Source organism: Carcharhinus amblyrhynchos, chromosome 22 (assembly GCF_965287045.1).
Source record: "Carcharhinus amblyrhynchos chromosome 22, sCarAmb.v2.hapA, whole genome shotgun sequence".
Classification (NCBI taxonomy): domain Eukaryota; kingdom Metazoa; phylum Chordata; class Chondrichthyes; order Carcharhiniformes; family Carcharhinidae; genus Carcharhinus; species Carcharhinus amblyrhynchos.
This window is the reverse complement of record NC_137345.1, coordinates 39346982-39617916: the sequence shown is the minus strand read 5'-3', so window position 1 is coordinate 39617916 and position 270935 is coordinate 39346982. Positions and strand designations below refer to the sequence as shown.

Here is a 270935-nt window from a genome sequence, read left to right as displayed (position 1 = left end):
TTAAGTACCTGAAGTCTGCAGATTTCTGCCACTTCCTCAGTTGCTTGTTTTTATCTCGGCCCTTAACCCTTTTCAGTCAATTTCTGGGTTGCCAGCATTATGCAGTGTAACACTAATGCTGTCTGCTTCTCTGTTTACATTACTGAATGGACACACCCACCAAGGACTCTTCCTTCTCCTGTCATATGTGTGTGTTCTTTATGCTGCTAAGGTGGTGGCTCATTGATAAAAACTTGAGGCTTGTCCATTTAAAAATAAACACCGTCATTGGTAGGTTCTATTTACAGTTCCAAGGCTTTTTTTAAAAATATCCAATTCAATCCAATCAAAGTCTCAGCACGTGAGATGTTCCAGATCCAAGCTCACAAGACAGGCTCACCACTTCCTTCCTTGGGCTTGATCTACATGATCCAAGCTAATTGGAGCAGACATTGCACCTCCTCCAAGGCTTGCTTTTATTTGCATCATTTAGAGTTTCAAGGTATTATCATGCACAGAGGGGTTCCGCCCTACAGGCTAACTGCTTACAGAGTGTTGCTTCTGAATTGTCCTTGGAGTCTCTTACCATGTGACTGCATACATCATGCCATGGGCAGTGCTGCTCTCCAGTCTTACATTAACCCTTGCTCTGCATACATTGTAGTGCATACAGACATAGTACATGCAGACACATTATAATGCATACAGATGCATTTCTTCAGTTTCCTATCTTAACTCATAAGAACCCCCCTTTAGATTCAATTGATTTATTAAGCTCCTTTCCTGATCCTCCCATTTGTTAAGTGGAGATCCCGTCAGCTCATAGCTCCAACAAGACTCACTCCTCACTTTCTCTAAGCAATTCCTGCTTAATAAATTTGGGGATCACCAATTGAATGACATATAGTAGTGGTTAGTACTATTGCCAGGGACCCAAGTTCAATTCCCAGCCTGGGTCACTGTCTGTATGGAGTCTGCACATTCTTCCAGTGTCTGCGTAGGTTTCCTCCCACACTCCAAAGATGTGGTTAGATGGCTTCGTCATGATAAATTGCCTCTTAGTGTCATATGTGAGGTTACGGGGATAGGGCCTGAATGGGATTGTTGTTGGTGCAGACTTAATGGGCCAAATGGCATCCTCCTGCACTGTAAGATTCTATAAACAGCCAAATTCAGCCACATGTGGAGTTCAGCAATGCAGAATCAGGTCCTTACTGAAACATTACACTTTATAATCCAGTGTGAATGCTCAACTCCCCTCACAATTCCAGTTTGAGTACAATGTGCAGAGCCACATTTACAACACTTAGAGTAACTTTACATTTCAGCTTTACATTCCATACAATATTGCTGAATCAAAGATCCATAAAAGTAACCTTAGATCAACTTGGAAGAAACAAAATGTGCTTCACTCCTCAATCTTCTTCAACCATTTCATGGTTACAGTGACCTCAGGTTGCACATTATTCTCACTAACTCTTTCTTTCATTCTAATTATTTTATTACTATAAATACAAGTGGCCAGATGAACATCTTCCAAACCATCAAGGACATGGATGAATGACACAAAAGATGAATAAGAACTGTTCCATAATAAAGGAAAATTGAAAACTCACTGGGTTGATCTCGTGCCACTGTTGAGGGTGAAAAGCCACTTACGAGGATGATACCAGGATTCAGGGTAGACCATTTAGGACAAAGGTGAGGAGACATTTCTTCATCCAAAAAGTGGTGAGCCTGTGGAATTCATTACCACAGGAAGTAGTTGATGCCAAAACATTGAATGCATTCAAGAGGTGGCTGGATAAAGCACTTGGGGCAAATGGGATCAAAGATTATGGGGGAAAAAAAAGGCAGGATAAGCAGGAGTTGGATGATCAGCCATGATTGTAATGAATAGTGGAGCAGGCTCAAAGGGCCAAATGGCCTCTTCCTACACCTGTCTTCTATGTTTCTATACTTCCCCAGAAAGGGTGAATGGGCTGGCTTGCTTTTCTCTTGAAGAATGAGGATACAAACTAGAGGCAATCAATATAACATAATCTGAACAAAATTAAACAGAATTCTGATTCTGTACACAGAGTGGTGAGAATGTGGAATTCACAACCACAATGACTAGTTGAGCCAATTGTATAGGTGCAATGAAAGGGTGGCTACGTAAACACAAGTCAGAAGGGAATATGTTGATGAGGAAGAATGAAAATATATACTACACATACACAATATATGTATCTATATAAGTTTTACCCACCTTCTTAGGTTCCCCAGCTTCAGGGTATTGGCCATATGGATAGGAGTTGGCCAACATTCCTAAGTCCTTTCAGCCCTTTGGGGTGCTCTGCCATTCAATAAGATCATGGCTGATCTGATGTGGTCTCAATTTCATTTTCCTATCTGCCTTCCCATAACCCTGTCTATCAAAAAATCTGATGTAGAAACACCAGCGTTGAACTGGGGTAAACACAGTAAGAACAGTGTTATGAGACTTCTTACTATATCAAAACTCTGCCTGGAATAAATTCAATGGCTCAGTCCCCATTTTCTGAGAAGGGAATTCTACACACTAACCACCATTGAGAAAGAAAATTTCTCCTCATCTTTGTCTTAAATGGGAGACCCCTTATTCTTAAACTATGTTCCCTGGTTCTAGTCTCTCCCACAAACGGAAACATCTTCCTGGTATCTACCCTACCAAATGCCCTTGGGCTTTTGAATGTTTCAATAAGATCACCTCCCATTCTTTTAAACATGTGGGTATCGGCCTAACTGTCCAATCTTTTCTCATGGGATAAAATGAGGAGGGTCTTGCAAAAGGAAAACATCAAATTGTCTATTTTAAATGGGGCTGGATGGAACAGATCAAATACATTATAACTAAAGATTTCATTTGGTAGAAATGCAATAACTTATTGGTGATAATAAAGATTCAGGAAGCATAGTGAAGACATGAAAATATCAGCAATACAATAGAGTGTTTTCTGTGGGTATACCTTTTTAAAAACTATTGCAAAAATGAAAGCTGCTTAAAGCCAGCCACAGTTTGGTTGTGTTAATGGAGCTAGTGCTTTTGATGTGTTAATGAGCTTAGCAACACTGCAAAGACTTGTTTACCTCACGCAAGGTGGCAACAATGATGAATAGAATATAACAGGTTTGAATGTCAGAAGTTCAAAGATAAGCGGTGAACTTTGAATTTACAATCTAAAATGTACACTCACAAAATGAAGGTAATTAAGTTTGACTTCTAAAGAGGTTTGTGCTGATAAGAAAAGATCAAAAGGGAAAATGCATATATCAGAAGCTTCAATCATACAAGTTTTGAGACCTCAACCAACAGCAAGAACTCCCATTAAGCAGCGTCTACAAGAGAAGCCTGCCATTAAAAAAGTTGTTTTCTTCATCCTCAGAAGTAATCCCAAAAAAAAACCGCCTGGTGTGGAAACAGTTACTGGGCTTTGTTTATAGTTTTTAAAAACCTGTAAGCTGCTGTGGAAGTTTGGGATGAATTAGCTCTGAAGGTAGGGAAATAAAGGTGTTTGGAACTGATTAAAGACAGTGATACTATATATAGCTATTGTTTTAGTTAAGAATACTTCTAGTTGACTATTGTTATTTATTTTGCTGATTAACAAACATTGTTATTTAAAAGCATCACAAAATGTCTGGGACCTAATTTTTCTGGATTTCAAACTTTTCTTCACATTATATGAAAGTGCAGAATACAGTTGAGGGCAGTTGTAATATATTTCCTTTCTGGGAGTTGGAATTACCTGACATTCACCATCAGCCATAACGGAGTTTTACTAGGTGCATTAGCCCAACGGCAAAAGAATTGTTGGGGAAGAAACAAGCTTATAATTTGTTAAAGCAGTTAGTGTGTAAATAACAAAGCTGTACAAATGATGGTACAGAGGGTACTGTCACTATGTACCTGGTGTTGCCACACTGCAATGTCATAGAGCCAGCCATCATGGGCATGCTGCCATTTGCAGCTCACTGGCATCACCTCTCTATTACAGGATGGTCCTTATTTATGATTGGATATTCTGCTTATTCCTTGAAGTTAATGAAGCTCTTAAAACATTGAGATGAAGTGTTTACAGTTTTATTAAACATAGTGTACATAAAATATGCAGCAAACAGCATTTGGTGTAACTGATACATGCAATGATATCATAGAATCGCCAAAGTGCAGAATGAGGCCATTTAGCCCATTGAGTCTGCACCAACCACAGTCCCACCCAGGCCCTATTCCCATAACCCTTCATATTTATCCTGCTAATTTCCTAGGGACAATTTAGCATGGCCAATTAATCTGACCCGCACATCTTTGGACTGTGGGAGGAAACCAGAGTACCTGGAGGAAACCCACACAGACCAGGGAGAACATGCAAAACTCTATACAGTGACCCAAGGCCAGAATTGAACCCAGGTCCCTGGCGCTGAGAGGCAGCAGTGTTAACCACTGTGCCACCCCTATATGTTCTGGCTGGGCCTCCTTCCTATCTGTCACATAATCCCATCTCCAATGCTTATTTAATTTCTACTTAAATATATTTCTCGCTGTGGTTGCGAGTTCCAAATTGCACTCAATGTTGAATCTATTGGTGACAGTTACATAATGATCTCTTTTGGTCTTGCCCACAGTTAGTAACATTTTTCTTTGTTTCCTCCTATGAATCTCTTTTATAATTTTAAAGCCCTCTATTACAGCAATCCTCAATTTTTTTTCATGTAGTCCATTTTTAAATGGATTCATAATCACATACCCCACCATCTAAATCATAATGCTATATAATGCTGATAATAATGTTTTGCGTAATGAATGGTTTAACAATGTCTTCAAGAAAGCAAGTATTTGTTTACAGTCTGAGAGATGGCTTGCTGCTTCTCATTACAGATTTTGTTTATCCTTGTATGTTCCTTTTCCTGGTGACACTTTATTGTACATGTGGTGGTCACATTCTGCTCCCACTTTGCACTATTCTGTGACACCCTGGGAACCCTGGGATCTGCAGACGTCAGTTTGAGACCCACTTCTGTTAGTTCATCTTTTAGCATTCTCTTTTCTGGCCTGTTCAATCTTTCCTGGTGAATCCTCCTTGTGCATCTTGTTTGCACTTTCACCAGTGCCCCTGTATCCCATTTAAAATCTGGAGGCCTGAACTGTGCTCAGTTCTCCAAATGTGAGGTGTAAAACATTCACCAAAAAGATAATACTTACAACCTCACCTACCGGTCTGGCACTCAAACACGTTATCCTTCTGAGTTCAATATCACAAGTTTGCACTGAAAGTTAAAAGACAAATCCACAAAGCACTACAGAGGAGATTCACCAGGATGTTTTGCCTGGGATGGAGTACTGGATTAAGGAGAGGCTGGATAGGTTTAGATTGTTTCCTGTAGAGCAGAGAAGACTGAAGGGGGACATGATTGAGGTGTAAAAATAAACTAAAAGAGAAAATGCTGAAATCGCAGCAGGTCTGGCAGCATCTGTAAGGAGAGAAAAGAGCTGACGTTTTGAGTCCAGATGACCCTTTGTCAAAGCTAAAAGGCACAGAAAGTGGGAGATATTTATGCTGCAGGGTAAGGGAATGAAAGATGAGTCATAGCCACAGAAAAGGCCGCTAATGGCAGCCCATAGAGAGAATAAAGAGTGTGAATGGCCAAATGGTCAAAAAACTGAATTCAGGGAGTAAGCTATGACAGACTGTGGGGAGAAATGATTGGGAGAGAGGTAAAACTGAGAAAAAAAGGGGGAAAAGGAAGGAAGGGGGAGAAAAGGTAAGCAAAGCGGGATAAAATAGGGGGGGAAGAGTGAGAGGGAAAGAAATAAAGACAAAGAAATTAAAAGTAGAGAACAGTTAAAAACTAAATAAAATGAAAACGAATGGGTCAAAGTAAGTAGAGCTAATCATCTGAAGACCGTGCAAAGGTCCACTGACGTCAGGCAGGATTTTCTGGTTTTGGGGTGAGCATGGCTAGAATACCCCACCCACTTTGACATTTGTTGTCATGTGGGATATCTGGAGGTGTTTTATCAGTTTGGGTCATAGTGTGTTTTTTGCTGCACACAACATTTTTAAATGGTTGTACGGTTGCTTTAAGAGCTGATCACATGTTTTGATGGTAATGTCATTAGGATGTTGCAGAGGCTGCTGTTTTACTTATAGTTTATCCTCTGTACAGGTAAGAGCTCTTTCAATGAATCTGCATTGTTAGTTTGAATCTACGTGAGCAAACCACAGCTTTTTTTTTGTCTAAAACCCACAACCTGAACATGGTGAAGACATTACACTGCCCTCCACTGAAAATGCTGAGATGTTTCTGTTGCCATCTGGCTTGATCAATGATATGATCTTATATATATGTGAAGATTTGAAGGGAGCAAAAGGATGGACTTAATATGTACCTGTACATTGCCCTCCAAGCCACTCGTCATTGTGACTTGGAACTATATCACTATTCCGTTACTGTTACTGGGCTCAAAATCCCTTCCTAACAGCCCTGTGGGTATACCTACGTGAGGGGAGGCGGTGGGGTAGTGGTATTGTCACTAGTAATCCAGAGACCCAGAGCAAAATCTGGGGACTTGGGTTCAAATTCCATCACGGCAGATATATATTTAAAAAATCTCGAATTTAAGAAGTCCTAACGGTGACCAATGTAAAAACCTATCTGATTCACTTTAGAGAAAGAAACCTGCTTACCTTGATTAACCTAAATGTAACTCCAGACCCACGGGGCAATAAGGGAAGGGCAAAACCCACATCCCATGAATAAAAACATGACCTGTGGTGATTCAGGGAGATGTTTCACCACCAAGGTCCCCGGTAATAAACGTCAGCATTGCCAACAATGACCATATGACAGAAATTTTATAAAATGCATTTCCTCCATAACATTCAGCAATCTGGAAAAGATTATATCAGAAGAAAGTTGGGAAGGAAATCCCATGCTTAAGGATTCAGGTCAGCTGCTCGATGGAGGTTCTATCTTTCTTGTGTTGATGTGTTTTATTACAGATTGTTTACAAGTCCTGCCACAGGGAAGCTTGTCTCCCATTGTAAATCTAACACAGTTTATTTCTCACTTCCTCACTCACGTACACAGCCCCTCTCTCCTTTTCACAGCTGTTAACATTTGTAAAGATGTTTTATTGTGGCTCAATACCAACTCGCTGAAGGAGCTTTCTTTTCTCAAAACCCACTTTCTGAGATCCTCTGGCATCAGGCTATTTGGTCACCAATATTTTATTCACATCACAAGAACAGTCTCATTGCACACTCACTGTATCTGACTGCATAGTAAAATCAGCAACCCAAACATCCACCCTGAAATTAACATGAAATTGCCTTAGTCTGGGCAGGTGAGACTCAGATAACTCAGGTCCTCACCCCTTTATCTGTCAGAATTGGGGATGATGTGCTTTGTTGTGATCTGGAATGTATGGGGGAAATTTCTAGCCATTCATGCCAGCAGGATTTTCTAATGCTGCTGTAGTGAACAGGGATTTGGCTGAGCACCAGATTCTCCATCCTTGCTGGCAGCAGCAGCAGTGGGGCGTGAATGGATGGTAAGATCTCATCCATACTGTCTGAAAGGGTGGAAACAGATTTAGTCGTAACTTTCAAAAGGGAATCAGATGAACACTTGAAAAGGTAAAATGTTCAGGGCTATGGGTAAGAAGCTGGGGAATGGAAGCAATGGGACAGCACTTTCAAAAAGTCAGCACATGCTTAATGATGGGCTGAAAGACCTCCTGTGTTTTGTGATTCTATAACTTCTAAAAACCTCTAATTACTGAAATTTGCTTCCTGCAGTATCCTTCCTTCACCACATACAGTTTTAAACTAAAGCCTGACATTATCAAGTTAAAGATCTCATAGATAACAGTATAGGGAATTTCTATTTCAAAATTCAGAACTCAAAAATGGGGGGAAAAAAAGCAACACTTTTGGAACCAAAATGTATTTTTTTAAATGAACGAGTCAACGCTTCTGTCTCCATCTCATCTTACAAAAGCAAACTTGTGGTTGTTGCTATTATCTTTTATTTTGTACACATGTGTAAGATCTGATGCACTTAAATATTGCCCCAACCGTCATATGAAATACAATCGTTAAAAATGTATCCTTTCTTTGATAGGAGCATCCCTGACAAAGCAAATATTTATTGCCCTTGAAATGAGCTGCCTTGTTGAAGTTCTGCAGTGGATGTGGTATAGGTACATTCACAGCATTGCAGATTAATCTTCTTGTATTGCAATGTTAATGTTTTGGCATTAAAAAAATATTGAATGTGATTGAGTTACTCAAAAGGGAGACAAAGGATCCAGATACAAAGCCTGAATTTTCAGATAGAACCATAGGAATTTACAGCTCAGAAACAGGCCTTTTGGCCCCTCTTGTCTGTGCCAAAACATTTTTTCCCCTAGTCCCACTGACCTGCACTTGGACCATACCCCTCCACACCCCTGAACCTGTCCAAGTTTTTCTTAAATGTTAAAAGTGACCCCACATTTACCACTTTATCCGGCAGCTCACTCCACACTCCCACCACTCTCTGCATGAAGAAGCACCCCCCCCAATATTCCCTTTAAACTTTTCTCCTTTCACCCTTAACCCATGCCCTCTGGTTTTTTTCTCCCCTAGCCTCAGTGGAAAAAGCCTGCTTGCATTCACTCTATCTATACCCATCAAAATCTTACACATCTCTATCTAATCTCCCCTCATTCTTCTACGCTCCAGGGAATAAAGTCCTAACCCTATTCAATCTCTCTCTGTAACTCAGCTTCTCAAGTCCTGGCAATGTCCTTGTGAACCTTCTCTGCACTCTTTCAACCTTATTCACATCCTTCCTGTAATTAGGTGACCAAAACTGTAGACAATACTCTAAATTCGGCCTCACCAATGCCTTATACAACCTTACCAAAACACTCCAACTTTTATACTCGATACTCCAATTTATAAAGGCCAATGTATCAAAAGCACTCTTTACGACACTATCCACTTGTGACGTCACTTTTAGGGAATTCTATACCTGTATTCCCAGATCCCTCTGTTCAACTGCACTCTTCAAGAGTCCTACCATTTACCTTGTACATTCTACTTTGGTTTGTTCTTCCAAAGTGCAATACCTCACACTTGTCTGCGTTAAATTCCAATCGTAAATAACATTAAATAGTGTCAGGAATTGAGAACTGTACATTAGACATTGAAACGGAATAGTCAAGAGAGCACTTATTTTAAAAAAAAGAGAATGACGGGGAGGGCAGATCAGAGCATTGAACATTTCAGCCAAGTTCACATTTAGATGGGTTTTCTCGTGAGAGAAAGAACCACGATCCCCTCGACATTATCGCTGGCAACACTTAATGGTCAAGTCTCCGGACATTCTCATTTGCTACTTTCTTGCAAACATTAATCCTGCTCTCCTCCTCCCCCCGACTCTCCACCCATCCTTTTTCACATTTATCTTGTCTCTCCAAGAGCAGTCAGTATCATGTAAACATGTCAAGCACCCCTCCGTGGAAATAAATCAAGAGTTTTTAGACTAGTGTGATCATGTAGAGAGTTACACCTCACCACCAGGTTGGACAGAACACTGAAAACAGGTTTTGTACGAGCTAAAGCTGGGGCAATGGTGAATGCAATTGAACTGAGCTGAAAGTCTAAGGCCGCTCGCTAATTGTTAAAATAGTCCCTCTTCCCCTGAATCTGACAGTTTTTGCAGTGAATCTTCTGTACAGAGCACTGCAAACAAAATGTCAGTCTGCAAATTGAGAAATATCAAACTGCAGGATTAATATAACTAGTCCACACTGATTCCAGTAACATGCCCCCACACGTCAATGTTTATTGAAACACTACAGTCCTGCAAACAGAGAATATTAGTGTGGACTGAACCCAAAAATTAAACATTATCACAGCCACAAAGGCAGGGTTAATTAGTAATCTCAGAGTGAAAGATCCACTGGGAAATAGTGATCATAATACAATTGAATTCCAAATTAAACTCAGTGACATAACCCAATCACAAACTTAAAAAACAGATATGAAGAGAGATCGTTACTGTTAAATAGACTGAAGGGTATGTCGATAAACAAGCAATGGGTAACAGTTAAAGAAATTATTCAAAATGTTGAACAAATGTATGTTCCATTAAAAAGCAGAAACTCAGCAGGATTCATATGTGGTTATTAAGGAGGGTGGTATTAGATCAAAAAATAGCTGCGGCAAAAATGGCAGTAACTCCAAAGACTGGGTAAAAGCAAATTCCTGTGTTCTGGAATCTGAAACCAAAAGAGAAAATGCTGGAAAATCTCTGCAGATCTGGCAGCATCTGTAAGGAGAGAAAATAGGTGATGTTTTGAGTCCAGATGACCCTTTGCCAAAGATGTTTTCAAAATCAGCAAAGGGCCATCAACAAGTTGATAAAAAGGGAAAAGCAGAACGTGAGTGTAAATCAGCCAGGAATATTAAAAATACAGTAAGAGTTTCTACTGGTATATGCAAAGGAGGATAATTGTTGCTCACTCAGAAGTAGAGCCAAGAGAAATTATCATGCGGAATGAGGGAATGGCAGAGAACACAGTATTTGTGACAGTCTTCACAGTTACATACCAGAAACAGATGGCAACCAAGGGGTTGATAAGCGTGATGCAATTAAGAAAATAATTATCAGCAGTGATAAAATATTGGAGAAACTCAAGGGACTAAAATCTAGCTAATTCCCAGGACCTGATGGCCTACACTCTCAGGATCTAAAAGAGATTGTCACAGGCAGTGAATTTGTGGAAATGATTTTCTATGGTTCTGGAAAGGTCTCAGCCAATTGGAAGCTCGCAAATGTAACATCAATTTTCAAGAAGAGTGGAGAGAGAAAACAGGAGCACAAGGAACCGGGGAGACGGTGGCATGGTGGCAATCCAGAGGTCCAGACAAATGCCCTGGAGATGCAGGTTTGAGTCCCGCCACGGCAGATGGTGAGATTTGAATTCAATGGATTCTGGAATTAAAAGTGTAATGATGACCATGAAACTGTTGATTGTTGTAAAACCCACCTAATCCATTAATGTCATTTAGGGAAGGAAATCTGTCATCCTTACCCAATCTGGCCTACATGTGAGTCCAGACCCACAGCAATATTGTTGAGTCTTGACAAGCCGCTCAGTTCAGGGGCAATTGGGATAGTCAATACACCAATATCCCATGAATGAATAAAAAAGTATGACATTAGTTACCTGGAAAATGTTGGAATCAATTAACAAAGTCTTCTGTGTTATCTGTAAACATTACACTTAAAATCACAGAATGATCAAGGTCAACATGGTTTTATGGAAGCGAAATCGTGCTTGATCAAACTAGTAATGCAGATAAAGGGGAACTAGTTGATGTAGCATTCTTGGATTTTCAAAAAGCATTCAATAAGGTGCTATGCAAGATAAGGGTGCATGAAGTTGAAGTAGTATATTTGGTTAGGATGGAGGATTGATTAACTGACAGGAGAAAAAGAGTAGTCATAAATAGGATATTTTCAAGTTGACAGCTTGTGACTCGTGGAGTGCCACAAAAATCAATATTTACAATGTATATTTATTACTTAGATACATTATTCTCCAAGTTTGCTGGTGATACAAGGCTAGGTGGGAATATAAGCTGAGAGGAGGATGCAAAGTGGCTGCAAAGACATAAAGACACATTAACTGAAAGGGTAATATGGTGGTAGCAGTGGATGGTATATAATACAGGGAAGTGTGAGGCTATTTACTCTGGTCATACAAATAGAAAAGCAGGATATCTTTTAAAATGTGTGAAATTTATAAATGTTGATATTCAGAGAGACCGGGGTGTAATCTTACAGTAATAAAAAATTGGCATGCAGATACACCATGCAATTAGAAAGGTGAATTACAACACGATCAATAATGCAGTGGGATTGGAGTATAAGATAAAGGCGACCTGCTATAATTGTACAGGGCTTTGGAGAGGCCGCATCTAGAATGCCATTGCAATGTTGCTTAAGGCAGTACAGGGAAGGTTCACTAGGTCCGTCCCTGCGATGGAAGAATTATCCTGTGATAAGAGCCTGAATAAATTGGGTCAATTTTCTCTGGAGCTTAAAATGGAAATGGTCTCACTGAAACATACAAGATTTCATGCGGCTGTTTCCTCCGAATGGGGAATCTGGAACATGGGGGCAGTCTCAAGATAAGGGGCTAATCATTTAAGACAATCATTTAGGAGAAATTTCTTCATAGTGTTCTGAATCTTTTAAATTCTTTATCAAAGAAGGTTGCTCGTGCTCCACTCAATAAATTTAGGGTTGAGATAGATTTTTGGTCTCTCAGAAAATCAAGTTATACAGGGAGCAAGCAGGGGGGTGCAGTTGAAGCCAAAAATCAGCCATGTTCAAATTGAATGTCAGGGCAGGATGGATGGGTCAAATGGTCTATACTTGCTTATATTTTCACAATGCAAATGACAGACTATCATTGGTTTGTCCAATGCAGAAACTAGTAAAATGCAATTGAATATTATCAATGCTTCTTCCAATTTTTGCCCAAGTTACTCACTCAATGTCATTGGACACGGAAAAGACTTGATGTAACTAAGTGTCTGTGGATTCCACTGCTCCTGTTAGAGCGTTTCCAAAGCGTGTTTATCTTTGAGCGTCCTCCAGATGGAATTCAAGGTGGCCCAAAATTCAAACACAGACCTGCAATGTTACAGCCAAGGCCCAACAAGAAAACAGGCCTCATGCCCATCACCAGCGTAACATCACACGTTGCCATGAGTGTGAGTGAGGAACAGCCATGGAGTTTTCTAAGCAAGAGGTTTCTCTCAATTTTCTTTGACAAATATAGATGTAATATTAGGTTCTCAGATTATGACAATGTTTTAACGTTTCAAATGAACAGTGTTCCCTGCAGTACTCAGTTGTATGAAAATGTCATGAATTAGTTACTTAACAAAAAAATGCACAAACAATTATTAGTGAAAGAACTGCAAAATGTATTGTTTCCTTAGTTTCCATTAATTGACATGACAGGGGTGGGGGAGGGGACAGAAGGCTGGATGGGGAAGACACCAGTAGGTGGGTGGGCAGGGGAGGGGGACCGATAGGTGGGTGGGAGGGGGAGGACCAGTGTGTGCGTGAGTGGACCAGTAGGTGGGAGGAGAAACTGGCAGGTGGGTAGATGAGTGTGGTGGCATGGGGCGAGGGGGGGGCGGTGGGGAGGAGGAGGAAGAAGTGGACTGGTGGGTGGATAGGTGAGTGGACTGATGCATGGAGACCAGTGGCTGGAGGAGGGGACTGGTAAGTGGGTGGGTTGGGGAGGAGACCGGTGGGTGGAGCAAGCGGGAGGTGGGGGGAAGTGCACAGGTGAGTGGGTGAGCGGTGCACTGGAGGGGACCACTGAGTGGGTGGGTGGGAAAGGGGACCGGTGGGCAGTCTGTCTGCCTCTCCTCTGATGGCAGTAACAGTAAGTGTTGAGGTATTCATGTGAGGGGCTCCCCAGACCTTGGCACCTGTGTGCATACACACTTACATAGACGGTTGGAGGAGGGGGCTGAGTGTAGGGTAACAAAATTTGCTGATGACACGAAGATGAGTGGAAAAGCAAATTGTGTGGAAGGCGCGGAAAGTCTGCAGAGAGATCTGGATAGGCTGAGTGGGCGAGGACCTGACAGATGGAGTATAACGTAAGCAAATGTGGGGTTATCCACTTTGGTAGAAATAATAGGAGGAGGGATTATTATTTAAAGGGCGAAAAGCTGCAGCATGCTACAGTGTAGAGGGACCTGGGGGTCCTTGTGCACGAATTGCAAAAACTCAGTCTGCAGGTGCAGCAGGTGATCGAGAAGGCGAATGGAATGTTGGCCTTTATAGCGAGGGGGATAGAATATAAAAGCAGGGAGGTCTTGCTGCAACTGTACAAGGCACTGGTGAGGCCACAACTGGAGTACCATGTGCAGTTTTAGTCCCCGCATTTGAGAAAGGATATATTGGCCTTGGAGAGAGTACAGAGAAGGTTCACCAGGCTGATACCTGAGATGAGGGGGTTAGCTTATGAAGAGAGATTAAATAGACTGGGTCTATACTCGTTAGAGTTTAGAAGGCTAAGGGGGGATCTTCTAGAGACTTACAAGATAATGAAGGGGCTAGATAGGGTACAGGTAGAGAGATTCTTCCCGCTTAGAAAGGTTGGCAGAACTAGAGGGCACAGCCTCAAAATAAGGCGGGGGGGTAGTTTAGATTGGAGTTGAGGAGGAACTTCTTCACTCAAGGGGTGGTGAATCTCTGGAATTCTCTGCCTGTTGAAGTGGTGGAGGTTACCTCGCTGAAAATATTTAAGTCACGAGTAGATAGATTTCTGACAGACAGGGGAATTAAGGGTTATGGGGAGAAAGCAGGAAAGTAAAACGGATCCACTTCAGATCAGCCATGATCTTACTAAATGGCAGGGCAGGCTCGAAGGGCTAGATAGCCTACTCCTGCTCCTATTTCTTATGCACAGGATTTCCCCAGCAAGTTTAAACTATTGGTAAGTAGAATTACGCTGGCCAGGGCACTCCACGAGTATCAGCCACACAGTACTTCATGCCAAACAATTCTTCCACTGTTAACCTGAGGGTGGGACAGGGATTAACGGTGGGATCAAGGTGGGACAGGGATTAACGATGGGATCAGGGTGGGACAGGGATTAACGATGGGGCAGAGCTTGTAATGAGCATCCAGGAGGGCTTACTGAAACAGAATGTAGATAAACCAACCAGGGAAGGGGCCATACTGGACCTGATATTGGGGAATGAGCCCGGGTTCAGGGTGGGATGGCGATTTACAGTGGGATCAGTGACAGTGATTAACAGTGGGATCAGGGTGGGACAGTGATTTAAGTGTGGAGCAGAGGTTGTAAGGAGCATCCAAGAAGGTTTCCTGAAACAGAATGTAGATAGTCCATACTGGACCTGGTATTGGGGAATGAGCCCGGCCGGGTGGTCGATGTTTCAGTAGGAGAGCAGTTCAGGAACAGTGAGCACAATTCAGTAAGCTTTAAGGTACTGATGGATAAAGATAAGTGTAGTCCTCACGTTAAGATGCTAAATTGGGGGAAGGCTAATTACAACAATATTAAGTAGGAACTGAAGAATGTAGATTGGGAACAGATATGTGAGGGCAAATCAACATCTGGTATGTGGGAGGCTTTCAAGTGCAAGCTGATAGGGATTCAGGACCAGCACATTCCTGTAAGGATGAAGGATAAGTACGGCAAGTTTTGGGAATCTTGAATAACGAGAGATATTGTGAGCCTTGTCAAAGAGAAAAAGGAAGCATTTATCAAAGCTGGGAGGCTGGGAACACACGAAGCAAGTGTGGAATACAAGGAAAATAGAAAGAAAGTTAAGCAAGGAGTAAGAAGATCTAAAAGGGGTCATGAAAAAGCATTGGCCAGCAGGATTAAGGAAAATCCCAAGGCTTTTTACACATATATAAACAGCAAGAGGGTAGCCAGGGAGAAGGTTGGCCCACTCAAGGACAAGGGAGAGAATCTGTGCGTGGAACCAGAGGAAATGGGCGAGGTATTAAATGAGTACTTTGCGTCAGTATTCACCAAAGAGGAGGATTTGGTGGACAATGAGCCTGTAGTTTGAGTCATATTGAGATCAAAAAGGAAGTATTGGGGTTCTTGAGAACCTGATGGGACATACCCCAGAGTACTGAGAGGGGCAAGAAAGGAAATTGCTGGGGCCTTGAGAGAAATCTTTATATCCTCATTGGCTACAGGGGAGGTCCCAGAGGATTGGAGCATAGCCAACGTTGTCCTTTGTTTAAGAAGGATAACAAGAATAATCCAGGTAATTACAGGCCGACGAGCCTTACATCAGTGGTAGGGAAATTATCGGAGAGGATTCTTCGAGACAGGATTTATTCCCACTTGGGAGCAAGTGGACATATTAGTGAGTCACAACATGGTTTTGTGAAGGGGAGGTCGTGGCTCACGAACTTGATCGAGTTTTTCAAGGAAGATGATTGATGAGGGTAGGACAGTGGATGTTGTCTACATGGACTTCAGTGAGGCCTTTGATAAGGTCCCTCATGGCGGATTGGTGCAGAAGGTGAAGTTGCATGGGATCAGAGGTGAGCTGGCAAGGTGGATACAGAACCAGCTCAAAGACAACAGAGGAAGCAGTGGACGGGTGCGTTTCTGAATGGAAGGTTGTGACAAGTGGCATTCCTCACGGATCAGTGCTGGGTCCTTTGCTGTTTGTAATATGTATAAATGATTTGGAGGAAAATGTAACTGGATTGATTAGTAAGTTTGTGGGTGACACAAAAGGTTGGTGGATTTGCAGACAGGGATGAGGGCCATCAGAGGATACAGCAGGATATAGATCGGTTGCAGACTTGGGCGGAAAAATGGCAGATGGAGTTTAATCTGGACAAATGTGAGGTAATGCATTTTGTAAGGCCTAATACAGATAGGGAATATACAGTATATGGCAGAACCTTCAGGAGTATTGCTAGGCAAAGGGATCTGGGTGTACAGGTACACAGGTCACTGAAAGTGGCAATGCAGGTGGAGAAGGTTGTCAAGAAGACATACGGCATGTTTGCCTTCATCAGCCAAGCTTTGAGTTTAAAAATTGGCAAGTTATGTTGAAGTTTTATAGAACCTTAGTGAGGCCGCACTTGGAAATTCTGGTTGCTACATTACCAGAAGGATATGGAGGCTTTGGAGAGGATACAGAAAAGATTTACCAGGATGTTGCCTGGTATGGAGGGCATAAACAATGAAGAGAGGTTGGAGAAACTTGGTTTGTTCTCACTGGAGCAACAGAGGTTGAGGGGAGACCTGATAGAAGTCTACAAAATTATGAGAGGCATGGACAGAGTGGATAGTCAGAAGTTTTTTCCCATGGTGGAAGAGTCAATTACTAGAGGGCATAGGTTTAAAGTGCGAGGGGTGAGTTTTAGAAGAGATGTACGAGGCAGGTTTTTTACACAGAGAATGGTAGGTGCCTGGAACTCGTTGCCGTGAGTAGTGGTGGAAGCGGGTACGACTTTTAAGGGGCGTCTTGGCAAGTACATGAATGAGATGGGGAGAGAGGGATATGGTCCCCAGAAGGCATGGGGGTTTTAGTTAAATCAGGCAGCATGGTTGGTGCAGGCTTGGAGGGCCAAAGTGCCTGTTCCTGTAATTTTCTTTGTTCAATGTGGGATCAGCGATTAAGGGTGGGATCAGGGTAGGATGGCGGGACCAAGGTGGGACGGCGATTAACAGTGGGATCAGGGTGGGACGGCGATTAACAGTGGGATCAGGGTGGGACGGCGATTAACAGTGGGATCAGGGTGGGACGGCGATTAACAGTGGGATCAGGGTGGGACGGCGATTAACAGTGGGATCAGGGTGGGACGGCGATTAACAGTGGGATCAGGGTGGGACGGCGATTAACAGTGGGATCAGGGTGGGACGGCGATTAACAGTGGGATCAGGGTGGGACGGTGGGGTCGGGGGAATTGGTGGGTAATGTCGTTGCTGGGCTAGTAATCCAGAGATCATGGGAATACTCTGTGCACCTGGGTTCAAATCCCACCCTCGCAAATAGTGAAATTTGAATTTCATAAAAATCTGGAATTAGAAATCTTATGAAGACCATGAAACCATGGTCGATTGTTGAAAAAACCCATCTAGTTCACTAATGTCTTTTAGGGAAGGAAATCTGCCATCCTTACTAGCTCTGGCCTACATGTGACTCCAGACCCGCAGCAATATGTGGTTGACTCTTATATGCCCTCAGGGATGGGCGTTAAATGCTGGCCCAGCCAGTGACACCCATATCCCATGGACAAATAAACAGTAGTGGTGGAGGGAGGAGAGGGGAGACAGGACACAATATGATGAATAAGCAGTTTTGAATTTGTTACACATATGGCACAAAACCTGGCCATTCAGCCCAACCAGTGCCTGCCAGATGGTCCCGCGATGGAAATTTCATGTTGTTCCAGCGAAGAGTCTCCAGAATCTCATCAGCCGCTGTCACACGCACAGTGAATATCAGAAACACAGTATGCGCTGGACAGAGGCTAATCTATATCATGGACAATCTCTCATTTCTGATATTGCCTAGCAATCTCAAACACTTGGTGGAAAACAAAAGTTTGAGTGGAATCCGAACCTTCAAACCCGTTCCGACCTGCAATCACAGAACACATTAATAATTTCAAGCTGTTGGTATAACTGTGCCCTCACTCATCTCCAAGATTGTTTACTCACCCATTCCTCCTGGGTGAATGGGCCAGGAAATGGCAAATGGAATTTAATGTTGGCAAGTGCGAGGTGGTCCACTTTGGTAGGAATAATGGTAGGAAGGATTATTACTTACGTGGAGAAAAACTGCAGCAGGCGACGGTGCAGAGGGACCTCGGGGTCCTTGTGCATGAGTCGCAAAAAATCCAGCTTGCAGGTGCAGCAGGTGGTCAGGAAGGCGAATGGGATGCTGGCCTTCATCGCGAGGGGGATTGATTATAAAAGTAGGGAGGTCTTGCTGCGGCTGTATAGGGCATTGGTGAGGCCGCAGCTGGAGTACTGTGTGCAGTTTTGGGTGCCGTACTTACGCAAGGATATTTTAGCCTTGGAGGGAGTGCAGAGAAGGTTTACTAGGCTGATGCCGGAGTTGAGGGGGTTGAGCTATGAGGAGAGGCTGAATAGATTAGGCTTGTACTCGTTAGAGTTTAGAAGAATGAGGGGAGATCTCATTGAGACGTATAAGATGATGAATGGGATGGATAGGATAGAGGTGGAGAGACTCTTCCCGCTCAGAAAGGATAGTAGGACTAGGGGGCATAGCCTCAAGATAAAGGGGGGGCGGTTTAGAACAGAGTTGAGGAGGAACTTCTTCACTCAAAGGGTGGTGAATCTCTGGAATTCTCTGCCCGTTGAAGTGGTGGAGGCTGCCTCGCTAAATATTTTTAAGACGCGGGTTGATGGGTTTTTGATGAGAGAGGGGATTAAGGGTTATGGGGAGAGGGTGGGAATGTGGAACTGAGCCACGACAGATCAGCCATGATCTTATTGAATGGCGGGGCAGGCTCGAAGGGCTAGTTGGCCTACTCCTGCTCCTATTTCTTATGTTCTTATGTTCTCCTCTTCTAAATGAGACTTAGCAGTATTGCTGTTGACTTTTGTCAAGTGGTCAATCTTTCAGTGAGAGCTTGGCTCGGCAGTTGACAATTTGAGGACAGTACGCTAGCACAGTGGTTAGCACTGCTGTCTCACAGCGCCAGGGACTGGGTTCAATTCCTGGCTTGGGTCACTGTCTGTACGGTGTCTGCGTGGGTTTTCCCTGGGCGCTCCAGTTTCCAAAGACATGCTGTTAGGTGCATCAGCATGCTAAATTCTCTTTCGGTGTACCCCAACATGCACTGGAGCGTGGCGACTCGGGGATTTTCAGTAACTTGAGTGCACTGTTAATGTAAGGCTACTTTTGACACTAATAAACTTCAAGCTTTTAAACTTTAAAGCACCATGATTTTATGTTTAAGGTTATTTATTAGTGTCACAAGTCAGCCTACATTAACACTGCAATGAAGTTATTGTGAAAATCCCCTAGTCGCCACACTCCAGTGCCTGTTTGGGTACAACTGAGGGAGAAATTAGCATGGCCATTACATCTAACCAGCACGTCTTTTGGATTGTGGGAGGAAACCAGAGCACCCGGAGGAAACCCACGCAGATATGGGGAGAATATGCAGACTTCACACAGACAGTATCTCAAGCCAGAAATCAAACCAGGATCTCTGGTGCTGTGAAAAGCAGTGCTAACCACTGTGCCACCATGCTGTCCTCAAATTGCATCATCTAATAGCTAAACCTCATCTAGCCATATTTGCAAATAAGAGTGGATCAGTCACTGGATTATGCTCAAGACTGCGAACTTTGACTGATGTTACCACTCTTAAATCACATTCAGAAACTGCACCCTCCACATCACAGTGTCATCCAAAAGGCTCTGCCTCCTGGGCCAGAAGGCACCCAGTGGTGTGCAGAATTGGCTCTGCCTGTCTGGGCTGCAATAGACTGCCTCCAATTGGTCCCAATGTCAGACAGTCAGCCAATTCCCATTCCCAGCTTCAATCTGGAAACCGGGACTTCAGGGTAAAAACAGAAATGGCTTCATGGTGAATAAATAGACAGAAGTTAGGAGTTAGCTCATGCATCACTGACCTTTGGCCTTAGTACTCTACTTTGACATTGTATTCCAGAAGTGGAAAAAGCTTCAGGATGTTTTTATAAACCCCAGCCTCCATCTGCGTGGTATCTGCAGGCAGACAGCATGCAGGGTGGGAACGGAGGCAGGAAGATCAGGTAACTCCTGTGAGCAACTGCAATCCTCGCTCAAACCAAGGTGCAGTGAAACTTGGGAATGAATCTGTTGAGTTCGTGAAGAAATCCCAATAGAACACATCAGATGGTGGCTTTGGTAACAATGAAGGGATAACCAAATCCAATTTCTTGTAAAACAGTCAATAGGATCTGTTTACAACCTCACACACAAGAAGCAGAGGGTATCATTTAGGGTGCTGTGCCCAGAGATAAGAAATCAAACGGAACTGAACCAGTACCCAACCCCGCGCCCGCCAGAACCGGTACCCAACCCCGGACCCGTCTGATGGGCCACACCATGTCCATCAGAACCTGTACCTAACACCATGCCCCTCTGGACTGTAACTGTGACTAACGAGGAAGTAGAAGAAAATCTGAATTGTATGCTGTAATCCTGGTTAAAGACTCTTGCACAGAATTTGCTGACTTGCCAGAGTAACGACTGATGACAGACATTTATCTTTGTGGATCAGGCAGTGGGATCCATGAAAGCGCTCAGTCAGTTTAGCAGGCCAGTGGCTGCCATAACTATTTGTGAGCCTTGTCATGCCACAACCCTGTGGCACAAAGTGAAACACAGAATGGGGATAAAGGTTCAAGGTACAAACAGGAAGCACACGTTCAATATACAACTTTTCCCACCTTTCAGGCCAACGGATTCTCCTGTATTTCCCAGATTCCAGGAACAGAGGCCGCAGGAAGCACCCAGGCACTGATAGTTTACCCAGTTTCAGGAACTGGGAATGTAGGAGGCATTTAAACCAGGCTACCCAATAGCCCAACTGGAGAAGTCAGTGAGTAGCTGAGCTGGCTGGTGCCAGGTTCAAGCTGCACTCTGTCCCGAGATATGAGCTCACTGAGGTCGCACCTTGGACACTAGAATTGGTTTTAGTATCGCAAAATGACGGGAGGAAGCCGGGCATAGCTCTGTGATGCTGATTTGAAAGTATTGGGGGGGGGGGGGGGGGTGTCGGGTGTCACTGGGCGAGGTCAGGACAGGCTGAGTTCTCCATTAGTCACTGCTCACCATCTGAGTGGCAAAGAGCTGGAGATGAGAGGAACCCAGAAATCTGCTCAGAGTTTGAGGAAAACAGAGAGAGACAGAGAAAAAGGCACTTCATTATATGAAGCAGGTTTCTTTGAAAGTAGTAGTCTTCAGGCCATACTGTGTGACACTCTTCCAGGACCAGTTACATTTCACAATGATTTCTCTGATCAGAGAGTCCAGTTAAGGTCTCCCCCATCTCCAGCGCGTTATTTATAACAATTCACAAAGGCATCGCTGAACTAACCCGAGTGAGACTCAGAGGAGCTGCGAAACCCGCCAATATTTCCTGAAGAAATCACAACTAGTCCATGACTTACCTGCACTCTTCCCGGGAAGATGTGCCACACTGAGCACAAACACACAATGCAGAAAAGCCTTTCCCATGAAAGCACTGGCGCTCTCCTCTCTCTGGCCAGAAGCAGAAAGTATCAACCCCAAACACCGGGAACTTGCTGCTCTCTCTGGTGCCGGCTTCACGAAAAATCGCTGGCTCTGGCTGCATGGACAAAGTTCCGCCGCTGCTGTGTTCACCGGGAGCTGTGCACGGAGCCATTGCCTGTGTGAGTGAGAGCACGTACAGAGAGAGCGGGATCTGGGCTGGCTCTGTACTGGGGAAAATGCACATTCCACTGACAGGAGCGACATCTGCAGGAGTGCACTACAGCCCTCAGCCCGTACAGCAGCCAGAGGCAGGGTAGCAATAAAACCAGCCCAGCCCGGAGAAACCCGCCGAGAAACCAGCCCAGCCCGGAGAAACCAGCCGAGAAACCAGCCCAGCCCGGAGAAACCCGCCGAGAAACCAGCCCAGCCCGGAGAAACCCGCCGAGAAACCCGCCCAGCCCGGAGAAACCCGCCGAGAAACCAGCATAGCCCGGAGAAACCAGCCCAGCCCCAGGAAATTAACACCCGTCAGTCTCACAACAACCACTTAAAGAAGTGAAAGTAAAATATTGCAGGTGCTGGAAATCTGAAATAAAAGCAGAAAATGCTGGATAAACTCAGCAGCCCTGGCAACATCTCTGGAGAGAAATGAATTTAACATCGAGTCCGTATGACTCTGAAGTATAGCTGTAATTAAATAGACTTGAAACGTTAACTCTGTTTTCCCTCTCTGCAGATGCTGCATCTTTCCAGCATTCTCTGCTTTTATTGCAGTTTAGTGGAAGCAGGGCTGTTTTCCTCACTTCACCATTACTTGACTATTCCTGAGTGCTTAGAAACCTCCCTCATTGTCAACATTGTCCCATTCTTACTCAGATAAAAGGAATGATTCCATATAATGGCCACCAAAATGATAGAACTGCAGAACAGCAGACTTGAAAAAATACTAATCATTAACACGTATATATAGTGTCTGGCATGTAATACTCCTGAAGAAAACACTTCTCCAAAGCAGCCACCTAGCTATCAGAAACATTTGATGTCCTGTTCATGTTGGGGTGGGGGGGAAGGTTGGTTAGCTCAGTTGGCTAGATGACTAACATGTGGATCAGATTAGTCAATAGCACAGGGTAAGAACCCTGTTTCAGCTGAGGCCTACTGAACACCAGCCAGTCTGTAGTAAAAATCTGGAGCTACACCGCTTCTCGGCCTTTTGGCTAAGATCAAGTGTAGTATTGACATGCTGCACTTGGTTGAAGTCATTAGGTTACATTTCAGCTTCATTTGAAGCAATTTTTTAAAGCGGCATCTCGGCCTTTGGGCTAAGATGCAAATTAGATCAAGCCTTGGAGGAGGAGCTACACCTACTCCAAACAACTTGGATCATATAGGTCAAGCCCAAGACAGGAGGTGAGAGCCCTGTCTTGTCAGCTTGGATCGGGAATGTCCCAACGTGTTGGGACTCTGAATTGGCTTTAATTTGACTTGATTGGATTGGAATAAAGTTTAAAAAAAATCTCGGCTCCTCGGCCTTTTGGCTAGGATCAGGTGTAGTGTTGACATGCTGTACTGGGTTGGGGTCATTGGGTTACATTTCAGCTTCATTTGAAGCAATTTTTTAAAGTGGCATCTCGGCCTTTTGGCTAAGGTGCAAATGAGATCAAGCCTTGGAGGAGGAGCTACACATACTCCTATCGGCTTGGATCATGTAGATCAAGCCCAAGACAGGTGATGAGAGCCCTGTCTGGTCAGCTTGGATCAGGAATGTCTCAACTTGTTGGGACTCTGAATTGGATTTAATTTGACTTGATTGGATTGGAATAAATTTTTTTTTAAAAATCTGGGCCTTTTGGCTAAGATCAAGTGTAGTATCAACATGCTGCGCTTGGTTGAAGTCATTAGGTTACATGTTAACTTCATTTGAAGCAATTTTTGAAAGCAGCATCTCAGCCTTTTGGTTAAGATGCAAATGAGATCAAACCTTGGAGGAGGAGCTATACCTACTCCAATCAGTTTGGATCATGTAGATCAAGCCCAAAACAGGAGGTGAGAGCCCTGTCTTGTCAGCTTGGATCGGGATGTCCCAACTTGTTGGGACTCTGAATTGAATTTGATTTGACTTGATTAGATTGGAATAAAGTTTTTTTTTAAAAAAAAATCATGTCTTTTAGCCATGGTTTTGATGAACAATTGATAAAGACCAGCCTGTGGGCAGAGTATTCAACAAGATGGGAAATGTGCAAAACTTGTGTGTGAAGAATCAAGCGACTTGAAGATGACAAATTACTTCATTGATGGCCCCAGTGAGAACATTGGGAAGAAGTTACATCAGTATCAGCATGAATAATGGCTGAGTGGGTAGAACTCTTTACCTTTGATTGATAGCATTATGTGCAGTAAGCTCACCATTATTTTAGCAGTAAATTGTGGAACATTATTATTTGTAAATGCACATGATAGACTTGAGGGGAAAAGAATTAACGTACGGAGGAAAACTACAATCAAAAATAGCTGCAGTGTCAAGAAGCTTAGCTCAACCTGATGTGTGATTTAACCCATGAGCAGCCTTGAGGTCAGTATTGCAGTGTCTGGAAAGTCCTGGTAAACCATCAGGGTTGCAGTCCCATCCAAGCACCTTAAGCACAAAAAAAATTCTAGGTACTCAGCACTTTCAGATGAGATATAAAACCAAGGTTCTCAGATTTTCATCTCACATTTAGGCAAAGTGCAGGAATACACTGACCAATAAGGGGAGGCAATGACACTGTGGCTAGTAACCCAGATACCCTGAGTAATGCCCCAGGTTCAAATCCCACCATGGCATACTTTGAATTCTGAAATTAAAAGTTTAATGGTTGCTGTAAATTGTTGTAACATCTATTCATGAATAAAAAAAGTTACCCCTAAAAATCAATCTCACTAAAAGCTTATTGTTTGTGGGAGTTTAGGGTGCATACATTTGGCTGCAGTGTTTCTGAAATGACAACAGTGGCTGCAGGGATATTTTGAGGTTGAGAAAGATGCTGTGCATAAATGAAGTCTTTCTTTCATATTGAACATCCCAAACAAAATCGTTGCCACAGCTGCCACATAATAAATAAAAGCAGAAACTGTTGAAAATACTCAAACATCTGGAAAGAGACAAAGTGAATATTTTAATATGTATTCTGTTTCTTTCCACAGATGCTGCCAGATCTGCTGAGCATTACCAATATTTTCAATATCTGCAGTATTTTCCTTTATTAGTTCATTCATGGGATGTGGGTAGCACTGGTTGAGACTAGCATTTATTGCCCATCCCTAATTGTCCTTAAACTGAAGCCATTCCAGAGGATATTTAAGAGTCAACCAGTTGCTCTGTGTCTGGAATCACATGTAGGCCAGACCACAAAGACAGCAGATTTCCTTCCCTAAAGGTCATTAATGAACCAATGAGTTTTTACAACAATGGTTTCATGGTCATCATTAGACTTTTAATTCCAGATATTTATTAAATTCAAATTTCACCATCTGTTGTAGTGGAATTTATACATGGAACATCATCTCTTTTAGATTAATGCCATTCGTTAGGAGGTATCTTGTTAGCAGAAGGCCAAACTAATCCATTAACACTCATCTCCTCTACAGACCCCCATTGCTTCATTACGTCTAAGAGAATGGTACAGAGCTGTTTTCCTGATGAGTTTCTACTTCTCATATTACACAACCAGATGACAGACTAAGCTGCCACACCATCTCTGCTGCAAATTGTTTTACATGTGGTATAGTAGTGTGTAAATGACCACACCTGGGGATTTAGAAACACCCTTCTGTGTAACTGCAGTGCAGTTGAAGGTATCATACATGAAATGAATAGCTGGTCATTTCCTGCTGGTTTACCAATATGGATCCCAAGGCTGCTCAAGAGCTAATTCAGTTTGAACTAATGCTATTGATGTGTAAAGCATTCAGCAACTTGAGGCAAGGAAGAAATAGCCCATGGAAATGCAAAAGGCCAGAAACTGCAGGATAATTTGTTCTGCTCCATTAGCTTCACAAAAGTGGCAGTGCAGCCAAAACCTCCTGATGAATTTCAAGAAATTATTGCATGTTAATTACTGATTACACTCCCTGCAGCTAGTTAGGACATTTGAGTGTAAGTGCCTTCTTAATGATGAAATTTATGCAAAGTCATTGTACCTCTCTGACTCAAAGGGAGCAATTAAAATTCTGGAGTTTTGGTTTTATAGATAGTAAATATTAGAAAATTTTAAATATTAAAATTCCAACTGTTTTACATTTTTTCCTCTTCTTCGAGAGTTTTGCTCTTAATCCAAAAGATGTGCTGGTTAGGGACATTGGCTATGTTAGATTATCTTTCAGTGTACTCGAACAGGCGCCAGAGTGTGGCGACTAGGGGATTTTTCACAGTAACTTCATTGCAGTGTTAACTGAAGGGTACTTGTGACACTAACAAATAAACTTTAAACTTTCTTTCCCTTTTTTTAAAATGGATTTTACTCTAATTCACATTTCCTTTTTATTGTTTCTATTTATATTGTTTAATCTTATCATTAAGAATGTACAGTTAGTCCTTTTGTTTACCAAGGTTCCAGATGCCCTGTTGTCTTTGACACACCAGAGCAACCTCCATCAATCCTTCATGGCTCTATTCCCTGAATTTAAAAGTCCCCTGAAAACTAATTTCTTTGATCAGCTAACAACCTTGCTTCATCTCCGCCCAAAAACTAGGGCCTGGATTATCACTGAATTGGCTGAGCCTGGTGACCTTTATAAATGATGGGTGGAAATTGATTCCTGAGATTCCCAGACCCATTGCCATTTCTGGCAGTGTTAGCTGGCACAGGACAAAGGTGCGGTTAAAGAGTCGGCACACAGCACTCCGTTCTTGCCAGGGTGGGCATCTCAACCCACTCCCCTAAAGTTCTGATGAAGCTCCGTCCTGTTAGGACACATCGTCATGGCCTCTCAATTGAGTCAGAACTCTTGTCCCAAGATGGGAATCAAAAAATAAAACAGCCATTCAACTTTTGAAATAAATTGGTCCTCTTACCTTATATAGCTGTCGATCCATCTCAGCCATTCATAATACCAATAGCAAAAAGCTTTTATCTACTTTTCACCTTTCAATCTTGGGTAAATAAACACAGGTATTGATAAAACTGTTCAAAGAAATATCTAGTTATTAAAAGGTAAATGTTATTTAAATATATTTATTACTCCCCTCTTGCAGTAATGTAAACATTGTTTGCAGAATTAAATGAATTAGCCATTCATTTATAAGCATTCACAGTGAGATCACCTGGAAAAACACTCCTAATTGTTCCTATGGATGCAATTGCCAGATGACTTCATTAAGAATGTTTGGCTGAGCTCCAAGAATGGACAATCCTTGCAGCTCAATGTTAAAATGTTAGAGGGGAGCAATAGCTTTGCTTGACTCACATTAATTACCTTGTAATAAGCTATTCTTTCTTGATGCATTTTTTTCAATATGTGTGTTACATTACACAAGGTTAAGAGGTATGAAATGCGTTAAAACTTGAGACTGATACAATGACTTGTTGTGGTTAATTAAGAGGTTGTAAACTTTTTCAGTTAGATGCTCAAAGCCTCCTTAGCAACCGTGTCAGTTTCATGAACATTTCAAAGACTTGCTAATAGGTTCAGCACACAGTGGATACTGGGAGAGTGGGTATGAAGAGACATGAGATGCATAGAAGGGAATGGGAGACGTAAGGGGTACAGGAGTTGTGAGGGGGCATGAGAGTGGGTGGTGAAATTGAGGGAGGTGAACGGTAAGGTTTTGAGAGCCTAACAGTCATTAATACAACGTCCCCGGAAAGGGAGGCAGGCTTTCTAACCTGAGGCCTCATTAATTGCCTGACTCCATCCTACTCCTAGCCTTGCTGGAATTAAGATTTGGCAGATGGGTCATCCTCAGTGGAGATGATGTAGTTGGGAATTTGCCAACTCATGCTTCTTACTTCTTTCATGAAATCCAGGCCATGGGTGTCTATTCCTTCTTCCTCTGCAAAGTTCCTTGGGACATTTTCCTATGTTAAAGGTACTAATTAAAAGCAAGTTTTTGTTGACACCCATCGTGAAAGCAATCATTTTGGTGGAAGACAAGAAAGATTGTGACCTTCTCTGAGGTTCACTCAGCATGAATCAATACCTTCAGCACATAAGAAAATAGCAAATAAGACAAATCTTAAAAAGCTATCTTAACTGATACTCGAGTTAAACATTGGTAACTAATCCTAAAGCTGTGCTGTTGTAGCTATTTGCTGAAAGGATAAAGGTGTGTAAAAGCAGACCAGGTTTAAATTGAGAACAGATGACTGAATGTGTCTGACTACATCTTTTCTCACTTCATTTCCCATTCCTGCCCTGAAAATTGGAACTTGTGTGAGTTGGTCCATCATTCTCACTCAAGTGTTGATTTTAAAGTTTAGCCAAAACAATGTCAGCAAGTTAATGGCCACTGAGAGTATCAACACTTGACTGCACTCTATCCTCATCAAAGATGCAAATTTTTTAGCAAATGCCACTGACCAGTGATCAGGTGAGGGAACCTGAGCTGATCTTTCCTAACACAGAGCCGCCATTGTTTGGTGTGTCTCCATTAGTGCCCAAATCAGAATCAACTAGCAACACAAAACTACACAGTAAAGCTCACCATCAAAATCAACAGCACAGTTCAAAATAACACGGAATTCCTGTGAGCACAGGGAAACCCACTAACATGTTCTTTCTCAGCAATGCAAATCCTCCAACTAGGAAGCTTGAGCTATGCACAATCTTGGGTGTTGGCCTTTAATCTGAATTTACTTTTCACATCTGCTAATATGACAGAAGTATAAAATGAACAATCCTTAACAATACTTGTTAGAAGTAAATGGTGTCTAAATTGGTAAAATTGCCTGGAATAAACCAGGTCAACGTATGCAAAAGAAGAAATCAAGTCTCAAGATGCATGTAAAAGCGTCACATTTGAAGATCAAAATTCCTTGTCATCTAGAAGGTTTCAATTATCTTTTCATTTGAAAAAATATAAACAATTAGCAGTTTCTCAGTTTTAACAACTTATATAGTGCCTTTTAATGTAATAAAAGTTCCCATAATTAAACAAAATAACAAACTATATGACATTAGGTTCAGATGGCTAAAAGTTTGGTCAGATAGGTTTAAACAAATGTCTTAGAGGAGAAAGAAATTAAAATTATGGATGTTCAGGAAGCCAGAATTAAAAGAGCATAGATATCAGATGATCATGGGGCTGGAGGTGATTACAGAGAAAGGCAGAGGAGAGACCATGGAGGGATGTGAAAACATAAATGTGAATCATGACATTGCATGACGAGAATGATCAGTGTAGATCGCGAGCACAAATAAGTGAATAGGGCAAGAGCAGCAGAGTTTTAAATGACTTCAAGTTTGAGGGTAGAATGTTGTAGACCAGCCAGGGATGCATTGGAATAGTCAAATCTGCAGGTAACAAAGCGATGAATAAGGGTTTCAGCACCAGATGTGCTGAGACAGGGGCAAAAAAAAAACAGGTAATGTTACAGAGGTGGGAATAAAAGGTCTTAGTGAATGAGATCAAGTGCATAACAAAGGTTGCCATCAGATCAAATTCATCTCAATTTTAATCTCAGATGATTGCCAGGGAGAGATATGGAGTCAGTAGCTAGGGAATGGAGTTGAAAATGATGACTTAGTCTTCCCAGAATTTAATTGGAGTAAAGATCTGCTCATCCTGATCCTACTGTAAGAGTGCCTCAAGCTAGCATCCTAAGCCCGATTTTAATCATTCTGTCATTTTGAGAGAACCCTTCATGTGCCTTGGTACTAAGCTATGGAATTTCTTCCCTAAATCTCTGTCCTACTATCTCTTTCCTCCATTAACACTAGTAGTAATGTACCTCTTTAATCAAAGTTTTGGCCATCTGCAGCTGTTCTATCCTTAACCTTCTTTCCACCATAAGGTCAGTGATGATTTCATGTAATTCAGCACCATCCGTGATTCTTCAGATATCAAAGCTGTCCATGTCAACATCCAACAAGATCTGGACAACATTCAGTCTTTGGCCGATAATAACAAGTAACATTTGCACCAGGTTCATCCTCCCGTTAATGACCGTCTCCAACAAGAGAGAATCTAATCAGATTTCCTTGGCACGCAACAGCCTCACCACTGCTAAATTCCCCACCATCAACATTCTTGGGTTACCATTGATTAGAAAATTAACTGGACTAGCCATAAAAACACTAAGTAACCTATCTCCTGACTCCCCAAAACCTGTCCACTATTGACAAGACATAAATCAGGAGTGTAACGAAAACTCGCCACCTGCCTGAATGAGTGCAGCTCCAACAACACTCAAAACGTTCGATACTATTAGGAAAAAGCAGACCATTTTATCATTCATTCCTTTTACCACTGACAGAAACCTGCAACCAGGGCAGCAGATACCTAGGAACACGAGTACCTGCAAGTTCTCCTCTAAGCCACACCATCACCCTGACTTGCAATTAAATCCCTGTTTCTTCACTGTCGCGGAATCAAAATCTGGAACTCCCTCCCTAATAGCACTGTGGGTCTACCTACGTCACATAGACTGCAATGGTCCAAAAAGATGGCGCATCACCACCTTTTCAAGGGCAATTAGGAATGGATACCAAGTGCTGGCCTTGTCAGAAATGTTAACATCCCATCAAATACATTTTAAAAATTCTATACTTAAATGTTGCATTAGCAGTCTTGACAGTTCTGTAACAGTAGAGTAGTGACGTAAAGGTTGTAAAGTAAAATTCATCTGCAATATTAATAAATACCTTATTCAGCTCTTGCTGTGGAGCTTCATCCTCCAGCCCCTTTTCATTGAAGCTAACCACAGATGAATTATCAAGTTTCTTCATCCCTAAGCTTAAATGTCAAAAATACTTTGTGTAATCATCCTAATACTCTCTTTTTGGCTTACATCTCCAGATAGATTTCCTCATCAGAACCTGCTAGGTGGAGTGAGAAATCTATGATATGGAAAAATTGGGACAAATATTCTTTGTGATCTGGCTTACGTCAGTCTAAAAATAACACTTTTTTGGTTAGATGATAAAAGTGTCCAATAGCACACAGACAACATGCTACACTTGACAGTATCATAGTAAATCTTAAGACGCAAATATAACAATATTAAACATTTTTAGTCATGTCTCGCACTCTATTTTCCATTGGGAATAGTGAAAACTGCAATTCCTCTGCTTCCCATTGGGAACACGTACCCTCCTGTGAAAATCAGTTATAAGACTTGTCACAGGCTTTTATAGAAATCATAGAACCCTACAGTGCAGAAAGAGGCCCTTTGGCCCATCGAGTCTGCACTGATCACAATCCCACCCAGGCCCTATCCCCATATCACTACATATTATACCCACTAATCCCTCTAACCTCTGCATCCCTGGAAACTAAGGGGCAATTTCTTAACATGGCCAATCAACCTAACCCGCACATCTTTGGACTGTGGGAGGAAACCGGAATACCTGGAGGAAACCCACGCAGACACGAGGAGAGTGTGCAAAGGCTACATAGACAGTGACCCGAGCCGGGAATCGAACCCAGGACCGTGGAGCTGTGAAACAGCAGTGCTAACCACTGTGCTACCGTGCACAGTTACACTTATATTTCAGTTACACTTTATATTTTAGTTACACTTATATTCCATTTGAGAATTTGCTTCATAGCAACTTAACTGGCGGCATGGGCCTGGCAACAATTCCCAGCTCTGCTGGGATTCCTTTCTCCCCACATCAGTATGCACTGAAGCAGTCAACTACTTGTACATCAGGTTCATCTGGTCTTTGGACTTTTTTTCATTCACGCATCCAACTATTTAAGGTACATCTGCAGCAACATGTCCCCTACAGCAAAGACAGATGTAAACAAAGGAGGCACATTCATTTGCAGTAATCTTTTTTGATGAAATACATTAGAACGTAGAATTCACAGTGGTTTGCATAAGGTTTATAGAAGAAATGTGCTTTTCACAATATTTTTCACTCGCTGTGAGACTCGAAACTAGACTCCTCTTAGCTCTGGAAAATTGCATTACAGTAGTCATCATTCAAAACAGGAAAGCTGGTCAGTGTCGAATCAGTGGATCTCAGCAAAGGCAGCAATAGATAATACTGCAGTGAGCCGCCGTTTGTTTGAACTTATAAGTGAAAGATCTGTTAGTATTCCTACTCCTTGTTGCTTTTCAGTGACCAGCATGCTGGGAGATTTGTATGTCTAGCAGATATTGGAACAGAATCAGCTGAGACATCCTTCCTCTTGCCAATTAGGCTGCCAACGGCCAGCGTAGACTCATTTATGAAGAAGAGGAAAGAAATACACAAAACACTGCAGATGATGAAAATCTGAAATAAAAACAATGCTGGGATTGCTCAGCAGGTTAGGCGGCATCTGTGGAGACAGAAACAAGAGTTAGCAGACCAGGGAAATGTTAGAAAATATAATCGGCTTTAAGCAAGTGAAATGGGGTAAGGTGGGGGAAAAAGGAAAGGTCTGTAATTGAATGGAAGAGAGAGGTTGAAGAGTACAGACATTTCCCAAACAGGCGCTGGGGTGTTGCGACTAGGGGATTCTCACAGCAACTTCATTGCACTGTTAATGTAAGCCTACTTGTGACACTAATAAATACTTCAAACTTTAAAAACATTAAACTTTAAAGGCATTTGGGTAAGGTGCCAGAGGGCTGCTCATATTTGTGAAGTTATACACTAGCTGGTAGCAAACTTACAGTAGTGGGAAAAACCGAGACGATATAAAAAATTGCTCTTAGTTGCACTATTAAAAGTGTTGGCCTCAATCTAAATGGAATTGTACAGAATTAGGACACCGCATTATCAGGAAAATATAAGAATTGTTTTTATCCTCATCAGGATCATTATTTAAAGTATAGTAGTACAAAGAACAAAGAAAATTACAGCACAGGAACAGACCCTCCAAACCTGCATCGACCATGCTGTCCGACTGAACTAAAACCCCCTACCCTTCCGGGAACCATATCCCTCTGTACCCATCCTATTCATGTATTTATCCAGATGCCTCTTCAAACTCACTATCATATCTGCTTCCACTAACTCCTCCGGCACAGTTCCAGGCACCCACCACCCTCTGTGTAAAAAAAAAACTTGCCTTGTACCTCTCCTTTAACACTTGCTCCTCGCACCTTAAACCTATGCCCCCTAGTAATTGACTCTTCCACTCTGTCCACGTCCCTCCTAGTTTTGTTGACTTCTATCAGGTCACCCCTCAACCTCTGTCGTTCCAGTGAGAACAAACCAAGTTTCTCTAACCTCTTCTCATAGCTAATGCCCTCCATACCGGGCAACATCCTGGTAGATCTGTTCTGTACCCTCTCCAAAGCCTCCACATCTTTCTGGTAGTGTGGCGACCAGAATTGAACACTATATTCCAAGTGTGGCCTAAGGCTCTATAATCTTAGAGTACTTTAAGCTCTGAACAGTTCAGTGTGTTTCCTTCGAGGTACTCATTTGTGTCAGTTGACCAATACATTTCCAAGTTGGAAGAGAAAATTAAGCATATTAAACATTTTTATGGTAATTGTTAACATTCATATTCATCAATTGAGTGCCAAATTGAGCTCAGCCAGTGATCTCTCTCATTTGTTATCCAGTTGATGGATTGGCATAAAGCTACAGCTTTAATTTACATAGTACCTTTAAACACAAAAAAAGTCACAAAATCCCTTTACAGGAGTGCTATAAATGCAAACTTTGACACTGAGCTACATCAAGCAAAAACAGGATTTGTTTGGCTACAGTGGACTTTCTCAAATAATAATCCAATAACCTGCAGATATTCATAGCCTAGGATCATTTATAAATTGTAGGCACTCATGGTGAGGCTGCACTGAGAAGCGCATGTGTACACATAACACAATTTTTTTTGAGTACCTTTTGGTACTTTTTTGCAAACCAAAGAATTCAATTCAAATTAAATCCAATTCATGGTCCCCACACAAGGGACAAACAAGATCCAAGCAGACAATTTGAGTCATTACCCTTGGTACAAAGGATACAGAGGGATACTCTATGCCACAACTGATAAAAACAAGTGTCCCAAATGCCTTCTTAACTATCCTATTCACTGACTTGGCCTGCTGAATTCAGGGATCTGTGATTAAGTACTCCAAGATCCATTGTTCATCAGAGCTTCCCAGTGTCCTGCCTTTCATTAAATACTCCCTCTTTTGTTTCTTCTTTCTCTCAGCGAAGGCGTCATCAGGGCCTTGAAACAGACAATTTATAATTGCAGCTTGATTCTCTCACCTTATATAGATATTGGGCAGTAAGTTAAATTGTGAACAAAGACTGGAATAGTCTCATTTTTTTACTGGTAATTTTACTGTAAAACAGAACTTGGGTCATACAGTGCACAAAAAACAGTACTGCACATACATCTTAAAATACATTCTTCTTTAAAAAACCTTTTTTTGCATTGCATTTTGGTGAATGTACTAGAAGATACTAAATTATTTTATATATGTCTTGCACTTACACAAAGAATAATGGACATCTGGGACTGATTACAACATGGCAATCGACTCAATGGCTTCAGATGGTGCTCGCAAACTGCAAGAGTAAATCTCAAGCAGCTTGTGAAAGTCAAGCAAACCTTAAGACTGGATAAGTGCCTTCCAATCACTCCATAGCTTTAAAACAAGATGGAATTATTCAGTCTTCGGTCTATTTTGGTTTCTGCAGTGTGCTCTGCGCAGTGACGCTCATTCTGGAAGATTATGGAATTGCTCTGTAATACATAAATACTCTTTTCCCATCAAGTTTCTTTCCCCATCTAACCACTCCTATTAGCATTTAGTTCTATGGGTGGTCATCCTCAGGTACCTCTCAAGCAGTCATTCATGCTAGGCCAGACTGAGCTTTGGCAGTCTATCAGACTTTGAGAGGTGGCTGAGCATGATCCCATCCTTAACAGATATTCATGCACTTGCACTTTTAGCAGATATTGCTGAAAAGCTTTCAGAGAAAGAAACAGTTTAAAGGTCAATTGCAAATATTATTGACTAGGCCGGGATTAACTCACTTCATGAAGGCTTGCTCAAACCTGGTTTCTTCCTGGTCTGTGTGTAAAGTTGCTCACATTTTACTCTGTTGAACTATCAGGAGGGCATAGTGCAAACCTATATAGTTAGTATGCATTACATTTAATCAACATATTCTCCTTTAGCCAACTATACCAGGGATCATCAGTGGCGAGGCACACAAAGAAACCAAGGGAACACAAACTGACCATAGGCAAGAAAGTCACGTTGTACCAAAAGCGGAGGCACTATACTGTACACTAAAAAACACTTTTAATATGTCACGGGTAGAAAAACGGAACAAAGGAATAACAAGGGAAATATCACACCTACACGAATTACAAATATAACACAGGTGAAAATAAAGCTGTATAAAACGTCATGTATTTAAATACATTTACAAATTAAAAAAAAATTCCTATACAAGTTCTGAAGGTTGTGCTGCGACTAAAGGTTTTCTAAAATGGGCCCTAATCTCAGGAAAAATGCTGTAACAGATTTTTAAAAAAATCTGTCTTGGAATTTTTACCTTTTATAGAAAAATGATGCGATATATTATTTCATAACAAGCAAAAGCTTTACATGGTGTATAATACAAAAACCACAGCTGCACAAAACTGTGCCAATCTTATTATACAGCATCAGTACCTTTGTGAAGTTATGTACACAGTTTCACGCTGCTTGATGCAGTGTTTTATGTATATGCTTCTACATACATATGGCAGGTAACATACAAAAACTAGATCCTTTGATTCTAGGTGGGCGCTTACTCTTCACGTTAGCCAGTGGTGCAATGAATGTAAGCTGACTGAAAAGAAAGGTGTCACCAAGACAAAATGAAGTTCATGCTATTAATGGGGACAAGGGTTAATGAGAGTACTTTTTTCCAAATGGAACATTTTCTCAGGCACCAATTGATTCCACATATTTAGATCTGTACTGATTGTCCCTACTGAAGCAAAACATTTCTGATAAATAGGAAGATTTAAATCTCACCCTAGTGTCCCAATTAACAAGTGTCAACTGTTGTGGTGAAATTGTTGCAAATCTCATTACCTCCACCAGAAAAGCTTTGTGAATGTCTATGGTGTCACACTTTCAAAGCATGCTGGCAACATCTAGTGGCACAAAATTGGTGATACAAGTGGTACAAAGCTGCCTTAGTGTGGATGCCTGAAGCTGTCGTTGGAAGGACACCACATATTTTTGCCCTGTGGCTAATTCGTCCCTAGCGCTCACCCAGATTTCACTCCTTGCAATTCTGTACCTCTTCCCTTCATTCTCCTGCAATGGTATGTAGGCATTTTCAATATTCACAAATATTTACATGACTCTGAAAAGGGGACATCAAATCTGATAGTTTACATATAATAAATAAATGGAAAATGCACCACTTCAAACAGGGGACAAAGTGGGAAAACTTCAAGTGTTGTGCAGCTTGCAGCTTTTAAAACCGTAAATGTTAACTGCAAAACTGTATCCAGACATCTGAATGCAGGAAACTCTTCCCAGGCAGAAAGCTGAGGACTCCAGCTCTAAACACGACCACTGGCTAGCAGCTAACCGGGCTCTTGCAGGATTTTAGGGCACGGAGACATCTACTCAATGAGCAGTTTTGACTGATGTTCCAATGAGGAATTAACTTGCAACATTTTGGAAAAATGCATAGGGAAATGAAACATGAGATTTTTCTTATAAATGTGGAAAAAAAATTCTATACCCACGGGCATTTTTTAAAATCAGAGATCTCTGTCATAGGAAGAATAGTGACTTGAGTTGAAGGCTCCCTAAGGCAGATGCCTAGACTAACTGCAAAGGTTTACAGGTGCCAGCAGACCATTCCCAGCAGTTTTTCTGTTTAATTTTTTGTTTCTACTGTGTGCAAGAGAGTGTGCGTGAGTAAGTATGTGCATGTGATTATGTGCATAGGTATGTGTGCATGAGCAAGTATTTGTGCATCAGCAAGTGCATATGCACGAGCAAGTGTGTGACAGGTTGAGTAAGCATGAGAGTTAGAGTATGCATGTGATAGAGTTATGTGTGTCAGAGTATGAGAGAACGTATGGGTGATCAGGCTAATGATCTCTTTTTAGACTGACCATTTCTTCCTGTGTCATAAAACCTTCTGTCTGATGGAAAAGTCTAGAACGAGATGAAAAACTAAGGTGTTGCAGAAAGTTTTGGTCTCTGGCAAAACAGGGACATTCCTGCAAAACCAATAATTTAAAAAGATCAGTCCTTTTAATTTCATGTTATAGTAAACAGGTACAAAATGTAGACAGTAAGGTTCCAGTTCTTCATCTGCACAATGATTGCATTTCCTCCTTTGACCCTTGTTTCCTGTTGCTGGATTTTTATTGTACTAAGTTTTTCCTCAGCGTTTGCTTTCTGTTGACTCTGATTGTTCTTGCGAGTTGAGTTCATAAAGGCATTTAGCAAGTGCAGTGGAAGCCTCCATACCACTGATGGCCAGTACAGATAAATGGTTCTCATGCCGCTTCAGCAACCTGAGATGGGAAAAGGAAACAGCTTCAGAGCTATTACTCATTTACAAATTGACAACATAAAAAATGCAGGACCCAAAAACTGAAGTGGCTTTTATTTAACATGTCAACGTTACACATGATATATCAAAATGTGTAGAACTGCTGTTTCAAAATCAGGCGAAATGGATTAAAAACAAATTCAGCTAATGTACAAAAAAGTTAGAAAAATGTCCCAAAGGAAAGCCATATCACTGGGTTGTATGTTTAAACACTCAAATGAGCTCTAGGTCTTACGTCAATGTTCATTCAGGAAGGGACTGAAATCGAGTTTTTCTCTTAAGTGAAGATAATTACCTATGCATGAAGATATTTACAATAACTTATATTTTATAACCAGGTGAAAAGGACTTACATTCGCCCAAGCTCCGAGTATCTAGCAACATTCTTCAAAATTAAGGCAGAAGTCAAACGAATATGCTTCACAATCGGCCCTTCCTTCTCATCCTGTCAAAGAAAATTACATTGGTGAAAATCTTGGGACACTACACACCTTCTAATATAGATAAATTATATTTTAAAGGGGAGAAGACCTCTGCCTTATAATGATGAGATTTTAGTTTCATCACAGGAGTACTAACTGAGACAAAAGAACATAAAAAATTTGGGGTGACTGAATGCTTACACTGCTTAACAGCAAATTATAGACAAAATGAGTGGAGGATCCCATGGCTAGCTTTTTACCCAATTTTCAACCCATCACACATGAAAGTATGAATACTTTGCTACCGTGCAGTTTGAGGCAGATTGTGGGGTGCAGCATGTGAAGTTCAATCTTACCACTACTGACATTTACATCATTGCAAGTAATACTAGGCAGAAATAATAACAATGACTTTATTTCCACCTGAGCCCAGTAGTGCTGATGCCAATTACAGTTATCTGACTAATTTAGCATCCCCAAGATCCTCAGAACAATATGGCTTATTAAAGGGTAGGTATATCACTGGGGGAAGCATTAACAGTCCTTATTGAAGTAATGACGTACATTACTCAAAATAAGGACATTTTCATATTTAGACATTAGTAGTACAGTATAAATGCTCAGAGCTTTTGCTTCCTGGCTACTTGTTGTCCACATTCCCTGGGTCATTTAGATAAAAGATAAAAACATTGTTTTGTTTAAATGCATACCTGTTTTCCCATGTCAGGTTAAAAAATTATAGTTTTAAATGCTCGTGCTGCTTGTTGAAGATGCGCAGTGTAGTTTATTCACTGAAATCCTGGGATCCAAAAATAGTACATTGCAACTGATGACAATGCCTTGTAGTATTTAATATTTATAACAAAGTCATCAGCAGCTACCCATTACAATGGTTTAGCTGTCTGAGCAATGGCATTTGTGTTTGTTTGAACCTTACTCCAAAGTTTAAAAGACGTAGATCTGATTTGCAATAGAAAGAATCTAAATCAATCCACTGTATCTGTTAAAAAGTAACTACATCTGCAAACTGTCATAGGCATGCTATCTTTCACACCAGGAGTGGGATTTTCAATGTACACCCACAGTGTGCTTCATGGTGGTAGAGATAGCCTGCCACCGTCATCGGGGTCTCCCACTGAACGAACACCTCCCAGCCAAGAATCCTGCATAAACGGCCTGAAAATTCCTGCCCAGTGCAAAACCCTTTAAGCTCTTTTTGGTGACAACTTTTAATACATTACACATGAAAAACATAAGAAAACAAATGAAAAAGAAGGAATTCTCTACAGGCTGATTATATAAAAGCTTGTGAGTTACAAAACTTCTGGAAGTCAATTAGGTTAGGAAGCTATGGTTGCTACTTAGATTATGCATGTCAATAATTATCAAGTTTATAATGTGAGTCTGATTCATAACGCAATTTAGGGCCCACAATTTGATTTGACATGCAAGCACTGCACACAGAAAAAGAAGCATGAGTTCAGTGGGGGGATGGTAGGCACAGTTTCTCACGTCTCCAGAGGCACCTCTTACAGCGGCTTTGGGTAAAACCTAACAACAGCTACCAAGGCACTTCACAAGGGCGGTATACAACAGATCCCAAAATGGCTCTCCCTGATGCCTGTGTCATTTAAGTTAGTGTTTAACTGAAGATGATGCAATGGAACACTATCCAGTCAAAATCAGATGTATGCAATGAATTAATCATTCAGTTCTCAAAGACTGCATTCATTAATTATGATCTTATAAATACCTTGCTATTTATTTGAGAAGAACGTGGGGGTTAAGTATCAGAAATCATTTCCTGCAGCTCTGGGTTTGTGTTATTGTCCTTAATGCTAATGATACTAAATTGCGGACTGTAATAGGCGGTGCCAATAACAGGACTCAAGTTAGCGATTCTATTTTACACTCGCCAGTTTTAGTCTATTTGTCACTAGATGGAATTGGTGCTCAACATTCTCTATTCATAAATCAAATATAAAATTTAGATGCCCATTTACCATTATGCAACCTGACATCATCCATTATCCAGACTCTAACATCACCTTCCACTAAGTTGCTTATCTATCACAATTTGCCCTTAACATGGCTTAGGATTCAAACTCTACTCCATCTATCACATAATCTAGATTTCTTCATCATTAAAGTGCTGGTGATAATGTTTCACTGTTGACGGGGCTGACTTTGGATAAGTTGTTAAAGCAACATCCCATCTATCTGTCCCATGGACACTATTCCAAAGGGGCAAGGGAATTCTCCCAGTGTCCTGAACAGTAACAAACTATCTCTAATCAACCTTAACAAACAGATTAACTTGTCTCCTTGTTAATTTATCTCAAATGGAAGATGAGAGCCGTGTATATATTTGCCTAAACATCAACTTGTTTCTGTATAGTCCCTCTAATCTAATAAAACGTCCCAAGGAGCTTCAACAAAAACACTAAAAATGTAATTCATTGGCTGTAAGCATTTTAAATGTGTGAAAGTGCTATATTCATGCAAGTTTTTTCTTAAGAGTATGTGACTGGTGAAAGCCTGGAACAAACAAACAAGGATCAGAAGCAGGCCATTCAATCCCCCCTCCCTCCCCATCCCACTACCTCTGATAACCAAGCTTATCAAGAATCCATCCATCACTGCCTTAAAAATATGCTTCCACCATCTTTTGAGGAAGAGAGTTCCAAAGACTCACGACCATCAGTGAAAACAAATTGCCTCATCTCTGTTTAAAAATAAGGGGACACCCATTTAAAACAGTGATTCCTATTCTAGATTCTTCCACTAAAGGAAACACCGCTCCACATTCCAGGTATTAGTCAGGTAAGCCTTCTCCAAACTGCTTACAACACATTTACATCCTTCTTTACACAGGGTAACCAACACTGTACGCAATACTCCAAATATGGTCTCATTAGTGCCCTGTACAACTGAACATGGCCTCCCTACTTTTATTGAGAGGGGAATTGAATACAAATGAGAACATTCTAACAGTTTTCCTAATCACTTGGTCAAACACCATGACACTCACCTTTAATACTGGAATGCAATTTCACTTTGTATGTGGAATTAGTTGCTATTGTGCTACAACACCCATTAGATTGTAGAAATAAGGCAACCAGCGTTTAGGAATTCACTACATAAAGTGAACAATTTCTTCTATTTCTCTGCATAGTCCTTCAGAAATATTACATGACTCCTTAATTAATATAGAGAAGAGCAAAAAACATAGGAACGCCAGTAAATTTGCAATAATAAAGCGTCTAATGAGTAACAAACACCAGTTATTAGTGACTCCAACTTGGCTCGGTATATAAAAGTGAAGAACAAATTGTGTTACTTGGATATAGCATCTCATCACATCCTGGAAAAGAACTTCACAGCTACTTTTGTAACTTTCAGTTACTTTTGAAATTCAGCAACTGTTGCTATATAGACAAAACCAGTAGCCAATCAGTGTACAGCAGGGTGCCACAAAGTGAATTTTGGTGGCGTTGATTAAGCAACAGTCATCAGGATACCTGGAGAACTCCCTACTCTTCTTTGAATATCAAGAGATAACGTTCAACTAATGCACCCACCTCAGCAGACTGAAATGTCAACCAACCTGACGTGCTCGGATCCTGAACTGCAGCCTGAACTGGAAATCTTCTAAAATAGAGTGAAGTTTGCTTCCATCTAATCTAAGATTACATTTAGAAATTAATGACTGCCTCTTATATGCATGATGTGTTCCCTGCTGAAGTTGTTAAACAAAAAATGTTTTTCCTTCCAGAGGAGTTTGTACAGATATTTACCAAGTAATTCCTAAAAATAAGGTTGCGGGAGCCTTTCCTTAGAGCCATTAGAGCAGCGCTGGGGTGGTTGACCAAGGCCTTGTGAGATTTGGGTGTTGGAGCTGTACCATCTGCTGGAGACTGCCTGAAGAACAAAATATTGAAAGACATCAAACTCAAAATACAGGTCAGCTTATCCAGTCTATTGTGAGATTTCAATGCAGAAATGTGCAATCCAAAGACAATTATGAATATACTTAGGAATAAGAAATTCAGCTAGAAAGTGATAACTGACATACAATGACCCAGACCATTTAAGGATCCTGTGATATAGAACACAAAAAGTTGGGAAGTCCCACCAAAAATGAACATGTAATTTTATTCTGGACATTAAACAGGGTCCTTTTAACATCCTATAATATTTGACATGGTCTAAAGTACTAGTATCTGTTCATGATCCAATGGAAGGGTTAGATGCAGCAAATCTAGCCTGTATAAATGTAACCTTGATGTGATCAAACATTATACTACAAATATATTCAAATTTATTCAAGTTATCTGAATATCTGATCTCTAGTATTGAACTGTGCATTGCAGATAGAGTAGAATGAAGACTCTAGCAATCTGTGCTGAATTTTGCCTGACAACAAACCTGGGTAGCTTGGTTGCCAAAAGGTTAAATCGTCTTACAGGGAAGGAAGTGCAAGATATTTATACCCATAAACAATGACCAATACACCTGTACTGTCACCCTAGCCCCAGGGACATATTGGGAATATCAGGTTTTGGAAATAGTTATATTGATTGTCTATTTAATTCCAAAATAGAGTTGGGGCTCCCAGAGGATAGGTAATTCAAATTTCTACCTGAATACAAGGCTCATATGATTCATACTGCAAAGGTAATAGGCTTTGAGAAGTCCAAAGGAAGTCACTATAGGATCATGTTGCAGATTGTCCTAAAATATCATTGAACTTCACAGACAAGGGTAACTTCACAGGCAAGAATCAGAATCAGAGAGAGATAAAGAGAGACAGCAAGTCTCCATTGCTCACCACTCAGTATGCAAGGGAGAGCTTGCACTTGGATTGAAAAGACCAAGCTCGTGAGAGTTCATAAAGAAACTGGAAAGATTTGCTTAGCTTTGGCTAAAGGAAGGGATCTCTAAGGTAACTAACCACAGAAGTTAGTTTGGGGATTAGAAGTTGTTCAGCTGGAAAAGTAAAAAGGGTCATTTTTTTCCTCAGAACTCTGAAGAGGTCATACGGACTCAAAAGATTAACTCCGTTTTACTCTCTCCACAGATGCTGAGTTTTTCCAGAATTTTCAGCATCCACTGTATTTTGCTTTTATTTATTTGACTGTGACAATCAAGCCAGCCATTACTGGAGAAAGTGCACGTGCTATATCATATGGCCAATGAAATGGAACAGTATGAAACATCCAAGTTATTTTAAAAACTGAAAAAGATCTGCAATTTTTACGTCACAACATATGAACTCGTGCATCCACTTCCATTTTCTAACCATTGAGCAACATGCTTCTGCTTACTGAGAGCCCATAGTCTAGAATTGTCTCCCTAAATCCTTCCATCTCTACTTTTATCCTTTCCTTTAAGAGGGTCCCTGAAACATACCCAATTGCCACCCCGAAGCCTGCTTTGGACCCATGTCCATTTTTTAAAATGGTGTCTCTATAGAGAACCCTGGGATGCTTATCTACACTATATTAATAGAAGCTGAGTTTGTTATTCAAGTCTTTTGTTTACTAGTAGATGATATAATTTTAGACTCCAGTGATCTAGGGGTTTAAGACACCGAACACTCAAAGTCAAGCTCAGAGAAAATTGCTTTGACTTTGACATAATGGTGATGCCAAACTGTCAAAATTAATTATCAATACCTCTCTAAAACTGATAGCAACTTCTGGAATTTACAAATGCACAATGAAATGTTCAAATCCAGAAGTTGCCACCAGTGACTCCATGCATCTCTGTGGGACGTGCTATTGAAACCCCCAGATTGTAATAAATTAGAAAATCACTGAACTGATGAAAACTTCTATTTTCATGCCCTACTGCAAAAAACCCTGGAAAGAGTTGTACTTCGTTGAATGAGATGGAACTGGATTTTTAATCAGTATCACTGAAAAAAATCTGACTCTGAAAAACAGATTGTTTTTATAAATATCAAATTTCTCCTTCATGATAAAATTCCACATATTTTCAAATTTGTTTAAAAAACTCTGCTTTATCTTCTACCTTTATCCCATGTGTATGCCCTAATCATTTATTTAGATAGAAGAGCAAATATGTAACAAATCACTGAGAAGTGCAAAAAGAGTAGGGCAGCAATAGTAGGGAATTTTAACTACTCCAACATTAACTGTGATATACTTTTAGTGTGAAAGGAATGGAGGCAAGGCAACAGAATTGTTAAGGTGCATTTGAGAGAACTTTCTTGGCCAGTATATATCATCCAACAAGAGAGGGCACAATTCTAGACTTATTTTTAAGAAATGAACCTGGACAGGTGGGAAGAATGATAGTGAAGAACATTTTGGTTGTAGTGATCATAATTCAGTTACTTTTAACACAATTTTTGGAAAAGGACAAAGATAAAACATGAGTTAACGTTTCAAATTGGGGCAAGGCCAATTTAACAAAGCCAAGGGATGGTTTAGTAAAAGTGGACTGGAAGTAATTACTTAAAAGTAATTCAGTGTCAAAGTTTTGGGAGGATCCCACTCAGAAAGGATAGTAGGACTAGGGGGCATAGCCTCAAGATAAAGGGGGGGCGGTTTAGAACAGAGTTGAGGAGGAACTTCTTCACTCAAAGGGTGGTGAATCTCTGGAATTCTCTGCCCGTTGAAGTGGTGGAGGCTGCCTCGCTAAATATTTTTAAGACGCGGGTTGATGGGTTTTTGATGAGAGAGGGGATTAAGGGTTATGGGGAGAGGGCGGGAATGTGGAACTGAGCCACGACAGATCAGCCATGATCTTATTGAATGGCGGGGCAGGCTTGAAGGGCTAGCTGGCCTACTCCTGCTCCTATTTCTTATGTTCTTATAGAGATTCAATGGGTTTAAGAGTAACGTATTCCCACAAAGAAAAAGGGTGAGATGGTCAAATCTAGAGCCCCTTGGATATCAAGGAGCATCCAAGATGAGACAGAAAATGAAACCTTTTGCCAGACACCAAGAACTCAACGCTACAGAAAGCTGAAAAGAGTATAGAAAGAGGGGTGAAACACAAAAAGTAAATACAAAGTCAAAGAGAGGGCATGGCAGAATATTGGAAAGTAAAATCAAGGAGGACCTAAAAATGTTTCATCAATACATTAAGAGTAAGAGAATAACTGAGGAACAAGTAGGGCCTATGAAAGACCAAAAAGGCAACCTATGTGGCTTTGGTTCTTAATAAGCCTTCACAAATAAATCTTCACAAAAGACGTGGATACTGTAGTTAAGGAGGACGTTGTGTGAAGTATTGGATGTGATAAACATAGGGAATGAGGAAACAGTAAAGGGATGAGCACCTTTGAAAGTGGATATTCACCAGGGTCAGATGACATGTTAAAAGAAGCCAAGGAAGAAATTGCAGAGGGTCTGACCATAATTTTCCAATTCTCACTTGCTGCAGGTGAGGTGCTAGAGGTTTAGAGGTCTGCTTTATTTAAAAAAAGGGCGAGGGATAAACTGTCAGTCAGACTGACCTGAGTAGTGGGCAAATTATTGGAATTATTTCTGAGGGACAACACAAAATGTCACTTAGAAGGGCATGGATTAATCAAAGATGGTCAGTGAGGTTTTGTTAAGGGAAGGTCATATCTGACTGAATCTTTTGAAGAAGTAACAAGGAGAATTGATGAGGGAGTGTAGTTGCTGGTCTACAAGAATTTTGACCAGGTCCTAGGTGGCAGACTGGTTAAAAAGAAAGCCCATGGGATCCAAGGGAATGTAGTAAGCTGGATGCAAAAAATTTGCTCACTGGCAGGAAACAAAAGGCAATTGTTGATGGATGGTTTTGTGACTGGAAGGCTGGTTCCAATGGGGTTCTGCAGGCTCAGAATCAGATCCCATGCTTTTTGTGGTATATATTGATGATTTTGATGTGAATGGAGGGGGAATGATCAAGAAGCTTGCAGCCGACACACAAATTGGTCATGCAGTTGATAGCGAGGAGGATTGCTGTAGACTACAGGAAGATATCAAAAGACTGGTCAGAAGAGTGGCAAATGGAATTCAACCCAGACAAGTGTAAGGTGATGCATTCAAGTAATTTAAACAAGGCAAAGATTTATATATTAAGTAGAATATGGAGAGGTAGAGAGGAAGCGAGGAACATTGAAATGAATTGTCCAAAGCTCCCTGAAGGTAACAGAACAGATTGATGAAGTGGTGGCACGAACAGTCCTTCCATTTAATAGCCAAAGCATAGACTATAAGAGCAGGGAGGTTATGCTGGAACTATTTCAACATTAGTTAGGTCACAACTTGAGTACTGTAAATAGTTCTGGTTCTATTTATCATATCAATAACTAGGGGCTATAGACTTAAAGCAATTGGGAGAAAGATTAGAGGGGAGATGAAGAAAAAGGTTTTCACCTAGAGGTGTGTGGGGGTCTGGAATTCGCTGCCTGAAAGGATAGTTAAAGAACAAACCCTTAACTTATTCACAAGGTGCCTAGATATGCACCTCAAATATCATGCCAGATATTGGGACTAGGTTGGGTGATTCGTTTTCCAGTAGACACAAACATGATGGGCCAAGTGACATATTCCTGTGACATAAACGTTCTATGATTAAATTCTGTAAAATGTGAAGAGAAGGATAATCAAAGCATTTTGTGTCCTGGTTTATTGTCTATGAGTAATTAACATGATTGGCTGCTTAATCGACTTGACGATACCACTATTGCTGACACTTGGTGATCCCTTGACTTGCCAGATTCAAGCCAATGACAGGAAGGCAAAATCCATGCCTCAGAAATTGTTAGATTTTTAAACACTGTTTTCTTCAATGTCAGTGGCAAGCACAGTTCTTCAATTGCTAATTATGAAATCAAGGCCCTTTAGTGTCAGCTCTCCAACCTACTTCAGATATCACTCAATTTCTGATACTCACTATCTTACAGAGATGGTTAATATAATGCCAGTTTTATTTTGTTGTGGAAAACGAGGAGTTAGATCGAGATTACTCAAATCTGAGCAAACAGTGTGTACAGCTAATTTTCATCCCATCAGTGGCAGCTGGATTTGAACTCGGGTCCCAGAAGTGTCACACTGCCTAACCCATTAAGAAAAGTCTTTGGAAAATAGCATACACTTTATGCATTTAGCTTGTACAACAGTGTCTGTATTTAACCCCATAAGTGAAATATTGGCTGAGTAAAGATATTGAGCTCCAGGTTATGTCATATTAATTTCATCAAAGTGAAGTTGGCAGATGCTAAATGATCACATAACACAGAACGATGAAGTGATGGACCACTCCTGATGATACCACTGGCTGCCTTTCATAGAACATAGAACTTCTTTTATTAAAACCACCAATCATAAATACTCATTGGGGATATGTAAAATTATGCACCAATTTTAATAAAGATTTCTGTTGCATCTTGCCCATGGATTACTTTGCTAAGAAATGGCATGCAACAAAGCAACGTGTGCTCGCGTTTTGAGGTATTTCCTACGTTCAAGATTAAAAAGAGATTCAAGGTCACATGTGTAATCATACATAATTTTATTTGTTGGAATTTAGTTACAGAAAATCAGTTACTTTGAATTACTGCCTATTACCAAGAAATCCAAAAACTATGCCACAGTATCACAGAACATAAGAACATTAGAAATAGGAGCAGGAGTAGGCCATCTGCCCTTCGAGCCTGCCCCGCCATTCAATAAGATCATGGCTGATCTGTCGTGGCTCAGTTCTACATTCCCGCCCTCTCCCCATAACCCTTAATCCCCTCTCTTATCAAAAACCCATCAACCCGCGTCTTAAAAATATTTAGCGAGGCAGCCTCCACCACTTCAACGGGCAGAGAATTCCAGAGATTCACCACCCTTTGAGTGAAGAAGTTCCTCCTCAACTCTATTCTAAACCGCCCCCCCTTTATCTTGAGGCTGTGCCCCCTAGTCCTACTATCCTTTCTGAGCGGGAAGAGTCTCTCCACCTCTATCCTATCCATCCCATTCATCATCTTATATGTCCAATAAGATCTCCCCTCATTCTTCTAAACTCTAACGAGTACAAGCCTAGTTTATTCAGCCTCTCCTCATAGCTCAACCCCCTCAACTCCAGCATCAGCCTAGTAAACCTCCTCTGCATTCCCTCCAAGGCCAAAATATCCTTGCGTAGGTACGGCACCCAAAACTGCACACAGTACTCCAGCTGCGGCCTCACCAATGCCCTATACAGCTGCAGCAAGACCTCCCTACTTTTATATTCAATCCCCCTCGCTATGAAGGCCAGCATCCCATTTGCCTTCCTGACCACCTGCTGCACCTGCAAGCTGGGTTTTTGCGACTCATGCACAAGGACCCCGAGGTCCCTCTGCACCGTCGCCTGCTGCAGTTTTTCGCCACATAAGTAATAATCCTTCCTACCATTATTCCTACCAAAGTGGACCACCTCGCACTTGCCAACATTAAATTCCATTTGCCATTTCCTGGCCCATTCGCCCAGCCTATCTAGATCCTTCTGTAGACTCTCCACACCCTCCGCACAATTTGCCGTTCCACCAATCTTGGTGTCATCAGCAAATTTCGACACCCTACACTCGGTTCCCTCCTCCAGATCATCTATATAAATGGTAAATAGCTGAGGCCCCAGCACCGACCCCTGGGGCACTCCACTAGCCACCATCCGCCAATCCGAATAGCACCCGTTGACCCCCACTCTCTTCCTCCTATTTGACAACCAATCCTCTATCCACGCTAACACCCTACCCCCAACTCCATGTCCCCTGACCTTCTGCAATAACCTCCTGTGAGGTACCTTGTCAAATGCCTTCTGAAAATCAAGACAGACCACATCCACCGGCTCTCCTCTATCCACCGCCCTAGACACATCCTCATAGAACTCCAGTAAATTTATCAGACACGACTTCCCTTTAACGAAACCGTGCTGCGTCTGCTCTATCAAGCAATTCCTCTCAAGATGCCTCGCTATTTCCTCCTTGATGACGGATTCTAACATTTTACCTACAACAGACGTTAAACTAACCGGCCTATAATTCCCTGCCTTTTGCCTGGCACCCTTCTTAAACAATGGCGTAACATTAGCCGTTTTCCAATCTTCCGGCACTTCCCTGGAATCCAGCGACGTCTGGAAAATAACCACCAAGGCATCCACTATCACCTCCGCCATGTCTTTCAGAACCCTCGAATGCATTCCATCCGGTCCTGGCGACTTGTCCACAATCAGCCCCTCCAGTCTGTCGAGCACCTCCTCTCTAGTAACAGTAATGTCATTAAGACCCTCCAGTCCTACCACCTTTCCATCTCTAACACCCGGCAAATTATTCATGTCCTCCTCCGTGAAGACAGAAACAAAAAAGTTATTCAGGACCTCAGCCATATCCCCATCCCCTACCACTAAGTCCCCCTTCTCATCCTCTAAGGGACCAACGTTCACCCTAGCCAGCCTCTTCCTTTTTATATATTTATAAAAACTCTTGCTATCCTTTTTTATATTAAGCGCTAGCCCAGCTTCATAGTTTCTCCTACCCTCCTTTATCAACTTCTTTGTCAATCTTTGTTGACATTTAAACCTCTCCCAATCCTCTTCTCGCCCACTACTCTTAGCTACTCTAAACGCCTCCGCTTTTAATTTAACACTTTCCTTCACCTCCTTCGTTATCCACGGCTTATTACCTCTCCTCCTACTGTCCTTTTTGACCATCGGAATAAATTTCCGCTGAGCACCAAGAAAGATCTCCTTAAAGATCCTCCACTGCTCCTCAGCAGACCTACCTTCTAACACGCTCCCCCAGGCCACATTCGCCAATTCTTCTCTCATCCTACCGTACTCCCCTCTGTTCAAACAAAGGACGCGCGTCCGAGAACCCACTTTCTCCTCCTCCATCTGCACCAGAAACTCCACCATACAATGATCACTCTCCCCAAGAAGATCCTTCACCGCAAGGTCCCTAATTCTACCCGCCTCATTACATAACACCAGATCCAAGATAACTCGCTCCCTCGTCGGCTCCAACACACACTGTTCCAGGAAACTATCCTGGCAGCATTCCAAGAACTCCTCCTCGAGCCCACCGCGTCCAACATGGGTCGACCAATCCATATGTAGATTGAAATCCCCCATAACTACGGCCGTCCCATTCCTGCACGCCGCACTTATTTGCGCGTTAACAGCCCGCCCCACCTCCAGATCATTATTCGGGGGCCTATAGACGACACCCACCAGCGTCTTCCTCCCTTTGCTGTTCCTAATCTCTACCCACAACGATTCCACTTTCTGCTCCTTGGCTCCAATATCATCCCTTGCTACCACCCTGATGCTATCCTTAATCAGCAGAGCTACGCCCCCCCCCTTTTCCCTCCTGCCTATCCTTCCTAAACACTTGATACCCCTGGACATTCAGCTCCCAGTCCCCGTCACCTTGCAGCCACGTCTCTGTAATGGCCACCAGATCATATCCATTTGTGCCGATCTGCGCCACCAGCTCATCCACTTTATTCCGAATGCTTCGTGCATTCAGATAAAGTGCCTTCATCCCAGCCTTCACCTAGACCCTATTTGCCGTAACGCCACCAACCATACTCACGCCCCCTACTCCCTCTATTATTGGGATATCCTCGGCCTCTTCCCTTACCTGTACCCTCTCCTCAACTTTAGACCCTGTAATGTCACCTACCCTCGCACCCTCCCCCCCCCACAAATTAGTTTAAAGCCCTGTCTACAGTCCTCTTTACTCTATTCGCCAGCACTCTGGTCCCAGCACGGTTCAGACCAACCCCATCCCGCCTGAACAGGTCCCACCTACCCCAATACTGATGCCAATGCCCCATAAATTCAAACCCATTTCTCCCACACCAATCCCTGAGCCACCCATTCACTTCCTTAATCCTATCAACCCTACGCCCATCTGCACTTGGTTCAGGCAGTAGCCCAGAGATAACTACCTTGTCGGTTCTACTCTTTAATTCCGTTCCCAGCTTCTCATACTCCCTCCCAAGATCCTCAGTTCGCATTTTGCCTACGTCGTCGGCACCCACATGTACCACAACGACCGGATTCGCACCCTCCCACTCCAGGTTCCTCTGCAGCCCAGATGTGACATCCCGGACCCGAGCACCAGGCAGACAACACACCCTTCTGTGCACTTTATCGTTGTGACAAAGGACAGTGTCAATACCCTTCACCCCACTATCCCCAATCACTACTATGTTCCTTTTCACCTTCTCCTTGCCTATGTCCTGCTGCACCACTGTACCGTGTGCAGTTTGCTCACCAACCTCACCTCCCTCATCCTCGTCCAGACTGGAAGCAAGAGCCTCAAACCTGTTATGCAGAACCACACAGCACAGAAAATTTGACCAGTGCCAGCTCTTTAATAGTAATCCAATGAGTCCCATTGTACTGTTCTTTCCCCATAGTACAGCAAATATTTCCTTTTCCAGTATTTATCCAATTCCCTTTTCAAAGTTATTCATTTTGCTTCTATCACTCTTTCAGGCAGTGCATTCCAGGTCATAATTCACTCCATAAATTTCTTTCCCTAAAGTCACTTCTGATTCTTTTGTCAATTACCTTAAATCTGTGCCCTCTCATTAAGGATGCTACTGTCACTGCAACTAGTTTCTCCTTATTTACTCTATCCAAATCCTTCAGGACTTTGAACATCTCTATCAAAAGTCTTCTTAATCTTTGTGGGTCTCCCAGGAGCACAATTCCAATTTTTCTAGTCTTGCCACATAACTGAAGTCTCCAGTCAGCAATTAACTAACAAAAAGTTAAGATTAAGAATGCAGTTCATGAGACACTACAGACATGAATCTGTATCTTAAAAGCACTGTCATTCACTAATAGTCGAATATTAGCGCACAGGCTATTTTCCAGAGTTGGGTTCTTACCTTACTGCAGTTTGAGAGGTGCTCGTTTGTGCTTTCTGCTCCAACCTCTTCAGTCCAATAAGCAGTGTCTCCCTTGAACAGTGCTTGTCCTATCAAAATATAATAAGCAGCAAAACACTGAAGTGTACTGACCTCAAAATTAACAAATATCTATGTTAACTTATACAATTTCTACAAGTTGCACACACATTCTGATCAATTCTATTGCATTACTGCACTATGAGAACATACTTAACACATCCAAATTCCCTCAATTCTGGATTGGAAAACCACAAATGTAAACCTCTATTCAAGAAAGGAGTTAGGCAGAAAACAGGAAATTATAGACCAGTCAGCCTAACATCTATCATTGGAAAAATGCTAGAATCCATTATTAAAGAGGTAGTAGCAGGCATTTAGAAAACCAGAGTACAATTAGTCTGAGTCAACATGGTTTTGTGAAAGAGAAATTAAGAAATTTATTAGAGGTCTTTGAGGATATAACATTCAGGATTGATAAGGGAATAATGTATTTGGATTTTCAAATGACATGCGATAAGGTGGCATGTAAAATTAGCTGTACAAAGTTACTGTAGAAGATAAGAGCTCATGGTGTTGGAGGTGATCTCTTAGCATGGATGTGAAATTGGTGACAGGAAGCAGTTGAGGATAATGCACCACTTTCAGGTTGGCAAACAATAACTAGTAGACAGCCTCTGAATAGTGCCGGGGCCGCAACTATTTACAATCTATATTGATTACTTGGATGAGAGAGACCATTTCTAGTAGCCGAATCTGCTGATGATGACCAAGTTGTAGGTAAGGTAGGAGAGCAAGTTGTGAGGATATATAAAGACTCAAAAGTGATGCAGGCAAGTTAAATCAAGAGGTAAATGAATGGCAGGAAGATTAGAAAAGGTTATCAAAAATAAAGAGAGATTGCAGAATGCTGTGGTACAGAGGGATCTGAGTGTCCTTGTACATGAATCATAGAGAGTTAAAATGCAAGTACAGCAGGTAATTAGGAATGCAAACAGAGTCTTGGTCTTTATTTCATGGTAGATGGAATATAAAAGTAGGGACATTTTGCTACAACTGCACAGAACATTGGTGAGACGGCTGGAATGCATTTTGGTGTCCTTACTTGAGGGGTTATTGGAAGCAGTTCTGAGATGGATTCCTGGGATGAAGGAGTTGTTTTATGAGGAAAGGTTGAGCAGGTTGGGTCTATACTCACTGGATTTTTGAAGAACAAGTGATCTTACTAGAACACACAAGATTCTGAGGGGCTTTGACAGGGTCGATGCTGAGAGGATGATTCTGCTGTAATTTTCCTACCTCCCAAATGCCCTTTGATCTGGTGTATCAAACCACTCAGTTCAAGGGCAATTATGGATGAGTAACAAATCTGACCTTGCCAATGGCACCCAGATCCATAAAAGATAAAAAACATCATGGAAGGCCCAGAACCCAAGCAAAAAGAATCTCCTTATTTTCAGCATATATCCAAACTCTGTCAATATAGAGCCGATCCAGTGTAGGCTTACTGAAAAAGCTGTATAATTTGAAGTACCATAAAAGTCTGGAAAAGGGTGTGTTTCGCACTGCAATCTTTCCTCTGTCATTTGTTTTGACAGCAGTGAGATTCACACTGGTTTTGGAGTTTGAGGGGTGGGGGGAAAGAGGGGGGCAGGGCCTAAGCTTGCCTGGGAAAATGAGCTTCAGAGCGCTCACATGCCATCTCTGTGAACTGGGAGGCCTCCCCTCCCCAGATCATTGGCGTTTTCCACTCCTACCATGCCGACACAGGTTGCAGGCATCGGGCATCAGGACCCTCCCAATGAATTCCCTGGTGAAGCCCCTACACTGCCCCCCTTCCCGCCTTGCACAGCTCCCCCACCCGCCCCTTCCTAGTCATAGTCACACCCCCACCGATGTTCTACCCCCACTTAGGCCATTATCATGGCACTGCTTAGGCAGCACTACCAGCGTATTAGGTGGCCACTGCCTGATGGGTACTGTCCAACCATCTCCCCACAACTACCCAGCAAGGTGACAAGTGACGGTGAGGCAAATCGTTGATAAGCAAATTGGCTTCGCGCCTTGGCAGAACAGGACAGGGAACATTGTGTGTGGCATCAAACTGGGCGCAAACCCGATTTCTGGCCTCACACGCAATCTTACCAGTGCAGTGTGCTGGTAAAATCAAGGCCCATGTAATTCTTGCTGGGCCCTTCTCTAAAAACAAAGTAAAAGAAAGGCCATATATTAGGATTTGGAGCATCTTGCTCTTTCACTGGCCCAAATATTAGTTTTAATGGCAATGAATACATTCCTGAAAAATGAGACAAAAACATAATAAAAAGGAAGTTCCCATGCACTGTTCAAATTTACTAAGTGACCAGCTTTGTTTCTAGTGTTTATGTGTTACTGGAGAACACAAAGCAGACTGAATTATCCTCCTTTCCCAAGTCACTAAGGTTGAATACAACCTGCAGTTGAAGTGACTACCTGTTCTCAAGTCCCCAATGCTACTAGGACAATGCAATAACTTGGATTCGGCTCAGTCTTTTCCTCTCCAGTGGGCCCTTCATACACTAATGCTGTGTTTTGTCAATGTTAGAGCTGCAGATGCAAATTGTTCTAGTGGGTGTTAGCATCTTTTCAGCATCTATTTTATACCTGCCAAAATCTGGAAGAATTTAGCACTTTTTGTTTCATCCGCTCACGTTCCAGTTCAACACATGAAAATGCATCCAAATGGACTGAAATCCGCCACACATAGAGTGAGGATAATTATATCACATGACCTCTTAGCCTATGACATATATTTCCAATTACCCACATTTGGCATATATCCCTTTATGCCCATCTTACCAATCTAACTGTCCAAATGCTTTTTAAAAGACAAAATTATATCAGCCTCTGGCAGCTCATTCCAGACACTCACCACCCTCAGTGTGAAACAACTGCCCTTCTCGACAATTTGTATCTCTTCCCTCTCACTTTAAACCTATGCCCTCTAGTTTCAGACTCCCCTTTAAAAAACGTTGACTATCTACCTTATCTCTGCCTCTCATTATTTTATAGACCACTATAAGATCACCCCTAAGCTTCATCTGCTCCAGAGAAAAAACTCCCTGTCTATCCAGCCTCTCCTTATTACTCAAACCATCAAGTCCCAGCAGCATCCTAGTAAATCTTTTCTGCATGCTTTCTAGTTTAATTAAATCCTTTCTATAATAGGGTGACCAGAACTGTACACAGTATTCCAAATGTTACCTTATCAATGTCTTATACAACTTCAGCAAGACATCCCAACTCCTGTGTTCAACGTTCTGACCGATGAATGCCTTCTTCATCCACCTTTTGCATGATATAGGCTAAGTGACCAGAGCTTCGTTATTACTTCACAGTTTGCAATATACTAGTCTGAATTCATTTTTCTTCACTTACAGCGAACATGACCACTTTTTGTGTTTAACAATGGAAGTACTCACTATAAAATATTTATTTCCTTTGTCTTTTGATGGTTAGTCTTCAAAATTTAATGACACAATTGGAATTTAAACAACTTGACGGGTCAGTTACTAAGCGGGGGTTTAAGGGACTTTGAAACAGAATTACATTTAAGCATAGATAGTCTGAAGTATTGGGTCAGATTTCCATCACCTTGGTGCGAGTGTCCTGCACAGGAGTGGATATGTAAATTGACTGCTTTTATTATTTTTTTTGGAGGCGTGACGAAAATGGAAGCAGGAGATCAAGATGTACATTACATTAGTTACAATAGTAACGTTTTTCTATTAAAAAACAACTGGCACCTTCTGCAGTAAAGGCATAACTGTCCAAAGTTAAAATTGGAGCAGGAAGTAAAACTGTTAAATGAAAGAGTCACATTACCTGCAGATGTGTGATGAATGATAGCCTTTGTCGAGGAAGTGGCTCACAGCCCTCCCACATACATTGGCCTTGGTACACATCCTTTCCACCATGCTCAGTAGCTGCATGGTAAAACACTTGGGAAGGTGTCTCAAACCACCTGTGAACAGTAAGTTTCAGTTAAGCAAAGAAAAACTGAAAATCCATATTACTGTCACTTTAAATACATGCCCATACATGAAGTACACCTTAAAAATTAATTAAAATCGTTTTCTTTCTTCCATCTACATATCATATTCATCAGAAGAAAGGTTAGCTGCTCTATCCCACTGTCACTGATGCTCTTCAGTGCATCTGTGCCCCCGAGGAGGGGCTAACATGGATCTTCTTCTGCCTTCTAGAGGACACCGAGTATCACGTGATGTTGAAATTTAGAACCTGGAAATGCCTATACATTAATATCTTGCATGGCATGTGGGCGTTGCTAGCAAAACACAAAGAAGTAGGATTTGCTGAAATTTTAAAGTTCACTTACTTCCAGGATGCTTTGAACCTATTTCATCTGCAAAAACATTTGCCATGATAGATCAGGAATAGGCAATTTGATGCCTCTCATTGCAAAGTTGCACTGACAGCTATCTGATAATTATGCAAAAGTTACTAATACAAAAGGTTTCCTACCAATCATGATTTCGTGAGAATTTGATACAACTGAAGAATGCCCAAAATTGATTACTGTTTCTCCTTTCTAGTCTGGAAATATGTAGGCCATTACTGCCATGACTGAGATCAATTAACTCATCAAGCAGCAATCACATCTGGAATTGGTCTACTACAAAAGCTCCATGTCAAACCATACCACACCGCATTTTCCAACTAAACAGTCAAACAACCCCAACCAAAAGAAATGAATGGACAATAACATGAATCTGTGAACAAGTTAAGATTTTAATAAGGTAGCCAAAGAGAAGCTATTCCCATCTAATACAAGGACTGTAAGACCATAAGACACAGGAACAGAATTAGGCCACTTGGCTCATCGAGTCTGCTCCACCATTCAATCATGGCTTATTTTTTTCTCATCCCCATAACTCCTGATCCCTTTATCAAGAAACTGTCTCTCTCTGTCTTAAAGACACTCAATGACCTGACCTCCACAGCCTTCTGCAGCAAAGAGTTGCACAGATTCACCATTCTCTGGCTGAAGAAATTCTTCCTCAGGATCGTCCCTGCAGCCTGGAGGTTGTGCTCTCTGGTTCTAGTTTTTCCTACTAGTGGAAACATCCTCTCCATGTCCACTCTATCCATGCCTTGCCGTATCCTGTAAGTTTCAATAAAAACCCTCCCTCATCCTTCTAAACTCCAAAGAATACAGACCCAGAGTCCACAACCATTCCGCACATGACAAGCTCTTCATTCCAAGGATCATTCTTGAGAACCTCCTCTGGACCCTTACCAAGGCCCTCTCGGCATGAATGCTAACGTTGCATTTGCCTTCCTAACTGCCAACTGAATCTGCGCGTTAACCTTAAGAGAATCTTGAACAAAGAATCCCAAGTCCCTTTGTGTTTCTGATTTCCTAAGCATTTCATAAGAACATAAGAAATAGGAGCAGGAGTAGGCCATCTAGCCCTTCAAGCCTGCCCCGCCATTCAATAAGATCATGGCTGATCTGTTGTGTCTCAGTTCCACATTCCCGCCCTCTCCCCATAACCCTTAATCCTCTCTCTTATCAAAAACCCATCAACCCGCGTCTTAAAAATATTTAGCGAGGTAGCCTCCACCACTTCAACGGGCAGAGAATTCCAGAGATTCACCACCCTTTCAGTGAAGAAGTTCCTCCTCAACTCCATTCTAAACCGCCCCCCCTTTATCTTGAGGCTATGCCCCCTAGTCTTACTATCCTTTCTGAGTGGGAAGAGTCTCTCCACCTCTATCCTATCCATCCCATTCATCATCTTATACGTCTCAATAAGATCTCCCCTCATTCTTCTAAACTCTAACGAGTACAAGCCTAGTTTATTCAGCCTCTCCTCATAGCTCAACCCCCTCAACTCCGGCATCAGCCTAGTAAACCTCCTCGGCACTCCCTCCAAGGCCAAAATATCCTTGCATAAGTAAGGCGCCCAAAACTGCACACAGTACTCCAGCTGCGGCCTCACCAATGCCCTATACAGCCGCAGCAAGACCTCCCTACTTTTATATTCAATCCCCCTCGCTATGAAGGCCAGCATCCCATTTGCCTTCCTGACCACCTGCTGCACCTGCAAGTTGGGTTTTTGCGACTCATGCACAAGGACCCCGAGGTCCCTCTGCACCATTGCATGCTGCAGTTTTTCGCCACGTAAGTAATAATCCTTCCTACCATTATTCCTACCAAAGTGGACCACCTCGCACTTGCCAACATTAAACTCCATTTGCCAGTTCCTGGCCCATTCGCCCAGCCTATCTAGATCCTTCTGTAGACTCGCTACACCCTCCGCACAATTTGCCGTTCCACCAATCTTGGTGTCATCAGCAAATTTCGACACCATACACTCGGTTCCCTCCTCCAGATCATCTATATAAATGGTAAATAGCTGAGGCCCCAGCACCGATCCCTGGGGCACTCCACTAGTCACCATCCGCCAATCTAGAAAATAGTCTATGCCTCCATTCCTCCTTCCTCACACTTTTCCACATTGTATTCCATCTGCCATTTCTTTGCCCATTTTCCTAATCTGTACAAGTCCTTCTGCAGTCCCCTCTGCTTCCTCAATACTACCTGTCCCCCTAAATATCTTTGAATCATATGCAAACTTAGCAGCAGTGTCTTCACTGCTCCTCAAAATCGTTAACGTATATTGTGCAAAGTTGTGGTCCCAGCACTGACCCCTGAGGCACACCACTAGTCACTGGCTGCCATTCTGAAAAAGACCACTTTATCCCCACTCTCTACCTTCTGCCAGTCAGCCAATCCTCTATCCATGCCACGATCTTTTCTTAACGCCATGGGCACTTCTGACTAAGGGTCACAGAATGAAGAATCTGGGCAAATGCTGGATACAATTTCAAAATACATCCAGAATAGCAGGTTTACTTCCAAGATATAGAATAACCATAGCACAATGCTCCAGGGATACACATCAACCAAAGCACGTCGTAGTCATTCAGCACAGAAACAAGCCGTTCCGCCCACCATGTGTATGTCTACCATCAAATGCCAACTATACTAATCCCATTTACTAGCACTTGGTCCGTAGCCTATTATGCCTTGGCGATTTTAGTGCTCATCCAGACGCTTCTTAAATGTTGTGGGACTATCTGCCTCCACCATCCTTCTAATGCAGCATGTTCTATATTTCCACGACCCTCTGGGTAACAATTATTTTCCTCAGATACCCTCTAAACCAGATGCTCCTCACCTTAAATCTTTTCCTCTCTGGTCTTTGACACCTCTGCCACGAGGAAAAGATTCTTATCATCTACCCCATCTATGCCTCTCATAATTTTGTATACCTCTATCAGATTCTCCCTCAGCCTGCTCTGCTCCAAGTGTTCCAGTTTCCTCCCACACTCCAAGCACTTCAGGTTAGGTGGATCAGCCATGCTAAATTGCCCCTCAGTGTTATCCAGCCTATCCAGTCTCTCATCATAGCTGGAGCTCTCCATCCCATGCAACATACCGGTAAACCTCCTCTGCACCCTCTCCAAAGCAATCACATCCTTCCAATAGTGTGGCAACCAAAGCAGCACACATTACTTCATGTGTGGACTAGCCAATGTTTTATAAAGTCATACAAACATCTCCCTACTCCTGTTTCTATGCTCCAGGTAATGAAGGCGAGCACTTTGAGTGCCTTCTTCACCACCCTATCTACTTGTGCTGCCATCTTCAGGGACCTGTGGACTTGTACATCAAGGTCCTTTTGCTCCTCAGTACTTCCTTGGAACTTACCGTTCATTGTGTACATCCTAGCCTTATTAGACCTACCACAATGCATCAAGTCATGTGCAAAGCTGATTTGAAGTCTTCACAAAACCGAAAACAGCCAGGGGATGTGGGGGAGTTAGTGCTGAAGTGAGAAGAGGAAGGTGGCAATAACCAATGAATACTGTTATTCCCTGCAACTGGCCTTCTATGCATTCCACACAAATTGGACATGAGCTAGTTTGCAAATGACAGATCCATGAGGAACTTCACACGTTGATTTAAAAAGCACTCTAACAAAAAATATATTTACCCTATTTCTGCCAGAAAGTTTACTTAACATACTAAAAAAAATTGTTAGTCCTAATCACAATTCAGTCTGGGTCAGTGATAGTAAGAACAAAAGCTCACATAAGAAATAGGAGCAGGAGTAGGCCATCTAGCCCTTCGAGCCTGCCCCGCCATTCAATAAGATCATGGCTGATCTGTCGTGGCTCAGTTTCACTTTCCCGCCCTCTCCCCATAACCCTTAATCCCCTTGCCTATCAAAAACCTATCTACCCGCGTCTTAAATATATTTAGCAAGGCAGCCTCCACCACTTCAACGGGCAGAGAATTTCAGAGATTCACCATCCTTTGAGTGAAGAAGTTCCTCCTCAACTCCGTTCTAAACTGCACCCCCCTCCCCCCCTTATCTTGAGGCTGTGCCCTCTAGTCCTACTGTCCTTTCTGAGCGGGAAGAGCCTCTCCACCTCTATCCTATCCATCCCATTCATCATCTTATATGTCTCAATGAGATCTTCCCTCATTTTTCTAAACTCTTAACGAGTACAAGCCTAGTTTATGCAGCCTCTCCTCATAGTTCAACCCCCTCAACTCCGGTATCAGCCTAGTAAACCTCCTCGGCACTCCCTCCAAGGCCAAAATATCCTTGTCTAAGTGCGGCGACCAAAACTACACACAGTACTCCAGCTGCGGCCTCACCAGTGCCCTGTACAGTTGCAGCAAGACCTCCCTACTTTTATATTCAATCCCCCTCGCTATGAAGGCCAGCATCCCATTTGCCTTCCTGACCACCTCCTGCACCTGCAGGCTGGGTTTTTGCGACTCATGCACAAGGACCCCGAGGTCCCTCTGCACCGTTGCATGCTGCAGCTTTTCGCCATGTAAGTAATAATCCTTCCTACCATTATTCCTACCAAAGTGGACAACGTCACACTTGCTAACATTAAATTCCATTTGCTGGTTCCTGGCCCATTCGCCCAGCCTATCTAGATCCTTCTGCAGACTTTCCACACCCTCCGCACAATTTGCCGTTCCACCAATCTTGGTGTCATCAGCAAATTTTGACACCATACACTCGGTTCCCTCCTCCAGATCATCTATATAAACGGTAAATAGCTGAGGCCCCAGCACCGATCCCTGGGGCACTCCACTAGTCACCAACCGCCAATCCGAATAGCACCCATTGACATGGGAGAGGAATAGTATGAGTAAGAGAAAGTGAGAAGGAGAGAAAGGACGTGCATTTCCATAGTTACTCACAACCTCAGGACATCCCAAAAAAGCTTTACAATCAATGAGGTATTTAAGTGTATTCACTGTTATAATATTGTAGGGAAACTTGGTAGCCAATTTGCACACAGCAAAGTCCCACAAACAGCAATGAGACACATGTCCAGCCTACAGTTTGTTTTTTAAAATTTGATGCTAGTTGTAGGACAAACATAGACCAGAACAACAGGAGAACTTGTCAGTTCTTCATTGAATGGCCTGATGTGATCTTAAAGGACCCAACGAGGTCTCAGTTTAACGTCTTGTCCAAAAAAACAAAAGATCCTTCCAGGAAGTGAATCAAGGTGCGAGTGAAGGAAATATCTGCTCCCAGCTAATACTCGCCAGCAAGGAGAGCACTTACAAGCAACTAGTCATAACTGACCCCCAGATTTTCACCCCATGCCTGTAGGGACAAGTCTGGTTTGATCTCTACAAACTTCCCACAAGAGTACAACCATGATCAAGAACTTTGCGTGCATGTATGAATAAAAGCCCTCAGGCAGATACAAACTCATAGTCCACCACTATGCCAAGTAATTTAGTGACACTCATCACTATGGCATCTCACAAGTTAGTTAATTTATTGCTGACATATTCTTCCCAAAGCTCTCAATTCTTTCAAGAAGTGCATTCTAAAAAAATCTATATCTACAATATACATACCTTGAGCTTGCTTGGAATTGGCAATGGTGCCAATGCCAAAAAAATCTATTTGAACAAATAAATTCATGCTGTCCAATTCACATTCAGAACCCAATCTAAACTTCATATAAAGACATTGTAAGAAAAAAGTAACAGCACACCATTCTGCCATTTAAGGCGGTATGAGTACTGGTGAATAAGTGCAGCACCCCTTTCTTTCACACCGAATAGGTGACTGACCTCTTACAATCTTTCCAAAGACACATGAAGCTCTGGTTGGGTTTCTTGGCAAACTCGGTTTCTGGAGCAGACACTGGCAGCTGGGAGCTGTGGGGCCCTGTATACTGCTCCAATGCTGGGGAAATCAGTGATTGTGAGTGTTGAGTTGCTGTTGGCTGACTGGACACTGGAGCAGGAGAACCCACTTTAGGAACCCCCTGCAAACAACAGAAAGAGTGTTATTGCCAACTGACTGTTAAATATTATGCTTTCCAATTTTAAAAAATCAAATATGATTGTAAACTTTCTATATGAATAAGTGCCTTTAATATTGTCTCAGGCATTTTTGATCAGAAACTCTGTTAAAAGCTGCAGATCTTTAGCACATAGTATATTTTTCAATCTATAGATAGTCATGTGTCAATTTGAAGCCCACCCAATATTTAAAAGCGAATGTAATTGATATTGGCTTCTGAACTGAGGATGGTCAGGTCCATCCAACACCTGACAGTGGAGCGATTCTCCGATTTCCTCTTATTCTGAAGTTCCTGGTACAGGGAGCCAGGACTCCCATTATCAATGCTCTATTGTTTGGTACCATGCAGCAATTTTTGAAAGCCTGTCATCCAAACAATAGTAGACACCAGTGCAGCTGATTTATTGAAGGGAGGCAAAATCAGTTAGACATTTTATAATACCTTGAAGCAGTATCCTCAAATAAGTTTAAAATGTACAACAAATCAGAACATAGCTTCAAATTGATAGTTGGCAAGTTACAGTAAAAAAAAATTGCTCCTGTGCAATGGTTGAGACCTTAGTCACATCAAAACAAAGTGATTTTTTTCATCAGTTCAGATGTTGCTATGATCATAATTTCAGTTCTTGCCAAATTACTACAAATGATTTTATATTTGCAACAGAGAGATGTTGCTCCTTTAAGCTAGCTAAGTAATTAAAGATTTCCAAGCGGAGAAAAATCTTGAATTAATATATCTTTCCTCCAGGAAGTTTCACATTGCTTCATTTCAGTGTCACATTATTGCAAAACACTCAATTTATGCTGCATCTACAGTATATTTGCAATATAAAATCGTCCCTAGATAACTTTCAGAGAAAATTGAGCTATAGTTAGAATTGTTACAGCATGGGAGGCCACTCAGCCCTAGTGTTTGTGCTGGCTTTCCAAATGAACATTGCACTGATGCCATTCCCCCCCTCCCCCTTGTAACCCTGCAATTTTTCCTTCTGCGATAACTGTTTAATTTTGAATGCCTCAATTGAACCTGCCTCCACCACAATCTCAGGCAGTGCTTATTCAGTGAAAATATTTTTCCTTGTGTTGCTATTGCTTCTTTTGCAAATTATTTAAATTTGTTCCCACTCGTTCTCAATCCTCTCACGAGCGGGAACATTTTCTCCCTATCTACCCTCATGATTTACCTTGATCAAATCTCTTTATCTTCTCTTCTCCAAGAAAATTAATTCCAACTTCTCCAATGTAATTTCCACATCTATGCAGCCATTATTGTTAATTACTGTATGCATCTTCTGGAATATTTGATCAAACTACCTCCTTTCAATGACTGATCAATTAAACAAATCCAATTAATTGGATAATGGGGATGAACACTACATAATATCTCCATATGTGGTTCAGTGTCATACTTTGTTTTTAATAATCTTGTGAAGAGCTTTGGGATATTTTGTTACATTTAAAGCATCATACAAATGTAAAGTGCTCCGAGTGTTCAGCTGTGACAGAGGTGTGCAGGTTAGATGGATTGGCCATGATAAATTGTTCCTTAGTGTCCCATGATATGTAGGTTAGCTGGATTAGCCATGTTAAATATGTGAAGTTACAGGGACATTGCAGCAGAGAGACCTGAGAGTTGGTGCAAACTCTTCTGCACTGTAGGGATTTTATTCTATATGCTGTTTTCACACAGAAATTTAGTAATCCACAGCATGCTTGACTTCAGCCACACAAAGTTTCTAATGAATCATATTGCACAACGCATTGAATCAAAATCGAAGGCGCTCAGAAGACACTGTAGAAAAGAGAAAGGCAAGACAAAGAGGGAACCATTCACCCTGGAAAAAAATCACCATAGTCCCAGATGGCCACAGGCTGCTCTTCCCTTTGAGGAGGCGAGCTGACTGGTGGTGATTTAACCTAAAGATCACCACATCTCATGTGAGAAGGAATAACCTCATGAATAACCTTAGCCACTATGGGAATTAGACATGCAATGCGGGCTTCACTGCATCACTAACCAGTTGTCCGCCAATTGAGCTAAGCCAACCCCTGACCCTGGAACATAATATGTGATTTACCTGGGTTTGAATCCCATCATGCCAGGTGGTGGAATTTGAATTCAATAAAAAAACCTAGAATTCAGAATCAATTGATCATGAAACCATTGTCGGTTGTCGGAAAAACCCAAGTGGTTCACTAACAGCTTTTAGAGAAGGAAATCAGCCGTCCTTAAATGGTTTGACCTACATGTGGTAAAAATTTAAAGGAAAACTCTAGATGCTGAATAAAAATGTACATTGACAATCAGGAACCAAACCCTGACTGCAATCTCAGACCTAAGGACATGGGCAACACTTGAATGCTGTACCATAGTGAAGTCATTACTTCACAAAATCAAAGAGAGGCAAGAGCCTATCGGAAGAAAAATAGGTACCAAGGATGATTCTTGAGGGATTTGTGATTAGATACACTATGATACCAAACATTGGGCAGGCATCACAATTACAGAAAATGGTTGAGGCTGAAACAATGATGACCTACACACACAGGGAGGGGGGAGAGGGGAGGCACGCACACACATACGATGCAACACTACGTGGCGGGGGCAGCCGGGCAGAACAGACTCAAGAACAGCCTTTTCCCTGTTGCCATCAGACTTTTGAATTGACCTATTATATATTAAACTAATCTTTCTCTTCACCCTACCTATTGCTGCAACACTACATCCTGCACCCCCTCTCCTTCTCCCATTTTGTTTTGTCTATATATCGCACAATCAACAATACTTTTCACTGTATCCTAATACATGACAATACTAAATTAAATCAAAGGCAGCAATTGGAGTGCTAAGAAATCAACGCAGAGCCTCAACTATTTACAATGTATATCAATGACTTGGATGAAAGGACAGAATATATGATTTCTAAATTTGCTGATAACACAAAGATAGGTAGGAAAGTAAGCTGCCAAGAGGGCAAGGAGTCTGAAAAGGACAGACAACCTGAGTAGGCAAAATGGTGTATAATGTGGGGAAGTGAACTTGCCCACTTTGGCAGGAAGAATAAAAAGGCAGTCATTTAAATGGGGAAGGATTGTGGAATTCTGCAGTAAAGAGATGATATGTAAATTTAAGAAAAAATGTGCAGGTACAGTAGTTACTTAAGGTAAACGGAATATTGTATTTTATTGTAAGGGAAGTTAAATATTCAAGTAAGGATGTTTGCTGCAGTTGTACAGCGCATTGGTGTAATCACATCTGGAATAGTGTGTACGATTTTGGTCTCCATATTTAAGCAAGAATATAAATAGCAGTTCCAAGGTTGAAAGGTGAGGTGGGGGTTGCTGCAAGGATATTTCCCCTTGTGGGAGAGACTAGGACTAGGGGACACAGTTTAAAAATAAGTTGCCTGCCATTTAAGATGGAGATGAAGTATTTTTTACCTCAAGAGGGTTATGAGCCTTTGGAACTCTCCTCCTCTCAGCAGTGAAGGCAGGGTCATTGAAATATCTTTAGAACAGAACTGGATAAGATTTTTGACCAAAAAGGGAGCTAATGGTCATCACAAGTTGAGGCCACAATCAGCCATGATCTTATGGCAGAGCAGGCTTGAGGGGCCAAATGGGCGACTCCTAATTTTTACCTTCATATGTTGCAGCTGACCTTAGTGCTCCCAAAATAACTAGCAGAAGAATCAGGCAAAATCTGTGCTTCTGCTACATAATGACCCTCTTGCTGGAAGTACATAGGGCAAGGATGAGGTTTGATTGTGGAATAAATCACAGTCTGTCAACACTATAGAAGGACACATGCATGAATAATGGCCATTTCAGAGAGTTGATGTTGGTTTGAAAATCAAGCATTTACAATGTAACATTTATAATGCAATTAGTGAATTAATATTAAATACAGGTAAAACTGCAAATTATGACACTTCAGGGACTGACACCTGCTGCCTTTTTGTTTCAGGTGTCCTTATTTTCAAAATGGTTTTTGTACATGCTGCCAGTTGCTGCAGTGATGATTCAAATCTTAATACCAACAGGAACTGCAGCAGTGGGGAGGAGGAGGCCAAAGCCAGCTGAATTCAAGATGTTAACAGGGTTTAGGACATGGAAAGCAATACATAGTTTGAAACTTGCAAATGTCTATCAATTCAGAATGCCTCTTGTGTCTTTTACAACATGGGTTGTTTTGAACTGCCAATAACTGTTCCCTTCAGGCAACTTATTTGAAGAGTGCCCTTTCTGTTTTATAGCAGTTCCACCATTTAGTACAGTGGCACTACCGTTCAGGTTTTGTTTTACTTTAAATCAGAACTGTGTTCAGATGAATCATCACAAACTTAAACTTAACACTGAGAAATGACTTGCATAGGTCTAGAATGTGAAAATCCACAAGAGTTCAACCCACACAAAGCCAAAAGTAGCATTGGTGGCAGCAAACACTTACCTTTGCCATTGTGGCAAGAAACAAAATTCATCTCCTTAGATGGTGATCTGTGCCTCCAGAGGAATGCATATTTATATTAGAGCACTGCCTTTTAGGACCGTATTGTAATATAAATAGGATATTAAAACCACCAAACATAGGAAGAGCAAGATACCAAAGTACATAGATTTTTCCATTCAAATAAAAAGGTACCGAAGATTGTCCAGCATCTCAGATGGATTTAATTTCCCTTTTGAGTAATAAATCACCGAGGCTTCACTGCTGTGCTAAGAATTGCTGCACTTCACTTTTCCATCAGCAATCTTATAATTTCCAGCAAAATCTTGCAGGGATTAAAAAAAAACATAGAACTACTGTTGTCAATTTGCACCCTTCTAAGCTTCAGAAAGGTGCGCTTTCAGGAAGCATGAAAACACTTGATGGTTGTGTATACAAAACAGATTTTATTCATGTACAGCCCACTTGATGCTTAACTGTATATATAGAGCAGCTTTTCAGTCTCTGTACCTATCTTTTAAGCGCTCCAAATAACCACTGAAATCCATGTTGCCTACTAAGATACATTTAACACTTGAAATCTCATGATACCACTTCTTATAAGTTCTTTGAGAACATTTTTTATATAAATAGTTGTATTTTCTCTGAAATAAGATTTCGAGTGGGAGAAATTAGTTTGTGTAGCACTTCATTTAGTGGGGTCACCTTGGGCACTGGTTTGCCCCTTGGGAACTTAGTTAAGTATGGGTTGTCTGCTAGAAGTGGCACCAAATTTCTCCCCACCCTTGACCTATCTGTCCTTGAATTAATAGTTTATCTTTCTAATATTATAGTTAATGATTCCCTCTGCCTACTCCACATATTCTTTCAGAAAGAAAGAACTTGCATTAATATAGTGACTTGCAAGTCTTCAAGTTATCTCAAAACATTTCACAAACAATGTGGTATTTTTTGAAATGCAGGTACTATTGTAATATTTGCAAATAAGGCAGCTGATTAAAGCATAGCAGTCAGAAATGTTCCTTCTTCTAAGAAACAATTTGAAGTTTTTTTAAAAGGATTCTGCTTCAATAACAGGTCCTGGGTTATCACGTTGCATTCTAACCACCCTGCTTAAAGAATTATTACCTCCTCTTCTTTTTGTCATTATCTTAAATTTGTTAGTCTTCCAAACCAGCGAAAACTAGTTATCCTTACGTCTTTGAAATAATCCTTCATAAGTTTGAAGATCAGCATTAGGTTGGCCATTAACCTTAGCTCCACTGAAAAGATTTAATTTTTCATATTTTTGTTCACAATTTTAGCACCATTTTTATTCTCTAAAACACTTAAGTGAGACCAAAGGGTATGCGATTTTTATACTCTCATTATCCTTTAAGTCAGTTATTTACTTTTAAAAAATCTAACATATTTATTGCAGAAGATCGATTTGATTAAAGACATTTAAATTCCCTCTTATTTCAGCCCATATTTTGCCAGGTTTTTCATTAATCCTCTCCCTTAGATGTTTTGCACTCAGCTGTAATTTCCAGAATTGTCTTTTTTTAATGAACAAAAAGTAGCATTATACGTTAGCTTCTAAAAGTCCTTGCAGGATGTGACTAATTTCGTTACCTATATCCTTAAACCCCTAATAAATGATAAATATTGTGTATGCTGTTAGCTGACTGACATGTTGAATTTCCTTAAATACAAAAATCCTTTATATCATTTAACATTTTAACTTAGCAGTGAATACTGAAGACATACTTACTGCTATTGTTGCTGCATTAATGGTGGCACCAGCAGGGACGGCCACCATCATTGTGTTGCTACCAGCTTTTGTAGGGTCGCTAACAGTCATTATTCTCACCCCTACTTTATTTGGGATACCTGCCATGGAAACGCCAGTTGTGTCTTCACCAGGCCTCTTGATAGCTTGTCGACCTTCAAAGGTGGAAAGCTTTGAAGCAGAAAGTGTATTGCTGCTCTGACAGGTGGTCACTTGAGAAGATTCTGAAGGGTTGGATTGTACAACCACATTGCCATTATGATGAGGCTGAGGCAAGGTTACATTAAAAGTGACTGCTGCAGTTCCACTTGTTAATACAGAGTTTCTGTGTGCTTGCTGAACTGTAGGATTTGGTACTATTACTGTAGTGTGTGCATGTGATTTCACATTGGAAACTGAAGAAGGTCCATTGCACATTTTGCCCGGTTGACTACTCTCACCGTCCAGATGACATTTTGCATCTTGGTGTTCTTGATTAAGAATTTCCCCATTTCCCAAATGGTTAGATGTGACTGACTTCTCATTAGGAACATCCTTCCCTATGTGTGAACGATCACCTTTAGCAAAATCAGAGTCCCCATTGATCAAAGGCCTTTTTAAAACATTTTTCATTTCCGCTGCACCAGGTTTCTCTAAAATTGGATCTCCATTTGTCAAGTTTGCCCCGCTGCTAGCTTTCGATTCCTGGAAAGCTGATGTGCTCTCCACAAAACCACAATGATTCATCCCTGAGCTGGGGTTCTCCTTCTTACTTTCCCCATTAAGTAGCATCCCAGTCTGATCCACTCTTCCATTTAGGTGTCCATTGCTTGCATTGTAAGCATTACCCATAAAAGAATTTTCTATCAGTCCAACAGTTTGTTCTTGAGATTGTGAACTAAGCAGTTTTGTAGCATCCTCGGCTTTCTGAGAAACGTTTCTCTCTCCCTCAAACTCATCAGCTTTTGTGTTGCTTTGGTTGAATGGAACATGTGACGACTGGATAACATGGGTACTGATGACTGGCTTTGCACTGTGATCTCCAGGAAGACTATTTGCAGGATTTGTATTTACTTGGGTCACGTGTGTGTTGGTTAAATTAGTATTCGGTACAACAGTGACAGTAACTTGTTGGTTGAGAGGTGGTCCCTGGAGAATAGTGCTAGGGCTGGTGGTAGAAATGAATTGGCCAGGAATAATTTGCACAGTTTGTAGGCCTCCATGTGGCTGCAAGATTTGCAAGTTTGACTGGCTTACAACCAGCTGCTGAGATTGAGATTGAACTCCAACACTAGGTACAGTGTTGGCCATCATTTGATAAACAACTTGTGGACTTTGAGCCCTGGTAACAGAAGATGACACTTGTGGGATAGGAAGTAGGAGTTTACCTGCTTGGGAATGAGGTGGTGGCTTAGGAAGTAGTAACTGTTTAATTACACTGGTTTCACCAGTACTGGATTGAGTACCTCCCATGGAAGGTTGCTGAACATGGACTTGAATTGGAGGCTGCTGAACAGAAAGCACTTGCCCACACGTACTAGTGTTCACCAGGGAGGGTGGTGGCAACTGAGCAGAAGAAATTCCACTTTGATTTGTTAGAACAATCTGATGAAAACTTGCAGGGTAAACTTGACCTTGATGTCCAACTATCACTTGGACACTTTGTTGGGCTTGCTGCTGTTGAAGTTGAGTAGAATTGCTGACAATAGTTAATGGCGTTGGACTAATATTTTGAAATGTCTGGGAAGAAACAGAGTTGTGGCTTCCTGCTATAGTAAAAGTCTGACTGCTTGGCAGGACAGCAGCAGCAGACACAACAGCAGTGGTGGCTGCTGTGTATTGAAGATGCACTTGCACAGGTTGGGCAGTGGAAGCTTGGATAAGCTGTCCTTGAGAGACTATGGCAGCATTTGTAATGGGGTGCATTCGTGAAGCAAACTGAGCATTCGGCAGTGTTTGATGGAGGACAGGAACTGTTGTTGTTGAACAGACAGACTGCTGACCAGCAAGGGATTGGGGAGTAACAGCAGCGTGAGGAAGATGAACACATGTGGTCACAGTGGGCAGATGCACCGCTGTAGTGACTTTGGTTGCTGCCATTTGCATTACAGTATTCCCAGGAACTACTGTGGTTACTGTAGAATGAAAATTTGGGTGAACAGCAGATGCCTGGATCGTATTAGGCTGTATCCCTCCAACAGGTGTGGGCACCTTGCTTGCAATAGTACAGTATTGATGTTGTTGGATAGAAGTACTTATACCAGGATGCAGCTGGGCAGCACTCTGGGTCTGGGTTGTGTAGAGTATTTGCGTCAGTGGTTGACTTGTAGATGTAAGGGTTCTATGCATTTGAACAGCTGGGCTAGGTACCGTCATACCTAGAAGCAAGAGAAAGATAATTGGTTAAGTACCACACATATACAGACACAGTAAAACCTCATGGCCATAGCATGCTGTTAAAACTAGAGGAAGAATATTTTTACTACTTAATTGTAGTTACAAGAAAACTTTTCGTATGAATGGTTCTTAAAATTATCTATCCTTTCATTCATTTTACCTTTATTGCATACACCTTTACAATGGGAAGACCTCTTATTTTTCTAAACTTCAGGTAGTATTCTACTTAATGGCTCTTCACAAGACTACCTTCCCATCCCAGTAATCAATTTTTATATTTGTTCATGGGCTTTGTGTGTTAATGGAAAGGACAACATTTATTACCCATGTCCAATTGTCCTTGATAAGCTGGTAGTGAGCCGCCTTTGAACGGCTGTAGTCTATGCAGTGTTGGTTACACTTATGATATTATTAAGGAATAGGTTTCAGGATTTTGATCGAGCAACCGTGAAGGAACAGCGATATAATTCCATTTTGGATGGTCTATGACTTTTCTTTGGGAGGAGTGGGGTGGCTTGCAGTGGTAATGTTCTCATGCACCTGCTGCCCTTGCCATTCTAGATGCTAAGTTTGTAGGTTTGGAAGGTGCTGTCAAAGGTGAGCCTTGGCGAGTGGCTGCGTTTATCTTGTAGATGGTATGTACACGTCTGTCACTATCCACTAGTGGTGAAGGATGTGAATATATATGTGCAAGATACAAATGTACTGCAGCAATGTCCTAGGAAGTCATTAGTTTCCAACAACTACAACCCATCTTCCATTGTACTAAGTATGATTCCAACTGGTGGACAACTTTATCCCTGATGTTCACTGACTTCAATTATACTAAGACTCCTTGGAGCTGAACTCAGTCACATGCTGTCATGGTGTCAAAGGTTATCACTCTCACATCTGGAATTCAGTTCTATAGTCCATATTTAAACCAAGTCTGTAATAAGCTCTGGTGGAACCCAAAGTGAGCAATTAATAATTAACTGTCACTTTACAGCACTGCCAACAAATCCTTGCAGTAACTTGCTGATGATCGAGTGTAATTAGCCAGATCTATTTGTCCTTTTTGTGGACATATTTGTCGAATAGAGCAGTATTGTATTTCACGTGGCTAGTTCTGAAACACAAATCTACAGTACTATAGCTGGGATGTTTTAGGGCACATAACCAATGCCGTATCCAACGCTATTGGCTATTTCTTGATATCATGTGGAGTGGATTGAATGGGCTGAAGATTGGCATACGTGATGCTGAGGACCTCATGAGGATGTGACAGATTATTGATTTGGTACTGCTGGCTGAATATGATTTCAAGTGCTCCAGCCTTGTCTTTTGCACTGATGCGGTGGCACAGTGGTTAGCATTGCTGCCTCACAGGGCCAGGGACCCAGGTTCAATTCCCCGCTTGGCTCGCTGTCTGTGCGGAGCATGCATGTTCTCCCCGTGTCTGCATGGGTTTCTTCCACGTGCTGCGGTTTCCTTCTACAGTCTGAAAGACAAGCTGGTTAGGTGCACTGGCCATGCTAAATTCTCCCTCAATGTACCTGAACAGGTGCCAGAGTGTGGCGACCAGGAGATTTGCACAGTAGCTTCATTGCAGTGTTAATGTAAGCCCACTTGTGACAATAATAAAACAAAATAATGCGCTGGGTTTCCCCCATCCTTGCGGATGGGGGCTTGGGGTGTCTTCGCCGGTTAGTTGTTTAAAAGTCCATCACCACAAGGGACAGGATTGAATTAGCACTCAGCTTTGTTGGTTATGAGATTATTTAATTCTTTCAGCTAATCCAGCAAAACTCAAGCATATCCTTCTTTGGAATAAGGAGACCAAACTGTACAAACTACTTCCAGGTATGGTCTCACAAAAATCCTGCACAATTGCAATAAGATATTCTTAATCTTATACTTCTAACTCCTTTCAACAAAGGCCAATCTACCATTGACCTTCCAGGTGCGTGCTGTACTTGCACTTCAATTCACTGCGATTTGGATACAAGGACCCCAAATCCCTCCAAATACTGACACAAGTCTCTTACTTTACAAAAATTTCTACTTTGCCATTCTTTCTACCAAAATGGATCATTTTACATTTTCCCATATTATACCCATTTTTGCCAATCACTTAACAGGTACGTACATTTTTGCAGCCACTTTAGGTCATTAGTTTCTTTTCTCACCTAATTTTGTATCATAAAACCTAAATATACTACATTCACTCCCCCATAAATCTAACTTATTAAAATAGATTGTAAATAGCTCAAGCAAGTATTCATCCTTGGAGTGGCACTCTATTTACACTCTGCCACTCCAAAAATGACCCATTTATTTCTACTGTTTTCTGTTTGTTAATTAGCCCCCATCCACATTAATATATTACCCCAAACCCAGGAGCCATAAATGCCTTATTGAGTGCCTTCTGAAAATCTGAATACATTTCATTCACCGATTCCCTTTTATTCCTAAATTCAACCTCAATAGTTAAGCCCTCAAAACACTATGATTTACTTAACATTAGCAGACAATTGATAAAAGTAAAGCTGTGAGAGGTATGAGTGAAGCAGCCAAACTGACAGCATCCTAATCTCCCCATACTTAGTAATGGAGGTATGGAAGGGAAGCTTTTGTGCAAGGCATTCCTTCCTTCTGGTATCAAGATTGAATACAAAATAGATTAAAGCTCAAGGTACTTCAAGTTTGGAGCATTGTCGCTGCTTTTATAAACAAGCAGAGACAGAAACTGCATTCAGCTTACATCTGATTAAAGGCTGAGTAGCAGTGCACTCCAGTTGCTTCCTCATGACTTGGCCAGCGATACAAAGAGCAATAGAAAGCCAGGTTATGAAGGCAAGATACTTTTCTAGTTCATAGAAAAAATGCATGGATTGCTTGCAAATTAAACACACAGTTCCCCTCATAAGCCAACTCAAAAGGCATGACAGTTAATCAACATGAAGACGTTAGATGTGAACTAAATGTGGTATGGGTAGTTACTATAGGTTGTGCACAAGAGTTAGAAATTTCTCAGTAGTGCCTATGGTTCACATCAGAAGAACATGTTTCAAATTAATTATTAAGAAGTAAAGATCTTCTGGGCCATTGTAGCCATTCCTTGGTGCTTGAGAGAGAAAACATGTGCGTGTTACAACCCAAAACTTTCAAAGGCAGAAGGAAGATTATTTCAGTATATTTTACTGAAAAGAAACTTACACAATGAATGTGAAATGCTAATGTCAATCTCTATGTTCTTACCAATAGCAATGGAATTCACCGTTGTACTGGAAGGTGCAGAGCCTGCTTTTATTGTAACAGAGGAATGATTTGGTGTTTGCTGTTCTTGGTGAAATGCTGCAACAGGAAGAGGTACAGCTCTACGTTTGATCCCAACCACGTGAAATTGTGACTGACCATTAGCACCTGCATCTTCAATCTTCTTTATTGTGTGATTAGGAAAGGTCAACCTACATCAGAAAGAGATCATAAAAGTGTTAACTGAATTTATCAAAAAAATGTATTTTTTGAGTTTTTGTCATTTCCTGAGATTGGCTTCCTTTTTCTCCACATCTTTTCCTTTCTAAGTTACACACCTGTTGATCACACAGTGGACAAGAGGTGGCAGGTAAAGACTTAGAATTCTCGAACGATACAATACAGATGGTAGGCCATTCAACCCATCATCCCTGTAGCGGCTTTTGGCACAGCTGTCCAACCGATCCCACTTCCCTGCTCTTTCCCAGTAGTCCCTTCAAGTATTAATTCCCTTTTGAATATTACTACTGATTCTACTTCCAAGCATTTATCCAATTCTCTTTTGAATGTTACCACTGAATCTCCTTTGCAGGGAATGCATTCTAGATCACCACCACGTGCTGTGAATAAGTTTCCTCATGTCAACTCTGGTTAATCCCCCTTAAATCTGTTTTATTCCGAAGAAATTTAATTTTGTTAACAAGTCCAATATGTGATACTTGGTATACAATTTCAACTGTACAACCCTCATCAACTGCCTCCATTAATTCAAAGAGTTTAATCAAGTTGGTTAAACATGATTTGTTGGTAACAAATGGTAGCAAAATTCATTTATTAGTCTGTACTTTTGCAAATGTGAACTCATTTTGTTTGGGATTGCCATCACAATTAGAAGGTATGCTGGGCACAGCTTACAAGAAGTCGCCTCACTCTGGCACCATCTTGAGAGGGGCTTGAAATTCAGTAGACTGGTCAGTATTTAAAAACTCTGTGACTAGCCTGAACGAGTACACCACTGTAGTAACTGAGGAAGTGTGTAGAAGACTTTGTGCCAAAGAAGCAAATCCGTGTGTTTCCCAACCAGAAACCATGAATGAACAGGGATATTCATGCTTGCTGAAGTCTAAGTCCCAGAGGTCAGAGTCATACAGGTTTACAGCATGGAAACAGGCCTTCGGTCCAACCTATCCATGCTGCCCTTTTTTGTTTTTAAAACCCCTAAGCTAATCCCAGTTGCCTGCATTTGGCCCATATCCCTCTATACCCATCGTAACCATGTAACTATCTAAATGCTTTTTAAAAGATAAAATTGGACCTGCCTCTACTACTACCTCTGGCAGCTTGTTCCATACACTCACCACCCTCTGTGTGAAAAAATTGTCCCTCTGGACACTTTTGTATCTCTCCCCTCTCACCTTAAACCTATGCCCTCTAGTTTTAGACTCCCCTACCTCTGGGGAAAGATATTGACTATCTATCTATGCTCCTCATTATTTTATAGACCTCTATAAGGTCACCCCTCAGCCTTCTATGCTCCAGAGAAAAAAGTCCCAGTCTGTTCAGCCTCTTCTTATAACTCAATCCATCAAGTCCAGGTAGCATCCTAGTAAATTTTTTCTACACTCTTTCTTGTTTAACAATATCCTTTCTATAATGGGGTGACCAGAATTGCACACGGTATTCCAAGCGTGGCCTTACCAATGTCGTGTACAGTTTCAACAAGATATCCCAACTCCTGTATTCAATGTTCTGCCCAATGAAACCAAGCATGCCAAATGCCTTCTTCACCACTCTGTCCACCTGTGACTCCACTTTCAAGAAGCTATGACCCTGTACCCCTAGATCTCTTTGTTCTGTAACTCTCCCTAACGCCCCATTCAAGTCAGATGACCCTGACCTACACAAGAAAGCCAGATGTGATCTAAGGAGACTCATCAAAGATGCCAAAAGACAATATTGGACTAAGCTAGAGTCCAAGGCTAACCACACGGACCACTGCTGACTATGGCAAGGTCTGCAAGACAGAACAGGCTACAAGATGAATGCATGTAAAATTGCTGGCACCAATGCACCCTTCCCTGATGAACTCAATGCATTCCAGATTAGGGAGGTAGACAAAAGGCGGGTAACTACAGGCTGGTTAGCTTAACATCCGTAGTTGGGAAAATACTGGAATCTATCATTAAAGAAGAAATAGCAGGAAACCTGGAAAAGAATGGTTCAATCAAGTTGACGTAGCATGGATTCATGAAGGGAAAGTCATGTTTGACAAATTTACTGGATTTTTATGAAGATGTAATGAGTGCGGTTGACAACCGGTAGATGTGGTATATTTAGATTTCCAGAAGGCATTAGATAAGGTGCCTTACAAAAGGTTGCTGCATAAGGTAAAGGTACACGGAGTTGGGGGTAAAGCGTTAGCGTGGATTGAGGATTGGCTATCTAACAGAAAGCAGAGAGTCAAAATAAAAGGATGCTTTTCCAGTTGGCAGTCGGTGACTAGTGGCATGCTGCAGGGATCAGTGCTGGGGCCTCAACTGTTTACCATATACATAGACGATCTGGAGGAGGAGACCGAGTGTAGGGTAACAAAGTTTGTGGACGACACAAAGATGAGTGGGAAAGCAAATTGCATGGAAGACACAAAGTCTGCAGAGAGATTTAGATAGGCTATTGAGTGGGCAAGGATCTGGCAGATGGAGTATAACGTTGGCAAGTGTGAGGTTATTTGCTTTGGAAGGAATAGTAAAATGAACTATTATTTAAATGCTGAAAAATTACAACATACTACTGTGCAGAGGGACCTGGGGGTCTTTGTGCATGAATCACAAAAACTCAGTTTGCAGGTGCAGCAGGTGATCAAGAAGTCAAATGGAATGTTGGCCTTTATCACGAGAGGGATGGAGTATAAAAGCCAGGAGGTCTTGCTGCACTTGTACAAGGTACTGGTGAGGCCGCACCTAGAGTACTGTGTACAACTTTGGTCCCCTTATTTAAGAAAGGATATATTAGCTTTGGAGGGGGTGCAGAGAAGGTTCACCAGGTTGATTCCGGAGATGAGGGGGTTAGCTTATCAGGAGAGATTGAGTAGACTGGGCCTGTGCTCATTGGAGTTTAGAAGGCTGAGGGGAGATCTTATAGAGACATATAAGATAATGAAGGGGCTAGACAGGGTAGAAGCAGTGAGATTGTTTCCAATTAGAATGGAAACAAGAACTAGAAGGCGCAGCCTCAAAATAAGGGGGAGTCAATTTAGAACAGAGTTGAGGAGGAACTTCTCCCAGAGGGTAGAGAATCTTTGGAATTCTCTGCCCATTGAAGCAGTGGAGGCTACCTTGTTAAATGTGTTTAAGTCACAGATAGATAGATTTTTGACCAATAAGGGAATTAGGGGTTATGGGGAGAGGGCAGGTAAGCAGAACTGAACCACTATCAGATCAGCCATGATCTTATTGAATGGCGGGGCAGGCTCAAGGGGCTAGATGGCCTAGTCCTGCTCCTATTTCTTATGTTCTTACATGCCAGTTTTGAGTAAGAGATCAGTGAGAGCATGCCTTCCACCCTGAAAGCCTCGATGTCTCTCAAAACTGTGTCCTCAGCCCCCTACTATACTCTTTATACACCTTATATATTCCTATTATACTCCTTATGCACCTATGACTATTTGGCCAAATTATCCTCCAACTCAATTTTCAAGTTTGCTGATGACACCACTCTAGTGGGTCAGATCTCAAACAATGACGAGATGGAGTACAGGAATGAGACAGGGAATCTGGTGAACTAGTGCAACAACAATAATTTCTCCCTTAATGTCAACAAAACAAAAAAAGAGATGGTTACTGACTTCAAGAAGCATAGTGGAGAACATGCCCCTGTCTGTATCAATGGAGATGAAGTTGAAATGGTAAAGAGCTTCAAGTTCTTAGGTGTTCAGATCACCAACGATCTGTTTTGGTTCCTCCACACCAATGCTTCTACTTTTTCAGAAGACTAAGAAAATTTGGCATGTCTGCTGCAACTCTCACCAACTTTTACAGATGCACCATAGAAAGCATTCTTTCTGGTTATATCAAAGCTTGATAATGGCCCCTGCGCTGACCAAGTCTTCAAGAAACTACAAAAGGTCATGAATGAAGCCCAGTCCATCATGCAAACCAGCTTCACATTCATTGTCTGTCTACACTTCCCGCTGCCTCAGAAAAGCAACCAGCATAATTAAGGACCCCACACACTCCGGACATACTCTCTTCTACCTTCTTCCGTTGCGGAAAAGATACAAAAGTCTGAGATCACATACCAACTGACTCAAGAACAGCTTCTTCCCTGCTGCCATCAAACTTCTAAATGAACCCACCTCACACTAAGTTGAATTTTCTCTACACCCTAGCTATGACTGTTACACTACATTCTACACTCTCCTTTCCTTCCCTATGAACAGTATGCTTTGTCTGTGCAGCGCGCAAGAAACACTTTCACTTTATACACGTGACAATAATAAATCAAATTTCTGACTGGTCCGGAGTTGCTGGTTTTATCTTTCACCCTTTTTTTAAAACAGGTGTATAACATTTGCCATTCTCCAGGCCTCTGTCATCATGCCCATATCTCAGGAGGTTTGGGAGATTGTGGCCAGAGCCTGCACAACTTTCATACTTCCCTCAGAAGCCCTCCTTGCATCGCATCTGTAGTAAGCGACTTTTCTATTTTGAGAACTGCCAGTCTGTATCCATTGTTATCCTATTCAATTATACTCCTGCCTCCTCCTTTACTGCTATATTGGGAACATCCTCTTCTCTACTGATCATAGATGCAAAGTACTCAGATGCTCCCTGTGATTATCCCAGTACCATTTATTTGTTTACAAAATACCTTTAGGTCCTTTTCATGTTGGCTGCTCATCTAGTCATGTACCTCTCTTTGCTCCTCCACTTATTTGCTTTTTTTGATCTCTGTATTTTCTATACTTAATTTATTCTACTGTATTTTGAATTACAACTGTCATGAGCCATTTTTTGTCTCATCTTAATCTCTTATCTTCAGCCATCAAGGGAGCTTGAACTTTGGATACCCTTTCTTGTGGGGATATGTGTGTGAGGATATAGATTGGCTGGTATACTGGGCAGATAAATGCCAGATGGAATTTAATCCTGATAAGTGTGAGGTGATGCATTTTAGCAGAAATAATGTAGGGGGGAGTTATATGATAAAGGGTAGACCTATAAAGAGTATAGAAACGCAGAAGGACCTGGGGGTGCGAGTGCACAAGTCTTTGAAGGTGGCAGTACAAGTGGAGAAGGTTGTGAAGAAAGCCTATGGTATGTTAGCCTTTACAGGAAGGGGTATAGAGTATAAGAGCTGGAGTCTAATGTTGCAGTTGTATAAAACGTTGGTTAGGCTGCATTTTGAGTACTGCGTCCCGTTCTGGTCGCCTTACTACCGGAAAGACGTGGTGACCCTGGAGAGAGTGCAGAGGAGGTTTACCAGGATGCTGTCTGGTAATGGAAGGGCTGGGTTACGAGGAAAGAAAACTGGGGCTGTTTTCCCTTGAAAGACGGTGACTGAGGGGAGATCTAATAGCACTAGCGCTAAATATAAAAAAGGACAGTAAGAGTTTTTATAAATATATAAAGAGGAGGAGGCTGGCTAGAGTGAATGTTGGACCCTCAGAGGATGAGAGGGGGGATTTAGTGGTGGGGGATGAGGAAATGGCTGAGGCCTTAAATAAGTTTTTTGCCTCAGTCTTCATGGAGGAGGACGCGAACAGTTTGCCGGGTATTAAAGATAGAAGGATGGTAGGAGTTGAGGGCCTGAATGCGATTACTGTCACTAGAGAGGTAGTGCTTGATCGACTAGCGGGACTGATGGTGGACAAGTCCCCAGGACCGGATGGAATGCATCCCAGGGTTCTGAAGGAAATGGCAGAGGTGATAGTAGATGCCTTCGTGATTATTTACCAAACTTCGCTGGATTCTGGGGAAGTGCCAGAAGATTGGAAAAAGGCTAATGTTACGCCGCTGTTTAAAAAAGGTAGCAGGCAAAAGGCAGGTAATTATAGGCCAGTTAGTTTAACGTCTGTTGTTGGAAAAATGCTTGAATCTGTCATCAAAGAAGAAATAGCGAGGCACCTTGAGAAGAATTGTTTGATAGAGCAGGCGCAGCACGGATTTGTTAAGGGGAAGTCATGTCTGACAAATTTATTGGAATTCTATGAGGACGTGACTAGTGCGGTAGACAGAGGGGAACCAGAGGATGTGGTATTTCTCGATTTTCAAAAGGCGTTTGATAAGGTGCCGCACAAAAGGTTGCTTCAGAAGGTTAGAGGGCATGGAGTTGGGGGTAGGGTGTTAGCGTGGATAGAGGATTGGTTGTCTAATAGGAGGCAGAGAATTGGTATCAATGGGTGCTATTCTGATTGGCGGTTGGTAACTAGTAGAGTGCCGCAGGGATCGGTGCTGGGGCCTCAACTATTTACCATTTATATAGATGATCTGGAGGAGGGGGCTGAGTGTAGGGTGTTGAAATTTGCTGATGACACGAAGATAAGTGGAAAAGCAAATTGTGCGGAGGGTGTGGAAAGTCTGCAGAGGGATCTAGATAGGCTGAGTGAGTGGGCAAGGACCTGGCAGATGGAGTACAATGTTAGCATGTGTGAGGTTATCCACTTTGGCAGGAATAATAGTAGGCGGGATTACTATTTAAAGGGCGAAAAGCTGCAGCATGCTACGGTGCAGAGGGACCTGGGGGTCCTTGCGCATGAGTCGCAAAAACCCAGTCTGCAGGTGCAGCAGGTGATCAAGAAGGCGAATGGTACGCTGGCCTTTATAGCAAGGGGGATAGAATATAAAAGCAGGAAGGTCTTGCTGCAACTGTACAAGGCACTGGTGAGGCCGCAGCTGGAGTACTGTGTGCAGTTTTGGTCGCCGCACTTGCGCAAGGATATTTTGGCCTTGGAGGGAGTGCAGAGGAGGTTCACTAGGCTGATACCGGAGTTGAGGGGGTTGGACTACGAAGAGAGGCTGAATAGACTGGGGTCTGTACTCGTTGGAGTTTAGAAGGATGAGGGGAGATCTTATAGAGACGTATAAGATAATGAATGGGGTGGATAGGGTAGAGGTAGAGAGATTCTTCCCGCTCAGAAAGGACAGCAGGACTAGAGGGCACAGCCTCAAGACAAGGGGGGTGGTGGGGGCAGTTTAGAACGGAGTTGAGGAGGAACTTCTACACTCAAAGGGTAGTGAATCTCTAGAATTCTCTGCCCGTTGAAGCGGTGGAGGCTACCTCGCTAAATATATTTAAGACACGGGTAGATAGGTTTTTGGTAGGCAAGGGAATTAAAGGGTATGGGGAGAAAGCGGAAAAGTGGAACTGAGCCACTTCAGATCAGCCATGATCTTATTGAATGGCGGGGCAGGCTTGAAGGGCTAGATGGCCTACTCCTGCTCCTATTTCTTATGTTCTTATGAGGTATATAAGATTATGAAGGGTATAGATAGAGTAAACAGTGGTAAGCTTTTTCCTAGGTTGGAAACGCACATTACGAGGGGCCACGGGCTTAGGGTGAGGGGGGCGAGGTATAATTCGGATGTTAGAGGGAGGTTTTTCACACAGAGGGTAGTGGGGGTATGGAATGCTCTGCCAAGCAAGGTGGTGGAGGCAGGCATGCTGGAGTTGTTTAAGAATTACTTAGATAGGCACATCAGCGGAATGGAGATGGAGGGATATAGGAGACTGTTTTAAATAAGGTTCAGGAGCCTTGGGACGTCCCTGGGCATCAACTGATTCCTATGGACCTTCCAACATATTTTCTGGCTCACTTGTTTCACTTGGGGATTCCCTTGAATGTGTGTATAAGGATGTGGATGGTACTGATGTTTTTCTCTTTTAATCCACAGGTGCTTTGGTCCACCTTATTGTCCAACAGGGGCATACACGCAATGGGTCGTAGGACGGCTGCTCTTGGTTGTTTCGAGAGTAGCCTAGCATTTCACGTCGTTAGTGTATGCTTAAACTGGACCAGATGCTGGGCAACACGACAGCTCAGTGACTATCACTGTTTGCTGTGCAGATACATGGATTTGGGCCTGTGTCTGCGGGAGTTTACGCATTCTCCCCATGCTTGTGTGGGTTTTCTCCGGTTTCCTCCCACACCCCAAAGATGTGCTATTAGGCTAATTGGTGTAACAAATTGTCCCTAAATTAGTCAATGTGGAATGCCATAAGCATAGACAAGGGTCATGGGTGGAGAGGGGACTCAATGTTAAAATGGCGGCGCGGGCTCGTAGGGCCGAAGGGCCTGTTTCCCGGGCTGTTTCGTTCTTTGTTCTATGTACCCAAACTATATCCTCTTTGAACGGCTCCCATTGTTATTCGATACACAGCCTACCAATTTTCAATTTCAACTCACTTGCTTCAGATTTATTTTAAACTTAGTGACGTTAGCTTTCCTCCAGTTACTTGACCTTTTTCTATAATAAGTCTAAACCTGAAATTATGATCAATGTTCCCAAATGCTCTCCCAATCATGCCCTACTTCATACGCAGAACTAGAACCAGCACTGCTTACTTCCTCAACAAGTTGCAAACAAAATTCCCTTCATGACAGGGACTGTGCTCAGTCCCTGCGTAATTGTGTACGTTATTCAAGATTAGGAACGCAACTGTGAAGAGCAGATGGAAGCTGCATCCTCCAGTAGTGTGTTGATACTCTTGCATACACATCAAGTATAAATATAAACTTAAGGGTATATGTGCTGAAATAATCATAGTAAGCCAAGTAATCATCGACTCAAAACATAGAACTTTAAATCTTTAGACCTATCCTTCATAAGCTGGAGATTTAACAACCACAGAAGATAACAAGAATAAAAAGTTTCCTTAACCTGATCCCTTGGATCAGTTCACCGCAATATATTCAAATTATATTTTTTAAGCATGCATTTTATGGTGAAATGCAATAACAACATTAAATATTTATACTGTTCTTTTTCCTTCCACTACAAAAAAACTCCATGAGTGAGTGTTGGCAAACTATTGCATTTTAATGGGCTGTAGAAATTGGGTTCAATCCTCACCTATCATCCACACACAAATACTTATCAGCTCTGACCACTTGTCTGTAATCAGGAGAGAAATTACAATTGTTTGCCCAAGTCACAGTGGCCAATTACAGGTTCTCTAACTGAGTTTAACTAATTCGACTCAAATCAGTGAATGTTCTGCTACAAGCCTTTTGGGTGGTACATTCATTCATTAGGGTATGGAGAAATCAAAAAGGAGTTTGAATTAATATCATTTCAAGAGATCCTTTGAGCCACACCGATGAAATATAAGTTCCTAGTTGATTATCAGGTAAGAGATTTTTTTTAAAAAGAGAACTTCACCGTGACAAAGATCAAACAAAAATGGAATGTGAGAGATAAAAATCCAAAAGATCGATCAATAATTGATTGCAGAAATGATATTGTACTGGCACTTTGATTATAAACAGGTTCAGGATTACACTAGGATTCTGGATGACAGAATGGTAATTCTAGCAGGAAGCATAATTCTTCCAATTTAATCCCATCAGCAAACATTGACGCATGTAACTAACAAGCCCCACATTAATAATTGGGCATGTTAACCACATGAATCAAAAAACAATGTCTTACCTGCAACTAATCTGAGTATTGTTAGTTAGAAAACACTCACCGGAGACACTTGGTGAACCCTGTGGATGTCAGGATGCCACTGCTCCCAAGTTTACTGCACAGTGAGAGGTATTCAGAATATAGGTCTACTCGATAGATCGAACTATCTGCACTTTCTTCAAAGTTGGCATTCAACCTAAAGCAAGAGAAAATGTATTCTGGTTACAGTGAAGTATCATCTTTTGAAAAAATTATTATTTTTCATGGGATATGGCTAGGCCAGTGTTTGTTGCCCATCCCCAAATGATCTCAAGAAGGTGGTGTTGAGCTGCACTTTCAGACCACTACAGTTCGTGTCCAGAAGGGAATTCCAAGATTCTGATCCGGCAGAACAGCTATATAGTTCCAAGTCCAGATAATATGCGGCTTGGCAGGGAACTCGTGTTGGTGTTCCCATGCATCTGCTGTTTTTGTCCTAGATGGCACAATTGTTAGGTAGGAAGGTACTGTTGAAAGAGCCTTTGCTGCCGTGCATCTTGTACATGGTACACACTGCTGCTACTGTACGTCAGTGGTGGAAGGAGTAAAATGTTGAAGGTGGTGAATGGGGTGCAAATCAAGCTGGCCGCATTTTCCTGTAGAGCTTCTTGAGTATTTTTGGAGCTGCACTCATCCAGGCAAACAGACTATTCCATCATACTCCTGACTTGTACCTTGACGATGGTAGACAGGGGAATTCGTTGCTGTAGAATTCCCTGCCTCAGGCCTGCTCTTGTAGCCACAGTATTTTTCTGGCTGGTCTTGTTCAGTATCTGGTCAATGGCAGCCCCCAGGGAGTTGATGATAGAGGATTCAGGGATGGTAATGCAATTTAAAGTCAAAGGGAGATGGCTGGATCCTCTCTTGTTGGAGATGGCCATTGCGAGGTACTTGTGCAGCAGAAATGTAACTTGCCACTTATCAGCTCAAGCCCAAATGTCACTCAGGTCTTGCTGAATATGGACACAGAATGCCTAATGATCCTACAATTTTCACATTTGTGTATTAAGTACTGGACTCCAAAATGGAGAACCAAAGCATTGGAATGTCAGCTGTACAATGATTTTAATATGTTGTTTATATATTGCTTTACCTCATCTTAAAGCACTTCTCATGCAATGAATTCCTTTCATGATTCCAGGTAAACTATTTAATATGTTTACAATGAACTTCACAGGAAAAATGATAGGAAGATGATGTGGAAAGGAACACATTTTTCACAGCTGAAAATGTCAGAAAGGATTTGTGATTCACCCAAAGATCACTTACCACTGGCATGTAAATGTCTCACTGTCTGCTTCCAACAGGCTGGCAGAGGGGACTCCAAGGGGCCTTAATGCTATGAAAATCAAATAAAAAGAAAATCTAATGACCGCGGAAAATTTAACTGGAATAATAAGGCATCAGTGATCAACAGTAAAGGGTTGGATTTGTTAACTTTGCATTAAAACAAATAAACTATTTCTTAATTCCTCACGTTAGGCACGAAATGAAAAGCTAACATTATTCTGCACTCATGCAAAATTAAGATATTCTTGCACATTATTACACTTGTGTAACAACCAAAACCTAATCAAGTAATTACCAATGAATAGGTGTAACTGCATAAGGAAGAAAAAAATTTGAGTCCAATATAATTGTTCCCTGAACACTCTGACAAAAAAAAATTGATTGCAAGAATGAATAGCTCTGAACTTGTTTGTTCCATATTGTTTGCTCACAGTAACTGGGAAAATGTTTTATTTTGTAACATGGCAGTAACGTACAAATTTATACTAACGAGGGAGCGTTTTACTCTGCTAGCTAATTCCTAAAATGCATAAAGGGACTAGTTTGAAGAAAATGCTCTGTTAGTAATGGTAGATATATGGTGGAAGTGGCTGTCCCTTTAAGGCTGCAAAGTCTGAAACAACTTAATGATCATCTCAAGATCAATTAGAGGCTGATGGAAGTCTATTGCCTTATTTTAAGTGCTACGTGCTCATTTTTTCATTCTCTACCTGTTCATTTGTAATTTGTTCAAACATATTCGCAAAACAGCAACCAATCAGCAGGTAAATTTGGAATGCCCACTGGACGTTCCTTATTTGGAGGTCGCTGGTGGCAATTTTCTATTGTTAAGTAAGCTATTACTAGCTGTCACATTAAATCTTCAGCTGCTCTTCCATCACTATTCTCCTTTATAACTAAGTGCAAAATTAACTCTCCCCACGTCACAGAATTCAAACTCTCCTGCATTCACATTCAGAAATGTAAGGCATATTTATGTATAATTATGTATAACATAATTAAAACACTGAGCCTATATCATCAGAATAGAACAGTAAAATGAGACAGCATGGCACCACATTGTCAGTAACATCACAATACTCAAAAGAAACAACATTTGCCATGAGAGGCAACACCATTACCAAACCTGATTTAGTTAACTGATTGATTGTTAGAATTTCAAATAAAACCAGTGCAGTATTATCTTACAATGCAGGGTAAATGCAAGTAGCAAAAACTTGAAACAAGATATTCCACCAGACTTGAAACATTTGGTAGTGAAATTTTGCAATTTAAAGGGGGAGAAAAATGAATGTCCAACCATGATAAAAGCCTGAATCAATCGCTAAATGGAAACAGTGATAATCATGTACTTAGAACATTACATCCTCTTCTGGTTGCTAATCTGAAAAAAATGACTTTAGAAACAAGAAAAATAAAAAATTATTTCAGATATCCAAAATTGATAAAAGAACAGTATTTGAATTCAGAAAAAAAGGACTTCTCTTGGAGTTGGAGAAAGGATTCAGTAGCTAAAAAAAATCAATAACTAATTAGTAAAGGGTGTTCAAGGAGTTCACTTGTATGGAAAAAAATCAAGGGAACATGACACAAGCTTCAAAATTTATGATTGAGAGAGACAGAAGTTGATGGACATATGGGATTATAGGATAAACAACTTCTGCAATAAAATAATACTTGAAGATCATCATTTGATAGTAACTGAATCAAGTCAATTTCTGGAGCGAACAATAGCTACCCAAAGATGGTATAGATTGAGATCAGCAAATCATAGAATGCCTACAGTACAGAAGGCAGCCATTTGGCCCATCAAGCCTGTACCAACTACAATCTCACCCAAGCCCTATTCCCATAACCCCACACATTCACCCTGCCAATCCCCTGACACTAGAATCAATCTTAGCACAGCAAATCAACCTAACTCACACATCTTTGGATTGTGGGAAGAAACCCACACAGACACAGAGAGAATGTGAAAACTCCATACAGACAGAGACCATGACTGAAACAGAGCCGGGGTTCCTGGCGCTGAGGTAGCAGTACTAATCACTGTGCCACCATACACCTTTCCCCAGAGCTTCTGATAAATTATGGCGGCTGATTAAGAGAATCCTGTGGAAATTCCAGGTGATGATGCTCAGGATAATTTTTGCAATTCACTTGAGTACTGTAATGTTACTGACAACGTGCTGCCATGCTGTCACATTGTAGTGTTCTATTCTGATGTTCTGCTCTGATGGATCACAACAGACAGCTCCAGGTGCTGAAAGATGCCTTCATAAGAAAAGGATATGGCGCTCAACTCATCGATCAACAATTACGACACGCCACAGTGAAAAACTGCATCGACCTCCTCAGAAGACAAACACGGGACACGGCAGACAGAGTACCCTTCGTCATCCAGTACTTCCCCGGAGCGGAGAAGCTACGGCATCTTTTCTGGAGCCTTCAACATGTCATTGATGAAGACGAACATCTCACCAAGGCCATCCCCACACCCTCACTTCTTGCCTTCAAACAACCACACAATCTCAAACAGACCATTGTCCGCAGCAAACTACCCAACTTTCAGAACAGTGACCACGACGCCACATAACCCTGCCACAGCAAACTCTGCAAGACATACCGGATCATTGACACAGATGCCATCATCTCGCCTCACAAAACCATCCACCAGGTACACAGTACACGCACTTGCAACTCGGCCAATGTTGTCTACCTGATACACTGCAGGAAAGGATGCCCCAAGGCACAGTATATTGGGCAGACCATGCAGGCACCATGACAACGGATGAATGAACACCGCTCGACAATCACCAGACAAGAGTGTTCGCTTCCTGTTGGGGAACACTTCAGTGGTCATGGGCATTCGGCCTCTGATCTTCGGGTAAGCATTCTCCAAGGTGGCCTTCACAACACACGACAATGCAGAGTCGTTGAGCAGAGACCGATTGCAAAGTTCTGCACATGAGGACGGCCTCAACCAGGATCTTGGGTTCATGTCACACTATCTGTATCCCCATGACTTGCCTGGGCTTGCAAAATCTCACTAACTGTCCTGGCTGGAGACAATACACATCTCTTTAACCTGTGCTTAAGCCTCTCGGCACTCACATTATCTGTACCTTTAAGATTTGATTCCTGTAAAAATTCACATTCCAACCATTATCTTGTAAATTGAGTTTGTGTCTTTATACGCCTTGTTTGTGAACAGAACTCCCACTCACCTGATGAAGGGGCAGCGCCCCAAAAGCTAATGGCCTGTGCTACCAAATAAACCTGTTGGACTTCAACTTGGTGTTGTGAAACTTCTTACTATTCTAATGGTACAGGCTCAGTGCTTTGATTATACTTAACATGCTTATGTACATAATTATTTTATGGGATGTAATATGCCTTACATTTCTGAATGTGAATGCAGGTGAGTTTGAATTCTGTGATGTGGGGAGAGTTAATTTTGTATTTAGTTATGCTGGAGAATAGAAATGGAAGAGCAGATGAATAAATGATAAATCACCTCTTACAATGTCTAAGTGGACTATATGGATTATTCCAATTATTTTGACCAGATTCAGACAAAGCATAGGATGATTAGAAATGTGTACCCAGATGCACCAGGCTAGAGGATTACATCATAACAATAAGCATGAGAGGCTGCACTCATTCTTCATCATAAATTTCACCCAAATTAATGTAATACTATTTTGACCAGAGATATAATGAGGTTGAATTGAATACCATACCTGTTACAGGTGTGCTCTGGTTTGTAACATTCTCTGTTGTGGCTGACCGATTGGTCTCAGATGTTGGCTGCTGAAGAGTATTCTGCTGTTCTACTAACTTGACAGCTGCTAGTGCATCGGGAGGAAAATTCTGCATGTCCACAGACACTAGGCAAACAAGCTGATCTGAAAATTAAAAAAAGACATGCTATATGTTAAATATTGGAACTCATCAAATATTATTGCTGCAATCATTAAGTGCTCTCAGTATAAGTGGACCATTGAGACTAACAAATAAAGCAAACAGATGGAGAAGAATTTGAACAATATTCTCCTGATCTCCCACCATAAATTCAGCAGAAATCTGAAAGAGACTATGTAAGCAGATTTAGCTCTTTACACCTACCCCTGGGGTTTCTGACAAATTATGGTGGCTGATTAGGAGAATCCTGTGGAAATTCCAGGTGATGATGCTTAAGGCAATTTTTGTAATTCACTAAAAAGCGGTGCTTTCTTCCTTGCACTTTACCCTGAGCCATTAAGTAGAACTAAATTTGGATTGCAATACAATCCATTTAAGATCCTTTAAACAGTTTTTTGGATATAAATTATACATGGCATTAAGAAACGATGATCCGCTGGGCTGGATTTTTAATCCAGCGAAAAAAATACTTCTCTTGATTACTCACACAGGGCAACTGGGCCAGTGTCTGTGGTGCATTAACAGAATTGGAACACCAATGTTTGTAGCTATTTGAACACAGTCTACCTGATGCTTTTGCTTGCTCACTGCATTTTTCTTCATTTCCATCACTGCTATTTTTCTGTATCAGTTGGTCTTAAAAATTCACTATGTTCTTCCCATACTTTACATTGAGCATTCCTCAACTGAAATTCCTAATTTTCTGCACACATTTTGTATCATAATACAACACAAGACCTAGATTTCAGAAAGGAATATTCCCAGACTGATACAAGGTTTTGTCGGGGGTAATGAAAGAGTCTGCAGCTCCTGAAACAATTACACTGCTGACACTAGAATAGAGATAAGGTCTGGGGTAGAGCATGGACTCCTCATTAATAGAATAATTATACAGAGTAAAAACACTACTATGATACTTTTATAAAAAGCACCCCAATTTATCAAAGTGGTATTCCCTATAAAGGAAAAGCAGGCATCAGCCAACATCCAAACGTCCTAACTCACCAATACTTCTTTCCACTTTGATGATCTTGGTGCAGGTCACCTCTCCCAGACTTGACAGCATATACAGAGCTTCCAGACTGGCCAACAAGAGCAAGATATCTTGGAGAGACAAATGGTTCACAATCTCTCGATAGGATTCCTGTTCCACACACTCACAGATAATATCTACATTCTCCTCAATTTTACAAAGATTAGCCAAGATTTCCATTCCTGGAGTTAAGAAAAAAAAATTAACCATTTTAATGCAGAACTTGGAAACAGCTTTACTTCATAAAAATTGAAGGACAAGATAAGAAAGCAGTTAATCCATGAATTATACATTTAAAACTAAACAATAGTGGTACTACTGCAACCTAAAGATACTGAGGAAAAGAAATAATAAAAATACTGCAGATGTTAAAAGTCTGAAATTTTAACAGAAAATGCTGGAAGTACTCAGCAGGTCAGGCAACATCTGTGCAGTGACATTTTAGATCTGTGCTCTGTCAGATCCAAATCTGAAACGTTAACTCTGTTCCTTTCTTCACTGATGCTCCATGCCAGAGTATTTTAAATTATTTATGTATAGGTTTGGTCCAACATATCAATCAATATTAGCTGGGCATTAGTATTACATCTGGTTATATTATTTCTCACAAAAGCAGTTTGCTCAGATTTCCTGCCTGATGGCTCATGTGTGCATGCATTGACACTATTTGTCAGCTAAAATTTGCCTTGGTTTAAGCAAGCACTTGATTATTCAATTTTGACAATTACCCCAGTTAATCCCAGAAATAGTAATTGTAAAATCAATTCTAATGCAAGCCTTAAAAAGAAGCAATTATATCAATAGGAAAAGGCCTTATTTTCTTATTTTTGACACAGTTTAAATTCTGATTCTATGATTTTTTTTTGTTCTATTCTTAAACTAATTCCGCTTCACTCAGTTTCTATATGACACATCTCTTGAGCTCGAATATGTGGGGATACCAGCAAACCTGAAACCCCCATCACTGACGGCAGTGTATTCACTTTTTTTTTTACAGGGCAAATAACATAGCTGACAGTTCTTTGCATGTTAAAGATCTTCATCCGTGGCTGCGGATATTAGTATTCAATATAGAGCTAGATTTAAATTTATTTGAATATTGTGTTATAAAAAACTTGAGAATCTTTCTTCAAAGTAAACGCTGTAGAACTAGGAAAAACATAGCAGCATAAAGGCACTAATGCTAGTAGATATTTCTCACATGACCCTCATGTGATTAAGGGAAATCGGCAAGCACGCAAGCAACATTGTCATTCTTGTGCTTCCAAACATCGAAGGCAGAACAAAAATACTGTATTTAATCATGACTCTTTGTCCAACTATCAGTCACATCAAGTGAAGAAGCACTATTTTTGTCGTCCTATACACATTAAATTACTTTAAAGTTCTTGAGTTGCTTTACCAAACTGGGAAAGTAAAAAGAGATCAACAACTTATTAGTGGCAAAACAAACCTTCCAACATGACAAATGCAAAAGCTACAAAAATCATTAGACAATCCATTATACACTTAAAAAGTACAAGTTCCAGGCAACAAGGGGACTAACAGGGTAAATATGTGGGGTTACAGGGATAGTGCCTGGATGGGATTGTTGTCAGTGCAGATTTGATGAGCTGAATTTCCTGCTTCTGCACTGAAGGGGTTCTATAATTCTAACCAATATAACCACATCAATTAACCAGACTGTTTCCATCAATCTGCAGCAAAGCAGACTTACCTCGAATTCGAAACCACTTGTCTGAAGAGTAAAGGCATTTTGTAATGGTGTGAAAAATCACCTGGGTACTTTGGAAGTCAATGGGATCCAACTGCAACTGAAAAGAAAAAGAAATTTGTAAGCAGGATTGTTCTGAATAAATCATCTTGAGGATGTTAAATGTGCATTATGTGGCTTCTTTGAATTCAACCTATGCAAATAGAGCAGGATGAGGTTCTTTGACTAATTGGTTAGGGGAATTAATTCCAGTAGTTGAAGTAAGTCCAACTGGACTGTATTCTACACACAAAGCTCCCTCAGCTGTGATGCAACTGGTAATTTTACACAAGATCTGAAATGAAGCAGGAAGAACACTGTGCAAGCCTCTTTTGAAGCTAGGACTTCATGTATACTTGACAGGCGGTAGCAGAAAGCAACATACTTAAGTTTCATAGTATTATGAGAACTTCCTCTCTCCCCGGTTTGGAACACTGCCTTCAAACTAGATAGCAATTCTCCTACCTTTCAGGCAGGGAATTACAAGAACAGTGTGCTGGAACAGTATTCTGCACTTCAAAAGTACAGCAAAAATTTAAATCACATTTATACTGTTACACAGCTAACTCCGCATTTGGAGTTACTTAATTTGAATTACTTGATAATTCTAGTTTGTTAGAACTAAAAGGAGCTTTGATCCATTGGGAGTGGATTGCAGGAAGCTTAAAGTCAATCATATACTAGGTACACTGGGATCATTCTACTTGATAGCTTAAATAGTAGGGCAGAAATTCTAGCAATTCACTCCCCAAGTTTCTGTTAGATAACACTAGGTTTTCAAAACAAATTATGACCTTGAATACCAAATGGTTGTGTTCACACTTGGATCTCTCTACAGAGTTTTGCCAGTCTTGTTATCTGTTAGCTAATGCTAAATGCAATATACAAGGTTTCAGCAGTATCATGCCATGTGTTTTGTTTGAGACATCATATGATAAATTAAGAATTTCAAATCAGAATCAATTAGCATGATAAATCAGAATCTGCTTTTGCAATAAAGATCTGGACAGTTTCTCTCCTCTCATATTTTGCTTCTCCACCTTTCTCATTTTCTTCTGAACAACAATCTCCTGATACACAAAGAGTAGCTTTAAACGCCAACAGTTTTGCCATTCCCCTCTTTTGGCGAGTGGTTTTCTCTTTTCTTCTCATTAAACATATATGTTTATTTATTGACCTTCCTCAAGATTCTTTTCCAAATAAAAAGGGAAGTTCTTGAGAAGTTTAATAAAAGGAACAAGTTCAGCAGCTGCACATTAATTTTCCAAATAACCAGAAGGGTGAATTATCGCTGGAACTTTCATCTCCTCAGCCGAAGCTCCCAATTGGAAAACTTTATCCTCCCAGTCACTTTTTCTTTGACCACAAAGCTACATGACATGTACTTAAGCTTTCCTGAGGATCTGGTTGATGACACTCAGTACCTTGCAAACTTTGCAGACAAAATACAACTTGTCAGAGGATGACAGTAATTTAATTACAATAATTTCTGCAACTGTGCCAATTTAAACCATTGTTACAAAAAGTAAAAAAAATGACTTACTGTATCAATACTTAAAACTTCCACAGGCAATCTGTCAATCTTTAAAAACAATGTGAACTTTTACTGTCCAATGTTTACACATGTGAATAGCATGATTTGGGGCGTAACAATGAAACAAACCTGAGAGAAAGAACTGGGATGCAATTTATATGTCCATAAATAAGTTTCTGCCTCTGAAAAAATAGGATTTAGGAACCATCCAGTGGAACAATGCCAAAAACATAAATAAACTTAAGTTTATTATATACAGAATCTAAATAAACAGATTAAAGTATCCTAAGAACTTCCTTCTGTTTCACAAGTTCCTACAAGAAGCTAAATCAGCTGATTAAACCTACTTACTAATTGGCAAATTACTGGAATTAGTTGCAGTTTAACTCAAGAGGAAGGCTCTTGTCTCGAGCATCTATTGTCCACACCAGACTGTTCCTTTCCTAGCATGCCAGGAAGCCAAAGAATTGATTCCCAGTGTTCTTGTGCTTCCAGAGTTTAGCCAGTTAAGCTACAATCACACTGGTTACAACCTCCCTAGGTGTGACTTACCAAACAACTACCTCCACTTGCTGAACGTAAATCAATGGAGCCAATCCAACCCATTATGTGTGAATATTTGCATGAACAAATGAAATTACCATCACCTCAATCTAACATGGAATAAAGAAAACACCATTTTACCAGAGGATCAGCTAGAACTAATTTCCTCACAAGCTTGCATTTTTGAAGGTGTAACTTCTTGCATGCTAAAACGGACCAACAGCCACATCCTGATGTAAATTCTGTGAAATTCCTCCTAGTTCAAATTATTTAGAAATCCAAAACTTGACAGGTGTGGCACACAGAATACTCAGAATGAAGTCTGTGTAACAATTAGAAACTGTTAAATCAAAGAAAAATAGCTGATGTGCACACCTCTGCACTCTAGTCTAGCCAAACATCCAGCCGATCATTACTCCTCTCGCACCCTGCCCCTCAACATTCATAGATGAAATCTGTGTGTTGACTATATTAAAAAGTGCAGAGCTGTTAACAATGCAAACAGGTAATTACAAAACATTTAAAAATATAGATTAGATACAATGGCAATGACAGGAAATAAATCTTGGTGCCCTAGAATGTTAGTATTGTATCAAATATAAGTTTATCTTGAATAATGTGTTACTTTGCTCTGTTGTACAAATAATCTTCCAAGGGCTTAGTGTGATGATAGTAATGCAACTGATATGAATATACGATATAAATATATACTTTTTTGTCTTCAAGGAGAATGCTTAAAGATTCAGCTTTATGCTACAGGCAGTAGGTACATCTGGAGGGGAATGCAACGCGGATGATGGGAGAGCAGAATAATTTCTCATTTGCAAGTAGTTATGGATGGTAATTGACAGGGTTCTGTGATAATATGGTTTATGTATAATCCTGGTTCTGAAACAGAGAAAAAGCTTTTGCAGAAAGCTATTTAGTTTGCAGCTGAAATCTGGTTGAAGTCAGAAGGATCTTGAAACACATTCTCTCTCTCTCTGAAAGCTTCAAGACTGTTGGCCAATCACAGCAAGTACATTTATGGTTGGTAACTGTATTTACAATAGTATTTAAATCTGTAATATGAATGTTTCTTATTTGGAACTGGAACAGTGATGTTAGAAATTAAAGTTGTTTCCTTTTCATTTTCAAATTTTGTTCAATTGTTAAAAGTTAAGCTGCTTCATTTGTTAGAGTTACATTTAAACTGTTCTATTAAATAAAACTGTGTTTTATTATAAAAATCCCAAATTTTTCAGTGGAATCCTTCCTCAAAGGAATTAACCTTTCTTCACATTTATACCAAAATAGAAAAGTGGTTGGGATCTAGTCTGGAATTTTAATGCATAATTTGAGGTTCTGGTCCAGGACCATAGCACTTACCAAAATCTTTGCATTTTATACAGTAAGGGATGTCTACATTTTTCAATTCCAAGATAGTCAGCACTGAATAGTTTGATTCACTAATGGAATGAGAAAAAACACTGAATTCATTTATCTTACCTCTGCCATTACATTCCCCAGTGTGTCCAGTCCCATTTGCTTAAGTGAGACGTGCTTATTGTGAGCACATAACAGCAAAAACCGCAGGCACGTTCGGTTAGCTAGCAGCTTGGCATTCCCTTCTTCCATGGACAGATTGTGGATAATAACAGCTATCTGCAGCACCCTTTGCCCTTCCAGGTCATTAATGCCCAATTTCTGTGGAGGGTGGAACAACAGAGAGTCCCATCGATCATCGCTAGCAGCTTCTAGGATTGAGGGGCAAAGATTGAAATGAAATTATAAACTTCAGTTACTGCAGCACATGAGTGGCTGGCTATTCATTTTACATGTTCTAATATTTAATTGGCATCTGTTAAATAGCTTAATGAACATAACTGATGAAAATAGCAATAATTCTGGAATAAATAGTTTCATGATAGATCATATAGCTCCATGGTATAGGGAGTGGGACAGCTTAATCTTGGGTTCAGACATAGCTTGGCACAACATCAAGGGCCGAAGAGCTTGTACTGTGCTGTACTGTTCTATGTTCATAACTAAATCATAAAATATTCAAGGCTATTGAAGTGGATTTTTAAACAATCATCTAAAGCTAAAAGCATTAAATGAACCAAGCCAGTAAACTACTTCAGATATGTTTTAGAGAATCAGTTCCAATTTCTTTCTTTGCTGTAAAGGTACATATCTCTATTTTGATCCAAAGCCCAAGAGCTTTGAAAACAGGGAAGGGTCGGGGGACGTGTTTTGGATTGTTGTAGAAAACAATTCGATGGGCATAAAGGACAGAACAGCCTTTAATTTTAAGTTTCTATCATTTGAATTCCACGCCAAATTACAATAAAGAATTCTTTAAACTGACATCTTGATTCCATTCTGACTAAACTTTCATTGTATATTTTTCAATTAATTGTGTTTTTCTTGAAATAATTATCTAATAATGCTACTGTAGAAGGGCTACGGATGTAATTTAATCTAGATTGAGTTAACTGGCATTTGCCACCATTACAGCTGTCATCCACTCTCCAGTCTCAAACAGCTAACACTGCCTGCATGGTCTCATATGTAAATATTTTACTGGAGACAACATCTGGAGAGTATGCATTTCTATTGCATACCAATCTCAATCACAGGGGTCATCAGGTAATGGCCAGGAGCTTTCCAACGAGACAGGAGAAAAGTCAGATAGAGTTGTTCAGATGTCTCCAAGTAGTAGATTTAACATGATTATGGTCCGGAACCTGCTTGTCGTTTCAGGGACAAAATTGTGTGGTATGACAAGTTATTTTTCAAAGAAAGATAAAAGATCTCAGAAGTAGGCTAATTCATCAACTCTGACCTACCACCACTGAGGAACTGAACATGTGCCAGATCCACATGGGGAGCTATTGTGATGGTGCCTTTTGAACTTTTAGGTACATGATTCTGCATAGTTTCTTCTACATTGCTACCAAAAATCCACTCTGCAGGATGAACCGGCACCAATACAATTAACATAGTAAGGAACTGCTTCCAGAAAATGATCTGACAAGACTTCAGTAAGCAATAACTGCCCAAGACTGAATAAAATCAGCCTACAAAAAATGCAATCAAATCCTATGAATTTACTTTTTAATATGCAACAACATTTTTAATAACAAGATCAGAAAGAGTTAAAAAAATTCTATTTCTGATGCTCAATAATATATTAAGTACTCATTTTACTTTCACTGAATAAACTCACTATAATATTGCATGCTAATTAGATGCAAGACTGTCCCTAAAAGTAGCCACATGAAGCTGCTGGCAAGGTATTTAAACATAAAAGCATAAAATGAGTTTTAAATGTCTCAAACCTCATCACTGCCCCTAACAGAAATGGCCACCTAATTTTGTTTATGGAAAGCCAGGATTTTTTTAAAACATGTCATTCTCTCCCAGCAAACTGAGATAGTATATTACACTAACCAATTTATTTATGTGCCATACTATTACAACAGCTGCTGCGATTGAAATCTTCTCATGGAGTCAAAATTCAGTTTTCACATCATTAAAAGTTCTCCATTCCCTTGTTTCCCTTTGACACTCCAGAATTTATTAACAATAGTATAACTGATTTCAAAAATTACTCCAAATCTCCAGAGAATTACTATCCTCTCCACCACCCCACTTCTACTGAAAGCCATTACTACTACAAACAGTTAGAATCATCGCTAGGTCATGAGAGTCTGCATTAGTGACCAGACTGATAAGCTCGTGTTGTTTGAGATCTCTCCTAGGTTTATTATTTTACTGTTGAGCAGCATTTCGCCTTGCAACAGAGCGAGTGACTCAAATTGACAAAATGGTAGGAAAATCTCAATGATGGCCAAGGTGGAAAACTTAAAAGCAACAGCCTTCTGAACAGGGGGACCAGTAGTTGCACAGTTACCTCTGTGCTGGCTCTTGCTGTTGTAGCTCAGAAATTGTGTCTTACCTTTAGATTTTTGACTTTTATCTCCGATAAGTTCCCGTACTTCATGGTCTTCAACTGTCTCTTTCCAAAACTATTAACAATATCAAATGGGTTTTAAACTTTAGAATGTGTACAAAATCAGATTAGACACACAATATTTGAATCATTCACTTTTACAATACAATCCTTATCATTTATTTCCATCATGTTTGATTTGTAATCTTTTCAAGAAAATGTTGAGAAATGCAGCACGTTTCAAATCTGAAATTCAGGCGAATTTCAATCATCCAAAATTCTTTATGAATGTTATATGTAAATAATCTCTTTAATAATAGAAGACCTATTAACATTTATAAGAATTCAGGTTTTCTTATGACTGTCGCAAGGACATTAAATTGTTAAGCATGTGGTCAAACAATACAACCTAAAGATTTGGGAACACTAAGAACAACAACACACTAGGTATGAAATATGCAAAATAAGAATTAATGGAATAGAATTAAACAGATTTGAAAAAGGGCTCAACAAGAAAATAAGAACTCTTACTTTCAATGCACAAACTTAAGTAATTTTAGAACGTCAATAGAATATGTTGTTAGTAGAGCAGCTTGTACGTCCAGAAAAATTATCCTTTGGCTTTACAATGCACTGATCAACAACACTTGGAAGTATTCAGATCTGATCAACGTGTCACAAGAAATATGTTTATGCATTAGGAAGGAACAGAGAATAACAGAAAGAATTATCCAGAGAAGAGAATGAACTACGAAGAGATGTCAGGGAAACTCAGGATCTACAGTTTAAAGAGGAGAAATATGGGAGATGATTAAAGAGGGCCTAAACCAGATACATAAAACAAATTATACTGATACAGTTAAGAATATTATTTCAATATTACTTCAAAAGTGAGCTAGGCCAATAGTGCCAAATGGCAGAAATCTAAATGAAGGAAAACTAAATTCAGAATAAATATGAGGGAGAACTTAAACTCAAGATTGCAATTGCAAAAGTTGCAAGATGATTTCTGAGAATGATCTTTCAGGTAGCAGAAACAAAGACATCAGAAGTGCTCTAAATGTAATTGTACGTTAGGCTGGAAGAGTTTGGAAAGAGGTAGTTGGAATGGATTTTGATATTGTCTTCACATTAAGATTAATGGAAATGGCTTCATACTATTTGCAAAGCATTTGAGAAAAGAGTTTATATTGAATAGCAAGTTAATGAACATTCACTTTTGCAACTTGTCAGTGCTTTGTCTGTATAGGGCTTGGGTGTGACTCCCTTGTCAGAAAGTTGGTGAGACTCGTTGGCTTCCTTCTGCACTGTAGAGATTCTATGATTATATCATTGTAAAATAACACAACATGATTAGCAGTGGGATAACAGGTGGCAGCAAGATTAGGACAGGTATAACTTGGTGAACAGCCTTAGGTCATTGTACATGGTATGAGACGATGTTCTGGCCAAACTACAACAAAGTTGCAGCATTGGAGTTTATTGAAAATGCAGCTTAGTCATTGCGGGGTAAAGCTTTGGAGAGACAGCACCAAGCTAGTGCTCAATTAAAGAGCTGGTAAACAGACAGATCCCTTCTGTCAGTTTGCATAGTCTGTCAGTCCACTGAGTGAATAGCACATCGAGAAGGCCAGCAGTGGTTTACCTTAGTCAGGAAAGGTGAGAGAGCAGATGTGGGCTGGACCAATAGCAAACAAGGTAGAGAATTCTCATCACAACTTAGCTTCAAACTGGCTACGGCAGCACTTATCCCAGGTATTACAGGAGAAGGAAGGAAGGAAGGAAGATCAGAACACCCACAAAATTCCTCCGTTTGAATGGTCTGCAACTGACCTACTATCTAAATTAAAATAGTTTAAAAAGGACAGAGCTATGATTTCTTAATTCAGGTGTGGCTGGCCCAGACAAGCAAACCATAAAACTTAACAATTGACAATGAAGGTCTACACAGGCTGAACACATCAGGATTAACAGAAGAAGATCTAAAGCATCCTCAAAAGATGTGAACTGCATTTGGAGAAGTTCAAAACCAGGTTAAACTTCTGGATTTATCAACTAGACTTCGTGTCATTTTGACAACAGCCTACAAAATCCATAGACCATTGTTGGGAAGGGAAGGGTTTGTACTGCAAATTTTCAAATGCAGAGCCAGCAGACTGAATTGGCAAGTTCATTCACATGGAAGCATTCCAGAAAGATCTGCTAGACAAGCCCAAAGTGTACAGCACTGAACAGCTACTCAGGGTAGACACAAGTATGAAGGAATCTTCATTTCGACAAAACTTACAGATGCCAAGTACAATCCTAATTGTTGATGCACTCATTAGAATACCCAGACTTAGGAAGACACATGGAAGGTCTAGACTTCTGCATGCATCAAGGAAATGACCAGCCTTTCATCAATTCTCAAAGCTATACAGCAGAAAGGACCATTGGCAGTGAACTGCACTGGGGCAAAGGCTAATACAAAGGCTCTACAAAGAGTTGTGCTATGATCTGAACAAACCACATACAATGGGTACCTTCAGGCAGTAAGAATGACCATCCGGTGTCCTGTCAGATACATACACATGAAGTGACTGACAATTCAGAAAATGGTGATGTTTTTGAGGTAATGACAGGCAGGTAAGTGGAACTGAACCATTTTCAGATCAGCCATGATCTTACTGAATGGCGGGGCAGGCTCGAGGGGCTAGATGGCCTACTTCTGCTCCTATTTCTTCTGTTATAAAATTGGCAGTTTAAAGGGAGCTGTAACATGATGTTTGCAGGAAGATGATCCACAATGCAAGTGCAGCATCCACAACAAAACAAACTGAAGGTCAACCTAGACAAAATGGAGAAAGACATTAGGAGAAGACAAGCATACACAGATTAGTGTAGCTCAATCATCTATCATAAAGGAGGATGGGTTATTGAGAATATACCTTGACCCATGATGTTTAAATGTAGTTTTGGAACACTGCCCTCACAAAATACTAACATTAGACAAGTTAAATCTGAGATGTGTAGATACAAAGTTCTTCTGGAAGCTTGATGCCAAGCATGGTTACTGGTCAGTACATATTGTGGAGAAGTCCCAAGAGTTTACTACTTTTCACAACCCACTCAGGCGATACAGTTTACAACAACTTCCTTTCTGGCTGTTACCGAGGATCTTTGTCAAACTCTTATAGACCGCATTGTATGCGCTGACAGCTGTACCACAGATAATATAGCTATTATGGGAAGGACAAAGTAAGAACTCGACCATAATCTGCACTTATTGATACAAGCAACATGTCATGAAGGATAAGTGTCAATTGTCTGAAATGTGACATCAGTGTGCAGCAGGTCAATTTCTTCGGTTCTATATGCTGGTGTACGTCCTAAGCCAAGTAAAATAGAGGATATTAAAGCCATGCCGACACTTCAAGCTAAGGACGATTTGCGATGTTAAGGATTTTTAAATTTCTGATCTCCATGCATTCTCAATTTCATTACTAAGGAAATTGTTGAAAACGGAAGTGCCTTATCTGTAACATACCTCTTTGAAGACTGAAACAGTCGTTATCAGAAGCATTAACATTGCAATTTTATGATCCTTGGGAGACAGCTACCTTGGAAATGGATGTCTCAGAAAGGACTGCGACCTCACATATTACATAAAGGCAAAACTGAATGGATTTGCTTCAAAATCTCTGTGCATAACTCAGTCCAATAACTCCAGCATTGTGTGGAATAGCTTTAGTGTTGGGATTCAGGAATTTCATACCTATTTCGCAAATGATCTGTGGTAGAGACTGACCACAAACCACTGGAGATAATGTTGCGAAAACATCGCTCAGTGCACTGCCAAGACCGCAAAATCTTTGAATAGAGATTCAAAGTTAAAACGGAGGGATTAGGTATAAGCCACGCAACCTGAAGATCACATCGAATACACCTAGAAAATTGTCTAATCCGGTGAAAATAGAAAGTGCACCTTAAATCTATAAGTTGACTCTGTTGATGTTGAACTTGAAGATGTTGTCCAACTCGATCTGGCATATTCTTATTCAACATAAGTGGCAGTAGCTCCAAGAAAAGCGGTGAAAGATTCTGCACTACAGAAACTGTGGAAAACCATAATCAAACGATGGCCTAATTCAATTGAGCATTCCCACAAGCATGAGACATAATTTTGGCCTTACTGGGATGAGTTAGGCATCTCCAGCGAGTCATTTTTAAATGTAGGTAGGTCATCGTACTAGAATCTTTGAAACCTGATATTCTTCAGTAACATCATCAGTCTTACATGGGCATAGGTCAAATGTGAAGACTCAAGAGACAGTCCATTGACGGGGTATGAACAATGATATCAATGTCATCAAGAAGTGTGAGGCATGTCAAAAGCATATGCCAAGTCAGCACAAAGCACCAATGATTCCACATGAAGTTCCTATCCACCCCGGTCCAAAATCGTATACAGACTCTTTCATGTCCATGGCACTAACTTCATGGTCATTGTTGACTACCTTTTCAAGTACTCCATTATTTGACAACTGCACAATATATCAAACAAAACTGCTGCTTACGCTCAAAGTGCTATTTTCAGTTCATTTGGTGTGCCTGGAGAGATTACAGATAATGGTCTGCAATTTTGATACATGAGAGACAGGGCATATGAGAAGTGGAATATTAATCACACTACCCTTTTTCAGCATTACCCTAGATCCATCAGCCTAGCTGAAGGAATGATTCACCCATTGCAATCCATAGTTATCAAATATAGACAAGCCAATCAAGATTTACACATTGCAAATGTTACTTACATCTGAGAGCAGCAAGTTTAAATGCAACTATTCCATTACTGCCAAAACTCATGTTTGGCAGACCAATACATACCAATTTATCTATTCTTACCCAATTTATTCTTTCAGGGACGACAGAGCAACTTTTAAACCTACAAGGAAAGATGGCCAACATTGACCGATAAAAATGCAGGTACAGAATTGCCAAGTTTACAGTTGGGACAACAAATTCATACAGAATTGCACAGAATGTAGCTAGCAACTAGCCAAGGTGATAGGGATTGCTCAGAACCAAGCTCATTTGAAGTCATTACGCACAAAGGCGCAATTGTGAGGCATAATCAAGGACAAATCAAATCCATCCCAGCTCCTCAACCACAATATTGTCCTTCTGCATCTAGGAAGAGATCCAAATGCAACTGAGAGCAACTTCCAAAGAATGACAATCCCAGAGATCAGGGTCAATAATTAAAGAAACCCACAGACAAAGTTACCATCAGACGATCTGAGGATAACAGCACATTACCTTTATGTTTCAAAGACTAGTAAGGAGGAAAAGTATCTTTGATAAGAAAGGAGTATGTTGTAAAATGCCTTTAAGGAATTTTAGCACATCACTAGAACAAAAATGTCAAAATGTTTGTTTCACATTTGCTTTGAGTAGAGCACTCACACAGCTCCAAAGTGTCTTATAATTATATATAACTGTTCTCGTGTGATCAGTCTTAATAAATGAAAGATTTTACTCAATGCCTTATGAGTGTTTGGTGGCTTGTCTCTTCTATAGCAAATAAGCCTGAGGTGTTATACCAGTGTAGTAACAGCATCTAGAAGGTGCACTGTAGCAACTCAACAAGTTTCCTTCAAAGCACCTTTCAAACCTGTGGAGCACCACAACCTGCAAGTTTCCCCCCAAATCACAAACCATCCTGTCTTGGAACTAGATTGTTGCGACAAAATCCTGGAACTTCAGCTACTGTGTGCATGCGGGCACCAACACCCAACTTGTTGCTTAATTTGCAGCCAGTTCCATACAAGTAGATATCTCAAAAGCCACTTTAAAATCTATACCTTATTTTGAACAGCCGTTTCCATTGCATTACTTCATTGCGAAGCCCATACACCAAACAGTCCCTCAAGGCATCCTGTATGAAAAACACTAAATTTGCAGTGCTCAGCCTGGCTCTTCAACGTTGCCACAAATTACATGATGGATTCACCTTCCTTTGCATTTGCTTAGAAAATCAGAAATGCTTTACTTTCATAAGTGGCTTTGGGGCATAATGATTCCTTAGTATTTTGTACAACTCTGCTAGGGGTTTCTCAGGTTGTATGAGGCTTCTTATACCTGTAAATGTTTTACTGCCTATAGTACTTAAGAAAACTGCACAACAGATTGGCACATGTGCAGTAACCCGCACAGCGCGCTCATTTCAGTCTCTCCAGCGGGGATAGGCCTACCCCCTGAAATTTAATGATATTCATGCTTGTGGCTTCTGCACTGGACAATGTGTAGGAGATTCTTCTCTGAACTTCCATGAAAAAAACCAGCGTGAATTACTCCAGTTTTCATGCGAATTTGACACTCAGAAATTTTTGGGAGAATTGTACCCGTGCTGACAGAAATTATCACAGATAAGTTGTACAAGTGACTTTGCTCCTGCTGGCCTGTATTGACCTTTTCTAGTGTTAGAGAAATAGTTGCTTTCTATTGAAAGGGTTTGTTCAGAGCCCGGCAAGGTTGAACAGTAGTGTTTACTGGTAACACGTGACTACATATACACAAGCATACATATTGTGATGATACTGTGCCTTTACTGTGTATTTGAGCCATGTTCTTGTGCAGGATCAGTTGTAGCAGTTTTATGCACCAAGCTGTTGTGTCTATCTGCATTCTGTATTGTTGCTGCAGCAATGTAATTGCTTCTAATGGCTAGAATGTTGGTTTTAATCTGAACTAAAGCTGTTCTGCTGTTTTCCCCTGAGATTTTGCAGAACGAAGCTTGATTGGGATGACTGGCACGGAAGCTGGGCTTACATTGAATATTCAAGCTTAGATGCTGCTTTTGGAGTTGAGAAAGCAGTATCTCTCTCTTGCCCTCTCTGACGTTGGAGACTGGAATCTGCTGGGTGATTATTTTATTTCTTGGGGATTCTGCTGTATGACAGTGGATCTTTCTCTGACAGTTTCTGTTTTGGAAACTGCTATCTGGATCTCTTTCCAGATGTGTTAAAAACCTGAAAATCTAGCATCATGTGAGCATACTTGTTTTTGAGCAGTCCAATTTTGAAGAAAGATGCATGTCTATAGGGTATTGCTTTAAATTGGAACAACAGATATAGCTAGCTGTTAAGGATTATTCTCTGCCATAGCCAAGTATTTTAATTGACAAAAGTTATGCTAATGCTTTTTGTTACATTCAGTGTTCTTAAAATTAAGCTTGGTTTGATAAACGTTTCCTAGTGGTTCACTTGAATCATACAAAGAACAAAGAAAATTACAGCAAAGGTACAGGCTCTTCAACCCTCCAAGTCTGCCTGACTTAACTAAAACACCTTGCCCTTCTGGAGACCATATCCCTCTATTCCCATCCTATTCACGTAGGTGGCAAGATGCCCCTTAAAAGTCACTACCTTATCTGCTTCCACTACCTCCCCCGGCAATGGGTCCAGGCACCCGCCACCTTGTGTAAAAAAACTGCCTTGTTCATCTCTTTTAAAACTTGCCTCTCGCATCTTAAACCTATGCCCCCTAGTAATTGACTCTTCCACCCTGGGAAAAAGCTTCTGACAATCCCTCATGCTCATCAATCTTGTAGACTTCTATCAGGGCACCCCTCAACCTCCATCATTCCAGTGAGAACAAACCAACCTCTCCTCATAGCTAATGCCCTCCATACCAGGCAACATCCTGATAAATCTTTTCTATACCCTCTCCAAAGCCTCCACATCCTCTGATAGTGTGGCTACCAGAATTGAACACTATATTCCAAATGCGGCCTAACTAAGGTTCTATAAAGCTGCAATATGACTTGGCAATTTTTAATCTCAATGCCCTGGCTGATGAAGGCAAGTATGCTGTGTGCCTTCTTGACTACCTTCTCCACCTGCATCGCCACTTACAATGACTTGTGTACCTGTACATCCAGATCCCTTTGCCTATCAATACTCTTAAAGGTTCTGCCATTTATTCTCTATTTCCTATCTGTATTAGAATGCATTACCTCACATTTGTCCGGATTAAATGCCATCTGTCATCTCTCTGCCCACGTCTCCACTGATCTATATCCTACTGTATTCTCTGATGGTCCTCATCGCTATTCGCAAATCCACCAACCTTTGTGTCGTTTGCAAACTTACTAATCAATCCAGTTATATTTTCCTCCAAATCATTTATATGTATCACAAACAGCAAAGGTTAAGAACATAAGAATTAGGAGTAGGAGCAGGTCATCTGGTCCCTCGACCCTACTCAGCTATTCAATAAGATTATGGCTGATCTTTTTGTGGACTCAGCACTACTTACCTGCCCACCCACCATAATTTTTAATTCCTTTACTTTTCAAAAACTCATTTATTCTTGCCTTAAAAACATTCAATGAGATAGCCTTAACAGCTTCACTGGGCAGGGAATTCCAGATTCACAACCCTTTGTGTGAAGAAGTTCCTCTTCAACTCAGTTCTAAATCTGTTGCCCCTTATTTTGAGGCTATGTACCTAGTTCTAGTTTCACCCATCAGTGAAAACAACTTCCCTTCATAATCTTATATACTCCTATAAGATCTCCTCTCATTCTTCTGAATTCCAATAAGTATAGCCCCAGTCTACTCAGTTTCGCCTCATAAACCAACTTTCTCAATTCTGGAATCAACCTAGTGAATCTCCTCCGCACCCCCTCCAGCGCTAGTATATCCTTTCTCAAGTACAGAGACCAAAACTGTACACAGTATTCCAGGTATGGCCTCACCATCATCTGATACAGCTGCCAACATAATCTTGCTGTTTTTAAAATCCATCCCTCTAGCAATGAAGGACAAAATTTTATTTGCCTTCTTAATTACCTGCTGCACCTGCAAACCAACTCCTTGAGATTCCTGCACAAAAACACCCAGGTTCCTTTGCACAAGTGAACACCACTTGTCACAGCCCTCTATTCAGAAATGGACCCTTCCACTGCTTCCCTCTGTCTTCTTTGACTGAGTCAGTTCTGTTTCCACCTTGCCAGCTCACTCTGATCCCATGCGACTTCACCTTCACCACGAGGAACCTTGTCAACCTTACTGAAGTCCATGTAGACAACATCCACTGTCCTCCCCTCATCAATCATTTTTGTCACTTCCTCAAAAAACTCGATCAAGTTCGTGAGACACAACCTCCCTTCACAAAACCATGTTGCCTCTCACTAACATGTCCACTTATTTCCAAGTGGGATTAAATCCTGTCTTGAAGAATCTTCTCCAATAATTTTGCTATCACTGATGTAAGGCTCACTGGCCTGTAATTAGCTCGATTATTCTTGCTACCCTTCTTAAACAAAGGAACAACATTGGCTATTCTCCAATTGTATGGGACCTCCCCTGTAGCCAGTGAGGATACAAAGATTTCTCTCAAGGCTCCAGCAATTTCCTCTCTTGCCTCTCTCAGTATTGTGGGGTATATCCCATCAGGCTCTGGAGACTTGTCTACCTTGATGTTTCTCAAGGACCCCATTATCTCCTTTTTGATTTCAACCTGACTCAAACTATCTACACATCCTTTCCCAGACTTATCATCCACTAAGTCCTTCTCTTTGGTGAATATTGACGCAAAGTACTCATTTGATACTTCAGTGATTTCCTCTGGCTCCACACATAGAATCCCTTCTTTGTCCTTGAGTGGGCCAACCCTCTCTCTGGCTACCCTCTTGCTCTTTATATATGTGAAAAAAGCCTTGGGATTTTCCTTAATCCTGCTGGCCAATGCTTTTTCATGACCCCTTTTAGCTCTTCTTACGCCTTGCTCAAGTTTCTTTCTACTTTGCTTGTATTCCATACTTGCTTCGGTGTTCCCAGACTCCTAGCTTTGACAAATGCTTCCTTTTTCTCTTTGACTAGGCTCACAATATTTCTCGTTATCCAAGATTCCCAAAACTTGCCATACTTATCCTTCATCCTTACAGGTACGTGCTGATCCTGAATTCCTATCAACTTACACTTGAAAGCACCCCGCATGCCAGATGTTGATTCAAACACCTGCCTCCAATCTACATTCTTCAGTTCCTGTCTAATATTGTTGTAATTAGCCTCCCCCCAATTTAGTATCTTAACTTGAGGACTACACTTATCTTTATCCATTAGTACCTTCAAGCTTACTGAATTGTGGTCACTGTTCCCGAACTGTTCCTGTACTGAAGCAACGACTACTCAGCCAGGCTCATGCCCCAATACCAGGTCCAATATAGCCCCTTCCCTAGTTGGACTACATACTGTTTCAGGAAGCCTTCCTGGATGCTCCTTACAAACTCTGCCCCATCCACACCCCTAGTGCTAAGCGAGTCCCAGTCAATATAGGGGAAATTAAAATCTCCCACCACAACAACCCTGTTACTTTTACCCTTGCCAAAATCTACCTACACATCTGTTCCTCAATCTCCCACTGGCAGTTGGGTAAACTCCCAACAATAACACTACACCTTTCCTATTCCTGAGCTCTACCCATATTGCCTCACTGTATGAGCCCTCCGAGGTGTCCTCCCGCAGTACAGCTAAGATATTCACCTTAACCAGTAGTGCAACTCCCCCACCCCTTTTACATTCCCCTCTGTCATGCCTGAAACATCTAATGAAATGTTAAGCTGCCAATCTTGTCCTTTCCTTAACCAAGTCTCTGTAACCGCAACTACATCATAGTTTCTAGTACTAATCCAAGCTCTAAGTTCATCGAAGAATCCTCTCCAATAATTTCTCTACCACTGATGTAAGGCCTGTAATTACCTGGATTATTCTTGCTACCCTTCTTAGATAAAGGAACAACATTGGCTATTCTCCAATCTTCTGGGACCTCCCCTGTAGCCAGTGAAGATACAAAGATTTCTCTGAAGGCCCCAGCAATGTCCTCGCTTGCCTCTCTTAGTATACAGGGGTATACCTCATCAGGCTCTAGGGACTTGTCTTAATGTTTCTCGAGAACCTCAGTACCTCTTACTTTTTGATCTCAACATGACTCAGGCTATCTATACACCCTTTTCCAGGCTCATCATCCACCAAGTCCTTCTCTTTGATGATTACTGACGCAAAGTACTCATTTAATACCTCGACCGATTCCTCTGGCTCCATGCATAGATTCCCTTCTTTGTCCTTGATGGGCCAACCCTCTCCCTGGCTACGCTCTTGCTCTTCATATACGTATAAAAAATATATACCTGGAGTGAAACATCTTAGGCTCACCCTAATGCCAAAATCAAATGCAAAAGTTGAGGTCTAGGCTAACTCCATAAGATACCTTGGCGTTTCTAGTCTACATACAAAGTCTAGCCCAAACTCGGAGCTTAGTCCATGTTGACTCCGACTCAAATTTCTCCATATAACGGTCTCCTCTCTCGCTCTATGTCATACCTTAGATAGTACTGCTCCTCAGTCTACATGAATGCTTGCTATACCAAATACCCTAATACTACAGCTTCTCAGAGTAAACATATTAGATATTTATTCTAACATCTGGCATGTTTACTTTGACACCATTCAGCACTGCATTCAAATACAGTATTTTCTTTCCTACAAAAAATGCTGCCAGTATTAATGACATTAATTTCACGACTTTGCAGAAGGTAGCTTTCCACTACTACATTTTCATTTCAAAGTCACAGCATGTGAAAAGTCGATGATACCTTTGTGATGAGGCCTTTTATTAATAATTATTAACACTCAGAACACTAACAAGTTTAAGGAAATGACAATCACTGAACCAACAACTTTAATTATCATTCTATAAAAGTGCAGAAACATTATTACAGTTAAAAAGTTAATTAAACAGATAATTACTGTAATATTCTTTCAGATACTAAGACAATCTTGCATACCCTGTAATCCCCATTTTTTTAATCCAATTTTTGCTTAAGGTGAGACATGATAGAAGCTATTTAATGGCCAGTTTGAATGTTGTCAGATAAACTTAATAACCACCCTTTTCTTCATCTGATTTTTCCATTCTTGGGACACCCAATTTTCATTCTGGAGGCAGCAGCAAGGTACAATAAACTGGATTTTCATTGGCTAAAATCTAGATTTTTTAAAAGGACAATTGTGCAACAACAGATTGTGCACTTGCCGTTTTAGGTATCACATTTCAACTTTAGCTGCAGCACAGCAAAATGCAGAATCAAATTTCCAGCCTCAAAAACAAGCACATCAGTATGGAATTTCTTCTTGTACTCCAAAATTTTCTATACCAGTCAACTGTGGTCTTTCTAAATAAGATTGCCAATTAGCATTGGAGTTTTGTATTGTGTACTTTCACAGAATCATTATTGCGCAGAAGGTGGTCATTCAACCCATCATGTCTGCACATGCTCTCCAAACAAACATCATGATTTAATGCCATTCTCTTGCCTTCTCCCTGTACCCTTGTTTCTATTCAAATAATGATTTAATAGTCTCTTGAATGCCTTGATTGAACCTTCCTCCATCACACTTCCAGACAGCGCGTTCCAGACCTGAATCACTCACTGTGTGACAGGTTTTTTTTCAACTAGTGACTGCTCAGGGATTGTCCAATACATTTCACGCAGAATTTATAAAGACAACAGAGTATTGCATCTTTTAGTTCTGGGATGGATTAAGTCCCAGACGTGAAAGGCAAGTGACTATTAGCCCTTCATACTAATTATTTTTCCAAAGCTGGCATTAAGGATTGTTTCTATATATTACAGGCACAGTTAATTCATAAAGTTAAAAAGTTTATTAGTCACAAGTAAGGCTTACATTACACTGCAACGAAGTTACTGTGAAATTCTGAAGTATAATTTATTCTAAAGAGGTATATTCTAAAAGTATATAGAATCCTTAGAAGCATTTACATGCTGAGGTATCTAGGTGTACCAGTCTGAAGTTTCCTGAAAATGGCAACACAAGCAGATAAGGTGGTCCAAGAAGGCATATGGCATGTTTGCCTTCATCAGTTGGGGCATAAAGGATAAAAATTGGCAAGTCAAGTTGCAACTGTATAGAATTTAGTTAGGTCATATTTGGAATATTGTGTACAGTTCTAGTCACCACATTACAAGAGGGATGTGGAGACTGGAGAGGGTGTAGAAAAAGGTTTACCAGAATGTTGTCCGGTTTGGGGGATATTAGCTATGAGGAGAGATTGGGTAAACACTCTGTTTTTACTTGAATGTCAGAGACTGAGGGGTGATCTGAAATAAGTGTCATAAAGTCATAGAGGTTTACAGCATGGAAACAGGCCATTTGGTCCAGCTTGCCCATGCTACCCCTTTTTTAAACTCCTAAGCTAGTCCCAATTGCCCATGTTTGGCCCATATCCCTCTATATCCATCTTACCCATGTAACTGACTCAGCTGATGAAGGAGCAGTGCTCCGAAAGCTTGTGATACCAAATAAACCTATTTGGCTTAAACCTGGTGTTGAGATACTTCTTAGAGGTGGCGGCAGAAGCAGATACAATAGAAATTTTACGAGGATCTTGGTTGACACAGGAAATAGAGGGATATGGACCACATAGAGGTGAAAGTTTAGAAAGGTGTTGTGTGTCGGCGCAGGCTTGATGGGCTGAAGGGTGTGTTCCTGTACTGTTCATGAAATAGCAAAGGCACTGGCAAGTTTTAACTCCTCTCTGGCAATAGGAGGGGTAGCAGAGGTCTGGAGGGTAGCCAATATCGTACCATTATTCAACAAGGAAGGATAGGATAAACCAGGAAGCTACATGTCAGACAGACTAACCTCAGTGGTGGGGAAACTATTTGAAGCAATTCTGAAAAAAAAGTCAGAGATTAAGCAAGAACAGTTAAAGGATGGTCATGTCTGGCCAACCTGATTGAATTTTTTGAAGTGGTGACCAAGTGTGTAGATGAGGGTAATGCATTTGGTGCATTCTTCTTGGGCTACAGCAAGGCTTTTGATAAGGTCCCACATGGGAGACTGATAATGAAGGTAAGAACCCATGGGATCCAAGGAAATTTGGCAAATTGGATCCAGAATTGGCTGACAGGCAGGAAGCAGAGGGTTGAGGGGTGCTTTCTGGATGGAAAGAATGTGTCCAGTGGGGTTCTGTAGGGATTAGTGTTGGGGTCCTTGCTGTTTCATTTAGATCTGAACGTAGGAACATTGATCAGTAAGTTTGCAGATGTTAGGAAAATTTATAGGGCGGTAAACAGTGAAGAGGCTAGCCTTAGATTACAGGAAGACTTGGACAGGCTAGTCAGAAAAGCTGATCAATGGCAAATGGAATTCAATTTGGATAAGTGAGTTGATGTGCTTTGGCAGGACAAACAAGACAAGGAATACGTGATGAAAGGCAGGACCCTCGGAAGCACCAGAGATTAGAGACACCTTAGTGAGCATGCACACCGATCCCTTGAAGTAGCAGGACAGGTGGATAAAATGGTTAAGAAGGCAAATGGTACATTATTTATTAACCAAAGCAGAGAGTTTAAGATCAGGGAGGTTATGCTGGAAATATAGAAAATGTTGGTTAGACCACAGCCCGAGTATAGTGTTTAGTTCTGGAATCCACATTATAGGACGGATGTGATAGCATTGATCGGATGTAAAGGAGATTTATCACGATGTTGCCTGGGCTGGACTGCTTTAGTTATGAAGAGAAATTGGACAGATTGGGATTGTTTTCCTTGGAGCAGAGGAGACAGTGGAGGGGGCGGCATGATTGAGGTATATAAAATTTGTGGAGGGATCTTAGGCTTAAGGTAAGGGGCAAGAGGTTTAAAGGAATATGAAGAAAAGCTTTTTTACCCAAAGGGTGTTGGAAGTCTGGCACTCGTTGTTTGCAAGGGTGGTGGGGACAGAGACCCTCAGAACATCGAAGTATTTCGATCTGCATTTGCAATGTCAAGGCATACAAGGCTATGGACCAAGTGATGGAAAATGACATCAGAATAGTTAGGTGGATTGTCTTTGATTGATACCGATTCAATGGACTGAATTTTTTATGCTGTATACCTCTATGACTCTAATGTCCAATGATCCATTTAAAGAAGTATATGCATCAACATGTCAACTATATCAGGTCTGGTTACTATTTTCCTTACAGTTTATTAACATGACATTAACTTGTCATGGCCCACACGAAGAATGATCATATGAATACAGTATTTATGGAATTATTCTTCCACAAAAATCAGCATCTTTCAGACAGGAGGAATATTTTTCCCCCAATGGTTTTACGTCCAAAGTCAAAATATAGAGGTTTACTATCACTTAAAGGGTAGGTTTGTTTGCACATATGGTCTAAATAATGCACAGTTAGCGACATTTACTACTCCAAGGTCTCCTTTAACAATGAATGATTGGTTAACTAAACAGTAGAAAAACCAATTTTAAAATAGATCTATTTTTGCACTACGGTATAATTGACATATAGGCCAGTACATACTCTGGATGACTGAACTTTAAGTAGCTAAAATACAGGTGTGCTCTGATCTGCTAGATTGCATAGTCACCTTTATGAAGTCCCTTCCAGATTTAACTTTCCATTCTGTTTCATATACATTCAAGTAGGTCCCTGGACCTAAAACAAAGAAAGAACACATTACTCAATCTGAACAGCATAAACATGAAACAAATTTCAAATTTCGCATACTCAGCAGTGTGAAAAATCAAACATGCTATAGAGTATCACTCATTTGACATATATCCCACGTAAACGTAGCCCTAAAATCTTACCTATAAAACCATAAAACAGTTTTGTTCCAAAAAGCACTACACAGGGGAAACAATGGTAAAAGATCACATGAACAAAAGGAAGTTGGGTCAAGAGCAAGCAGCGGCAGGGAGGGGGAACAGAGAGAGGACAGCAGAGGAGAGGGTTGTGGGGAGATAGGGGGAAAGAGGAGCGGACTCGGAGGAGAGTGGGGGAAGATGTGGAGGCGGGAGTGTGCAGTAAATGGGAGGAGACAGACAGAGAATTAGAGAGGCACAAGAAGAGGAGGTGTGGAGAGTCTAGACAGATCAGGCAAAAAGAAAAAGAGAGCAAGGGGGTTCCTGATTAAACTGCATTTATTTCAATGCAAGAGGCCTGACGGGCAAGGCAGATTAACTCAGGGCATGGGTGAGTTCGTGGGTCTGGGATATTATAGGAATAACTGAAACATGGCTAAGGGGCTGGCAGCTCAATGTTCTAGGGTACAGATGCTTTCGGAAAGCAGGTAAGAGAGGAGGGGGAGTTACAGCTTTGATTAGGGAAAACATCACAACTGTACTGAGGGGGGATATATCCGAAGCTTCAGCCACTGAGTCTACATGGGTAGAACTGAGAAATAAGAAGGGGAAATTATTTTGATAGGGTTGTACCATAGGCCCGTAAATAGTCGGCGGGAAATTAAGCAAATATGTAAGGAGATTACAGATAGCTCCAAGAAAAATAGAGTGGTAATAGTCGGAGATTTGAACTTTTGCAACATAGACTGGGGCAGCCATAGCATTAGAGGGTTGAACGGAGAGAAATTTGTTGAAAGTATTCAGGAGGTATTTCTCATTCAGAATGTAGATGGCCCGACTGGAGAGGGGGCAAAACTTGACCTCCTCTTAGGAAATAAGGAAGGGCAGGTGACAGAAGTGTTAGTGAGGGATTACTTTTGGGACCAGTGACCATAATTCTACTAATTTTAAGACAGCTATGGAGAGTGATAGGTCTGGCCCAAAAGTTAAAACTGTAGATTGGGACAAGGCCAATTTCAATGGTATCAGGCAGGAACTTTCAAAAGTTAACTGGGGGAGACTGTGGGAAGGCAAAGGCTCGTCTGGTAAGTGGCAGGCTTTCAAAAGTGTGTTAACCAGGGTTCAGGCTAAGCACATTCCTCTTAGAGTGAAGGGCAAGGCTGGCAGAAGTAGGGAATCCTGGATGACTTGGGATATTGAGGCCCTGGTTAAGAAGAAGAAAGAGGCACATGACATGCAGAGGCAGCTGGGTTCAAGTGAATCCCTTAAAAAGTATAGGGGAGTGTAGGAGTAAAGTTAAGAGAGAAATCAGGAGGGCAAAAAGGGGACACGAGATTGTTTTGGCAGATAAGGCAAAGAAGAATCCAAACAGCTTCTACAAATAATAAAGGGCAAAAGAGTAACAAGGGAGAGAGTAGGGCCTCTTAAGGATCAAAAGGTCATCTATGTGTGGATCCACAAGGAATGGGTGAGATCCTAAATGAATATTTTTCATCCGTATTCACTGTTGAGAAAAGCATGGATGTTAGGGAACTTAAATAGCGATGTCTTGAGGAATGTACATATCACAGAAAGGGGTGCTGGAAGTGCATCAAGATAGTTAAATCCCCGGGACCTGAAGAAGTATATCCTAGCACATTGTGGGAGGCTAGGGAGGAAATTGTAGGTTCCCTAACCAAGATATTTGAATCATCGATAATCATGGGTGAGGTGCCTGAAGGTTGGAGAGTGGCAGTTGTGCCTTTTTTTTAAAAAAAGGGCTGCAAGGAAAAGCCTGAGTACTACAGGCCAGTGAGCCTCACATCTGTGATGGGCAAGTTGTTGGAAGGCATTTTGAGAGACAGGACCTACAGGCATTTCGAGGCAAGGACTGATTAGGGACAGTCAGCATGGCTTTGAGAGTGGAAAATCACGTCTCACAAATTTGACTGAGTTTTTTTGAAGAGATAACCAAAGTAGATAGATGAGGGCAGTGCAGCTGATTTTAACAAGGCACTGCATGGCAGGTCATTGCATAAGATTAAATCTCACGGGATCCAGAGTGAGGTATCTAAATGGATACAAGATTGGCTTCTTGACAGAAGCCAGAGGGTGGTTGTAGAGGGTTGTTTTTCAAACTGGACGCCTGTGACCAGAGGTGTGCCTCAGCGATCAGTGCTGGGTCCACTGTTACTTGTCATTTATATTAATGATCTGGATAAGAATATAGGAGGCATGGTTAGTAAGTTTGCAGATGGTACCAAGATTGATGGCATAGTGGACAGTGAAGACAGTTACTTCCGATTGCAACAGGATTTTGATCAATTGTGCCAGTGGGCTAAAGAATGACAGATGGAGTTTAATTTAGATAAATGCGAGGTGATGCATTTTGGTAGACTGAACCAGGGCAGGACTTACACGGATAATGGTAGGGTATTGGGGAGAGTTACAGAACAAAGAGATCTAGGGGTACGGGTTCATAGCTCCTTGAAAGTGGAGTCACAGATGGACAGAGTGGTGAAGAAGGCATTCATCATGCTTAGTTTCATTGGTCAGCACATTGACTATGGGAGTTGGGGCGTCTTGTTGAAGTTGTACAGGACATTGGTAAGGCCACACTTGGAATACTGTGTACAGTTCTGGTCACCCTATTATAGAAAAGATTAAACTGGAAAGAGTGCAGAAAAGATTTATTATAATGCTACCAGGATTTGATGATTTGAGCTGTAAGAACAGGCTGGATAGACTGGGACTTCTTCCTCTGGAGCATAGAAGGCTGAGGGGTGATTTTATCAAGGTCTATAAAATAATGAGGGGCACAGAGCAGCTTGATAGTCAATATCTTTTCCCAAAGGTAGGGGACTCTAAAACTAAGTTTAAGGAGAGAAGGGAGAGACACAAAAGTGTCCAAAGAGGCAATTTTTTCATACAGAGGGAAGTGAGTGTCTGGAACAAGTGGCCAGAGGTAGTAGTAGTAGAGGTGGGTACAGTTTTGTTTTTCAAAAAGCATTTGGATTGTTACATGGGTAAGATGGGTAGAGAGGAATATGGGCCAAATGCAGGCAATTGGGATTAGTTTAGGGGTTTAAAAGAAGGGCAGCATTGATAAGTTGGGCCGAAGGGCCTGTTTTCATGCTGTAAACCACTGTGACTCCATGACGGAAGGGAAAAGGAACCAGGATGAGAATCGTGAGGAGAACTGAATGGTAAGGGGAAGAGAAAGAATGCAGGGAAGTGGAGGAAGAAAGAGAAAGAAGGGGCAAAGATGGGGTGGGAAGGAGAACAGGGAGTCAAGGGCAGGAATGAAAGAGGAGGAGGAAAATGATAGAGGGAGAAAGAGTTTGGAAGTCTTGCTAGTCAAAGAATCAGCTGAAATGCCCACATGATCCAACGGTTGCCAACAGAGGGCTGCATGTGGCACAGTGGTTAGCACTGCTAACCTGGGTTCTGGTTTCAATTCCCAACTTGGATCACTGTCAGTGTGGAGTTTGCACATTCTCTCCTCCCACCGTCCAAAGATGCACAGGTTAAGTGCATTGGCCATGCTAAATTGCCCCTTACTGTTCTGAGATGCATGGGTTAGAGGAATTAGTGGGGTAAATGTGGCATTATGGGATAGGGCCTAAGTGGGATTGTTATCGGTGGAGACTCGATGGGCCAATGACCTCCTTCTGCACAGTTTCCAAGTCCATATGAAGATGGATATTTAGCAAAACACAAGAGGAATAAACTTTATCAAGGTTCTCTGGAGGAAAAACAAATCAAATCTAAACAGCGTCAGCTAAAGATGTGTTGGAGCGACAGCAAGTTTGCTGTTTCAAATACAAGAGATTTTTAAAATGTAAATCTGCAAGCAAAACAACTTTGTCATCTCTTCATATCCATTTTAAAATTACCAAATTACTGAGTGTTAAACAATGTAGAGATTTGGTGGGTAAATGGAGTCAGGGTGCAATTCAACCGTGATCTAACTGAATAGTGGGGCAGGTTCATATTAAATAAAACATACTGCACAGAAAACAGATAGAACATAGAACATTACAGCGCAGAACAGGCCCTTCGGCCCACGATGTTGCGCCGACCAGTTAAAAAGCAATGACCCTCTAACCTAAACCAAACCCTTTCCATCCATAAACTTATCCACGGATCTCTTAAACGCCCCCAAACTAGGTGCATTTACAACTGCAGCTGGCAGGGCATTCCAATCCCTCACCACCCTCTGGGTAAAGAACTGACCCCTGACATCCGTCCTATAACTACCACCCCTTAATTTAAAGCTATGCCCCCCTCGTGCTAGCTTTCTCCATCCGAGGAAAAAGGCTATCACTGTCCACCCTATCTAAACCTCTAATCATCTTGTATGTTTCAATAAAGTCCCCTCTTAGCTGCCTTCTTTCTAACGAAAACAACCTCAAATCCCTCAGTCTCTCCTCATAGGACCTCCCCTCCATACCAGGCAACATCCTGGTAAACCTCCTCTGCACCCTCTCCAAAGCCTCCACATCCTTCCTATAATGTGGGGACCAGAACTGCACACAATACTCCAAGTGCAGCCGCACCAGAGTCTTGTACAGTTGCAACATGACGTATGAATTTATCTTGCTTTTCTTTCAGCATCGTACCCATCTTTCGTTTTCATTTTGCCTTGCATGTTATTTTGTACATTGCAACTCCAAATGTTTATCAGCCAGGCACAAGGTCCAAATGTGCATGTGCATTCAGCTCGTACTGGGTGTGCTGGTACAAGGAACAAGTTCACATGCTGGTGCTGGTGTAATCAGGAAGACAAATGACATGTTGGTTTTTATTGCAAGGATTCGAGTACAAGGATAAATAAGTCCTGTTACAGTTGCACAGGTCTATGGGAGACTACATCTGGTGTACTGTACTGTATACAGTTTTGGCCCCCACATTTAAAAAAGATATACTTGCATTGGAGATAGTACTGTGAAGGTTCACTAAATTGGTCACTGGGATGAGGGATTTGTCCTATGATGAAGCGTTGATTAAATTGAGTTTATATCTGCTGGAATTTAGAAGAACGAGGGGTGATCTACAAAATATCGAAAGGGCTTGATTGGGTGGATGTTGAGCGATTGTTCCATTGGTTGGGGAATCTAAAACATGGTGGGGGGGGCGGTAATCATTTATGACTTGAGAATGAGAAGAAATTTCTTCACTCAAAGGGTTATGAATCTTTGGAATTCTTGGCCCCAGAGAGTTGTAGACGCTCCACTGTTGAATGTGTTTAAGAGTGGGATAGACAGAATTCTCTCTAAGGGAATTAAAGGATATGGACAGAAAAATGGAGTTGAAGCCCTGGATCAGCCATGATTGTATTGAATGGTGGAATAGAGTCAATGGGCCCTATGGTCTACTCTTACTTCTACTACTTATGCTCTTAGACCCTATCCAAATTCTCTCTGGAAGAAAACAACTTTATAGTATTCTCCACAGCTTCATGATGCTCCAGAGTGCTTTACAGCCAGCCAAGTATTTTTCTGACGTGAACTCACTGTTGTTTGTAGGAAATGCAGCAGCCAATTTGTGCACAGCATGCGTTCAAGAACTCTATGACAATGGCCAGAATCTGTTTTTGTGATACTGACTGAAGGATAAATATTGATAAGACAGTGGAGATAAACTCCCACAGCTCTTGTGCGAAATAGAGTTATGCAATTCTTTATGTCAATTCTAAGGAAGCAGATGGGTCTTTGCTTCAGTTCACCCACAAATATTGTTGCACAAAAAGTTTAGATTTTTTTTGTGGTTACTTCAGCTTTATGCCATATGACATCTCTTGAACTCTGTTCTTTTAGGTTACTTATTTGTTCTTTTATCTCATTCCTTACTGTCATCTCCTGATTCTGCAGGTTTCTGCACTTTTTGGTAATTCTCTCCTCCATGCTGTTGTTTTAATGTACTATTTACAACTTTCATTATCCATTCCACTTGGGTCTTGGCTCCAGCCCAACGCAGGTGCAGCCTGTCCCAATGGCACAGCTCCCACCCCAGTGCCAGTATCCCACAAAATGTAGCATCACCTTCAAATATGTGTTGACTTTTCTAATCTTTTTGTCCCTATGCCAAATTGGGTTATAATCCTTACACTATTACCTGCATGCTTCTGTTTTTCAATGCAGTTTCTAACTCTTTATATTCCCTTAGCTCAGCTTCTTTGTCAATCTTAATCCAGCTGTTTCAAGATATATCTTACCCTGGCAACACAGACCACACACCAATTAGGACTTGATCCTGAGAATGCTACAGTTCCTTTGATTATAGAATTCCCTGTAACAGCAACCTTCCTACCCTGCATGTCCTCCCCTTAGGCAGCCTTCTGCTCCATGGTGCCTTGGCTGCCCTTCTCACAGTCATTCCGAATATCTTAGCAGGTATCAAACATTACTCTCTCTAAGCTGCATGGTCGCAGATCCCACACAGGCGATGCAAACGTGTCCGGTTTCAGTTACAATGCATGGGTGGCCATGCAAAACAATCCAAAGGACCTGTAATGAATTGACTATACACAGCAAAAATAATTAGCTGGTATGTTAGTGTCCAGTACTTTTAACTTGTTGGACAGGAGCAATCTCTGCTGGACTTCTTTCACATTCCCCTTCCTCTGCTGACTGACAATCACATTCTCCCCTTTTTGTGGCTTTGTTTTCCTGTCATGTTACTGTATTCTGGAGTAAATTATCCAGTAGTTTCTTCTCTTATCTAATTTGTCAGAGCGTCTATGTCAGACAACCATTTTAATGACCGAACTGGAACACCTCAAGTAAGAGCCATTTTTTTCGATGGAGCCGTCTGGATTAATTGTCCACACATTGCCTTCACTGTCATGTGTTCATTAATTAATTTGTTATTCATCTATATTTTACTTCTTGAACTAATTAGTTGTTTGAGATCTACTAAATAGGTGGATTTAACTTGATGTTAAATGAATTCGATTACTGTGATTAATTATTTAGTTATTAATTAGTTACTAACGTTTTTAAATGCAATTAGAAGTTACTAGTTCAACATGCTACTCTTTGATTTACATTTATTTACACCATCAAACACTAACTAATTCAAGCTTAACATTAACCAATAAAGAAACTGAACGCGCAATGGGCCATCTAGATACTTAACTACATACTTAATTTGCTCAGATTCAGCCACTCTGCTCTGTCTGTAGATTATTACACCATTGTTTTTATTTCCTCTGGTGTGATTATTTAATTCCTGTTGGCTTTTGGCTTAATTACTTAGCACACTCTTACTTAACAAACTGCATCAAATTGCTATTCTTACCGAATTTCTGTTGCCACTCTCCTTAACAAGCCATCCTATTTATCAAATTCTCTGTGCAAACAGCTTTGAAAGATTTACTTTTGTTTCTATGCCTACTTTTGAAATTTTCATCTCATAATTCATATTCTTATTTATGGGTTTAAAAAAAGTTGCTTACTGTCATCAAAAATCCCAGCATGTGCAAGCAGCAGTGTAACAACCTTCGGGTCTTTTTCCATTTGCAGTAATTGCTTGTTCCCGTGTGACATAAGTGTACAAACGTTGATTGCAAAGTCCACTTCATTTGGAAGTCCCGAAAGTAAAGACAGCACCACTTTATTATAGTCGCTGATTGTGGTAAATTCTGTAAAAAGCCCATAACCTCGACGTACACTTTCTGAAAGAAGAAAAATATTTAGTTTCTTTTGCCCTTAAATAATAATGAACTCAGGTTTGAAAACGAAAAGTAAAATCATACAATTCACACTATCAATACATCAAAGCTCTAATGGTAAGCACATAGGATTAGAGAGCCATTGGCAGTGTGGTTACAACACTGGTTGCAGACAGAAAGCAGTGTGTAATAATGAACAATTGTTATTCAGACTGGAACAAACTGTGGTGTTCCCCAGCTGTCAGTTTTGGGACCACTGCTCTTATTGATAATATATACTAATAACCTGAACTTGTGCGTACAGGTTTTGAGTTCACTATTTGCAGATGCCACAAAAGCTCAGAAATACAGTAAACAAGAGGATAGCAACAAACTTCAGGAGGACATAGGTTGGTAAAATGGGGACAGACATGGAACATGCAATTTAGTTACGAAGTGCAGTGAGGCATTTTGGGAGGAAGATTGAATGGATGTAATAGAAATTTAATGGGATAATCCTGAAGGTATTTCAAGAACAGAAAAACTTGGGGTCATCATACACAATTTTTTGAAGGTGGACGAAAAAGGTTAGAAGAGTATTAAGTAAAATGCAGGATCCCAGAGGGATAGAGTATGTACCCTTTGTAAATTGTTGGTTAGGCACCGACTGCGCTATTGTGTTCAACTGTGGGCAATACACTTTAGGAAGGATGGAGTAGGGGCAGGCTTTAATAGAGGCTGAATGGTCACCTTCTCTGCTATATTATTCAAATCACTGTGAAAGGCCCTGCTGACAATGCTTTAGAAAGCTTCTTTTAAAGAGCTTTTCAATCGCCAGTCTCCAGTGCATTAGTCTTGCTTAGTTGCCAGCTAAGATAAATTGATGGTCCAGAAGATAATTTTTTATTATCAAACAGAATCACCCCACCTGTCACTGCTCTTGTGAAGGCTAGCAGACAGCTGTTCCAGTAGTATGTTTTGTTAATGACACTATTACATATACCCACAAATATTCCCTGTAGTACTGTTGTGATGCAATTATATTGCATGTGTACACTGGCCAAAGCACAGATATGCTGCCCTATGGTGGGATCTGAGAAGTGGCTACCACAACTAAACACTGGAGTTTGCTGTGTCTCCCAAAAATCAAGTTTTTTTTTAACAAAAGCACTAGTGAAACCTGACATAATTCCTGCTGAGATTCAACATCAATCCACCAAGATAAACTATGTAAATAATTACTACACTTTTAAAGCTTCCACTTGTTGGCACTTACCTGGAATAATGTGCTGATGCCGATTATAAAATAAATGAACCCCAGAGACTACACCTTGTGGTCGAGAGTTGGTTGGTGTAAGTACTTCGTCATCTTCACCAAAATGGTGCAGCTTTTCATAACTCTCCAGGTACCTGCACAAAGCATACGATACTGAACTAAACATATTCTTTCTTTAGGGTCAATGTTGTGGACAAAAAAAATTCAATCAGGAAAGCATTTATTATAATTCAGATTCTACACTATTTTAAAGCTCAAATATTCCATTATCAATAGGTAAATTATATGTTATGGGACAATAACATGCGTGTTAAATGAGACTTCTTAAATTTGAGAAAAAAATAATATTGAAGCTTGCAGATATCAAATTAAACGCATAGTAATCTGTGAAGAATGTAGGAACTTGCAGGAATGCATAAAAGAGCAGAAAGGGAGTGGGAAATTGTGTGCCAGGACGCACTTCAATGCAGATAGCATGAAGTAGCACATTTAGAGAAATAGAGAATGGGATTTTAGGGGCATTGAACGCAAAACTAGGGAACCTATTTCAATTTGTTTAGTTGAGGATTAGTAAGCTACCTTAAGTTTATAGATATTAAGAAAGGCTTCAACACTCATCTTCCCCCATCCCTACAAAACTAGAAGAAAAAAAATCTAAAATTAGGGTCCAAAATAGTGAAACAGGTTTGAGAACACAAATAGTGTGATATTGCTTTAGCTACTGGAAACAGAGCATCAACTGAGGGAACTTGGACATTCTCACCCCACACACGGTTATTAGATATGGAAATGCTTTACCACAAGTCATTAATGAAGCAAATGCTATATAAAAGGAAATGGATTCAATAAATATAAAGGAGGAATATACAAGAATACAGAGCAAGTCCATGGAGGCAATGGTAATATGGAGAGACAGTGGTGGTGATGGTAATGTTATTGGACTGGAAGTTCAGAGGCCCTGGCTAAGCTCTTGGGCCAAAGAATCCATGGCAGCTAGTGAAATTTAAATTTAATTAACTAACAAATCTGGAATGAAAGCTAGTCTCAGTAGTGGTGACTATGAAATTATCAATTGACATTAAAAACCCATCTGGTTCATTACTGCCTACATGTTGACTCCAAACCCATGGTAATGTGGTTGACTCTAACTGCCCTCTGAAAAATCCTAGTAAGATACTAAGTCCTACAAACTGCTCAAGACTTAGGGATGGACACAAACACAGGACTTATTAGTGAGGTCCACGCCCCATGATGTCATAAGTAGTCTAGGCATGACGAGAAAATGGTTAATTACTCGTCCTGTATTTTCTATATTTTATATCAAAACATATGCAGTGATGAGCTGAACGAACTCCTTTCGAGATATGCTGATTTAACAAAAACTGACTGTTCAAAGTAAGCATGGGATATTCACAATTTATTAGGTACTGTACTGGACTTAAAACAGACCATGACATCCTACAGTGAAATCTGGCATTAATCCTTCCCCTTAAGATAGGCTGCTGGTAGTCACATTGAAGACTTATGGGAAATGATTTATGTAAGCTGCCAAATGACTCCAGCAGGGGTAAAACTATACCCTATGAATCTATTAAATTATTTATTAAAAGTGAACTTTGATAAAAAAGATAAGGTTTAATAGTTCACTATATTAGTTTCTAATTTATTTTCAATGCAGCTGAGAGTATCATTAGTAAATAGATGTGTTGCAACTAGAATTGATTTATATTGAACATTTTTTGATTATGAACTTTCATAGCAAAGGTAGTAATTAGGGTGGATTGTCATCTGCAAAAAAAAACAAAATATTGACTGGAAATTTTATAATACCTGGTACAAAACTTCAAATATAACTCATTGAAAGAACTGACAGTCAGCACATCTGGCTATGCTCACAAAAAAGTTTTGTTCTTCACTTCAGTGATCATCTCTACATTTCTTACAGCGGTGTAAGTCTTCTCCATGCAATTCACTGACCATTAATATATACAAAGCACAAGGACAGACTTCCAAGAGGCTCCTTCAAGAATCCCCTTGATGAACCAAGTGGCCTGGGAGGCACAATTCCTAATATGAGGGGGGAAAATTTCCTTTCCACCTTTCTTCTATTTAAGCTGATCAACTGGATGCACATCACTGCACAGTACCCTTATGGACGAAGGAAAGACCAGGTCTCTTTTACAAATGGAAGATGTGCAGAACGGCAAGACAGACAGAAGCAGATATCTAGGTGTCAACAATGACTTAGTATATTAAAAAAATGTAAATAATTCAAAACATTTTACACTTCGAGTATCTTATGCTTTCCTCATTGTTACAATTTTTAATTTTTTTTTGAATAAGACATTATACTAGGGCCTCAGTTACAGCATACTGAAGTACAAGAATAAAACTGGACAGAGCACCTGCCACTGGATTCCAACAGGCATATCCAAGCCAATCTGTACTTCAAAGTCTTTCTAACTGATATTTGGAAATGTATACCAAAAATTAGAAAGCTATTTAGACTAGTCAGACATGGTCACTCTCAGAATCACATCTTTCATCTAACATCTCCCATTGACACCCTTGGGTATATGCTTTCCCACTAGCATGGCAGACTTAGCAGAAATGAAACCAAAAGAATAGGCCAGGGAGTCCTGAACATCAACTCTAAACCCCAAGACCTCTCATCCATTGAGGACAGCCAGGGCAAATAAGGTGATCTGGATAGGGTCTATCACCAAAAGTGGGTCAGTAGCACCATTAGTGATTGAGCTGGCCAAGACCTGAAGAACACAGCTCACAGTGGGCAAAAACAACATAAAGGGAAAACCTACTTGACCTCATCTTCAGAAATGCATCTGTTCATGACAGTATTGATAGAAGGGAGTACCATGCAGTTTGTGTGGAGATAATTGCACTGTTTTCACATCGAGGGTGTCCTCCATCATGATTTGCAGCAGTTACCTACTGGGACTGAACTCCTCTGGTCTCATGTGGGTCAATGGGCACAAAGGCGCCATTACTGGCCAGGGTCCATTGCAATCACTTTCTCTCCAGCCCCAGTGGTGTTCCTCCTCTCTTAAAGGTCTTCTTTGATCGACTTCATCATCTTCTTTATCTGGTGGTGTCCATTCTACAGTCACTTTGTAGAGCGCATATCTGGGGAGTTAAATACTTGGAACCAGCCTCCCTGTCACATTGCCTCGCAGGCACACATGACCAGTCCTCTTTGATGATTCTACCTCTCCACGTGATGCCGAGGATCTTACTCAGGCAGCGCTGGTAAAAGATGTTTGACTACGCATTTTGACACATTTGTTGTTTGTTACCATGTTCCATTGATAAATTGCAATTGGCATCACCATAGAATTGCAGCTTCACAGTCTGTTAATCGTGTTGGCTGCCCAGGCTTTGTCAAACCACTGGAAGCCAAATGCTGTTTTGTCAGTTCTTGTGTAGGTATTGATCTCTGCGTCTTTGGAAATGTTGCTTCCTAGGTAGGCAAAGTGGTTAATCTCCTTGATATTCTGCTGTCTGATAGTGATGGGAGAACCTTGTTGCTTTGCAACTGTAATTGCCTGGGCCTTCTCACAGTTTATGCAGAGACTAACCTTGGCATTGTTGCTCTCAAGACTGGTAGTCTTAGAGCATGAGAAATTCTTCAGGCAGCAAGGAAATATAGTTTGCAAAATCCAGGTCCATCAATCGCTGGTATTGCCGTGGGATGCTAAAATCTGCAATCACCAATCGCCTTCCCCACGTTGAAATAAATAACTAACAGGAAAGGAGTGTGGATAACTAAATGAAGTGAAACTCAAAAGAAAGTCTGATATTTGACACACCCAACCTTCAATACCAAAACCATCCCCAGAATTGGCACTTGGAATATTTGAACACTCTTGCAACATAGGAAGATTCTCAGGTTCGGTGAGAAATGAGGATCCACTGACTGGACATTTTGTGCATCAGTGAGATCTGGTGGATAGGCCAAAGACAATTCAATGGTCAATCCTGTACCACCACATACACAGTCGGTCTCATACTCAACAGATGCTCAGCAAAAGCACTAGTTGGGTGGAAGCCGGTATCCGTTGCATCATCTCTGTCAGATTCCACACAACGCATCCCAAAGTCACTGTCATGCATATTTATGTATCAGAGGCAGACATGCAGGAGGAGGAAGATAAATTCTACCATCAGGGTGAAGGGCACACTGGACAAGGTACCCAGCTATTTTATCAAGCTACTGATCGGTGAACTCAATGCTGAGCTTGATGACCATAAGACACAGGAGCAGAATTAGGCCATTCAGCCCATTCAGTCTGATCCGCCATTCAATCATGGCTGATATTTTTCTCATCCCCATTCTACTTTTCCCCATAACACCTGATCCCCTTATTAATCAAGAACCTATCTATCTATGTCTTAAAGACACTAATGACCTGGCCTCCACAGCCTTCTGCGGTAGAGTTCCACAGATTCACCACTCTAAAGAAATTCCGCCTCATCTCTGTTTTAAAGGATCATCCCTTCAGCCTGAGGTTGTGCCCTCTGGTTCTAGTTTTTCCTACTAGTGGAAACATCCTCTCCACGTCCAATCTATCCTGGCTTCACAGTATCCTGCAAGTTTCAGTAAAATCCCCCCCTCATCCTTCTAAACTCCAACGAGTACAGACCCAGAGGCTCAACCATTCCTTATACAACAGGTTCTTCATTCCAGGGATCATTCTTGTGAACGTCCTCTGGATCTTTTCCAAGGCCAGCAAATCTTTCCTTAGATATGGGGCCCAAAATTGCTCACAATACTCCAAACAGGGTCTGACCAGAGCCTTACACAGCCTCAGAAGTACATCCCTGCTCTTGTATTCTAACCCTCTCGACACAAATGCTAACATTGCCTTTCTAACTGTCGACTGAACCTGCATGTTAACCTTAAGAGAATCTTGAACAATGACTCCCAAGTCCCTTTGTGTTTCTGATTTCCTAAGCATTCTCCCATTTAGAAAATAGTCTATGCCTCCATTCCTCCTTTCAAAGTGCATAACCTCACACTTTTTCACATTGTATTCCATCTGCCACGTCTTTGCCCACTCTCTTAACCTGTACAAGCCCTTCTGCAGCCCCCTTGCTCCCTCAGTACTACCTGTCCTTATACATATCTTTGTATCATCTGCAAATTTAGCAACAGTGACTTCAGTTCTTTCCTCCAAATCATTAATGTATATTGTAAAAAGTTGTGACCCCAGCACTGACCCGAAGCACCGGCTGCCATACTGAGAAAGACCCCTTTATCCCGACTCTCCGCCTTTTGCCAGTCAGCCAATCCGCTATCCATGCCAGGATCTTACCCTTAACGCCAGGGGCTCTTAACTTCTTTAACAGTCTCCAATGCAGCACCTTGTCAAAAGCCTTCTGAAAATCTAAATAAATCACATCCACTGGTTCTCCTTTACCTAACTTCCTTGTCACCTCATCAAAGAGTTCCAAAAGATGTGTCAGACATGACCTGCCTTTGACAAAGCCGTGTTGACTCAGTCCTACTTTAACATGCACTTCCAAGTACTCTGCAATCTCATCTTTAATAATGGACTCTAAAATCTTGCCAATGGCCAAAGTCAGGCTAACCAACCTATAATTTCCCATCTGCTGCCTCCCTCCCTTCTTAAACAGCAGTGTTACATTAGCTACTTTCTAGTCCTCTGGTACCCTCCCTGCCTCCAATGATTCCTGAAAGATTACCACCAATGCCTCCATAATTTCCTCAGCTATCTCTTTGAACTCTGGGGTGTAGTCCTTCTGGTCCAGGTGATTTATCCACCTTTAGACCTTTCAGTTTCCCCAGAACCTTTTCCCGCGCCTCCTGACTCTCCTGAAGCTCTGGCATCCCACTGATGTCTTCCACCGTGAAGACTGATGCCAAGTAAACCATTGCTTTGTTTCCTATTATTACTTCTCCAGCCTCATTTTCCAGTGGTCCAATGGCTATTTTTGCCTCTCTCCTACCTTTTATATATTGAAAAAAACTCTTCCCATCTTCTTTTGTATTATTAACTAGCTCCCACACATGTTTCATCTTCTCCTCCCTTTTTTAGTTGTCACCTGCTCACATTTAAAGGCTTCCCACTAATCCATGCCACTTTGTATGCTTTTTCTTTTATGCTGTCCTTGACTTCTCTCGTCAGCCATGGATGCTTCATCCTCCCCATAACATGTTTCTTCCTCTTTGGGATGAATTTTTGTTGTGCCTTCTGAATAACTTCAAAAACTCCTGCCATTGCTGTTCCACTGTCTTCCCTGCTGGCTCCCTTTCAAATCAACTCTGGCCAGCTACTCCTTCATGTCTTTTGTAGTTACCTGTATTCATGGCAACCAGTGAGGATTGGAAAGTATCACCACGCCCAAATAGAAACAAGTGAGCACCTGCTGGCCTTGTGGATCAACAATGGGCTCAGCATTGAAAATACCTTCAAACACAAGGACATCTACAAAAACATATGGAGACTTCCACGTGGCAACACCCAGAACAAAACTGACTGTACATGCATCCCTACAAGATGTCATGACTTGTTGAGTTGCTGATATAAGATTGGAGCATCACCTTGTGTTAGATAAAACTGAAAGTAATAACAACCACAATATCACAATGGCCATTTGCAACTGAGAAAGAGTGTGGCATAACCACCCTGCCAAATGGGCTTGATTCAGAATAGATTTAGTAGATCAAAACTGAGCATCCCCTATGAGGCAATGTGGACCATCAGCAGCAGCAATATTGTATTCCAGCCCAAGCTGAATCCTCATGAGCCAGCAGGTGACTGCACAACGTTCAGCACCACTCGTGACTCCTCAGTCCAAATTCAGCAAGACCGAAACAATATCCAGACTTGGGCTGACAAGTGGCAAGTAACATTGCCATTACTTGTGTGGTGTGAATCTCCAACGGGAGAAGATCTAACCATCCTCCCTCACAAATAAGGCATAAAGTCAGGAGTGTAATGGAGTACTCTTTCACTTGCCCAGACAACTGTAGCTCCAGCAACACTTAAGAGGTCTGATACCATACATGACAAAACAGCGCGCTTGATTCCTACCCATTCCACAAACATTCAATCCCTCCACCACCAACAAAAAGCATACACCATTTACAAATGCACTGTAGGCACAAGTTCCTTAGGCAACACCTTCCAAACCCATAACCTTTACCACCTAGGAGAACAGCAGCAGATTCTCGGGAACACCATCACCTGGAGGTTCTCCTCCAAGTCACTCACTATCCTGACTTGGAAATATATCACCGTTCCTTCACTGTTGAGTCAAAATCCTGGAATTCCCTTTCTAACAGCACTGTGGGTGTACCTACATCTCAGGGACAACAGCAGTTCACGAAAACAGCTCACAACCATCTCTTCAAGGGCGACTAGAAACAAACAATAATTGCTGGTCCAGCCAACAACAGCCATATCCTGCAAACGAATAAAAAAAAATTCCTGATGCTTCTGTTATCATTGAGTCAAAGAATCAACCGTGGTTCAATGAGAACTGCAGGAGAGCATGCAAGAAGCAGAACAAAGCATACCTAAAAAAAGCCACCCTGGTAAAGTGCTTTGCATTGCCTGCGATTCCTTTCCCATTCAACGAAAATCTGTGGTTCTCTGACACTTGATGCACTCCACCAATACCAACTGCTTTTTCATTTGCTTTTTCTAGGCCTCTCAAAACGTTGTTCATCTCGTAACAGATTTCCTCTCAACCTTCTCTTCTCTAAGGAGAAGAGACTCAGCTTTTCCAACATATCCACATATCTGGCATCCTTGGAACCATTTTGTTTTAACATTGAAACAAAAAAAGAAGTGCAGATGTTTAAAAATTAGGGCATGGGATGTGGGCATTGCTCGCTGAAACGGCATTCATTTCCCATCCCCACCTGCCTTCAAGGAGGTAGTGGTGAGCCCACCTCTTGAACCATTGCAGTCCATGTGTTGTAAGTACACTGCAGTGCTGTTAGGAAGGCATCTTCAGCATTTTGATCTAGCAATAAGGATCTGTGATAAAGTTCCAAGTCAGGGTGGTGTGTTGGCTTGGAGAGGATGTTCCCATACCTGTTGTCTTTGTCCTAGGTGGTAGAAGTTGCAGGTATGAAAGCTGTTGTCGAAGGAGCCCAATTTATTTTTCAGCATAGTAGGTTATAACTTGGGACGCTTTACCACAAGTGTTCATTAAAGCAGCGACTACATTTAAAAGATTAAAAAGTATAAAAAGGATATTAAGAAATAGCAGAATGAAGAAATCAGGGGAGACAGATGAAGCTGAAAAACAGGCATGACAAGTCAAATGGGCCTGGCACTGTGCTGCAAATTCTTTTAATTTCCTTCAAATCACTTTGCTAAATTTTCAGTTTTCTCCGAAGAATTAATATTCACTTCACCAATCTATTATGTTGGATCTCAAAGTTGTTCAACTTTGAATGTTAGAACTTGAATTTTTCTGTTACTTGAAGTTACTTAATCTTCAGTTCCAATTTTTAAATAGCTAGTTATTTCAGTTTCAAATTTTAGAGTTTGGTTGTCTGTGTCCAATTGGAACTGTGATTCTTGCATCTGATTAGTTTCTAACAAACATCAGATGGATAATACCATGCATCAGCCTAGGCAGAAAAGCCCTAGACAATCACATGTACATGAAACTAAGCAATGGTGTCATAGAAAGTTGGAATCAAGTCATCACTTAGACCAGTTTAAAGCTGATGATTGTTGAGAGCACAGAAAAATTTCAATGAAGTATTAAAAATGGAATTTTGTAAAGAGAAGTGCTGAGCGTCAACTACTCAAGTACAAGTTGCAAACAGTGCCTGTTTCTTAGATCAAGGCTGTCAAATCAAATAGCCAGTCCCAACATTTCAACAATGAACACTCCACCTTAATGCACAGCACAACAAGAACCCACTCTACTTGTGGAATTAAAAAGTTAAAATCATTTGATAGGAGATATACAGCAAACCCAACTCCTCTGGCAGACAAATCAAGATCAAGGGGATGGAATCTTGAAATTAAAGCTAGGATTTCACATAAAGGTTTTTAGAAATCCCTCATCAAAAAGGTTGAGAGAGTAAAGGGATAACAGGAGCATTCAGGAATGAGAGAGATAGATTTTTGTTAGGCAACAGCATCAAGAATATTCCTGCTGGTGGGGAAGTCCAGAACTAGGGGGCCATAGTTTGAGGATAAGAGATAAATTTTTTAGGACTGAGCCGAGGAGAAATTCCTTCACCCAGAGAGTGGCAAATCTGTGGAATCCGCTACTAAGAACAAAGAAAATTACAGCCCAAGAGCAGGCCCTTCGGCCTCCAAGCCTGCACCGACTCAACTAAAATCCCCTAACCTACCAGAGACCATATCCCTCCATTCCTATCCTATTCATGTATTTATCAAGATGCCCCTTAAAAGTCACGATTGTATCCGCTTCCACTATCTCCCCCAGCAGCAAGTTCCGGGCACCCACCACCTTCTGTGTAAAAAAACTTGCCTCGGACATCTCCTTTAAACGTTGCCCCTTGTTTCTTAAATCTAGCAATTGATTCTTCCACCCTGGGAAAAAGCTACTGGCTATCCATTCTGTCCATGCCTTTCAGTCTTTTAGACGTCTATCAGGTCACCCCTCAACCTCCGTCTTTCCAAAGAGAACAAACCAAGTTTTTCCAACCTCTCCTCATAGCTACTGCCCCCCATACCACGCAACATCCTGGTAAAGCTTTTCTGTACTCTCTCCAAAGCCTCCACGTCCTTCTGGTAGTGTGGCAAGCCGAATTGAACGCTATATTCCAATTGCGGCCTAACTAAGGATCTATAAAGCTGCAACATGACTTGACAATTTTTAAATTTTAACGCCCTGGCTGAGGAAGGCATTGTGTGATTTCAAATAAGGAATTAGATATAGCTCATAGGGCTAACGGGACCAAACGATAAGGGAGGGAAAGGCAGGATCAGGGTATTGAATTTGATGCTCAGTCATGATCATAATGAATGGCAGAGAAGGCTCAAACGGCCTCCTCCTTCTATTTTCTATGTATGCTTCTATGTAACAGCAGCAAGACTGAGGCATCTCAAGACGATTTAAAATGAAAACTACACAAACATGAATAGAGTACTAAAAATATTGAACAGGATTGGCAGTATCTGTTTTCAGTTGGTGATCCTTAAGGTTCAGTTTCTCTCACTACAAATGTTGCCAGATCTATTGAGTATTCCCAGCATTTGCTATTTTTATTTCAGATTTTTAGCATCCACAATACTGCTATTGCAATAGCAAATGAAGAGCAATGGCCAATGCTACAGGATACAATATAGATTAGGTAATCAGAACTAAGTGTGTTTTTTCAAAAAAAACCACATTTTTCTTTAAGTTTTACCCTGCTTAGTTGATAAGGGAGAAAATATTTTGCAGCAATGCCTGCACTACATTGAAGTTTTGGATGAACACAGGTGCCAGGAACTCCAAATGGGCACAGGTGTACTTTTATCAGACTAGACAAGCAACTTCTTTCAGCTGATTTCCTATCAACTACCAAGCCCACAGTTAACTGTTTATATCATGCAGACAAAGAATGCTACCCTTAAAGTAAATGTAGCCTAGGGTACAATGATCTGTTTAGTACCAGGACCTTATTGCAACCACCCATTGTGGCGCATACATACCATTATAGAAAATACATTGCAATGTAGGTACATCAGGAGGACACCAGGAATGAGGGGGCATACTTGAAAAAAATTGGCTTTATTCACTGGAACAAATAGCTATGGAAATTTAATGGAAATCAATAAAATTATGAAGAAACTGTAAAAGTTTACTTCCACAGATCAATCAGCATAAATTCCAAAATCAGAAGGAAGCAGTAACACAAAGGTTTCCGAGAATATGAGGTCCTCTAACCACTAAACCTAAACAACGACAATAATTAAAACTACTTTGATATTGACCCCTACATGCCCAAGACAAGTTTCCAGTGGTAGGTAGACCACTGTTTTTAGGTTGACAGTCAGGAAAGCCATTTTTAAATGGATCAACCTGGCTACTAACAGTTTTAATGGGAAAATGTTAGAAGCACATTTTGTTGGTTCAGTCACAACATATATCCTTGTCTGTGTACCCAACTAAACACATCCTGCAACCAACTCCCACCCTTTCCCCACTCCACATATTATGACCCCTGTATCTGAGCAGATCCCTCTATTAGAAACCATTCCACAACGTAAAATGAAGCATTAGCACAAAGTCCAGTAGATCTGTGAAGTGATTTTTCTATTGTTGCAATATTAATATTCTAGAAAGAGGTAATTCAGTCCATATTCCACCATTCAGTTCTGAACTCCATCTGTATGATTTGATTCCAATAATGCTTAATATCCATGCTTAATCAAAAGGTAGCCAACCTCAGTTCCGAAATTTTCGGCTTCAGCAGTTTTTTGGGTAGCACATTCATGTTTTCCACTGCTTTTTTTGAGAAGAAAGGCTTTGAAACTGAATGATTCAGCTGTAATTCTATATTTATATAGTTTTGTTCTAGACGTTCCAGTCAGAAGGAATGGTTTCTACCTACCTAATCAATCCCTTTGATCATCTTAAATACCTTAAGACAGCCAATCCTGATGATGATGTAATACTTTAACTCTGGTATCGTTTTGGTGAATCGGTGTTGTATCCCCTCCAAGAGCTGATTATAATACTGCATATGAGGTCTAACCAGAGCTTGATACAGAAAAACATAACTTCCACACATTTGTATTCCAATGTCCTGAATTAAAGGCCAACAATCCATCAGCCACATAATTTTAAAATAATTATTAACAATTCAATTACAAAACATTTTAATTAATTATTTGTACTTGCCCACCAGCTTCTTGTGAATGCTGTACCATCTCTCAGTTCATCTGAGTTTCTAGCTTCTTACTATTGAGAAAATATTTATCTTTCCTGGTTCCAATGGACAGCTTCACACTTTCCCATACTGATCTCTATTTGCCAGGTTTGACCACTGCTCAAGGTAATTTGAATATTTCTGCTCCTTTCTACACTAGGGCCAAACGTTCAATGTCAGCAACAAAATTAGAAATATGGCTCTCTATTACTTCATTCAAATCTTCATAAATCAAAGGGCCTATTTCCATGCTGTAAATCTCTATGACTGTATGACTCTAAATATGGTGGAAAGGCGAGGCCCCTCAGGCTCCTATGAGCCATATCTGTCAATTTGTGTATATGCTGGGTAGTCATCTTTTAATACATTGGTATCATCAATATAAACAAAGCAGTTTATATGTGGCAGTTTTTTCTCCTCTCTTGCATTAGGAAGCGCACAAATAAAATATCCACTATTCATTATTGGATGTTGTTGTATTTCTAGGTGAACTAACCTTCATTCAGGATAGCCTTGAAGTTTGAATATTTCCTCTAGAACTTTATGTCCAGAACTCTCCCCACTCTGTGTGTGCGCCCTACCAACCACATTCTGTACTCCCCACTCCCTATCAGAGGTGGGAAATGCCTGAAGGAGGAAAAGGTTGGTGGTTGCAACTGTCCTCATGTAGATCTTGCAGAAGTGCAGTTGTTCCAAAATAGCCAATTTCATCCTGAAGTATACATGGGAAGAATTTGGCACACAGGGAGTAGAGACGTATTGAAAAAAACACCTCAAACTGAAATAATTCCACAATTAGTACAAAGTGCAGTAGATCTGTGAAGTGATTCCATTGTTGCAGTACTAATTCTCTAACAATGATTTATGTAATTCAAAAATCACAGTGGCATTCTAAAGCAAACATCACAAAATGCCCATACTTGAATATTTTGACATTAGAATCTTAAAACAAGTATGTGTGTAGCATTGTTTCTTTCTCTCCGCAGTGACAGTGCATCAGCACTACTATCTCTTTCATACCCTGCACTGACTCTTTCTTTAATGATAAAAGTAGACACCCATTGTCATGTGGATAAGGAAACAAACTTGGTAGGAGTGCTGCCAAGACAGATTATGTGAAGGTCCAATAAAGGACGCAAAAGCATCAGGGGCTTTTTGCCTGCCAGAACTGGAAAACAGCTGCTGCTCAAGTTCCACATCCACAATAAGGAGGTACTGTTCACAGGGATATATTGTGCTTAGGAGAATATGACAATTCATTCACATATATTCTGTTTGAGTTACAATACCTGTGTCTCTTTTGAGGAACTCTTGGCACCTACTAACCACTTGCTGAAGGCACAAATATATGCTCATCAGTTTTCTGGCCATCTTCCTGGATAAAGATGCAAGCTAAGTGGGGTCTATTTACGCTCAAGGGAGTGAGATATTCCTCAGAATTCTCAGCCCTCACCTACTCTTGTCAACATCGTATTTATCTGGTTGATTCAGTTAAATTTCCGATCGTAGGTCACATTGAATGCTCTGCAATCATCCCATTCAAACGTTATTGCCAATTGGAATTTAATTGCAGTACATTGCTTGTTTGTTCATTAAAATCACTAATAAATAACTATGAAAAAGAAAAATTACATTTCAAAAATCTGACTGATTAAATATACGTTCTAAGCTATTTCAGTGCATTTAAAATCATTAGTGAGGTTAAAAAGCCATAAAAACACACAAAATGAACCAATGTTCCTTAAGGCAGAGGTGGGGTTGGGTTGGGTTTGTGGGTGGGGTGTGGTGTGCATATCAGGGGTCAGACAATATTTGACACCAAGCCACAAAGGAATATTAAGACAGGTGAGGATAGCTTGGACATGGGTAGGTTTTAAGGTGACTTAGAAAAGAGATGTAGAGCGCTAGAAAGATTCAGGGAGAGAATTCCAGAACACAAACAGAAAATGCTGGAAAATCTCAGCAGGTCTGACAGCATCTGTGGAGAGAGAATAGAGCCAACATTTTGAGTCTGGATGACCATTCGGAATCGAAACATTGGCTCTTTTCTCTCTGCACAGAAGCTGTCGTGCCTGCTGAGATTTTCCAGTGTTTTCTGTTTTTGTTTCAGAATCTTGCATCCACAGTATTTTGCCTTTATCAAAGAATTCCAGAAGTTAGGACTAGGCAGCTGAAAACACAAGCACCAACGGTGAAGCAATGAAAGAATGAGGCAGCCTTAGAGATTGTACTTGGAAGAATGCAGAGTTCTGAGGGATTGTAGGGTTGGACAAAGTTTCAGTGATAGGATGGGTGAGGCTATGGAGGGATCTGGACACATCTGGATGAGAACCCTAAACCTTACCTGGAGTCAATGTAAATCAGTCAGCATAGAAGATAGGTATGATTGGGCTGAAGGGGTTGGTGTGGAAGGAGAAATACAATAAGACTATGTTGCGCTATCGTTCAAGTTTTGCCAGTGACAGAATTTATTACCTTACTTATGACCATGTGGAAGCTAAACTCTATTTTGCAAAAGAATGACTTGGACAAAATATAGTTTGAATATCACTGAAACGAGGAATGTTGCTGAAGCTTTAGGCCCTTGTTACTTTCTTCTTGGCAACACCTCAGCCAGAGTCATATGTTGCCAATCAATTAATACTCCTCTTTTAAAAATTCTAAGTGTCGAATTTGCGTTAAAAACTGCAGTAAATCAAGCTGTTTCAGTGGGAGTTTAAAAGTGAATCTTTCACACTCTGTGCACTGTAGAATGCCTGAGCATAGATCTTATTGAAAAGCTGGGGAGTGGACCTATCCGCAGAAGTAGCAACATAGTGCTGCGCATGTGCCAATCTGTAAGCAGCTCCCGACTGCTGGCCAGCCCTAAGCCTCCCGCCCCCTCCCCCCACCTTGGCCCGATCACTGGCGCCCCAAGCATGCCAAGACCAGCCTCGAAACCTCCCCCACCCCTCAGTCACTCCTCTACCCCAACTCCAATCAACCCCCAATCCCGCCCCTTGCTACCAATCTAGCAGCCCCAAGCCCCCGGCAGGCCGGACCCACCCCAATGGCCAGCCTCAATACCCCACCAATCCTCACTGCAGGGTGGCAGCTGGACCTTCCCACCTCCCGGAGGCCCGCCCCCAATATATTCTAACCCTTGGCATCGTCCTATGCCGAGTGGGCACTGCCAGAGTGACCCTGGGATTGGCACTTTGCCCTTTGGGCCAGGGGGTCAGGCTGCATTGCCGAGGCACCAATGCCCAAAGGACGCCCCCTCATACCCAACTTAGATTGTGCCCCCCCACCCCCGCGCAGTGCGGTTTGGCCACCAGCTCTCCATTACTGTGGAGCTATAATAATTCACGCTGGAATGGGGTGGGGGGAAGAGGCTAGTGGGCCCAGAGGGCTCAGTCCTGGTCCTGCTAATTACATTTACATTTAAACGATACTAAAACGATATTAAAATTAGAAGCTGCAGCTGTAATGCAGCTCCATGCCTATTTCTGGTGCAGAGCTGTGCTCAGGATTGGGTGCCCAACACTGATCATGCTAATCGGGTACTGGTTAAATCTCATGGCCCGCTACGCTAAATGGATCAGTGAGATGGTAGAATTGCCCCCAGGAACTTGAAATGTTAACTCTGCTTCTCTCGCCGTCTCTCCAGAGACGCTGCCAGACTTGCTGAGTTTATCCAGCATTTTCTACTTCATTTCAGATTTCCAGGCATTGTCCTAACAAGCGCAAGACAAAAAGCTACAGCAACAGGGGCCTTTTTTTTCAGCAATATTCAGGTTCTGTACTACCAAGTGATTGGTAATAGAGCTTATTTTGTAGCTTTATCTGAAAAGCAGCAAAAAGTTAGATGTTTTCATTTAAGTGTCAGCACATATCATGGAAAACCAGCAGCACGGTAGCACAGTGGTTAGCACTGCTGCTTCACAGCTCCAGGGACCTGGATTCAATTCCCGGCTTGAGTCACTGTCTGTGTGGAGTTTGCATATTCTCCTCATATCTGCGTGGGTTTCCTCCAGGTGCTCCAGTTTCCATCCACAGTCCAAAGATGTGCGGCTTAGGTTGATTGGCCATGCTAAAATTGCCCCTTAGTGTCCTGAGATTTGTAAATTAGAGGGATTAGCAGGTAAAATATGTAGGGATATGGAGGTAGGGCCTGGATGGGATTGTGGCTGGTGCAGACTCGATGGGCCAAATGGCCTCTTTCTGCACTGTAGGGTTTCTATAATTTTTATGATTTCTATTACAAGGAAATAACTATATTGTGGTGTGCACGTTATCTATCAGACATCCTATTCCTAAACCTCTGCTAATGGCACTATGTTACCAGGAGGCAACAGAAATTTATAGAGGTAGCCAAGGATGACCAGCCAACAATCCACTATTCACGTGGAAGACTGCCCAACAGCATATTTTATGCTTCTCAACAGTAACTGTGTTCAGAATTTGCCAGCAGAAGCTTACATCTAACAGCGGCATCAATGAAGCATTTTGAACATTAAGTTACAAAGAATGATTAAACTCCCAAGTCCAAAAATGCAAAATTTGGAATTACTTGTTTTTAAAGTCATAAATTCTTGCTTAGTTTTGTACTTCTGTTAAGGAAATATCAACATTTGTCATAATTTAGGGAGCTGTGTGAACAAATTTCCTATACAGGCACAAGGGTTTCCTTGAATTCAAAATCTGATGTTTGCATAGTACCATCATTACAGGAAGAAAATAATTTGAAGTACAGCATGCTAAAATAATATGATATTACAAGCAATAATAACTAAAAACAGATCCTGTTTTTAGAGCAATCCTGAAAACTTCTGTCTTTAGTTGTTTCTGAGATCACAACATTCATGTTTTACGTTTGAGCGCTGCAGTATTGGTGATGGAAAACAAAGAAGGATAAAAGTTTTACATTCCTTAACATGAGGGACAAGGATTGGGAGAATTCAAATACTACTTCATCTCAACATCCAACATCATCAACACATTCTCAAGACAAAGTATACTATTAACTGATGCGAAGTAATCCTCCCTTTAGCTTAAACTTCGGTAAAGTTCCAGGGTATTTTTTTCCTACCTCCTGCAGATGGTTTTCCCAAACATTAATTAAGTACAAAATTAAAAGCAGTTTTGTGCTGTGGAATCACGCAACTAACTTTTTACAGCAGCCCAAAATTAGTTCACAAACTCTCACTTGTAGCATAACTTTCAGCATAGGTTGAACTAACTCAGATTAACCAAATCATCATCCAGACACTGAGCTCACTTTTCAGTCAGTTTTGCTTTCTAAACACCATTTGTTTGTCTAAAAGAAAACAATTTATAAGACCTGATGCACTAGAAAAGGTGTGTTTAAATTGCAGTCCTTAGGCTATCGATAGCACTTTAATCTGACAACCCAGATCATTTATTATTTACTCTTGCTTTAATTTTATAGTCTGGAAATCTGGAATAGGCTGTTCTTATCTTGTTACTTCACTTTTAAATCAAAGCAAGACAACAGGTCAGATCCACATTCATCTATTTGCCCCAGCCCAGAGGCTTTCTTCCTAAAGTAATTAGTTCCAGAAAAGCTCTTTAAAAAATATTTTCACATCTGAAGTCTGCACTTGGAAATACTGTAATCACTTTCAACAAAAAAGTCACAGCTTACATCAGTAGCATGAAGAACTAGTATAATTATGAAAAGAAGCTGAAGGTCAATCTACAAATATTTATTCAATACAATATTTTGAATTTTCTTCAGGGTTTTAACAAATAATGAATCTTCATTCCCACATTACTATGCCACAGCAAGTGGAGAAGAGGAAATGAGAATTCGTTTTAAATCCTTCATTCACGTCAAACTCCAGTTCTGCTTATAAGTGTCAAACAATCCACATCCATCTGTGGTCAGAACAATTCAGCCAACAGATCAGATAACAGATATAACCAAATTCATCAGTATGGACACACTTCTGCACAGAATAAAATTCTGGTGCAAGGTCAGCAACTGGAAAGGTTAACCCATATTTCTACTCTTCAGAGATTTTTCCCAGTTCTGATGAAAGGACATTGACCTGAAACATCAACTCTCTCTCTCCACAGATGCTGCTTGACCAGCTGAGTATTTCCAGCATTTTATTTTAAGTTTCCAGCATTCACAGTATTTTGCTTTAGATCTCTATTATGAGTTACCATTTTCTAGTTTGCCCAAGTTCCTTTGCCTTTTTCCTCAATTAATTAAATGAAGACTCTCCTTTCAGGGAAGTTGGTGCTCATTTCAGGCGGTAACAATTGCTATCTTAAATAAAGGTCCTGTAAAATTTAGCAATGGCCCAGACATACCCACAAATCAAGCACAAGCAAGGAAATGAGATCACTGTAAGGTCCTCCAGCTGAAGAATAGGAACTGGTACAAGGGTGCTGAAAATTCCAACACTTCTTTCAACATAGTTGTTCATCAACCCAAGTACTCAATTTTGAAATGCAGCGATCTTACTGAAATAGAAAAGATTCTGAAGGGTATACAAGCCAATGAGAAAGAAAAATTCCAAGGACAGCACCCATCAGCCTTGATTAACTAAAAATTAAAGGTATCAAACTTAAAAACCATTATATTACACAGGGATGCATGGCAGGTCAGAAGATTGGACAGAGTATAAAAATAGCAAGAAATGACTAAAAGATCAGTAGAGAGGGAAAAATTAAAGGTACAAGAGAAAGCTAGCAAGAAATATAAAAACAGATAGCAAGAGTTTCTATAGATGTTCAAAAAGGAAAAGTTAAAGAGAGTGTTGGTCCAACAGAGAGTCGGGGATAGAATCCCTACAGTGCAGAAGGAGGCCATTAAGCCCATCAAGTCTGCACCAACCTTCCAACAAAGCATCCTACTCAAGCCCTATCCCTGTAATCCCACATATTTACCCTACTAATTCCCTAATCCACACATCCTGGGAAACTAAGTGACAATTGAGCATAGCCAATCCACCTACACTGCACATCACTGGACTGTGGAAGAAAACCAGACCACCCAGAGGAAGCCTACATAGACATGGGGAGAATATGCAAACTCCACACGAGTAGCTGGAATTGAGCCCACTGTTAGGCAACAGTGTTAGCCACTGTGCCACTTGGAAAGTTTGATAAGGTTATTACAAAATAAAAGCTCATGGTGTACGGGGTAACGTACAGGCATAGATAGAAGTTTATTATCTAACAGGAGAAAATGTAGGCATAAATGGATAATTTTCTGATTGGCAAGATGTTACAAGTTGTGTGCCACAGGGATAAGTGCTGGGTTTTAACCATTTATAATTTATATAAATGACTTGGGTAAAGACATTGAACATATGGTTGCAAAATTTGCGGATGGTACAAAGATAGAACATAAGAAACAGGAGCAGGAGTTGGCCATCTAGCCCTTCAAGCCTGCCCCGCCATTCAATAAGATCATGGCTGATCTGAAGTGAATCAGTTCCACTTTCCCGCTTTCTCCCCATAACCCTTAATTCCCTTATCTATCAGAAATCTATCTAATTGTGACTTAAATATATTCAACAAGGTAGCTTCCACCACTTCAATGGGCAGAGAATTCCAGAGATGCACCACCCTTTAAGTGAAGAAGTTCCTCCTTAACTCCGTTCTAAACTGCACCTCCTCCCGCCTTATTTCGAGGCTGTGCCCTCTAGTTCTGCTATCCTTTCTAAGTGGGAAGAACCTCTCTACCTCTACCATATCTAGCCCCTTCATTATCTTGCAAATCTCTATAAGATCTCCCTTCAGCCTTCTAAACTCTAACGAGTACAGACCCAGTCTATTCAATCTCTCTTCATAAGCTAACCCCCTCATCTCAGGTATCAGCCTGGTGAACCTCTTCTGTACTCCCTCCAAGGTCAATATATCCTTTCGCAAATACGGGGACCAAAACTGCACACAGTACTCCAGTTGCGGCCTTACCAGTGCCCTGTACAGTTGCAGCAAGACCTCCCTGCTTTTATATTCTATCCCCCTCGCTACAAAGGCCAACATTCCATTCGCCTTCTTGATCACCTGCTGCACATGCAGACTGGGTTTTTGCGATTCGTGCACAAGGACCCCTAGGTCCCTCTGCACTGCAGCATGCTGCAGCTTTTCACTTTTTAAATAATAATCCCTCCTACTATTAATTCTACCAAAGTGGATAACCTCAAATTTGCTTACGTTATACTCCATCTGCCAGGTCCTCGCCCACTCACTCAGCCTCTCTGCAGACTTTCTGCACCCTCCACACAGTTTGCTTTTCCACTCATTTTCATGTCGTCATCAAATTTTGTTACCCTACCCTCAGCCCCCTCCTCCACATCGTCTATGTAAATGGTAAACAGTTGAGGCCCCAGCACCGATCCCTGCGGCACTCCATTAGTCACCAACTGCCAACCAGAAAAGCACCCACTGATTCCAACTCTCTGCTTCCTGTTAGATAACCAATCCTCAATCCATGCTAACACTTCATCCCCAACTCCGTGTACCCTAGCCTTCTGCAGCAACCTTTTGTGAGGCACCTTATCGAACGCCTTCTGGAAATCCAAAAACATCACATCCACCGGTTCCCCTCTGTCTACCGCACTAGTCACATCCTCATAGAAATCCAATAACTTCGTTAAACACAACTTCCCCTTCACGAATCCGTGCTGTGTCTGCTTGATCAAACCATTCTCTTCTAGGTGTCTTGTTATTTCTTCTTTGATGATAGATTCTAGCATTTTTCCAACTACAGACGTTAAGTTAACCGGCCTATAATTCCCTGCTTTTTGTCTGCTACCTTTTTTAAACAGCGGCGTAACATTAGCTGTTTTCCAATCCTCCGGCACCTTCCCAGAGTCCAGCGAATTTCGATAAATAATTACTAAGGTATCCGCTATTACTTCTGCCATTTCTTTCAGAACCCTGGGATGCATTCCATCCAGACCTGGGGACTTGTCTACCTTCAGTCCTGTTAGTCTACCAAGCACTACCTCTCTAGTGACAGTAATTGCATTAAGGACCTCATCTCCTACCGTCCCTCAATCTTTAATATTCGGTAAACTATTTGTGTCCTCCCCCGTGAAGACCGACACAAAAAAAACTTATTTAAAGCCTCAGCCATTTCCTCGTCTCTCACTACTAGATCCCCCCTCTCGTCCTCCAAGGGTCCAACATTCACTCTAGCCAGTCTCCTCTTCTTTACATATTTGTAAAAACTTTTACTATCATTTTTTACATTTAGAGCTAGTTTAGCTTCATACTCTATCTTTCCTTTCTTTATCGCTTTCTTAGTCATTCTTTGTTGTTTTTTAAATCTTTCCCAATCTTCTAATTCCCCACTATTTTTAGCCGCTCTGTACGCATTGGCTTTTAATTTAATACTCTCCTTTATTTCCTTCGATAACCACGGCTGGTTACCCCTTCTCTTAGTCCTTCTTTACCATCGGAATATATTTCTGCTGAGTACTGAAAAAGATCTTCTTAAAAATCCTCCACTGTTCCTCAGCTGTCCTACCAACCAATCTAGGCCCCCAATCTACATTCGCCAATTCCGCCCTCATCTCATCATACTCCCCTCTGTTCAAACAGAGGACACTGGTTTGGGACCCTACTATCTCATCCTCCATCTGCATCAGAAATTCAGCCATGCTATGATCACTTGTCCCAAGGGGATCCCTCACAAGATCCCTAACTCTACCTGCCTCGTTACACAGTACCAGATCTAAGATAACTCGCTCCCTCGTAAGTTCTGTTACATACTGTTCAAGGAAACTATCCCAACAGCATTCCAAGAACTCTTCCTCAAGCCCACCGTGTCCGACTTGAGTCAACCAATCAATATGCAGGTTAAAATCCCGCATGATTATCGCCGTTCCATTTCTGCACGCATCAATTATTTGCTTGTTTATAGCCTGCCCCACCTCAAAAATTATTATTTGGGGGCCTATAGGCCACACCCACCAGCAACTTTCTCCTCTCACTATTCCTTATCTCCACCCACAACAATTCCATGTTTTGCTCTTTGGACCCTATATCTTCTCTCACTATCGCCCTGATATTATCCTTTATTAACAGAGCTACCCCACCTCCTTTTTCCTCCTGTCTATCCTTCCTAAATATCTGATACCCCTGGATATTCAGTTCCCAGTCCCGGTCACCCTGCAACCACGTTTCCATAATGGCCACTAGATCATACCCATTTGTGCTGATTTGTGTCATCAGCTCGTTCACTTTGTTTCAAATGCTTCGTGCATTCGGATAAAGTGGCTTTATACCAGCCTTTATCTGGACCTTATTTGTAGAAACGCTACTAACCGCTCTCGTGCCCCCTACTCCTTTAATTAGTGAAACATCCTCAACATTAACCTGCTCATGTACCCTCTCCTTTACTTTCGATTTTGTAATTTCCCCCACTCCTGCATTCCACCCCCCTCAAATAGGTAGGAAAGTAAGTTATGCAGAGAACATGGAGGCTACAAGGGGATATAGATAGGTTTAGCGAGTGGGCAAAGATCTGGCAAGTGGAGTATAAAGTGAGAAAATGTGAAATTTTCCAACTAGGCAAGAAGAGCAAAAAAGCATATTATCTAAATGGGGAGAGATTGCAAAACTGACATGCAGTGGGACCACTGAGTCCCAAAAGGTTAGTGTGCAGGTCCAACAGAAATCTAATAGAATGTTACTGCTTGTGAGTGGAATTGAATACACAAGTACAGAGATTATGCTTCAGTTATACACAGCATTGGTAAAAATACATAGGGAGTACCATGTACAGCTTTGGTTGCCTTTTTAAAGAAAGGATGCAAATACATCAGAAGTAGTTCAGAATGGATTTACTCAACTAATAGCTGGAATAGGAAAATTGTCATATGAGGAAAGGTTGGACAGGTTAGGCTTGTATCCGCTGTAGTTCAGAAGAGTAAGAGTTGATCAAAACATCAGTGGCCTCGACAAGATGGATGTAGAAAAATGTTTTCTCTTGTGAGAAAATCTAGAGCAATGGATCACATAAAAATAAGACAAAGATGAGGCACCTTTTTTTCTGAGGCTCATGAGTCTTTGGAACTCTTCCTCAAAAAGGTGGTGGAACCAGAGTCTTTGAATATTTTTAGGAGAGCGAGATAGATTCTTGGTGAGCAAGAGAGTGAAAGGTTACCAGGTATTTCTGGGAATCAATTGAGGTTACAGTCAGATTAGCTATGATCTTACTGAATGGCAGAGTAGACTCAAGGGCCAAGTGACCTCTTCCCCTGCTTGCTGAGAGGTCAGTTCCCCTCATGGGAGGAATCTAGAATTCAGAGGCATAGATTAAAAATTAAGTCTGAAACGAGGAAGTATTTCTTCTGAGGGTGACTGATCGTTGGAATTCCCTATACTATAGAACATCAGAGACTCGGTCATTGAATATATTCAAAGCTGAAAGATTTTTGGTCTACAAGAGTCAAGAGTTGCCACAATCAGTTCAGCCATGAACCATGACCTTGTTAAATGGCAGAGCAGGGTCAAGGGACCAAATGGCCTACTCCTGCTCCTAGTTCTTACGCTCAGAGTCCATTCTGAAGTGCTTTTTGGAGCGATTGGTCCATAACAACTATGAGATGAATACTACAAATGTAATTAGCAAAATACCAAGCAAAAACACACTATATGATTATAGACATTCAAGTAAGATCTTAGCAGAATTCAGCCAGAGAAAAAGCTATAATGAAGATAATACAAGAGTTGATGATTGCTGGGAGAAAGGGTGCTTAATACTTAACCACCTGATTGAAGAGATTCAACCCATTAGGTTCCCGCCAGATAATGTAGCAAAATAAGCTATTCAAAGTCAAATGTGGCTATGACCATGACACACCATCTATCCTATTAATTCTCAAACATTCTGCAATTTTTGACAGGGTCAATTATCTTCCAACATCTCTCCTCCATTACCCAGTTTACTGGGGTTACTTTCTAGTTCTACTCCCACCTATCCAATCTCAGCCACAGCTTGGTCAGAAATGCTATTTCTTCCCATTTCCTCTAGGTATCCTTGGCCTCCTACTTCTCATCCACAAGCTTTCTTGTGCAACATTATCTAAATATATTGACTCAGCCTCCTCACGTATACTAGCAACATTCACCTCTACCGCTCCACAACCCTTGACACCGCACCTCCCCACCTGCCTTACTGTTGTTAGGTTGTTTGTCCATCAATATGGAAAGCACAATAATTTTCTGCAGTTAAACACTGGATTACCAAAGTAATCATTTTTGGCCCCTCCAACACTCCATTCCCTTTTAAAGCCACCATCTTAGGTTGAACCCATGGCCTTAGAATCTTATTTGATCTAAAGTAGGGTTTCTGAACACACATGCTCTCCATCACGAACAGTGCCTGTTTCCATCTCCGTAATATTGATTAAAGCATCACCAATACAGGCAATGTACTACTGAAACGTTTCTGTCAACTTTAACTTTACAAATATCGATTGGAAAAGCTATAGTTCAAGCATGTTAGAGGGGTCAGTTTTTGTCCAATGTGTGCAGGAAGGTTTCATGATACAGTATGTAGATAGGCCAACAAGAGATGAGGCTACATTGGATTTGGTACTGGGTAATGAACCAGACAAGGTATTAGACTTGAAGGTAGGTGAGCACTTTGGTGATAGTGACCACAATTCAGTTACCTTTACCTTAGTGATGGAAAGGGATAGGCATATACTGAAGGGCAGAAGTTATAGCTGGGGGGAAAGGTAATTATGAGGCTATTAGGCGAGATTTTGGATACATAGAGTGGAGTAGGAAATTGCAGGGGCTGGGAACATCTGAAATGTGGAGCTTATTCAAGGAGCAGCTACTGCGAGTCCTTGATAAATATGTACCTGTCAGGCAGGGAGGAAGTGGTCGAGCGAGGGAACCGTGGTGTACTAAGGAAGTTGAATCTCTGGTGAAGAGGAAGAAGGAGGCTTATGTAAAGATGAGACGTGAAGGCTCAGTTAGGGCACTGGAGAGTTATAAATTAGCCAGGAAGAAGCTAAAGAGAGAGTTAAGAAAAGCTAGAAGAGGACATGAAAAGACTTTGGCGGATAGGATCAAGGAAAATCCTAAAGCTTTCTACAGGTATGTCAAGAATAAAAGATTGGTTAGGGCAAGATTAGGGCCAGTCAGAGGCAGCAGTGGGAAGTTGTGTGTGGAGCCTGGAGAGATAGGAGAGGCACTGCATGAGTATTTTTCGTCAGTATTCATGCAGGAAAAAGTCAGTGTAATCGAGGAGAATACTGCGATACCAGGTAGTAGACTAGACGGGATTAAGGTACATAAAGAGGAGGTGTTGGCAATTCTTAAGAGTGTGAAAATAGATAAGTCCCCTGGGCCGGATGGGATTTACCCTAGAACTCTCTGGGAGGTTAGGGAGGAGATTGCAGAGTCTTTGGCTTTGATCTTCATGTCGTCATTGGCTTCAGGTATAGTGCTGGAAGACTGGAGGATAGCAAATGTTGTCCCCTTGTTCAAGAAGGGGAGTAGAGACCATCCTGGGAATTACAGACCAGTGAGCCTTACTTCTGTTGTGGGCAAAGTTTTGGAAAGAATTATAAGGGATAGGATTTATAATCATCTAGAGGGAAATAAATTGATTAGGGATAGTCAACACGGTTTTGTGAAGGGTAGGTTGTCGAAGGGTAGGTTGTGCCTCACCAACCTTATTGCGTTTTTTGAAAAGGTGACCAAAGAGGTGGATAAGGGTAAGGCAGTTGACGTGGTGTATATGGATTTTAGCAAAGCGTTTGATAAGGTTCCCCATGGTAGACTACTGCAGAAAATGCAGATGCATGGGATTGAGGGTGATTTAGCAGTTTGGATCAGGAATTGGCTAGCTGATAGAAGACAGAGGGTGGTGGCTGATGGGAAATATTCAACCTGGAGTTCAGTTCAAGTGGTGTACCTCAAGGATCTGTTTTGGGGCCACTGCTGTTTGTCATTTTTATAAATGACCTAGATGAGGGTGTAGAAGGATGGATTAGTAAATTTGCAGACGACGCCAAAGTTGGAGGAGTTGTAGACAGTGAGGATGGATGTTACAGTTTGCAGAGGGACATAGATAAGCTGCAGAGCTGGGCCGAGAGGTGGCAGATAGAGTATAATATGCAAAAGTGTGAGGTGATTCACTCTGGTAAGAATAACAGGAGTACAGAATATAGGGCTAATGGAAGGACTCTTAGTAGTGTTGATGAGCAGAGAGATCTTGGGGCACATGTGCATAGCTCCCTGAAAGTTGGCACCCAGGTTGATAAGGTTGTTAAGAAGGCATATGGTGTGTTAGCTTCTATTGGTAGACGGATTGAATTTCGGAGCTGTGAGGTCATGTTACAACTGTACAAAACTCTGGTGCGGCCGCACTTGGAGTATTGCGTACAGTTCTGGTTGCCACACTATATGAAAGACATGGAGGCATTGGAAAGGGTACAAAGGAGGTTTACCAGGATGTTGCCTGGTATGGTGGGAAGGTCTTATGAGGAAAGGCTGAGGGACTTGGTTATTTTCATTGGAGAGAAGGAGGTTATGAGGTGACCTGACTGAGGCATACAAGATGATCAAATGATTGGATAGGGTGGACAGTGAGAGCCTTTTACCTCAGATGGTGATGGCTAACACAAGGGAACATAGCTTCAAATTAAGAGGTGGTAATTATAGGACGGATGTCAGAGGTAGGTTTACTCAGAGGGTAGTAAGGTCGTGGAATGCCCTGCCTGCAGCAGTTGTGGACTTGCCAACTTTAAGGGTGTTCAAATGGTCAGTGGATAGGCATATGGATAACATTGGAATAGTTTAGGTTAGAGGGTCATTAGATTGGTTCCACTGGTTGGCACAACATCGAGGGCCGAAGGGCCTGTACCGCGCTGTAATGTTCTATGTTCAACCTCACCAGAGTTAATTATTCCAATGTTCTCCAGACGGGCCTCCATTCTCAACCTTCATTAAACAGCTCATCCAAAATGGCATCGCCCAAATCCAATCCCACAAGTTCCAATCCAAGCCCATCATCCCAGTCATCACTAGATATGCTATAGATTTCTCGAATGCCTCAAATATTCAAAGACTCATCCTGGTGCTTAAACCCCTTCAGTCTCGCTTGCTACTTATCTCAGTAATCTTTCCTAGAATTTGTTACTCCTTCCTGTACACCACCATGTCTTCAGCCTCAACCACTCAATGTCCTTCTCCTCCTTAAATCCGATCGTTTAGTCATCCCTTCTGAAACCATATTGATCAATATTTGGCTGCAAAGTCCTTTGCAACATTTTTGTATATTAAAGATGAAAGTTAATTGCACATCACTGTTGCTCAAGATCACCTTCTCCAGGATTACAAATGCCACCCCAAACTGATCGGTAATGGTCAATGGGGGGGCTCAAAAAGTGCTATGCCCACAACAGGTAGGAGGCTGAGTTTTCACCTCTTCCAATCTTCACCTCTGTTATAGGCTGCAAATTGCCTTCGTCATTCACATATCCTTTCTTTCCATTACTTGACTGAAACTGATCCATTACATCATTTGAAAATTATTCTACTAATGCTGTTTTTCCTTCCCCTTATTTTCTCGTTCTATTAATATGTTTGTTCATTTTATTTTTCAATTCCAAACTCTATCCATATATGCTGACTGGCTTGCTGAATTACCAGCTTTTTCCTTTTGAAGTGTCAGGTTTCTAGTAATTGTGGCGTTTTGTTTTTTTTTGCCTAATTTTGTCCTTTATATTTCTTGGCATGTAGACAGAGACATTCTGGAAATCCATCCAAAAATATTCAAAGAAAACACAGGAAAAAAGTATGATACGCAGTAAGTATTTGACTACATGGGAGCAGCAGATTATTAACACTGTCCATTTAAAATAAACAATGAAAGTTAGTAAGCAAACTAGAACTAAAATATGGTTAAAAATAAGTTCTAACCATTTTGAATGGATTAAATTTTTAAAAGGAACCTAAATTGTGATATTACTTTAGTTAGTGGTCTTAAAAATTGGTAGCACACTACATCATAAACACATCTATGAGAAATTATCAGAGGAAAAGGGATCAAACTTATCATTTTTGTATCAAAATTACTTTATATATTCTATTCACCAACAGTAGCTTGCCATCACCCCTACATTATTTTTCAAAAGTTAGTTTACTGACAGAAGGCATACACTGTCCAAACCAGAACCTCTTAAGATCTAACCAGAGCCTCTGGCTATCTTTATAATAGACTCTCGAATAATTAATTTATTTTCTCGTTTGTAACGGTCCATGCTGTCCTTCAGGGTATTTGCTAGATTTTCTCCAAAGGAGTAATTCTGCTGCTGGAATGCTCTTAAAATCCAATATCTCGCCACTTTTATCTTCCCTCTTTTGCTACTGAAACACTATTGCTTGCTGGAAACAGCCTGTGATTTCTGGTGCTTGATGGTAATATTATCCATCAGCATTCAGTAGTGGGAAGATTGTACAACTGCCACATGTAGACTCACTAACAATGCAAAAACGCCTTTTCATTGAATCGAGTACAGAAATAAAAAAAATCACAATGCACAGAAAATTAAAGTTGCATACTGGAAAAATAGTGTAATCCTAAAACAACTGGTGATTTCTAATTAGTGATATAGTATTTAATAATGTCAGACCATATTAATATTCAGTTAAAAACAACTGAATTTTACATGTACTCAGGGTCAGCAGTGTAGAATCCAATATGCAAACAGGATGATGAGTCTCATTTAGCTATTATCACTCACCTCAGGTAGTACTGCTTCAAAGCAAAAGCTGCATTGGCGCAACCTCTTGGAAAGTTGAACTCCTCCAAAAAATCTGCCCACAGACCCTTATCTGTTACCTGAAAAGTAAACGCAGGCACATTAAGGTTGCGAACAAAACACTGATAATTTCACCTGCCTACTAGTATGCTAATTATAAAATTATACAAACAAAACTATATTATTGTACTAAGGGTGAAGTGCTGACAAGCATCATTTTTCTTTTCATATTATTAGTCAAAAGTCACATTGAAGCCAGCATTGACAATTGAGGGATCAACAAGCCAAAGTAAAGGTCCTGGTGGATTGTTTTCCCTCCCAAGCCTCAAGTAGTGGCTTTGGGAGTGGATTCTACTGCTAATTCCACTGACAGCATCATCAATTTATACTAAAAGCAAATACTATTGATGCTGAAAATCTGAAATAAAAACAAATAATGGTGGAAACATTCAGCTGCTTTAGCAGTATTTGTGGTGGAAGAAATGGTTAATTCTTCAGGTCAACAACATTTCTCCCTCCACAGATGCTGTCTGAACTGATGAGTGTTCCCAGGCGTTCGACAGTATGTGTTTTTAAAATGTAAGTTGTCAACGAATGCCAAATTTCATCTACAATACGGATTTATGGAAGACTTCCCTGAAACAAATGTGTCATCAACGCACTTTTATCTCCCTTCACTGATCGCTACACAATAAAAAGTTAAGAACAATAATGGCTTACATTAGTAACTGCAACACAAGACAATCAGTGCTTTAAGCTATACTGAGTTTTAAAAGTTATACTGACTTCATTACTTGAACTTTGTTCTGGAGAGCCAAACAAGCGATTTTATGTTAAGACCTCAGTACCACAAGTGAATTCCATAGATTTAATTCAAATTCAACCTCATGTACTCAAGTAGATTTCGAAACAGGTTGCTTAGTAACTGTGTAACTGCATCAAATACAGAATACTGCAACACTAACCATGTTAAAAATTGTTGAAAAAAGAGCTATGTTTAAGCTTTTCCTCTTGCACTCATCAGGACATTCGCAAGGATGCCATGTGTAAAGAGAACAACAATTGCCCAGAGCAGTGCCTTGACTAAAGTCAACCTGCCTGGTTTGAAGTTATGATGTGGGAATGCCAGCGTTGGACTGGCGTAAACACAGTAAAAACAGACTCAGCAGTTAGTCATCAGTTAATTGGTGCATTCTCCATGGCAACACCTCTACCAATCAGAGTCCACTTGTCAACCAATCAGCACTAAAAATTGAGTGTCACTCCACCTTTCTCAGTCAGATCAGGGTAGGCTGCATAAAAGGAGCCTGAAAGAGTTTCCTCTCTCATATTGTGCAGTGAGCTGAGTGGGGAATCATCATGTCTGGTAGAGTGAAAGAAAGCAAAGAACTGGGTAAACAACTAAGATATAAAGATGGTTCTGTACACCAATCATTCCCAACGTTTTATCTGTCGTAGGACACCTGTAACTATAAAAATCTTGAGGCACATCTTTGCTCTCCAACTGAGTGGCCCTCGAGCAAGCCTTTTGTCTCTTTAAAACCTCAGCAAGGCACATTTAATGCAATTTTCATTAGTTTAAGTTTTCAATGAAAGTATTATCACCATTTCCAGGTGAAATATAATCCTTTTATTCAAAATGTACAAAATTTAAGAGGGTTTTCCATTAAAGCTTTCAATTGTTCTCAGATTTTTTTCCCCCACGTCTGCATTTCTCAATATGAAGGTTCATCATTAAGGAAATATTGAGAGTAGCATCTCATCAACAATGGCAATGTGACATCTGGGTCTGCTTCTGCGAGCAGAGTCTTTTAATCCGGAGAGATTCTTCTAATCCAGATTTGCACGATGTCACTTTGCCTGGGCAAGACCAGAACTTGCATCTCACCCCACTTGAGGTTGGGTATTGAGAAGTGGGCCATTCCACCATGGCCAAGGAGAAACCCTGTGGTGTTTGGAAACACACACAATTTGAAATTAGCTGACCTGGGGGCCAGAGAAACTCTCCAAATTGGACAGAGCCCTTGCATTACTTGGGAGTAGGATTACCTGCTGCCTGTTCCACAATCTTTCCCTCCCAAATCCTGTACTGTTAAGTGGGCTAACCTTCCGCCAGAGAAATATTCAAGGTCAGATGAGGAACTCAGAAATTAAAACTATTCTTTATGCATAGATACAAAACGTGCAAAACTCCAACTCAAAATTTTGCCAAACTTGTTTCTAATTTAAGTTCCTGCTTTGTTTTCATTACTGGCATTTTACTTTCCATAACTTCAAAGCAAATTTGGTAAAATTCTCTAGATAAAGACTAAATTAGGAAAGGGCCGTAACTTCCCAGGGAAGAGGACAAAAATATGAATGGGAATCCTGGGCAGATTGGAAGAAGCAAAATCTGCACCTATTCTAAAAAAGTGCAGGAAATAATAACCCAGAGTTCCACAGCAACCGGGATCTTGGGTTCATGTCACAGTATTTGTAACCCCCATGACTTGCCTGGGCTTGCAAAATCTCACTTACTGTCCTGTCTGGAGACAATACACGTCTCTTTAACCTATGCTTAATGCTATCTCCACTCACGTTGTCTGCATCTTTAAGACTTGATTAGCTGTAAAAACTTGCATTCTAATCAGTATTCTACAAACTGAGTGTGTGTCTTTACATCTCCTGTTTGTGATCAGAACTCTCCACTCATCTGACAAAGGGTCAGAGGCCCGAAAGCTAGTGGCTTTTGCTACCAAATAAACCTGTTAGACTTTAACCTGCTGTTGTGAGACCTCTTTTGTTTATGCCAGAATACATTTATATTGACTTTTATGTCTGCTGTTGCCTACCAGTCACAATTTTTTACATTTCAAATATGTTAATTGGGTGCTGAAGAATGTCCATTCATATTTTATGAAGCATATATAGGGAAATATTGATGCAATTGTCTATGATGTAAATAGGTTAATTCCAAAAATGCTTAAATGTATACAAGTCAACTTCTACCAGTACTTTAGAAAACAAAAAAAAGTTCATTTATGCAGCAAATTAAGACTTTTTGAATAGTCATTGTTCTAATGTGGGAAATGTTGTAGCCAATTCATGCACAGAAAGATCCCACAAACAGCAATGTGATAACGATCACAATCTCTTTTGGCAGTATCCATTTGAAGGATAAAAATTAATCAAAACATAGGAATAACGCTTCTTCCTCAAAAGAATAGTGACATGGGATTTTATACATCTGTCTAAGAGAGAAGTTTCACTTTTCCTCTGAAAACAACACTACACAGTTCTGCATTGGAGTATCAGCCTTGATTTTTGTACTCAAGTCACTAAAGTGGGACTTGTACCCACAATCTTCTGCCTCAAGAGACAAATGACAGAGAATGTAAGCATATTCAATTTAGCAATATTGATGATGTAACTTGTACCAATGAGGATCCATTCAGAAAGAAATCTTGAGGTTACTGTGTACTTAGGTATACAACTAAACATTTTTTATGAATACACGTCCAGAGTTTACTGCACATCTTGACTGTATGGTGCCTGTGGGAAGAAGCTACTGCCAACTACACTCAGAATAATGAAGCTTGGGGGATCCATACAGCTTGCTTGGCCTTGGATTCATTGGGAAACATTGCTGAATCCTCAACTGATAGCCATATTGTGTGCAGTTGCTGCACTGAGGGAGTAGCAAGTCTATAAGAGTGGACCCCAGATTCCTTGTTACTTTTTCAGTTCCAGAAGCCAAAAATCACTCACTCTGATTGATGAGTCTGCAGTAGTCCAGTGGGGAGGGGCAGGGCTAGCTAGCCATGAGATGTGTAAGCCTTCTTGTTTTGGAGGGCCTCCCAACCAGGTTATTTGAGATTAAGCGGGGTTTCTTGTTCAGAGTGGCTGGAATGGGAGTATCTGGGTTGGGGAAGGGCTGGCAGAAAACATTAGTACAATATGTGAAGAAAGGCTCCCTTCTACAGTATGCTTTTCCAGTAGCCTAAGTGACACTGTTTTTAGGGCTTTGTTTTTTGAAGTTGTATGGCAGCATGGCAATTCTGACTATTTACAAGTCTTTATGTGTAGGAGAGATTGAAGAGAAATCCAGAGAGATACCAGCCTGTGGGTTATGTTGGAGGACCAGAACACAATCACCTGGATTATCGTTGGTTCCCAGTTTTCACCAAGATGTGTCATTTAGCCTGACATCAGTAACAGATAATAATCCATTATTATTATGGACGTGATAACAGAACGCTTGAAAGAAATATATGATCAGATAGAGTCATTCATTACTTATTTATTCATATCTATAGGGAGTCGGTTAGTTCAGCTGGCTGGACGGCTGGTTAGTGATGCCAGCAGCATGGGTTTAATTCTCACACTGGCTAAGGTTAGTTCTAAAGGCCCCATCTTCTCAACCTTGCCCTTCGCCTAAGAGGTGGTGATGTTCAGGTAAAAATCACCACCAGTCAGCTCTCCCCTCAAAAGTGGTGGGCAGCCTACAGTTGTCTGGGACTATGGCAACTTTTACTTTTATTCATACCTATTTTTGGCAAATCTCTCCAGAGTTTTCTGTGGGTGTAACTTGCAAGTAGACAAGGGGAAAAACAGTGGATGTCATATTTAGATTTGCAGAAGGCAAGATGCCACATAAGAAGCTGATACACAATTTAAGGATCATGGGATTGAGGGTAATAATATGTTAGCATAGACTATCAAGTAGATAGAAAAATTTGGGGAAAGAAAACAGGTAATGTTTTAGGATGGTAGGGTGTAACTAATGGATTGTCGTTAACGGTCAGTGTTTGGGCCTCAGCTATTTTTTATATCAATGATGCAGGCAAGGAAATTATAATGTATCCAAGTTTGCTGATAGGATTAAAAATACATGGGATGACCTTTGAAACATCACATGTAGCTTGCAAAAAAAAGGACAACAGGCAACATTGTGTACTTTCACATTTATAGCTAGTATATGATAGCTCAACTTTTAAAATATCTTCATTCTTCCTTCTAAAACCCTCCTCCTGGGCCTGGCTTTCAAGTTTACAAACTATTGCTGAAATAACAATGAACAAACATAAAAATTTATCCATTTTCAATGGCTTTTTTCTTCTTTCACATTTGTCTATTAACTTATTTTGAATAAAACGTTGAGTGAAATAGGGCATAGGGAGAAAAATGTCATGACATTATACTGGCTTATTTTAATCTTGGGATCAAATACTTTGCCATTCTTAAAACAGGTGCTTATATTTATTCAGATAGAGAGAAATCACATTTTAAAGAGATCTTGGAGCCTCCGCAAAACCCAACTGTTAGAAAACAAAGCCGCCTGCAGCTTGTCACTTTTTTGACTCTCTTAGAACCATTACTGTTTGAACTAGAACTGTATAGAAAGTTAATCTGAGTCTGGCGTGAGGAAAGTTGGCAGATTGCAACTAGACTTCAATGAAATAGCGAAATGAAATTGAGAAAAATGCTCTGATAAAAAGCAAATCATCCAAATAGGGCTAGGTACAAATCAAGCTACGAGCTATTTTATTCCGGTTGCTTCTACTGGCACACACATTACACTTCAAACATACAATTCACTCTTCCAATTCTTGCTGCCTGCATGTTTCCCCAGTCTATCATTGTTGACAAGGTGTTGTAGCTATTATCCCATTTTCTTTGACACTTTTCATGATATACTTTGAGTAAGCCTTTGAAAGAGTCAGTCGATTGTCCGAACTTCTCTCCTTCTTCCTATTATGTGCACATAGTTGCTTTTGTGAGGCTCTTGGGACGTTTTATGACATCAAGGTGTTTTTTTTTAAATTCATTCATGGATTGTGGCATCATGCCTAAACTTAGTTGCTCCAAATTGATGGTAGTGATGGGCTGCCTCTTGAACTGCTGACCATTTTGTTTTAAAACTTCTGAATTTCTTTCATTTCACAGGGTAGTTAATGGTCAACCAAATTGATGTGGGACAGAAGTTGTTAAACTACTCACAAATTCAAATAATTTTAATTCCTGAAGAAAAGCACAGAAAATATTTCTTTTTAACATTGGGTGAATATGAAAAGTGTTCACTATAAACAAGATAAATAATTTGATGAGTGGAGCCATGCCAACAAGTTCCTTTTTTCCTTCTTTTTCTGAGCCCGCTACCTTGTATCCCTCCTGCATCACTTCTGCTGTATATACACTCCATTACCCACAGTCATATCCACCCCATTGATTTCTGCATCTCACATGACTTTGCTACTTCCATTGTCCATCACAGACCATTTTTATTCACTTCATTGTATTGCTTTCTATCCACAATATTCTAACACTACTTCCTCCTGGAAATCCTCAAACTCCTGCCTCCACCACTCACCTCTGAAATTGCATCACTTGTGGCAGCATTTTCAAAATCCCAACCATCTAGTTTTTTGCCCTCCGTTCACCATAACATTTTTACAGCTATCAATCTGCTCAATAACCTCCTCTTCACATGTGATGCCCTAATTGTCATTAAAAACATCTCTCTCTCTCTCACCTGGTCCCTGAAGCACAAGTGGCACAGACTTGAACATGTATGGCAGATAATTGGTTTTGTCATTCATCATGAGATCCTGCTGGTCCATATAAATGACTCTGCTTGGGATATCATGGAGTGCAAAGATAACTCCTGGGTTCTTTACCATAAATCTCCTTAAACATCTCTCCATTGGTTCTTCCAGTCTGACTTCCAACTAGCGTGATAAGCTCATGGACTTCTTTGACACTAAGAAAGACTGACATAATCAGCAACTTCTGGCATTTTCACCCTTACCCTAGCCCACCAGGTCCTACAATTTCTTACAAGATTCACCCACATTCTAGTCCTGAACTCTATCGTCCTGTAAGTTCTCACTCACATCGAGCATAACTTATCCAAGAAACACATCTCTTCTTCCCTCAACTCTATTTCCAGTGTATTGATAATCACCTAACTTTTCTTCATAGCTCCATGTTAACTGACAATGTTAACTATTCTCTCCCCTTAGTACTGCCCCCTCCACTTCAGATCTGCTAACAGCATTCAGTTGAAGTCTGTGGTATGGGTGTTCAAAGTTATTGAACCGATCACAATGCTGAGAGAAGTGGTTCCAAACACAGAGCACACTTCTTGAACACGGGAAGGTTGAAAACTGTATCAGATGCAAGGCAGGCTCAATGGGAAAACCTGCTCCTGCTACCAAACTGGCAGGTTATTATAATTAGAGATCAGGGAAATAACCCAGTGGGATAGATGAACACTGAAGGAAAGGACCATGTCTGCGATGTGCAGATGAGATATGAGGAAATAAACAGGGTAATTGAAGGAGTTGTTATAGGGAAGCTGATGTGACCCTGTGGTCAAAGGGTTACAGTAGACTGAATGGACCGCCAAGAGCAGAATGGACAATAGTTGAACAGGATAGGACTGATAGTGTTCATTTGATGGCTAATGAGAATGACGATGATGACTAAAAATGTTCAAAGGGATTTGAAGAAAACAACGCAGTTAAGGTGGTGGCTATGGATGTAGGAACAAAGTTTTTTCTAAAAAAGAGAGAAGATAGGCATTAATGGACATTTGAAAGGCCACAATACTATTATTTGAATTTGGGACAATTCTGACATAGGAAAAAGATGCTATTTAAAGCAAAGAACAAGCTATCAAAATAGGTTACTGCATGGTATCAAATAGAAAGTTTGATTTCCGTTTTAAAGATGTTATGAAGCAAACTGAATAGGATTAAGTAATTAAGAAAATAGAAACTGGAATTTAAACAAAAAACGAGGAATTGGGATATAGAGCGCAATTCAATTCACTGGAATATTTCAACTTGGCACTGGTGTACATTGTAGTGAAAGGAAAGTATATTTGGGCTAGTGAACAGATAGCTTTCTTTTGGTGATATTGTCCAAGGTATCTGGACCATGCATAGATAGGATGGGCAAAGACTTCAAAATCTTTTGATAAGATTGTCTAAGGGTCAAGGTGTTAACATGATACTGAGATACTGTACAAGTGTGCATATGGGCTACATGTGAAGTAACTAATATGTAGGAAATGAGTCTATATTGGACCCATTTAAGAGTTTGGGAGCGTTTGCAATTATACATTTAAGAACAGGTCTCAGACATGCACACTACTTGACAAACAACTTGGCATGAAATGGTTAATGGGGCCAGTAGAGTCAAAGAGCACCGTTTAACGATAAGGCACTGACACATACTCCATAGAGAAGCTGATTTCAAAACAGTCGGGACAGAATTAAACACATCAGTACCTGTAACATTAAGGGTAACGTTAAAATAAAAGAGTAAATAATCTGGGATGGAACAAATTAAGGGCCTAATAGCAAATAAACTTGGCAAGGGATATCCATAAGGTGGATACACATAAATGGAGAGCTGGGAATATTTTAAGTCTATACATAATGTTATTTTGAATGATAACGAGTGAGATTACCTGCAAGTGGAGTGTGTCAGGCAGAAAAGAGCATCAATCTAATCATTCGAGAGTACAACAAGTGGGCGACAGGTTGATGATAAAATGGGGGTGGGGGGGGGGGTGCACGGTGGTCTCCAACTGCAGTGGCATGGACCGTACGAGGTAATTACGACAGGTGATACATGTACACTTGTAAATAAAAAGACAGGGAGTTAGTGGAAGTATTATACTCTGTTAAAAATGTAAGAGGACCCTAACTAAACCTGACAACAACCTGACTGGTGAGGACCAGCGTTAATGTTTTCACAGGTTTCTATTTACTCTGATGACTATGGTGGAATCATGTACATCAGCTACCCACTGGAGGAACAAGAGAGTGGATGAAGAAACCCAACATCTGGATATTGGATCAAGTGACTCTCAGCAGTCATCATGCCAACCTGAATCATTGAGCCAGACTGTGGATCATCTGAGAAAGGATGGGAACCTGGTACTATAGCCTCCCACAGGGTGGCAATTCAAGGAGGAAGTGAAAGAGACAGCCTATTCCTAACACCCTCTTGAGACGAGACTCAGCGATGGAAAAGACTCAGAGGGCAATTTGGGTATTAAAAGGACAATTCAAAATATAGATTTATGGAAATATTTATTCAATGTCATGGAACCTGGCCTTGAGGGCCAATATTGTCAACAATTATGTAAACATGTAATATTTAAGACTTGACTGAAGAGATATTAGAAGTTACCAGCTCATTATATCAAAAACCTACCCAAATGTGGTGCAGATAGGTTAATCAGGATTGGGAAAGCTAAATCTTTACTACATGATGCGACAATGGTACCTCTAGGGGTAACCTAAAATATTTCGGACCTATTTACAATACTATATTCAACATGCCATGATCAATCCTGCTAGAGATCTGATAGATGAGGTTAGGTCCGACATTGAAGATTTGAAATTTGGAACCATTCCCCAACAGTGATTTACTTCCCTGTACAAATTAAAGTTTCTTTACATTCACCGGGACAGGCATGAATTAGTAGTCATTCAGGAGGAGGTCAAATGAAGGGGGGGGGCTATAAAGTTATGGTACCACAGGAAAACATGTTCAATGAAATCTTTCAGGATAGCTGCAGATTTGAATCAGTAGGGACAGAAGGCTGGGTTCACCAAGCTGGATCGAAAGGAGAACCGCATATGAGTATGACAGAATGTTGTTCAGATTCAAAGCATTACATGTGTGCTTATTGGTACCTCGAATTACCAGGAAATACCAGCAAGATAATTGTTGATACTTTACCATTGAAGGAGGCATTTAAAACAGTGCAGGTGGGTCCGACACAGTGGTGCATATGCACCCTGAACCAGAATCATATTGGGAGTAACCAATTCATTGACTGGGAAAAACATCAAGGTACATATTTGGTGTGTGGTGGGATGATTCTTTATAAACTGACAAGACATCAGGGAAAATGGTCCAACAGGCCATGAGGGAGGTTATGGAAATTACCCATGAATATGCCAGGTGCTGATCCATAAGGGATGCATCCAGGTGAATCTAGCTACCCAGATTGCCACCAGACTGAAATAATCAGGAACACATCATAGGCGAGACATACTTGTTCCAGGATGAGCCTAACCAACTGATGGGAAATAACCAGGATGGGGATGACTGTAGTGACAGGAGTAATATTATCATGAGCTACCATAATGTGCTGCCAACAAAGAGAACTGCCAGCGCTGGCAGTACCTCACCATGTTTCTACTGCTTCTGGTAAGGAAGAAATGGGAAAGTCAGAAACTGAAATTTACAGCAGAATCATCTAAGATACCTCCCGACATCTGGAAGACTGGCCACCTGAAGGATTCAGAGAGGTATTCTCAACATCGTATAAGCCTTTTTGGGTGGTCACAAAATGGCCAAAGGGGGGACTGAAAGGGTTAATAATCACACAAATTTTAAGAAATCACAAGCTACAAACTGAACCTCAGTCATACAGGGAAAGCTATGTGCAAATGACAGGTTTTGATTAAAGTAAGCCCAGATAAGGGTCAAGGACTATCTAATTGAATCATGTGCAGCAGCAGTTCTTAACTGCCCATGAAAACAAGGAACAATGGAAAGGAAGGTTGAGATACAGTTGTCATTTCTTGATGATATATATAAAAAACATGCACAAGTTTTAATTGGACATTATACCCTTTTGTCTGTATAATGTAATCTTAACTATGATTAGATAGAAATAACTCATACATCTTTTGCTATAAGCTAATTACTTGTAATCGAAGCCAAGACTTTAATTGCTTATGTATTTCTGAATTTTTCACTCTAAATGGCTTCATTCAGGGTCTTATAGCTATAGCTTAATAAATCATCTTGAAATCATTCTATTACTTTGTCTGGCTACTTGAGGGGGATGATAGTTTCTAAATACAACAAGAGAACTCACCCTAACACTATGAGACTGAGAGCATGGCAAGCTATCCTCCTTGCCCTTCTCAATTTGTCTACAGCCTTTGATACAATTGACAACACCATCCATCTCTAACACCTCTCCCCTGTCACCCTGCTGAGTGGGACTCCTCGCACTTGGTTCCATTCTTACCTAATGGTAAGAGACACCAAATCCATTTTCTGTACTGGTACCCTTTAGACCCCAAACATCAGGCCTTGCCTCCCACCCCACCCTGACCTACTTCTAAACTATCCCTCAGTGATTTTATCTGAAAACAATGTCAGGTTCCATAGAAAAACTACAGACACTCAGCTCTAACCCACCATCACCTCTCAGTCCATGCATTCTTCCTAAATTATTAGGCTATTTGTCCACAACATCCAGTCCTGGACGAGCCATTCTCTGATTCATTCCCCCCATCGATGTCTTGACCAACGGACCTGCCTTGTTTGAATTTGAACAAAAGCTTGTCAGTTAACTGTCTGCTGGTGCATTCCCCATGGCAATGCCTCTACCTGAGTCCACTCACCAACCAATCAGCATGTTTGTCTCATGCAGTATTGCGATATTAAGGGGTTAATATTTCATGCAACTAAGAGCTGCGATATTAAGGGGTTAATATCTCATGCAACTTAAGGCCTTTTGCAAAAACCGCCTAAACCAGCAGTATGGGTAAATGACAAGCTTAAGATACCTGTGACTAATCCCACTTACCCACTGACAGTTCTCTTTCTTTCAACATAATCATATTATGACCTTAGATATGGTTAACCTGACTAGAACAAAGGGAGTCTTGTGATTAACTATATTGCATCAGACTGCATGTGACCATGAGTATTGTAAAACTACATAAAGGGGGGCTGTTCCAATATTCAGGGCATCTTCGCTCACTAACTCCCAGCACTGAGTGGAAGTTGGGTAGCAAAGGCTTACCAGCTTGCACACGTAAGAATAATAAAGAACTTTTGAATCGGACAGGGGTTGGTGTTTGCCTTTGCATCAAGGACGGAAGTCTCGCAAAAAACAAACTTAACAACTGGCACTGCGAGCAGGGATCCAACATGTACAGATGTCTTCTGAGGTGGACTGAATAAGCAATCATCTGGGTGTCAGTAATGTGAGACAGATGGGCTCACATGGTAAGATTAGCCTTGGTCTCTCTCACTGAACTGATACTCAGATGACCCTTCATCTCCCAAGTCCCTGTATTGACGGAACCGGGAAACAGCTTACATCCTGGAACACCGAGTAGTCCTTCGCCGGGTGGTTCAAGTTCCCCGGGTGGCCTGGTGGTTAGAATCCCCAGGTTTATTCAGTAAGATAACAGAGGGCTCAAGTCCCCACATGTACGTGGAGGTTAGAGTCCCCAGGGTTTCGGTATATCAAAACCGGGAGGTTCTAGTCCCCCAGTTGACTGGGGTTCTAGTCCCTAGGTCAGTAGAGGTTCAAGTCTTCTAAGACATAGTAACGGGTGGGAATTAGATGAAGTTGGTGACATGACTACTTGTGTCAATCAAAAGGAAGTGCCTGTCTCAAACGCGCAGCCTTAAACCAGTTGTTAAGAGGGGAAATCCCCCATGCAAAGGTCAGAACCCTGGAGTGGGTGTAGGGACAACAGGACACTGAAGATTGTGAAGCACAAGTGGTCAAAGTCTTCTAACAATGAGTCAAACTTTGGATAAATCAGGGAATGGGACCCCTTTATATAAAATGTGTCGTGAAAACCCAAAGGACGAGGAGCGATTCAGGCGCTTGTCAGGGTGTTTAAACAAAAAACTGGGGAAGGAGAATTGGCCATTAGGGGGAACTTGGGATTTGGATAAGTGTATGAAAGCAGAGGAGGCTATTTGGAAGCGCAATGCAGGAAGTAAATGGAAGATTTTAATGTCATTTTGAAGGAAAAGAGCCAATGAATTAACCAAGAAATCAAAGCTGGCCCGCTGGGAGGATAATGCACGTAGGAGAGGAATAAGTGAATGTAATGATGAGGGGAAACCCAAAACTTGGGAAATGTTGAAGTGGGAATGTGAGAAATATGAGATGGACAAAAGAGATAGAGCAGAACAAGGGAGGTTGGAAAGGGAGAGATGAGACTGAGAAAAAGGGCTAGAGCGACAGGCCAAACAAAGGAAAGATAAAAAAGACGGAGGTACCTCCTGATATATCTGACGTGCCATTGTTGTTCCAAAGTACTGACACCGATGAACAACAGGAGGAGGAGGATTAGAGAAGGCAACTTTGCGCTATAACCACTCCCCAAATCCAAACCCAAACAGTCCAGGTCCAACCAGCTCCACCTCCCCTTCTTCCGCCTTATACCCCAAAGTCCAAAGCCCCCATTCAACCTCCTGTTTTGCTGACCCCAACAACATCTGGTGTCCCCGTCCAACAAACTACCTTGGAACCTAGCACCCGCCCTCACGAGGGCTCAGCACAGGGACTGTTCACTGACCCAACAGCCTGAAGAACCCGACCTCGTACTACCCGTACAAAACCTCGGGCTGAGGAAAAGCCGCTGTGCTTGCCCTTCTTACCTCCCATCAGACTCAGCATCTAACCCAGGCTCGGTTAAGTCGTTATGAAGCTGCATTCCTTAATAACCCACTCTTGACGTTCTCCTTCTGCTCCACTATTAATCCTGCCACATTCCTGGCTGCCCCTCCAGACGAACTCCCAGAACCCCCATGATTGTTTACTTAGACATCATTTTCTAACCTCTCCTTCCCTGGATCTTACAGACTTTCCCCTTCCTTACCCGGACCTTACCTTGTTTGTTGATGTCAGTTCCTCCCTCTCGCCCTCGGGGACACCCCTTTCTGGCTCTGCGATTGTGGACGCTACTTCAACACTGGAATCAGCTGCATTCGAACCTTCCATCTCCACACAAAAGGCTGAACTCTTTGTCCTTACCTGCTCCTGTATCCTACCCACTGGAAAATCTGCAAACATCTACACCGATTCCCATTATGCTTTCAGTGTCTCTCATGATTTTGGCCAACTGTGGGCCCAAAGGGGATTCCTCACGTCCTCCAGAAGTGCCACCCAAAATTCCCCTTATGTCTGCAACCTTCTCCAAGCCATCCTCCTCCCTAAACAACTGGCCATTATTAAACGTACCCCGCCCATGTTGCCTATGAGTCAGCAGTGACCAGGGGTAGTGCCAGGGCTCACTAAGCCACCAAAAAAGCTGCAACAGCCCAAACTAACACAGTGCCCTTCATGAATAAGCAGGCAATAAATCGCTCGCCTTCTTTGAACACACCGGGCATGCCAGATATAGTCACTATTCAGCGCTTACAGGGGACGCCCCTGCTTCTGAACACGATTTTTGGAAGACGCATGGATGTTCACATTCTGTGTCATCAGGCCTCTGGATTACTCCAGCTGGCCAGGTCTGTAATCCAGATGCATTGGTGCCTTTACTGCTTGATTCTCTACACTCTGACACCCACCTTGGGAAGGAGGGAATGAGTGGAATATTGCTTTGTACCTGGTGGCACCCCCGACTGGCCAAGGCTTCTCAGTCTTGCATAGCATCATGCTTAACCTGCCAACAAAACATCACTGGTCAGGGCCTGAAGTGTTCACCAGGGAAAGTACCGTTGCCAGGTGGCCCATTTGACCGTATTCAGTTGGATTTTATTGAATTACCGCGTGTGCAGTGTTATAAGTATTGTCTTGTAATTGTTGATGTGTTTAGTAGACGGATAGAGGGTTTCCCAATTACAAACAACAAGACCTCGACAAGTAATACCGAGATTGGGTGTGGCCCAACAGATTAGCTCGGACAATGGCCCCCATTTCGTAGGGAAAATTAATAAGGAACTGTGTGACATATCACTTATTCAGCAGCAGTTCCACTGTGCCTACGACTCCCAGGCAGCAGGGATAGTGGAAAGAGCTAATGGGGCCCTTAAAGCTAAGCTAGCCAAGCTAACATCTGAAACTGGTCTAAATTGGTTAAAAGTCTTACCCTTAGTCCTCTCCCACATGAGAATAACACCCCACTCTATCACTAGACTATCGGCTGTGGAGATAATCTGTGGTAAACCGAGTAGGACGCTGCGCCTTGCAAATACAAGAGCGCCCACCCAGATAGATTTATGGGAGGCGAAATGCAGAAGTACTTCCAACAGCTAACCTTGTCTTTAAAGTTTCTTCATTCACAGGTATAGTGCACCTTTGGATCAACTCCATGGACACCGGATCAAGATTCTGACCCACAGGACTACTTCCTGTACCACAGATAGGAGACCTTGTGCTAATAAAGAACTGGGATTGACCCAAACTTGGTGGAAAGAACCGTTCCAAGTTCTCCTCCAGACTCCAACTGCAATCAAGGTTCAAGGACAACCTCGCTGCATACATTGAGTGACTCCAATATGTACTAGTAAATCATGAGGTTTATCTTCACCTTCTTCAGCCTTTTGGCTATTTTCCTGGCACCAAAACAACAAGATCAACAGAAAGAAAGGCTGAAAATTGCACTGACTAATGGACAATTTCACTTTAACACCTTTTTGTATATGTCTTATGAGTATGCTGTAAAGTTTAATGTAAGCAGGTGTTGGGTCTGCTCACACATACCACCACAGGCCAAAAAGGGGATTCCCCCTGTTCCCTATTCCTCTCAAAACCAAGGAAATGATAGAATGGATTTTGTATCAAAACTGGAATAAAGGACAGAATAAGGGGCTCAGACTACGGGAAGAAATTGGCTAATTGACATCAGCAGTAATGTCTCTACAATGAAGAAGGGGAGGTAGGACTAGGGAGCACAGCCTCAAGATAAAGGTGGGGGGGGGCGGTTTAGAACGGAGTTGAGGAGGAACTTCTTCACTCAAAGGGTGGTGAATCTCTGGAATTCTCTGCCCGTTGAAGTGGTGGAGGCTGCCTCGCTAAATATTTTTAAGACGCGGGTTGATGGGTTTTTGATAAGAGAGGGGATTAAGGGTTATGGGGAGAGGGCGGGAAGGTAGAACTGAGCCGTGACAGATCAGCCATGATCTTATTGAATGGCGGGGCAGGCTCGAAGGGCTAGTTGGCCTACTCCTGCTCCTATTTCTTATGTTCTTATGAGGTGCACTCTATCGACTTTTAAGAAACATTAGCCCAACTATAATAGGTTGGGCTCTCCAACCCACTTTGTTATAAACAAAGGAGATCCATCTGCCTGGTAAGAAATGGAACCAAATCCATAGCTACAGCATTCAGCAGTTTAACGTCACCAGTCCCAGTAGTAGTACGGTAAAGCTAAGGCCTAAAGTCCATTGCCCTACAGCCAAATCATTTTGGACTACTGTGGGAGCTCCATTCCAACTCAATCCAGTTCTATTAAACAGCATGGTAGCGTACAATGGCATCTATTTTGTCTGTGGAAATAACGCCTCTCCCTGGCTTCCCTGGGACTGGTCTGGATTTTGCTATCTAGCGTTATGTGGTCCCCTATGTTCGGCATTATGACTCCCTGCATCTCCACCCCAAGATACACCTGTTAAGATCTAAATGGGCCATCACCAAAGCTCAACGGTTTTGGATGATAGCCTTTCCTGCCTATGGGACAGCAAAGGCAGCTCGAGAGCTGATCAGAAAGGCATCAGGTCTTGAGAAAATAGTTAATGATACTGCAGATAGATTAGAGGATGTGAGCACTGTTATCTCTGAAATTTCAGTTGAAGTCATAGCTATACGGATGGTGGCACTCCAAAATCAAATGGCTTTAGATTACATGTTGGTGGCTACTGGAGGCACCTACGCCCTAATAGGCTCTGCGTGTTGAACATAAATTCCAGAGTCCTCCAACACTATCACTGATTTAGTTCAGCGTATTAAAAAGACGGCTGACAAGATTAGAACCGAGGGGCAGAACTTTAAGGACTACAATCCCCCTGGCTTGTGGCCCTTTGGTAATCTCTTTGGGGAGTGGGAAGGAACGATAATGCATTTGGGACTCATTATTCTGGTGGTTTGCTTATCATCGTTTTTGTTACAATGCGTTTGTCAATGCCTGGCCTATAACAGAGCCCAAACTCCTCTCTAAAGGTTTACGTTATCATGAAATGATAAAAGGATTGGATGAGATATTAAGGGGCTAATATCTCGTGCAACTATGAGCTTTTGCAAAAACCACCTAGACCAGCAGTAAATGACAAGCTTAAGATATCTGTGACAAATCCCACTTATCCATTAACAGTTCCCTTTCTTTCAACATAACCATATTACAACCTTAGGTATGGTTAACCTGACTAGAACAAAGGATGTCTTGTGATTAGCTATATTGCATCAGACTGCATGAGACCATGAGGATTGTAAAACTATATAAAGCGGGACTGTTCCATTATTCAGGGCGCCTTTGCTAACTGACTCCCAGCACTGAATGGAAGTTGGGTAGCAGAGGCTTGCCAGCTTGCATATGTAAGAAGGATAAAGAACTTAGCATTTGGTATTTGCTTTTGCATCAATGACGGAAGAGTCTCATGAAAAATGAACTTAACAGTATAACCTGTTGTTCCCTTTACTATTGGTATTCTCACCAGATGCACTGAAGGCAAAAAGCTTTGTCAGCATGTCTCTTTCAGCGACACAGCATAGATTATCAGTGTCCTGCAATTAAGAAATATGCAATGTTTAAGAAGTTCTATTCAAATATCAGATCACTTCCTTAGAGGAAAATGTACTGGGGCCTTCTCATTGGATATATGTATTCCTGGTGTATTACAAAGTCTTAACGATACACTGTCTTAGTATAAAACACACTCTCTGCTAAGTTAATTCATTTCAACCAAAGCAGCAAGAAAACAATTTTTCTAGCTTATCAGACAGGCAGCTCAGATGCAGCAAGCAAGGACTGTGGTGTAAAAAGAAGAAAGAAAAAGATTTCTGTTCTACGTTTCTATCCAAGTCAAGCATACTGTGGATTCTGAAAGGGTTCTGACAGCCAGTGGGGCAACAAGCCCACACAAAAAAAAACACACACACGCACACGCACACAAACACAGTCCCACATAGAATACCGAACTGGTTCCTGGCATTATCAGATAGGAATAGTTCATTATTTTCAGTACGTTATTAACTAGTTTTAACTGGAGCAAGTCTGTAGCTTGTTAGTGGCTTATCCAACTCTGAGCTGAAACATGAAAACATTTGAAAGGTCCAGATAATCCCAACAAGTACAGATTGGTGTTCTGGCTCAGAATTCTGGGTTTACATCAAACAAGGTACCCTTGTCTGAAAGGTTTCATGGTCAACCCCTGATCATATGTGGGATGGAAGGTTATTAACAGCAATGTTATATAGGTGCAGATGTCATTATAATCTTGGAAGGAGCATTCATGTTGCAGCCTGTCAGACCGTTAATTAGTCTTTGATTCCTTCCACTACTTCACACAATTCTCCAAGGGAACAGCATGAAGATAAAAACAATAACAACCAGTTCAGAGTAACATAAGAAGTGGCACAGTAACATAAAAAGTGGTAACATAAGAAGTGGCAGCATAAGAAGTGACACTTCTGGGGCCCTGTCACAAATGAGTACCCCAATCTTTGGTGCTAGATCCCCCTTTCTTTAAGCACATATACATTAACAATTTGAGCAACAGTACATACAGTATCAATTCAAATCACAACTTTAACCAAACTCTATTAAAAACCCGCTGCATTTATATAGTGTCACGACCACCAGATGCGCAGATTCAGGAACAAAATCAGAAACCTCAAGACATATTATGAAGCCAGACTACACTCGAACAATTTTTCTATTTTGGTATTAACATGAGGATATGATGTTTCACTCCAGGAACGATTTTACTGACAAACTAAAGAACTTTTTAATCAAAAGTTAAAAATGCAGTTTAATTATAATAAATGAATTAGCTTAACTTTTAACAGTTGAACAATACTTAAACATGACAAGATGGAATTCTTAACTGCTAACTAGCTATTAGTTCCAATCAAGCATTATTTCTCCTCTACACTTAAACCACGCTTCAAAATGATTAGCAAAATATAGGCATACTTGCTTTGACTTAGGTTACCAGTCTTTGAACTTTAAGAAACCCTATGGAGAGGGATACTTCCTTCTTCAACCAATTCTAGACAGCGACTGCTCTTCACTTTAAAATGACAATTAAACTGTTCTTTCCTGCAAGTTTAGCTCCTCCCATTAACCGCATGACTCTGTCCTGTCAATCAACTAAACAAAAACTCACATAACTCTGCATACCAAATCTAAAATCCCAGGAGAACCTAAGTGAATAAAAGGTACATTACTTCTACAAAGCAATACATTCTGAGTAAAATCAATTATCCTGTGTTCTCAGCATTTGAACTGCATGTTTTCCCAGGCAAAGCAACTGCTTGTAACAAAACACTGCCTCTTAAAGCAGTCTCACCTTAAACATCAAATATAGCAAAACAGCACAGTATCATCACACCTCAAAGCACTTTACAACCAATTAAGTACTTCTGATGCATAGTTACTGCTGGTAATATAGGAAGTGTGGCAACTAATCTATGCACAGCAAACTCCTACAAGCAGTAATGTAATGAAATCAGATGATGTGATAATCTATTCCTGTGTTGTTTGGCACCATGGATAGCTCTCCTGCTCTTCTTTGAAGTGGTGTTACAGAGTCATTTATGTCCACTTAGGGGAAGATGAGCCTCAGTACTACACTGGAATGTCAGCTTGATTTTTAGAAATCTGAAAGACACATGACAATGCAAATAAGATTACAAACATCTGGAAAAGTGTAGTGAAATGCAACCAATATCTGCTAATGACTTCAAATTTAGATAAATGTGCAATTGCGCACAGGGTGCATATAAGATGAGTGGGTATGGACTGGAGGGAACTGAAAGGGAAGAAGTTGGGAGAATAATTATTAACCACTTCCTTTTTGCAAACTAACTAAATAGGGTTCTAAGCTTGTATTATATGGAATATTCAAGTACAAAATAAGTTAATGATAATAAAATTACATAAATAAGTTTACTTGATATATGATAGACAAAGTGGCCTTAATCATGGAAAGACATCATGACTCTCAAAGGTGCAAGGTCAACATAGATGATCCTTAACTCAAGATCATTAAGCAATGACTTAATGCCTTTGGTTTACAATCACTGGCAAACAGACTTAAAGGGGGTATTTTAACTTATTTAATGGCCCATAAAATAAACAAAATAAGCATGTTTCGCATGAGGAGTTCGGCATAGTGAGAGATCAAACATAAACTGTAAAGGAGAGAGTGAACTCAGATGTTTGGAAGCTTTATTTTTAATGAAAGGATTCATTGACCTGTAGAACAGGATTCCAGTATTAGCAGTAAAGACAGAGTCTACATTCCTGACAGGAGTCGAGATAAATTTCTTAACAATGGTAATTATGACATGGAAGTTATGGGTTTGGGGTGTCCCGTGGTTTTGATGATCTTCTAGGGCTCAGAGAGGACATCTGTGGTTGAAAACACGAATCTGCGTTTCTCAAAGAATTTTGAGAGAGGTGGCATACTTGCTCCCAAAATATAATACAAAATACACAATATAGGATTTAAGAAAATTAACTAATTGTCATTATACATCATTACTTAGCCTTAAATTAGTACAACAATCATGTACAACAACATATTGGACTTGAATTATGAATGCGTAAAACATCATAAACATCACCCTATGGTAAGCAGTTTCTCCTTAGAATGTAGGCGAGTACCAACACTGCATTAAAACATTATTCCTTCAAATCAGAAGAGCATTTCCCAGAGCTGAGTAATGTATCATCTGGGGAGTTGGCAACAAGAATGTACATTTTTGTATTTGGTCCACCCAAAAACTAAATAACGTGAATTTTCATATTTATTAACAGATGTAGTATATATGTCACACACAAAAATTTATAGGTTATTTGTGATTAAGTCATAAGTACTCTCACAGAGCTCAAAATTAATAATTTGTTTAAACATATGATAAAAACATGCTCCACAACCACAGTGTCTGTACAAATTGAACCACAAATTTTATATTAAGGAAAAGAAAATAAACATTCAAACTACCATGAATAAAAATTAATTTAATCTCATCAAAATAATATTCCTTTAGCGCACCTTATTGCTCTCCATGTATTTAATGTGCATCCTTAACATTAATCATGAGAACAGAGTCAAATGTTCTTTGAAAGGAGTGTTAATAGCAGTAATGCACAATTATTAAAGTTCCACTCAGAACCATCTGTACACCATTAGCCAACCCAATATCCAACGCGGGGAAGCAAGCATTACTATAGTGCTCAGACTGGATTAGTTTAGCTTTATTCTGAAGAAAGCTGGGGAAAAAAACAAATATAGTAGTGTAATTATTTGTCATTGGACAAATTGAATTTATAGGTTATCAGAAAAATTGAGACCTACTTGACAGCTGTATAAATAATATTGTTTATAAATAAAAATAAATGTTTATTAGGGCAAGGGCAAATGAGATCTACTTAATCTGGCCTACACAGACAGTCCTCAATAAAGTGAGGCCTCAGCTCTCTGCAAGTTAGGAAATTTGTCTCAGTCTTAATCAAGCAACATCCAGCAGGTTTGGCATCATCTTTGGAGAGAGAAACAGGTTTAATGTCAAGTTGAACATGAGTCCTCTTCCCAGATGTTAGAATTCAGATAAGCAAGTGATATAGGGTAGAACTGGGGTCTGACTTGTTTTTAATATATATGTATACAATTGCAATCTTTTTACAGAAGCACATGCTTCATATTGTGCACCTCCAATCCAATCTGTTTTCAGTCTGTTCCTATATACAAGCAAAGATGAGTCCCCAGTTAATGTCCACCACCTGAATATAATTACACCTCCAACAATTAACAGATTCTTCAGTCATCAAACATGGGCATGTCCTGTCTCATTGAGGATAGATCAACTGGACAAAATACTGTGGATGCTGGAGATATGAAATAAAACAAAGTGCTGGAAAAACTCAGCAGGTCTGGCAGCATCTGTGGCAAGAGAAACACAATTAACCTTTTAAGAGCAAAATGACTTCTTCAGAATTGAAGAGGTATGAATATGATGGGTTTTATGCTTTTTACAAAAGGGGAGGTGGGTTTTAGGTTGTTCACAAAAGGGGGGAAGGGCAGGTGGAGCAAAAGAGATCATCAGTGATAGGTTAAGAGGGTGGGGAGATCAAATCATAAAAGATACCATAGAACTAAAAGCAAAGGAGTGATAATGATAATAGTAAAGAAACAAAGGACAGCTGGATTGACATAGACTTGGGAACCCTCAACGTTAACTCTGGATGCCGTAAAGTCTCAGTTTCAGGTCAAACGAGAACAAGGAAGTGCCCTATTGATTGCCACCTTTTGAAATGATGAATCAGCGCTTTCGCCACTTTGGCACCAACTGAGGAAAACAAGAACAGAGGATATACTTAGGTGAATTAAATGTCCACTAATTGTACAATTAAAACCATTTAAAAATGACTGAGTAATACTCTACATGCAAAGTACAACATTGTGAACTCCGGTGGAATCACTACATCTAGAGGTTTGTGTCCCTTAAAATACAAGAAATGAAATAGTTATGTGACATTTACCAAATTGGGAAGACTGAAACCCAACAGCAATTAGCACATTAAATGCAAACTTATGGTAAAGGCCAACAAAATTAGTTCTGTTTACAATACTTGATTTTAAATGAAATTGAGCATTTGAGTTAACCAAGAAGACCTACAGAGCCTATCAAATATGCGAGTCAAATCATGCAAATGTTTTGAGTATTGTAGGGTGCTGATAAAAAGGGACAAATGGTGTAACCCTGAGCCAACACTAATATCACCAAAGATCTGGTGAGTAATCTAACAATAGAGCCTTTAGGATTCAACCTCCCTCAAAACAATGGCCTACACTCAATAAAATCTGCACTCTCCATGCAACGACTTCAAAGCTCCACCACAAATAGAATTTCAAGAGCAGTCGAGCAGTGAATGTGGTCACCTGGATTAGACAGTTTGCCACATCATGAATGAATGCAGCCTGCAAAAAATTGCCACAGAATTTAACGTAATCCATCTAACAAACATCAGTGCTGTGATTTAGTTTTCCAACTTGGATTTAGACTTGTAAAACAGCAAGATGTCATACACAAAAAGAATGGAATTAAATGCATCTATTTATTTTTACGTAAACCTTCTCATACTTTGTTTGGCAAACGGAGCTTCAAATACCAAAACTATTGTGGCACGCAGCAGCTCTGACTCTATAGATACTCCACAATGAAAATAAACACATTGTCTATAGAACTCAACAGCTTTGCATTCCCCTCTCAGAAATCAAAACACGAAAGGCAGCTTCCTTGTCCCTGAGCAATGGCAATTGATGATATTACAAACAAGGAATATTTGTTTTACACAATGAAAACGGGGAGCTGTCTTACTCAGGCTGAGACAATCTTTCAATTCATCACACTGCTTCTCTCCCTTTACAAATTAAACATTTAGTAATAATCTTAATACTGTTACAAAATATCTTTTAAGTCTTAAATTTATTTTACCCATGACCCATCACATATATCATAGAAACATAGAATCCCTACAGTGTAGAAGACTATTCAGCTCAGATATTTGACATGCCAATCCACCTAACCTGCACATCTTTGGATTGAGAGAGGAGACCCACACAGACATGGAAAGAACATACAAACGCCACACAGTCGCCCAAGGCCAGAATTGAACACAGGTCTCTACAGCTATAAGGCAGCATGCTAACCACCGCGTCAACTGTAAGCTAAATTTGTAAAATCAGTGTGCAACGCAGACATGAGTGGTCCCAAGTTTCAGCTATAGTCTCATTAGCTGGGGTACAATGTAGGTACAATAATTCTCTGCAGCCTTGAGTTAACAAAATAAGTGTTCCCAATTCTAATTGGTAGCCATGATGTGGAAATCCTGGCATTGGACCGGGGTGGGCACAGTAAGAAGTCTCACAACACAAGGTTAAAATCCAACAGCTTTATTTGGAATCTCAAACTTTTGGAGCACTGCTCACCTAAGCAAGGAGCACCACTTCAAAAGCTCGTGATTCCAAAGAAACCAGCTGGATTTTAACCTGGTGTTGAAAGGCTTCTTACAATTCTAATTGTTATTTAGTTATTCTGGAATCTGCTTTGCTGGCTTGGTGCTACATTATTGTCCTTAGACAAGGTGCCAAAGGTGCCATTGCAGCTTGCTTCTGAATTCAGTCACACAAAGGTGGTAATTGGGAGAATGAGTGTAGCAAGACAGAATGCTTAAATCCACAAATTTAACCAGTGGGGGAATTATAAGGATTGATCTCTTTGCAAAATCTAGTCAAGCTTGCATTTAGCATTTAACTGTAATAGTAGTCAGTGATGATCAAGTTCCCTGCTTAGAAGTAGCTAGCTTGAACTGGTTCCCTAGCCAGCAATAGCTGACTCAACTCACGAGAATCTCACGGTAGAATGAAAACAGGAGGTTTAGCAGATGAACAAAGTAAGTTGCATGAAAGTGGCAGTGAGATCTGACACTTAAATCCAAGTATTTGGTGCAGCAGGGAGAAGGTGCCGTTCTGATCTTTTATAAAAGATGGAATGATCCAAGAAAGGAACCAGAAACAGCAATACTCGAGAGCTGAAACCCAGAGTCAATAAATAGATGTACAGGCAGGGCACTGATAAGTTTTTCCTCTTGTTCTAAACTGGAGGAAAAGTTTAAACTTCAATGGGTAAATATAAGTATTACATTTAATTTACAACTTCGCTAGTTAAGTTCACAATACCTATAGAGAATTGTTGAGTGATATTCTAAGCTAAAACCTAATTAGGGAAATAAAAATGAGAATGGCAGGGGAAGTGGTATTGAAGTTGCAGCATATGAGCATTGATAGATACCTATGTGTTCCATGGCAACCACATCAGCAATAAGTATCTGCAGCTTAAGAAACTTTTGACTCAGTTGACGAGCTGCAGTTCGAGCTTTGACATTGTGATGCATTAGAGTGTGGTAAGTTACCTTGACACCTTGTTCCAGAAGGTAACCACACTCCTTAAGGATAGGTACTTCAGATTTGGTCCAAGATCAGGGACATAAGGATGTCAGTGAGAGAGAAGCAAGTATGGGGATTCAGAAGGTAATAATGGAGGAGCCTCAGCCCTTGCAATTGTCCAACAGGTTTGAGATTCTTGTATCCTGTGTGAACGAGAGCAGAGACTACAGGGAAAATGAGCAAACTAACCACAGCAATGCGATGCAGGTGGTCATTAAAGAGGGGAGGTGGGATGGAATGAAAAGGAATGTTGTAGCAGGGGAAATACAGTTAAGGCATAGACACTGTTCTCTGCAACTGAAAACGTGAAACCCAAATGGCATATTGCCTGCCTGGTGCTAAGGTTAAGAACTTCTCCTCAGGGCTGGAGAGGAACTTGGAGTGGAAGGGAAGATTCTAATTGAGATCTCACACACTAGTACTAACAACCAACATAGACTAAGAAAAAGGTTCTGCTGAGGGAGTATGAACAACAAAAAACTAAACTGAAAAGTTAAACCATAAAGGTAAGTAGAGAGTAGGGATAGTAAGACTCAGCGAAAGAGGAGGCAGGGTGTGGTTGTTAATCAATGAGGGTCTGGTGGACTGAAGTGCATTTGTTCCAATGCAAGAAGTGTAACAGGTAAGGCAGATGAACATAGAGTTTGGATCAGTACTAGAAACTATGATGTTGTTGCCATTACAGAGACCTGGTTAAGGGAAGGACAGGATTGGCGGCTTAACATTCCAGGATACAGATGTTTCAGGCGGGATAAAGGGGGATAATAAAAAGGGGTGAAGGAGTTGAACTACTGGTTAAGAAGAATATCACAGCTATACTATGGGAGGACACCTCGGAGGGCTCATACAGTGAGGCAATATGGGAAGAACTCAGGAATAGGAAGGGTGTAGTTACAATGTTGGGGGTTTACTATAGGCTGCCCAACTGCCAGCAGGAGATATGAAGGCAGATTCTGGCAACGTGTAAAAGTAATAGGGTTGTTGTGGTGGGAGATTTTAATTTCCCCTATATTGACTCAGACTGACTTAGTGCTGGTGACATGGATGGGTAGAGTTTGTAAGGAGCATAGAAAAGGGCTTCTTGAAAAAGTATTTGGATAGACCAACTAGGGAAGGGGCCATATTGGACCTGGTATCGGGGAATGAACATGGCCAGGCGGTCGATGTTTCAGTAGGGCAGCAGTTCGGGAACAGTGACCACAATTCGGTAAGCTTTAAAGACATTAATGGATAAAGGTAGGTGTAATCCTCAAGTTAAGGTGCTAAATTGGGTGAAGGCTAATTACAACAATATTAGGCGGGAACTGAAGAATGTAGATTGGGGGCAGATGTTTGAGGTAAATCAACATCTGGCATATTGGAGGCTTTCAAGCTGATAGGGATTCAGGACGGGCGCATTCCTGTAAGGATGAAGGATAAGTACGGCAAGTTTTGAGGAACTTTGTCAACAGCCTTACTGAAGTTCGTGTAGACAACATCCACTGCCCTACCCTCATCAATCATTTTTGTCACTTCCTCAAAAAACTCTATCAAGTTCGTGAGACACGACCTCCCCTTCATAAAACCATGTTGCCTCTCACGAATATATTCAATTATTTCCAAGTGAGAATAAATCCTGTCTCAAAGAATCCTCTCCAATAATTTCCCTACCATTGCCTATCTGTACCACAAGAGATATTGTGAGCCTAGTCAAATAGAAAAAGGAAGCATTTGTCAAAGCTGGGAGGCTAGGAACATACAAAGCAGGTATGAAATACAAGTAGAAAAAAACTTAAGCAAGGAATAAGGAGGGCTAAAATGGGTCATGAAAAGGCATTGGCCAGCAGGATCAAGGAAAATCCCAAGGCTTTTTATACATATATAAAGAACAAGAGGGTAGCCAAGGAGAGGGATGGCCAGTCAAGGACAGGAGAAGAAATCTATGCGTGGAACCAGAGAAAGTGGGCAAGGTATTAAATGAGTACTTTGCATCAGTATTCACTAAAGAGCACTTGGTGGATGATGAGCCTGGGAAAGGGTGTGTAGATAATTTGAGTCATGTTGATATCAAAGAGGAGGTATTGGGGTTCTTGAGAAATATTAAGGTAGACAAGTCCCAAGGGCCTGATGGGATATACCCCAGAATACTGAAAGAGGCAAGGGAGGAAATTAAGAGAAATCTTTGTATCCTCACTCGCTACACAAGAATAGCCAATGTTGTTCCTTTGTTTAAGAAAGGTAGAAAGAATAATCCAGGTGATTACAGGCCAGTGAGCCTTACACCAATGGCACGGAAATTATTGGAGAGGATTCTTTGAGACAGGATTTATTCTCACTTGGAAATAATTGAATATATTAGCGAGAGGCAACATGGTTTTATGAAGGGGAGGTTGTGTCTCACAAACTTGATAGAGTTTTTTGAGGAAGTGACAAAAATGATTGATGAGGGTAGGGCAGTGGATGTTGTCTACACGGATTTCAGTAAGGCCTTTGACAAGGTCCCTCGTGGCAGACTGGTGCAGAAGGTGAAGTTGCATGGGATCAGGGGTGGAGCTGGCAAGTTGGATACAAAACTGCCTCGGTCAAAGACGACAGAGGTAGCAGTGAAAGGGTGTGTTTCTGAGTTGATGGCTGTGACAAGTGGCATTCATGATGTGGAGATGCCGGCGTTGGACTGGAGTAAACACAGTAAGAAGTCTCACAACACCAGGTTAAAGTCCAACAGGTTTATTTGGTAGCAAAATCTACTAGTTTTCCACTTCGTCAGGTGAGTGTTAAACATATGGCGTTTCTCAGGGATCAGTGCTGGGACATTTGCTGTTTGTAATATATATAAATGACTTGGAGGAAAATGTAACTGGATTGATTAGTAAGTTTGCGGCCGACACAAAGGTTGATGAATTTGCGGATAACGATAAGGACCATCAGAGGATATAGATCGGTTGGAGACTTGGGTAGAGAGATGGCAGTCTAATCTGGACAAATGTGAGGTGACGCATTTTGGAAGGTCTAATACAGATAAGAAATATACAGTAAATGGCTGGACCCTTAAGAGTATTGATAGGCAGCGGAGTCTGTATGTACAGGTACACAGGTCACGTACAGGTACACAGGTCACTGAAAGTGGTAACACAAGTAGAGAAGGTAGTCAAGAAGGCATACGGCATGCTTACCTTCATTGGCCACAGCACTGAGATTAAAGATTGGCAAATCATATTGCAGCTTTATAGAACGTTAGTCAGGCCGCACTTGGAATATAGTGTTCAATTCTGGTCGCCACATTACCAGAAGGATGTGGAGCCTTTGGAGAGGATACAGAAAAGATTTACCAGGATGTTGCCGAGTATGGGGGGCATTATCTAGGAGGAGAGATTGGAGAAACTTGGTTTGTTTTCACTGGAACGACGGAGGTTGAGGGGACAACCTTATAAAAGTCTACAAGATGCGGGACATGGACAGAGTGGATAGTCAGAAGTTTTTTCCCAGGGTGGAAGAGTCAATTACTAGGGGGCATAGGTCTAAGGTGCGAGGGGCAAGGTTTAAAGGAGGTGCACAAGGCAGTTTTTTTTTTACATAGGCAGTTTTATTTTTACATAGATGGTGGTGGGTGCCTGGAAGTCGCTGCCGGGGAGGTAGTGGAACTGGATCTGGTAGTGACTTTAACGGGCGCCTTGCAAATACATGAATAGAATGGGAATGGAGGGATATGTCCCTGGAAGGGTAGGATTTTAGTTAAGTCGGGCAGCATGGTTGGTGCAGGCTTGGAGAGCCAAAGGGCCTGTTCCTGTGCTGTAACTGTCTTTGTTTTTCTTTGTTCTTTGTAATAATGTGTGCAATACTACTCAAAATCACAAGCAAATCGACATAGGGTAAATGTGTGGTTCATGGATTGGTGTGGGAAAGAACGGGTTTAAATTCATGGGACATTGGTACCTGTAATGAGAAATGTGGATGGCGTACCATTGGGATGGCATCACCTGAACCACACCGGGACCAGTGTACTGGCTCATCATACAAATAGGATTGTAGGGAAAGCTAATGGTGGAGGGAGAATTCACGTGAGGAAAGATGTAGAAAGATAGAGATAGGACAAGGCAATAATGCAAGGTAGTGATGTGGAAATGATAACCAGAATGTAACAGGTGTAGTATACATACAAAAACGTGCACCAGCAAATAGAGTCAGAGTATGGAAAAAAGGCAGACAGAATTAAAGGCTCTTTATCAATGTGCAAGCATCATTTGTGATGGATGGATGGATGGCTGGATTGATAGCACAAATAGAAATAACTGAGTATGATAGTGATAGTCCTACAATCATGGTTGCAAAGTAACAATGGCTGGGACTTGAATGTTCAAAGGTATTTGATACTTTGGAAGGATGAAATAAAGGAAAAAGGGGTGGAGTAGCTCGGTTATTGTTGATCCAATTGGTGCACGAGTGAGAAATAATCTTGTTCTGGAGAATCAAAAAGTAGTCAGTTTAGGTGGAGATAAGAAACAGCAGTGAAAGAAGTCACCACTGAGAGTTACAACGACAATGGCTTGCTATAGCATAGAATACAAAGAAATAACAGGCTTTCGTTAGAAAGACAATAATCTTGGGAGATTTTAGCCTTCATGTAGATTGGATAAATCAATTTGCAAAGATAGCCTGGAGGATGATGTATTTCAGACAGTTCCTTAGAACAATACATTCTGGAACAAACCAGAAAACAGGTCATTATAGACCTGGTAGCATGTATTGAGATAGAATTAACAAATGACCTCATAGTAAAGGAGACAGCAGTGGAGGTAGGTCATTGAACATATTCAAGGTTAAGTTAGATAGTTTTTTTAATAGACAAGAGAGTTGAGGATGGGAAAGGGGCAGACAGGAAGAAGGAGTTGAGACCACAATCAGATCAGGCATGATTTTACTGAATGGCGATGCAAGCTTAAAGGGCTGAATGGCACATTCCCGTTTCTAAGTCCTATGTTCCAGTGGTCCTTTAGGTATGAATGATCATTAGATGTATCTCACATTCAGTCTGAAATTGAGAAATTTGGGTCTGGACCTAAGTCTTAAACTTAAACCAAGGCAATTACAAGGATCCGGAGATGAAGTTGACTAAAGTGGATTAGGCAAATGGATTAAGGTAAGACAATAGAATAACAGTGGAAGACATTTAATGAGCTATTTCAAAACACTGAAAGATTCCACTGAGAAAGAAAAAAAACTCCACTAGAAGGATACGGTCATTCATGGATAAAATGGTTATCAAATTCAAAAATTGATATATAAAACTGTAAAGATTAATGGTAGGTCAGATTAGGGAAAATTTATAAACCAGCAAAGGAATATGAAAAGGTGAAATTTGAGTATAAGGAAACTAGCAAGAAAGAAAGAATAAAGCAGCTATGGTATACAAGAAGAGAAAGAGTAGCTAGAGTGAGTGTTGTTGGTCCCTTCGGGAGCTAGACGGGGGAATTTTTTTTTTCTATTATTTATTTATGAGATGTGGGCAGTACCTTCAATGGTTTTTTTGCTGCGTATACGCACGAACTGCTTCAATATCCAAGGACTTGTGAATCATGCTGAACAATGTACAACTATCAGTGACCATCCCCATTTCTAAGCTGATGGTGGAAGTAAGGTAATTGAAGCAGCTGAAAATGGTTTGGCCTGGATACTACCCTGAGGAGCTCCTGCAATGATTTCCTGAGACTTAAGATGATAGACCTTCAACAACCACAACCATTTTTCTTTGTATGATTCCAACTAATGACTCCAATTTTGCTTCGGCCACTCTCACTTCACTTCAGCTCTTTTGTTCAGGCTTAGATTAAGGCTGTAATGAGGTCAGATGCCAGGTGGCCCTGGCAGAACACAAACTGAGCATCAGTGGGCAGATCATTGAATCTTGCTCAGCAAGTGCCCCTTGACAGGACTGTCAACAACCCTTTCCATCACTTTGCTGATGATCAAGAGTAGATTGATGGGGTGGGATTAGACTTTTCGTCATTAGGGCATACCTGGGCAGTTTTCCACATCTCTAGTTAGATGCCAATGTTGTAGCTGTACTGGAACAGCTTGGCCAAGGGCACAACTAGTTCTGGAGCACAAGTCTTCAGTCCTATTGCTGGAATATTGTTGGAGTCTTTGCAGCATTCAGTGCCCTTCAGCTGTTTCTTCATATCAAGTAAAGGAATTAAATTGGCAGAAGGATGGATCTGTGATGCTGGAGATTCCAAAGGACGACAAGATGGATCATCTGTTCGGCACTTGTGACTGGGGATTATTGTAAATATTTCAATCATAACTTTTGTACTTTTGAGTTGGGTGTCCCTTTCATCGAGGATGAGGATATTATTGAAGTCTTTTCCACTAATGAGTTGCTTAATTTTTCACCACCATTCACGAATGTATAATGTGGCAGGACTACAGAGCTTGGCTTGGATCTGATGGTTATGGGATCACTTGGCTCCATCTTTCACATGCTGCATTTGCAATTTGGCCTGCAGATCGTGCTACGTTGTGGTTTTATCAGGTGACCTCATTTTTAGGTACGTATGGTGCTGTTCTTGGCATGCTCTCCTATACTCTTCATTAAATCAGGGTTGACTCCCTGGCTTGATAAAATGAGTGGGGGAATATTACCAGACCAAAGCTACTGATTGTGGTTATATATAATTCTGCTGCTGATGGCCCATGGAGCCTCAAAGCTGGACATCCATAAGCTTCTAGCTCTGTTTGGAATCTAGCCCATTTAGCATAGCAGTAGTGCCACACAACATGGCTCCTTGATATAGATTGTAAATAGTTGAGGCCCCAGCACTGGTTGTGCTCCACTAGTTACTGCTTGCCAACTTGAAAATGTGTGATGGTACTAAAATTAAAGTTTATTTATTAGTCACAAGTAGGCTTACATTCAGACAGCAGTGAAGTTACTGTGAAAATCCCCTAGTTATCACACTCTGGCCTTGTCCAGGTACACTGAAGGACAATTTAGCATGGTCAATTCACCTAATCTACACATTTTTATACTGTGGAAGGAAACCGGAGCACTTGAAGGAAACCGAAGCAGACACAGGAAGAATGTGCAAACTCCACACAGACAGTGACCCAAGTCGGAATTGAAGCCGGTTCTTTGGAGCTATGAGGCAGCAGTGCTAACCACTGCATCACTATGCCACCCCAAGATACTATGCCTTTAAGAAATGTGCTTTAATCATGCTTTTCTTCAGGATGTTTCAAGCAGGCCCCAGCACTTCATTGACGCTGTGTTGTCTGTAACTGATATCTGTTATTGCTGTTGAGGCAGTATAAATGACATTATGTTTATTTTCAATCTGGACTAATGCAGGGTCCTCGGATCTTTAGCGCCCCTCAGGGTTGCTGATTGAGCTTGATTTGGGGGAATGATTGACAGGTCAGGTGACATACCTGGGGACAGCTTTTTTCAAAGAAAAGAGCATTCCAAGTTTTTAGTTTTGTTTCTCAATTGCTACCACTAACTGATGGAAGAAGGTAATGTTTTTCTCTCTCCAGCTGCTTTCTGAAAGTTCCAGGATTGAGGAGCTTCAGAGAATTGATTCAACATTCAAAGGACCAATTCACAATGGGTGCTAAAAAGCTGCAAATTCAGCATCACATGAACATACTTGTTTCTGTGCCAAGTCTGAAGAAGGGTGTATATCTGTGGGACAATGTTTAACTTGGAACAGCAGAGATAGTTAGCTATTAGGAGATATACTATGTCATATTTAATTCTCGCAAGTGGTAAAAATTATGCTAATTTGTTATTTCACCGCAATGAGAATAGGTTGGAAAGGCTGGGCTTGTTTCTACCAGAGATCAGAAGAATGAAGGATGACTTGGTTGAAGTATGTAAAATCCTGAATGATATTGACAAGGCGTACTTTGGAAAGATGATTTCTCTTGTGGATGAATCCAGAACTATGGGGCATTGTTTTAAAATTAGGGGTTGCCCTTATAGGACAGAGATGAAGAGAATCTTTTTCTCTCAGGAGGATTTGTGGAACTCTGCATCAGAAGGCAGTGGGAATTGGGGTCACTGAATATTTTTAAAGGCAGATAGATTCTTGTTAGACAATAGAATCAACAGTTATGGGGGTAGATGGGGAATGTGGAATTCAACACAAAGATCAGCTATCATCTTATTAGCTGATGGAGTAAACTCAAGGAGCCAAATAGCCTATTTCTGCTCCTATTTTTTAAGTTTGCATGAGGAACATTTAACTCCATTCCCATCTGTTCTGATATTGCCTCACATACTACAAGAACATTAGAAATAGGAGCAGGAGTAGGCCATCTAGTCCTTCGAGCGTGCCCCGCCATTCAACAAGGTCATGGCTGATCTGAAGTGGATCAGTTCCACTTTCCCGCTTTCTCCCCATAACCCTTAATTCCCTTGTCGGTCAGAAACCTATCTACCCGTGACTTAAATATATTCAGCGAGGTAGCCTCCACCACTTCAATGGATAGAGAATTCCAGAGATTCACCACCCTTTGAGTGAAGAAGTTCCTCCTTAACGCCGTTCTAAACTGCACCCCCCCTTATTTTGAGGCTATGCCCTCTGGTTCTGCTATCCTTTCTAAGCAGGAAGAATCTCCCTATCTCTACCCTATCTATCCCCTTCATTATCTTGTATGTCTCTATAAGATCCCCCCTTAGCCTTCTAAACTCTAACGCGTACAGACCCAGTCTATTCAATCTCTCCTCATAGGCTAACCCCCTCATCTCCGGTATCAGCCTAGTGAACCTTCTCTGCACTCCCTCCAAGGCCAATATATCCTTCCGCATATGCGGCGACCAAAACTACAAACAGTACTCCAGCTGCGGCCTCACCAGCACCCTGTACAGTTGCAGCAAGACCTCCCTGCTTTTATAGTCTATCCCCCTCGCTATAAAGGCCAACGTTCCATTTGCCTTCTTGATCACCTGCTGCACCTGCAGACTGGGTTTTTGCGAATCGTGCACAAGGACCCCCAGGTCCCTCTGCACCGTAGCGTGCTGCAGCTTTTCGCCTTTTAAATAATAATTCCTCCTACTATTATTTCTACCAAAGTGGATAACCTCACATATGCTAACATTATACTCCATCTGCCAGGTCCTCGCCCACTCATTCACCCTATCCAGATCTTTCTGCAGACTTTCTGCACCTTCCATGTAATTTGCTTTTCCACTCATCTTCGTGTCATCAGCGAATTTCGTTACCCTACACTCAGCCCCCTCCTCCAGATCACCTACGTAAATGGTAAACAGTTGAGGCCTCAGCACCGATCCCTGCGGCACTCCACTAGTTGCCAACTGCCAACCAGAATAGCACCCATTGATTCCAACTCTCTGCTTCCTATTAGGCGACAAATCCTCTATTCACGCTAACACCTTACCCCCAACTCCATGCACCCTAACCTTTTGCAACAACCTTTGGTGAGGCACCTTATCAAACGCCTTTTGGAAATCTAAAAACACATCCATCGGTTCCCCTGTCTACCGCACTAATCACATCCTCATAGAAATCCAATAAATTCGTTAAACACGACTTCCCCTTAACGAATCTGCGCTGCGTCTGCTTGATCAAACTATTCACAATGGTACCGTCATATTCTGAAGAATGGAAAAAATCACGAGCAACACCAGACTTTCCACTATGAAGACTTGAAAGACCTACCAAGAAAACACCTCAGTAGTGACCTCACAACAGCCATTACTGGCTTCAACCTCCATGAAAGACAGTGGACAGTGATCAACTAAATCAGCATATGGTATGGATGATGCAGCCACCTTCTCAACGTGATAGAAGGATAACCAAAACAGCGATCATAGCTACAAGTCCCAGATCATAGAATCATAGAAACCCTACAGTACAGGAAAAAGGTCATTCGGCCCATCGAGTCTGCATTGATAACAATCCCACCTAGGCTCTACCCCTATATCCCTACATATTTTGCCCACTAATCCCTCTAACCTACGCATCTTAGGACACTAAGGGGCAATTTAGCATGGCCAATCAACCTAATCCACATGTCTGTGGACTGTGGGAGGAAACCGGAGCACCTGGAGGAAACCCACACAGACACGAGGAGAATGTGCAAGCTCCACACAGACAGCAAACCAAGCCGGGAATCGAACCCAGGTCCCTGGAGCTGTGAAGCAGTAGTGCTAACCACTGTGCAACCATGTATGGAACTACCGATCAAGGAACACCATCACATTACCCTTCATCTTATGACCTGCTGCAGGAGGCATCTTAATTCTCCAGTCAATATTTCATGAGGCCACTGAATGAAATTAGACATTCCATTGCATGCTTTTCCCATCATACAAAAGTTAAAGAGCCCATAACTGCAAAGACAGCATTGCACCAATGTCTGGTTAATACAGAATCAGGCTTGCATGCAATACTCCCTTGTGATTTAACCGCATGTACACACAGTCAATGGATGAAGATTTGCCACCTAAATAAGACATCATTAAATGCCTGGTATAAGTGTAATTACACTATAGCAGATCATCTTCAAGAAAGAAGGAATTTGCTGAGTAGAAAGCAGAGTTTTAAACAGTCACCCATCATGTAATATTGTATTAGAAGTACTATTAGCCCACTGATCAAGAAGATCCTGCTGGAGATTTCAAAATTTGAAGAATTAAGCATTAATCTCAGGTACTGCACCAAGAAAAGAGGATAATTTTCAGCTTTGGCGTCTTAATGGTAACCCCACAGAACAGAACATCCAGACATTGGATGCAACACAGCAGAGTGCCTGATGTAGCATTAACTCAAACCACTACTGTCATTTCAAATGAGCTGGGTAAGTCCTCTAAAGGATGGGCGTTCGATTCTGCCAGATCAATCTCCAGACAACTTAATGAAATATTAACCCCAACACGTGTATAATCTCAATGCTGTTATCTATTTGCGTTACACAACTTCTTTTTGAAGTAGAGATCTAGACGTACCAGGAATAAACATATTCTTCCTTGCCAAAGGAAAATTTATTGACTACCAGAAGTCTAATTCACCTCCGTATGGTCAGACTGTTCTTTCGAGCATTTTAAAGTCAAGTATATAAAGATTAAAGAGAAGTTTTATACTACTCCACTGGGACAGTATTATATCCCAATTAACCGTCACTGCTAGTGATTACATTACACAGATTTTTACATTTTATAGGGTGGCATGTGCCAGAGTACATATGGATTTTTTTTCCCCCTCTTCACTTACCCACTTCCTTTACATATTAATAATCAGGTTAGTAAGGCATACTGTCTGCTGTTCTACATTGAACTTGCAAATACAGTAACAACACCATTGTGCTTACCTCCTTAAACAATTCAGGCTCCATACACTTCTAGTCATAGTCAGTGATCAAACAAGGCCCAATACACGCTCAGTGCTGGGAGAGAGAGATGGTCACATATAGCACTGCTATTAAAGTAGCAGAGGTTACAAAATCACCGTAGGTGACAGAATGGGTTTACTTTTGCCTAGCAATGCAGATAAAATTTAATTTTCACTAATGTGAAATTAACTACAAGTTGTAAAAATATTGAAACAAAATGCAAGAAATTAAAAAGGGGAAATATTTAAGTATTTTCTTTAACAGAATAAATTATTTTCCAATGAGAACATTGCCAACCTTTACATATTACCAAAGACCTGGCTGTGCAGTAATCCTTCACTTTAATGAGGTTTTCTGATTACAAGTCATGTTAAAGAACAGAACCTTTGGCATAAAGAAGTGTACTCTTGTTACAGGTTGTGTGTGTGTGTGTGTGTGTGTGTGTGTGTGTGTGTGTGTGTGTGTGTGTGTGTATGCAACATTAATTTCTCATCAACTGCCCGTAAACAGAAGTGTTTGATTTACTTCACCCTTTATAAGTGGTGACGCATTTCCCAATCCTTTGGTTACTCTGTGATCCATTTTCTAGTCATAACTCCATAGCATACTCAACATTAGGTGAACTCGTAAGGGTTAATTTATTTGCGCACACCCATGCATGGTGGGGATCGCAACACAGTCATACTTGCATCTATACAATGAAAGAGGAATTCTGTGCAGAGACCACAAAAAATTAATGGTGTTTCACATGGGTTCCAGAGTCCAGAATCAAAGCCCATTGAGGTATTCCTTCATGGAGGTTAGGGGGCTTTAAATTTCTGTTAAGTTGACTTCATGTGATGAGATAGGTATGCAAAGATTAATTAGCCTTTTAGGCAATGATGCCAGAAGTTCCAGTAGAAATAGTGCAAATAGAACCAGATATTCAATCTGAGCAACGCTCTTTTTATTATGTTACTTGCTAAATGATCAAATAGACTGAGCTTGTAGTTTCACAAGACAGTATTACTGCTTTCACAAGGTCCATGACATCAGGCTCTCAGCTCTCCACATCACTTTTGACAAGGGATGCATATCCCTCATCTGGATCCCAAGATAGACACCTGTTTCAACCATTAAGAATTGAAAGGAAGGTTGTGGAGCCCTTTGTCCTAGAGATCAAGTAGAGACTGGTTAGCCAAACTATGCAAAGTGCCTTTGTATAGCACTCTCTGAATTTCACCTGTGCAGCCCACAGGGTAGTTAATGTCTCTTTAGAGATAATAAGGTGCAAATTTCTTTGATACTGCCATGTAGCACCTTTTGTTTAAGGGTCAAGGCTTGCATAGTTACAACCATTTTTAAAGTTTTAGAAATAGCAATGAGGATATCTATTACTGAGGGGTTTGTCCCCTCACACACTAAGTTAAAACACTGTACATTTGTAAATTCTTATATTGGTAAATTAAATAACTTTTAAAATGACAAGTTTAAAAATGTGCCGGAGATGTATCAAGTCTTTCTGCTCATCAACCACACGCTATGGGAAAGGGGCAGCATGCAGCAGGGGGGACAGTGAAGAAGTGAATAATGCCAGTATAGATACTCTTCGCATAAAATTGCTCTGTAGAGTTTTAAGTTGCTATTACTTCAAGTGAATTCAAATGCTTCTCCTTGCACACGCTCCAAAACAACCTAGGTGAGGTCATGTTACCAAGAGTCAGCACAGCACTTTCCAGTTTCACCATACCTGTCCCAGCAATAAACTACTCATACTCTTAAAAAGCTTAACACAGTAATTTATATAAAATGCTCAACAGGACTTCAACAAAATATTCAGATAAAATCAAATTACAAATGTAAGACAGTTTGTACCATAAAGTTGCCATTTTTCATAAAAATACATAGCATCCCTACAATGCAGCAGGAGGCCATTCAGCCCATCAAGCTTGTACTGACAATCCCATCCACACCCTACCCCTGTAACCCCACATATAGTAAACATTGGTCCTTTAGAGGACGAGAAGGGGGATGTAATAACTGGAAATGAGGAAATGGTGGAGGCATTGAACAAGTATTTTGTGTTGGTCTTCACAGTGGAAGACACAAATAACATGCCAAAGATTGATGACAAGGCAGCTACAGCAGGTGAGGACCTAGAAATTATCACAAAAGAGGTAGTGTTGGGCAGGCTAAAGGTAGACAAGTCTCCTGACCCTGATGGAATGTATCCCAGGGTACTAAAAGAAATGGTGGGGAAATAGCAAATGCACTCGTGGTAACTTAGCGAAATTCACTGGACTCTGGGGTGGTTCCTGCAGATTGGAAAAAAGCAAATGTGGTGCCACTGTTTAAAAAAGGAGTAGACAAAAGGCAGGTAACTATAGGCCGGTTAGCTTAACTTCTGTAGCAGGCTTGAATCTATCAAGAAACAAATAGCGAGACATCTGAATATAAATTGTCCCATTGGGAAGACGCAGCATGGATTCACGAAGGGCAAATCATGTTTGACTTACTTGCTGGAATTCTTTGAGAACATTACAGGTGCAGTGGACAATGGGGCACCTGTGGATGCGGTGTATCTGGAGTTTCAGAAGGCATTTGACAAGGTGCTGCCCCAAAGGCTGCTGCATAAGATAAAGGTGCACAGCGTTACAGGTAATGTATTAGCATGGATCAAGGATTGGTTAACTAACAGAAAGCAAAGAATGGGGTTAAATGGTTGTTTTTCTGGTTGGCGATCAGTGACTAGTGGTGTGCCTCAGGGACCAGGATTGAGACCACAATTGTTTACAATTTACATAGATGATTTGGAGTTGGGGACCAAGTCTAACTTGTCAAAATTCGCAGATGACACTAAGGTGAGTGCCAAAGTGTTCAGAGGACACTAAAAGTCTGCAAAGGGATATAGATAGTCTAAGTGAGTGGCAAGGTCTGGCAGATGGAGTACAACATTGCTAAATGTGAGGTCATCTATTTTGATAGGAATAACAGCAAAATGGACTATTATTTAAATGGTAAAAATTGCAGCATGCTGTTATGCAGACGGACCTGGGTATCCTTGTGCATGAATCACAAAAAGTTGGTTTGCAGGTGCAGCAGTTATTAAGAAGGCAAATGAAATTTTGTCCTTCATTGCTAGGTGGATGGAATTTAAAAACAGCGAGATTATGTTGCAACTGTATAAAGAGACCACACCTAGAATACTGTGTACAGTTTTGGTCTCAATGAGATATTAAGGGGTTAATATCTCAAGCAACTATGAACTTTTGCAAAAACCTGCTAAACCAGCAGTTTGGGTATGAAAGGCATAAATAACTTCAGTCTGCTGTGAGTTAATTTCAAAATAACAAGCTTAAGACATCTGTGATTAACAAACTTACCCATTAACAGTTCTCTTTCTTTCAACATAACCATATTACGACCTTAGAAATGGTTAACCTGACTAGAACAAAGGGTGTCTTGTGATTAGCTATGTTGCATCAGACCACATGTGACCATGAGGATTGTAAACTACATAAAGGGGGACTGTCCTATTATTGAGGGCGCCTTTGCTACCTGACTCCCAGCACTGAGTGGAAGTTACGTAGTAAAGGCTTGCTAGCTTGCACATGTAAAAAGAATAAAGAACTTTTGAATCAGACAGTGGTTGGTGTTTGCCTTTGTATAAAGGATGGAAGAGTCTCGCGAAAAACAAGCTTAACATCCTTGCTTAAGAATGGATAAACTGGCATTGGAGGGGGTACAAAGGAGATTCACTAGGTTGATTCCAGAGTTGAGAGGGTTGGCTTATGAGGAGAGACTGAATAGACTGGGGCTCTACTCATTGGAATTCGGAAGAATGAGGGGAGATCTTATAGAAATATAAGATTATGAAGGGAATAGATAAAATAGAAGCAAGAAAGTTCTTTCCACTGGGCGGCACGGTAGCACAGTGGTTAGCACTGCTGCTTCACAGCTCCTGGCACCTGGGTTCGATTCCCGGCTTGGGTCACTGTCTGTGTGGAGTTTGCAAGTTCTCCTCGTGTCTGTGTGGGTTTCCTCCGGGTGCTCCGGTTTCCTCCCACAGTCCAAAGATGTGTGGGTTAGGTTGATTAAGGGCCAATTTAGCATGGCCAGTGTCCAGGGATGCGTAGGTTAGAGGGATTAGTGGGTAAATGTGTAGACATATGGGGATAGGGCCTGGGTGGGATTGTGGTTGGCGCAGACTCGATGGGCCGAAGGGCCTGTTTCTGCACTGTAGAGATTCTATGTTCGATGGATTCTAGGTGAAATTAGAACTAGAGGGCATGATCTCAAAATAAGGGGAAGCAGATTTAGGACTGAGTTAAGGAGGAATTTCTTCAGTTGAGAATCTGTGGAATTCCTTGCCCAGTGAAGCAGTTGAGGCTACCTCACTGAATGTTTTTATGGCAAGGATAGATAAATTTTTGAACAGTAAAGGAGCTAAGGGTTATGATGAACAGGTGGGCAAGTGGAACTGAATCCATGAAAATGATTGAATGGCAGAGCAAGCTCGAGGGGCCAGATGGCCTACTCCTCCTAATTTTTATGTTCTTATCCTTTTTGCCCTGCTAATCTCCTGGACATTAATGGTCAATTTAGCATGGCTAATCAACCTAACGCGCAGATCTTTAGAGGAAACCAGAGCACCCAGAGAAACCCCAAGCAGATATGCGGAGAATGTGCAAACTCCACACAGGTAGTCACTCAAGGCTGGAATTGAACCCAGATCCCTGGCAATGTGAGGCAGCAGTGCTAAGCACTATGCCAACGTGCTGCTCCATTTATGATTAAACAGTTTGCAAAATGGCTTACATGATTGTTTGGTGACTGAAACTACCAAAAGCACAGAATACAATGATTTGTACTAATATAGAAAAACACAACAGCATTGTTACAAAATGGTGCATGATCACAAGCACATACTGAAATTCAAAAGATAAAGCAATTTGAGACCAGACAGCTACTGTAATCTGACAAAATATCATCAATAACTTCATGTAGGCTATCCTTGTGAACACTACGTTTTCCACCTTCCATTCACTGAACCAAACGATTCCTCAAATGCACCATTGCCGATTTCTACTCTTATTCAATATTGTAACCTTATTACTTTTCAATTGTTCCAATCTAAAAGTTGACTAGTAATTCACGACTACATGACTAATTCAGAAAACAAAGAACTCATGCTTTACAATTTACTGCAAGAAGGATGAAAAAGGAACCTAAATATTTACCCTACTTTGCACTGTTGGCTAGATTTAATACAATTCACATGGCAAAACGTCACATTATTCAGATATGGCTTTACATCAGCACTTTGTTTACGCAACAGTGCGAAGAAAGCAACTGTCAATTAAAAGGGTGTAAAATCACTTTGAATAGTTTACTCACAAACAAAAATACTCTGCCAAATTAGTGTTGTCAGCTACTCGCTACTATGTGGGAGAAATTTGGCTACAAACACTATTTCGGAACTTGTAAAAACAGAATGCCACAACTACTTGTTCTTTAGATACGTTGCTGGAAGGGAAAATAACCAAAGCCCGTTAATGCCCTGTAGTCAACCTGGCAAACTTCCAAGCAATTTATAAAGTTGTCTTTCTGTTGGGACAGAAGGTACTACAGGTGCTTCCAACGCTTTTCTTCATTTTACATTAATCCCCAAGCCAGTAAAGAACTGTGATAGAATCTTACGCGACTCCCACTTACGCTGCTTGCATAACCAATAAAAACATGCTTCATTTTGCCTCAATTTTATGCCAGACCTTTCATTTCAAGCTGTGAACTAACATTTTCAAATCAGATCTTTATAATACCATGTCTTCAAAGTTGAACGTCTCAAACACTGACTTTGTATGTCATTTTCCTTGAAGAAAAATGAAATTTCAGAATATTCACTTTTTTTTCAACATTACCTCCTAGACATGAGGAAATACCAAACCTCTGCTCATCAAACAATACTGTGTAATTTCCAATAAACCACATGATCCTCCTAGCATGGAAGAAAATCAACACTTAAATCAAATTTAACATAAAATAAAATCAAGAAGTTTATCTTCAGGACAGAGACGAGGACAAAAAGCTAAAATATGTGGGCAAAGTTTTGGAAAGGAATATAAGAGATAGGATTTATAATAATCTAGAAAGGAACAATTTGATTAGGGATAGTCAATATGGTTTTGTGAAGGGTAGATCGTGCCTCACAAACCTTATTGATTTCTTTGGGAAGGTGACCAAAGAGGTGGGTGAGGGTAAAGCAGTTGATGTGTTGTATATGGATTTCAGTAAAGTGTTTGATAAGGTTCTCCATGGTAGGCTATTGCAGAAAATACGAAGGTATGGGATTGAGGGCAATTGTGGTTTGGATCAGAAATTGGTTAGCTGAAAGAAGACAGAGGGTGGTGGTTGATGGGAAATGTTCATCCTGGAGTTCAGTTACTAGTGGTGTACCGCAAGGATCTGTTTTGGAACCACTGCTGTTTGTCATTTTTTATAAATGACCTGGATGAGTTAGTAAATTTGTGGATGACACTAAAGTCGGTGGAGTTGTGGACAGTGTGGAAGGATGCTGCAGGTGAGAGGGACCTAGATAACTGCAGAGCTGAGCTGAGAGGTGGCAAATGGAGGTTAATGCGGAAAAGTGTGAGGTGATTCACTTTGGAAGGAGTAACAGGAATACGGAGTACTGGGCTAATGGTAAGATACTTGGTAGTGTAGGTGAGCAGAGAGATCTCGGTGTCCATGTGCACAGATCCCTGAAAATTGGCACCCAGGTTGATACGGTTGTTAAGAAGGTGTACAGTGTGTTAGCTTTTATTGGTAGGGGATTGAGTTTTGGAGCCATGATGTCATATTGCAGCTGTATAAAACTCTGGTGCGGCCATACATGGAGTATTGCATACAGTTCTGGTCGCCGCATTGTAGAAAGGATATGGAAGCATTGGAAAGGGTGCAGAAGAGATTTACCAGGATGTTGCCTGGTATGGTGGAAAAATCTTATGAGGAAAGGCTGAGTGACTTGAAGCTATTTTCGTTAGAGAGAAGGAGGTTAAGAGGTGACTTAAGAGGCATACAAGATGAGCAGAGGGTTAGACAGGGTGGACAGTGTGAACCTTTCCCCTCAGATGGTGATGGCTAGTATGAGGGAACATAGCTTTAAATTGAGGGGGGATAGATATAGGACAGATGTCAGAGGTAGATTCTTTATTCAGAGAGTAGTAAGGGCGTGGAATGCCCTTCCTGCAATAGTAGTGGACTTGTCAACATTAAAGGGCATTTAAAGGGTCATTGGATAAGCATATGGATGATAGTGGATTAGATGGGCTTTAGATTAATTTCACAGGTCAGCGCAACATCGAGGGCCAAAGGGCCTGTACTGCGCTGTAATGTTCTATGATCTTTGTGCTTAAGTCAAGAACAGAAGAATGGAAAAAATAATCTTAGCATCAGATAGTGGAAGATGTAATGAAGAAATCAAAGGGTTAGGAGGCATGCACAAGTCACAAAGAGTATGTGAACAGCTCAGAGACTAGGCAGATAGAAGGAATTAAAGACTTGTAAAGTAGAAAGAGTTTATTGTTGCACTCTGAAAGATCCCACCACAATGAGGTTAATTACTTAGCAATCTATTTTGGATCATTTTGGGTTAAAAACAAATGGTAACCAAGCCAGAGAGAGCACTGCCACAGAATCTTTTAAAATCTACAGGATTAGGAATTGGAGATTTAATCTCATTGCAAGGACATGATAGAGAAGTTAAAGGAGTATAGAATTAAAGATGGGTAGAAACTTGGAAATAACATACTCAGAAGGGAAGAAGCAGAGAACAGAAATTAAGAACAGATTCTCATAGTGGATGCAAGTGGCCAACATAGTCTCAGCTTCAGTTTTGAAACTGGTTCTGTTCACTTGTGCAAGTTCATCATTTGGACATTAGGGGGAGTGGTTTCCAAATTTGAACATGATATCAAAACAGGAAAAGTCAATAATCCTGGGTATCAGAAAAAAGTTGTAAAATTATACTGATAAAGGGCACAAAATGGCAGACAAAATTTATGTCAGAAAGTGTGAAATGGTATATATCAATAATGTGGGATGGTTTTATTGATAATAAAAGCAATAATATTTGTAACACTAAATGCTATCACAGCACTTGGAGATCAAACTGAAATATTGTCCCCCTTACCATGGATTGCACTTGCAGTTAGTACATAAGCAAGAGGGGCACAGAAAGCAAGAAGGGCATAGAAAGGAGATGGATAAGGGAGGAAAGTAGACTTGAGATAGGCAGGATGATGGAAACAGACAGGTGTTTGACAAAAAGTATATGGAAAACAATGGGGCTGGAGGGAGGAAGGATTCAGGTCTAAAAGGAAGGGGAAACATCAGGGGAGAGTGAGTGTAAGTGATACAGATAGATCATTTTGAATATCCCCCCGCATTCCATTACTCGCACATCTTTGGAATGTGTTTAAATTGTCTTGCTGTATTTTATTGCCTTAACGTGGAAGTGCTTGTAGTTCTCAGTCAACACATGATGTTACCATGCAAGTGAACCAGGCCTTTGATGCCTTTGACTCATGCCAAAAAATCTACAGCTCTGCTAGTGATGTCACTTGTAATGACACCATTACCTGTGCTTGTTGAATGAAATGTGCATCATTAGATCAACCTCACACTCAAATTCTGTAGTCAGTACTGTTAATTTTTCCAAATTCCACCTCAGAGATACAACCACCCAAGATCTTGCATCATCTCATCACCTTTAACAAATCACTGGGTCTTCTCATTAATTTTATCCTTTTCAAAGGTCTCCACTAGTATTCCCATCGCTTTGTACTGATTACTGTGTTACCAAATTTGTTTTGAATAGTTACAACTGCAAGCCTCCAGTCCTCTGACATCACTTCAATATTTGAGACTAAAAGATTATGGTCAGAGCTTCAGTTATCTTCATCTTACCTTCCTCACAACTAAGGATCCAGACTGGATGACTTAGGACTGAACAGCTATATAATGAGCTAAGGAAAGCTATAAAACAGATCAAAGCTGTGCAGTCCTCACACAGTTGTGAATGGTAGTAGATAATTAAATAACCAAAAGGCAGCTCTAGAAATGTCAATCACCTTCAACAATGGTGAAGCCCAGTGGATGAGTGCAAAGGAGGAGGCAGCTCCATCTCAGCCTCCTCCCAAGTTCCACTGCTTCCAGTCTACTGCCAATTTGATTCACTTCACATAGTATCAATGAACCGTTGAAAGCACTAGACACTGTAAAGACTATAGGCCTTGACAGTTTTCCTGCAATAGTACCAAAAACTTGTGCTCCACAACTTGCCATGGCCCTAGATAAGCTGTTCTAGTACAACGACAATGCTAGCATCTACTCAGCAATGTGGAAAATTGCCCAGGTATGTTCTGCACGCTAAAAGCTGGACAAATACAACCCAATCAATTACTGCCTCATCTACGCTCATTACAGTCTACACTCCATCATCAGCAAATATGATGGAAGGGGTCATCAACAGTGTTATCAATCAGCACTTACTTAGCGTTAACCGTCTCAGATATTCAAGTTAGATTCTGTCACGGCTTACCAGCTCCTTACACCTTTGATCTAAACATGGACAAAAGAGCTAAACTCAAGTGGTGAGGTCAGAGTGACTGCCCTCGATATCAAGGCAGCATTTAACCAAGTATGGCATCAAGGTGCCCTAACAAAACCAGAGTCAGAGTCAATATGAATCAGGGCAACTGTCTCCATCGATTGGAGTCATAGCTAGCGCAAAGGAAGATGCTTATAGTTGTTTGAGAACAATGATCTCTGGGCTGGGACATGGCTGTAAGTGTTCAGACTAGTGTCCTTGGCCCAACCATCTTCAAGTGCTTCATCAATGACTTTCCCTGAATCATAAGATTAGAGTGGGAATATTTACTGATGACTGCACAATGTCCAGAACCATTTGTGACTCCTCAGATAGTGAAACAGTTCATGTCCATCTGCAGCAAGACCTGGACAATAGCTTGGGCTGATAACTCAAGTGGCAGGCAATGACCATTTCTAACAAGTGAGAAGCTAGACTTCTCTCCTGAACATTTAAATGGCATTACCATCACTGAATTCTCTATTATCTACATCCTGGGGGAGTTACTGTTGACCAACTGAACAAGCCATATAAACACTGGCTTCAAGGACATGTCAGAGACTGGGAATTGTGTGCAGAGTAACTCAAAGCCTGTCCATTATTAAGGCACTAAAAGGAGAGTGATGGAATACCCTTCCAAACAGCACTGTGGGTGTACCTACCATACTAGGACAGCAGCGGTTCAGGAAGGCAACTGACCATCATCTTCTTGCAGACAATGAGGGATGAGTAATAAATGCTGGCCTTGCCAGTGACACCCACATGCCATGAAGAAAAAAAAAACCAAGCTGGAAGCATTCCTAGACATCTTCAGCCAGATGTACTGCGTGAATGATCCATCTAGTCTCATTCTGAAGATTCCACTATCAGGTAGCCACCAGGCTCCAGCCAATTTGATTCACTCCACATGCTAATTGAGAAACAGCTGATTGTTCTGGATACGACAAAGACATCCAGTCTGTCATGGCCAAAGTCTGTACTCCAGAATTAGCCACACCCCCAGCCAAGTTGTTCCAGTGCAGCTACAACATTGGCATCTACCTGATAAAAGTAGAAAATTCCTTGGGTCTGTTCCGTCCACAGAAAGCAAAGCAATCTAATCTGACCAATTGTTGATCCATCAGCCTACTACCAATCTTCAGCAGTGATGAAATTGTCATCAACATTTCTGCTAAGAGGCACATACTCACTGTATATAATTGTTAGCTTGGTTTCTCCAAGGGCTGCTCAGCAGCAGACCTCATTATAGCCTTTGTAAAAACATGGTCAAAAATATAATAATCCCAGGGCAAAAGATAACTATCCTGATAGAGGCAACTAGTAGTAGGAGCCCTAATAAACTGAAATCACTGGAAATCCATTAGCTGGAGTCATACTTAGCACAAAGGAAGATGATTGCGTTGTTGGAGGCCAATCATCTCTGCCCCAGGACATCACTGCAGGAGTTCCTACAGACAGACAGTGTCCCACTATTTCAGCTCCTTTATCATGGACCCAAGGTCAGAAGTGGAGATGTTTATTGATGACTGAAGTGCTCAGTTCCATCGACAATTGCTCATATAATTATGTAGCCTACGCCCACAAGCCATGGGCAACATTCAGCTGGAGTTGAAATGACAAGTAACCATTTTCACATCTTCAGATCACCACATACTGGAATACAGGGCACTTGCTTGACCAAGTGGAATCACAAAACAATAACATAAAGTCAAAGAAATTGTTCAGAAAAGGGCTTTCAAAGTCACTCTTGGCCCTAATAGTTATTCAGATGCCTTACATGAATGTGCTCTGGAGATCCTGGAGCGCACAGATAATCAACTCTGTTACATACATACATATTGTTCTTTCACAAGCTTGCTATCCAACTTGAAACTTCACTATTTATCTTCAGACAGATCTCAGTGGCTATCAGCTACAGAACTCAAAACAACCAAATTATGTAAAATGACAAGATCTAAGAATAGTTCGATGGCATATCTCATCCACAATATGAATAAACTTTGAATCCTGAAAACATAAAGACTCTAATGTGATGATCAGTATGTCATTCGACACTGTTCTATCATTTTTTGCACTTTATATTTCACTTGGAATGATTGATTGTAACACTTCTCAATTTGGCTCTTGCCACAACAAAAATTGATATTTAAGAAATCTTTGATGATAACAACATTTGCACCACACGAGTGCCAGGAAATGGCCATCTCCACACGAGAGAGTATAACCAACTCCTCTGGGCATTCAATGGCATTACAATGGTCAAAGATCCCTAAGGTTACCACCGACCAGAAACTTAACTGCACTACATAAGAGCAAGTCAAAGACTGGGTATTCTGCAACACGTGATCACCTTCTCATCCCTCAAAGCCTGCTCACCATCTACAAGACACAAGACAGAATGGGATGGAATATTCTTCACTTTCCTGGATGGGTGCAGCTTTCACAAGAGAATAACCTCGATCCTGCCCAGGACAAAACAGCCAGCTTAAATGGCACACTATCCGCCACCTTAAACATCTACTCCCTCCACCAGTGCACAATGACAGTATGTTTGTACAAGATACACTGCAACACACACTAAGGCTTCTTTGATAGAGGTCTCTGATTTAGGGGGTGCGATCACCCAGAAAGAAAAGGACAGCAAGCACACAGAAACACCAAGTGACAGATTCTGATTGGACATGTATTATAGTTTTACTGTCAATTGGTCAAAATCCTGGAACTCCTCACCACACAGTGATTCAAGAAAGGAGCTCACTACCACTTTTTCCAACGGCAATAATTGCTGGTCTCACCTGAATCCCAAGAAAGAATAAACATTCTTAAAAACGAGACTACAACATGCATGATTTTACATTTATGGTTGTGTTTTTGCCAGGCTCAGCTATTCCAATGTTCTCACAGCTAACCTCTGAGCTCGAATTGAATGACATTGGAAAATCAAAGTTCTTGCCGCACGTATCCTGACTCACAATAAATTCCATGACCAATGCACTTGATCTATAAAAGGCTAAAAGCCCATCAGCACTCTCATTTTAAAATTCTCACTTTTCTGTTGAAATTCTTCCACTGTTCCATTTAGAACAGAGTTAAGGAGGAACTTCTTCTCTCAGAGGGTAATGAATCTCTGGAATTCTCTGCCCATTGAAGTGGTGGAAACTACCTCGTTGAATATGTTTAAGTCACAGGTAGATAGATTTCTGATCGGTAAGGGAATTAAAGGTTATGGGGAGCAGGCGGGTAAGTGGAACTGAACCACTTTCAGATCAGCCATGATCTTATTGAATGGCGGGGCAGGCTCGAAGGGCTAGCTGGCCTACTCCTGCTCCTATTTCTTATGTTCTTATGTCTCAGTCCTTCTACTCTGAACTTGACAGCATGAGCAATTTGTACACACAAATATGATCATGGAAAGCAGTAATGCTAGCATTTTTTTTAAGTCAGCTGAGCAAGTTATCCAATCTACAGCAGACATTTCAAGACACTGGAGAAGTACCTTTGTGCCTTCCCAAGATCATCCACATCTGGTGGCAAGAAAGGCACTCCAATAGTAGTGTCCTCTCCTATGCCAGCATGCCCAACATTGAGGCATTAATTATTCAAACCCAGCCTCACTGGACAGGATCAGTCACTGGCCTGATAACAGAATGTGAAGCAATTATTCTACTTGGAACTCAGTCATGACAGGAGACTCTCAACTGAACCAAAATGATGCACAGGTGTCCTCAAGGCATCTCTGAAATGGTCACATTCACTAATTCATGAAAGTATATGGCTTGTAACCAAAATAGAGAAAGCTTAATCTAGAAAGCACCAAACACATCTAAAGACTTTGTCAAGAACGTGAGGAGGCAAAGTTGAGGTAAAGAGAACTTGATTCAAGAACTCATCTAATTAAATTCTCAAGCATCCCGTTCCCTTATGTGGTAGAGTCTGCAGATGGCGCCATCTCTGAACCCATCAAAGAGTGGAAGCAAATCCTCCTCAATCCCAAAAGATTGCCCAAGGGTGTGAAATTGGTAGCCTGCCTGACAACGACTAGATAAAATTCTTGCAGAGAAATTATGAGAAATAGGAGTAGGCCATCCGGCCTATTAAGCCCATCTGCCATTCAAACAGATCACGACTGATCATCTGTCTCTGAGGCATTTTTCCTCTCTATCTCCACATCTCTCAATGTCACAATACCCAGAAATCAATGAATTTTTGGCTTGAACATGCTCAACAAATGAGCAAAGTCCTCTGAAGGTAGAGAATTCCAAAGTTTCACCATCCTGAATGAAGAAAGTCCTTCTCATCAATCTTAAATGGCCCCTTATTCTGAAACTGCATCCCCTAGCTCTAGACTCACTCTCCCCTCCTGTCCCCGCAGGCATGGGAAACACTGTATCTACACATCTACCCTATCAAGCTCTGTGAAAATTTTGTAAGATTCAATGAGATCACCTCTTATTCTTCGAAACTCCAGAGAATGCAGGCGGTCCACCTCGTGTCCAACGAGGGGCATACACACGATGGGTCGTACTGGGGCTGCTCTTCGTTGTTCGAGATTGGCCTAGTGCTTCATGTCGTTAGTGTGTGCCTAAACTGGACAAGATACTGGGCAAGACGACAGCTCAGTGACTATCGCTGATTGCTGTGCAGACACATGGATTTGGGCCCGTGTCTGTGGGAGTTTGCGCATTCTCCCCGTGCTTGTGTGGGTTTTCTCCAGGTGCTCCGGTTTCCTCCCACACCCCGAAGATGTGCTGTTAGGCTGATTGGCAGGAATAAATTGTCCCTAAATCAGTTTCCCTCAATCTGGATGGCCATAAAACATTAGACAGGGGTCGTGGGTAGAGAGGTGGACTGGTGGTGTTGAGATGGCGGCGCGGGCTCGTTGGGCCGAAGGGCCTGTTTCCCGGGCTGATTTTGTTCTTTGTTCTAAATTTCCTCAATCTCTCTCATGGGACAATCCAGCCATCCCAGGGATTAGTTTGGTGAACGTGCATTGCAAATATATTTTTTCCTTGGATAACAAGAGCAAAACTGTACACAATACTCCTGGTGCCATTTCACCAAGGCTCTGCACAATTGCAGTAAGGTATCTTTACCCTTTTTCTCAAATCCCCTTGCAAATGTGACAAACATTTGCCTTCCTAATTGCTTGCTGCATTTTCCAGCTTTAAGTGGCTCATGAACAATGGCACTCAAGTCCCATTCGGACATTAACACTTCCCAACCCCTCACCGTTTACCAGTCTGCTTTTTCTACCAAAGCTGATAACTTCACATTTATTCACATTATATTCCATATAACATATCCTGGTCCACTCACTTAGTCTGTCCAAGTCTCCTTGACCTTCCTCAACTTATCCCACCTAGTTTTGTTCTGTAAGCACATTCGGAAATATTACATTTAATTTCCACATCCAAATCACTTGTACAGAATGTGAACAGCCGTGGCCCAATTGGTATCCAATTGGCCACAGCCTGCCATCCTGAAAACGACCCATTTCTTCCTCTTCCCCATTTTCTTCTGGTAATCAATTGTCAATCCGTACCAGTATATCACACCCAATCCCATGTCCTCTAATATTATTTAGTAACCTCCGGCATGAGACGTTATCAAAATCCTTCTGAAAATCCAAATATATCACATCCACTGGATTCCCTTCATCTATGCTACAAGTAATATTTTCAGAAAAAAATCCCAACAGATTTGTCAAACAGGGTTTCATGTTAATTCTGCCATTCACATTCTTTCTAATAGATTCCAACATTTTCCCTACTTCAGATGTCAAACTAACAAGTTTGTAGTTCTCCATTTTCTCTCTCTCCTTTCTTAAATCATTGGGTTAATTTGTTATTTTTTGGTTTGCAGAAACCTTTCCAGAATCTATAGAATTTCTAAAGGTAACCACCAATTCATCCACTATCTCAACAGCCACCTCCCCCAATATTCTGGGATGCAGCTCATCTGGTGTAGGGGATTTATGAACCTTCAATCCCATTAATTTTTCAAACACTCTCTCTTTACTAACACTAATTTCTGTCAGTTCCACATTTTCACAAATCCTTTGGTTTCCAAATACTTCTGACAGAAAGGAAGCCCATAAAAGCGAGTTTTTAAATCACCCAAGAGACATTGGAACTGAAACGAGCTTCGTTCCAGATCTGGGAATGTTTAAATGCTCGTGACTCTTTCACAGTGTACTATGACTCTGCAGTTTGTTCCAATCTTACCTTTGTTATTTCAATGAAAAATTAAACAACTACAATCAGTGGGCAAACTGCACGCTGTGGTCTAGCGCCAAATCAGAAAGATCAGAAAAATCCTGGTCTCTCTTGTGATACTCCAAATGTGGAGTGAACAGAGTTGGCGCAGAGTATCCTTACAGACTTGACTCTGAGATTGACTATCACTTGAATGTATAGGATATCTGTTTTTGGTGGGATTGGTTGAGTGAGAAGCATTGATTAGAAAATGATTGAACTTTTTGCTCGGAATAGTGCCATGGAATTTTTCAGCTCCAATCTGAATAAACAGACAAGACTTTATTCTAATGCACCTACACGAGGCAAACAAAACATAGCAGCTTTTAACATTGTATGAGAGAACTGAATATGGGAACGGAAGTTTAATTCATGGGGCATTGTCACCAGTACTGGGGAAAGACAGAAATGTTCCATTCAGATGGGCTCCACTTCAGTCAGGCTGGGACCAATGTTCTGGCAGGGGGAAAGTGATGGCTTAGTGGTATTATCGCTAGACTCTTAATCCAAAACCTCAGCTAATGTTCTGGGGACCCGGGTTTGAATCCCACCAAAGCAGACGGTGGAATCTGAATTTAGTTTTTAAAAAACCTGCAATTAAGAATCTACTGGTGAGCATGAAACCATTGTTAATTGTCGGGAAAACTCATCTGGTTTACTAATGCCCTTAGGGAAAGAAATCTGTCATCCTTACCCGGTCTGGCCTACATGTGACTCCAGAACCACAGCAATGTGGTGACTCTCAACGGCCACTGGGCAACTAGGGATGGGCAATAAATGCTGGCCAATCAGAAGCGCCAATGTCCCACAAATAAAAAAGAACTAGGGCCGTAGTTAGGGCTTTACAAAGTTCAGGGGAAAATAAACAAATAGTGTGAAAGGAAAAGATAATGGACTATTGGTAACTGTTCATCAATGAATTAGGTTGGTGGAATGGGTGGACAGGTAGCAGATGAATGCAATGCAGAGAAGTATGAAGGATTCATTTTAGTAGGAAGAATATGGAAAGACAAATGTAAAATCAAGGACATTACTCCGAAGGAGCAGAAGGACCTGATTGTATATGTACTTAAAAGTCACTGAAGGTGGTAGAACAGGTTGAGAAAGCATAAAGTACCCTGCGCATTATTAATCAGGGCACAGAGTGCAAGAGGAAGGGCATCATGTTGAATTTGTATAGGACACTAGTCTGGCCTCAGCAAGAATATTGCGACCTGTTCTGGGAACTGGTCTTCAGGAAAGACGTGAAGACGTTGGAGATGGTGCAGAAAAAATTCACAAAAAAGTTTCCGGGATGAGGAACTTCAGTTATGAAGCTAGATCATAAAGATCTACAAAGCAAGAAGTTGGCACTCAGTGACAAAGCTCAGAAGAGAGAGTTTATGGAGGTATTCAATGATCTAGACAGAGTAGATAAGGAGAAACTCACAAAAAGATCAGGAACAAGAGGGAACAGATTTAAAGCAAGAAGCAAAAATGACATAAGGAAGAACTTTTTCATTCAGCAGGTGGTTTAAGATCTGGAATGAATTGCCTGAGAGTGTGGTGGAGACTCATTTAATTCCTTTCTGAGTGCATAAATTAAACTGTTAATTAAAAAGAAATACTTGGGCACAATTATGGGGAGGAGGCAAGAAAATGGCACTTATTGAATTGCTCATTCAGAGAGGCACTGCAAACAGAATGGGCCGAATGGCCACCTTCTGGGCTGTAATAATTCAATGATTTCATGATAAAGCACTTGTCCAGTCTTAACATAAATAATTTGGGGACTGCACTTCAGGACAAATGTGAAGGCTTTTCATATTTGCAGATTAATGAGAATCATTACAGGGATGAGGGACTTAAGTTATGTGGATGGATTGGAGAAGGTGGGGTTGTTCTCCTGAAGGAAGACAAAAAGGAGAAAGAGAGTGTTCAAAATCATGAGGTCTTGGCAGAAAAGATAAAAAGAACAGGAAAAGAACCAACAGTGATAAGGATAAACTTTTTTTTACACAGCAAGTGGTTAGGGTGCGGCATGTACTGTATGTGAGGGCAGTTCAGACAGATACAATGTAACTTTCAAAAGTAAATTGGATAAAGCACCTGGGGAAAAAAAAAGTTGCAAGGCCACAGTAAAGGTTTTGAGAGTTGGACTAGTTGAGTTGATCTTACAAAATTCTGTCAAAGGATCATTTAGACCTGAAACATTCACTCTGTTTCTCTTCACAGATGCTTTCAACCCTGCTGAGTTTATCCAGCATTTTCTGTTTTCATTTCAGATTTCCAGCATCTGCTTTATTATGGTCTTACAAGGGTTGGCATACCAAATATCCTTCAATGCTGTAATCATTCTATGAATATACTAAAAAATGCATTAAATGAACATATGAATTAGGAGCAGGAATAAGCCATTCAGCCCTTCAATCCTGCTTTCCCATTCAATAAGATCACGGCTCATCTGATTCAGAATTCAGCTCAATTTGTTTCCTGCTCCCTATACCAAAAACATTCAATGAGTCTGCCTTGTCTGTGCTCTGGGAAAAGAGATTTATATAGTGACCCCTCATGACCATTAAATTTTTAAAAGTGGTTTATATCTTAAATGTAGGAAACTCAGCCAATTTGCCAAGCTTCTATAAACAGAAATGTGACAATGACCAGAAAATTCTATTATTTTGACTGAGGAACGGCCAGGACAATGTGGATAACTCCCCTACACTTCGTTAAAACTGTGCCATGTGATCTTTTACAATTCACTGTGGAGGATAGACAGCGCTCATTCTAATCTTAAAGATCACTGGAATTAACGATGGACCATAACAACATTTAAAAATGAATTAATGTGTGATTGAAAGAAAGGTAAATAAAGAGATGAGAACAATGTGTAATTAGTATTATTACCAGCATACAAAATAAAGTCCAACATTGATTAGGCTGAATAGTCCATTTCTATGTTTTAATTTCTCAGTTGGTCTCTGATAACGTACCACTACTTGTTAAAGCAAATTATGTGATGAAGCATTTTTATGCACCCAAAGAACTGCACAACTATACCCTACTATTCATCTTCAGAGAGAAAGTTCTGTATAAATACTCCCTGATCTTCAAGAGAATCAATATATCCATTCTCTCAGCTGCACTATACACATTTGGCCAGCTGCTCACAATATTCTTCCACCACCCCAATGTGCCAAAAACACAGAACTCTTTTGCCTTGCACAGTATTTAATTATCTCCATGTGTATAACTTCCATTTCTAGATATCTAATAATTTCCTATCTGTGTTTCGGAGACAACTTTGTGACATTGTTTTCTGTCAGACACTCGCTTTGTTCTGCAATCACTAGCTTCAAGAAACCTGATTATAATTTCAGGATAAATGTTTATTTTAACAAATTCATCTTATTTTCTCTAACAAAATTCAACTGCCATCTCATAGCATAGCTCAAATCTGCAATCATTTGCACTGCTTTTCTCAAAGTCCTATTATTTCGCCATCTCTTTAAGGATAGTTTTTCACACAAGCCTACAACATTCCAAATATGGCCAAAGTAACATAACTTGCGGCCAAACAGCAATTCCAGGATATTTTAAAAGCTTTGCCTATGACACACATTTTCTGTCTTCAAAACCTTACTTTGTGTTACAATTTGAGGCACTTTTTAATGCCAGCATTTATAATAGGATAATTGTACAGCATTTAAACCTTATGGGAAATCTTTACATAAAACAGTTTGATAAACATACATCTGGTTATTAGGCTGCAATTGCAGGTCTGCAGCCATTTGATGGCTCATGTAAATCACCTAGTTTTGCTAGCAACCTTGGTATCTCCATATTAAAATCGTAGAATCACTACAGTCAGAAGGAGGCCATTGGCCCATTGAGCCTGCACCAACAAAATTCCCACCCAGGCCCTATCCCTGTAACCCCCCCATATTTACCCAGCTGATCCCCTTGACACTAAAGGGGGATTTAGCATGGCCAATCTACCAAACCTGCACATTTTAGGATTGTGGGAGGAAACTGGAGTACCCAGCAGAAACACATGCAGAGACAGGGAGAATGTTCACAAACTCCACACAGTCACGCAAGTCCAGAATTGAATAAGGGTCCCTGGCACTATGAAGTAGCAGTACTAACCGCTGTGCTGTCAAATGTTTTAAAGTACTCAACATTATCCCCCCAATAAAAAAAATCCATTTATAGCAACCCATTATATTTTCAGGCCTCAACCTCGGCCTCCTCCTGCATTCCAACTGCTTTCACAGAATCAGAGAGTGCAGAAGAGGTTCTTCGGCCCACCAAGTTGCACCAATGTGAGAACTAGCCCATCTATCTAACCCCATCTTCCAGCACTTGGTCCACAACCTTGAATGTTATGACATGCCAAGTGTTAATCCAGGCACTTTTTTAAAGGATGTGAGGCAATCTTCCTCTACCAGGTAGCACATTCAAGACTACCACTATCCTGTGGGTAAAAAGGTTTTTCCGCACACCCTCATAGATTACTGACTCTTCAACTAAGGGGAACAGCTGCACCCTACCCACCTTGCCCAACCCCCTCAATCTTGTACATTTCAACCAGGTTGCTCCTCAAATGTTCTCTACTCTAGTGAAAACAACCCCAGCCTATCTCACCTCTCCTTAGAACTGAATCTTCCATCCCAGGCAACATCCTGGCAAATCTCCTCTACATCCTCTCCTTCCTGTAATGTGGCAACCAGAACTCCACAGAATATTCTAGCTATGGCCTCAAAGTTCTATACAACTCCAACATGATTTCCCTGCTTTTGCAATTTATGCCTCATTGATAAAAGGTAAGTGTCCCATATGCCTTTTCCACCACCGTACTAACATGCCCTTCCACCTTCAAATGTCTACTGACAAACACACCACAATTCATTTGTTCCTCAGAACTTCCTAGCATCATGCTGTTCATTGAATACTTTGTTGTCAAATTACTCTTAAACCATGCATTCATGAACACGATTCTCCTATTACAACCAAAGAGGCTTTTCAATTTACTGCCAAGTTCCGAATTCTTGATGCAAGACCTCATCCTTCTTTCCATCTGTCATTGGTACTAACATGTACCATGAACTCTGCCTATCACTTTCCCCCTTCAGGATGCCCTGCAGCCAGTGACATCCTGGCACCAAGGACATAACACAGCATCCTGGAGTTATATTGATAGCCTTGTATTGTACCCGACTACAGAATCCCCTTTTACTATTGTTCTTTCTCCCCTTCTGTACAGACAGACTGCGTGTGGAGCCAGAAGGTTGGCCCTTCTACTCTCCCTGGAGAAACCAGTGCCCTCATCAGCCTCCAAAATAAATTCTGATTTGCAAGTGGGACCTCAGGCGGGCACTCCTGAACCACCTGCCTGTTTCTCTTGGACTGTCTAGTAGTCACCCATTACCTTCCTTCCTCAAGTCCTTTCTGCTCTGGTGTGGCCACCTCTCTAGATATGCTATCCACAAAGCTCCCTGACTCGCAGATGCTGCAGAGTCCACAGCCCCCATTTCAGTTCTGAAGCTTGAGCTTCCAGGAGCTGCAGCTGGATACATTTCCTGCAAACCACGACTTTGAGCTCTTCTTGCCATGCTCTCCTCTAAACCCTTTAAACTTTAGGAATCTCTATGTTAAAAAGATTAAATAAATCCCTATCCTTGCTTAAGCAATGACGAACAATTTACTATAGCTTGAAAATACCCACCAAAACTTATTCACCAATCAGCTGCTTGGTTTCCTTTATAGAGATGGATTGGCTCCATACTCGGGGGCATCAACCCAACACCACAACGACCAGATTGGCACCAGAGTCATTTTTCATCTCCAGCTTTTAGGTCTTCATTAATAGGCATCAGACATTAAGCTCTCCACAACTCTCCAAAATTTACCCTAATACTTATACCCTTCTGCCCACACAAGAACATTCTGGATTTGCAGCACTGGGCTCTTCGCAAACTCAATAATGTATTGATTTGTTTACAACAAGCAAAGATTCCACTTTCATTTTAGTAACTTTAAATAAGGTTTTGTTTTAAAATTGAACTTTCACTTCACTGGTGATTCAACAATTCACCACAGGAGATTGTAGATATATCCCAGTTGCTTCATCAATGACCTTCCCTCCATCATAAAGATGAGGAATGGGAATGTTCACCGATGATTTCCCAATATTCAGAGCCATTTTCAATTCCTCAGGTATTGAAGCATAAATCACACGACCTGGACAACATTCAGGTTTGGGCAGATAGATGGCAAGAAACATTTGTATTTATAATAGGATAATTGTAATAGGCAAGTAATAGGCAATGACCATCTTCAAAAACAGAATGTCTAATGAGCTCCCCATACCATTCAATAACATTATTGTCATTCAGTCTCCCACATCAACTTTCTGGGGGTCACCATCAAACAGAAATTTAATAGGACCAGCCACATAGATTTTGTGGCTACAACAGCAGCCTCCATGATGCTGGTCCACCATCTACAAGTCATAAGTCAGGAGTGTGATGGAATACCATCCATTTGCCTAGTTACACGCAGTGCCAACAGCACAAGATGCTTTATGCCACCCAGGACAAAGCAGCATGCTTGACTGGCATCCCATCCACCAACTTAAACTTTCGCTCGTTCCACTGCTGACACAATGACAGGAGTACACAACATCTACAAATATCTACTGCAGCAACCTGCCAAAACTCCTTACACAGCACCCACCAAACCTACAACTTCCACCACTTGATATAATAAGGACAGCAGATTTGTGGGAACATAAGCATCTGCAAGTTCCCTTCAAAGCCGCACCATTCTGATTTGAAATCATAATTCACCATTCCTTCACTGTTGCTAGATCAACATCCTGGAGTTCCCTCTTAACAACAAAGTGGGTGCACCCATGCTAAAGGGATAGCAGCAGGTCACCACCATCTTCTCAAAAGCAATTACCGATAGGCAATAAATGCTGGCCTAAACTCATATCTCACAAATGATTTTTTGGTAAATTGTCATGGAGATTGCTAAATAGCATGTCTCCCAAAACTCAGTGAGCACCACAGTGGAAATGCAACTAATATATTAAGAATCTTCATGTCACTGCCATATTCATTGGCCTTACTTCCTGCGTTATCCCTTATATGTCAACACTCGTGATGGTAAAACCCTAAGTTACCATTTCACTGTCACACTTGGTTGACTGGCTCAAAATAAAACAGCAGTGAATTAGAAACGGTCAGAACACTGCCAAACAAGCTATTACAGCTTTATGAAATCTTCTGAAAATAGAATTACACAGAATTTACAGCACAGAAACAGGCCATTTGATCCGATAGTACTGTGTCGGTGTTTTCACTCCACTTAAACTTACTCCCATCATATTTCATTGCAGCTCATCAGTGTCGTTAATTCTTAACTTGTTAGAACATGTTACCAATTTAAAAAATGGACTATATAATTGCTCAGAATGCCAAAAATAATTGTTCACCTTCTCTTCACAGAATCCTAATATTCAAAATAAGTTTTAAAATTAAGCCTAGATATTCACAAAAGCAATTGCATTAACAATTCAACAGTCTATTAATGCTTTAAATTCTTAACTTATATATCACTAAAGTTTTTACTTCAAGGCTGTATCCTATCACCAGACGAGCTGGTATTTTTAAATACTTGTATATTCTGAGTCTTAGTTTTAGTTTTCTGAGTCCAATATCTGGAAATGTTATTGTTTTTTCATGGTTTAAGTTTATTTTTAACAAAAGGGCACAGAGAAGATGAGAGAAAACATGAAAGACATAAAAAGGGAGAGAACAAGCAAGTCTCATTCTCTAAGACTGTATTAATAGCTGTTTTTCTGTACTGATCGTTTCATTAGATAACTGTGATTATAGCATTCTTATGCTGATATTTAGAAAAATTATCAATTTCTCTCCCCGCATCTCCACATCCCACCTCTCCCCCCTTCCTCAAATGGAAGAGCCTATTTTTTTTAAACCACCATCCCCATTTCAAATGTTCTAAATCTAGTTGGGGAAAAAATTAAATTAGACTTCTGACTGGCTGCTCTCTGTGCCTCTTTTTCCCCACATCAAATCAAAATGCGATTGTCGGGGTCCATAATGCACCCCAGTCCCTGCGGTGCCCAGCGGGCACGGAAGGCGTCAACTGCGCCTGCGGACACTGAACGCTCCCTCTCTAGGGACACCTGGTCGCAAACGTAGCCCCGGTGGAGGGGGCTCTCTGTGCCTTTTAAACTTTGCACTAAACTCAGTTAAATAAATCTATTGTTTCTGATCACCTTTAGGTTTAAAGATATAAATTTTAATATTAAGATAAAAACTAAATAAAACAGTTTTGAAGGTTTTATGGTTAAAATTTATGCCATAAATTTAAGCAATGTTATAAACATGTATGCTCTAGGTCAGAATTTAAAGCTGAGGGCTGACAGAACAACTGGTGTAAGCTTGAGGTCTACAAAGAAGCATATTGGGTCATGGAGGAAGCTAGTAGATGGGACACAGAGCAAATGATGCTAAAGGAGCCAAGGAAATTGTACCTCAAACTCTGGGGCATTCCTCATCTTTCAAGACTGCAAAATTTGATTTCCTAGCCATTTTTAATAGTCATTCTAGAATCAGTTCCAGCTCAGAACCACCTTCAGTGCTTCAGTGTCCAGGATGTTCTAAGATCCAAGGTTCCTGTTCGTGATGCTATTGATTCTAATATTTATTGGTCCCCCAAAAGTACAGTTAAACTACAAGACCAATTTCCCCCAAAGTTTGAGATCAGCTTTGGGGTGATCTGGAATGTTCTTGATACTGCTTTGCACAACACCCCGTCCTTAAAACATGCAAATCACTACAAGAAAAGTACATGACGTCAGCGAGTATTGATCAATTCTGACAGTTTGACTTTAATAGGACAGCTTCAGTGAATGATGATTCCCATTCAGATCCATCTTTGCCCCCATATTTGCTAACGTTCGAGACATTGGCTTTTGCAGATCCACTATACATTATTTAGTTCTACCTGCATTAAACCCCATCTACTATGTCTTCGTGAATGAGCTTAACTGAATCAGACGTTTTTCAATGCCATATATCTAGCTTATACTCATCACCTTACCACATGGTGTTGTGTGTCAAAAGATGTTATATTACAAGTATAACACCTCTGAGTAATTTATGAATTAATGTGAACATATGTGGTACCAAAAAATAAATATTTTCGGAACTCATAATATCGGTCTTTGACTGTATTTCACCTCTGCACAACCAAATGCCACTTCAAATTAAACCCGTCAGAACACAAGATCCATTTTTATTAATTCTGTCCAACTGCCAATAGCAATTACCAACAAAGGTTTCTAGAAGAACAACCACAACATCTTGGTAATAATTACATTGTTTTAAATTGATTCTCAGAACAAGGGAAGAGCTGGCAAAACTAGCATTAATTGACTCTTCATTGCTGTAACAACTGAGTAACTTGTTAGACCATTTCAGAGGGCAGTTAAGAGTTAATTAATTTGATTAAATGCTGGAGTAACACACGGGAGAGACTCGGTAAGGATGGCGAGTTTTCTTCAATAAGGGTGACATTTTTATCCAAGGTCAGCATTGCCAACTCATAAGAAATAGGAGCAGGAGTAGGAGCAGGACTAGCCCTTCGAGCCTGCCCCGCCATTCAATAAGATCATGGCTGATCTGTCGCTGCTCAGTTCCACTTTCCCGCTTTCTCCCCATAACCCTTAATCCCCTCTCTTATCAAAAACCCATCAACCCGCGTCTTAAAAATATTTAGCGAGGCAGCCTCCACCACTTCAACGGGCAGAGAATTCCAGAGGTTCACCACCCTTTGAGTGAAGAAGTTCCTCCTCAACTCCGTTCTAAACCGCCCCCCTTTTATCTTGAGGCTGTGCCCCCTAGTCCTACTGTCTTTTTTGAGCGGGAAGAGTCTCTCCACCTCTATCCTGTCCATCCCATTCATCATCTTATACGTCTCAATGAGATCTCCCCTCATTCTTCTAAACTCTAACGAGCCCAGTTTATTCAGCCTCTCCTCAAAAGTCAAGCCATGGAAAGCAACTGGCCCAGATGAGGACACGGATGAGCACTCAGGTCCTGAGCGGGTATTCGCAGACATCTTCATTCACTCTTTCCACCAATATGAGGTCCCTACCTGCTTCAAGATGGCAACCGTCATCCCGATACCAGAGAAAAGCCAGGCAGCGTGCCTTAACAACTATTGTCCAGTGGCTCGGAAATCCATCATTGTGAAGTGCCTTGAAGGATTAGTCATGGCACAAATCAATTCGTGCCTGGATCCACTACGGTTTGCCTATCGCCACAACAGATCCACAGCAAATGTCATCTCCCAGGCCCTACACTCAGTCCTGGAACACCTAGATAACAGAGACACCTATGTCAGTCTCCTATTCATAGACTACAGCTCAGCCTACAACACCATTATTCCTAAGAGACTCATCTCCAAACTCCACGGCCTGGGGCTTGGCTCCTTCTCTGCGACCAGATTCTGAACTTCCTAACCCACAGAGCAGTTAGTAAGGATAGGCACCATCTCTGCGATTATCCTCAACACCGGTGGTCCACAAGCTGTGTCCTCAGCCCCTTAGCTGTGTCCTTAGCGTCCTTATACACCTCTGACTGTATAGCCAAATTTCCCTCTAACTTGATTTTCAAGTTTGCTGATGACACCACCTTTGTGGGTTGGATCTCAATAACGAGACACAGTACAGAAAACAGTTAGAGACGACAAAACAAAGGAGATAGACATCAACTTCAGGAAGAGAGTGGAGAGCATATCCATCTATATCAATGGAGACAAAGTAGAAATGGCCAACAGCTTCAAGTTTTTAGGCGTCCAGATCATCAACAACCTGTCCTGATCTTTCCATGTGGACGCTATGGTTAAGAAAGCCCACCAATGCCACTACATACTTAGGACCCTAAGGAAATTTGGCATGTCCACTACAACATTCACCAACTTCTAAAGATGCACATAGAAAGCATTCTTTCTGGTCGTATCACAACTTGGTATGGCTCCTGGTCTGTCCAAGACTGCAAAAACTACAAAAAGGGTCGTGAATGAAGCTCAGTCCATCATTCAAACCAGCCTTCCATCCATTGACACTGTCTACAATTCCCACTGCCTCAGAAAAGCAGCCAGAATAATCAAGGACCCCAATATCTTGGGCATTCTCTCTACCACCTTCTTCCGTCAGGAAAAAGGTACAAAAGTCTGAGATCACATACCAACTGACTCAAAACAGCTTCTTCCCTGCTGCCAGACTTTTGAATGGACCTATCTTGCATTAAGTTGACCTTTCTCTACACCTTAGCTAACAATATATTCTGCACTCTCTCCTTTCCTTCTCCCCTATGTACTCTATGAACGGTATGCTTTATCTGTATAGCGCACAAGAAACAATACTTTTCACTGTATTCTAATACATATGACAATAATAAATCAAATCAAATTATTGAACAATTCAAAGACAAATACATGTTGTTAGCACATGCTCCCAAAATCTGGACTACAACATAAAAGCACCAACATCCACAGAGCATTTTCGCACTCAGCACTAGGACAGCCTCCTGTCCCCAAGCTAGTTTCAAAATTGCCCCACTTTCTATTACTGTCTTGGGCCTTATCCTTCTTTAAAAGTACCCCTCATACCTTCTTAAAATCTAAATAAGTTAAAGTCAGTGGCTAGCGCCACTCAAAGAATTCTGAATAAATGAGGAGCAATGAGCTGTTTTTCTACTCTCACTGAATATTTGTGTGGTTTCCACAATCTTTAGATGAACAACGTTCATTCACCCTACTCCATGTTAAGCTAAAGACCTTTTATTTCGATGTCCATTTCTTGCTTCTTTTTTAGTACACAGATAATTTGTTTTTTCCTAATACTTGAGGCATTATTCCTTTTTCATTTAAAAATATTTGAGGATTCCAGAGTAAGTCCCATCTGCAGCAGGTAAATATTTTTGTTTAGGTTCTTCATAATGCATTCCGTTCTTAGGTATACCATGAATCATATCCCGTCTCATCCCACAAGCTAACCTGGAGGTGTGGCTGATATTAGTCAATCACAACAGGACCTAGACAGGCTAGCAGAGTGTGCAGGCAAGTGGCAGTTTGAATGTAACACAGAGAAGTGAGGTGATGCACTTTGACAGAAGGAAGGTGGCAGGGCATAGAGGGGGCTGTTAACTAAGCATATGAATCTTGGGCTTCATAGACGTATGAACACAAAAGTGTGGAAATTATATCAAATCTATGTAAAGTTCTGGTTGGGCCACAACTACAGGAATGCATCCAATTCTGGTCATCACAGGATGCGAGGGTCCTTCAGAGGAAATTTACCAGAATGGTTCCAGGGATGACAGAATTTAGCTGCAAGGTTAGGTCGGAGAGGCTGGGATTCAATATCCTTTGCTCCAAGAAGAGGGGAGATTTAATTGAAGTGTACAAGATTATGACATGGTAGATAAGATAGACAAAGAATAGCTGCTCCCAGCAAGTTATGCTACAAGGGCCCGGTTACACAAATTTAAAGTTTTCAACAAGAAATGCAGGAAGATTGAGGGGAAGAAATGTTTTATGCAGCAATTAGTATGACCTATAACTTGCTGCCTACAAGAGTGGTAGAAGCAGAGATGATCAATAATTTCAAAAGGAAATCGGATAGGCAACTGAGAGAAATAAATTTACAGGGCTATGGAGATAGAGCGAGAAAATGCGACTGACTGGACTGCTACACAAAGAGTCAGCAAGAAGTCAACAAGCTAAATGGCCTCCTTCTTTGCTGTAACACTAACGGATGGTAAAACACACCATTCATCTGCATCAATTCAGTTAAATCCTGGTGCATATTTTATAGATTATGAACACTACAAGCATTGCAGGATGAAAACAAAATTTTCAGTATAAACTGGAGTTATAAAAGGTCTAACTTTAAATTAGGACTACTAACTGACAAAGATCACTGATCCAATAGTAGAAACTGTTAAAAATAAAAGCCACTCGATACACAGGTGCACACATTTTACAAACAGTTCTAATACAGCAGGCTTCCTGTGGGTGAAAGCTCAATTCACGAAGCATGTGATAGCACATGAATGCATTCATTGGTTCAGTCAAGCAGTCAATACTCCCACAGTCACTGATCTATTAAATGAACTGGTTTCGGTCTAGCTGGCCAATTTCATTTGTCTTGTTAACATGATGCATGATAAAGCTAAGGCCAGGTGCACTGCATTTCCTCATTCCCTTGTACTGTGCTAAAGCCAAGGCTGGATAATATTAGTGAGCCTTCTGATGGCTTATTAATAAAATCAGTGGGATTGTTTGTCTGTGTGTGTAAAGAGAGCAGTTAAAATAACATGATTTAAATGAATCTGTAATACACAAAGTTTTGCAACATGTCAGCACAGAAGCAAACAGATTTGATGGACTTGTACAAAAAGATCATATCACTGTACACAAAGCAATCCAGAGATCAAACTACACCAGTGTACTAAAAACAGCAAGAGCAAAAAAAACTGGAGAAGCAGCAAGTAAAAAAAAACAGTACTTTTCACGATAGACAGACTTGATGAATATTACTCAGAAGACCCAACAATGAAACTTCTCTATTCAGAAAAAAGGAAATGCAGTGGCACAGAGTTCAGTGTCTTATAAAGCCACTTAATAAAAGTTGAAAGTACTGTGTCATTATCCCTAAAGCTAAGCAGAATCATCCACTAAAGATTAAAAATACTGTATCCAGACAACTTGGTATTCCACTGAACTCAATGCTTTGCCTCACCTTAGGGACCTTTATTTGAAAGCAGCCCCAAATGATGGAAACTGACTGTAAGGCTCCAATGGGAAATGAGTAAGGAACTACATCAGTCCAACTCCCAGCGAGCTACACAATACACTATAATTTGATATTTAATTAGCAGTTGTATTCAGATAGACCATTCAAACAGCTGGTTCAGCAACTGGAAATATCACACTGTTGCAGTAGTCTCTTCAACTCAAACCATTCCTGACATGAAGTCTTATTGGTGACATTGGGTACCAAATGTGAATAAGTAAAAGTTCATTATTCTTTATTGTAATGATAGCCACAGGGGATCGTCAACAGATCTCCTAGTGGGCCTCGTAAAATATGCACTCCCCTATTAGGCAAAAGTTGGAGGGATGGTGTGTGTGTGTGTGTGTGTAAGTAAATCAGCTGGTTCCACTCAGGCTGGCAGCCTAATGATTCAAGGCTGACCTGTACCTTGTTGTTGCTAAACATTTCAAATAAACTGTAAACAAAGGGTGATTGATGGCAGAAGACTAGCCTCAGTATGATTATTACATTGGCGATGAGGAATAAAGCAAGCTTTTTTCTTCCCTCTGGACCATCTTTATTGCTGAGACAAGTAATCATTTGGCAAGAAAAATTGCTCTTTTTGGTAAATTTAAAGCCTACAATGCAAGCGTAGAAAACTGGGCCCAATACATGAAGCACATGCATTACCTTTTTCAGGCTAACAAAACTGAAGGGATGAGAAGCAGAAAGTGATCCTGTTGACAGCATGCGGGGTCCTGACATTCAGTGTAATAAAAAGCCCGGCTTAACAACTTTTAATGAATTGGTGGACTTGGTTAAAGGTTTTTATGACTCAAAACCTCCAGTGATACCACTTTAACATGGCAGGGCAAACCCCTGGGGAATCTGTTCCTAAATTTTAAGTTGCAAAAATTAACACAGCACCATGTATCCGGGCCACCCCTGAATAACATGTCATGAGTAAACTAGTCTGTGAAATTAACAATGTGACGGTCCAAATATAATTATCAGTTGATCCCAATTTAGACCTAAAGAAGGCCATTGACATACTCTATCATTGAAGAATGCAGGGGAAAGGATCTCAGGAACTACAGGGGACATCAGATAGCAGCGTCCTCTGATTTGGGGGAGGGGAGGGGCCTCATGCAACATCCTTCTCTCAAATCGACAGTGATTGGTAAAATATTTCAGAATCTCTTAAGGCGTTGGACCCCAAGTCGCATCACTGGGCAGTCAAGGTAGGCCAGGGACAGCCTTCAGATTCTTCGGGAGCATGTTCCAGAAGGTTGTAGACTATTAGGCAGGTTATTGCAAGTGCTGGAGAAGTTCACAATTGAGGCTAAGATACAGAAACAGTCAAAACATGTGTTATTTCAAGAAAAGGGCCAAGGCCAGTACCGGGCCGTACCTTGCTTGAAGAGATAGTTTGGACACCTTGCCAGTATCTGCAAGGCAAATCAAGGCCTGGATGCAAAAAGACCCAGTTCTGTCTAAATTAAAACACAATATTAGATAGGGGATCCAGAGGACAGCCCCCAGATGAAATGAAACATTACTGGATGAAGTAAGCCAAGCTCACTGAGGAGGATGGCATCATCCTCTGGGGTTCCCGCATAATCCCTCACCCAGGGCAATGTCCGATACTTATGGAATTACACCATAGCCATCCTAAGATTTTGAAGATTAAGATGCTAGCCAGGAGCTACGCATGGTGGCCTGGCCTTGATGCAGACTTTACAGATTTGGTCAGACAGTGAGAGTTATACCAAGAGAATCAAAACCTACTTCCCGGTGAGAGTACATGTAGATTTTACAGGCCCTTTTTTTGGGTTCCATTTTCTTAATTAACATTAACATGCATTCCAAACAGATGGAGCCACATCACATGGTTCCATCATTTCCCATGTTACCATTGAGAAACTACAACAAAGTTTCTGCACACATGGAATATCAATTCCTGGTCTCTGACAATGGCATTGCCTTTACTAACACAGTTTCAGATCTTCATGCTTTCCAATAGAATCAAACACATTAGGACAACACTCTATCACCCCTCACTGAATGGGCTGGCTGAACAAGCAGTCCAGACTTTTAAGCTTGGCATGGAAAAGCAACCTGCAGCATTCACAGGGACCAAACTGGCACAATATTTATTTGACTATTGGACTATCCCTCACACAATGACAGGAATCACCTCAGGAGAATTATTAATGGGATGGAGGCTTCGGACAAGATTAAGCCTCCTGTTCCCAAACCTGGCAGGAAGGATGGAGTCACAACCAGAAGAAGAATCATGACTCTGTAAGGACCCAGCCCATGTGAGAAATTTTAGGGACGGTCTCAGTTGGTTCCCCAGGATTGTAATGAACAAAACAGGGTCCATGTTTTATAAGGCCAAAGTGCAAAATCAAAGGCAAAATTGTTAAGAAACACCTGGACTATCTCAGGATTTGGGAGCCCATGCCAATATAAGCCTCATTACCAGCCATCGGACGATCACTGCCAGCATTAAGCCACTTCTGGAAGTTGCCCCCACGCCTGCCAGGTAATGAGGACATTGATTCTGAGATAGAAGCGGAAGAGACCAGTGCCCTACTGAAGCGAGACCTCAAGAAGAACCAGTGTCAGTGGCTTTATGGCACTCACCTATCTGCTTCACACTGATCCAATCCTGCTTCCAACTGCTAAGTGGCAGAAAAGGCCCCCCGTGCTAGGGATGCAGGGGAAGAAATGGACTTGAGGGGCAGTAATGTTACAATGGCCACAGAGAATCATCAATAGATCTCCCCAGGGGCCTCTTAGAATAGGAATTCCCCTATTAGATGAGTGGAGAGGAAGGAATAACGGGTGGGGGTTTAAAAACTAGCTAGCTCCACTCAGACTGGCAGTTGAAAGACTCGGTGCTGACATGTATTGTGTAGCTGCTGAATGGCATTTCAAACACACTGTAAATGAGGGCAATTGGTGACAGAAGACTGGCCTCGGTAAGATTATTATTACTTTTGTGATTTTTCTCAAGAGTGTTGCTAAGAAGGTTGGTGTTTATTGTCCATTTCTCGGTTGCTCAGCAAGGTGATAATACAACTGAGTAAGTTGCTTAGTTCTTTTAGACAGCAGTTAAGAGGCAACCATGTTGTTGTGGGACCAATGTGATAGATATACCCGACCAGATAAAGAAAACAGGTTTCTCTTGATAAATTACCTGTATTTCTTACTACAATCCTAATGAATCACGGGTTGCCTTTTACAGATACCAGCTTTTAATATATAAACTGAATTTAAATACTCACACTGTCTTGGAAGGATCCGAATCTCATTCCCTTTATTTTTATTCCATGCTTCTGGACCACTATATTCTTGCATATCCTACTGCTATTTATAATTTTAGGGAAGCCAGACACTGGATTCAATAAGGGTAGTTTTGGCCCACTGTAGTGTTGCACAGTCAATTCTCAAAGCACAGATCCACTACAGTCATAAACAACATAAAACCTGTTGGATTCATTAAGCATACCCTCCTTATAAAATCCATCTAGATTCTTGTCCTTACAAGCATCATCGTTTCCTCCAAAGTCTATGCCCTTTTTTCTGCGATTTCATGCTAAATCCACCCAAATTTGTTTCCATACCTGCCACAGCATCTAATTAAAATCACTGACTGTGACCATATTGCTTTATTCATTCCCAATCTCACAACAATCTTTGTAGGATCAACAAAACAGCCCCCAAAGACTGTTTCTCTGGCTGCATACTGTCTTTGGTTCCATTTATACATTTACAGCATCTTCAATAATGCTGCTCTTTCTATCCCTGAACCATTACCTCTGGACGCCCCCAAGATCTATTCTGGTCTCATCTAGTGAGAGTTCCTTGGTAATTTTACCTGCAGGTAGGGGATGGGTTTTCACATTTCTGTTGACAACACCCAGCTCTACTTCTGCACAATCTCTCAAACTCTCCATTCCCTCTGTACCATCAGACTGTATGATCAACATTCATTCTTGGATGAGCCACAATTTCCTTAAATGTAAGAAAGACAAAAGACATCATTTTCAAATCCTGCCACAAACTTCACACCCAGCCGCTGTCACCGTTTAAATTAATCCATTTTCAACTTCAGCGCCCTATTTGATACAATACGGAGCTTCTAAACTCATACCTTCTCCGTCATAGGTCATCTGCTACTGAAACACTCAATACATGCCCAACTTCTCAATACTCTCCTGGCAGATCGCCTATCCTCCACCAAATCTCAGCTGCCACCTTCTATTGCATAGAATCTCTACCGTACAAGAGACCATTTGGCCCATCGAGTCTGCACCAAATCTTTGACAGAGTTTCTTAACCAGGTCATCTCCCCTGCCTCATCCCTGTAACGCTGTTCATTTACCATGGCTAATCCATCTAACCTAGATATCTTGGGCTATTAAGGGGCAATTTAGTCAGGTCAATCCGCCTAACCTGCACATCTTTGGACTGTGGGAGGAAATCTAAGCAGAATGTGCAAATTCCACAGAGTCACCCAAGGCCGGAATTCAACCCAGGTCCCTGGCGCTGTGAGGCAGCAGTGCTAACCAGTGTCACTCATACTAAGACTATTCACTTATCCGCATTTAGAGACAGTCTCCCGATAACTTCAATTGAAATTTCTCACGATCCTGTTTAAATAAATAGGTCTGGCTCACACTCCCAATCATTTTTGATGGAAATGAGCATGTTGTTCCAGGACAGGATTGTATTTTTTGTTTAATTTATTAGTATCACAAGTAAGCTTGCATTAACACTGCAATGAAGTTAGTGTGAAAATGGCCACACTCCAGCGCCAGTTGGGCTACACCGAGGGAGAGTTTAGCATGGCCAACGCACCTAACCATCATGTCTTTCAGACTGTGGGTAAAAACCAGTGCACCCAGAGGAAAGCCATGCAGACACAAGAGGAATGTGCAGACTCCATACAGACAGAGAGTCACCTGAGGCCAGAATTAACCCAGGTTCCTGGCACTGTGAGGCAGCAGTGCTAACCACTGTGCCACCCCATATCTGTCAAAAACGCCATTGGATATGGGACTGTTCCCCCTAAGGAGTTAAAAGGAGGGGGAAAGATTAGCAAAAAAAAATTATTGAAGACCTTCCAGCAGAGTCTTAAACTAATCTAAAGTGCAAAGCAACTGACCAACTTTGAATTTAACGTTCAGGTACTGGCCCAAGTTTCCAAATTTATACAATGGCTCTGAACTTAACTCTGCTCTAAGACTGGAACCATTTAAATATGCTATATACTTTGTGCGCAAAAGTAGTTGTTTAGTGCACTGAATGTTCTTTTCTCCATTTGCCAAAGAAATTATAGACTAAAGGACATATGGGTAACCTGACCCCAGATTTCTGTGAATATCATTCTGTAATAATGAGGGGTTTGGATACATGGTCATTTCATTAGCCTTCAGATTTTTCATTACCTCTCCTGGCATAACTCGACAACATGATACATCTAAATTAGCATGACAATCACATTCCCCATCATATCATGCTACAGTTTCCATCCCATCCTTTCTACAATGTACCTTCATGATTCTGTCTAAATTTACTTTCAATCTTTAAGTCAATGAATTGACAAGCTTTTTGCCCTTGTTACCTATTCAAGACATTGAGGCCCATTATAGAATCACAACTGTTAACCAAAGCCAGAATCAAATGAGACACCTTCTATAATAAAAGCGAATCCTGTGAATGCTGGAAATCTGAAACAAAAACTGAAAATGCTGGAAAAACTCAGCAGGTCTGGCAGCACCTGTGGAGACAGAAACATTCTATGGTTTGTACGACTCACTTAAATGCAGCCTTTATTATCTGAGCAAATCAAGGAAATGATTTTATTCACTTATTAGTTTACACTATCAATTTAGGATAATAGTGCGCAACAATAGAATGCCTCAAACCCTTAAGTATTGGGCTTCAGGTCATGAATTATCTGTCCCTGTCTGTCCTGAGTCAGATCGCAGTTGTGGTGATGATGCAACTAGCCTCAGTCTTTGGGATAGTGGGTATGAAGTCAACTAGAGTTCCAATCCTCATCACTGCTCAAATACATCTGGCAAATTGTATGCATATTAGATAGCAGGCATAAGGAAAATAATGTTTAACTGGGATGTTACTTATAGTGAGATTGATAGCATACTCACCTGCATTTAGGTTCAGTATGTCTCCAGGACTTGAGATCAAAAAAATGAAGGCTGATATCCTAATGCAGTAATTGTGTTCCACTGTGGGAGGTGTTGCCATTCAGATGAGAGATTAAACTAAGGCACCACCTGTCTTTGAAGGTGGACATAAAGGTTCATGGCGCTATTTTAGAAGACAAGTAGGGAATTAGCCCCAGTGTCCTGGTCACTACTTATCTCCTAATGAACGCAGAAAATAAATCTGGTCATTATCACGTTGTCACAGGAACTTGCTATGCACGAATTGGCAGTCACGTTTCCGAGCTTGCAACCATGACTACACTTTAAATGTTATTTCACTAGCTGTAAAATGCTTTTGAGCCATGGTTGATCATAAACTCAAGTATGTTTTTATTTCCGCTCTTCACCTCCACCAAGATGGGCTGCAATATTCCTGAGCGCTGGGAGGAGCATGCTCAATTCTCTCTTCCGACAATAGTCCTGAACTCTTTGAACAGCTATTTTGATAATTTTAAAAATGTCTTTGAAGTTTGCTTCTATAAATGTACGCACATTAAAGACGGTTTGAGATGTGTGGCCAACTTATCCTACCTGCTGTTTCTGAAGGAGTGTGGGATACTTCACCTCAGCAGCTACAGGCATTGGTTGAGTGTGTGGTTCCACGGACCGTCCATCTGGTCAGGTGGGAATGACTGCCGTTCCTCCAGCCTAGGCATTCTGCTGCGAGGAAGCAACTTCACCATCTTTGAAGTTAAGGAGGTGGTGGGAGGACGCCTCCTCATAGCATACATCATGTACAAGAACTGACCTCTCTCAGGCTGATTATTGTGGCTGAACAGCTGCCACTGCTGCTCACCACCTCCAGGCCAATCATTCTGGGTGGGTATTATAGACAAGACTGACTGATTCAGCAGGGCTGAAAAACGAACTGGATACTATGTCCAGAGCCTTCCTGGAAACAGTCAAAGATGCCAAACTGCACAACATCTTCAGCAACTCAGCAGACAGAGGGCAGCGTAGATACACGTGGTCACGGCCAGACGGGTCTGTCCACTTCAGGATTGACTTCATGTTTGTATCCCGCGCGCTCACAGTCAGGTCCACTGACATCAAGCCGGTGTTCTTTTCTGACTACTGCCTCCTGCTGGCTGACTGTCAGCTGGAGGAAAACCAGAAAGTAGGCAGGAGGTCATAGAAGCTAAATGTAGAACTGTTGACCCCAGAGAACCTCGAGGAGCTCAAAAGGGTTTACCACGGTTGGAGAACCATGAAACCCTTCTTTGAGTCTCCATCGCTCTGGTGGGAAACCATCAAGGACAACATCAAGAGGTTCTTCATCTCACGAAAGGGGTTCAGAAGGCCGGGGCGGGGGGGGAACGTCCCGACTCCGGAGAAGCGCGCAGGAGCTACTCCAACTGCGGTCGACGGGGGTTGATGTCAAGGAGGATCTCCGGAGGTGAAGAGCCAGCAAGTCTCGCTCTTTGCCTTGGAGGCCTCCAAGGTCATCTTCCAATCCAAGATCCGTTCCGTAGAGCAGGACAAAACGTGCTCACATTTCTTCTTCCAGAAAGTGCACAGAGAAACGTCTGATCAGCAGCCTGAAGGAAGAAGATGGCTCTGTAAGGTCATCGCAGTTTGACATTCTGAGGATCTGCAAATCCTTCTATGCCGGACTGTATGACTTGAAGCCAACAGACAGCATGGCCTCCCAGCCTTTCCTGTTGTATATCTCGCAGGTCTTACACAACAGTGAGTGGGAGAGCCTGGACAGACTAGTATCTCTGGATGAGCTGACAGAGACCATCGAGTTCTTTCAGAAGGTAAAACTCCCAAAGCGACGGCTTACCAGCTGAGTTTTACTCGGCATTGAGAGACTTGATGGGCCCAGATCTCCTGGAAGTGTACAGGAGGATGCTTCTGGAAGGCAGAAAGTCAGAATCCATGAGGAAAGGCATCATTACCCTCATCTACAAGCAGGAGGAGGAAAGGGAAGAAATTAGAAATTTACGACCCATTTCACTGTTGAACGTGAACGATAAAATTCTGGCCAAGGTCATCGCCAACCAGTCAAGTCTGCCCTGGAATCAGTGATCCATCCTGATCAAACCTGTGCTGTATCCGGCAGGAAGATCTCTGATAGGCGATTGTATCCCGAAGTAGCACAAGGCTAAGTGCAGGAAAGGCAGATGGATACCTGCCTCATCAGCCTAGACCAGGAGGAGGTGTTTGACAGAATGTCGCACAGCTACATGATGGATGTACTCTCCAAAATGAATGTGCTTTGGGGAGGGAATCTGCAATTGGATCCAACTGCTCTACACAGACATCAGTAGCGCAGTTTCAATCAATGGGTGAGAATCAGGTAGGTTTCAGATCAGGTCTGCCCTCTCTCCTCCGTTCTTTCCTGAGTTGCATTGAACCCTTTGCCGAGGCCCTCAGAAGCGACCCAGGCATCAAAGGGGTAATAATCCAAGACACTGGAGGCACACAGGTCAAAGCCTCCTTGTACATGGATGACGTGGCTGTCTTCTGCTCGGACCCCTCATCTGTTCGCAGGCTCCTTCAAGTCTGTGAGCAGTGCAAGCTGGCCTGGGGGCCAAAGTCAACTGGGCCATGTTCTCTGGGAACTGGGCTGACAGAACAAAGAACAATATAGCACAGTAAACAGGCCCTTCGGCCCTCCAAATCCTTTGTCCCCATCACCGTCAGGGCAGACTACCTTAAGGTGCTGGGGATATTTGGAGCAGCAGGGCATGCGCCAAAAACAGGGAAGAACGCATCACCAAAACCAGGCAAAAATTGGGCTTGTGGGAGCAAAGCTCCCACTCTATTAATGGAAAAAACCTAGTCATCTGGTGCAAGGTACTGTCTGTGTTGTTGTACAGGGTGCAGGTCTGGCCTATCCCCAAATCCTGTGCAGCAGCAGTGACTCAGGCCATCTTCAAATTTATCTGGAGATCAAAGATGGATCATGTCCTGAAGGAAAAGATGCACAAATCCCCAGAGAACGGAGGGAAAAACGTTCCCAATGCCGCCCTCATCCTGATGGCCACTTTTGTGTGTGGCTGCATCAAGCTGTGTGTAGATCCTCGGTACACTAGCAGCAAGTGCCACTACTTTTTGAGGTTCTACCTGTCCGAAGTGTTGTGGAGGATGGGTCTGGCCACACTGCTGCGGAACGCTCCAAGTGGTTGAACCACATCGCAGCACCTATCCTTCACTGAGAAATCTTTCCGCAAATACATCTTTGACCACATGGCAATCAAACAGTGATCAGCACGTAATGTCCTTGAGGCCCTGTCAGAAAAGGAGATGGCAGATCCTTTTAGATGGTTCCGAGTGGACTGTCAGTGTCATGTGGCAGAATGCCTTATCACCAGAACTCACAAGCACTAAGACCTAGCGTGGCTAGTGGTGAGAAGGGCACGCCCTGTCAGATTCTTTATGCATGCTTGAGGTCTCAACATCACCACACACTGCCCTCGAAGTGGCTGTAGGAGTGATGAGACGGTCGCACACCTCCTTATGGTATGTGCCTTTGCAAAGAAGGTCTGGAGTGAGACGCAGCGGTATTTGTCGAGGTTCGTCCCAGGCAGCTTGGTGACGCTGGACTCTGTGCTCTACGGGCTGTTTCTAGGGATGCACTCCAAGACAAAAATGCTGGGGGTCATCAACTTGGTGAAGGACGCACTTTGGTCCACCCACAACTTGCTGATCTTCCAGTTGAAAGATTTGACCTCGACTGAGTGTTGCAGACTGGCACATTCCAAGGTCCAGGACTACGTGCTGAGGGATGCACTCAAGCTTGGAGCAGCCGCTGCCACAAAGGCACAATGGGGAAAGGCCACAGCATAAAGCCTTTCAACTGAGGCAGACCAAAGGCCTGGTAACTGCAGAATACCCTCAGTCTGCATACTGTGTGCTAAATTGAAAAATAACAGCAAAAAGTAAAATCTGACGTATGTATACAGTTTTAAGTTTTGAAATGTAATGAATGTAATGTGTAAACAAGCATCGTATTGTACTGTAAAAATTACTTTTTTTTTGCACTGTTTGTAATTTTTAAATATGTTGTTTTGCAATGGTTTGAAAGTTTATGAATAAAGTATATCTTTGAAATAAAAATTTTGATATTTAAAAATTACAGATTGTGTCACTTTGATGGGGAGCACAGAAAATAAAGTTTGCCCTCTGAGACTAATGGCATACCATCATCAGTTTCAAGGGGGATATAAGTACATTCAGGTGACTCATCACTTTTTCCTAACTTTTGACCTGCCAGCAATACAGCTATTAGCAATTTATCACACAAAACACAAACGTATCAACCTGGCTCAATGGCAGCACACTCCATGTCAAAACATTTGGCCCCTCACTTCAGGACTTCGGCACATAATGTCCATGGATCAGTTCAGCTGAGCTCTGTTGCCCACAGTGCCATATTTTGAATAAAACTTTAAAAAATATACTTTACTTCCTCTGACTGTAAAAGAATGCTATGTCACTATTTGAAGAGTCAGGGAGTTTTTGTCCCGTGACCTGGGCAACATTTATTATTCAGTCTACAATTATATATTAACAAACATCATGAAAACAGAGCAATTTTGATATTTAAAAATTACAGATTGAGTCACATTTGTTGTTTATGCACAACCTTGTGTGATGCCTTTCCAACAAGTACACCTCAAAGTAAAGGCCGTAGAGTTTGAATATGCTTGAAAGAGCTTTTCTCTTACATTCTGTCATGTGTTGGGATTGGTCAAAAGCATATTAACCAGAAAGCTTGTGCTATAAAGAACTGAAGAAAATCAACCATGCATATGCACATACAATTAAAAGTCTTATATTTAACACATACCCATGTAAGACAAAAAAATTTTTATCCAACCAGCTAGATATAATCAAATTCTAATGACATTGACTTAAGGAAACTATCATGCCAACAAACTAACTGGACAAACATCCAAAAAACAGTCAAATTACTTGGTTGCCAGTGCAATTTCTTCAAATTTCTTTTCACTCCAATTTGCCAATTTTTTTTTAACTAATCCCTCTGACATTCCTTTTCTGAACCGAACAATCTGCCCTCAATAAAGAAGCTCAACTTCACCTTTGAAACCCCATAGTAACAAATGCCAAACTTGATATGCTGAACTTTATTCCTGCTGCCTCCAGCCTGGCATTCCTTTTAGGCAAGACATCTTTTTGTAAATCAGGTCCTTCATCATTCAACCATCTCTGATCATCTGGACTCTACCCTTTAGCATCTCATTTCCTCAAACTTTATTGACAACTGCTGAATTTTGAGCCATCTGAACTTCCTCACTCCTTTTGCCCACTTTTTTTTTGAGTTCATAGTTGTCTATTCCTATCACTGTTCTAATCCTGCTGCAAAGGTTATCATTGTTTTATGAGGTGATGGCTTAACTTCCAGAGGACAATTGCTAACTGACTCCCATTTCCTTCCAGACTATAACTCCACGACTAATGTCAAACTATTATTTCAGATCTTCACCACTCCTCCTTCCCTCACCTCAGATCTCAGTTTTCAAAATTCTGTGTAGCCAATTTCCACACAATTCCCAAAATACGCAAATAAGACTGCCCTGGACAATATGCTATTTTAGTTTCCTGTCGCACTGAACCAGTCTCTTGACTGGACCATCTCCTCCATCTTGTCTGGTCTCTACCTTTCTATTTTTGTGAGCCTCTATTGCTCTCCATCAATCAGATTTTTTGGCCTCAAAAGCTTTTGATTCAACATAAAAATTACAATGCATCTACACTTCAATTCATTCACCAGGCCCTCCACTTGTTATTCAACTCTGATCGAACCAGATGAGCCTGCTGCCATCATACTCCTACATTGAATAGTTTAATTTTAATATGGAATAGGTTGACTGGCCATGCTAAATTGCCCCTTAGTATCAGGAAATCTGGTAGGGTAAATATATGGAGTTACAGGCTGGATGGGATTGTTGTCAGTGTAGGCTCGATGGGCTGAATGACCTCCTTCTGCACTGTAAGAATTCTATGAAGTTCATGGACATAAAAGAGGTGCCACTACACAGGTCATGTGGAATACTGTCACAATCTTACTTCAGTCTCCCCATTAGAGTGATCAATGTTAACATCATTCTTCCTTTCACTCTGACCCTCAGAACTTTTTTGACAATACTTCTGATTTCCATCCATTCCTCACCATTATGTGATCTATTAGTGACTCTTCTCTTCCTGGGTCAAGGAATTGACAACAGCTTTCTAAAGATATCCACGTGCCAAAGAATCCAAGCTATTGGATTATGCTTCATCCTACCTTACTGGGTGTAAAATTTCCATGACAAACCAACTCCCCCTCCCCCACCCCATATTTCATTTTTATCTGTATTGACAGTACCAATTTCCACATCACAGCTTCTGAAATACATATTTCTTTTAACCAAGGTTTGATTCCACATTCATCTTGGCCATCAATTATTCTACAATTTCCAAGTCACCTCCCTGATAACAATGGCAAGGGTAATCTCCTCCTTACCTCATATTCCACTAGTGCCTGCATTTGCTGCATCACACGCCACTGTTTTTCACATTTAAAATCTCTCATTAGATAGAAGAGTACAATAGATCAACTTAATACTTCTGTTCTGTCTCGAAGTGCTCCCAACCTCATGAGTGGTCAGTTGAGATCCCCCCTCATTCCCACTCTGACCTCAGTCTTTAATCTCCTTCATAATTTCAACTAAGGTTAACACAAGGTTTATTTGATATATCAATTTAGCACCTATTTTGATTCATTTAGTTCCTCACATGCCTGTACTTCCCTCTCCCATGTTGCTCAGTCAGAGGCTTGGAGTCTTGACTCGGTTGTGCTGCTCTGTGGGGCGCAACTTTCTCCAAATTGTCCAAGTCAGCACAAAAGATGGCATAATTCCAAGTGCAAATTACACCCAATATAAATCAAGATTCTGCAAGATTTTGCGCTAGATTCAAAAACATTGCACGAGAAGTCTGCTTGCCTCACCAAACTGGCCACATCCACAGATCAAATAAACCCCTATTGCAAGTTTCCTCTAATGGCACTTATTTGCGGGCACTCTTAAAACTAAGCTGTTTGTTTTGGGCTGTTTGTCCCCACAAGGGCAACAGTAGAAATGTTATTAAGCTCTGAATTTTATATAATTAAGAAACTCCCCACATTACACGAATATAACGAGCAAACAATTCCTTTTTTTAGAAAGTTATGTTCAGTTACTTAAAGTCAGATTACTCATTTATTGAACTATACACTCCAATTAAAAATGCTTGTATGACAGAAGCCTCTTTAGCTATAGTAATCAAACTACATCAAGGAACTTTTTTATTAAAAAGTAAAAATATTTATTTGAAAATATTATATTCGAAAACATTGCCTAATTGCAATGGCTCGTGGAAGATTTTACATTCAGGGAATGAGTTTGAGTAGAAGGTTGAGGGAAAAAGAAAGCACTTCTCAAAAGTAATGCAATTTCGGCCATGATTTAGGCCTCAAACATCAACTGTATCCAAAGCCAAAATCTCACCAGAGCTTCTTTCCGCCCCAAGGCCAATTTCCCCTCTATTTTCCATTAATCTCTGACGTCTCTACTTTTTTTTCCCCATACGCCTCTTGATTTCCAACCTTACAAGACAAGACCATCCATCAGTACATTCAAACGCCACATTAGCCCAAACTTCATACGTTCCCCTATATAATTTGTCAATCTTCCTATTTTGTTCCAACAATGTTTTCCCGTCAACGGTGTGCAGTTATTACACAATTACCGTAATGATCTTCAAAAACCATAAACTGATTTCCACTTTAGAAAAGTAACCTAAAACTCATTCACACCACTGCTAAAAAGTATATTGCCACTAATCCATTCAAAATAAACCAAATCTAAGGCCCCACAGATAAGGCAAAAAGGGAAGCTTATGCTAGACACCAAGAGCTGAACACTGCAGAAAACCTGGATTAATACAGAGCGTTGGGGTAAAATTAGAAAAGCAAAGAGACGGCATGGGAAATAAATTCAAGGAAAATCCAAAAGAGCAAGAGGATAAATAAGACCTATTAGGAAACATAAAGGTAACATACATGTGGGAGCAACGTTCTTAATGCTTTGCGCAGTCTTCATAAAAGAGGAAGCCAACGAGAAAAAGTGCAAAACATCGAATGAGATAAACATCATACGAGGGGAAGTATTAAATTTTTTGGCACCTTACAATGTTGATAAATTGCCACGCCCAAATGAAAAATTTACCATGTTGTTTAATGAAGCAAAGAATGGAATTGTGGAGGTTGTGGTCTTCATATTTCAAGCCTCCCTGACTACAGCACATGTATCAAAGGATAAGATTATAAGTGTACTGCAGTAAAGGAGGAAGGGATAATGCAAGTAACTAAAGCCAATTAGTTTAATTTTGGTTGTAGGCAAATTATTGGAGTCAATTCTGAGGAACATGTGAGCTTTCATTTAAGTCAACATGAATTTGTGAGTGGAAAAGTGTAGCTTTGAGGACAGATTGGATAGGTTGGGGTTATTTTCCTTGGAACAAAAAAGGCTGACTTGATAGATGTGTACAAAATTATGAGGAGACGAGATGGCCGAATGGCCTCCTTCTGTACTGTAACTTTTCTATGGTTCTACGGTCATTTCTGACGTGACTGAATTTTGAGGAGGTAACAAGTAAGGCTGCTGAGGGCAATGTGGTGGATGTAACCCACATGGATTTCAACAAGGCCACTGACAAGGTCACAAGGGGAAGCTAGTTAAAAAGGCTGTGTTTGTTGCCAATGCCATGCACGCTGACAGTAGACCCAGGTTAATGGCTCCATCTTTACAGGGGCAACGGAACTCATTCATGATCATCAGCAGGAGAGAATACTATGAATTACTGTCCTGACAATGATGGATTTTGTAAACTCCTTCAATAAGCAGGGCAGAAAGGAAGGAATAACACACAGCAAACATAAACCAGGATGAATGTTTGTCTCTTCTGAATTTCTATCCTGGACTGACAGTGATGGATTTTGGAAACTCCTTTTAGAAGGGAAGGATTTGTAGACAGGCCAGTCATGTTGGTCGGTGTTTCTAAACTCTGTCTCACTATCCCAGTCATGCAAATTGATTACAGGTTGTTGTGTGTGTCAGACAATGATGTCATTGGATTTCAGCATGTAGAGGGAGCAATGCGAATGTGCAGAGACACATCAGTGGAAACGTTGCATGGCTGTACTGCATTGGCAGGAGACACTGAGTCGGGGCTAGTGGCAAATTAGATCAAAATTGGCATAGTGGCAGGAAGCAAAAGGTAATAGTTGAAAGGTATTTTTACGATTGGAAAGCTGTTATCAAAGCCTCTATCCGGCTCAGTGTTTGATCCCTTTATTTTTGGAGCTAATATTAATAATTCAGTTTTCTTTTAGGTCAAACCAAATAAACAAACTCAAATTAAGTTAGGACAAAGTAAAAGGGGCAGCTCCCCAAAAAGAAGGGGTACAGCCCGAACAAAAACAAAAGTACAATGGAAACTTAAGACACATCAAATCAGAATGTGATTGTCGGGGTCTATAACACACCCCAGCCCCTGCGGTTCCCAGCTGGCACGGAAGGCGTCAACTGCACCCGTGAACACCGCACGCTCCCTCTCCAGGGACACCTGGCCGTGAACGTAGCCACGGTAGAGGGGCAGACAGTCAGGATGGACAGCCCCCTCGATCGCCCGCTGCCTGGACCTATTGATGGCGCATCAAATACAGGTGGCATGATTAAGAAGTTTGCAGATGATAGAAAAATTCACTATGGTTAGCAGTGGGGTGGAAAGTTTAAGACTGCAAAGTCCAGTTAGCTGGACAGAAAAAGTGGAAAATGGAATTCCATCCAGAGGAGTGTGATGTAATGCATTTTGAAAGGTGCAACAAAGCAAGGAAATGCACAATGAGGAAAGATTGAAGTATGTAGGAACAGATAATCTTGGGATTACATGCCCACAGATCCTTAAATATAGCAGGGCAACTCAATAAGTTGATTCAGAAGGCATATGGAATGCTTTCCTTTATTAGCTGAGGGATAAAATATATGAGCACAGAAGGTATACAGTGCATAATACTAATTAGACAATAACTTGAGTCATCACCTAATAGGAAAGGTGTGATTGCATTGGGAGAAGTCAAATATGAGAACTGGAAAACTTTAGAGTCAAGATTGTGTAAGGGTTCTTTTCCTTGGAATAGATGTAGCTGAGGGGTGGCACAGCGGCCCAATGGTAGCACTGCTGTCTTATGGCACCAGGGATTCGGGTTCAATTCTTGGCTTGGATCACTGTCTGTGTGGAGTTTGCACATTCTCCCCGTTTCTGCGTGGATTTCCTCCAATTTCCCCCCACAGTCCAAAGATGTACAGGTTAGATGGATTGGCCATGCTAAATTGCTCTTTATTGTCTGGGGGACTAGTTAAGGCAGATGCATGGAGTTGTGGGGATAGGGCCTGGGTGGGATTGTCATTGGTGCAGACTCAATGGGCTGAATGACCTCCTTCTGCACTATAGGATTCTGTGACTTAACTAAGGCGCATAAAATTACAAAAGCACTAGACAGAATAAATAGGAATGACCTATTTCCCTTAACGGAGGTGTCATCACATAAATTCAAAACAATTTATGGGGCGGGGGGTGGGGGGTGGGGGTGGGAATGAGGAAAGATGAGGAAACATTTATTTTCCATGTAGAAGACCAGGTGGATCTGCGACTCACTCTCTGAAAAGGGTGATGGAGGCAGAAACTTTCACCATGTTTAAAATTACTTGGATTCTACCTGAACAGCTGTAACCTGCAGGACTATAAACTAAGTGCAGAAAGGTGGGATTAAGTTGGGAGCTCTTCATCAGCTGGGATGGGCTGGATGGCATCCTTCTGCCTCTAAATGTTTTATGATTCTATGAAGCAATGGCAAAGATGTAAAATATTTCTCAACTTCCCACTAGGTCTCCATTCTTCTGGTCTTCCTTTAAGATGTTGCTTCTTCTATAATTCCTACTACCTAACCTTATAAAATTAATAGATCCAACTCCAGCATCGCCAAACCCGAGGCACCTTCAAATTAACTCTACTGTTGTCCATGCTTCATATGTTCCCCATTCTCATTTTCCACCCATCATCACGCTTCTATTTTTACTGACCAATATAAGAGATGAGTTTGTCATAGTAGCAGTATTACTTTCAATTTTTTTTGTCACAGTGGAAGTATGAGAAGATTTACAATGCATTAACAGAAAATACCTGACTTCAGAAATTATTTAAAAAATATTAAAATTCCAAACTGACCTCTGACTGACCTGTGATCTAGCTAAGAACAATGAGCCTTTAATTAATTCAGAAAACCACAACAATGACACACTGCAACATTATAGGGGCATATCATAAGATACATGAGCAGAATTAGCATTCAGGCCATCGAATGCCTTCTACCATTCACCGGGTTTCTCAGCCCCATTCTCCTGCTTTTTCCCCCATAACACTTGATCTCTTTACCAGTCAAGTAAATCCCTGTCTTAAACGTATTCAATGACTTGGCTTCAACAGCCTTCTGTGGCACTGAATTCCATAGATTTACCACTCTCTAGCTGAAGAAATTACTCATCTCAGTTCTAGAGTCGTCCCTTTCTAAAACTTGCCCTTGGGTCCTAGTCTCTGTGTGTCTATATGATGGTATAGAGACACACTTTAGAATATATTGTACCTGGCATGTTGCTGTCTGATAAAGGATATATTCCTATATTCTCCCGTAGGAGATTGCTAGCCATTACATAAATACAAGTCAAAGATAATAAACAGCCAAATTGCCCAATGACACTCCACCTTTTGTTACTCAAGTCAATCTAGAATCCTGCTAGCTTTCAGTGGTTTTGCTTCAAACATTTCTGTCTCTTTGAATAAACAAATTTCTCTTAGTATCCAATTTGATTTATTAATTTATATATTATCTTTTCATACTTTATTCCCTTAACCTGAAAGTAATCCTCCCACAGTCTGAAAGATGTGCTGGTTAGGTGCACTGGCCATGCTGAATTCTCCTTCAGCGTACCCAAACAGGCATCAGAGTGTGGCAACTAGGGGATTTTCACAGTAACTTCATTATAGCATTAATGTCAGCCTACTTGTGACACTGATAAATAAACCTTAAATTTATATCTAATATTAGAAAACAATCTTATGGGTACTTGACACTTTCGCCAGTGGTCATTGACCAAAACTCGACATAGTCTTCAAGATTTGATGTCAGCAGAACATTGTGTGGCTTTGGATATGTATTGTGGCATTTTACTTGATTTTTTGATTGCAAAACCTGCTACAGAAAAGTATCAAGTCTACCAGGAACCTTGAGCTGCAGGAGTGTTGCTCCATTTTTCTCTATGTACCTTTATTTTACACTAATCTATATTAATTGTCTTCTGCCATTGTTCTGCCCACTTACACAGCTAATTCACCAAGTTTGGCATCATCACATTTAACTAATTTTTAGTTTCTGAATCCAAGTCATTGGTGCAAATTAGAAACAGGAACAACAATACCAATTCATGGATCACCCTAGTCAGGACTTCCTGTCAATCTCTTAACTGTCACCCACTTTCTACCCCTGGTCAGTTTTATATCAATTCAACAACAATAACAACTTGCATTTTATATTGTGCCTTGAACATAGTAAAATATGACTAAGTTCTTCACAGGAGCATTACCAAACAACATGACACTAGGCCACATAAAGAGGTAGTGGACAGATGCCCAGAAATTTGGGTCAAGAAGAATCTTAAAATGAGTAGAGATGTAAACAGTCAGAGGGTTTAAGGAAAAAAAATTCTAGAACATGGGGCCTAGGCAGCTGATGGTGAAGCCACTAATGGAATGATTAAAATTGATGATGTGCAAGGGGCCAGGGCACCGAGATCTCAAAGGGTTTTGAGGACTGAAGAAGGTTATAAAAATAGGGAGCAGTAACACAAAGAAGTAACATGAAAATAAAAACGAAGGTTTTAAAATTAAGGGCTTACCAATTTTACCAAGATCCATTTAGGGTAGCAAACATAGGGACAATGGGTGAACAGAACTTGGTATGTTCCAAGAATGTGGACAGCAGAACTTTACATAAGCATAAGAGAGAGGCTAACCAAGAGAGTGTTGGAATAGTTACGTCTACAGACTGATAGCCTGAATAAGGACTTCAGCAGGAGAAATGAGGTAGGGGTGGAGTTCAGCAATCTGGTGAAGGTAGGCAGTTTTCAGTGATGAAGCCAATACATAGTCAAAAGCTTATCTTGTGGTCCAAACATGGCTTAGAATACATCTTCCAGGGATTCAAGGTGACGGTTGGGGAGCAGCAGAAGCCATTGCAGCCAAGCTTCTGACGATGACTGAATAAATGGACCGTGGAGGAGGCACACTTGGGGATAACATGGTCATCTACACCAAAGCTGGAAACAGGTCAACAAGGAGGAGGAACAGTTTATCATGATCAGTCATCAGGATTGTCATTTGTGACTTTGATAAGAGTTGTTTCAGTTCAGTGGCAAAAACCTGATGGGAAAGGTTCAAATGTAGAGTTTCAAGAAAGATGGGCACAGATTTGGAATGCAAAAGCATGTTTAGGATTTTGGCGAGAATGGGAAGTTGAAGGGGTGGGGGGTAGTTTGCAAGAACGGAAATGTCAAGGATTGCTTTTTCGAGCAACAGATCTGAAGGGAAGAATGACAGTACATGAAGATAAAACCATTAACAATACCTGCTAATAGGGGAACCAGAAACAGAAGTTGGGTAGGCAGCAATTTAATGGGTTTAGAGTTGAGGAAAAGAGAGGTGGGACTAATGAACAGTAGGGGCTCAGTCAGCAGACAGGAGAAAAGATAGGAAAATATGAGTTCAGGAATACGTGGTGAGAGACTTTGAGAAAGTTTGATTAGGTGGTCTAAGTGAAGGGAGGGGAATGGCAGAAGTGCTGACCTTGATCTTAGTAAGAAAGAAGTCCACATGTTCCTCAAACTTCTTGGATTTGTGGGCAGAAGGAGCAGGGGACAGTGGGTTAGGATGACAATTTGCAAGTGAAGTCAGGAGTTAACTTTGGCATTCAAGGATGACTCTGGAATAGTGAGAAGTTTTGGTAGAGGATCGAATCATTGTTGTGTGATCTACTCAAATCCTGCAATGACTGGCAAAGTAATTGTTCTGTTCAATATGTTGCAGTCTCCCTTTCTTGGACAGACCAGGGTTAAGAGAGAGTGTTTTTAAATGGGAGCTACAGCATCAAGCACAGATGAGTAGTAGATTGGTAGCTGCAGAAATAAATCTTTAGCGTACTTCTAAATGACTTGCAGACAAGTTACTTCCAGGGGAGGGGGGCGGTTTGGGATGAGGCCCCAAAATGAGAACGCCAGTAGAGATCAATACAAGAAACAAGACTCAGCAATGGCCTTATGTATTATTGGAACGATGGTAATAGCAAAGCCATATGAGATAGTATGATCAGAGAGGTAGCCATAGAGCGATTAAGGAAGCTAGACAGATTTGGAATGTAACAGCGTGTTCAGGATTTTAGCAAGACGGCGGACAGTAAACTCTGACAATAAAGAGCTTGGTGAATGGAGATGGAGGTTGAAATAACCCAGGATAAGAAGTTGTTTGAATTTTTGCTACACTAAAATAACTTAGTAGCCTATTGTGCAGAAACGCTTTTTGGAAGTCTAGGTATACAACACCATAGGGCTTTGAATGATCTACCTGGAATGTCATCTCCTCAAAACAACTGGTAAATAAATAAATCTCAAATTGTCTTATCCAAAAGACTTGTCTAATAAATTCACTGCCTGGGAGAATAGTGAGTATTATAGATCATATTCAGTTCTGTGCTAGTTTAAACGATATCAGCTTGGACAATAGTGAGAATACAACTGTGGGTTACAATGGCCCCGGATGGGGGAAAAAAAGTCAAATGTACACCTGATTACGGCACAACTATATCTGCTGGAAAGTTTGCCTTTGTAGACATCAAGTGAGAACAGATTTAAGTGCAGTTCCATTTCTTGCACAGTCTCAGCCCACGCTCATGTATAAAGAACAATTAACCGGACAAATTGACCAAGCCCCGTTAATACCTGAGGAACTGCAACAGTGAGCACGTTCAGAAAGGGAGCTTTTTAAATAAAAAGCTCTCAAATGTATAGAAGTTGCAAGTGTGAACTTGGTTGTTTGGCATATCAATCAGAAATTTAAACTGGGAATGTGAACATAGGGCATTTTTCCCCTCTTAAATTGCAAAATAAGATGATAGCCAACCCAACAGGGCCCCACTGTGATACAGTTAACACATTCCTTCTACCTAGTCTTGGCCCCTTGCCCTCTCTACCCTCATATCCATAAAAATATGAACATCCTCCAATTCTCAGAATATATTGCATCAGACTTAAATTTTTCATTTACATACCTGCATGGAGCAGGCCAAAATGTTAAATGTCTCAAAAAAGGCCAAAAGAGGCTCCACAGGATAAAGGGAAAAACATTCCAAGAGAAAAATAACTTCCAGAAAATATACGTGGTATCTGTTGGGGTGACTCTTTGACCATTATCTCATACAGCCCCAGATGGAGACACAAATTCATGCCTTCAAATCAGGTTCTAGTTATTAAATAATGACTTTGCCTATGAGAACAGCACCTACAAGATCAAGAGTTTTCTTTGAATGCTGCATTAAATTGTGCATACCTTACTAAGTTACTAAATTATACACACCAAGAAACAAAAGTAAATATGTCTTCCTTACAATTCAATACTTGGGAACACATGGGACCTTTTCTGTCCTCCAATCTGAATCAGGTGCATTATGTTTGTGTAAGCACAATTATATAATTGATGAGTTTGGCTTCATTAACTCTGAAGTTTCCTTGGGCCTCCAACACTCCAACCTCACTGAAATTATATCAAGACAATGTCGGACTGATGACACCAAACTCCACCACACTACATGTTCTCTTGACCCTACCACATTGTGGGTGACACAATAGCACAGTGGTTAGCACTGCTGCTTCACAGCTCCAGCGATCTGGGTTCGATTCCCAGGTGTGGAGTTTGCACATTCTCCTCGTGTTTGTGTGGGTTTCCTCCGGGTGCTCCGGTTTCCTCCCACATTCCAAAGATGTGCAGGTTAGGTTAATCGGCCATGTTAAAATTGCCCTTTAGTGTCCTGAGATGTGTAGGTTAGAGGGATTAGTGGGTAAATATGTAAGGCCTGGGTGGGATTGTGGTCGGTGCAGACTCGATGGGCCAAATGTTCTCTTTCTGCACTGTAGGGTATCTATGATCTACCACAGTCTTCCACTGTCATCCTGCCAGGGTGAGCTGAAATTTCCTCCAATATCAGAAAAATGAAAGCTGCAAATTTACTTTTTCGCCATAGATTCCATCCCTTGCAAAGGTCTCAAGCTGAACTAAACTGTTTGGTTTGTAATTTTGGCATCCTGTGTGACCGAGTTCAGTTTTCGACCCCTCATCCTTTCAATCACAAAGCCTGTTTTTCCTTGTAATGGTCTTTGTCTCCTCCATCTAAGATTTGCTGCTGAAACCTTCACCCATACTTTTGTTTGCTGCCTGTCTTCAACTTCAAGCTCCAGAATTCCCTCCCAAAACACATCAACCTCTCTTTCATAAGAACGTAAGAAATAGGAGCAGAATTAGGCCATCTAGCCCTTCGAGAATGCCCCGCCATTCAATAAGATCATGGCTGATCTGTCGTGGGTCAGTTCCACTTTCCCGCCCTCTCCCCATAACCCTTAATCCCCTTGCCTATCAAAAACCTATCTACCCGCGTCTTAAATATATTTAGTGAGGCAGCCTCCACCACTTCAACGGGCAGAGAATTCCAGGGATTCACCACCCCTTGAGTGAAGAAGTTCCTCCTCAACTCCGTTCTAAACTGCCCCCCCCCCCTTAGCTTGAGGCTGTGCCCTCTAGTCCTACTGTCCTTTCTTAGCAGGAAGAGCCTCTCCACCTCTAGCCTATCCATCCCATTCATTATCTTATGTCTCTCCTTTAAACTTTTCATCTGTGCAATATCTCCTTATGCAACCCCATGTCAAATTTTATTAGATAAAAACTCTTGAAGAGCCTTGGGATGTGTTATTACATTAAAGTTTAAGTTTTAAGTTTATTTATTAGTGTCACAAGTAAGCTTACGTTAACACTGCACTGAAGTTACTGTAAAAATCCCCCCGTCACCATACTCCAATGCCTGTTTGGGTATACTGAGGGAGAATTTAGCATGGCCAATGCACTTAACTAGCACATCTTTTGGATTGTGGGAGGAAACCGGAGTAGCTGGAGGAAACACACACAGAGCATGTAGACTACGCAAAGATGGTGACCCAAGTTGGGAATCGAACTCGGGTTCCTGGCGCTGAGAGGCAGCAGTGCTAACCACTGTGCCGCCATGCTGCTTTATAAGTGCAAGTTGCTGATGTTGACCTCCAGACATGACATTTCAAAGCTCTGCTATTCGGCATATCATCTTCGATTCTCCATAAATTCAATCTCACCCAAACTCCTACAGCCCACATCCTGACTCACATCAAATTCTTTTCATTCATCATTCTCATACTTGCCACATGGGCCACCAGTTCAACCAGATTCAGACTGGGGGACAAAAAATTAAATTTAAATTTATTAACCTCGGGTCTAAAATCCTGCCATATTTCTGATCTCTTTCAGCTCTACAGTTCTTCATGAACTTTTTATGCAATACCACTGCAAATTTTTCTCCTCTATTCCAGGTTATAAAATCACCTCATCCACTGAAACAGTTTCCTGTACTGTACAAATTGCAGGTGTCACTACAACTATTGCAAGAAAGATTGCAAGCCAAAAAGCAATTTAATTTGTTCAAGTGAATACTAAACTGCCCAATCCCAACTCAGTTACTTGGAAAAAGAATCTAAATTTCCCTCTGTCACCCCCCCCCCCCCCCCCAAACCTGTATTTGATGTAAGAATTTGGGGCGGAGTTATGCAGTTTTATGATAATTTCAGTAACAAATGAATCAATTTTATGATATCCCAATGCCAGGGTAAATGGAGAAAGAAAAATGTATGAGTGAACCTTTCTGTCTTTTTAACTGAAATATCTCCACCCAATATGAGCCAACACTTCACTATTCGATTTTCAATTATCTAACATGTCTTTAAAATTGTTAATCAAACTCTAAAATGCAAAGAAAATTCCCTTTAATGGTCCCAAATGTCTTTTGCTGATTCTTATTTCAATGTATGTTGATTGAGGCCTCCACAAGGCCTAGCTGGGCATGAAGCCTATCAACCCATTTTTTTTGTTAAACAAATACCTGCGATCTATGTACCCTTTAAGAGCAGTTTAACTGCAACAGACGGTTGGATTACAAACTCTCAAGGATCCTCACTGCACTTGCTCTACGACTCGCTCACATTATCGATGTTACACAGTCGTTAATTTTCAGTTTCATTCACTCGCTCCCTCACTCTTTCACTGGGAGACAGGCAGGCCTTAAAGGACTCGCACACGCCGGTCTATTTCGCAAAAACGGATAATCTTTCGAATAATCACATGAAATATCTTCCAAAAAGTCTCAACTGTTGTTTTTCTTAAGGTAATGTTTAACAATTGTGTTTTTTTTAAATATATATAGACAAATATGTATTAAAGTCGGATTACCTCCAGTTCATGGGAACACAATTGGAAATCAGTCTGTAAAATTACTATTCAAAATTAAGTTTCATTTTTACGTACATGTCAATAACCGTATATAAAATACTAATTATAGGGGAATCTACAAGTTTGTTAATCTGGAAACGTGAGGTAAATGCAAGTCTCTTTCTCTAACTACATACAGGACTGAGAGACTCGAAGATTCATGACTCCAGCTTCTGTCAACTATGGAAACGATTTGTAAAAAAAATTAAGTCACACCAACTAATTTATTTTAACAAATAAGTCAGTGCCAGCAATAAAGAAAATGCACAAAGAAGAATTGCTAAGAAACAGGATATATTTCAGTTGATGTGGCACCAAATATAGCCTTAAATTTATAAAAGGCATCATCATCCAGTATTTTTATTATTGCATAAATATATTACCTTGGCGAATCCCCCGAGTGAGGTGACCCTGCTGTATAAAGCACTCAAATCCAACTCTCTCCCTCCGATTATTGGGATCTTTCTAAAGGATGTCCTAAAAAATTAAAAATAAGTCTTAATTATACATACCTTTAAAGGTTAAAAAGGGAACTAGCACTTTAAAACACAAACATATCCCAATCAAGTTTGGAGCAAAAATGAGTTATAAAACATGGATATAAAAATGTTATTTCATTGTTGTAAATACTGAATAAGTGTAAATACTGAATAAGGTAGTCTTAAAGTTAGTCAGATGCTGATGTCAAAAACAAGAAAGTTGACTTGTTTAATAGCTTTTAAGTTTAGGGTGAAAAAAGTGAAAAGGCTACTAAAAAGGGAGTAAAAATGGAAAGTATTTTTAAAGTTCTACTTCCTTCCCACACGCTGCTATGGAGAAGCCCCCTCCCCTTTCAACCTGACAGATCATTGCAACAATTGGGCAATAGAATGTAAAAAAAAATGTAATTCTAATCATTTATCACAAAAAAGTGGAAACGAAAATTGGAGAAAAATACTTCCTTGCCAATAATTACTGGCTGGCACATGGTGGTGAAAGAGGCGAGAAACGGCAGTTAAAATGCTCAAGCCTCTCCTGCTCAACTCCCCTCACTATTTATTTAAAAAGTTTTTAAAAAGTTAACATATTTCATCCTTGACAATAAAAATAATCCTCGATCCCTGTCGTCTTTGGTGGCTGTTCTGCTAACCGAGTGACAAGAAGCCTATGAAGGCCGCTGAATAAAACCACCACATCCCTGCCCTTGTATTATTGTTAAACGGTTAATTCCTGTCCAATCCCCCTTCCCGCCGCTGATTAAAAGTTGTATTTATTTTCTGCTGAATATATTTTTTACCCTTTACTCCTGTGAAAGTGCCGCAGCTCATCCAGGAAACTCCTGCCAGTCCTCAAACCGCCGCTTTTACTCGGAGTTTTAGCCATAATCCCTCTCTCTCTCGCTCACACACACAGAGGAAAAAAAATACTCCCCGAATAAATAATAAAAAACAAAAAAAAATCAGATGGGAGAACTCCCGAGATAAATCAATCGTTGTTTTATAGGATTATATATATATATATTCTCTACAGTCTATCCTTTCTCATCTCCGGAGAGTCGGGCGCCCGAGCCATCGCCGGCCACGACGGGAATTCAAGCGGAGCTTTGGGGAGGAAAAGGCTTCGCCGACAGATCGAAGCCCGGTTACTGTCGCCGGAGCTGGCTGCCGCTCGCTACACCGGGGATGGTGTTTTTTTCCGCCGCTCTGCTATAACAATCCTGCCAGCCTGTGAGGGGGGAGGTGAGATTTTAATCTCCTCATCACCGTCTCTCGCCTGCTTTTTTTCTCTCAAAGGGCCGGGGGTTTTGGCAGGAGTTCGGTTCGTTTCTCTCCATCGGCTCCCGTTCCCTTTTTTTGGTTAAATTTATAGATTTTTTTTCGAAACAAAACGAATCGAATTTTAATTTTTTTTCAAATTTTTTTCTTTTTTTTCTCTGTCTCTCTCTCTTCCCTCACAGACAATGAAAACCGAGCGGCCGAGCAATTACCCGCCAGAGGGGGGGTCCTGCAATTCCGCAAAACAGTTCGCCGCCATGGCTGCCTATCGGACGCAAGGCGAGCTGGGAGTTGGAGTCCATAGCCCTGCCGCCACACGTTCGAGGATAGGGTGATGTTCGAAGGAGGAGGACTACAGCTCCCAGGGTACACCGCGTCAGGTGCACCTGATGCTCCGGCCGCCAGACGCCGTTAAAAAGGAGAGCGCAGGCGCCAGGGTGTGCGATGGTTGTTGGGAGGTGTAGTTTGTGTGTTGTGGAGGGGCGATTCACAGAGCGATGGTGATGAGGAGGGTGCGCGCGCATCCGGCAGTGTTGTAGTTCCCGCGAGCTCTGCAGCCCAGCTGCCAGACAGGACTGGAGTGGCAGAAGGAACTACAAAGACCGACAGACAACGCACGGAGCTATTCTGTTGCTTTAAAATGGCGGGCTACTGAGATGTCGTATTGGGCTGTGCTCAGAAACTAATTATTTTACTGAGGACTGTTTGGGTTTTGACTGCTATAAATGGTCCACGCTCAGCAGCCGGTAAATCGCAAATTTTCCTGTTGGAAATTGGGTTCCTGGTATCTCCTTAAATGTAGGTAGAATAGCACAGTTATGTGTTATCGTGTTCAATAGTTGGCAAGTTATTCATGACAGAATAAAGTGCAGGCGTCGAGACAGTTGGTTTCTTGTTTCATTTGTAAACATTTATGTTTTATATCATTTAAAATTTCAATTATAAATGGATATATGCTTAATTGTATTTAAATAGTATATGTATTTCTGTTTTATTTACTTCGTGTACATAAGAACTGGTTTTAACGTGGTCTGAGTCGATTGCTAATTTTATCACATCCCAGTGGTTTGTGTCTTTGGAGTCCTGCTGTTATTTCGGAGTTCTCCGCACAATGCGCAGAACTGCAATATTAAGCTCTGCTCTACACAAGTTAAAGGAACAGTATCGCTTGAGTCCTATCCTAAATTCTTGTTTTTACTAATGTTAAACCTTTTGACAAGTTCGACACGTACGAAATTATACTTGCCACATAGAATGGTTACAGCAGAGTTGGAGGCTATTCGGTCCGCAGTGTCTTTGCTGGCTGTTTGCAAGATTCGGCTAGTTCCACTCCTCAAACCGTTTTTTTCAGATAATTGTCCAATATCCTTTTGAAATTCATGGTTGAATCTGCCCCACTAGTTTTCGGGCAATACACTTCCCATCCGAGCATCCAACTGGAATGTCCTGTCTTAATCGACTATTATTTATGTGCAGTTAAAATTGCAGCGGCAAAGTTAGGGCGCTGTTTTATAATTCCTTACTTCTGTTCTTGAAATCATGTTCTCACGGTGGAGGGAAATATTTTTCAAAAGGCGCACAATATACTGTAGCTATTTGTGTAGCCAAAAAAATTTGAAACAAATTCAGCAGTGTCTTGTGCTTTGGGGATTAATATTTTCTTTAGCGTTCATCTCCCTCTGTTTATAGGCATATTAGCTGCTGGTGGGAACTATCGATTTTGATTAGTGATCAGATTATGAATAGTAGTATTGGTGAATATGACTTCAGATAAAACTCGGTGAAAGGTCGCAGGTTGAGAGTGTTGTGACTGAGAAATGAAAGTCCTGCAAAGGCCCAGAAGAATTGTGACCTCGTAATGCAATATGTGGCTTTACCTACCGTCTTGTAAATTTAGATTATGAACATGCACGCTTATAACTTTTAAAAGTAAAACAAAATGAAGTAGGTATACAGAAAAGATATTTAAGTGTATTGGTTGAATATTATATAATTAACTTGGGAGTGGTGTTAAAGCAGATATTGAACACATTGCATCTACATTAAGCTGAAGTAAAGCACAAACATAATTTTTGAAAGTCCAAACATTGGTGACTACTCTGTTAGAATGCAAATTAACCTTGTCCAACAATATTGTAGGAGCACCTTTACACAGACCACAAATCTTCTAGAAGGTGATTCACCTCCATTTTATCAGGGGAAATTCAGATTGGCAATAAATGAAGGCCACTTTGAAATAGTTTAAAATAATACACTTGGTTCAACAGCAACAGATACTTTGTTTAGTAAACGGATGCTCACAGTCACTGTAGGTGAAGGTGTAGTATAGTTAAGTCTTCAACATTGTAGTAGATTCTTCGCGCTAGATCAGCATTCTCACTGTCCCACCTCTTGATTGTACTGGTTTCTATACTAGTAATCAATAGAGCAAGGCCAAAAAAATTACTCCACAAGTTGAAAAGAATAACTCCAGTTGATATCTAATGCTTCACAAATGTATAATTATTCCATGTAGCTACATACCAAATCTGAATATAATACCAGTGTCATGTTGAGAAAATATTTTGGAATAGTTGTGCATATGAATAATTTGAAACATGCAATGCAATAAATACAGCATGTTGTCAGAACAGCAACTTTGGACCTATAGATCCAAAGGCTCTCCACCTCTGGGGTTTTCCTCATGTCATGGCTGGGTCTGTTATAGACTAATTGTTAGAGATCAGTGTAATTAGTTCACAACTCTATTAACATCGTGTCATGTGACTACCAGGCTGATGGAAGGTAAACTCAATGCCCCTTGGTCTCTTGATTTTTTTTTAATCCCCATGTTCTTGTCAATCACCCCCATTGAATGTTCATGTTATGGATTTTGAGATAAAGGATGCAATTTACTCTAACTCATATGGAAGTTGTTGAATCTTCCAAGCTATACAGATTTTGATCAAACTCTAAAATGAAGCAAATAAATGCCCTGAATTTATGGGTATTGCTAAGTCTTCAAAAGATACCATATTTGTGCTCAAGCTCCTGTTTTTTTTTTGTCTGAAGCATTAAGATTGGAGGGGACAGTGCAAGTTATGTGAAGATGCATTTGTCTTTGAATGCCAATATGAAAGACTATTGTGGTGATGCTGTACTATTGATAGATTATGTTTAAGGGGGAGCATTAAGCACAAGTTAGAGATGTGTATTGTCTCCAGACAGTACAATGAGTGAGATTTTGCAAACCCAGGAAAGTCATGGGGGTTACAGATAGTGTGACATGAACTCCAGATCCCTGTTGAGACTGTCCTTGTGTGCAGAACTTGGCTGAGGACAGTCTCAACAGGGATCTTGGGTTCACATCGCACTACCTGTAACCCCCATGACTTGCCTGGGTTTGCAAAACCTCACTCACTATACTGTCTGGAGGCAATACACATCTCTTTAACCTGTGATCAATGCTCCTTCCACTCACATTGTCGGCCACTTTAAGACTTGAATAGCAGGTTAGGTGTAAAGGTTTGCATTCTAATCATAATCTGTAAACTGTCTGTGCTTTATACGCTCTGTCTGAGGCCAGAACTCTCCATTCACCTGACAAAGGGACAAATCCCAAAAGCTTGTGAGTTTACTATCAAATAAATCAGTTGGATGGTGTTGTCAGACTTACCGTGTTTGCACCAGCTATCAAGCACCTATCTGTTCTAATCCTGTTTTTCAGCACAGTCCATAGTTTCCACTTCACATGCTCATCTGAATAATTCTTAAATATTGAGGGTTCCTGCTGCTATCATCCATTCAGTAAGAAGTCTCAACACCAGGTTAAAGTCCAACAGGTTTATTTGGATTAACAAGCTTTTGGAGCACTGCTCCTTCCTCAGGTGAGTGCTCACCTGAGGAAGGAGCAGTGCTTTGAAAGCTCATGATTCCAATAAACCTGTTGGACTTTAACCTGGTGTTGAGACTTATTATTGTACCCACTCTAGTCCAACAGCAGCATCTCCACATCATGGTTACCACTCTTTCAGGCAGCAAATTCTAGATTCCCACCATCCTCTGGCTGAAAAAAAGTTTCCCTCAAATCCCTCTAAATTTCTTGCCTCTTACCTTAAACCTATTGCCGGTTACTGATCCCTCTAAGGGGAGAAATTTCTTCCTATCTACCTGATCCATGACCTACATAATTTTGTACACCTCACTTGGGACCCCTTCATTCTCTGCTCTGAGAATAACCCCAGCCTAACCAGCCTCTTTATAGGTGAAACATTCCAGGCCAGGCAATATCCTGGCAAATCTCCCCGATGTGCTTCATGGTGCAATGCCATCCTTTCTAAATGTGGTGACCAGAACAGTTCTCTAGCTGTGGTCTAACAAGGGTTTTACAGTTCCATTATAACCTCCCTGTTGTGTTCTATGCCTCAGCTAATAAAGGCAAGTATTCCATATGTCTTTTTAACCACCAGGTTTTGGTCTGATTGAAAGATGAAATAGGTTCAAGAATGCTCTCCTCACTATCCCATGTTCGTGTTTTTAGAGGGTGTAAGATGAGAGGCTAACTCAGTGAATGTTGGACTAGCCAATTCTAGAGATAAGCTATGAATGGTTTTTAGCAGAGATGACTAAAGCAAGGGAAAGTTCTGTTATGTTTGAATGGTCTCACCTTAATTTAAGACTTAGTTAGGGATACAAGTGGCAACAGTGTGAGAGTGGGAAGAAAAACTATGGCGGGTTATTCTCTAGCCCTAACAGAATTGGTGAGAATGAAATTGGGCAACTGCACTCCCACAGAGTGGGTGACAAAAAAGGTATTGGAGCAGAGTTTTGTGGTGAATCGTGCACAGCTCAAAGAGGAGGTAATTTTGACTTTGGTAAGAGCCACTTCAGCACCAATAGGGGTGAAAACCTGATTTAATGAGGTTCTGATTAAATCAGAATTGATCTAGAACAACACATTTAGGGACTTTTGAGATGTTTGCAGGGCTGTATTTTAAACACTTTTTCTTAAGCAAAGGGTGATTTCATCAGATCTGAAAGCGGTGGTACAGTGATTAGTACTGCTGCTTCACAGCGCCAGGGATCTGGGTTTGATTGCAGCTTGAGTGACTGTGGAGTTTGACCATTCTACTGGCATCTGTGGGTTTCCTCCCACAGACCAAAGATGTGCAGATTAGGTGGATTAGTCATGCTAAATTGTCCCTTACGTCCCAGTGTGTAGGTTCAGGGGATTAGTGAGGACGGAATGAACCAGGTAAGATACTCTGTCGAAGAGTTGGTGTAGACATGATAGGCCAAATGGCCTCTGCACTGAAGGAATTCTATGGCAGATTTGATAAACCTTTTAATATGACAGCTAAAATGGAAGCCAGGAAAGAAAGGTGAGTGATCAGCAGTTTATTCAGAATGCAGTCCAGAGAACAAGACTTAGGTCTCCAAGTTGAGCTGAGAGACTCATGATGTTGGTGAGGAGAAAAATATGAATAAAGGGAAAGGGCAAATCTTAGAGTACAGCAAGTTAAGCCTGCTGGGCTGGGGAATGGAGAGAAACAGCAGAGGTTGCACTCAAAAACTAAGCTTTCAAATAAGTTAAAACCTTATTAAAACCATGTTTTATATATAAAAAACTATTTATTGAATAGGCTGAAACCAGCAGATAAATTTAAAAAGACTGACCAGCAGCATTTTTAACAAACAGAAAATTAGGGTCATCCAGACTCAAGTTGGCTCTATTGTCTCTCTCCACAGATGCTGACAGACCTGAGATTTTTCCAGCATTTTCTGTTTTTGTTTCAGATTCCAGCATCTGTAGCACAGTGGTTAGCACTGCTGCTTCACAGCTCCAGGGACCTGGGTTTGATTCTTGGCTTGGGCCACTGTATGGTGTTTACATGTTCTCCTTGTGTCTGCGTGGGTTTCCTCTGGGTGCTGTGGTTTCCTCCCACAATCCAAAGATGTGCAGTTAGGGTTGATTGGCCATGCTAAAATTCCCGTTAGTGTCCTAAGATGCTTAGGATAAAGGGATTAACAGGTAAATATGTAGGGATGTGGGGCAGGGCCTGGGTGGGATTATGGTCAGTGGGCTCGATGGGCCGAAGGGCCTCTTTCTGCACCGTAAGGTTCTTTGATTCTTATGACTTTGATATGCAGTAATTTGCTTTTAGTGTTTTGTGATTTAACACTAGCTCCAAATTTACACAGCTGTACCCTACAAATTCCAAAGCCTTCAAGAAAGGAGCCAGGCTGTCTAGAAATAGCCCACTGAAGTCAATCAATGTAGACATGTACAAATGATCATGTCCTGAACAATTCACAAAACATACAGACTTAACTTGTGTATTCAGCTGGGTGTGGTCCAAATCATCAGATTCCATGACTTCAGATAGTGATCCAGCTGAGAATGGAACTCCACCAACCAAAATCTTTCCATCTACTGTATCCATGACCTTCATAATTTTATACACATCAATCAGGCACCCCCAACCTCTCAGCTTTCTCTGTTCTCTAAGGATCATTTTTAACCCATGAACCTGAAATAAGCTTGCAATGACCATGTTAAATGGTCAGTTTGAGAGGAGGTCATATAACGAGCATTCTGCTGTGTTTTTTAAAAAACAGATTCCAGGGACAGTCAATGAGACCAACAAGTCCCTGAATTGGTGCTTTTTCCAATTATCCTTCTATCTTGTGCTTTGTCTGCTTTTTGACCAGACACATGCCACAAACAGTATCTTAAGTGTCACCCAGCAGATGCTGCCTCCAGAAATCATCTTTAAGCCATCTCAATGCACAATTCAGAAAGACTATCCGGCTGAGTCTGAAATCATCCAATCCATCAACCTACAGGATCCATCTCCAATTATCTTATGAACTTTTAACCAATTTAGCCTCTCCTCCCACTTTAACTTTTATATATCTATAAATATAAACTTTTGAATTCATATGAGTGCGTTGGAGCATTTTTATTTTGATTGTGTTAAGTACAATAAATACTAATCTCTTTAAAAATTACAAAAATACCTGTCTGTGTATCTTTTACAATCATAGCACTCGCATTTAAACAGTTAAACACTCAGTGAGCAAGCAAATTGTTTTTTAAAAAAATGCACCTGTTGCAGTTAACCAAGGGTGGAAAGAGAGGGGAGCTGGCCTGCTATCTCTCATGACCACAACATGTATCTTACCAATCTGCATGAAGGGATTCTATGACAGAATTTAATGAACCCTTTAGGTTCATTAGAACAAGCCCAAAGTGCAGTGCAGTTCCTTATCTTGTCAGCTTGGATCTTGTTTGTCTCTCTTTTGGGGCCATGAATTGGACTTTGAATTTGGTGTTTGGAGCAAGCAAACCCTGCTTGCTCCGTTTTGAACATTGGCGTTGTAATTTTAAGGATGAAGTGAAGAATTTCCCTTGCTGGGATTGCTACTTAGTCAAGGCTAAACAAGGTCATTTCACTGCTGGAATTCATGTTCGGAGCAAACTGCAATGAGATCTGGAGCCGAGTGGCCCAAACTGAGCATTTTCTTTTCATACCTTGCAATACTTTATTTGAATAGTCATGGTCCCCACATGAGGGACTGACCAGGTAAGACATTGAGCCCAATCAAACAAGATCCAAGCTGACAGGATGAGGCATTGCACCCCATCCTAGATTTGATCTAATACATCAAAAAGCAAGATAACTTTGAAAAATTGCATCAGGTAAAACCTCAGTTTAACCACATTGGCTATCCTGATCCTTTACTCTACCCTAGCTTAGGGAAACCACAATTGCAGACATCAGCATACCCCAAGTGCAATAGGCTAGCCTTGTCCCCTGCCTAATACTTTCACCCCGCCACACTTTTTATAAAATCGCTGCCGATGATAAGTGTCTCTTGATAGCACTGTTGGTGATGCCTTCCATCAGTTTGTTGTTGATTGAGATAACACTTGTTGTGATAATCGGCTGGATTGGATTTATCCTGCCTTTTGTGGATAGGGCATACATACCCAGGCAGTTATTTTTATTTGTTAAATAAATGCTAGTATTGTAACTATACTAGAACAAATTGGGCCTTTGTCACAATGACAAAGTGCATAGAAGCGTGTGTTGTCTGCCTGGTGCTCGGGTCCGGGATGTCACATCTGGGCTGCAGAGGAACCTGGAGTGGGAGGGTGAGAATCCGGTCGTAGTTGTTCATGTGGGTGCTGACGACGTAGGCAAAATGCAAACTGAGGATCTGGGGAGGGAGTATGAAAAGCTGGGAATGGAATTAAAAAGTAGAACCGACAAGGTGGTCATCTCTGGGCTACTGCTTGAACCGAGTGCAAACGGGCGTAGGGTTGATAGGATTAAGGAAGTGAATGGGTGACTCAGGGATTGGTGTGGGAGGAATGGGTTTGAATTTATGGGGCATTCGCACCAATATTGGGGTAGGTGGGACCTGTTCAGGTGGGATGGGGTTGGTCTGAATTGTGCTGGGATCAGAGTGCTGGCTAATCGTGTAAAGAGGACTGTAGACAGGGCTTTAAACTAATTTGTGGGGGGGGGGAGGGTGTGAGGGTAGGTGACATTACGGGGTCTAAAGTTAAGGAGACGGTACAGGTAAGGATAGAGGCAGAGGATGTCCCAATAATAGAGGGAGTAAGGGGCGTGAGTATGGTTGGTGGCGTTCCGGCAAATAAGGTCCAGGTGAAGGCTGGGATGAAGATGCTTTATCTGAATGCGCGAAGCATTAGGAATAAAGTGGATGAGTTGGTGACGCAGATCGACACAAATGGATATGATCTGGTGGCCATTACAGAGACGTGGCTGCAAGGTGACAGGGACTGGGAGCTGAATGTCCAGGGGTATCAAGTGTTTAGGAAGGATAGGCAGGAGGGAAAAGGGGGGGCGTAGCTCTGCTGATTAAGGATAGCATCAGGGTGGTAGCAAGGGATGATATTGGAGCCAAGGAGCAGAAGGTGGAATCGTTGTGGGTAGAGATTAGGAACAGCAAAGGGAGGAAGACGCTGGTGGGTGTCGTCTATAGGACCCCCAATAATGATCTGGAGGTGGGGCGGGCTGTTAACGCACAAATAAGTGCGGCGTGCAGGAATGGGATGGCCGTAGTTATGGGGGATTTCAATCTGCATATTGATTGGTCGACCCATGTTGGACGCGGTGGGCTCGAGGAGGAGTTCTTGGAATGCTGCCGGGATAGTTTCCTTGAACAGTATGTGTTGGAGCCGACGAGGGAGCGAGCTATCTTGGATCTGGTGTTATGTAATGAGGCGGGTAGAATTAGGGAACTTGCAGTGAAGGATCCTCTTGGGGAGAGTGATCATTGTATGGTGGAGTTTCTGGTGCAGATGGAGGAGGAGAAAGTGGGTTCCCGGACACGCGTCCTTTGTTTGAACAGAGGGGAGTACGGTAGGATGAGAGAACAATTGGCGAATGTGGACTGGGGGAGCGCGTTGGAAGGTAGGTCTGCTGAGGAGCAGTAGAGGATCTTTAAGGAGATCTTTCTTGGTGCTCAGCGGAAATTTATTCCGATGGTCAAAAAGGACCGTAGGAGGAGAGGTAATAAGCCATGGATAACGAAGGAGGTGAAGGAAAGTGTTAAATTAAAAGCGGAGGCATTTAGAGTAGCTAAGAGTAGTGGGCGAGAAGAGGATTGGGAGAGGTTTAAATGTCAACAAAGATTGACAAAGAAGTTGATAAAGAAGGGTAGGAGAAACTATGAAGCTGGGCTAGCGCTTAATATAAAAAAGGATAGCAAGAGTTTTTATAAATATATAAAAAGGAAGAGGCTGGCTAGGGTGAACGTTGGTCCCTTAGAGGATGAGAAGGGGGACTTAGTGGTAGGGGATGGGGATATGGCGGAGGTCTTGAATAACTTTTTTGTTTCGGTCTTCACGGAGGAGGACGTGAATAATTTGCCGGGTGTTAGAGATGGAAAGGTGGTAGGACTGGAGGGTCTCGATGACATTACTGTTACTAGAGAGGTGGTGCTCGACAGACTGGAGGGGCTGATTGTGGACAAGTCCCCAGGACCGGATGGAATGCATCCGAGGGTTCTGAAAGAAATGGTGGAGGTGATAGTGGATGCCTTGGTGGTTATTTTCCAGACGTCACTGGATTCCGGGGAAGTGCCGGAAGATTGGAAAACGGCTAATGTTACGCCGTTGTTTAAGAAGGGTGCCAGGCAAAAGGCGGGGAATTATAGGCCTGTTAGTTTAACGTCTGTTGTAGGTAAAATGTTAGAATCCGTCATCAAGGAGGAAATAGCGAGGCATCTTGAGGGGAACTGCTTGATAGAGCAGACGCAGCATGGTTTCGTTAAAGGGAAGTCGTGTCTGACAAATTTACTGGAGTTCTATGAGGATGTGTCTAGGGCGGTGGATAGAGGAGAGCTGGTGGATGTGGTCTTTCTGGATTTTCAGAAGGCGATTGACAAGGTACCTCACAAGAGGTTATTACAGAAGGTCAGGGGGCATGGAGTTGGGGGTAGGGTGTTAGCGTGGATAGAGGACTGGTTGTCAAATAGGAGGCAGAGAGTGGGGGTCAATGGGTGCTATTCGGATTGGCAGATGGTGAGTAGTGGAGTGCCCCAGGGGTCGGTGCTGGGGCCTCAGCTATTTACCATTTATATAGATGATCTGGAGGAGGGAACCGAGTGTAGGGTGTCGAAATTTACTGATGACACCAAAATTGGTGGAAAGGCAAATTGTGCGGAGGGTGGGGAGAGTCTGCAGAAGGATCTAGATAGGCTGGGCGAATGGGCCAGGAAATGGCAAATGGAATTTAATGTTGGTAAGTGCGAGGTGGTCCACTTTGGTAGGAATAATGGTAGGAAGGATTATTACTTACGTGGAGAAAAACTGCAGCAGGTGACGGTGCAGAGGGACCTCGGGGTCCTTGTGCATGAGTTTGCAAAAACCCAGGTGCAGCAGGTGGTCAGGAAGGTGAATGGGATGCTGGCCTTCATCGCGAGGGGGATTGAATATAAAAGTAGGGAGGTCTTGCTGCGGCTGTGTAGGGCGCTGGTGAGGCCACAGCTGGAGTACTGTGTGCAGTTTTGGGCGCCGTACTTACGCAAGGATATTTTAGCCTTGGAGGGAGTGCAGAGGAGGTTTACTAGGCTGATGCCAGAGTTGAGGGGGTTGAGCTATGAGGAGAGGCTGAATAGATTAGGCTTGTACTCGTTAGAGTTTAGAAGAATGAGGGGAGATCTCATTGAGATGTATAAGATGATGAATGGAATGGATAGGATAGAGGTGGAGAGTCTCTTCCCGCTCAGAAAGGACAGTAGGACTAGGGGGCGTAGCCTCAAGATAAAGGGGGGGCGGTTTAGAACAGAGTTGAGGAGGAACTTCTTCACTCAAAGGGTGGTGAATCTCTGGAATTCTCTGCCCGTTGAAGTGGTGGAGGCTGCCTCGCTAAATATTTTTAAGACGCGGGTTGATGGGTTTTTGATGAGAGAGGGGATTAAGGGTTATGGGGAGAGGGCGGGAATGTGGAACTGAGCCACGACAGATCAGCCATGATCTTATTGAATGGCGGGGCAGGCTCGAAGGGCTAGTTGGCCTACTCCTGCTCCTATTTCTTATGTTCTTATGGATAGATTTCTGATTATTTATGCAGCAGATGTCCTTGGGCCTACAGGTAGGTCTCAGCCTTGTCTGGGCTGCTCAACCATTTCAGAATATCATTTTGAGTGAGTCAAGTTGGCTGAAGAATGCCATTTGTGAGGTTGGGAACCTCAGGTTATATAAAAACTTTTGGAACATTGTCATTTTAATGTAGGAAGCAAGTGGACATAAAGGTGTAATCAAAAACAAATAATGATCAGCCAATTTTTTAAGTAGTGCTTGTTGGGGAATAAACATAGCCAGGATACTAGTCTTCAAGTACATGAACTTGGCAACTTGGTTTAACATCTCAGCAGAAAGAAGCATTACCAACAATGCAGCATTTCTTCTATTCTGCATTGAAGTACCAGCAAATGTTATTTGCTTAAGTCTCTTGTGTGGGACTACTTATTGAATATTGACCACTTACTTTGTGCTCTCGTAAAAGTCAAATTTTTGAGACTTTTTTCTAATTCTGTGAAATTAGGAGAGAATGGTTAAAAAGTTAGTCTAAAGCCTTTTTATCAGAATGTCCCAAGACAAATGAGTTTGATCTAATAGCTATTCTGGAGAAGTAGTTACATGGTGCTCAAAGCTGAGAATTAAATAGCCAGGGTATTTGCTGTTTCAAAAAATCAGACAAAATAGAAAAGGATGAAGGAATAGATGAATAGCCCAGATAATAAAAGATGTCAAAAGAGCAATAGTGAAGAAGGATCTTCGCTCAGAAATTCAGGAAGTACAATTAGTTTGAGTAGAAATAAGAAACAAGGACAAGGAAGCACTGGTGGAGGCAATTTATACTGCAAGACAGTGGGTCCTGGCTTTAAGTTGCCCCATTTTGTTATCTTGATTTAATTTCAGTCAATTAATGGAGCATGTATTCATGTTTAGCGTCCAGAACTTTGTAACTTTGGTGCAATGTGTGATGTAGAGTTGCATGATCTTATTGGTATCTCTGACCTCCCAGGCCTTAATGCGCCCAGTCCCAAACTCGCCTGATTGCTGGTCAACTTTCTCGCTTGCAGCATAATTCTGAAGCTGCTGTCGCTAAAAGCTGCTCTTCCTGTTCCTCACAGATCATCTCCTGAACCCTTGCTCTCAGCAAGGGGTCAGGAGAAGGCAATGGCAAGTGGGAGAGGTAGGCCAACCACCTGGAAGATCAGCCAGCAACTGCAACCAGGAGGGTCATCAAGCGTGATGCGTGACAAACGGGAGGTTGGGCGTGCACAATTGGCAGCAGCTGGGAGGGCCTGGGAGCAGGAGAGGAGATGAATGGTAGGTAAGTAGAAGAGCATTTGAAATTTATTCTTATTTTGTTATTTCAATACCAGTACAAGATTTCAGCAATTAAGAATTTCAACTTAATATGTTTTTTTTCTGAGAAGGATCCTGCAGAACCTAACTAGTTTTTCATTGGTTGTAATGGGAAAATCTGACTTGTTTATGTTGGTTTACTTGAAGTTGTGCTTTCAGGAACACCACTACAATGCTAAGTGAGGATGTATTTTACTGATGGATAGAATATTAATGAAAAATAAGAGGAGCTTTGTACCAAAGGCAATGCAATAAATTATTAGAGATTTTAATCTTGTTATAGACTGGACAAATCAAATTGACAAAAGTATTTGCAGGATGAGAATATGAAATGCATTTGGGACAGTTTCCTAGGACAATAGATCATGGAGCCAAACAGGTAAGAAGCTATTTTAGATCATATGCTCATTAAGCCTGTCTCATTACATAGGATCATTTACTATTAGATATCTTATGAGGAAGAGTGATCATAATATGATGGGTTTTCATACTGTGGTTAAGAGTGATGCACGTGAATCTGAAACTAGATTATTGTGTGCCTATGTTACTGCTAGACTTGACATTTTCAATGTACTGCTGGCACACCTCAAGTTTTATCCTCAGTAAGCTTGAGGCCATCCAAAATTCTGCTGCCATTGTCCTTGCTCACACCAAGTCCTGGTCACCCACCACCCCTGTGCTCACTGACCTAGATTGCTTTCTAGACTACTTCATTTTTAAAAATTCATCTTTTGTTTTTAAATCCCTCTGATTTTGACTTTCCCTCTCTAATCTCTAGCCTGATTTTAAATCCCTGATTTTAACCACTCTGTTATCGGCAGCTGTGACTTCATCTGCCTATGACCTAAGTTTTGGAATATCCTTCATACGTCTCTCCGCCTCTCTAACTCTCTTTTCTCTTGTAAGATGTTCCTTAAAACCTCTGACCAAGCATTTGGCCAACAGCTCAATATTTCCTTGTGTAGCTCAGTTGAATTTTGTTCCATAATGCTCTTTTAAATCTTAATTTTACATGGTGCCTTTCATATAGTAAAAGTCTAAGTTATTGCTATCATTGTTATACAATCACTGTCCTTTTTGAAGATTGCTGTTGAATTCACTTCACCTCTTTCAGGCATCACGTTCCAGATCAATATTGAGAGATTTGTTCTTTGCTAAAAATCTCACTGGTGCAAAGTTTATTGAAAAAAAATTGTCCAATCAGTGACATCATTCCTACTTGAATGATTCAGGTGGGCTGCGATCTGGAATTTTGTTAGAGATCTCACTTGACTGCAGCTGAGAGCCTACTGTCCACACGTATCTATTTGGGCTTAATGCCATTTAGATTTCCCTGGCATCTTTTGTGCATGAAGTTAGTTTTAATATTTAAATTACCCCTGCCAATTTGTGAATGAGAGCACACACAATTTCCCATAATTTGTGACAGGTTCACACTGTGCACTGTGGGCTTAAGGAGAAGCTTCACCACATCCTTTCAGAAGTGCTATAACCTGAACATCTAGAGTTCAATAGAACAGCAAATTGATAAAGGAGTGGGAAAGTAAAAAGAAGCATCAAGGAACAAAATTCAGAGAACAATCCTAGCCCAAAAGACCATTTGGCCCGGAGTGCCTTTGCTGGTACTTTGTAGAGCTATTTAATTAATTTCACTTCCCCCTTTCTTTCCCCACAGCCCTTATTTTCCTTTATCCAATTCTATTTGAATATTATTATTGAATCTGCTTCCCCCCTCCTTTCATAGAACCCTACAGTGCACAAGGAGGCAGTTCAGCCCATTGAATCTGCATTGACCATAATCACACCCAAGCCCTATTCCCATAACCTCACGCATTTACCCTGCTAGTATCCCTGACACTAAGGGGCAATTTAGCATGGCCAATCCACCTAACCCAATCATTGTTGGACTTCCAGGTGGTGTATTCCATTTGGGTAGGTGGTGTGTAATGGTAATGTTGCAGGCTTAGTAATCCAGAAGTCCAGGATGATAACTTGCAGTCATAAGTTCAAATCTGACAATGGCAGATGGTGGAATTTAAATTCAATTCATAACATTCAATTTACTAATAAATCTGGAATTAAAATTGAATGTAAATGTGCCATGAGACACTCTGTTGTAAAAAACCTATCTAGTTCACTAACGTTTTTAGGAAATGAATATCAACTGTCCTTACCTATTCTGAATGACGTAATGGTCTACATAGGTACCAACAACGTAGATAGGACTAAGGAATATGTTCTGCTGAGGGGGTATGAGCAGTTAGGAGCTAAATTGAAAAGTAGGAGCAAATTAGCATAGGATAAATAAGATCAGGGAATTGAAACTGTGGATCAAAGGCAGATGTGGGAGAAATGTGTTGTGAATCATAGGACACTGGCACAAGTACTGGGGAATGAGGGAGATGTGCTGTTGGGACTGCCTTCATCTGACTCATGCTGGGACCAGCATCTTCGCTAATCATATACCTAGGGGTGTAGAGAAGGCTTTAAACTAAATAATAGGGTTGAAGAAGAAGACACATGTCACAGTAAGTTTGGAAAGTAAGAGGGGGAACAAGGCAATAATGCAAAGTAATAATATCCAGAGTGTGACAGGTAGGGACAGACCATACAAATAAGCGTGTACCAAAGTAGGGCTAGAGTTAGCAAAAATGGTATAAAAGCAGAATTAATGGCACTTTATTTGAGTAGTTGCAGCATTTATAGAAAGGATGGATGAATTGAAACAGTAATGGGACTTGAGGCTGATAGCTTCCTTGCACTTGATGACCTAGGGCAGGGACTCCCAAGCTGGTGTTCACAGAACTTGGGAGCCTCCCAGAAGGTCAGTAGGAAGACAGTAATTTGAAAAATACTGCAGAGCCTCTTGTCCAATTAGAGTCAGAGGCCGGTCTCTGATAAGGTAGGACAGCTGTGTGATGGGAAAAGAGTTGTGGAATGGAACACGGTGCTGGAGCAAGGGGGGGGCGGTCGTGGAGAACAGAAGGCCGCCCAGCACAGATGTTGGAGGAGGGGAGCTGTTCTGAGTGGGGGCAGTCCACTGCAGACCTCAGAGCAGGGTGTAGGCAGTGGGCCTTGGAGCGAGAGAGAAGTGTGCGCATGTATGTGTCCTCGCATCGTTTTCTGAAACTGTGCTAGCCAAATTTATTGGAGTTCATTTGAGGATGTAACAAATAGGGTGATAAAAGCAAATCACTACATCTAGTGAATTTGGATTTCCAAAAAAGCATTTGTTAAAATGCCACATACAAGGTTATTAGACAAGACAAGAGCTCCTGGTAATGGGGGTGATATATTAGCATGGCCTCTTGAGGTCAAACTGAATAAACAGTATATTAGCATGGATACAGGACTGGCTAACTCAGGCGACAAAGTTGGGACAAGTAGGTAATTTTCAGGTTGGCAAGCTGTAACTAATGGAGTGCTGTAGGGAATCAGTGTTGGGTCCTGAACTATTTACAAGATGTATTAATGATTTTGATGAATTGATTGACTTTATTGTAGCAGATTTGCTGTTATAAAGGTAGATAAGAGAGCATGTTGTGAGGAGTATTCAGTCTGCAAAGGGATACCGATGGGTTAAGTGAGTGGGCAAAAATCTGGTAATGGAGTATAATGTAAGGTTGCCCACTTCGGCAGGAAGAACAGAAAAGCAGAGTACTACTTAAATTGAGAGAAACTGCAGAATGTTGCAATATAATTGGACTGGGGAATGTTGTATGTGAATCTCACAGTCAGCTTGTGGTTACAGGAAGTTAAATAGGCAAATGAAATGTTGACCTTTATTGCAACGTATGTCAAAGTTTTGGTACAACTGTATTGGGCAATGATAAGATCACAGCTGGAGTAGCGTGTAGTTTTGCTCACTTCAGGAGCAACATACTTGCATTGAAGGCAAGAGAATATTCGCTAAGCTGATTCCTGGCATGAAGGGTTTGTATCATGAGGGAAAATGGAACAGACCATGCACATTGTCGAGTTTAGAAGAATGAGACATGATCTATTGAAACATAAAATTGAGGGGCATGGCAGGGTAGATGTTTCCTCTTGAGGGAATCTGGAGTAGGGGAACACTTTCAAAATACAGGGTCTCCCATTTAACATGGAGATGAGGAGACATTTCTTTTCTGTGGGTCATTAGTGTAGTACGAGGATCTGGCATGAAAGGGTTAATGTGATACTGGGTACAGTACTGTCTGTATTTTGATGTAGAAGAACACGTGACCTGACCATCCAAGTGTTGTCCTGTAATGGACAAAGATACGTGAAGAGGCAAGTCTGGAGACAGCTCCAAGCTTAAACCTTAGTTACTAGTAGTTAGTAAACTATTTAAGACACAAACCCCTTCATGAGATTTGCTGTATTTTGCAGCTTGATGACAGCTATTGAAACAACCCATAACCTCCCAAAGCTTGGAGAATGAATTTAAAGCTAGAAAGATTGAAAGAGTAGCATTCTGACCTGATGAAAAGTACCAGAAGCAAATGCACAAAGATATCGCCTGTGAGAAGTTCCAAAGCAGGACTGGGAGCAGAAAGCAGAAACAACTTCACACTGCAACGCAGTTCTGAAGTTTGTGCCCACTTTAATACAAATAATCTGCAGTTAAAAGACCCAGTAAGAGCTGTGAATCAACAGTTTTGTAACCAGAAAATACTTGAATACTGCAGGGAAGACTCGGATTGATCCACAGAGTTGCTACAAAAACATTTAAAACTTAAAATGACAAACACCATTACTGCAGGAGCTCGCCAAAGCCAGCAAATGTGGGAAACCTTAAGTAGAAACATAACAGCACTGTCTTGAATTTTCTAACAGCATTCAAAGCTATACACACATTTTTTAAATTACCGTGGATTAAAAATCTACCTTACCAGACAGTTTGCACTCATCCAAAGCCCAGACCAATCACAAAATTGGGAATTTTGGAGAAACAGATTCCTGAGATACATGGTTGCTTCAGGTCCAGACCAAAAGGCAGAAGCTGAACAGGTTAAAAAACTGCTTTATGCAGTAGGTCCAATAGCTGGCAATATAGTAGCTAGACAAGAAATTAATGACTCCTCAGCAAAATTTGAAGTTCTAAAATCATAGAATCCCTACTGTGCAGAAGTATGCCATTCAGCTCAAGTCTGCACTGTCTCTTACTGAGGCTTACGCTGTAATCCACCTATTTATCCTGCCATCCTATATATCTTGAAACACCAACGGACAATTTAGCCAGGGGCCAGTCCACCTAACCGGAACACCTTTGGACTGTGGGAGGAAACTGGAGCACCTGGAGGAAATCCACGCAGTCATGGAAGAGCATGCAGACTCCCCACAGACAGTCACCCAAGGCTGGTATTGAACCTGGGTCCCTGGTGCCATGAAGCAGCAGTGTTAACCATAGTGCTACCATCATTTGGCACATACTGGAGCAGTAACAAGATCTTGAAAAGAACAAAGTTTACTATGTCCAACAGCCAGGAGAACCTGATGACTTCTTCATTAATGAGCTTCACGGAATGGCTGAGGTGTGACTACAATGACTTGAAATCAGAGCTAATTGGGCAGAATTTTGTCGGAGTGGCAGGCAAGGCATTCCAGCATGCTTCAAGCTAAGGAAGATTTGACCTATAAAAAGGCCTTTCACATTAAGTAATCCAAAATCCATTTAAGCACAGATCCACCTTAAGGGACAAAAGCAAGCCATAGTACAAATGTTCAGCTATTAAAACAGCAGAGGAACAGAACATTCCAGGGTCAAGGGAAGCAATATTCTAACTGATCATTAGAGAGTGAATGACTATGCCAATGCTGTGGAGTCAAGTGACGCTAAGCTTAATCAACATCCAGCATTCTCAATAGTGCTTCAATTACAGCCACCTGTGATGCAAAGGGACATATGACCAAAGTCTAGAGGGCAGTCTTGTACTAGACAGATGTGTAGAGGCAAGCATGGAGACAGCTTCCAGCTGAGGCCTTGTAGTGTACATATGTATGTAGTTACTAATAGTTGAAAACTATATAAGATTCAGAACCCCTCCATGAGAACTACTGAACCATACACTTTTTAACAGTTAGTATTTGGTGAGAAACGGATGCTGGGTTATTGAATATATTCAAGGCTTCAGTTAGATTTTTGATTGAGAAGTAAGTCAAGGATTATAGGCGACAGGCAGGAAAGAAAAGGTAAGGCCACAATCTGGTCAGCCATGACTGGCAGAGCAGGCTCAAGGGACTGAATGGCCTAATTCTTATGTTTTTGTTCTATGGCAAATTGCATCAGGACATTTTGATAACCATGTGTTTCCCTCAACTGGACTCTGTAGAAGCTGTAAGATCCATTTTATAATTGAGATAATAAAGGCTGAACATGTTTTTTACCTCTCTTAATGTCATTTAAGTGATCATATCCTGTAACTTCCTCAGCAAGGCAATCAGCAGCAGATTGTCACTCCATAGCAGCTTACCTGCACTTGAATTGGAAAGTGCCTGACTCACCCTGCCCCCTACCCAACCACCCCCAACTCAGACTGGGTGAAACTGATGAGGTGAAGCACATCCTACTTCCAGCAAACTGGAAAAGGAATGAAATGAAGGAGGTTACACCCCTGTTTTACAACAGTAGCTGCCATTAATCAAGTGAGTTTAAAGGTCACAGTGAAATGGAGAAGGCAAGTTGCTATGGTAAATGAATGGATGGGGATCAGACATTAACGGTGGGGAGGGTTTGGATATCCAGGATATCCCTGGGAGGGATCCAGATATGGTTTTGAGGGGGTTGGGTGGATGCAGGGATAGGACATTTGAAGGATGTGGGAAGGGAGGGAAGAATGGACATCAGGGGGTTGGGGAATTCAGATATTGGGGGGGTAATTCAGGGGGCTTCATATTATTAGAGGGGTGGAAGGTTTGGATATCACAGGGGACGCAGTTAGGGGCAAGGTTGGGGAGGTCTGTCAGTTGGAGGGAGTTGGAGTTGAGTGATAGGTCTGAGTGGATCGTCAGGAATTTCTTGGGGGGGGTCGGTGTTTGGGTCCGGCACAGTTAGGTTGGCCCGACCAACTTCGCCAATGACAGTGCTTGGGTCAGTTTTATCAGGTCAACGAGGTTGGTCAGGTCAGGTGGCTGGGTTGATGGTTGTGACACAGTAGGGTTGGCAGGCATGGGGGAGTGGATTAGGTCAGGAGTTGCTGGAAAGTTCTGTGTGAGTGGCCTATCCTGATCCCTCCACATTCTTTCTGTAATTAAGAGAGCCCACCAGCTCCTTCACATTCTCAGGAGGCCTAGGGAATTCAGTATGTCTGCTACAACCTTCTCCAATTTTTAAAGATGCACCATAAAAATCATGCTCTCTGGATGTATCACAGCTTTCATGACTCCTGCTCTGACCAAAACTTGTGAATGAAGCCCAGTCAATCACGCAAATCAGCCTCCCATCCATTAACTCTGTCTACACTTCCCGCTGCCTTGGGAAAAACAGCCAGCATAATCAAGGACCCCACACACCCCTTTATTATTATCTATGCCCTTTATAATTTTATACAACTCTATTAGGTAGCCCCTCATCCTCTGTCTATCCAGGGAGAACCACCCCAGTTTACCCACTCTCCTCGCAGCTAAGACCCTCCATACCAGGGCAACATCCTAGTAAACCTTTTCTGTACTCGCTTCAAAGCCTCACATCCTTGGATGCGGCTGACATCATGGAATACAAAAAGTCAGTTGATGCTGAATAATATATATGCGATCATACCTTTCTCCTGGAAATTATTTAAGAGAAGAATTTCTCAAACTCTTCTTTTCATCTCAACCTGACCTCATGCTTTGCTTTTTTTAAATTTGCCTCACTTAGGAGATTACATGCTGCTGTCGTATGGGGAATATAGAAGGCTTGTGTTTAGTAGTAATGCGAGTGAATGCAACAGATTTGATCAAACGATATTCGTTTCCCATCTGTCTTTTTGAATGTGCTTAGTCAATGTAATTTTGGTTACCCAGCAGTACTGCTTTAAAAAAAAGCATTGTACCAATCGACTCAAGAACAGTTTCTTCCCTGCTGCCACATTAAGCTAATCTTTCTCTACACCCTAGTTATGACTGTATTCTGCACCCTCTCCTTTCCTTCTCCCCTATGCACTCTGAATAGTATATTTTGTCTGTATATCACATAAACAATATTTTTCACTGTATAAGAACATAAGAAATAGGAGCAGGAGTAGGCCATCTAAAGGGGTCTAAAGTGAGGAGACGGTACAGGTAAGGGTAGAGGCCGAGGATGTCCCAATAATAAAGGGAGTAGGGGGCGTGAGTATGGTTGGTGGCGTTACATCAGATAGGGTCCAGGTGAAGGCTGGGATGAAGGCACTTTATCTGAATGCACGAAGCATTTGGAATAAAGTGGATGAGCTAGTGGCGCAGATCAGCACAAATGGATATGATCTGGTGGCCGTTACAGAGACGTGGCTGCAAGGTGACAGGGACTGGGAGCTGAATGTCCAGGGGTATCAAGTGTTTAGGAAGGATAGGCGGGAGGAAAGGGGGGGGGGCGTAGCTCTGCTGATTAAGGATAGCATCAGGGTGGTAGCAAGGGATGATATTGGAGCCAAGGAGCAGAAGGTGGAATCGTTGTGGGTAGAGATTAGGAACAGCAAAGGGAGGAAGACGCTGGTGGGTGTCGTCTATAGGCCCCCGAATAATGATCTGGAGGTGGGGCGGGCTGTTAACGCGCAAATAAGTGTGGCGTGCAGGAATGGGACGACCGTAGTTATGGGGGATTTCAATCTGCATATTGATTGGTCGACCCATGTTGGACACGGTGGGTCGAGGAGGAGTTCTTGGAATGCTGCCGCGATAGTTTCCTGGAACAGTGTGTGTTGGAGCCGACAAGGGAGCGAGCTATCTTGGATCTGGTGTTATGTAATGAGGCGGGTAGAATTAGGGACCTTGCGGTGAAGGATCCTCTTGGGGAGAGTGATCATTGTATGGTGGAGTTTCTGGTGCAGATGGAGGAGGAGAAAGTGGGTTCCCGGACACGCGTCCTTTGTTTGAACAGAGGGGAGTACGGTAGGATGAGAGAACAATTGGCGAATGTGGACTTGGGGAGCGCGTTGGAAGGTAGGTCTGCTGAGGAGCAGTGGAGGATCTTTAAGGAGGTCTTCCTTGGTGCCCAGCAGAAATTTATTCCGATGGTTAAAAAGGACCGTAGGAGGAGAGGTAATAAGCCATGGATAACGAAGGAGGTGAAGGAAAGTGTTAAATTAAAAGCGGAGGCGTTTAGAGTAGCTAAGAGTAGTGGGCGAGAAGAGGATTGGGAGAGGTTTAAATGTCAACAAAGATTGACAAAGAAGTTGATAAAGAAGGGTAGGAGAAACTATGAAGCTGGGCTAGCGCTTAATATAAAAAAGGATAGCAAGAGTTTTTATAAATATATAAAAAGGAAGAGGCTGGCTAGGGTGAACGTTGGTCCCTTAGAGGATGAGAAGGGGGACTTAGTGGTAGGGGATGGGGATATGGCGGAGGTCTTGAATAACTTTTTTGTTTCGGTCTTCACGGAGGAGGACGTGAATAATTTGCCGGGTGTTAGAGATGGAAAGGTGGTAGGACTGGAGGGTCTTAATGACATTACTGTTACTAGAGAGGCGGTGCTCGACAGACTGGAGGGGCTGATTGTGAACAAGTCCCCAGGACTGGATGGAATGCATCCAAGGGTTCTGAAAGAAATGGCGGAGGTGATAGTGGATGCCTTGGTGGTTATTTCCAGACGTCGCTGGATTCCGGGGAAGTGCCGGAAGATTGGAAAACGGCTAATGTTACGCCGTTGTTTAAGAAGGGTGCCAGGCAAAAGGCAGGGAATTATAGGCCGGTTAGTTTAACGTCTGTTGTAGGTAAAATGTTAGAATCCGTCATCAAGGAGGAAATAGCGAGGCATCTTGAGGGGAATTGCTTGATAGAGCAGACGCAGCATGGTTTCGTTAAGGGGAAGTCGTGTCTGACAAATTTACTGGAGTTCTATGAGGATGTGTCTAGGGCGGTGGATAGAGGAGAGCCGGTGGATGTGGTCTTTCTTGATTTTCAGAAGGCATTTGACAAGGTACCTCACAAGAGGTTATTGCAGAAGGTCAGGGGACATGGAGTTGGGGGTAGGGTGTTAGCGTGGATAGAGGACTGGTTGTCAAATAGGAGGCAGAGAGTGGGGGTCAATGGGTGCTATTCGGATTGGCGGTTGGTGACTAGTGGAGTGCTCCAGGGGTCAGTGCTGGGGCCTCAGCTATTTACCATTTATATAGATGATCTGGAGGAGGGAATCGAGTGTATGGTGTCAAAATTTGCTGATGACACCAAGATTGGTGGAAAGGCAAATTGTGCGGAGGGTGTGGAGAGTCTACAGAAGGATCTAGATAGGCTGGGCGAATGGGCCAGGAACTGGCAAATGGAATTTAATGTTGGCAAGTGCGAGGTGATCCACTTTGGTAGGAATAATGGTAGGAAGGATTATTACTTACGTGGAGAAAAACTGCAGCAGGCAACGGTGCAGAGGGACCTCGGGGTCCTTATGCACGAGTCGCAAAAACCTAGCTTGCAAGTGCAGCAGGTGGTCAGGAAGGCGAATGGGATAGTGTGTGCAGTTTTGGGCGCCGTACTTACGCAAGGATATTTTGGCCTTGGAGGGAGTGTAGAGGAGGTTTACTAGGCTGATGCCAGAGTTGAGGGGGTTGAGCTATGAGGAGAGGCTGAATAAACTGGGCTTGTACTCGTTAGAGTTTAGAAGAATGAGGGGAGATCTCATTGAGACGTATAAGATGATGAATGGGATGGATAGGATAGAGGTGGACAGACTCTTACCGCTCAGAAAGGATAGTAGGACTAGGGGGCACAGCCTCAAGATAAAGGGGGGGCGGTTTAGAACGGAGTTGAGGAGGAACTTCTTCACTGAAAGGGTGGTGAATCTCTGGAATTCTCTGCCCGTTGAAGTGGTGGAGGCTACCTCGCTAAATATTTTTAAGACGCGGGTTGATGGGTTTTTGATAAGAGAGGGGATTAAGGGTTATGGGGAGAGGGTGGGAATGTGGAACTGAGCCACGACAGATCAGCCATGATCTTATTGAATGGCGGGGCAGGCTCGAAGGGCTAGATGGCCTACTCCTGCTCCTATTTCTTATGTTCTGTGTTCTTATCTAGCCCCTCGAGCCTGCCCCTGCCATTCAATAAGATCATGGCTGATCTGTCGTGTCTCAGTATACACATATACCAATACATGTGACACTAAAATCAAACCTAGTGGGGTGGTTAACATTGAGGGTGAGGTTCTTGGTTAGAAGGGAGGATTTGGGCCAGTATCTGTGGGAGTTTGCGCATTCTCCCTGTGCTTGCGCGGGTTTTCTCCGGGTGCTCAGGTTTCCTCCTACACCCCAAAGATATGCTCTGAGGCTGATTCGGTGTAACAAATTGTCCCTAAATTAGTCTCCCCTTAATCTGGTTTCCAATGTGGAGTGCCATAAACGTAGACAAAGGTCATGGGTGGAAGAGGGAACTCGCAATGTTAAAATGGCAGCACGGGCTTGTTGGGCCGAAGGGTCTGTTTCCTGTGCTGTGTTGTTCTTTGTGGGAGGTGTACCCTGCGGGACTGGGTCTGAGTGTTTTGAGTAGTTACTCTGAAGTTAAAATTGCTTTTTTTCCCTTCTAACTCTTTGAGAGTAATTCAGGGTAAAACTGGCAGAACCATCTGAAGTTAGCAATTTAAATCACTTTGTCGGATGGTTCTCAGCCCAGTGCATTTGTCCAAGGGAAGTTAATCCTTATGGACAAGTGCCAAGTAAACCTTCACGTGGGAGATTCCCCAGTGCATCTTTGGGGTACTCCCCAAAACAAACACTTGGGAGCTGGGAAGTTATGGATCAATATGACTTTAAAATGTAATTATTGGATTGCTGACATTATTTCTGACCTTCTGCTTTGATGAATTCAAACACCAGGGCCCTCATAGGCTGAGAACCCATTATAAAATATTGAAGTATACCTTTTCATGAAAGATTTAACTCTACTCCAGTTAGAATTTTCTCAATTCTAGCCTGCTCTGTAATCAATACAGAAAACCTGTTCTGTCATTCCAGTATTGCTGATTGCATTTCAACTCATGCCTGTTCAATTCACACCTTTAATTTTAATCACACATTACTTCAACACACATGCACAGTTGTGCATGTTTACACTAAGCTCTTTACTGATTTTAAAGGGTTGTGACCAGTCTTTCCTTTAAGCAGCATAGCACTGGGGACAGGGGTGGCACGTGGTTATCGCTGCTGCTTCACTGCGCCAAGGAACCCTAGTTCGATCCCTGGCTTGGGGCACTGTGCAGAGCCTGTACATTCTCCACCATATCTGCGTGAGTTTCCTTCGGATGCTCCGGTTTCCTCCCACAGTCCGAAAGATGTGCTTGTTAGGTGCACTGGCCATGCTAAATTTCCCCTGTGTACCTGAAAAGGCGCTGGAGTGTGGCAATTAGGGAATGTTCACAGTAACTTCACTGCAGTATTAATATAAGCCTACTTGTGACACAAATAAATAAACTAAAAGATGTGGCTGTGCAACATTAAAAACCTCCCTGCAGGCCCTGCACAAACCAGTTAGTAAGTTACTGTAATGCACAATCATATAATAAAATCTAAATAAATCCTCCATTTGCTATAGAAGAAAATAAATGATAAGCTGGTTATAATTGTTTATAAAAATAATTTTCAAACCTTTCTTTGTGCACAATGTAACAATATATATAGTAAGTTCTGACATTAAATTTAACATTTTATTTCTTTATTCTTCATGGGATATTGTTGTCATTTGCACGGCCAGCATTTGTTGTCCATCCCCAATTGCCTTTGAACGGAATAGCCATTTTCAGAGAGCAGTTGATATTCATGTGCTAGCCAGACCAAATAGAGATGGCAGATTCCCTTCTCTGCTAATTTGTGATCTAGCACCAGGTAGGATGACCATGAACATTTACAGATGCATAAAAATCTAACTGGTTCACTAATATTCTTCAAGGAATGGAATGACTCCAATCTTACAACGTGTGGGAACAGGCAGTGAATAATGTCTTGCCAGTATCTCTCATTTCTTGGGAACAAAATTTTTTGTAAAAGACCTCTACCTGATTATGAAATTGCAGTCACTCTCTGTCTCTTTCACAAATTGTTATTCACACTGATTTAATTCTTTAAAAAGCAGCACTATATGGGAGGCAATGGCCTCTGGTATTTTCACTAGACTATTAATTCAGAAACTCGGCTAATAATCTGGGGACCCGGGTTCAAATCCCACCATGGCAGATGGTGGAATTTGAATTCAATAAAAAAATCTGAAATTAAGAATCTATTGATGATCATGAAACCATTGCCAATTGGTTCACTAATGTCCTTTAGGAAGGTAAAGGAGGAAATTGTAGGGGCTCTGACCCAAATATTTAATTCCTCCTTGGCTACCAGGGAGGTACTAGAGAACCGAAGAAATGTTGTAGAGACAAGCCAGGGAACTACAGACCAATGAGTCTCACGTCTGTGGTTGGTACTGGAGATGGAAAGAATCTATCTCCATTTGGAAAGGCAAGGTTTGATCAGGGATAGTCAGCATGGTTTTGTCAGAGGGAGGTCATCCTAAATTATTTGACTTGAATTTTTTGAGCATATAACCAAGGGTGTGGATGAGGGTAGTGCTGTTGATGAAGTTTACATGGATTTCAGCAAAGCCTTTTGACAAAGTCCCACATAGGACACTTGTTAAGAAGTGAAATGAATAGGGTGATCTGATGAGGTGGATCCATAATTGGCTTAATGGTAGGAGGCAGAGGGTGATGACAGGCGACTGCTTTTGTGACTGGAGGTCATTGACCAGTGGTGTACCACAGGGATCCATGCTGGGCCCCCTCTTGTTCATCATCTATATAAATGACGTAGATGACTGTGGGAGTATGATCAGTAAATTTGCCAATGACACAAAGATTGGCCAGGTGACTAACAGTGATGTTGAATGTCTTGGATTACAGGAAGATATAGACTAGATGGTCAAATAGGCAGATAAGTGGCAGGTGGAATTTAATCCTGAAGGAGTGATTTGACAAGGAAGTATATTATGAGGTCTGACACTTGGAAGTTCTATAGAACAAAAGGCCCTTGGCATGTTTGTCCATAGATCTCTGAAGGCGGAAAAGCAGGGTGGTGAAAAAGGCATATGGCACACTTGCCTTTATCAATCAGGGTATAGACTACAAAAGCAGAGAGGTCATGATAGAGTTGTATAGAACTTTGAGGCCACAGCTGGAGTACTGTGTGCAGTTCTGGTTGCCACATTTTAGGAAGGACATGAATGCACTGGAAGCGGTGAAGAGGTGATTCATCAGGAT

The 270935-nt window shown here is 41.3% G+C and overlaps 1 protein-coding gene and 1 non-coding gene across 2 annotated transcripts; one reads left to right on the top strand and one right to left on the bottom strand.

Moving 5' to 3' along the window:
• The first annotated feature begins 22994 nt into the window (after window positions 1-22994).
• LOC145357180 (U2 spliceosomal RNA) lies at window positions 22995-23186 on the top strand. Its single transcript, XR_013889266.1, has one exon. It is a non-coding gene; the product is annotated as a U2 spliceosomal RNA (small nuclear RNA).
• Window positions 23187-34217: 11031 nt separating this feature from the next.
• Window positions 34218-243844, bottom strand: LOC145357079 (AT-rich interactive domain-containing protein 2-like). The gene is made up of 21 exons (XM_080210173.1): window positions 243183-243844; window positions 242290-242383; window positions 150932-151029; window positions 122300-122433; window positions 120829-121047; window positions 113174-113241; window positions 97736-97805; window positions 95281-95528; window positions 91680-91776; window positions 89935-90144; window positions 88749-88913; window positions 84985-85054; window positions 83738-83872; window positions 74051-74259; window positions 68417-70791; window positions 61982-62178; window positions 55654-55792; window positions 51772-51860; window positions 41695-41818; window positions 37829-37920; window positions 34218-37437 (listed from the first exon to the last, which is right to left on the bottom strand). Exons 1-21 carry the CDS (start codon window positions 243266-243268, stop codon window positions 37305-37307), a joined length of 5052 nt encoding a protein of 1683 aa, XP_080066299.1. The 5' UTR covers window positions 243269-243844; the 3' UTR covers window positions 34218-37304.
• Window positions 243845-270935: the final 27091 nt, after the last annotated feature.

Excerpts from the sequence above, each read along its gene's own strand:
- LOC145357079 (XM_080210173.1), bottom strand. The coding sequence starts at position 243,268 with ATGGCTAAAACTCCGAGTAAAAGCGGCGGTTTGAGGACTGGCAGGAGT. Across the intron at positions 91,777-95,280 it reads TGGGGAATGTAATGGCAGAG|TTGCAGTTGGATCCCATTGA; the intron begins GTAAGATAAATG and ends TTTTCTTTTCAG. Across the intron at positions 62,179-68,416 it reads TTAATGCAGCAACAATAGCA|GGGGTTCCTAAAGTGGGTTC; the intron begins GTAAGTATGTCT and ends TGTTGTTTGCAG.